A 288,358-nucleotide genomic window follows, 5' to 3' on the forward strand; every position below is an offset into this window, starting at 1 on the left:
GGTGAAAAGTAATTGCCTCCAACAGAATGTAATATTTAGTAAAGGAAAACTTTTGGCAAGAGACAAGTATTTAGTTTCCTATAGCATTTCACAAGGTTGGAGCAAACAGTGAAAGGGATTCATTCTTGCCAAACCTTTCTAGATCAACCCTCACTCATGTTTTCTTCTTCGCTGCTCATTCCAAAAGGATTTCTACAGGATTCCCTACTTTAGCTGAAATAACTGAAATGCTAAAAAAAAAGAAATATAGTGGATTTTGGTGAGCTTTTTCTGTGTGACAAAATTGAAAGACCCATTAAACTCTTCAGTTCTTCCACCAGATTTAGATATAAAATATATTGGTATTTAAATTCAAAGAGTAATCTCCAGTAAGGTTGTAGAAGGCCCTTTCAGAAGAGAAACTGGCCCCCAGCACCGCCACCATATCTAGCAATGAGCATGAGGTACTTCTCCACGTTCATCTTTTGTTTCACTCAAACTGGAGTGTTGGTTGCAAACAAGGCTGATGTTAACCTCAAATGACAAAAACACAATATTGTTGTGAAAAGGTTATAACATTTAGTAAGCAGGATTTGTTCAAGCTGCGATCATGTGTGGCTTTCTGGATAATTTGTGCAGACCCTGGCTGCAACGCAAGAGTGGTCAAAAATTGGCACGATAGAACAGATTATTTCTAAGAGAAGATTTTATTTCTAATTAAAACCTTCTCAAAATGGAAAATTATATTATTATTTTTTATTTACCATGTGTTTTTCCTGTTTTAATTTCATAGTACATATCACCATAGAAATTTCTCAACTTTCAGCCAAAATCATGGAGCTTTCATGAGACTTGGCTAAATGAAATCAGCATCCATCCATCCATCCATCCATCCATCCATCCATCCATCCATCCCTCCATCCATCCATCCATCTTCTGCTTCTCTGGGGTTGAGTCAGCCAGCATTTCTAACAGTAAAATACCAAAAATATTTCCACATGAAGTAATTGATCCTACATATTTTCGACAATGTACAAGTTTCTTTTGAGAGGTCATTGACTGATAAATCTCTGTAGACAACTTTGTTTCATTATGACATTGTAGTTAGTATATTGTTGACCAGGTAAACATGAAAGAAATGAGCAATAAAATAACTTTTTAAATCTTTTTAGTTTTAAAATAGGCAAATTATATTTGGCCTGCAAGCAGTTAACTGTTTTGCCTCACATTTAGAAACCTACATGTTTACATTTTTGATTTTCAGAGACAGGACTTTTTCTCTGGTGTCACTCATATAACATGAAGGTTAAATGTCATTATCCTGCACAGTGTGCATGCTGACAAGCTAAATATAGGTCTTTGTCCAGCCTTATCGCCTGTGGTTAAAAGAAATGAGCCTTTATATGACAATGTATTCACACTAAAGAAAGTGCTAATTAAAAATGCTTTTAAAAAGTTTGATTTAAATATATGCTTTTGATACATTTGTTTTAAAGAGATTGTCAGTGGTGCCAGAATCTGTGATCGCCAATAGCAAGTCTTCCAGCATGCTGCCTTCACTAGTTTGTGCTTTAGTTATTGTCCTCTGGATCCTGTTTATCTTTTTTCTTGTTCTGCAGCTAAATCCAGCAACCTCAAAAACAACCCCACGACTTGATTTCTGGTCTAAAGTTCAGAAAAGCCAGACTGAAACCAGAAACTTGAGCATTCATGTCTGGGAACCAGCAGGACAACTGTGAGCTGGAAGAGTGAAAGGGCATTACTTCCTCTGGCTCATTACCTCCAGTAAGGTGCCCTTCAGTATTAACCCTCAGAAGAATGAGTAGATCTGCAGTCAGATGTTTCATTGGAGGTATGGATCCAGGTATGGATGAGTGTCTGTGGGTGAGGAGGGCATCACCTGAAATAATTAACTGTTCTCAGTCAACTATCTTTGTTAGACAAAACTTTAAAAAAACTGTCAAAAGTATCTGTGTTTATATAAAAAGGGAAGGAAATATGACATATAAAAACAGAGTTCATGTCCAGATCACATCCCAGTGCTCATTTTTACGATGCCAAGAAACCTGCTTTATATTCTGCTTCAGGCTGGAAGAAAAAATATAACTTGACTGAAAAACATGTTGCATTATTTAGCTAAAGGAAGTTAGTAAACCTTTCTGTTTACTAAAGCAAACAGAACTTTTTCTAGATTGTACCAACACAACCTTAAAATATCCTAAGGCTAAATATGCAAATTGCACCTGTAAAAAAATACCCATGACAAGTTAATAATATGTTTCTACTTTATGTACAATTAATGTCGTAATATATTATTGTGAATATTCACAAGATCTGAGGAATTTGAAATACAATTTAAAGTATGTATGTCAAACTGAAGGCCCATGGGCCAAATCTGGCTCACCAAAGCTATTTATGTGGCCCTCTAGAGTCCAGAGAGCCACATAAACAGACCACCAAGATAACAGTTGAGTGCTTAAATATTACTTTAATTAGTCAAATCAAACCAGTTTTTATTTGCATCTGTCTATTTATTTCAATATAAAACATGCTTAATGTGGTTTAATTTCAAGAAGTGTTTGTCAAATGCAAAGGCAATATTTTAACAGTTTATTAATTTTATCAAAACATTCTGCCACAACCAGCCCTTTAAAGACATTAAATAGCTCTCTAGGGGTTTCCAATAATTGTGTCACCCGTAACTGTTATTTACCAACTTCCTTTTTACACAAAATACCTTAAAGTAGCATCAGAATAATTCCTACGATTACACTAGCTTCTAATTATAACATAAGCAATTCAGGTCTCCTCTGCGGGAAAAAGCTGGACATTTATTTTATTATGTATTTAAAGCTGTGGCTCAGATTTCATCTTATGCTATGACATTTTCTGTGTTTCTGTGTTCAGAAATGTGAGGCATGCTGAAGACCAACAGACAGAAGAATATTTCCTGTTTCATAGAATCAGCTACCAGAGCTAAACATGGTGTAGTTGCAGTTGTTCACCACATGAGGGCAGAAGAAGCCCATCCAGTTGTTAGTACCAGTCTGACTCATCTTCTTTCTCACACGTTGAGAGAAAGTGTGCTGGCATCTTTTTGAAAACCTCCTGGTGGGATGTTGTTCCTCTGGCGCTAATTAACTTCCTCTGTGGGAACTGCTGCCTCATCTCTTCCTGCTGTTAGAAAAACTATTTGAACCGAAATGCATTCAACAGAGCTCTGAACCTTGCAGTACGCACCACTTCTGTCATTAGTCAGCATGACGTGAACCAGCTTTGTCAGGCCGGCATTCAGCATCAGCATCCATGCTACGCTGCAAATAATTTAATAACATTAAGCATATTTTTTGAAAGAAAATACTAGACTTGCTGCACAATGTGCTTCCTGCCTAATTACTTCACACATTTTAAATGCAGTCTGAATGCCAGCACACACACAATCCCATAAAAACATATTCCCCAGAGCTTACTGCAGTCCAGCTGGACTCTGTCATTGACAGCTGACCTTTATTGCATCAGCTCATGTGGTGAGCATTGATGTGTGAAAGATTTATGTGAAAGCACTTGTTAGTAAAGTATTTATTTCAGAATCGGTGCTTTGCCCTTCAAAAGTGTACCCACACTAGGGACAATGGCTGTTTTGGATAATTACAGAGATAGTTTTCAACATATATCAGTTGTAAAAACGAAAGAATATCAATTCAGTATTTGATGAATGTCGCATTTACTTGCTACATCAAAAAATCTGTAACTTTTTAAGGAAATTTTGATGTTTCTTCCCTACATTGTAACATTATTTTGCTCAAACAATATCTCAAACAAAACTAACATGAAATAAAGTTTTTATAGTGCAGCTTAAATTTCATATTCAATTAAAAATTGAGGGCTGCACAGTGGCATAGTTGGTAGCACTGCTGCCTTGCAGCAAGAAGGTCTTGGGTTCAATTCCCAGCCCGGAGTTTGCATGTTCTTCCTGTGTATGAGTGGGTTCTCTCTAGGTACTCCAGCTTAGCTTTGTGTGTATGCATGGTTGTGTGTCCTGTCTGTCTCTGTGTTGCCCTGTGACAGACTAGCGTGACCCTGGAACGTTAGCTGGAGCTAGGCACCCAACCCCACCAGGGACAAGAGTGTTAGAAATAGGTGGATGGATTAAATAATTGATTTTTTTTTATTTATTTTTTTTTATCTGTTTTAGTTTGCTGTAGTAGTAAAAAAATAAAATGGTAAAAACTGTTTTTGCTGGGACCCTGCAGTTTGAAAACTACAATTAAGATCAACCCTAACACACACACACACACACACACCCACACACACACACTCGCAGGCCTGATCAGATCTTGACTAGAGTCGGAGTCGTGGCCTGTGCAGAGCCTGGTCCATCTGTGAGGAGCAGCAGGGGTGCCGGAGCAGGTCCCAGATGGAGACCAGCAGCGCCATGTGGCAGGTTGCCACCTAGTTGACAGGGACACGGAGCAGGCAAACTGTGAAGGCTCAGCTTTTAAAAAATAAAAATAAAAACTCTTACTGTTGGCCAATGTGTTCCAATATAAGAAAAAAACAATATTCTGAGATTTTAGATTATTTTGTTTGTTGTGCATCACCTAGCTATGGCAGATAAACACAGTTGTTCAGTTTATTTCCTCAAAATCTGGCATAAAAATTTTAAAAAATTGATCACCATGTAGCTTTTATCATTGTGTAGTTGATTATTTTTTCTGCTGTTTATTGATGCAATGTGATGGTAGTTTTCCGATTTCATCCACATCTTTCTGGATTTGGTTTAGTTCAACAGCCTCTTATTTTCTGCACTCTGTTTTTTTCCCAAATCTAATCAATTGTTTAATCAAAGTATGTGGTTCTGCTGAATGAGCCATTTGCTTCTGCTATCATCTGGAAAAAAGAAGCCAGCTGTTTGAGGAATGTTTTTCAAACAGATGTGGAACATGTGAAATTTTGACCCACTCAGCCAAGTTTTAACCATAAAGAGATCTTCCACATAAGACCTTAGTGCTCCTGTTGAAGTGATGCACAGAGCTGCCTGTTGTTTATTGTGTTCTTGTGTCAAAATAACTGATTTCTCTTCAGACTCCAATTAAGACCAAAAGGAGAAAGACTATTTTTTCTTTTTAAATGAAAAATTTAGAATGTGAAATTTTTGCTGTCATGACAAGTTGAAGCTTTGATTACACAATAAAACTTTGTGAGTTACGACTGAATGATTCCTTCTAAAACATCCTGCCATAAATTGTATTTTTTTACCCTGATTTAAAAACCTACTTCCATATGACACACGCCTGGTTTGTGTTGACATTTGATTTATTGTGGTGCACTGACATGTTAAGGACCTCTGGAAAAAAGAATATCCCATCTGTGGGACTTCCTGATCAGCACATGATCGTTTAGAGAAAATGTTTTATTATTCCCATCTGCTTTATTCCTGCTGTCCACTTGGACCTCCTGGACAGGATTCATAATCAAGAACGATTTATGTTGTGACAGTGCATTCTTATCTTTCACTATGTTCAAAATAGCTTGCTGCAAGTCTTAAAGTAACATTATTATTAAGTTACGCCATTGAATAATACATTTTTTGCAAATCAAAACATGGAAAAATTTTATGAACTGGAGAGAGTGAAATATTTTAAGCATTTATTCAATTTGGATGACTATTGCTTACATACATAAATAATATTATGCAAGACAAATAACAGTATATCTTAACAGAAATATGGGAAGCATATTGGAAAGTTGAATGGAAGGAAAAGTGCAGCAGAAAAACTTGCCTGGATAACTGCAGTATTAAGATTTAAACAAAGCCAATTCTGAATTTGGTCTCAATAACAAGGCAGTGTAGAGTGTGGTAGGACTCCGATCTTTAACAGCCACCTCAGAGGTGAACCTGTGTTCTTCTTAATTGCTCTTATGTCATGTTAAAATTTTCTAAGAAACTCATTTTTTATTTTTATGAGTTAACTTTTCAATTCATCCATCCATCCATTATCTGTCAGCAGTTCTGTAAAATGACACCAGCAACATTTCCAATATAGTTATACATATATATATATATATATATATATATATATATATATATATATATATATATATATATATATATATATATCCATTTTGTTTTACTAAATTAACAAAAAACTCATCAGAAAGGATTTCCTGCTTCATCAAACAGTGTTATAATATGATGACACGCTTACATAACAGTGATAAATAAATCAACAAGAGACTCAACACTCAAATTATACCCCTGTGTAGAGTCAGCTTCCTCAGAGTGCCATGCAGGTTTCCAGTGGTGTGTGGGTTGGATGTATGAGGCTCTTCTGAGGCATGTCTGAGAATTCAATAAAGATGTGAATCTTAATACCCAGCCCCTGTGCTTCAGGACTACACCACTGAACCCAGGCTTCTGGTTTGGAGCATTTCATCTGCCCACGCTCAGCTGTGAGCTGGCTTTCTCCTGGCTTCGTGTTGCTGGATTCCCGACAACTTCTGATTATAGCCATAATAATAATTTCTTCATTTTAAATAATATGCATTCAGATTTATATGTGGGAAATATAATTTGAATATTTATAGCAGGTTATGATTAGGCATGGTAGGAGGTTGAAGAAAGCATGTTTGAAATGCCTGCATTATATAACATTGGGCTGTGAGATGTATAAAGAACAATCATCTCCTTTGATATTAAAATGCTTTACATTCATTAAAAGCTATATAAACTAGAGGTGTGCTATGCTTCACATTTTGGTATCTATCCATATAAAGTAAATACTCAGCCAGTGCCACCAATACCAATACTGATACTGATCATTTCTATTATTTAACTTTGACATATATAGCTTCTGATTTTTGTATGTTTTTTCCTTTGAATTAGTTTTGGTAATACACAGAACAAAATCTGGAAGATTTACTGTTATTAAAGTATTACAAAATACCTTAATAACAGAAAAAAATAGAAAACCAAACAAATGCATGTTCTTTTTAGTCCTAAATAAAATCGAATTTGAGAAACTCTAATATAAGAATAAAATAAAATTTCAAGATGATATCTGAAACTAAAGTATTGACCTTACCACACTAGCACTGACCCGATACCGATACCGACTTGGTATTGATATTATTGATATTTTGGATCAATCTAATATATACTTACCTCTGCAAAAATATAATTGTCATGAGTCAGTTTCTGACAACTGCCAGGTTTGTAGAATCAAGACAGTAGTTAGAAAGAACGTCTTCAACAATAAAAAGATCTGCCAAAATTTAAAGAAATACTAAGTTGATATCTGTCAGTGGGGAAGAAGTCACAAAGTCATCTGTAAGTGTAAGAGTTGAACCTGCTGGCTGACCAAAAATACTCCAGCAGCACATCAACAACTCAAGGTCAAAAGAACAAAACGTCTAAAACCCTGCAGGCCCCACATTTTCTACATGACTCAACAGCAAGAAAGAGACTGCATGAAATTGGCATCCATGGGAGAATACTAAGGCAAAAAGCACAGCAGTTTAAAAAGAAAACAAAGATTCAACTCACTTTTGTCAAAAAATAAATAAATAAATAAAGATTTTATGATCCCAAGACTTTGGGAAAACATTCTGTGACCTGACAAGAAAAAGAGTGAAACTTTTTAGAGGGTGTGTGGTGGATGTTTGTCCAATTAGTGTAAAACTAACAGCAAAGCAGTAAAAATAAAACTACAATGAGGATTCTCATTGTAGTTTTGTTGATGCTTGAACCTTGCTTTATATTTTATCCCAAGTAAAAAGAAAGTTATGAATTACAAATTAAATGTTCCTCAAAAAAAAAAAAAAATTGATCAGCTTAGAAAGTAAGTTCAAATAAAAGTATAGCCTTAAACAACTATACCAGTTTGATTTTGTTAAAAAACAAATTTTTCCTTTACTGATTAATGTGTTCATTATAAGGGTTACATGTTCCAAAATGTTTCAGTGGGAGACTTTCTTGCTGCAATAGAAAATGAATTTACTTTAATACATAGTACATATGTTTAAACATACACACAGTTTTATATGTCTACAAGAAGTGCCATAAATGTAAATGTGGTAGATGTGCTCTGTGTGATTTACACAAACTGGAATAGGGAAGAGATTTCTGTGAAAATGAAAATATGAAAATAAATACATAAAGGTAATGGACTGCTCTTTTATAAGATTTTGTTCTCAGAGATTCCTCTCAGAAAAACAGCAGGATGTGCAAAGTTATTGGATCATTTAGCATGTGAACTTAAATGAAGTCGTTTAATGAATCCATATTCCAGAGATCCACTTGAGCGTCTCAATCTCATTTTCCATTCAACTAAGCTATGGTCAATTTCAGCACTTTTTACCAACTGCAGGCGCCATGTGAAGTCTTTGCAATCGTTCCGCATCGTGTCTGACATGTGGGGTCATGGCCACCCACAAGCTGACTTAGCTCTCATTTATTTAACTGTTTCAAAACTGTTTGTTCTGCTTTGTAGGAACTCAAAATAAATGGATTTTCCAGCATACACTGACATACCTATTCAAGGAGTTTGTGTGGGACGGTTATACAATGATATTGTGGCTACTGTTGAATCATTGACAGCAACCATAATCTAAACTGTCTAGACTGTCAGTTTTTATGTGCGTTGGTGCTGCAGAGGGTTTGTTCTGTCAACACAAATAAACACTTTTTTTATCACAGAGATTTGTGTTAGTCAGCAACCAGGTTAACATTATGTAAGGTTGATAATGAACCTGGGACGTGTGAGTGAATTTAACACCAACAATAAGCAAGGTGAGATTTGCTAATATTGATGGACAAATAAACAAGGGGTGAAAAGGTTTCTCCTTTTTTTTCTGCTCATCAGCATCACATAATTTTCTTATGTATTTCAACTAAAAATATATATTTCTCCTTTGCACTGCAGTTTCAGTTTTCCAGGTTCTAAAAGTCAACTCCGTTTCTTACAGGTTTGAGAACATCTTTGAAAAATTTCTCTCCACAGGGTCCAGTAAGCATCAAAGACACTTCCCATGAATCCCCATCAGCATTTTCTTTAAACCCCACTGACTTTATCTAACCTTTGACCTTACATAAATTTTGAGTTTTACAGCTGAATGGTTTAGGGGGCCACAGGCTGGTATGTGCTGCCATGATCACAAAGTGACCAAATGAAAGCTGTCATCGAAGTGACACAAACCTATTTGGATGTCAGGTGAGTCTCTGTTTTTTTCTTCATGGACACATGACACTATTTGGAATAATTTAAATCCCGTTTTCTTAAAAACTACTTTCTAAGAGTGAGTTCCACTCTTAGAATGTAATAGGAACTCATCTCTACTAATGTGAATAATTAGTTTCTATTCTTAATCTACTCTTAGATTACATTAAGACTAGAAACTAATTATTCACATTAATAGAGAAAAAATATCTACTAATGTGAATAATTTGAATTCTGTTTTTAAGAAACTACTTTGGAAAACTATTATTTTTAAGCATCAAAAAGATGCCAAAAGAGCTGCATGTTTCTTCTCTAAATCAAACAAGTGGACCATAAATACTTTTGAAAGTCATCTTGGAACTTTTAATAGCCTTTAAAAATATGCTTTGAATAAAGAAAAACCTTTTAGAAATCAAACTACTGTTGGCTCACTGCAGCTACATTTTTCCATTTTGATCACCAGACCAGCTAGTGAAAGGCATAATATTGTTCCATATTCCTGTTTAAATACTTTTAAAAAGATCATGTGCCTAGATAGATTTGTACTTATAGCAAACTAATCATCTAAATTTGAATTGTTTCCACTGTGTTTGGGCAAGCAATGAATTTACAGAGGAGTTTATTGTTTACCTGTTTGATTTCTGCCAAACATCTCTGTTTTACTGTTTGTGTCCAAATCAAAGCCTTCTAAATGTCTTGTTGTTCCTTTTAGATGCAACAAGTCATGCCATATTATCATGGCATTCTCCTAACAACCTTTCCAAGCAAACAATACTTCTGCAGTCCTGCGTTCTGACTATTGCATATGACTGGAAGGAGTTTTCTGGAAATGTTATTAATATGCGAGTTTAGATTTTTGCAAAAAGCCTTGGAGCAATTCTGAGTTTGATGAGCAGCAGTATTTTTTTCTGAGGTCATTGTTGATTTGCTTCTGTCTTGATGTATTAACTCCTGCCAGCATGCTCAAGACCACCAAATAACATCATGTTTCTATAGTCATACCTCCTGTAAATCTTCATTAACAGCATCCCATTAAATACTCTCTATCAATAGAAAGTACAATCAGCAGTTTACTTTTACTCTGGTGTCTGGTAAAGCGATACTACTGTCTCCAATTACATACAGAGAGAATTTAAAAGCAGAGAGCAACATCAATGCCACATAAAACCCCACTTAAGCAAGTGAACAATTTCTTTGGAACAAATGTTGACAGAAACGTCTCTGATGTGAAAGTGAAGTCTTGATTTTCAGACAGCAGGACTGGTGGATGAATCACCACGGGAAGTTGTCAGGTTTCCAAGGGGAAGACTTTTTACATTATCTCCCTTTACAGCCAAAAGCTGTAGAGAGTTGTTATTGAAAGTAGACAGCTGGCAACAACATGGTTTGAGCTGATAAGGATGCAAAAGATCCAAATTACACTAAGGTGCAAGTCTTACACTAAAAGGAAATTCTATCATCACACTGAGCAAAGCAAAGAGCAGACAACGTTCGACATGTACAATGATGGGAGCAGATCATTTCTTTGTGCAAATAGGATTTCGTCTATGTAAAGTTTTAAACTAAGTGTTGAAACTTGTGGAGCAACTTATTGTTCAAATCCCAAATATAACAAAACAATCTGTATTTGATATGGTACACTTCTTTTTGATAACAATTTCAGCATATCTCCACAGTGCAGGTGTTGTGGAACCAGAGCCAGACCATCTGCTGGTAATAGTCCCGATTTGCACACAAATCAGGGCAAATCTCCAAAAAGATGTCCAAAATGAACGGATGCTTATAGCTGCTCCTGTACCACAAACAGAAAGTCTGATCATTATATAAAATTAGTATTATTTTTGTCTGTGTTTAATCAAAAGTTGCAGATACACATTTAAGATGACATTAACTCTGAGGTGTTTCTTTGACCTTATTGAGTATCTTTTTATTTTTTATTAAGTGTTTATTCATCTTTTGTAATCAGATTTATTTGGTCCGTCTAAAAAGATCTTTTTATACAGAGTGGATGTTTTCAACCCAGCAGCTACAGGAACAAAAGGTTGCTTAGTCATTTTTGTAATTTAATTGGAACCTTGTTTTGTATATTTTTTTAAAAGTTCAATTCAAATTCAATTCAATGTATATCTTTATTCATCCCAAAGGGAACTTAAGTGCTGTGGTGATTCATACCATCCCAGTTTCTTCAGAATCACTATAAATAATGATGGATTGAACTCTTTACACAAAACCACCACAATTCATACCATAAAGTTGCATTTCAAATTTCAGAAAATATGCTTTGCCCATGCCTTTATGTGTACCCCAAGGGATTACTTTGCATACATCCACCTGAAGATTTACAGGAAAAGTCAGTGCCTGCTTGGTTATTGTAGCTTGTACTTTGCAGCTTATCGCTGTGTAACAGTGATCCCACCTGCTCAATGCCAAATCCCCAGACAGATGCTGTTATAAGGGGGTGTGAAACATCAACATCAGCACAGTGCTCATTAGAGACAAACCCCATTAAGGCCGGATAGTGCAGTCTTCCAGTCTACTGTCAGGAGAGTGGTGTTGACGTCTTTAGCTGTAATTGCTCCGATCTGTACCAAACAGCATACATGCTAGGGAGGATCCTCCATTAATAATTAATGTTTGGTTTTCTGCCATAAAGTCTGTGAAAGGGAGGAAAGTTTAAAAGCTCAATTTGAGGGGCAACACAATAAGGGAAAGTCCTCTGGAGATCTGTGGGAGGGAAAACATAAAAACACTCCCATGCAAAGCACATAGCAGCGGAAAGGTTTGGGCTTCTCTGCAAAACAACATTAAAGCTGCTCTACAGGCTCCACACCTTCTAATGACAGTTTCAAAATGTTTTTTTTTCCTGTGACTTGTCTGCTAATCTGCCGTTATCACACTTACTTCTATCAAATATGTGCTGAGAAGAGGGAGGCAGTTGATATCTGTCAACAACAAACTGCACATGTCGACTTTATTTTCCGGTTATCCTAAAATGTCACACTGTGGAATAAGACTTTTATGTTGACGTTAAATGCAAATTTCTAATACTGACTTGATAAGAGGCAGTTCAGCTAGGTGTCTAATTTTATATAACTATCTTATTGCATTAAACCATTAAAAATCAGAGGTTGAAAGCAGTCACTCTGAAACAGAAATGAACCATTTAATTAAGACTAAACAAATGGGAGCTTTGATGGATTATTCCAAAGACTCATCTTGATCATGCTTGAAGTTGATTGCAGTTTGGTGGGCTTGGGTGAAACACTGACTTTAAAAAAAACAAAAAGGCCTTTAGTAGGATTCAGATCTATGGAGTTTCATGGCTCAAGGTTCCAAGTTTCAATATTTAATCTGTCTTGTTTTGTTTCTTAAGACTTTACGGTAGACAACTATTTCAGACACACTGATAAGTTTGAAAAAGGTTTATTGAAGGAGAAAAAACTGAAGGAGGGTTTGTAGTTAGATGCGACTTAGCATAAAGTGAAAACAGCTTCATTTATAAAGCAACAAACCATTTAAGTTGATAAAAAACAAATTAATATTTACAGTTACAGAAAAAACTTGAATTATCAAGATAAAAACTGAAGGTGTAGTTTGAAAAACCTGACATTTGCTTTCCTGTCAAAATGTTTGGCTGTGGGTCTTTTTTTGCAAAGGGCTCCCAATACTCCAAAATGTTGTTTGTTTTTCTTTTCTTTTGCTTTTGAGAACATAGGACCTTTTGGCAAACCTTTCTTATTTTTGTGAGGATAAATCCCACGCTTTGATGCACATAACTGTCTCTGCACTTGTTTTTGTCAATACATTTCAAAACAATGGTATTCGTCCTACAAATGATGGTGGTTTATGGCTTCAAGTAAAAGAAATTGCATTGCATCATATTTGTGTTATTTCTTCATGTTTGGCTTGTGGGACATTAGGTTTGATAGAAAACAAATCCTTTATAGTCAGCATATCATTTCCATCATTAGTCTGCCATTCATAAAGAATAAAAATTCAAGCAGTAGAAATAATGTAAAACAGTCTAATCACAAACTTACAGCATGTTGTAGTGAAGTCAAATTTTTTAAAACAACGTTAAGAACCCTCACATTTAAGATTAACAGAAGTGTCTCAGTTATTCTTGATATTATCAGGCAAGTGTCAAACATTACAACCTCAATTTTTTTTAAATGCACTCCCCCATGTGGAGGGAACGATATTTTTTGATGCAAGATCAAAGCTGTGACAGACATGAACTTAACTGCAGGTCATTAGTGTCATATAGACCCCAATGCTTTTTTCCTCTTTTTGGTTGGCCAGGATGTAACTTTCCAGAGTTGCTGAAAGTTGTGAAAACTAAGCTTTTTACCATTCAGCCACATGAGAAATATTGATTAATAAATTTGAGGTGTGGACTGTTGTGAATTTGCTGTCAAAATGTTTTTCTCATTAATGTGTTTTTGTCATTTCTGCAAAGATCTCCACTCACAGCACTCTGTGAAAACACCGGAGACCAAATTGGAACGATATTAAAGGATAAATAGGTTTGATTGTTTTCAAATCATTTGTGATGTAATAGGATTGGTGTTGCGTCCCTCGTTGTACAGTAGAGGTCAGTGTTGAGGCAAAAATAAGAAGGTAATAATTAACGGACCATAGTTCTTGCAAATGCAGTTCAGTTATATCTCTACATTAATTGCAGGCAGTGGTAATAGGCAGAATAATTTCACAGATGAAAACTTTTTACATATATGTTTCTCTTCTGCTATATTCTGAGAAGTCTTTAGGGAGCTGACTGTTTCCATAATAATCCTCCATTAAGTATGTGTATGTTATTCATTAAACTAAAATAATATTCAGCACTTTTTTCTAATGAAGCCTGACTAAAGACATTTAGATTTTCCAATTTTGAAGCTCCTCTTTCACTGATGCGTCTCAACTGTGTACAGAGCCAACAAGTATCAACAAGTTAGAATATTGAAAAATCAATTTATTTCAGGATCTTTATCACTTAATGAAACACATTATATAGATTAACTGCACAGTCACTGGTGTTTTCCAATCCTATATTGATGTTAATTATGCTGATTTTCTGCTTAGAGTAAGATAGAACATGAAATTTAAAATTAGAATAATCCCTCAGAACAATTAAAAAAAAAGGTAATTTAAATAATTAAAATGAAGATTTAATGACAAGAATTACCTCCAGGTTGTAATTTCCAAAAGGTACTTTGAATCTGACACATGAGACTCATCTGAATGCATATTCAAATTTACTGAATATGACTGTATTTGGGGTCAAATTTAAATTCCAATAAATAATATACTTAGCCTACTTATTAAGGCATGTTTGTTGCTCTCTATTTGATTTTGCTTAAATTGTGATTTCCAGCAGCTTCTGTAGCAACCACCAACCTCCACCCCCAAGCCCAACCCACACGCTCTTTGGCTCTCATTAGACCAGCTCCAGCCCAGACAGACAGCTGGATGTAGCACCCTTGAGCCACCCCCACAGACAGCAGAGTGTCTGGTGGCAATGTAGACGCACCTGTAAGCCACTGCAGGACATGGTGGCACCACTGCAGGACATGGTGGCACCACTGCAGGACGTGGTGGCACCACTGCAGGACTTGGTGGCACCACTGCAGGACGTGGTGGCACCACTGCAGGACTTGGTGGCGCCACTGCAGGACGTGGTGGCGCCACTGCAGGACGCGGCGGCGCCACTGCAGGACGCGGCGGCACCACTGCAGGACGCGGCGGCACCACTGCAGGACGTGGTGGCACCACTGCCATGAACAGTCTGTGAAACAACTCTGGAAAGTCAGAGAGCCAAAAGATTTGGTAACTTTTAATTGTTCTCTTATGATGATAAACTAGAGATTTGTTGTGGGGGATACGGATTTAAAGTTTTATCACGATGTTCTGTGGTACTAATCTAATAGGGCTAAAAGTGACACATGCCACTTATAGCTTCTTTTTTAAGTAACTGTATGGCTGATTTCGTGACACAGCAATCATAGCCCCACAAACATTTCTTACTTCTCTTAGCAGCAGGTTTTTCAAGTCCTGTAAACTGGTAGGTGGTTCTTCGATGGGCAAGACTAGTTTGTCTTTGATTCCACAAATGCTCAAATTGAATTAAGTTTGGGGGGATTTATAGGGCATTTTAATACTTCACTTGTCTTGTTGTGCTCCTCTGAAACATTTTGCATTGTGACAGGGAACACTATCCTGCAGCAAGATACAGTCACAAGGAAACAACTTCAGTGAAAAGGATTGTGATGGTCTGAAACAATGCTTAATAAATTATACATGTTAAAATAACATGTACACAGATGGCAGGACCCAATGTTTCCCAGAAGAATATTGCCCAAAGCATTACACTGCCTCTTACCTTCATTCCAAGGTGCCCGTATCTGGAGTCTCCGTCAATATAAATGTTACTGACGAATAAACAAAAAATAAAAAATAGATTAAGCCATCACTAGTTTGAACCTTCTTTGGCATCAGGTAACTTTTTATTGTTACTTCCACATTAGACTAACATTTATCTGCCAGGTCTGCATGTTAGTTTATTTCAGTTAATTTAGTACATGGCATCAAAATAACCAAATAAGTCGGATTAATTAGGCTTTAGTCGAAGTGAAAGAACACATTGTTAGAATGATTAAGAAAAATGTCTTAGGAATATTTGTTTTTCATGATTAAAAATTCTGAGATTATCATGCAGGCTTGGTCTTCTGTTCAGTACAAAGTGACATCAAGAATGATGGATTCACAGTTTTCTTATCTTTACCGTGTTATTAATTTTTTTGTTTTTATTTGATTTTAATCATATGCCATATCCTTTATCCTTGTGTGTGTCTCTAATCATAAAATTTTTTCGAGTGGGAAGAAGAAAAGTGAGGAATTGAAACTGAATCTGCCATCAAATGCCTCCCACCTACCCTTTTCTCTCCATTTATGTGTTTGTGTCTCTGTTCAGTGCCAAACATGATTTTGACGCATTTCATTTTGATGCAGGAGTTAAACCCCAGTTTGTTAAGGTCTTTGGAACTATTGTCTTTTATCATTTAAAATTATAAAAGTAAATCTAAAAGCAAAATTCAGTTTTTTATTCTAAACTCCCTCAAAGCATGTATACACACATACATACTTAGGATGTTTTTGTTTTTACAAGGACCTTGTGTTGACTTTCATTCAATTTTTATTCATTTCTATAGCCTAATCCTTGCCATTAAATATAGCCTAAAGTCAATTCACAACTCAGGCCTAAACATAACCCTAATCCAAAAACTCCTCTTCTTATGGGGCCATGCTTTAAGCCTCATAAGAAACAGCCAGTGATAGAAAAATGGTCCTTACGATGTATCACATATAAGGACACACACACACACACACATGCACCCACACAACCTTACACTGGTCTAGTATAAAGATCTTTGCCCATGTATGACTGCACTCCCACACACACACACTTTTTAACCTCTTGACTTTGCTAAAGATAAGCAAAGACTGATTTGTGCTACCATCTGTGACTATTTCGGTCTGTGAGAAGAAAACATCAGGAAAATTCCCACAACTAATTTTGGTTCCCATTAAGATCATGACCCATTCTTTTAAATCATGCCTGAAAGTTAGGGTATTTCTGGGTCACCACAGGTTCTTTTCAAGAAACAAACACTACATTTATATAAACAATTCATTCATTTTTAAAAGAGTGCGTACACTTCCTTTGGAACGGTCACATTTGAGTAAATATTTTCAGTGTCTGTTAGGAAAGTTAATCTTACAGCATGTATAATGTTAGATATTCTCCTTTGAAACCGTTCTCCTCTCTAAAAGAAGCTTTAGAGAGGAGTGGGACAACATCTTAAAAAATTGTTCCCACCTGCTGGTTGCATTGTATACCTGGGATATTTTTATGTTAAGAGAACCACTAAAATTAATCATGTTGAGTAGACCAGAGCCATCACATTAACTACTACTGGTTGTTGATATTGCTTCCCGGTTGCGCATCAGGACGCAGGATAGTGACAATTGTCGAGTATCAATGACATTCAGGTCGGATGAATGCGACCCGGCCATAGACTAGAGTCTAGATATTGGATCTTTGAAAAAATCCAATACTTATCAGATTATTGAAAAGATCCAATTCATATCAGATTTAGGACCATTGATGTGGTCTGGATATGTGGTCCACGGTTCAGATTTAAAATAATAAAATAAAAATTGACTGTGTTATTTAGACTGTCATGAAAAAAATCAGATACATGTTGCATTAAGGCAAAACAAATTGGATTTGGGTCACTTCACTCTGCAGTGTGAATGTAGCAACTTCTTTGAAAAATAAAACCTGAATGATCAAGATTAGCATATCATTCCCCAGAGCTGCACTAACCTCATTCTTGTCTGCTTCAGATCACTTCCTTGTCTGCTTCTCAGAGCATAAGCTTCTTCCAGGCATTCTAGGATAATTCAATTATTACTTAAAGCTGACTCAGTGGTTTCAGTGTGTTCCTGCATTTTGATCAAAGAACCAAGACTCCTACAATGGTAATGTAACACTTTCCCCTCAACTCTCAAACTATGTGAAATATTTTTATTAGTTGTCTCCTGAATATCTCTTTCTTGTATATCTGCATTTTGTTTCAGGCATCCTTCAGTCATCAGCAATACCTTTGTTGGCTAGGGGAGGACATGATTCCACAAATCTAAAAATGATGCAGGATTACAGTCCAGAACAGTCATGGCGATAAGAAGCTAATTGAGAATTTTTCAAGGAAAAATCCTTAAAAAGTGGACATATGCAAAATTTACGTTTTGCACTTTTGTGTACTTCCATTTGGTTTTCTACTGCTTCAGAAAACAGTCCAGGCACTTAAGAAACAGAAACACACCCAGCCAGGTTGAAAATTGACCCATTTTTAAAATCTGTGGAATATAACCTCACAAATCAGTAGGCACTTCCCGTTACCTAGCAAACCCAGCAAAGCCTAGCCCATCACCTAGCAACCCAAACTGAGTTCCAGCAGGTTTGGACAGCTGGTTTCACTGCTTTGCAGCCATTTTCACGTGTGAGTGCAAACGTTAAGTTGGGTGCGGCGTCATTTTATTTGCATTTAAAGTGACAAGAAGCCCTAAAACATTCTGAACGGAGTTCAATACACTGAACTGATCAGACTAAAATCTCATGATGATTTTTGTAAAAATTTAACCTATTGTTACTTGTTCAAGGAAGCATAACAGGTCAACTTTAAAACAATTTGTCATGCCATTGTGCAATATAGAGCCACAAAGGACACAATTTGAAATTGCATAACTCAAGAGCTAGCATGTAACAGCAGTTCCAGCACCACAAAGTATATAGCTTATTATTTGTAATGTTACAATGCATCATAAATAAATTTGACACATGGAGCTGGGTAGAGCAAACAATGCAATGTGTCCCTGGCTGGCACATCCATGAGAATGTTTATGTAATCCATAATCATAGAGTGAACTTACATTAGATGCAGAGGCTGCAAAACTATGCTTTAAATGAAAACAGAATGTTGCTTGTAAGCTAATGCTTAGAATTACATTGTGATTCATCCACCAACCTCATGTAATGCTCCTATATATTTTTTCTATTATATACGCCTCTGGGCTGCTCACTGAATCTGACTGAGCCTGTTTCCCTCTCAATCCGTTTTTAGACACTTTGGGAGCATAAAGAGAAAGCATCCAGGTGGGAGAGAGCCTGAGCTATGCTGAGACTCAACAATGCTCATAAAATGTGAACAGGGAACACATGTTGGAGATTATTAGCCTAATGGATGCAGGTTGTAGGAGACAGCATGATTTAAATGAAGCAGCAAAATTACTGCATAACTGAAGGGTTCTTTCCAAAAGCTGCATTAGTCAGAGCTGACAGCTGGAGATTCAGTAACAGTAAAGCACAATATAGCATAAAAATAATTGTTTTTTTATTCCCTATCTCACAAAATGAACACCAATTGTGCAAATGACATTGCATAAAATGTATTTAGGATTATTTTTCACATAAATGGATCACATTTTCAAGTATCAAAATGTAGATTTCTACTGGTTCTTAATTACCCAAAACAAGCAAAATGTTAAGAGTTTGAAAGGGCTTTTATGTTTCATAACAATTACATGGTATGATGGAAATGCTGTTATTGCGTTAAATGTTTCTGATGAAGTATAAAAATGTAAAATGCTTTGTTGGTATTTGATGAATACATGAAGTCATTTGAAAATGATGGGGAAACGAAAGCATCAAAACAGGAACAACATAAAATCATTTGATGTACCAAATGAACAGGAATGAACAAAGTATTGCATATCTTTTTAATTCACTAAATGTCAAATTTCTGTCCACATTTAAATAAGTTAAGTTTCCATTGAGAAAAAAAATGACAGATACATTTATGCATAATGCTGAAACAGAACTAGGCCTGCATTTTCTGAAATATAATCCGTACCAGAATCCTCATAACTTTCTGTCAAGCTAAAACTGAAATAATATTGAGGCTCTGCATGTCAGTGTGGCCCATTAGCAGCAATGTGGCAGATCAGACAGCCCTGCAGAGGTTAGTGAGGGGAGCTGAGAAGGTCATTAGAATGCTCTTTCCATGTGTCCAGGATCCGTTTCAGAGCAGCTGCTCTGAACAGGACTCCTCAACCCTCGCCTTGAACTTATTGAACTGTTGCCATCATGCAAATGGTTTGGCAGAAAAGTAAAATTACCAAACTGCTGTGCACCGTTTTGTGCCTCAAGTTGTTACAATACTGAACTGCAAAAATATAACTTTCATTATTATATCTGCATACATATTATAACTGCATACAATGTACTGGGTTTCGTTTGGTCCAAACCTTTTTAACCAACTTAATAATATACCAAACCTAATGCATTTATAGCTTGGATGAATAGTAATCCAAGCTATAAATGCTTGGATTGTTGAAAAATGTTGTTTCAATTGAAACAACATTTTTAAAATGCTTTAACAACAACATGGCGGTGGAGAGGAAAAACTTCCCTTTAACAGGAAGACTTTCCAAAAAATATCTAACACTGTACCAATTATTAAAATTGGTTAACGGTTAAGTAAGCTAAATTAAAGCCTCTTATTGAGGATGCATGTAGAGACAGTGGAGAGGATAAACTTCCCTTTAACAGGAAAAACCCTCCAGAAGTTGACTCTGTATGAAAGGCCCAGCTGTCACTACCCCCGGGCGATTTGAAAGGACAGAGTAAAGAGAGAGACAGAAAAAGAAAAAGAGCTGCTCCAGGAGTATTTCTATTGAAAAAAATAAAAGTTAGTTGTAGTGGAAGCTCCTTTGGTGGCTTAATCTATGAGAAGAAAACAGTTATTTGCACCAAAAGGTCCGCCAGTAGCTAGGAGAGAAAATGGGTTAAATGCGGACTTAAAACACTGAAGGACAGGTCCCAGTCAATCCTCTCTTCAGCTGAAAACCTGCAAATAAGGGATTATAGTGTGAACATTACCTCTGTGACCTCCGGCCAGCAGCCCCAGGTGATCTCTCAGTCGTCCGTCGTCGTCCAGAAGAAATGAAATCACATGACAAAATTGCACGAGGTCATGAGTAGTTTCGGCACAAAAATTAATCGGTTTTCATGTTTAAATTGAAATTGTTGAACATAAATGAAATTTGTTTGACTTATTGAACTATTAAAGTGTGGACCCTGTCTTTGAAATATGTAGATCAAATTTCAAACTAAATATTAAGTAGGTACAATAAATATGTATGTTGAAATATAAAAACCTTATTTTCACCCCAAAACATTGATAATATTCATCAGAAAGACAAATATTTTAATGCAGATGTATTAATGTCAAAAATTAGTACTAATAAGTAGGTATGTCAACAATGTTTATTAAGCCTAAACTGAATCATTTCCTACAGTCTTTAACTGAAATCCTTGGCAGTCATCTTTCTTTCACAACACTAGTGACTTTAAACCAGGAACTTCAGATTATATATCAAATTCTAGTTACACCTAAATCTCCACAGGTCATAAGACCTCAGCAACTGCTTCAAACAGCACTAAAAAACCCAAAGACTGAAGGATTTACAACAGCAGAATCCTTTTCAGCTCATTGACTCTCAGCAGAGAATCAAACCAATGTGCAGAAATGATTAAGTAATTGGGGGAAAACACAAAACTTCTTAAATCATTTTTAGATTGAGACTAATATGGAATATTTTACTATAAACCACCATTACAGGAAACAAATGACTCAATCACAGTTCTTGATTTAATTGTATAAACATCCACTGATTGGCAGAAGAATCGCATGATTGGCTGTGACGTACAGCAAATCAGACGGATCAAAAGGTGATCCAGAAGTCTGTGGGAATCCAGATTCTCGTCGAGATAAAGCGACTCAGTGAAAGCATGAGTAGTTGTGTGGGCTCCAACATGATGACGCTCAGAGCTCGTTCCCCCTGGAGAATGATGGGCTGAAAAGTGGAGGGACTGAACACAAGGAAGGCGCACACAGAGAGCGGCACGGCTTTTTCCTGAAGCAGCGGCGTCTCCCACTCGCCCTGCCTGTGCGCACAGAATGAATATTTTCTTTAACTTGAGGGGGACTATTGTGAGACAAGTAGCAGAAGACAGAGCTGTTGCAGGTATGTTTTGAAATAAATTACTTTTATTGTCGTGTGTGCAAGCAGAAGTTGTTGCAGACTTGTGGCTTTATAACTATTATTGAATCACAAAGATGAAACAAATACTAACTTGTAATTTGTGCGTTGGTTCTGTTTTGGGGATGCTTTTTGATTAAATCTAGGTTTAAATATTTTACGGTTGCATTTACGCAGTAATATTTCTTGATGTAGAACCGTTGTTGCACTTTCCATCTTTACCACCAGATGACTCTGACTGATGTGGGCATCATTTGAATTTAATGGAGCAACACTGATATTTCACTCTGTTACAGTAACAAGAGGAAGCAGGGTTTTTTTATACAAGAATCGAGATGAGTACTTAAATGAATAGGGGCAGAGATTTACGGCAATAATGTAAGGCCAACTCATTCCACTAAAAGCCCTTTTATGAAAGAATCCCTCTCAACATGAAACGCAATGATTTCCTCAGCAGAAAACGCACTACGTCAAGGTTGTCCAGTAGATGGCGAGACTCCAGTGAGTGACTTCAGGTTGGGAAATCAGCAGCCTTACCCCGGCTATGACTGTTCAAGGGAGGATGCGGACAGGGATGCATGAAAACCGGGAGGACAAGCCGCTTTCATGACGTCCCTGTGTGAGATGCAGAGACAACATGGCAGAGGACTCCAGCGGAGAAAGCTCCAAGATGCGGCTCGGTTTGCAGCTGCTTTTTTAAGCTCACGGTTATTATATAAGCGCGGCTGAAAACGGTCAAACAGAGAATGCGAGCTAATTGGAAAGAAGGAAAATGGAGAAATCAAGTTTTAACCTTCAGCGCGTGGACGAAAAATAGCGTTAGGTTAACACGAATCATCCCTCCGCTAAGTTATGTAGTTCGTCAACAGTAGCAAACAAAGTTGTTGCTAAGCGACGGCGAAGTCTTGACCCCGGCGGTGCATTGGTGGGTCGCGTATTGATATTTAAATTATCTGTCAGATGTGCAGGTAAAAGAGGTACCCTTTAGGATACGCTTCAACCAATCAGCTTTGAGTGCTGGGATTATTATTATTATTTATTAATTTTTTTTTTATTTTGATCAACTAAAACCAAACCTGCTCATGCATCATGCGGGGCAGTATGTAAATATGTAAAACTGACCGTTTCTTTTTGTGAAAAGGATTAACGCTGGATTTGAATGAACCGAATCTTTAAGGTAGCCCCGCTGGACTGAACTCCGGATCTGGATTCCTCCCCCGTACCTCAACCATCATGTAACTGTCATCATTTAGACATGGCAGAGCATTCGCTGGGATTTGCTGATGGAAAACAGACTGCGTTATGGAGACAGTGGTGTATGCACAGTTTATTTAAAGCAGGTTATCTAAACCGAACCTGTGTTTAGGATGATAGGACCTCGGATTAAAACGGGGACACTTCTAGGGGGACACCTTTAGGTAAACAAAGTTGCTCTAAGAAAATTATAAATGTTTTCTCGTGTTTTATCTGGCACAACATTTGCGAGATGGGTGTCTGTATTACTAAATATAATCTGTTTCCTTTTTTTATTGATATTCGTAAATATAGCGTGTTTTCCACAGAAAGTAGGGCATGGAATATTTCCTAGTAGACTACAATCTATTTTTTAAAATCTTTTTCTTTTCAGTTATCTTCAACCTTTACAAAGTCACTCATTTTCATTCCTAAAATTAAGATTTTTTTGTTTTAAGAATGTGGGAAAAAACGTGGACAAGGTGATGTAAAATGTAATCAAAACTTGCTGCAGAATAGGAATCAAAGCATTGCACAATGGCTACAAAGAGAGTAGGGATATCCTGAATTTGGGTTCATAAACTGAAACCTTTAAAGAAAATTTAGGTAAATATTCTCTGAGAATAGTAATTTGAAGACTTATCAGACAAGCATACTACCCAGGAGTTTAAAAGCACTCTTTCAATGAGCTCAGTTTGCCCGTAATTGACTGCAGTAGTTTATAAATGCTGGTGATTTAAAAAAATGTAATTCAATTATTCAGGTAGAAACTATTTCTGCTCCAATTCTGAACAACATTGTTACTGGTATGCGTCTGAACACCAGCGTTCCTCATGCAGTGATGGCACAATCTTTGCTTTAATCAGTGTTTACTTGTGAGCATGAACATCAAATTATATTGTAAAATATGAGAGTAAATTTGAAAGATAAAGAGAATTAAGTCTCCACTACTGAATGTCACTATCTACTTTAGGTCCCATTTAAGCCAATAAATTATGACACTACATTGATTTAATGAACAACTCATATCCAGTGTTTTTTCTTTAGATAGCAGCAACTACATGCTGCACAATAATGCAATTTGAAAGGTCCTGCATGTTTTAGTTATCTCCCTGGTTTAACGCAGCTGGATCAAATGATGGCTCGTTAGAAGGTCTAAGAAGAACACTGACATGCTGAAAAGGTTGTTGGTACTACCAGGGAGAGAACTAAAACACGCAGGATGCCGGCCCTCGAGGACCCACTTTGGGCACCCCTGGTTTAAACCTTTATTGGAAACCTTCCCTGAGATGCTGCTCTTACAAGTGGCAATAAACAACCTCCATGTGTCTTCATGTTGCTGTCAGCCAGTTTTGTTGCAGTGCTATCAGAAGTCACAAGCATTACCCTAAATTTGCAATGCTGGTCAAAGATTTCAACTGTATTTTTTTTATGTTTTTGGGGGGGATTTTGGTGAAAGTGATGCTGCACTGTTATGACATTTCACAAGCTAATTCAGATTCTTTTCATTTTACATTTTTAAAAATAGGTTAGCAATTGTTATAGGCTATTTGCTGTTGTTCAGCAATGCTTGTAAGTTGAAATGGTGCAATAATACTGTAGCTTTAAAAACATAATTCTGAGGACAATTCAGTCTCACTCCATAACACAGCATGTCTTTCTGCACTTAGTTTTGGCCCAAAATGATCGCTTCAAATTGATGCTACATATGTGAAGGCTGAAATGGAATTTAAAATGGTCAGGCCTCTGCAGTCAAATGTCTTCTGTCTTTTTCTTTTCCCTACTCAGATATGGAGAAAAAAAAAGTGTGGCCCTCTGCAGGTAATTGTTGTATTGACATGTGCACAGAGTTGCATGATGGCCTGCTTGAGTCATTTGTCTCAGCCATGGCAATTAAATGTTTCAGGTTGTCTATTCCTTTAAATCCAATGTTACTTAGTCCTGGTGCTAAACTTGTTTACAAAAGGAGAGAGTTTTTCTGATAGCTCAGTAGAAACCTGTCATCTCCATCTGTTTACTTCCTCTGAGCTCATCCACACTTCCAGCATTAATTGTGTTTGTAGTAAAAGGGCTTTCTGCATCCTTTTTCTCTGTAGCTGCACTTTCATTCCACAATTATCAAAAGAAAGATTGTTTTGTCAATTTGCTTCATCATTCAGACTCATGAAACTCTTTATATGTCATAAATGTGTGATTTAAAAATACTTTCAACCATAAAAAATGGAAAGCATATTGCCAATTTATTAATATCACACTTTGATGATTTTTAGGGTTTTTTGGCTCTTTAATCTGATCATACTTAGTCCTTGATGTTGTGTTTTAAAATGTGTCTTAAAGATTTATTTTTCTACAGATGTTGTATCTGACAAGTGTCATAATGTTTTTAACTATTCTTGTCAGAATAAACAGTACAAGCTACAGCCAGCATTTTAAATAGCTTAGTTTAACATGCAGCAAACTTATTTTCATATGATGACAAAGTTAAGTTAGTCTGAAACAGTTGTGAGAATTTGAATTTTAAGCACATCTGCTGGGTTTTACAGATATCAAATTAAGCTGCACAATATTAAGAAAATGATGATCATATCACTTATCAAAATTAACCCACATTTTGATCCATAATCTTTATTTTTCAGTATTTCCTTCAGTCTCTTGCAGTTTTAAGATCATGATTACAAAGAGTTATATTTATTGTGGGCATAAAGGGCAGAAAAAGTCCATGTACGACTTGATAGCCTCCATTAAGTAAACCTCTAAAGAATCGGTTGGGTTTTTCCCCTTAAATTAAGGGGAGATTTCCACATTATGTTAATTTCTCTTTATAGTTTTCCAGCTAGTTTTTTTTTCCACAACATTTATTTGCTGATCTCACTCTGCCCTTCCTCTCTCAGGACTTGTTAGGGTCTTTGCCAGCACTGATGAGGGAGACCATGTCTGGTGATAGTAGCCCACAGGGCTGCCCACACTGTACTGTGACAACCACACAGGAACACAAACACAAACAGATCTGGATGATTAACCTACTGTTTGCCTCGTTGGTGACTGAGCAATGAATTAAAACAAAAGCGATAAAGAAAGTTCCATAAATAGGAGTCTGAACAAATCATTATGTTCAGTGTGACAGCTCATATATTGGGTAGGTGTAGAGTTTAGGTACAACAGAAATAGGTGTCCTATTTTTGAAATTATTTATTTTTCCCCATTTGCTTCATGTGCAGAAAATAGGCTTAGAATCCCCTTGATATGAGGATTCCACCTTACCATGTTTCCATAAATTAAATCATACTGTAGGGTGGGTTTAATAAACATGTTTTCTGTGTAGATAATGGCCAATTAACCCCTCCAGTGTTGTTGCTTTCCTTGTCATCAGGATGTACACCATAAATATATTTGCAGTACAGTGTGTCAGTGTAATTCTTCTTGGTTTGAGGAGCAGCAACCTGACAGAGAGAGAGAGAGCTTGCTTACCTCTGGGCAGTCTTTAGCTGAGAAACAGTTTATGTAATCATATGGTATTCCTGCAAAGTCCTAAAGAAGTGAAAGTTCAATAATCATCTTTGAATCCTCTTGTTTATGCTTCTCCCTCTTCTGTTTCTCTAATTTCTTGCTTCAATCCCCCCCCACAAGAGGCAATCATGAGTCCTCCACGCCGATCATCAAGTTCCCATGGCGACAGGTAATTTCCTGAAGCATTTCCCAACATGTGACTCTCTGATGTGCTAGGAACAGTAAAGAGCAGTGTTTTGAAGTCAAAACTGTAGACAGACATAAACACAACGTGTTGTGGGAGGGTTATTTTTTTATGATTTTCTGTAAATGAACTATCTAACACTTTGTCCACTTTGATGGAAGGGAAATGGTTTGGTGTTTTGAAAAACATTCCTGATATTGCATCAGTATATTTAGTTGTTTCATTAAAAAAGTATGATACAGTGTGCTAGAAACAGCCAACAGAAACACATTTTTGCACAGGGTGATATATTTTAATCTTTATTTTTCAGTTTTGTTGCACATTGTTTACTAGCCTGAAAACTGTAATATTCTGGGAAAGGTATTCCTACCTTTTGAACTCTTCCAGATTATGTAATGTTTCAAGAACAAACCTGTATTGTCTTCACATTTTATGTGTTTGTATTTATCTCCTTTACTCTGTTTTCTCTAATTCAAAACAACTGTTTTCAGAATTCACCCAATTAGTAAAAAAAAAAAAAATAATAATCCTCTTTTGTATAATTTAATCTCAGTCTGAATACTGCCGATTTCCTAAAGCCTCCGATGTTTATTAGAGAACATAAGTGAACACAAAGTTTACTTTTGTTCATGAAGACAAAAGTAAACAGTTAGTTGGTAAAACTATATCTAAAGTGTTCAACTTCTCACAGAGTTCACTGTTCAATTCATTACTTAATATGAAAAGAACAACTGATAACCTACAAAGACAGTAAGTTTTCTTTTACACAAGCTATTTAGAAGAGACAGCAATTTGTTTGAAGTGAAACAACCGCTGCTTATCTCCCGCAGCACACTTTCCCCATTGTTAAACAGCATCAAGGTCAGGGCTGACAGGAAGACGGATGGAGTTAAATACAGAGGAGAAAACCTGTCAGACACAGCAAAACATACGAGACCAGAGTGGAGGTTCATCTTCAACAGTATAACAACCCTAAACATGCAGGTTTAAATAATTTATGTGGCCCAGTTGAAGGCCAGACCTAAATTCAACTGCAAATGTCTAAATACTCTCCATCCGCTGTGACTCATTCTGAAATATTTTGTGAAGACTGAGCAGAAACTTCAGTCTTCAAATGGATAAAGCAGGTAGACAAACACTGTACCTGAAAAGAGTTGGAGCTGTAATTAAAGTGAAAAGTGATTTCTACAAATTCATGCAACACCTTTCAGGCTTAAATGTATCGTATATTTGAAAACCATGTGTCATTTTTAAAACCATGCACTACTTTGTGCCGATCTGTCACATAAGATACTAGTAAAATACATTGAAGTGTTTTTGCCTAAAAGTTAAAGGACTAATAATACTTTTACAAGGAGCTTAAAAACCTCCATTTATCATGAAGATTCTAATCAACCTAATTTATCACACTTATATCTTACTAGCACATAAGGTTTCAGTGTAAAATTATGCTAAAATGTGACAGTTACTCTACAAAAGCTTGCATGTTGATGGAACAGGTGCTGCTCTGCTTCTTGTTGTGCAGGTCCTCCTCTGAGACGCTGCAGAAAAACAATAGCAGCAACTCTGGTGTTATTCTGGATATCTCGTCTCTTAAGTTGGCAGATGTGGATACAGAGGTGCCTCCTCTTCCACCTCGCTACCGCTTCAGGGACCTGCTGCTGGGGGACCAGACGTTTCAGAATGATGACAGGTAGCAGGAAAAGCTTATATTTATTGTGCTATAACATCTGATTGCTTGTCACGGGATATTTCTAGACTGGCCTCTGTGCACGGGTGTATTCTTCTCTCCTAGGACGAATATATTAAGTGAGGTCCACAACACTACTCGCTCTTTCTTTTTTATTTATGGCTTTGCTACATTTTCCATGATTAGTTTTTCTTATGAGCCCTTTGAGACAGCAGTAGGACCTTATCTTTTAGTTTTATGTGTAGTTAAAATAAAACATAGAAAGTAAACAGAGCTGTAAGAGGCTCCTTTAGGGAAAAGGGTCTTACTATTCTTCAAACCTTGACTGCTTTACACTTAATACTTGCAAAATGGCAGCAAAGAAATTAACTTTTTGGATGATTTAATAAACCTTCTCTAATTACTTTTCACATTTTGAAATCTTTTTGGTGCTTGAAAGACAGAGAATTAAGCACAATGAATTCTGTATTAAAGTAATTTGTCACTGAAACAACAGAGCCATAAACTGAACAGACTTAGCCGAAAAAAGCTAGAAAAACCAGACTGTGCCTTTTTTTTATTTTTCCTTTTTAATATGAATTCTTTTAGAGCAGAAAAAAAACATTGTGCTTGTAAGCTATTATGCGCCACAGTTACTAGTGCTGGGGATTATGGGTGTCTTTTAACACTGGAAGGATGTTTTGTCAGTGCTGTGGTTGGGGAGGCAGACCAACAGATGCTGTTTATGACCCATGAGAGGAAGAATTAGCCTGAACCGCCGCTGAGTACCCCAGGACCTCTCCATGGTGCTGAAATGAAGTCATTTCACTGAAGGATCAGCAGTCGCTGTTTCTCTGGCCAGAAAACAGAAGACTGCTGTGTCGCTGTGTTATTGTTTTGGTATTAGCAATAAACCTGGTTGTTTTATACATGTTAACTTGTACTTTAATCTACTAGCTGGATATGACATAATCATAAAAGAATGTTGCCTCATGGACCAGTGTGAGCAGGTCTGCATGTAGACCAGAGGAACAATTAAAGAGAATATATCTCAACTGAATACCTCATTTAGGCTTTTTTCATGTACAGATGTGGTACTTTTACTTACAGTTTGTTTGAGATTTCTTTCTTTTGCATCTCCTTTGTGATCTTGTTGAATCATCCATCATTCGTTTATAATACACAGATATATGATATAATAATTATTATTAAATTAAAACGAAAGTAATTTGGCATAATAAGCATCACCAACAGTAAAAATATAGCTTTGTGTGTTTTCTCTTTAAAGTAGACCCTTACCTTAATTAACTGAGATTTCCAAAAGACTGTCACCATTTTTTTGTGACAAACAAACTTGCACTTTTCAAAATGATAAAACAGAAGACTTTACTGTAATACATTCAGCTTCTTATATCTGTAATGTATACTTTTTGGTTGTGAAAGCAGGTTTGTTTATTCTCAACAGAAGTCATGTTGCAGTAAAGACACTGTGATTTATTTTCGGTTTTCTGAGCTGAATGAAAAATAAATATGATCAGATTTCAGTTTGAGTCAGAACATTTATAAGTAAATATACGATTCTGTTTACCAGCTCTGCCGCTCTCCTGCCTATGTGTGTTCAGTCTCTCTGTGTCTCTGGGGCTTCCTGCTGTAAATTGTTGCCAGTCGGTTTTCTATCAGTGTGAGGCCTTTGTCTGCACATAGCATCTAGAACGGCAGGGCTTTTGACCACCCCTCCCCCACAAATGGTCTTTTTGCTTTCCCAATAGGTCCAGTGATTTCTCTGTTGGCAGGTATATACTCTCCAGTGGTGCGTGCCAGCTTTTTTCTTTAATGTTGAAAAATGTATCAATGGCTTGAATGTAGAATGGATAAATTCAACAGTTTATACATATAGAAGTAAGTCAGGTATTTATTTGAACTGACTCTTTTATTTATGCTTTGTTCCATGTTGTATATATTGTGATTATTTGGCTCATATGAATGTTTCCTCTTGTTAGTTCCTGTTTTTGCTGATCACTTTTTAGCTCTGAAGCGTAATTGCAGCTTGTTGCTGGGCTACCAACAAATGACTGGTTGAGAAAATGCTGGCATCCACATATATCTGTATGTGTATGTGTGAGTGTATGTATGATGGATGCAACCACAGACCTATATCATTCTCGGACACAGCCAAAAATTGCATTATAGAGGAGACTTTGCTTCCTCAAATAAAATAAGCTCAGTTTCACATGCTTATGTGCAGGAGTGGGCAGTTTCCTAATTCCTGAAGTGGAATTTGAAACCATGACACCGAGCTTGACAAGCAAAATTTTTTCTTAAATTTTTTTATCCATTAAGAGGTCCATTAATTGTGATGCAAATTTTTAGTTTATTTACTGTCTGTCGGATTGCAGTGCATGCAAAGAAGGAGAATCGGCAGTCCAGCGCTCGTCTTTTTTTCTTGTATTTATTGCGCTGGGTGTTGAGTAGAAGGCATAATGGCTTCCAGGTTATTATCAGGGGCAAGTGCCCGCTCACTAAGCACATTGTTATTTCTAATGGTGTTGGCAAAACATTAATGCATTACTAATACCAACAAAAAAATTAAATAAAGCAGATTCTTTCTTTACATTTCTGTTTTACATCCACTTGTTTTCACTAATTCTGACTATAGTATTCATTACAAAGCGAACAGATCAAAGCAGCAATCTGTGGAAAAACATTCATGGTCACTGCTTATTGCATAATTTCCAAGCTTTCACTATGCATTGCTCAAATCCTGGCAGTTTATATCTTACAACACACATGAGTTAAAAATGAAAAAATTTGTTTTATGATTTAAAAAAAATGGATCTCAGGAAAAACATTGAGGTGTAACAGGATGTCTTATATGTGAAATGCAGTCAGTAACAAAATCCATGCTGCTTCCATTGACCATTACTCTGTGTCAGTCTCTGAACTCGTTAGGAAACGGGTGCGGACTGCAGCAGCAATGTCGTGTTTAGAGACGCAGATATTAAACAAGTCTATTGGGATGGGAGGTAAAATCATGGCTTCTTTTTGTTTTGTAGAAATCATCTTATTATTGGAAAGACTGACTGAAGAGTTGCCAGCCGATAAATGTGTTCTCTACATTTTTTCTGTTTCGGGTTAGTCTTTTCCGCTTTGTCACTAACACTCACTAACACTTACACAATAATATAAAATGGGCCTGCTTGGTAGTTTGCTGATTTCATCCGTGTTTTGTGTCATTGAGTTTTCCATTTAAGCAAGCAACAAAGAAGCTGCTTCTCAAAACACCACTTTCATTTTACATGACAAACACCAGTAGGATGCATTACCCATTTGTGTTGGAATTGCCCCCACTGGAGCCCTGATTTACAATCCATTGCAAATTAGCATCTGGTCGCAATTAGAAAATAGCACGGTTAAACTGTTTAGGCTTCTGTGAATTATCCCAAAGTTTTGCAAATCATTTCCACTCAAGCTGAAATGAATTTTCTCATTTCGAAGATAACTAACTTAGTTTGCGAAGGGTAGTAGAAATTAGTGCGGGTTGCAAAATGACTTGATTATCAGACTTGTTATTGAACACCACAGCTAATATAAGCATTAACCAGGTCAAAAGTGCATGTTTGTTTTTCTTCTGCCTTTGTTTCTCCTGGCTTCTTGCTCTTTTATTTCTTTTCCACTTGTACTTGCACTTTAAAGAAAAACCATTATACACACTATTCCTCAGTCCTGTGATGTCTCATGCAAATTCTGCTTTCAACATCCTGACTGACTTTGTTTACAGGTAAACTAATGACCTGTGACAGAAACACAGGAAAACACATGAAAAGTTATATTTTTCATCTTAAACATAATATTTCATTTCAGTGACCTAACATTTAAAAAATGAGGATTATGAACTGAAAACATGGGCTCTTGCTGATTATACTTACACATTTATCTGCCTTGCCAACTCCTCCCTTCTTTCTTCTCATAGAATAGAGATAAACACAGTTAAATTCTGTATGGACACGTCATTATTGGATTTTAAATCACTGAGAATCTATTAGTTATGTATTTGATTTGTATATTTTTAAGAACTAATTGTTGGTTGTTTTGAGAATTAGATCATGGATAGCAACTCCAGGTCAACATGCTTATGAATTATTATCAATCTTAAAAGACCAACGTGAACTTCAAAAGAAAATGTAAGGAATACAGAATAAAAATCTAATTATAATGATGAAACCACTGTTTCTTAGGACAATAAATCCATCGATTATTGAATCCTGAAACTAACTTTGCAGTAGAATTCAAAATGATGTGAAGTTCAACCTTATGAAAATACAATGACCTATGAAATTCCTCTGTTTTATTCCCTTTCGCTTTAGTGTCCAACACGACGCTGTATATATTATCTCTGATACAACCAGTGGTAAAGAGGGTACAGCAGCAGTGCATGTCTCTGACTGCCAGTGGCCAGATGAGAGATAATTAGTGCCAGCAGTCGGTCTCTGCCAGCTACCTGTCCTCTGGGATCACCTCTAGGCAGAGGTGGAGGTGATTTATATCTGCCCAGAACTATTGTGGTTGCAAGTTGGGCTGTAAAGAGGTCGAGTGTAATTGCATGGGGCCTGCTGGGGCAGTGATCCAGATTGTGAGGGTATCATTTGCTGGTAAATCATGAATTTTATTGTATGTAATTGTGGTTTATCTTTACCATCAGTTTAAAACCTTTATCTGCTTCTTTATTGGTTTTGAGAAGTCATCCAGTTGATTGTTACAGCTTGATAGTTGAAGGTCTCCTTCTAAAACCTTGTTTTATTCTTCTTTTTTCTTTTTACCCCAGCATTGTCCATGGGATTTGAGTGCGTTGATTTGTGGTCAGCCCTTTCAGTCATGTTAGCCTCTGTCCACATAGAGGCCGTATTGCGTATATCTGCAAAGGGTTTTAGTTGTTTAGGCTGTGAATCCACACAGATTGAGTGGCTTGGGAAACCAGAAACGATCATTTTTGAAACCAAGTTTCAGAGTAGATACATTTCAGAATGCTGGTTTGGTCATATCAGCCATGTCTTATTTAAAAACAGTGACATCATAACTCCATCTCAGGCTCCTCACTCTCACAAATAACAAAAATGGCAGCATTCAATATTTTCTGTATCATTCTGTGCCAGTGTTACAGCGCCACCAATTGGTCCGGCATACCAACAACATTATTTTCCGTGCTGCTGCATCCTGTCATGTGGACGCACATTTTCTTTCTTAATCGGTATACATTGCTTGTCTCAGTTTGTTGAAGGTCTTGTGACCAATTTGTAACTCATTCATGTAAGATGAGCGGCTTCTGGATTTGACTGCATGTCAAATCATCTAAAAGAGACAATGATATTTTTACTCTTTAGCCATCGTTTAAAACTTTTTGAACGTTTGTACATTTAGTCAAGTTCCAACCACATAGTCCAATGCATTTTATTAGAATTTTTTGTGCTTGACCATTCACAAGACGTTGATAGACAGATGTAAACACTTGATTAATCTGATGTAGAATGATCAAACAATCCTCAGATGATGTCTCATTAGTTTAATGATCTTCTATTCAACAGATCTATGGAGATTTTCAAAATGCAGTGATCATACAAAATAAATCTATATGAATCTTAATGTTCCCTATAGTTAACATTTAGTTTAGCTAAGGGGAAAATGTAGCAAATGTGTCCATTTCTCCTCCAAAGTATTTCAGTGCATGTTGCAGACCTTGACCACACTCCCTCCAGCTTTAGTGTCTTAGAATACTCTCCCTCTGAAAGTGTAAAAAAAATAAAATAAATAAATAAACTGTTACAAAAGAAAAACAATTCCTTGGTTTGATATTCTGTGCCCATCAGATGTGTATTGACTACAATCATCCTTCCCCAGGCGGACAGCAATACTGTAAGCCTCTGCAAAGTTTTTCTGCACGGATTTCATCTTCCTATCAACTCTGACCAGCTTGCCTATTGTTACCAATTACTGTAAAAAAAAATCACAATCCAGAAAAGGGGGGATGTGTAGTGTAAGTTACAAATATAACATTTTGAAAGATATATACCCTGCCCTCCATTTAATAGTTATGGATTATATTGTGTTATTATAGAACATAAAAATTCCTAATAAACTGCTCTGAAATTGGTGGTTGTGACATAACAAAATGTAAAATGTTCAAGAAATTAAAATTTGTCATTTGACAAACATTATCCTGTGATGGTCTGGTGACCTGTCCAGGGTGACCCCGCCTCTCGCCCGGAACGTTAGATGGGGATTGGCACCAGCAACCCTCCCGACCCCATTAGGGACAAAGGGTGAATAGAAAATGGATGGATGGATGGACAAACATTATCCTTTAACTAGAATGTGAAATGTCCAGCTCTTAAAGTAATAGCAACTTGAGAATCAATCTTTGACCAGAGCATGAATCAAAGCCTCTAATATTATTTCTCAGTAATTCCATTCTCACACACTCTCATAACGTTGTTGAAGAAAAGAAAAGCAATTTCCTGTGCTGGCCTCAGGAGAAACTGTCCCTCCTAAAATGACATTTCAGCATGTGGATGAGCTGGAGATTGAATCCCCGGCTCTCCGATTAGTGCACAGATGGTTTGAACCACCTGTGCCACAGTACAGCAGTTACTAATATCAGCTGTATTAAAAAAAGTTAAGTACGTCCATACAGCACATCAAATGTAATAAAACTTATATTGAGCTGCAAAAGTTTTTGTCGTCAGAAGTTTTCAGAATAACTTGGAATTTAGTTGAATTGATTGAGATTAATTGTGAGGTTGAGGAGTAAATTGCAGCTTTTTGCCTTAATGATCATCCTCCTTTTTATATGAGTAAATCGTAAAGAATAACTCTATCAGTTCTGCCTCATATCCAGTCTAAAGTAAGTTGGACTACAAGGCGAAACCCAGTTATTGCTGGTAGTATTTGGTTTTTAAATAACTAAGTGGGTTTTGTTTATGACATCTGATGTGATGATTATTCAGACTACCAATAAACTCCAGACTTTGATTGAGGAGCTCAGTTGAGTTTGGGTTGAACAAACAGCCAAAGCTCTAAAAGTTGTTTTGGTTTTATCTGCCTTTATAAATCTTACACAAGTTGAAGAATCTATTCCGATGCCTGTTTATGTTAACCAGGACCAAAGCATCATTGACTTCCAAAAATCTAATATTCAGGAGTTTTCTGAGGGTAGTAATATTTTTTTTTTCCAAGTGTGTCAAATGCTATGACCAGAAAATACTGATAGAGAATAACAGAAGGCACTGGAAATCCAGACATTTCCATAATAACATTTCCTCTAACTTTAGTCAGTACTAAATCTCAGTTTGTACTTTATGCTAATTTGTGCTCCACAAAGATTTACTTTTAATAAACAATACATTTTGAAAATATATATGTATATTTTTATGAGTGATTGTGTACTTAAGCTATCAATTCATGCATTTTAGGAATTCTAACATATCCAGTTCTACAAGTTGTTTTAAGTTCACACCATCCCGCAATGTAAATTCTTACAAAACGGCAGGAAGTGTTGTCAAATGAGTTGATAACTGAGGTTCATAGACTGAGCTTTAGTGACTTTGCAAAAAATATTGCTCTAATTTTTATTCTATATGTCTAAAGCTGGTGGAAAGACACTAACCCAAAAGATTTCCATTTGTAATTGCAAGAAAATTGAGTTTTACAGTGACTCAAGGAGACTGAATACAAATCTACACCACAGATTTGTTTGTACAGTCATGTATTATAATATATTTTATTGCTTTTTTCAGGAAAATAAAAATATCAGCATCATCTTGAATTTTATTATTCATGAACTGTTTTGAAAACCATGTATAATTTCCCTTCCATTTCACTACATGCACTACTTTACAGAAGTAATGCATAGCCCAAAGTTAGCATTACAATAACAATATTTCAAATAAAATTCAGTTTTTATCTTTATGTAGATTTGTAAGCAAAGCTGTAATGTTATCATACTTTAAAAAGCTACTAGCTATGATCTTAATCTTATCTGCATATCTTGGCTGATGCTCCTAGTTCAGCTAGAAGTAGTTATCTAAGGCTGATAACGTTTTGCATCTTCAAAGTAGTCGAGTTTTACTTTCCTCTAAAGTTTTACTTTCACCAAATCACGTGTGAATCAGCGCCTGTCACTGAGAATGAAATTGCCAGAGCTTGCTTTGGCAAAGTTTGTTGACATTTGTCACTTTTACAGTATCATGCCCTTCTGTGCTGCTAGAATCAGTGACTTCTTGTGCTGTTGTCTTTGTTTCTCCAATGTGGAAATGAGAGTACAGTTTGAATCTGTGCAGGCATGTGCATGAGCGCGTGCATGTGCGTGGGTGTGTATGTGTAGTGCATGAAATATCCTTCCTAGATTGTCATTATTATAAGGGTTGAGTGTCAGAGGGCTATAATGACAACTTGAGTGTGTGGGAGCTGAAGAGGAACAATCAAGCCGAAGCTATGTGTCTGACAAGCAATTAGTGTGTCAGATCGCGTGTGTGTGTACGCGTGTGTGTGAGAGAGAATCAAAGAATCAAAGTGTGGGTACAGTAGTGTGCACACCTGTGGATCTGTGACGGAGTGTCTTGGCTTCTTTATGTGAGCTAATTTCTCACACTGTCATTCATGAAAGGGGGAAAATCTTTTTCAGAGTCATAAATAGAAATTAGGCTCCACATACAGGCACATCTCAAAATGTGAATACCACTAAAAAGTTTACATTATTGCATCTTGAAATGTTAAACTAATAATTTAATTACACACAGAATAATCTGTGAATTTATGCCTGTTAATTTTGATGATTATAAGTTTTAGATAATGAAAAGGAGAATATCACAAAACAGAAAATAAAAGATTTTTTTAACATAGAAATATCAGCCTCCAGGAAAGCTTCTCTTTGTACTGCACAATCATTGTCTGGGACTATTTTCACATGAAGTATTGCAACAATGTCTGTTTTATGCAGTATGACATAAAACACACTAACACAGTTTTTTCTTCCACTCAACTTACCATTGTCAGACTTTGATAGTCTCCTGTATTCCCTGTGATTTTTCTAGACCATAAATGGACAAATGTTTGCATGAAAGTGATTCTGTTTCTTTGTCTTATGGAATGTTATTTTTTCTCATAAGCTGAAGTTCAGGTGTTATCTATGAGTATAATCTTAAGGTAATGATAAACATCAGTCTGATGAATCCAAGTTTTAAGTTAACTTTTTTTAGTTGAATTACAGAAATGTTTTGAGATGCTCTTGTATTTTACATACCTTCATATAAAACCTCTGTATGTCTGTCATTACGTTGGGGGTTTTCTCGTCTAATCAAGGCAGTGTGTTGTTGACACATTGTAAACAGAGTGAACACTTTTAATTAGTCACTTAATCAACTCTTAATAGCATCTTCAGTGTCAAAACGTGGCACTTGAAAGGAAGATGAAACACTAATGCTGACAGCAACAGCTACCCTCTGACATTGGTTTCTCTCTGGCACTCCTTTTGTTTTTTTGGATGTTTAATATAGAAATTTGTTTAAATTCTACATGAAGCAAAAGATATGATGTGATGTAAACTTGTTGGATGTTTTTCAAAGCAGCCCAATTCTAATGATACTGTAAATCAAAATGACATGTTCGATTAAAGGGGTTTCTGGTTGACTCCGCCAGATACTGTTATCCAGAGTCATAAGCCCAAATAAAATGTCCTCAGACAATAGTCATGCGCTGTTGGCAGCAGCTGTTTTGTTTGCACCGATTCTGTAGCACAGGGGTCTGCTGGGACTCAATGCCTGCATTATTTTCATCTCAGTATGTTTACGAGGCTGATAATTCTGGGAACAAAGACAAACACAGAAATGAGGCGCAGTAAAGCCAAAAACCCGCAGGAACGCAAGGATTATGTCGATTATAGATAAGAGAAAGGAAGAAAATGGGAGCAGATATAATAGCTACTGAAAGTTCTGAATAAATAATATGTTTTGTGATAACTGAGCACCTGATTTCATACAGTTTATCCTTACATTTAAAAATCAAGTCCAAATAGATAAAACACAGTGTGATAAAGCACATTCTAGATCATTCTTTTGATAATTTGCTTATAGCCTGTAAGAGCTACTCATATTTGAATCCAATTTAGTAATGTCATCAAAAAGATTTTCTGCTTTTTAAAGTGGCTGCTGTTTCTGGCTACTTTTCTGTTTCTGTGGAGCAACTAGAGCTTGCAGTTCAGACCATAGGTGGTATTAGTCATCACCATCAGCACAGAGTGGGTGGGCGACACTGAAAGTCCTCCAGACTTGTTCTCATCAGCAGCCTAATGGCTGTGTCTTAAACATGTTGTTAGTGCAAGGGTTATTGTTGTTACTGCTGTGGAACAGAAAACCCAAATACGTCCGCATAATGTTTTTAGATTATGCTGAGTATTGTGTAAGGGTTTTTTCTTGAGCCTATTGCTGGGAACATAAACAATCTGTTTAACAGTGGTCGAAGGAAATTTGTTACAGACATACTCAAGTTGTGAAAATATAATTTTTAGCACTTTCTGTTCTGATTTATGTCTCCCAAAGGGCTTTTAATCGTCTACATGTGGGATTGTGTGAACATTTCAGTGGCTTTGGGCATGTCCCAGGAGATTAACACACATGGGAAGGTTAATTAAAAGTAGAATCATCAGGGGACAGGCTCTGAAAAGAGAGAACAATCTGTATTTATGTACCCTATAGAATTAGTTTATCTTCTGCACCATTACAGAAGATAATGGTCCAGTCCAACACTTTGGATGGAATCATCTGATGCATTTAACATTTAACTCCACTGCTTTGTCTTGCCCGTGTAATTAAGATCAGTGGAGGTGATTTTGTCAGGACTTAATGTAATGATGGAGGCAGATCATTGGAGAGGATTTTGGTATTCTGGCTTTTTGTACAGCTTTCACCCATGGATGCACAAGCTCTAAGAAATGGCTTTATTAATCCAAAATAGTTTCCTCTTATATATAATAACATAGAATTAAAGTCAGTTACAACTGTCTTTTCTTTCTAGCTTTTTAAAGTAGTTTTGAATCAGTCCATCTTCAGTTGCCTGCTTTTCTTTTCTTTTTTTTTTATTGTCCAAAGCAATTAGGGAAATGTGTCATAATCACTGTCGCATTCTGCTTTGCTGATCATGGATTTGCAGCATTAGTGTAGAAAACGCCCAGTAGCAGCCTTTTAAACTCACGACTCCACTGCCTGTCATATTGCACTCACCAAATGTTACTCAGGATATTTTCTTTAAATTCACTTTCTGTCAACATGAATTCAGACCAGCACTGTTTCAAAACTATAAGCACCATTGCTACAAAATTGATTCAAATCTCCTGCCTAAAACTGATGATGGAATGATGGAATTAATTTGGTGGGAAATATTTCAGTATTTGATTATTATAGTTATTGTTAAATTTCTCACCAGATGCTCAGCTGATTCTTAAAACTGCAGTAGGTGATTTATTTAGTTATTTATTTTAAAAAAATGAGCTTCTCTGGTTCTTCACTGTGGTCCTATTGCCATCTGCAGAAACAACCAGTCAGAGCCAGGATGAATTTCTTAGTTGACTGTATTTGTTTATAGATATTTTTGCCGTGCTAAATACTCAGCAAATACTGTGGGAGATATCTGCTGTATCTAATTATTAAGCAATAGTTGCTTCAGCTCAGTGTTGCTTGTCCTGTCCCTGCATGTTAATGTGTGTTAGGCACATAGGTTAATTAAAAGAAAAACAGAAATGGAAAGAGATGTCATTTTTAATTGCCCTAAAATTCTGCCAAGTAAGTGGCTTGATAGACAATTTTATAAGCAAGCAGTGAAACTCTGAGGGAAGTGTGTCATAATGCTACAATTAGAAGTAGATCCAGGCTGAGGAACGCTGGGACAGAGATGGTTTTGGTGTCAAAGATTCTTTCATTTAATCATATCATTATTTGATTGCATGTTTATAGTTAGGTAGCCATAAACTTCAGGGGTTTTAGATTTCTCCTACATAAAGAAATCTTTTGAAGCAATCTTTGGATTTATCTTTTCTAAGATTCCTTACGAATTTGCCGTTTTCTAGAAATGTTTTCTTAATAAAAAGATACTTTTACTATGCCAGACCAGTGTATCGTGATAAATGTGAGCCATGGAAATAAGAGAGGGAAGTGTGTTAGGCTAAAAGACTTGGTTTGTGTTTGTTAGAAAATATTTGAAACGTTCTCAATAAAGGGCGCCGTATCACAAATAATTGTTTCAGGTGTGATTTATCTATAATTTGGTACAAGTCAATTTTATTTATATAACATTTTCCAAACACAACTGTAACCCAAAGTGAAACACAATAAAAAAAAAAAAAATAAAAGATTAAATTCCATAATGCAATACAAAATAAGCTGTGCATCATAAAATATGCAATGCAAATAGGTATGAGTAAGGAACTTTTTATTATTTCATGATGAAATGATGAAATAGTATGAAATGGGAATTTGACTGGCTTTGCCTTTTTTTATATATATAGTTATTTTTTTATTTAAGTATAATATTTAAACCTCACATCTTATGATTTACAGCATAAGAAAAAATAATGCAAAGTTATTTTTAAAAACAGCATATCTTCACCCTCTGAAAAGTAACGGCCTTAGATTTTGCCAAGGAAGAAAAAAAAATCTACCTCTTTTTGAGCCAAAAGATGATTTAGGGAGGAAAAAACAACAACAAAAAACAAGCTAGGTCATTCTCAATATTGGGAACAATATTGAGATTTAAAGAAATCTAGAATCTACAAGAAATGTATACATTTATATATTTTAATATATATTTATATACATATACGGACGCACAAAGAGAGTTCTGCTTCATGCAAGGAGCATAAAAGGGCATAACAAAGGTTCAACAAAAGGATCTAAAGCACTCGGAGACATTTTGCAAAAAAGACAGATTTAAATTAAATTAAATTAAATTTGAAGCAGTCGCTGTCTGTAGGACACTCGTCTAACAAAAGTGAACATTCCCACTGCCTGTCATTTCTTACAGATTACGCAAGGTTGCAGCAAACAAATGGGTAGTTTAGCCTTTTTGCACAAATGAGCCACAGGCCACGAAGCAGCAGAGAAAAAAAGTAACTGGCTGTGTAGCTTGGAAGTGTGTATATATGTAAGACTGCCAGTGTCATTGGCTAGACTTCTTCTTCCTCTCTGTGCAACACTGTGCTCAGGCAGACAGCTCGCCCACAGCAGCACCAGCTCACCGCCCTAATATGTTTTGACAGAGGAAGCATTACCACAGCTCTCATTGCCCTTATGCAGTAAAGCGGGAGCTGAGGCGTGCCCTGTGACTGTTGAAGACTGATGGGATCACGAGCTAATTGATCATCTTCAACCTTCTTAATGAGCAAAATAATTCTCCCCGGTTTGAGCCAAAAACAAGATATTTTTCCCATTTATTTATATTTTATAACTATTTATCTAAAGCAACTATAGTGGATTTAAATCAGTCATTCTCAGTATTTTTTACTTCATAATGTCAGACCTTTGGCAGCTATGAGACATCAAACTTCTGTGTCTCCATTTTTTTGTGCCATCATGTCAGAAGATAATTATGATCTTGCAGAATTCATGAAGCTACTCCAGGCATTTTGAAGATGATATTTTTCCCCCTAAGCTCTGGCCAGTGTTTAGCTAACATGTCTTGCTGCTTCATGTCAATATCTGTCATATCCCTGCACTTAATATCTGCATCAGGGTTAACCTTGGGGCAGACATAATGTGTATTAATATGAAGTGTGAGTATGTTTGATTTATCATGCTGCATTAACCTTCCCTTGTATTGACGCTCAATTTGTTATTTTTTTTCTCATTCTGCTTCATTAGTGTTCAATTTGTAAATTATCGTGTAAATTGTTGCTACGCCTGGAAAGAAAGAACAGGTTTGAGGAGCTGATCTACAGGTTGTGCATCGGTGCAACCTCACAGAAAACAAAACCTAGAGCTATACTGCCATCTGTCATTAGCTGTACAACACATGAAGCAAACGGTGACTTTAATTTTTCTCTCTCTCGCTCTGTTATGAGATCAGCAACACAGCGTCTGTAGTTCTTCCTTTAGCCACACAGTGTCTCTGTGCTCAAGTGTGTTCTCATTTTTGTTTCTGATTAACTTTCTTAGATCAAACATTTTCATTATTTAATACTGGTGTTGTCTCTTGTTTATTTCTAATTGTTAGCTTAGCCCTTAAAGGTTTGACACTATTAATCCCAGAGAGAACATCTATACTTTAAAAGTTCAACTTTTTATTGAATTCATTTGACTTAAAACTCAACCTTTAATTTCAGAGAATCTTTTTTTTAATAAAACACCAGAATTGGCTCATATGTTGTGAATACTTTATACAACAGGGCAGCACGGTCATTTACTTTAACTTTTTACAATCCAGTACAGGATGAGAAGGAAGCTCATTGGTTAATCTCAGATTTTCTCTTCTCCTCAGCTCAACCCACAGAGATTTTTAGGATTTGGGATGTGTAAAAAACATTTGAGACTGAGTTGGTCATGGGACAGGTTTTGTTTTGTTTTGTGTTTGTTTAACCCTTTCTAGAGTGATTTTCCAATATGTTTTGGATAATTATTTTGCTGAGTGAAACCACGATGACTCATTTTCAGTGTACGGGGAGAGTCCACATAATTTTAACTCAAAATCTCCTGGTACTTGAATAATTTAAGTACCAGCCATTCACACTAAAACCATTTCTCGATCCCTTTCTAGACAAAATGGTCGCCAGGTCAACAGAATATGGGTCAGTCTTTAACTAAAATAAAATAAAAGACAAATTCTTTGTGCTGTTCATATTTTGTATTAGTGAGGGTTGTATTATGCCACACGAGAATTTTTTGCATTCTTAAAACAACTCGATTTTTTCAACCTAAAATTATCAAAATTTGCTAAATAATTCTGATTGTGCATTGAGAAGATTTAATGCAGTTCAAGCAGCACATAGTGCTATGGGAAAAATAAGAAGGCAAAATATAATTTCAAGGTTGTAAAACAAGAACCAGTGGTGGCAAAACAAATCCATAGCTATTGAAAGACCAGCAGGATGTGTAGCTCAAGCACATTTATCTCTTTCAAAAAATAAAATAAAAATCCTGAAAAGAGAAGTGCAGTGAACAAGAGAAAAACAAGATAGTGGCAACATATCTACCTCTGAAATGGGAACAATGACCCAGGAATGACACCACACCGAGTTGAAATTGAAGGTCAGAAGAGCAGTGGGAAATGCTAAATGTTCTGCATGATACTTTGACTTTCATTAATAGGTGCTGGAGCAGCTCTCTATATGCAGTATAATAGATCGGCATTAATACTGTGATAAAACCTGGAGTTTTAAGAGAAAATCTACTAAACTAAAGTCATTTCAGTCCAGGAAACATAATGATGTAAACACCAATCTTTTTCAAAGATACTAACGGCTCATAGATAGAAGAGATCTCATATTTGTTTGCTTCAGCGGATACATCTCCCAGACCCCACATCCAATTGGGGAGTAAATAATCACAGTCCCATCTCCTGCATCCCAGCATAACCAGATGGGTAATGTGTTTCCTGGAGGCAAAACTCAAAATATCAGAGGATATGGAACGGTGGAACAGTATGTTCCACTGAACGTACTGTGTGCCAGGTGCTTCCTAAATGGATTAGCTGTGGAAGGTGTGCCTGTGCAGAAGATGCAGCATTATTAGGAACAAACATTATAAGGAAGAAAACATCATCTAGCAAACTCTAGGTCATTAGTATGGCAGACAAATTGAGAATGGAAAATATGTATGTGTTAAAAGAGATTTAGGGAACTATCAGTGGCTTTTTTGTTTTTAGATTCATCAAACCTTGTTATTAGTGGTGGTTAGCTAACACTGTCAGTTGTATTACAATATGCCACACATGTGAATTGTTTGCATTTCCTCAAATCCAGGCTTGAATGTTTTATTTATTTTTTGTCTATTCAACTGTTCAGACACAAATCATGTCAACTGAACAGCAAATCAACTTAAGCAGAGTCTCCATTGCATTTTTTCTTTTTCTGATTGATAAGATCAGCGCACTGTTGACCTCAAAAACAACAGAACGTTTAATTTTCTCGGCTCTTTGCTCTTATTACAGCTACAGTGAGGAAAATTAGATCAGTTACTCTTTAGTAAACCAGTTGTTTGTCTCTCACGTGTACCAATAGGCATCACCACACCCATTTTACGTGAGCAAAGGCTCAAAGAATATCTTCTGTGCACCTGTACATTTTATAACCAAATTTCAACAAAACGTAGTGATTTAACAATAAAACGGCACCTTAAAAGATTCAGAGAAAGATTATTTGATAGAATATAAAGGAATAAGTAAATGGATGCATAGTAAATCCAGTTTAGATATGAATCATTTCTGAACTTTGTTTACTAAACTTGCTTTTCCAAACTTGAAAATCAAAAATTTGTTCTCCAACTTTAAAGAATGAAGTTTTACAAAGAAGATATTCTTATACTGAAGAAGCAGGTATCAGAAACATTCCTCTGAATGTTGCTTGTTTTATTAGCGTCAAGCAGCTTCTGCATATTTATTGCAGGTTAGTTGCTGCACATATATGTAGTTGATTTGATTTTAAAAGTAGCTCTTTTACTATTTATTTAAAAGCATTATTGCATCATATGTTAAAATGAAATGTGATTACATTTAAATTATATAGGAGTGGCATATGCTGCATTTCCTGTCCTTGCTCTTTCAGAAATTGCAGTTGCATGATGATGATGTTTGCATACCGGCTGATCTGTGTTTCTATGCAAACCAGCAGGACCATGCCGTGGGGTGTTTACCTGGACCACCTGCTCATTTGTATTTGCGGGTTACTCCTGACTGTGAATTGGATTCTGTTCACAGTTCGTCACAGGCTGCATTATTTTCTTGGCGTTTATTATTTCGTATCTTCTAAAAGAACAATTGCACATGATGCTGTTTGCAGGACGTTAAGAAAATGAATAGTTTCTTGATCGTATGAGAAGAAAAGCGCGATCATTAACTTTACAATTGGTTATGTAACCCGTGGAAAGCCCGTCGGGTTGGTTGAGCGCTTGACGTTGGATCGTGACGACGTGTGAATGTGAGCTGCACAGGGCGCTCTTATCTTCAAGTAATGGAGGAAGACTCCACAACACAACCAGGAGTCCTGCTAATTTCCCCCCTCAGTGCATCGGAGGACTCTGTGATGCGGCAGGGAGGGAGACGTCCCCCCTCCGTCCCCGTGCGCCGTCAGTGAGACCGGGATGCAGTTTTTCCTCGGTAGGGTCGGCGCCTGAACCGAGCCTGTTCTGACACGAGGAGGAGGAATCGCACTGCTGGAAGTATCGCTTGACAAGCATGGCAGGCGCTAAACTGACACCCTCGCCATCGGAGATCGACCCAGACGTCAAGACCGACGTGCAGACACCCCCCGAGCCCACCTGGGTCAATCCCTCCAACCCTCTGCGGAGCACGGGCTCTTTTGGGAGCGATGTCGGCCAAAGGTAGCAGCCGCATATCCAAACCGCAGCGGCATGTTTCTGAATGCAGCATCCCCGAAATAACTCAATGCTGAGTGCGCATAGCGCCTCAAGTCTTACAACTTATTTCGTAATTATGCATGACTGAAAGTTACGCTGCATTACTACTGACGCTTTCCATGCGTAAATCTGTATTTCCCATAGGAATCTATTAGAATATGTCGAAGCGTAACGCTCCGTTTCTAATTGTTATACCTCGTAGATTATTAAGTCTTGGGCAACTTCTACGTCAGCCTTTAAGTCCAGATCTTTATTTTTGCTTACACTTGCCAGTCATTTTCTTCACAGCATCACTGTGATTTAATGGCTGCAGTATAGCGCTTACATAATTCAGTGGATGCTGCATTCCTATCACAATTTTATGAATTGAGATTCTCTTTTTGGGTCAAATATATACCAGATCACTGCTTAATTAAAGTTAAACAATGTTTTGGGCACATTCTAATGAACTACATTCAGAATGGGTGATGAAATAAAAATGCAAATCACAAGAGATGTCTAAGTCTTTATGTTTAACATACTCTACTGGCATGTTTTATTTTAACGTGGAGAATCCAGAGAATCAGTCTGCGCTGTCCTGTGATTTGGTAAACAAATTGGATGTGGTACATGTGGGCTGGCTCACTGTGTAACAACCAGTGGACTTTTTGTTCTTTGTCACACAGAGCCACAGAGATTCATGTTTTACATTGTCTCTGTTATCGTCAGGCTGCTTAAGCTGAAAACTGAAGGATTTTGCAATGTTGCATAAAGCTGCTCTGCACAGCCAAAAATGCTGGTGATGCATCCATACTTACACATGCATATCTGGTTCTATAGAATACCTAAAAGCAATAGTTTCATTGAGAACTGTGAAGCTATTATTTCTTTGAATAATTCTCTAAAAAAGTAGCTTCTTTAAATGCTGACTAATCCATTTTTCACCCAAAAGTTGATTTATCCTTAATGTTTGTGGTGAGCAGAAATATTTTCTAGTCAGCTAAAGACAGAGCTCTCTTGGGAATTGAATGAAAATGCCATTTCCATGTTACCTCCCCCCCGGGGCACATGTCACTTGTTTAAACCTTTTATTGTTGATGGCAGGGCCAGACGGGTGTCACAGTTTGTTAGGAGAATTGACACAACTGTCTAATGTCCCGAACATCCAGGTGGACATAAAATGAACACTTTGGGTCAGAGTTTGACATTTAAGCTGGCAAATTTTCAGGTTTCTCTTTCTACTTTGTAAGTGTGAAACAGTTGGATAAAGGACAGTAATGTCAATTTAAGAAAAAATTATCAGCAGCTTAAATACCAGAATCCCTTGTTGTGATAACGATGTTGATAGAAGTGGTGGTGAGCTTTCAAAGGAAATCAGAGAGATGTATAAAAGATGAACTTGCTAGAGGATGGGTAGTATAAGCAGTTACAAAAAGCCCCAAATGATTTGCAAGGATTACATGAGTGAAAATGAGATTTGGTGTTGCTGCTGTGATGGAGGTGATTGTAGTGATAAGTGATTATCTGTTTCTGATCAAAATCTATTTTCTTAAAACCAGAGATTGCACCAGCAGTCAAGCAGAACAGATTGACTCTCAGTAAACCCAGAAACCGAGTAATGTTGCCCATACTTAAATCTGTATGCATTCTAATCTAATACGCAATATCTTTGAATGGCTCGGGCTGTAAAACCTAATGTATCATCTGGCTGGTTGCCCAGGAAACCAGATTTCAACCATTGTTGTGGTAAGGTTTCTATTGTTGGCAAGGATATAGATAAGGGAGAAATAATGGTTTTCTCTATAATTGTTTTAATCATTTAGGTGGAATATTTTAGTAACAGTTTTTATTTATACTTTTTGCTTCCTGGTTGGATTTTGTCTGGAGTTTTAGAGTTTCCTTGAGAAATGTGATCAGTGTGGGATTTGTGTTCAGATGGCTGGAGAAACGTTGGAAGTGCAGTCCATAATGAAATCAAGCATATTATAAGCAATAGAAAACATTTATCTGCATGATTTACAACATTTTGGAACCCTGTTGTACTAATACAGAATATTTTTAAAAGTCTTTTAAGAACACATGGAAAAACTTCAGCTAAGCAACAACAGACTAATCTTTTTAAAAGCCATGCATAGTAAGTCTTGTCAGCTAATTTGTTTCTTGTTTTATCTTTGGATATTATTGAGCCTTATTCATTTTGATGGTTACAGGCTGCAGTACATCCATGTCCCAAACTAACTGGCTAACATGCAGCCAACAGCTCATAAATAATAAGTTCACAATCACATTATCTTTACCTAAACATCAAATCGACTCTTTCCCAACTCATTCCTAGGTACACTTGTGTGATTTGTATTTGCAGGTCCTATTTGATGCTATATAGCCTCTCTGCCACCTATCAGACAGTTTGGTTTGTGCTCTCTATAAACTGTATGAGTGTTAATCTTTCGTGCCTCCAAACAATCACGTTTAGGCATTTGTTAATAAACTCATATCCCCAACTCAATGCAGGTTGGTAGGAGCAACCGTGTAGCCAGAATACTTTATATTTTTGAGCTGTGTGATGCTTGTGTTACACATAGTGAGTGGAAGCAGCTGAAAGTCTCACTTTGGAACACAAAAACACTTTTACCTTCAAAGTAATACAAAACGTGGTTGATGGGAGAAATTTATATATTTACCTGCATACAATCTGAGTACAGCTGTAGTCTAACACTTTTTGTTAAATTTGATTAGACATTGAGAAAAACTGACTTAGAGGAAAGGTAATTATTAAAATGCTATTTAGTGACAGGCAATTATCTCTTTTCCTGACATTGTGCAGCCCTAACATGGATGTCAATAGTGCAACTCTTGGACTTATTGTCTGTGGTCCACAGTTCAACAATGTTATACAATTGACCCATCAAATGGAGTGGATACAGATGAGCACTTTGTAATTTATTTATAATTACATTTTTATGTGCAATACGTTTTGTATGTGAGTTGCTAACATGGTCTATAAGCACTTGCTGCTGTTTTTTGTCTCAGTATTTGCAGTTTGGTACGAATAGTTTTAGGTTTAAAGTTAAAATTGTTGGTAGAATGGGTAAATTTTAATCTATTAAACATTTTTAAACCCCCAATTTACAACAAAACTATACTTTAGTAAGTAGAGCTTAAAGACAACATTTTTGAAGACACTCATTAACTAATTTTAATTCTTTTGGATACTTAAACTGACTCTAATCTCTTTCTAGTCCCATGATCCCTCCAGACTTTTTTAAACCTTTTTATCATCCCATTCTACTGAGCTTTCAGACATTTATCCTTGGGATACTTTATATTGAGGATGTTTTATAGATGTGTTTAAGAGTGAAAAATTAACTAGACTTTATTCTAAAATTGTAAGGACAAGTCACCTCAGGTAATGCATCTTCATCTGCAAAACTGGAAGGAAATGGGTTTTCATGTAAGCCACAAAGAGATATCAGGTAATTAAGGGATAAGAGGAATAAAATACTCCAGCTTGTAGGGATGTTAAACAAATGAGACAGCTGAATATTTGTTGTATTTTCTTTGTGCTGTTTTTATTTAGTTTTATCATCACTCTAACACTATTTTCTCATTCGTTCACAATTTTAAAAGAATCAGAAATTGTTTATTTAACAGCTTTTCAACTAATTACTTGTTCATGTCTTTTCTAAATCCACTGCTTGCTTGTTTCATAAAATACTGTTCAGTGATTTTTTTTTAGAGCGAGGACAGGTCGGGTCTTCCTTGTTTATCTTCATGTTTATTTATAGCTCTCAGCTTTCATGCCGTAATTAGCTTAATTTGATTTTAACACCCCAAACTCAATGGAGGGATTTAATTGCAGTAAACTGCATGCCATCTGTCATAATTGCTTTATAAACATTCAGAGCTTTAAAAACAAAAAAATGTTTTCAGGCCTATATGTAGCCATTATACATATATGCCTGATATATATATTATATCACATATTTTACCATATATTTTTAGCAATATATGAATGCTATTATCCACACGTGTCACATGCTTTATGTCAGTAAAGTAATTTTAGGTTGAATAATTAATTATTAATGGACCAGTGTTGGATTCCCATGAAATAATAACATTAAGTAAATTTAAAATAAAAATATTAAAATTGATCTTTTGCTGATATTTAAAACAAGAAAGAAACAATATTTAAAGAAAATAGAAACTTATAATAATCTTAATAACATTTATTTTGATTTTCATACATTTAGCAAACCAAATAAACTGTGGCTAAATTTACTAGCTGCATTGAAGTAAATGTGTTTATTGAACTAAATGTTGGACCGTTTTCATTTCTCCTTTGTTGTAGAGTAACATTTGGTGTCAAAGCCACAGTGTTGACTCATTACACAACTAGGCTATCATCATCTGCTGGAGAAAGACTGTAGATGGCTGCTGAGCCAACAGGCCTCTTGTATCCAGCTAACTGTCATTTCAAAATAGTGTTACCTAAAAAAGACAGATGGTGGATCTCTTAGTTTCTAAACAAGAACTTGTCTGTTTTTTTTTCTCCTTTAAAGCTTGGAAATGCTGTAGTAGCCTTTTTCAGAGCACTATATTCCATGACATGGGGCTCAAACTCCTGTCATAAAAAGTCCTGCCCCTTTTTGATACATTCCTGTTGAAAACACGTGAATCAAATGAATGCATCATTATCAAGGGAAGTTACTTCTGAGGAAGGGATGCAGCCATTTGATTCAGGTGGTTTTGAGCAGGGATGCATTCAAATGTTGCAGGACAATTGACCATCAAGGACTGGAGATGGAGACCTTAGTTCTCTACAGCAACAGAAAAACTCTGGTGTCTCATTAGAAAGACTTAGAGAAACTGTTACTCTTTATTCTTGTTGAACTGTGGACCACAGTTTCTGTAGCTGCCTTGACAGCTACAGATTAAAATATACACAAGTAAGAAACCATCAACTTCCACACAATATACAAAAAATGTTTTTATCTGGGGGGTTGCAATTTAAGAGGAGAAGGAAATTTTAAAAACAATGTATTTGAAAAACCAAAAAAAGAATGAAGAATAATATTGAAAATCCTCGTCAGCTCTTCATTTCACACCCTCAGGGAAAGTGGCCTGGGAGTTTCTAGGAGTGAAGTGAATAACAGGACATGGCAGTAATTTATTCTGACAGACGAGGGCGACTAGCCCACCCTATATAAAAACAATGGTGATTAAGAGCTTATTGAATGGACTATAAATCTCAGTGTCATGATGGACTGAGTCCAACATATGCAGACACTGAGAGGAAGCATGCTTGCATTCAAAGTCCCCATAGTAGATGTATGAATCAGTGAGTAAATTTACAGGAGCATGAAGTGTTGCAGCCACTTCATAGAGTAAAAATGAAATGTAATGACACTTATCAGACTGAAATGATATAATCACTACTCCCATTGTCAAAGGATATTACTTGTCTGTGGCTGAACTTACTTCATATTTTAAATAAATCATTTAAAATGCCTCTACAGTTTTCTCAAGGGCAGTCTGGGAAATGTCGTTTTTAGAAAGCTTTCAATAAAGTGAGAACAACAAATCAATTCTTGGTTGCAACTGATGTGGAGATACATGTGTGAGGTCCTCCCATTTTAAGTGTTTCAGCCGTTAAGGCGGTTCTCAGTAAAAGCAATTCAAGGCACGCTACAAAAATGCTGGTCCTTAGAAGTGCAGCTCATACGGGCCTTTTAAAATTTCATAGGAGGTAAGGATCATTTCACCTTTTTTACTATAATTATCTTAATTATAGTAAGAATGACAATTTTTTGTGCTGCAGCATGTAACACTTTCTTTACATATGTTAGTTTCTTCAGTATATTTCAGTTTTAAGCTCTTTTTGTATGTTGATCATAGTTGCTGCATGCTAACAGAGCTGAAAGGTGCAGCTGTTTTCTTTACAGCTGAACTAGCTAAGCTCTTAATAGCTTTATTGCACATCAAAGTGCTGACAAATAGTCACAAATGGTCAGTTGAAGCAGAAACAAAGAGCTAATGCTTTTGTTGCTATGTAATATCCCAGATATAGGTGAGCAATCACTTTCTGATTGCTTTATTTTTGTCTCATTGGTTGCCAAACAATTAAATCCAGACAGAAGAAGGATCAGAAACATATGAAAGAGTAAATATTCCAACACTGCATACTTACGTAAACCTGCAGGATCATCTCTGCAGGTTGGAAAGGATCTTTTCACATCCTTTCAAAGTAGGAATTTGTTTTAAGTATCAGTTTAACAATAAGAATATACATTATTTACTAGGTTATATAGAGATTTCATTTTGTTTTGTTGTGATAAGACAAATTATTTTTAGAATTATTATAATAATCTTTAAGAATTCTTTTTGTTTTCCTCCATACTTTCAGTTATTAATTATACATATATTATATTATACATATATATATTACTTATACAATTGTAAAACTTTTTCACATACATAATGATAAATGATTCATTTTCTTACATTGTGAAGGGATTATTGACATGAACCTTTAGAAAGTGCTTCCACTGAAAGCTTTTAACTTGTGAAATTTGTCCACTCAACATGAATCATTATTTTCTGTGGTTGACAAAATGATTGAGAGTCTCTGCCCTTTTGACCACATTCAACTTACAAGATGTTTCTTTCAGACCTGGATCAATTAAATCCACTGCCGAATATTGATCTTTTATGTATCACCTACTTTCAAGGCTTAATGCTCTTGACCATGATTTACAGCCCTGCAGGGAATAAAAATCTGGCTGCATTAAATATCTACGGCTTTAACAATTCATAAGTGGAGCATGTTGCTTCATTTTATCAGCATATTTATTTGCTGGTTTTATTTTCTTGCTAAAATTGATGTGTGCAGAGTACAGACTAAATAAACTTTAGACCTTTTTTCTGTTAGCTCTGTCCATTAATTAGTCCTTTACATAAATATGTGTATGTCTTCCACTTTTGTCACACATTTCTTTCTTACTGATCTCTTGTGGTTTGCATTTTCTATTAGCTGTCATTTCTCTTGCTAACATGTCAATAGTTTTCAATCAAATATATGTGATTATTACTGGTTTGTGGAAGCTGATCTCAGTAAAATTGCTGGGGATGGATCAGTAGCTGAAATGTAATGAACCAAGCATATTGAATGTTCAGTTGACTGAATTTAGACTCTTTTTTTATAATTTATATAATATACAGTGGAATCTCAATAAATAAGAATTTCATCAAAAAAGTTAAATTTTTCCATTAAAAAAAGGAAATATTACATATGTTTATAAAAAACAGGGATTTCAATTCTTAACGTATGTAAATTCTGATTATATCCAGCCTTACGTCTCTCTGGAAATTAGTTTGTTACATAAGACCAATAATAATAATAATAATAATAATAATATTAATAATAAAAAACAGAACTATTTGTCTACTGAAAACTATGTCCATGAAATATACAGTTTATGCACTCAGTATTTAGTCGAGGCTCATTTTGCTTAAATTATTGCATCAGCGTTTCGTGGCAGTGAGGCAATCAGGCTGTGGCAGCTGCTGAATGTCGAGGAACCCGGGCAGCGCCATTAGTCTGCGTGGTTGGAGCTGATGTTTCTCATCAGAAGCACAAATATTCCCTGCAGGATTCAGGCCAAAACAGTTTGACAGCCAATCAGGCACAACGACTCCATAATCATTAAATCTGATATTGATACCTTTTGCAGTGCGAAAAGGAGCCAAGACCTGCTGAAAATTTTAATCAGGGTTCTTATTAAGCTTGTTAGCAGGACTGTCATCACAAATTTAGCTTGATGATAAATGTCACAATAATTTGTCATCGCAACAAACAATAATATTGTTTCAAGTAATATATCACTAAAGTCATAATAATAATAATGCAGCTTAACACTTGAACTGGAAGATATCTTAAAAATCCATAATGAAATGCAACAAAACCAAAATAAAATTCAACAAATAAAACAGAAATGGAAAACTTACAACCAAAACCAACAAAATGACCCTTCAAAAAATATTAATGACCTGAATGGAAATTTTTGAGCTAATTTTAATGTTTCATGTGATTAATTGATGTATTGTGACAGGGTTACTTGTTAGCAGATGGAAGCATGAGGTGCAGTAAAATGTGCTGATTGTTCCTTGTTATAAAACGGGTTGCAGTCGTCACCAACTGTGGAAATGTCACGTTTGATCTTAAACTATTTGGATTTTATTATTCTTTAGTCGCTCTGGTTTGTGACCTGCATTTTCAAATATTAACATTCAACTGAAAACCTGGTTTTTGACCATCTTTCCTAAACATTTTATAACAATAATTCTAGTTGCATGCTTTTCCAGCCACATTTTTTCCTTCCACTCGACCCTCCAGTAATATTGGGATTATTCTGCACAATAATCTGAATATTTTTAGGGATGATTTATTGTGCAGGATGTTAGTAACTGTCTTCTGGAGAAATAACAGCTACAACATTTCCAAAACATAACAAGTCTGCTTTGAGAATATATAAATTTTTTAGTGGCTCCATATTGTGTTCTTGTTTTCTGAGAAACTATGTTTTTGCTTTTCAGTAGCTGTAAATTATTGAAAGCCCCAAATAAACAGATATTTAATTTATAATTTTAAGCTGAATTTCCTGAATGAATCAACTTTTTTATGATATCCTGACATACTGAGATTCCCCTCTGGCACCAGTTCTTGCTTTGTTGCTTGTTGCTGCGTAAACTGCTTTAGTTTGTGAAGGTTATGAATTTGTTTTGTTTTCCTCACAGCTGTAAGTACATGCAAATAAATTGAAGTGGGATCCCGAGTGGTCTTCTCTCCTGTCTTTTCACACTCTCCTACCCTCGCCTGCTGTCTCAGACTCAGCCTAACATGTGCCTGTCTGTGTTCATGTGTGCTGCGTCCAGGTACCAAGAGGAGTACAGTATGGACTCAACCAATGCTCAGTAAGTTTATGGCAGCATCATGCTTGCATGGCATGGATTGTGTCTGCAGTGAGACTGCAGTTTACGTTGGGTTTAGAAATTATTCATAAATGTGACAGATTTTGCACTAAAGATGGAAATTTCTCATACCTTGCTACCTTTTCACCAGTCCCATTGCTAATATTTTGGAGCACATAAAATATTTTTTTATGTTATTATGTTACAGTACAAGGTGAAAAGGTAGCTGGAGTGTCTATCTGCGTACTCTTCGTGTATTGATTGAATGTGCACGCCAGTCTTTCCACACCTGGACTTGAAATCTCATCCATGTGAGCCGAGATATAAATAAAACCTCCAGCTAGTTTTGCTGGGTTGTAGATTTTTATTGCAATCACTTTTGGGAATTTGACAATCTCTATAAGAAAAAAAACCTTCCACTGTAGTTCCATGAAATAAATGAAAGTATAAAATGAATGGGTTAACATTGTGTTTCAGAGTTTTTTTATGTTCCCACCTGTAACTAAAACGTTCTGCTCAGATGTTTTATAAAGGTATTTAAATATGAAAGTAAGTCACCAGATTTTACTTGGATGTTTTAACCTTTTTGTTACTTTAACAGATCAATCACGACAAACAGAATCTGGCTTTTTAAGAGCACAGCATTGAACTGTCGACGCTCTGTCACATGATTTCAAACTTTTTGTTTTCACACAAACCCTTCAGGGTCCACAAGAAAAACCAAACCGGAGGAAATTTTGATTTTTACTTGTTACAGCCCAAAATCAAGATTTGCCAAAGTTTTGCTTAAAAATTTGTGTTTTCTTGTTTTCCAAACATGTTACATTTTGACTTTGGCTATCATGCCATCAGGCTAACAAAGTTTTCCACTGTCATTATGGGGTAGTAATTAGTTTTAGCTTTGATATTAAAGTTAGTTTTTCATCCAAAAAGCTACATCTTATTGCTCATGATGGATTTGTAAAAGCTTTCAACAGGGTAAATCATCCAACAGGGTGAATGTTTTTTGAAGGCACTGTCATACAGACTAGATTTGAATCTTATTTTTTATTTTTATAGTGGATCCTGTTTGTGAGTTGCATCACCAATGTCATCACTGTGCAATAGTGGTTAAGCTTGTGCATGATATAAACCATGTTAACAGATGAAAGACGTCTTCTCTGAGGAGTACACTGCTTTACTGTTGGATTTGTGTGCAACTGCATGATTTGAAAAACAAAAAACGTTTCAACTTTTGTCAAAACCAAGTAATGTTTTGATTTACTTCATTTATGAATCGATAGTAAAGACAGATAATGTGTAAACCCTTTAAATGTTTGATTTAAAATCCAGTTAAAGATTATTAGAAGAATCAGTCAGAGCTTATCACTGATAAAATTAAGAGCTAAATTTATTATTCAGGTTCTTTCTGATATTCTTTCAGTAATGGTTACTTGGTTAAAAAAAGCATACTAACTAATAAAGTGAGAGAAAATGTCTACTTGTAAATAAACTTTTAAATTGTTGCTGTCTAAACTGATTAAATAACTAGAAATTACCAAAGGTTTGGTAGTTTCTCAGACACCTAAAGAGAGGAAGTTTATTTTTGAGTTCAAATTGTAATTTTTAAAATGGGGAAAAAAATAGATTTGAAACCAGCCTTGATCCGTCAGATTTCAGCAATCAAATCTGTAAGGTTGATCAATCCTCTCTGAACTGGTCAAACATAGATTGGAAGGTTTGGTCTCTGAAGACGCCTGCTTCCTGGGGGAGGAGTCCTCAAGAGGGACAGATCAACCAATCAGAGACATACCTGGGTTAACATGACAATTACATCTCATCGTAAATGAGAGGTTTATACTAAAACTTCTCATTTAGATGTCAGAGAGACTTTTACCATAGAAGATATGTTGTGACCTCATTAATAAATATTTTCTGCTGCTTTGGCACCTTCTGCCCACATGCTTTTAAATATTTTCCAAAGTGGACATTTTTGGCTACTATTTGTAGAGTACATGTCTGGATAGACAGATACTGCACATAGATGCAACCAGTTTGACACACATGGCAAAAGCTGTGTCTAGCTGGTGTACTGCTAAATCAAAAGGCTCTGAGATGTCTAGTGTCAGAGTCAAAGATGCAGGTTCTGCTCTAAATACCGACGCTTCTTTTTGCACAACCTTTTGGACCTACTGATTCTCACACCTGTTGCTAGCAGCTCTTAAAGTAATTCACCTGTTGAAGTACTTCCACTGAATGGAGGCTTGTGAATATTCCTTAAAATTATCCTAATAATATATGCCCTTCAGCTTTGAAAGATTTTTAAAATAGTACATTATATGTTCATATTTTTACTTTAAGGACAAAGTCAAATTTAAATACTACAATCAGATTGTCTTGGCCTGAAAAAATATTTTTCTGAACTGACTCCAGCTCATGCTTTGTCTTTTTACTGGTTAAATCTCACATTGCCTCAGACAAACTCACACCTCAGTCACACGAATAGAAAAGCTAAAAATAAAGCATCATCCTCATCTCGGCTCACAATCACGACAAGCGATGGTCTGCAGTTATCTCAGCCTTTTAGTTTGATGGGATGAGACACCTGTCTACAGTGGAATGTGTCTCTACTGGGTCATTATGAAACGCCCTGCAATATTATAAGGAATAAAGGATCAGTACTTCCTTTTTTGCTTCTGGGAGTGTTATTATTTATTGTTGTTAGTGCTGAAAATGTCATTGGGATCGGAGAGGATAAACTATACAACAGGTCAACATTTAGTGTCTTTATGCATTTGCTTCATTATGATCAACCTCCTTTTGTTTTAATTATCTTAATTGAAATGTAGCCATGGAGAGCATATTACATTTGGCACAATATAAAAGTTATTCACTAGAAAAGTTGTTCTTTATTTCACGGCTGGAATCGTTTAATTCAAGGCAACACATCTCAGCTCGCAGGTTGAAGGGGCAATGATTAACTGCATTGTGAAACACATTCAGGTGCTGGTAATTGTTTTCCTGATGCAGTAGTTTATCATTTGTTACACAACCTTGAAGTATTCCCTGTAGTAGCAGAAAAGGTTTTGAAACTGTCAACATTTTTTTCCTTTTTTTATAATCTAAACAGATAACCATTTTACTTTCTTCTTTTTATTGCCAGAAGGATTGGAAAGCAGCATTTAAATTGTTCCAACATTGCCCTTTGAGGTATCTGATTCTAAACTTTCCTTCGCACTCAATTAAAACGATCATAAATTATGTTTGACCTCCAGGATCCTTCAAATCTTGCAGGACTGTGGCTAATCGGTTGCCCTTTAGTGGAATAACTTTAACCTGGAACAAAATGTTGTACTTCTCATTGGTGCAGTCTGAAAAAAATCATGCACAAAGAATGTAAAGATGAAAGTTATGCAGCGGCTGTGAAATTATATTTATTTGCTGTTCCCGATTGTCTTCCTAATCCCTCCGAATTGCTGAATGTGATACTGGACTTTCTCTTTGGGAGCGTTTGCATTAGAACTGCACCTTGAAAACACTCACAACTTACCTACACTGCTGACAGGCAGCTAACCTATATGCACGATTTGGAGGTGTGTGCACTTCTCCCTATCTGGCAACCCTGCTCTATGGGAAGCCGAGTGCATATCAATCTCAATTTGCAACAACCCTGATTAAGGAGCGAGCTGTGTTTCTTGGTATGGAGATTGTGAGTTGTTTGCAGTTGCTGGATGAGATCATTTTGGTTGCAACTGGAGCAGCTGCTGGATGCAGTGAGCACTGCAGCTGTGCCACAAACCGCGTTAAATTAACCTATTTGGAGTGCTGCCTGCCTGCCATGAGCATGATTGGGTTGTAGCTTTGGCATGACTTCAGCTTCAAATTCTCTTATGACCAAACCATGCAGGTGCAGCTGGACCAGTGCTGCTAGCATTCCCCTCCACGCAGCATCCAGGAACTGGATGAGCTGCCACCTGGAAATGAACCATTCCTCACCACAGACGTTTTCTTACTTGTCTAAAACACTCAAGGAACTCTTATGCTCGTTCTCATTCAACGCCAGAGGATCTTTGCAAGACTCTGCAAAGATCAACCACATTCTGGCTGATTTGCAATGCCGTGGTGCCTTATGTCCAATGAGAAGGGGGCATAAGGCATACAATCAATGGGTAGGTTGTCATTTCTTATATGAATATTAAGCGTGACTTAGGAGTATTGCTCTAATGACTGTCACAAAAACCTTTTTTTTACCTCCAGCTGTAAGAAACTAGCACACATTTTCTTGAGGGTTAGTAAAAAATTTCCATGTTGGTAACATTTTATTTGACGGGTTGTGAATAAGACTGTCACGACACCGTCATAAACATGACATAACAACCTGTCATGAACATGAGTAAGTCTTCATGAATATTTATGACGGGTGTCATAAAGTGTAATTCGATAAATCATGAAAATATGTAGCTTTATGTTATTAAAGCTAAAGTTTAATCAGTAATACTTTTTATAACAAATTTATGTCACATCATGATTTCTTGGTTAATGACAAGTTGTCATAACAAAGACATTTTGAATAATGTCAACTTTGCATTAAAAGTGTCATGATTTGCTTAATAACCTTTATGACAACGGTCATAAATATTCATGCAGACTTACTCATGTTCATGACAGGTTGTTATGTCGTGTTCATGACGGTGTCGTGACAGTCTTATTCACAACCCGTCAAATAAAGTGTTACCTAAATGGTTTATGACTCTTTCAACATCAATCCTCCTTTGTCCAGAAATAAATAAGATTTATTTTTCTAATTGCTAATTCTTGTTTCCACTAAATACATATTTCCTGCAGTAGTTTGGGTTTGTTTTATATATTTAGTTCTTTGTGTTGATGAAATCTTTAAGTCAACCAGAAAATCAGCTGTTAAAAACAGCAGGATTACTGCCCTTTAAACAAATCTTTTCATATTTTCAGATTTCATTCATTTTGGTCTTGTCAGTCTTTACGCTCCCTAAAGCGCCTGTAAAATGGATATATTTCATTTTCACAGACTCAGTATTTTAAGGTCCTTTCAGCCCAGTTTTGACTTGAAGCCTTTTCAACTATTTTTGCACAATAAGGACTATTGGGCTTTACTCTTCAGCTCATTATAAAAAGTTTTAACTTCTCCTCAAACGATGCAGCACATAGCAGCAACGTGTCTGCTTAACATTCAAGTATTATATTTTTGGATCCCTGAAGCTTTTAGGTCAGATACCTCTCAAAGGGATGATGCATGGGAAATCTTCTATTTTCAGCCATTTGTCTTGTAAGTGATGCATTGAAGCAAACCTGAAACAAATATTGTTACATAAATTATATTCAGGTTGTGTTTTTAACACAGTATCCTACTGAGAAAATTGTATTTTTCTCTGTTTGCAGTTTCTGACACCAAAGGTTGAGTCTCATCACAAACTGTGATCCAGTTATTTGTTTCTATCAAACAACTAACTGTTTTATATTTCTCTTTGCTGTAAATTGTTTACCTTCATATAAGGCCTTTAAACTTTAAGGTTCTCATGTTTGGTTATCATGTGTTTTTTACATAATCACTATCTTAAAGACTCCAAATCGATGATAAACATTTTGTACATGAAGGTGTGACTCTTGCAACTGGAAGTCTGTCGGTTCAATTCTGGTTTCCTGTCAGACATTGATGTCCCCTTGGGCAAGGCATTGAACCCCAATCCTCTGGTGTATTAACGTGAGTTTGTGTGGATGAATGTTTGTGTGGTGTAAAGTGCTCTGAGTTAATTTACATGAAGCTCTTTTCAAGTCAAACAGTGTACGTTTTCACTGACATGTCGACATGCAACAGGACTTGAGTTAAACTGAGACGCTTCCAGTTTATTGGAAAGTCGCTTTAACTTGTTACTCAATTTATACCTGTGAAGAAAAATCTCAGTAGCCAGTGTTTTTGGTTATTTTAGATGTTTAGGTGAGGTAAACTGGGGTTAATGTTTGTGGATATGTAAATAAAATGCTTTCATCAGAGGCAGTAGAATCTCCACTATAATATGTGGCTCTGCTTTTACTCAAGAAACTGTTCATTATAATATAACCTTTAAGTGACAAGTAGCTAATGCTGCTGCTCTCTTGAATTTGACTCTTACAAATATTCTGTGTTGCACAAAGCGCCTGGTAACTATCAGTGTTTTCTTTTCCTGCACCACACTGAATTAAGCTGAGACTAACAGCTTGCTTCAGTCAAGGCTGCATTAACTGAAAATTGTTGTGTATTTTGTGAACATTTGCAACCTGTACGAGCTTTCACATTAGAACTGGTACATCTCTTTACTGTCGTCATTTCTTTAATCTGTTTTTTTAAATGATTTTTAATTAATATGAAGCTCCACATGTGACATTAACTTGCAAATTGGAGGCACGGGGTCGTATAATGCATATATTAAGACTCTGTGTGAACATCCTTGCACATGCTTGGCATTGCTACAATTTAGTGAAGTGGGTGTTTCTTCAGCCTGCTGCAGATGCTGTGTGACTTCTTAAATGTGCACCCAGCTCCTGTTTATGTTTGACAGTGTGGCTGGTGTCCCTACATGGCAAGTGCAGATATTAGATTTACTGCAGAAAAGAGGGTGAGTACTTAAATGGTTTGCTGTGGTTCTTTATCTGCGACTAGTCGTCTGATGATATTTGTTGCCTTTGTCAGAAGTGCAGTACTTGTAAACACAATGAAAGGAACTGTGCTTGGGAGGGTGTTTTGTCATTGTCTGTGTTCTAGTGCCTATTATGTGAATAAATACACCCACGCTGCGGTCTGCCTGTTTGATTTAGACTAGTTTCTTTTTACTGAGGTCCTGAAAATCTGAAACAGGGTTTGAAATTTGTAATGTTTCTCTTTGCAGAAATTGCAAACCAAAGTTGTTGAAGTAAATGTTTTTTGCTAAACTGTGAATCAGTACTCTTTAACTTAAACTCAGATAAACACCAATAATATTGCATGGATCTTGCAGTTCTTCCACATGTTGTGGTAAAAATTAGTTAATATCTCAGATTTACCAGTTTTACTGTACAATGGTCCCTTTAATCAAATTCAAATCAAAGGCCTTTCCAGTTGCCTAATTTGATTTAAACTGTGACTTTAAATTTGTCACTTTTAACAAGGAACTAACAATGAAGGCATCATTGAATGGGTCACAACACAAATAAAGTCAAATCAATTCAATGGTATGCAGTTCATTCAACACACATAAAAATACTTTCAAATTCTTCATGAGCTCAGTTTTTAATTTTTAGTTTTGGTAAATAAATCATTTTATTTTGTGTTGGTGTTGTTATGCAGAGGTCAGTTACTGCAGGACTCACACTAATTGACTGGTTCAGTGATAAATAACTTCCTTTACCAAATAGATCAAACTCAGAAGTTTCACAGCATTTAAAGAAAATACTCTTTTATAAAATATAAAACTCTCAAATGTTTTTTACATGAACATCTTTGCAGGACAAAGTTTTGTTTTACTTTCTCAACATAAGAGCTTCAGTGCTTCTATGCCAGCTCTGCAACAACTTTTAGCAACCTCAAAGCACGTAGTATTGAATTTTCAACACAAATGTGTTAAAGTTAGAAGGTGCAAACAACAACAAATAGGATACCAAGGCACTTTACAAGACAAACCGGTTAATCCATATACAATTATGTAGAAATATTTAATCCAGTCAGTTTCCTTTATGTTGATAAAATCTAATTATATAGGTAAATTTAGATCCAGCTAAATAAAAACTGAATAATTTCACAATACAGTCAAAGGCAATTGTCATAAAATAATCAATGGAAATGTGGCTAAGTGGTTAATTTATTGAGGAGGAAATGTCTCATCATGACCAAGCTTGTAGAGATAAACAAACATTTTCCTTTAAACATGGAGAAACTCTCCAGCAGAACCAGGCACATCATGAGCCACCATCCACTGCGCCCAACTTGAGGTTGAGACTACAGAGCAGAAAAAATTATGCTTGGGTATATTTCTGTTTATGGGAAAAAATATTTCTAAAAGTTTAGAGTTGATGTTGTTAAATTCAATCTGTGTGAACCTGCAAATATATGAAAAACATTCTGAAAAGCTTGTTAGTAACTCACTTCACACTGAATGATGCAAGATCCAATAGGTGCTACCGGCTTGTATAATTTCTTGCTTCTGCATCAGAATTGTGTCACAAACAATCAACAGACATCAGATGGAAAAAAAGAAGGCAAAAAGACAAAGCTTGTATCAGAATAAGATTCTGATGCTGCTCGATATTTATCAAAAGTCGTCTTTGGTTGTTAAATTACTAATTCGAGTGTCAGTGATTGCAAAACAAAAGTCAAAAATATTCCCTCCGTTTCTTTCACAGTAAACATTTTCAATCAATCGAGTTTATTTGTATAACATATATTAGCAACAACGCAGTTCAAAGTGCTTTAGAACATAAATATATAAAAATAAAATTTCATAAAATCAACATACAGTCGGCAATTGAGAAACCAAGCATTACATTTTCACGAGTTCCCTCATCAAAATCATCAAAACACATCAAATGTGTTGGTCAATTTTTCATTTATTATGATTCTAAATGTGGGTTTTTTTTTGTTTGGATTTAAAGGAACTCGGTGTTTCAGCTGTTTTGCAGTTTTCTGTCAGTTTTGTTTTTCTTTTACAACTGAAGTTTGCACCGTGTAAACCTGGTTTTTGATTGGTTGTAGCTTTCAGCTTGACTCCTTTAGTTAAATTTCTTCTTGATTTCCTGATCTGGAATCAATCTGCTATCTGCTGCAGCTCAGATACTAACTACTGCAGGAAGCCACCTGAAAAAAGAACAATTCTTCATTACCTCTCATAATAATAGGGGGGAAATAAAAAGCTTTGACATAAAAGTTGTTCTCTTAATCCTTTCCGTGTGAATTGCAGGTATTTACTACTTTGTGTGCACTGCAGTAATCCAAATAACACTGTCGGAACTAGTTTATATTGGTGTCATGCTTATGTAGGCTTGCTGGGTAAACACAAACCCTCCGCTGCCTTCATTAATTCCTTCCCTGCCTCTCAGTGGACAGAAATATTAATAAAAGGATCTTGCCTGGCATAATCCATCATATTAATGTGTTTGCATTTATAGAATTCATAGTAATCGGAGTTAGAACGGGTTCCTAGGCAAAAATAATTGTTTTTTGCATTCATCTCTTTTAATTTTCTAATTGCTAAAGCATAACACAGAGAGGGGCATTTCCTGCAGTCGGTTGTCTCTATGGCAATGAATCTGGATGAAGGGGGAGAGGAAAAGCTCGCATCATATCTCATTATTTCTTGTATCCTCTATTCACACACACACACACACACACACATGCTCACGCTGGGCTCCTCCCATAATAATTAGCCAGTTGCTTGATCCTGAACTCACTGTCTTTTTTCCGCCCTGTATTCATTTTCTCATACAATGTAGACGGGCCAAGAAGCCGCTTTGTGGTCATTATAACTTCCCCTCTGCACTCATTGGTGACAACAAGCTCCCTGCCTTAAACTAACGAACAATAGGGCTGCTTCAATCATCTAACCGGCCCACGGTTCTCTGGCTACGTCACCAGGCCTCCTGAGTCTCTTACAATACATAAAGCACTTTAATACAAAAAGTATGTGGAGGTTGACTGTTTCATTCCTCAGAGCTTGATGTGCAGCTGGTTTTATGGAGAGAGAATTTTTAATATTAATTAAAACTTTTCAGTTTAAGCTCAATATGAGCGAGGTTGTTGTGTTCTCATTTATTTATGTCCTGAAACTAGCCAGGATCACAAAGAGAGTGAAAGTGCCAATACATTAGATGTGATACAGTTGGATTGTAAAAGCACACATTAATGATTCAGAGCAAATTGGTGTAATTAAACCTTGTTTGTAGATTTATCCTCGAGCTTCACGGGCTGGACTAACGTTTCAGTGAAGAAATCTAAAACCATTAGCTGACTTTAAACTCAATAAGCATCATGTCTTTAGATTAAACATGTACATCAAGGTAAGTACACAGTTATTAGAGTGTTGTTGTGTGGCAAAATGGATCAATATTTATACTTTAGCATCCTTTAGAAAGGAGGAGTTACATAATATACTCACATTACTGATGTTTGAACTGATCTCTGAAAATTAGAAAATTTTTACCAATTTGCTTTACGTCATTGGCATTGTGCCAGTCCCATAGTCAGAATAGTTGACATAATTGGTACAAATATCATAAACACTCCCATTGGAGATGAAGTAATGCTCCAAATCCATTAGTCACGACTGACAGATTATGTGGTGAAGGTTTTTAATTCCTTTTTGAGCTTCTGCCAAGTTGATCATCTAAGTGGAGCCACTGTTTCATTATCAGGATTAAAAGATTTGAACTTTATGCATTGGCAACATGCAAAGCTGGGTTGCGGAACCAGTGAATAGGGGTGCACCAATAAATCTGCCCTGATTTCCTTGATTTTTGGAGATTCGTTACATGTGAAGGAAATATTATCTACCTCCGCAAAGATTATATATCAGACACTTTCTACTTTCGCTCTGCTGAGTGGACCGACCGACAAATCTTCCCATAAAGTCACATCTAAATGTGTGCGGTTAACAATAGTCACCTCACTTTTGCCAACTTAAAGATTTTGGTTTTATATTTAGTGACGTTTCAGAGAAAGAAGAAAAATATTTTGTCCAAAATCGGAATCAACACATCAGGCTTTTTAAAGGTCGGTGATCGGCCAGAAAACTGCAATCGGTGCACTCATACGAGAGGGGTTGTCTGTCCGAAACAAAAGTACAGCCTTATCTTACCTGCACAGGTAGACTGCAAGAAGCAAGTCTACTAGCAACTACGAATAAGCCATGTTTTATTCAGTCGATGAATACAAGCAGTGAGATGTCCAAATAGCAGGGAGATATTGGGCAGCTGCATTTTCCTTTATTACAGATGTGACATCGTTAACCTTTTGTGATTTTCTCTGTATTTCTAACAAAGCTTGTAAACCAACTGTTCAGCGAGTACCACAATTATACAGCACTAAAACAAATACGTTGTATGGGGGTGGAGGGACAGCTTGCATATTTATGAGTTTGTCAAGGTTTTTCTAAATCCTTATGCACAACATATAGTAAATAAAAACCTTGTTTTTTGAGATGCATCATCGTTTATGGGGTGGATTGTTTATGCATGGAGACCACAGGCTCGGCTGTGCATGTTTTAACTGAGGTCTGATTGTTCCTCTTCCCGCAGGGTGCAGGTTGAGTTTTATGTGAATGAAAACACCTTCAAGGAGCGGCTGAAGCTTTTCTTCATCAAAAACCAAAGGTCAAGTAAGTAGCAAACAGGAAGCATCAGCCACTCTCCTCTCATCGTGTAATGAAAATGGTATGATCATTGCTGCATGATGATAATGAACAAATAACAGCATCAGAAGGAAACTGAAGTCAGCGATGCTGATCAGGTTACTGTTTCGGTTAGGGTATTGGTATTAAATTTTCTACCTTGTTTATTTGTTGTCTTGACTGTGTTTTTTGTGGCCTGATATACAGATTATGGTCCATTTACTGAGAGGAATCTGAGCTGCAGTGTTTCTCTCATTAGAGCGCTGACTCTGCTTCAGTATCTGCTAAAACAACCACACATCAACACTTTGCTGTCTTGTCTCTGCAACTTATTCATTTGCATCTAGTTGTGAAAATATGCACAGCAAAACGCCTCCAGCAGGACAAACTATTAACATATCTTCTTCTCTGCTGACGTTTTCCTAACTTGCTGTTGTCTGCAAGCCACCAAAGTAAAAAAAAAAAGAACAACAACACAACAGATCCCCTCCAGGCCGATGAGCTTTAGTTTGGTTTTAAACTGTTCAGACATTGATGCAGACTTCATCCATCAGGACAAATTTAGCAGCTGTTGCTGAGGTTGATTGAAATATTTATTGCAGATAGCACCACCCCATGGATAACATGTACATCTGCACCAGCTTTACGCAGAACAGGCTATGCTGGTTTTAAGTTTACTTATTGGAGGTCTGTATGTTAGGGCTCATTCAAACAGATAAGCTCGACTCCAGAGAAGGCATTGTGCATTTAGATAATATCTCTGTAAATTTCTGACCCATCTTTCTTACCTATATGGTTGCATTGTGCCCTTTGCCCCAAAAATGTTTGTGTTTTTGTTGAAGGGTTTTAATATGTGTCATGGAAAATAATTTAAGAGTACCAGGGTCTTATTTGTTTCTTCAGAGTTACAGGCAAAAAAATAAAAATATATTCTATTTTCTCCAAAAATCTTTCCGAGCCACAGGTATAAGAATACATGGTAAGTGGAGTTAAAATAAAATTGTGTAGCAGCATAACCTCATAATGGAGATTGTTGGAACCCTTTCTGCCAAAACATTTTTTAAAGAGAGGATTTTTCTTCTCACATTTGACAAAATTTAAAGCATCTTTTTCCTTGTGCAATCTTTCTGGATCACCAGGAATCCTCTTTTCTTTCTAATACTTTCCTCTAAGAACAGCAGAGATTACCACAGAGTCTGCTGACGGTATGTGTAAGCCAGTGTATCATCAGTCAGGACTAGATGTTTGTTTTTGCTGCTCCACAGGCCTACGAATCCGTTTGTTCAACTTTGCATTGAAGATTCTCACCTGTGTCCTCTACATCGTGAGAGTCAGCTTGGATAATCCCACAGAAAACAACAGTATCAATGGGTGAGCTTCACTTTCAGCAGTTCCTGCTGTGCATTTTAATTTTACTCCGTTTGAGAAAGCAATACAGACCTCAATAATGAATTTTCCTTTCTCTATATGAAGTTGTTACATAATTATGATAAATCCTTTGTAAACTAAAACAGCAGTTCTGCTATTTGACTTGGAGACATGATGACATTTTGTTTTGTGGGTTTAATTTAAGCATGAATGTTCGCTCCTGGCTACAGCACAGTGTTTTTCCATTATAGTGATTCCATAAAGAATCAATTTCTGGTGAGGAAAAAAAGTTTATCATAAAACAAGTGAAATATTACCACTGAGAAGCTGATTACTTTCATTAATTTAATTCAGTAAGTGTTATATAGATTCAGTAAACAGGGTGAAAAAAACATTAGTAAATTAATTACAGCGAAAATTATTTTCCGAAATATCTGACAGCCCACAGTGGAATAAAATATTAATTATCTAATGTGTGAAGCTCAACATTTTCTGTTGTGCCAGAATTACCTCCCAGCTGTTTTTATCTCTTATTTTGGTTGCGATCTGTCTAACTTATAAATATTTTATAAATCTGCATAAATATGAGTGAATTTTCTCATAAATGTGTCTGCTCCTGAGTTTATTTACCTACTTTGAAGCTGTTGTTGTTTTTTTATGTAATTTTTGCAGTACAACATGCCGAAACAGCAGTCCACTGATTTCTACCGAGGGACCTGAAATCCAATGGTTTGTTTAACGTGAAATGCAATTTATTGAGCTCTATGTGTTCAGTTGTTTCTCAGTTGTGAAGAACTTTGAGAGAAATTTTCAGGGGTTTTTCTTTTTTTTGGTTTGTTTTTTTGCAGGAACCTAATTTTCTGGGTGAACAGACTCCAGCCTGTGTGGGCAATACAGGTGATGCTGTTGGCAATTTTGGGGCATAAATCGAATTGCTCTCCTTGAGCTGAGCGTGTAATTCAACCCTAAAACCTGACTGTCATTTATTAGACAAACTATAGCACATCGTATTTTCTCAGTGAAAGCTAAGAATCCAGAGGAGATGAGCCAGCAGATGCCAGGTTCATTCATCTCCTTCTCCCTCTGTGCTGCAGGTGACAGTGGCCTTAATCAGTTTCTTGGAGACTATGCTTATCACATATCTCAGCTACAAGGTAAGGGACTGCTTTCTTGCGCAGGTTTTTCTCATTCCGCTTTTCTGTTATTGTGCAGCTGGAATTTCTGCTATTGCGTTTTGTGAACTGAAAGCTTCAAATGTTTAATTCATTATATGAGGTAAAAACAGCTTTGGTGCGTTTTTATTTAATTTAATGTAATTTCATTTTTGAAAAGGCTGCAGATTTGAGACACACAATCCTAAACACTTATCCAGAGCAGCAGTACATTTTTGTAGATTGAACTGTATGTAGCATCTGGTCTTGTTAAAGTACAGATGTGCAATTAAAAATCTGGGACCAGACTTCAAAATTGAAGCTTGCAGATACTTTCCATTAGTGATGGGAATTTTGACTCTTTTCAGAGAGCCCCAAACAGTTTTAATTTGTTATCATCTGCAATTTCATATTTTAATCTAACTTTGCAAATAGGACTGTTTTGTATGATGAATCCTTTTGCATTCAATGTTCCCTGTATGAGAATCTTTATCTTTCCTTAATTTTATGTATTTTTTTTGCTATTAAGTCAGACATAACTTTTGTATAATATTTTTAAACAAACGTTTAATTTTACCACAAAACACTGCAGGCAAATCTACCAAACAGACCCAGAGTAATACTTTATTATCATATAATATCTTTAATCTTCAGCCAGATTCTGCTTCTCTTATAGGTGTCATTTATATTTATGTTACTTTTTTCAATGCACTCTGACGTGAGCAGAGCCAAGGAAAGAGTGAGAGCTGAGCAGCGAAAGGGAAAAATGTCCCTCTTTCTCTCTCTCTCTCTCTCTCTCTCTCTCTCTCTTTTTCTCTCTTTTTCTCTCTCTCTCTCTTTTTTTCTCTCTTTTTCCCTCTTTCTCTCTCTCTCTCTCTTTTTCTCTCTCTTTTTCTCCATCTCTCTTTCTCTTCCTCTCTTTCTATCCATCTCTCTCTTTCTTTCTCTCTCTTTCTCTCTCTCTTTCTCTCTCCTGCTCTCCCTCTCTTTTTCTCCATCTCCCGTGTGATGTGCTCTCTCCTGTAGATGCATACTCTAAAAGACTTACAGTGGTGATAACAGTGAAAGATGCTGCTCCTTCTGCAGAGTATTGACTGTTGGAGACTGAATACAAATTCACACGACACTCAGATTTTTTTATTTAAGAAATGTTGATAACTATGCACTGTTTTCTTTGCAGTTGAACATTATGCAGTTATCCATATTGGCTTAACTAGTACATTTTTATGATGTCAACAGAAGTTTTTGGTTTCTGTACTGTGGAGAAGTTCTGTACAACACAGTCCATTTACATCCAGACCTTAAACAGCTTCACTCTGAGGATGGTGAACATGTTGTACAGCTGGTTTAAACTTCTTCCCCAGCAGGCATACAGTGAAACTTCTGCTCGATTCTTAGTTAATCCTTTTATTTTCAACCGTGTCATATTCTTTTTGCCCCAGTGAGTAGTTTGGGGATTAGGAAGCATTTTAGTTTTTATGAAACAACGTCAAAATGTTGTGCTGCTTTTAGCTGGTGTTAAGTTGAAGCCTTAGATATTTTTGTAGACGTTTTATTTGCTGCATATGATCAACATGTTGACCTGTTAATTTGTTGTTTCATCGTTTTCAGATGTAATGTTGAATCTTGCTGATTATTTGTTGTTATATTAACAGTGTCTGTACCAACGCTGCTTTTATATGTTTGTGAATTTACTAGTGATAGTGATATTAGCTACACATAACTTGGCATTTTGTTAAAATACTAAAATTAGATGTTTAAACAGCAGAACAAGCAACTTAAAGATAATGTCGATGGATCCTCTGTTGTTGTTTTTCTTGTTGAACACCATACAGTAAAAGCTCATCTTTTTTATTCATTATTTTCTCCTGAAAACAATCCACTCTCTAAACAAAATATTCAATCGATTCCCATATATTTCCATTCTAGGGTAACATTTGGGAGCAGATCTTCCAGATATCCTTCATATTGGAGATGATCAATACGGTGCCATTTATTATCACAGTGAGTAATTCATCTACATTTACTCCAATTTATTTACTCAGCCAAACACTGTGTGTTGAAATATCCAAACTGAGAGGTATTCTAATGTTAATAGCATATTAGTAATTTTACTGCTCATCGTTTTAATGCTTTATTTGCAAAAAAAAAGGAGATAATCAGAAATTATTTTAAAAGTCCAGTACATGCTTTTACTACTTCTCTACAGTCTGTATAGAGAACATAACTCTTAAGTTAAGATTTATTTTTTTTCTTGTCTACCTTTTTACTTATTTAAGATCTTCTGGGCTCCATTGAGAAACATATTCGTCCCCGTGTTTCTTAACTGCTGGCTTGCCAAAGGTGCTCTGGAGAACATGATTGTAAGTCCTTTTTCCATTACAAGATTCTGCAGCTATCAGCTGTAAACACTACTTTTTATAACAAAAAAATATTTGCAGGCAACCTGAATTATAAAAAAAAAAAATAGTTCCAGTTTCGTTCCCCCGTTTTAACTCTTGACATTAAACTTTTAGGACATTCTGGTGTTGAAGCTACAAAGTAATAAATGGAACTATTTACTTTTATTTACCTTTATTTACTTTTACTTTTAACACACTTTTTAGGACATTTTCAATATTAAGAATATTTTACACTGGTCTTGTGTTGCAATAGTTTTAGGTCATGTTAACCAAAAATAACAGTACAATTGAAATTTACTTCCTCTTTGTGAATTGACTTACTGAAATAAATTAATCTTCTCAATAATATCCTAATTTACTAAAATGCATCTGCGAGGATATTAGCCAAAAACGCCACAATAGGGCCAAATTTTTTAATTTGTGGCCCTTAAAGTTTTGGATGTTCCTGTTTTTATTTTTGCAAATCCCAGTTGTGTCCTGCTCCTTCGAAAGACGTTTTATTTTTCAGTATTTTTGCCAAGATTCCTCCAGTTGAAAATAGTTGATCCCAGTTCTGGTCAAGGTTGACTAGAGGTTTTGTTTCTCACAAATTATTAGATAAAGTAATTATTTTACTTATTAAAGATTCCCAAAATACATTTTAACCTTATTCAGTGTGGAAGAATAAACATCTCAATACCTTCAAGTCTTTTTTTCAGCAAACGTTGTTTTACCAAAGTATAGTTGTATCCAAAGATTTAGACTTTCATGGATTCTTTCATGCCTATTTAAATATCATCTTGTTCATTGACTTAAAATGTGTTGCTCACCTAAAATACATTAGTTACAGAATCTTAAGTTCATACAGTTTGTACTTTTGCAAGTTTTCATGAATCATTACCCTTCTAGCAGCTTTTTTAAAGCTGATTAATGTTGTTAGATGTGGAAGCTGTTGACTTTACCAGTGAACAGAATTTAATCGGATGAGCTTGCTCCTTCCTTTCGGGTTAGTTGTCGTCTCTCGTGTTGTAAATACATCTAATCTGTCCACATGGCAGTGCATCTTTTTGAAGGCAGTGATACTGACGGCATCCATGTAACACTGTTATCAGCAACTCTGGGTTCTTTGATATATTAGTGTGCTATTTAATTAGTTGGCCTTTAAAGCTAAAACCAGTGATTTCTTCAGCTTCAGTCAGCTGATTTGCTTGAAGAAAAAAATGCATTCACGACCTGCTAGAAGTTGGATTTTGCAGCAGAGAAGTCATTTGTTTTTCCTTGTAGTATTATGCATATATTCCAATAAATGTATGCAACAAGAAAGGAGCAAATGCACAGAATTGTATCTTCCTGAATACTTTTAAAGGAGTCAGATCGTATGTAACTGGTGTGATCTGTAGTATCACTGAGATTCAGACGAGATCATGACAGGATGAACGCTTCATGCCAAGGCTGCAGTCAGCAGATGGTAAAACCTGGGGCAGGCGGGGAGGAGGTGGCAGGCTGGACATGCTAACAAGGTGCAGCTGAGAACCGCTCATTAGCTGCTTCATATGAAGATGGACAGTATGCTAATGTAGATGCACCAGAATAGTTCGCATATAATAAATAGCATGTTAAATTTGCGTGGATTTGTGTACATAAAGAACTGTGATATAGAAAAATGTTATCGATTTGTGGGGTACAGGTTAGTTTAGTGTTTTGCTTTTTTAGGAAATTACCCAATTATCATTTATTCTTAACAACATTACGATATGTGAGAGTGTAAATATAAACCAAAGAGTTTCCTGTAAGGTTTGCATCAAATTCTGTCCTTTCGCTGCACACGTTTTACTTTGTAAGGCAATACAGAAACTGCATTTCATTTCTCAGTTGATGACATACAGAGTATTCACAGGAGAAAATATGGAGACAATAATCTTTTCTTCTGCCCCCAGAATGACTTCCATCGAGCCATCCAGAGGACGCACTCCGCAATGTTCAACCAGGTGTTCATCCTCATCTGCACCTTACTGTGTCTGGTGTTCACAGGGTGAGGGAACATCTGCTCTTTAAACATCTGCTGGCATGCTGCCACATTTCTGGTGAGGCCAGATGTGCACAGGTTTTTCTGTAAGATATAAATCTACTGAAATACACCGCAGTAAAATATAAGCTGCTGTATTTGTTCTTAAAATTATTAACCTGGTAACTTCTATTGTAGTCAACCAAGTAAAAAACTGATTTATTAAGGCCCAAGTATAAAAGTAAAATATTTAGTTAATAAAGATAATTACTTTAGTTCTCTGTGTTTATTAGGAGAATTTTTCTTTACCAATATGCAAATTTTTGACCTGCCAATTTTAATTGTTTATCATCCTTTTTTAAGATTTTTCCTCACAATAAATACAATGTTCTTTGAAAACTTACAAATAAAATAAACAGTTTAGGTTATAAACAAAACTTATACAAAATTGAATTCAGTTCAATTCCATTCACAACAATAAAATACACCCTGTAAAAAGGAGCAATATCTACCTAAAATTAATAACCAAATAACTTCTGCTGTAGTCAACCAGGTTAAAAACAGTCTGATTTATGGAGGCATAATATGCAGATTTTTATGTAGTTTTTAAGTGTTCACCTAAATTCACCTAAAATTTAATTCAGTTTAATTGTAGCGGCAGTCCACACTACTAATATTTTTATATTTTTTGCAAAGTACCTTACTTTGCAGAAAGAAGGAGGAGAAAAGGGAAATTCTGTGCAGTCATTGCGGAGATTGCATTGAGTCATTGACTTGCAGCATTCACTCTTCCTGCTCAAGCAGGTAGCAACATCTTATGTCAGTTATTTTCCTGACGTTACTCATCCTGCCTTGTATCTGTTGTGCAGTATCTACAGCTGACCCAGTACAACACATGGACATTCAATTGTTCATCTGTTCTTCTCTTTGTGTGTTATCGATTCGAACTTTTATAGCACCAATTTATTTTAATTAAAGCGGGCTCCTCTTTGGCCATCACTCTCTCTGGCGGTGTTTGTGAGCCGTGACGGCCGCCCATCTACTCAGACAGCTTCATTTCCCGTGTCTCTGGGTTTGATTAAATCTTCAATTTATCTTAGAAAGAAATAACCAAATTAATTAGCACAGCCTCTGAAGGAGATTACCAAGAGAACAGTCAATGTTGTCACTTCAAAATGAGATACCGAACAGGAGCTGCACTGACTTTGGTTACCTTTGGTCAAATAAAAAACTAAATTGTGATCCTGAAGCAACTTGTCTTTGTGAGACATGCATCACATGCAGACATGAGCTTAAATTTCAGTAGAAATAGAACAGTTTCTCTCTATGATGGAATTTGTACTTTTAAAGGGACCTATTGTACAAAGTTTACTTTTTGCAAGGTTTTCTACTTCCATTTGAGTCTCAACTGCCTCCAAAAAACACAAACAAGTGCTTTAAAAAAAAAAAAAGACCCAGCCATTTTTTGTCAATAAGTTAATGCTTGTTGGTGTCTGGAAAGTGAGCTGTTATAAAAACCTTCTGAATGTAACGTCACAAATCATCAAATGTGCTGAGATCCAGCACGTTTGGTCAGCTGGTTTTACGGCTATATGTGCTGTACAATGGCTGCTGGAAAAGACAAGTGTTTTGTTACTGACTTACCAACCAAAAACCACTTGGAGGATTATTGCTGATTGTGCAGGAGGTTCTACTTCTGCTTTTCAAAGGTACATGGTTAACGTTGAGTTGGGGGCGTAGCCATCGGCAGCTTATTTGGATTTAAAGTGACAAGAGGCTCTAAAACAGGTTAAAATAAGCAGAACTGAACAAACTAAAATTTCATTATCTAAGAATGATTTTGTATTAAAAAAAAAACTTCTTCATATATTAAAAATGTTTTTTTTTTATGGTCAATAGACTAATTATAACCTATTCAAGGAAGTATAATAGATCATCTCTAAAATAAAAAATATATAACATGCTTTCATTTGAAATTGAATAACCACATTTTTTCCACTGACGATAAAGTAACGTTGTTTATTATTAATTTGTAATAATGTTATGTAAACATTTTTATTTGTTGTGTTTCCTTTGGCAACCAGAAATATTTCCAAGCAGTCAATATTTGTCATTCTTTTAGCCAAAGGTTCAAACATGATTCAGCTTGCTAACTGGTAGCCTGGAGAAACAGGTGGGGGAAGGGCAGCGCAACAACCAGAGAAACCTCTCGTTGTCTTAACGCTGCAACTTTTTTAAAACTTTGGTTTACCACAAATAGCCAATCCTTATCGTGTTTTCATTTCAGTCATCCTTTCCTGAAGGACATTGGTTGCATGTAAATAATTCATCCTTTCTTTCCGCAGAGCCTGTGGGATTCAGCATCTTGAGAGAGCCGGGAAAAACCTGTCCCTGTTTGACTCCTTTTATTTCTGCATCGTCACCTTCTCCACTGTGGGCTACGGCGACGTTACTCCACAGATCTGGCCCTCACAGCTGCTGGTGGTTATTCTCATCTGTGTTGCTCTGGTGGTCCTCCCCCTGCAGGTATGGACCACGTGATTAATGAACCGTCTCCTAGAATTTTAAATTCAGAGATGTGCTTTTTATGAGTCTGTCATCAAATTTTAATAAGAAGTTGTTTGCAGCTGAAGTGGCCTGACAACAAATCAAAAACTAATGAGTGCCTTACATTTTCAGACTTTAGGCTACAGCAGGAGTTTTTGCATCTCAGTCAAAATGTCGGCCTAATTAGACGCTCGCTGCATTATCCGGCAATTCTGTCAACTCTGGAAAACTCGATTGCTTCACATTTTCTAATGAGATTTTCATGTAAAACTAATTGTGGAAGTTTTTCTTTTAAGTGTCCTGCCTGAAAACAAAATTGGTTATTTTAAACCATTGTTTCTGTTTCACTGTTTCAGTTTGAGGAGTTAGCGTACTTATGGATGGAGAGCCAGAAGCTTGGCGGGAACTACAGCCGTCACCGGGCGCAGACAGAGAAACATGTTGTGTTGTGTGTCAGCTCGCTCAAGATCGACCTGCTGATGGATTTTCTCAATGAGTTTTACGCTCATCCTAGGCTGCAGGTACAGAGGCCAGTGTTTTTAAAGTGCTTTTCTTTTCTGTGTGACACCCAAAGACATTGCAATGTAAAACAGGGAAAATCAGAGTTTGAACCAACCAGCCCACCAGCTTATTTTTAATTGACTACAAATATTTCCTACTGAATTCAAACCACACCTTTAGCATTGGCAGTCACATAGTAAACATTTGCACAATGGGATCATTTAAATTCTTGATGCTTCAGTCTGTGGAAGGAAATTATTTAGAAAATCCTGCTGGACCATCCAAAATTTATTACATGATACTCTTTCTGTTAGCAGGAGGAAAACATTTAATCAAAAGTGCCTCAACAAAGTAGCAGTTTAGTCGTGTTCACACTAAACTGTAAGACACGTTATAACATTTTCCACAGAACAGGTTTGTTCATTTTAAATTGGTTTTGCAAATGCTGCGTCACATTTTAGTGAAACTGCTGCTGCGCAAGTTACTCAACAGGCCGTTGCTAGGTAACCACAAGTCGCTCAGCAGGTTGTTGCTAGGTGACCAAAGAGTGAGGGAGTTAGTTGATACCACCAAACTTGCTTAGCTAGCTGTGAGAGAGCTAAAGTCTTTGCTCTCCCAGAATGTTGTTTGGATCTCGATCGGGGTTCAGTGAAGTTCTTGAATATTCTAACAGATGTATTGAGTCATATATTTTTCACCATATATATTTTTATTGACTTTTTGCCCACTCCTGGTCTCACATAAAGTTTGATGATTTTAAAGGAAGTGGTGGAATCCCTAAAAAGAAAAAATCTGTCTGTTTTGCTTCACAGGACTACTATGTGGTGATCTTGTGCCCGACAGAAATAGACATTCAGGTTCGCCGCATCCTGCAGATTCCACTGTGGTCTCAAAGGGTCATCTACCTGCAAGGATCGGCCCTCAAAGATCAGGACCTGATGAGGGCCAAGTGAGTTTTAGACTGCACACGTTTACAGCACAATTTAAACATTTAAAAAGTCTCAGCTGGTTGTAAAATCAAAGTGGACAAGTTGCAGCACGAAGCCAGTGGGCAGCAGTTACACGGTGCGTTAGCTACAAGTCCCCTTGGCTGCCCTCTGCTTGTACATCAATGTAATAGGATTTTACCCTACATTTATCATCTGCACTCAACAAAGGCTACAGGCATTAAAGAATAAATTTTCCAGATTTTTTATCACCTTCTAATGTATCAGTAACTCCTTTGCTGCATAATCTTGTAGCCAGATACTGTTGAATATCTTTTTACGAGCGAGTCATAATTTATTGGTGTTAAAGAGCTTCACAGAGCAGAGTGTGGTTCTGTTGGTAGAGGCTACAGCCCATAATGTTGGTATCTTTGGTTTGATCAACAGTGTTGAACGATTTGCTGCGTTTCGTTCCTTTGTCTCCTCCCCCTTTTTTCATTTTAAATTAAGCAACAAAAAATTGTTGAAGATTCAAATCAATAATTTTTACATTTTTCAAACATTACAAAAGAACGTCACGAAATGCCTTAAAATACACAAACAAAATTAAAACACAAATGTTCTGCAAAAAGATAAAAACAATAATCTAAACTTCAAATTATTCCTTCAATTCTATATCATTTAATATCATCTTGCAGTTTATTTTATTTTATTTTTTTTAGCTTTTGTGTGGGACATTTGAACATTTTCAAACTGAGCGTGAATTTATCTAATTATTAAATTGTGTGATCAGCTGATTCCCTGCCTGGTTGACTCTGATTCATTTAGGATGGACGATGCTGAGGCGTGCTTCATCCTCAGCAGCAGGAATGAGGTCGACCGAACTGCTGCTGTAAGTAAAGTAACCAGCCTGCTAATATAAAACGTCGGATTTATCGACAACTTAAAGGATCCTGAATTAATAGAGAGAAAGTTGAGACTCTGTACAATTCTTGAAAAGTGTTGTGTTGGTAAAGAAAACCGATTTTCCTCCTGCTGCAGGATCACCAGACTATTTTGAGGGCTTGGGCTGCAAAGGACTTCGCTCCAAACTGTCCTCTCTACGTCCAAATTCTCAAACCGGAAAATAAGTTTCACGTAAAATTTGCAGGTAAAATGAAAACATGTACATATCTTCATGGAGTCAAAATGTATATATATTTTTCAGATCTAGAAATGATTGTAAATGATATCTTTTCAACAGATCATGTTGTATGTGAAGAGGAGTTCAAGTACGCCATGTTGGCTCTCAACTGCGTGTGTCCAGCCACGTCCACCTTAGTGACTCTGTTGGTTCACACCTCCAGAGGACAGTGAGTAAACACTGTTTTTAAACAATCTTCACGTTTTTTTGTAGAGTTGCTTTGTAATTATTCAACTTCAATTCAAAAATTTAAAAACAAGTTCATAACATTGGCACCTAGCTAATAAAATCTACTTTGCATGACATAAATTACTCATTTAAATGTCTGTTTGTAATCTGTAGGGTTAAACAAAGAAAACAAACATGTAGCATCTTGATTTACTGATCTATAGAGGAGCTATCCTGTAGATGTTTTCTCTGAGACAGAGCCAAGAAAATGTTTGTTTACTGAACATGGCTAACTCCTCAAAAGAGAGCATTTCTTACAGAATTATTCAGTGTTTTATGGATATTTGTATTTATGATTCTATCATGTTTAAATAGGCAAAGAAAGAAGCTGCAACGCCACTAAAATGTTATTTTCTTTAAACACTGAGAGATTTGGTTTTGCCATTTCTGTTGGATCTCAGCTTAGATTGAGAAAGATGAAGGAGGAGCTGCAGCAGTGAACCGGATGAGAGAAGAAAAATAACATTTCTGTGTTATTTCTGTTCTAGATCCCTAAGATAAACTATTCTGGCTCACAGATGTGGTATCAATACTTAAATCTCCTGTGTGGCAGGAAGAACAGCGTCAGTGATAGCAGACTTAAAAGCAGAAAAACTGAAATTTTTCTAAACCAAATTTGAATTATTCTCTAATCCTGAAGAAAAAAAGTTTTGTCCAACATAGAAATTGTCTTCTGATACAATAGTTAGTTATACCCTAACTGTTGCTTTCATGGAGTTCATCCCCATTTTCTGCATAGAGGATCTTTGCAGCAAAAGTGCTTTTCTGTGTTGGAGATAAGCAGCCATCATTACTGCTGAAAGGATGTCGGTTCCTGGAAACCAATCTGTTCTGTGATCAATGTGAGGGATTTCCAGGTTCTGCTTCTAAACGATAAATGTTCTCTTCCATAGATGTCATGCTGTTTGCATTTTATTATAATTATCAATTCAGTAGCTATATTTATTTAAGAATCCACTTGCTGCCAGTTTTTAAGTCGGTTCTTGTAATAATTTGGTGTTATGTTTCGCCCATCGTCTTTCAAGGTTTCGCAGCTGGGATTTCTACAATCAATAGCAATCAAAAGCCGAGTTTGAAAAACAAATGAGAGACTTCATGCTGGCCACGTTCTTTTCTTGTACTTACATTCTGGCCATTATTCACTTGAGCAGATTTAACTTTACTTGACAGTTTAATCAAAATTAAATTCAGTGAAAGCGTCTTTTTAGCAGCACAGAATCCAGACTGAGTGATTCTCTGCCAGCACAGCAGAAACCGTGTCACTGAGCATCACCTGTTTCTGCTTTTAGCCTGTAAATCTGCCCGTCTGTTTGATCAGCTTCTCTCGCCAAATTAAAAGCACGACACATCTGTGTCTGTTATGGAAACTCACACTGGCTTCTGCCTGTGAAGGTGACAAAAACTCAAAGTCAGTATCTCGGCCGCAGGTGTTAATTTAAACACTGTCAACACAATTGAAAGTTATAGCATATGTGTCCAGCTGATTTTCACGTGTTTGTTATTGTGACTAGACCTGAGGAGGATGATGAAGACTGAGCAGGAAGGGATTACATTTTTTAAATTGTAAATATTTTCCAAGCAAATTTAAATAAGAGCTCAAAGATGTTATGGTCCTATTATGTAGTTTAAGCATAAATGATTATTCTCATTCACAAGTCTACACAGCTGTGCTATCAAACCTGGGCTGCTAATAATTTTATGAACTATTCACACAATGTCAGCAATCCTGAGTGTTGACGTACTCTTCATCTGCCAGCAGGGTTCTGGTCGTCGCTGGACTTCTCTTTCCCTCTGCACTTACTGAAGACAAAACATCCTGAAATAGTTTTTCTGTTGCAGTTGTAAAGTCCACATTAAAACTATTTTTAACAGTCGGTGCTCTTTGGTGGTTGAAATATCCCTGCCCTACTTTCACTGCCTGCAGCAACGAGTTTGAATCTGAAACAATTAATTGACCATCAAAAAACATTATTTTGTTTGGTTTTTTAAAGCTCACTATTGAAAATATAGTTTTAATTCATTTTTTTAAATGAAGTACTAACTATACAACTATGCTACTATGTTAGTAGTCATTAAAAGAAGTCACAATTTGATCTCTGCTACAAAAAAGTTAAACATAATGAAGGAAAACAGAACTTTTGATCAAGAGTATTATAACCTCAATGCATCACGTTAAGTCCAGCAGATTAAGTTTTCACATTTTACTTTACCCAACCTGCCAGAATCTGATTAAAATTGAATGTAATTCTTTTTTGTAATAATCCTGAAAAAATAACCAAGAACAATGTGACATTATTGACCTTATAGTGTAAATTGGGTCTATAGTCATCTATAAAAGGATGATATGAATTGTTGCTATAAATAAAACAGTAAATAATAAAGTGCTCTTTTCCCAGGGAGGGGCAGACATCCCCGGAGCCGTGGCAGAGGACTTATGGCCGCTGCTCTGGGAACGAGGTGTACCACATCCATTTAGCTGACAGCAAGTTTTTTGGGGAGTATGATGGAAAGAGCTTCACCTACGCCTCCTTTCATGCCCATAAGAAGTGAGTGAATTCTCCTTTGCCAAACTTTGGATTAATTAGTGGCAAATATGACACAGAATAACTTAAATCTGAGGTCCGTTTGAATTTCTCTGCAGGTATGGTGTGTGTTTGATCGGGGTGAAGAGGGAGGACAACAAGAGCATCCTCCTGAATCCCGGACCGCGTCACATAATGGCTGCTACCGACACCTGCTACTACATCAACATCACCAAGGAGGAGAACTCGGCCTTCATCTTCAAACAGGAGGAAAAACATGGGAAGGGTCTCCCAGTCACCAGGCTCTACGACACCCCCTCCAGGCTGCCTGTGCACAGCATCATAGCCAGCATGGGTAAGACTGAAAAGACATGAAATAATCAGTGGGAGGTTATGTAGGTTGGCGTGAAAGAGAAAATAGATGCTTTATTTTAATCAAAACTGCATTTTGTACATTTCTGAATGGTGGCTGGCCTGTTGATGCTTTTGCATGATTTCTTTACTGACCAGCTTTCCTTTACTTTATTGGCTGACTTTATTGTTATGTGCCTGTTTTTGTTTTTTTGACCTGTGAAAGTTGATCAGGCCACCTCATATGGTAAGTTCATGCATGATGCATCCTTGTTTCTTTTTACACCATAATGTTAGTATGTATTTCTTTACAGTTTTAGGGATACTTTACTTAAACTGGATGTTCTGCACAAACTTTAATATACAGCAAATAAACTCAATTTGGGCTGCAACTAATGAAAATGTTGGTAAACAATTATTCTACTGATTAATTAAATGGATTAAAAAAGAAAACATTCTGCAGATTTTTTAATTTTACCACCTGAGTCTTTTTTTGTTCAATATTAGAGGTACGTTAAAATATTTTTGAATAAGAAACATTTTATTACCTAAAGTGCAACAACATAGGACTCCTTTAGGATACACTTGATCTTTTGTAGCAAAGGATGCATCTGCAGATAAATAAATCCTTTTAACATCAACATGTAATGTTTTTGCTCGACTTATCAACACAACGTAGGACTAAACTATTGATGAATTTTTTAATTAACCGGTTAATAATTGGATAGAAAAAGGTGCGTATATAATTTAATTTAATGTATTTACATATGTTTTGTACAGTTTTGGCTTAATTACTTCTCTCAGAATGGCCTTTTTCGGTTCTGTATACTCCAGCTAACTAATTGATTGACTAATTGACAAATTAATTGATTTCTAAATAATTATTGACAGTTATTTTAATAATCAATCAATCCAATTAATCGTTTCAGTTCTGAACTCAACAGGTGCATTATAATATGAGCAGTTATATGATGTATGTCAAGAAAGTGTTTTCTGTATTTATAGATAAACTTCTGTGACTGCAGTTTGCATGCTACTCTGTGTACACACAGCATTTTTCTAAAAAGCAATACATTTTCTCCTCAAGATGAAACATGAAGTTCTGCTGAGTAAACATAAAAATGCTGAGTGTCAGAAATGTACAAATGGAGATCAGTTTTTAAGTGCAAAGAGCTGTAAAACTGTTGTGCATCATCTAATTTCTGCTTCACTTATGAAATAATCTAATTTAGTTGACGCCCCCTAATTTTTAGGGACTGTAGCGATAGATCTCCAGCACTCCGATCCTCCAGAGGAAAGTGGAAAACTGACCCTTCCCACCGAGAACGGAGCTGGAAGTCGAAGGCCAAGCATCGCACCCGTCTTGGAAATTGCTGACTCCTCTGTCATCTTGCCCTGCGACCTCCTCAGTGACCAATCGGAGGACGAGACCAACCAATCAGATGAGGAGGGCTCCGTGGGGTTGGAGTGAGTAGCTCGGATGTGTTTCAGTGCATGAAGAAACACCAGAGCGCCGGAGATTTCTGGAGTTTGGGGTGTTTAGTGAGGCAGCTGCGTTCTGCATTTTGAAATTGATTGATCTCACCTTTCTTCCTCTCCGTCATCCCTCATTGGCTGTAGAAGGAGAGATAGATGAGGTTTCAGCAGGTGTATAATCGGTGTGTCATGATGCTCAAAAACGCAGTGACTAATATCATGACAGGAAGGTCAGCCTTTTTCTTCTAGTGATGCTGATGCTACTCAGATCCTTTTTGCCAGTGTCCCTGACGCAGTCGACATCACAGCATCTCAAGAAAATCTTTCGTAATATTTCTGATGACAGAAATGTGATAGATGGGAACTGGGATGCAGTGAGGAATCAGTCACTAATCCCAAACAACAACTGTTTGACTGACCCCAACTTAAGCAGGTCTCTTAAAGTTGCTCATAACATAACATGGTCTTCTGAGCCTCTGTTACTGCAGAGGCGCAGCGCTAGTGTTGAAACAAATTAAGAAAAAAGAGCAGTGAAATTCAAGGTCCCACAGTGCCATCATGTGGCGATTAAGTGGCACTGCATCTACATTAATGCAGGAAAGTCAAACGGCAACTTAAGGAGATACAACTGATTGGGGTAATGCATCACAAATTAAATGAAATAAATCACGCTGGCACTTAGATGCAAATCAAAACAAGTCAAGTTGTTTTACTTTAACATGCATTTTAGGCTGCAAGTCATCAGTGAATGGATTAAAGCTGCAGCAGAATCTGATAAAAGGCTGGGAACCTAAATCTTTCTTCTGAAAACAGTTATTTATGGTGAGAGATTTATTTTATTTTGAAACCAGATACTGGATGTCAAAAAAATAAATCTTTGCACAAGTTGAATAGCAAGAGGACATATTTATAACTCTCAAACTTGAACAATTTTTGTCACATTTCAACCACAAACCTCAATGTAATTTATCGAGATACATGGCTTGCAAATTATTTTTACAAATAAAAATCTGAAGGTTAATTTTGTGTTCAGCTTACTTTACTCTGATCTCCTTGAATAAATCCTGTATCATCTCAGATAGTCCACATCTTTTCTTCATGTCTTCCTCCCTTCTCTCTCATCAACTGTGGTGGAGGATAACTTTCCAGCAGGACAACGACTCTTTCTCTTGTCACTTAACAACTAAGTCCTATTTCTGTCACATACAATTTGTTGTTTATTTCACAAAATATGCAATATATTGATAAAGATACTTTACAAGGCCTTGTATTTACATTGTATTTTAGCACAGGTTTCAGTCACCTAAATTTCTTTGTTTCCTGTCCATTAGCTTTGTGAAGGGCTACCCTCCAAACTCCCCCTACATCGGCAGCTCGCCAACTCTGTGCCACCTGCTGCCACAGAAAGCTCCGTTCTGCTGCCTTCGCCTCGATAAGGTGAAGCTGAAATGGCAGCGTAACATTTCCCTACATCCTTTCTCTTTCTTTCTTCCTCTTACTCATTACAGAGACAATAAGTAAGGTGATTTCTCTGCTAAAAGCCTGACGACTTCCTGCTGAACTCTGTCTCCACCCAGGGCTGCACACATAACAGCTTTGAAGATGCTAAGGCCTACGGCTTCAAAAATAAGCTGATTATAGTGTCTGCAGAGACGGCAGGAAATGGGCTCTATAACTTCATAGTTCCCCTGCGAGCTTATTATCGGCCCAGAAAGGAGCTCAACCCAATAGTGCTGCTACTGGACTATCCGTAAGACTCCTCAGCTTCTGTTCCAGCTTCATGTGTGACTGTTTCACTTGTACAAAGATGCAGAACCAGTGGACTTGCTGTAATGGCATTAGGAACCAATGACTACACCTAATGACTTATTAGTTTGCAGTCATTTCATAACAAGCTTGAATAGCATCTGTACATCCCTTACTTTGTTTATGCAAACATCCAATAATTTTTTGGATTATTTCTTTTTCTGTTTAAATTTTCAATCACTTTTGCCACAAAGCGAAAAAGAAAATCACACAAATGTGGAGCCAGGAAATGTCTGGCTCTCGATGAATTTCCATTAGCAGCTCATTTTTTAGCGAATCCTCCCACTGCTTTGCTCAATTAAATATTGATTCCACTTCTGTTTCGAGGGAAATTCTAGCAAATATTCCCATTCCTCATCAGAACACAAATTTCAGGAAATCATTCAAATTGTCTCATAATCTGTCAGTGAGGTTTTGTTCCATAATTTCTGTTTCCTGCAGACCAGACAACCACTTCTTAGAGGCCATTTGCTGCTTTCCCATGGTTTACTTCATGGCTGGGACTATTGATAAGTAAGTGATCTGAAGCATGACATGATGATTATTTGATTTTATTTGAAATACCAGAATTTCTAAATACTTGTTTCTCAAATGCATCAGTTTGGACAATCTGCTGCAGTGTGGAATAATCTATGCTGATAACTTGGTGGTTGTGGACAAGGAGAGCACCATGAGTGCTGAGGAAGACTACATGGCAGACGCCAAGACTATTGTCAATGTCCAGACAATGTTCAGGTAACAAATGGAGAGGCTCATTGCTTACGAATATTAACTCTGAAGCCTAATGCTTTAGCTCTATTGAAAACCTGATTCACTTAATGGATTCCGTCTCCTTTCACTACTTCAGATATCAGAATGAGTTCATTTTAAACTTCAACTTAGCTGTAAAAGTACTCTTTAATGTAGTAAAAGAATTAAAAAGATCTATGGTTGTTCTGAACGGGCGTCTCATTTCCGTGAAAAAAGAGCCCTTCATCTTTCCTCTTCCTCCTCCTCACTCAGATTGTTCCCCAGTCTCAGCATCATCACGGAGCTCACACATCCCTCCAACATGAGGTTCATGCAGTTCAGAGCCAAAGACTGCTACTCACTTGCTCTGTCCAAACTGGAGAAGGTTGGTGATCTTTAACTTAGAACATCCTTTTTCTGTTTGACAGAGATAAAAATCTATTTTGCAGCTACTTGGTGAGCAAATATGACTTTATGGCACTATGACTTTTTTTTTTGTTGCATTGATAGACCGTGCGTACCGTATGTCTTAACTTGTTTGCCTGCCAGAAAAAGTATTTTTCAATCAGTCATTAATGTCTGTTTTTGACTAAAACTTGTTCTGTAAAAGCAGTCTGGTGTTAAATGAATAACTCCGGACTGGAGCTTTTGAAGTAAACAAAACTAATACATTTTAACATAAACGTTACACTGCACAAAGATTTAAAAAAAAATCACCTGGTGATGCTTTGGTGAGTTATGTAGACCAGTGGTCCCCAAGCCGCGGACCGGTACCGGTCCGTGGACCAATTGGTACCGGGCCGCGCAAGAAATAATTAAATATTTCCGTTTTATGTATTATTTGAGTCTGGGGGATCCCTCTTTCCTGTCAGCCTACTATGATAAAAGGAACACTAGAGCCCACAAAACGGACCCCCTGGTGGGGAAAAAAATAAAAAAAATTCTCATAAAAGTAAAATGTTTGCTTTTTGTGGCGCATCTATATCTTATTTTGAAGGGATGTGTAAACGTTACCATAGCAACCAGAGTTAGAGGGCGATAGGGCAGAGGTCAAGAGGAGAGGAGTAGAGCTTGTGAGTTTTAGGTCTGGTTCACGCGGCACGATTTAAAGATTGTCGGCCAATTTTCCAATCCTCTGTGACCACAGAGCCGATAAAAGTACGACCGGTTCGATCGGTTCGTGTGTCCAGTCACACGGCAGGAGCAACACACCACAGACGAATCGATTCCACTCACGAACATCCTGGTTCCAGAAGAAAATCCAGTAATATATAGAGCATATATAGATGTAAATCACATGTGAATAAGTTTATTTACTTGATAAGTCACTGAAAAACAAGGCGCAGGAAGGAGATACAGCTGAACAGAGACATTGACTATGGAAACTGTGGGTAAGAAAAACACTTTCTGTGGAGTCAGTTCCTCAAAACACAGAGCTGATGACACCAGTAGGTCCCTCAGTGGGTCTATTTTTAAACGAGACACAGCTAAACAAAGAAACTTTGGGCTAGATGTGCACAACAGGCCAAAAGTTTGGAAGCTACATTCATTTTCCACAGATGGTTTCATTAGTTTACTTGGACCAAAATAAATTGCTATAAAAAAGGTCACTAACAGAATCTGTGTTTCATTTATTTTCCAGTTATTTTTGCATGGACTTGGCTTTTTTCCATCTAGTTTTACTAATAATGGCATAACCTTTGCACGATATGCAACTGTATTTTTTATTTTTTATTTTTGCACTGACTCTGAGCATTCTTGTCAGCAATAAAACTAAGCCTCTTTTCTTTTAACATTCATTCAGCAATGGTCTGGTAACGTGAATTGTGGGAAATCGTGTAGATCAATGAACGAAAAGTCTGATTATACAGTAAGTACATATCACCTTTCTTAAAGAAAAAAAGATCATTGTGAAAAGAAGCTTAGAGTTGCTTCCAAAACTGCTTGCAAACTTTTGGCCTTCAGTGTATTCCGTAGAAAACAATATTCGTCCATCCAATAATTTCTTACCCTGCATCACCAAATAGTTATATTCAGGGTTTTTTTCCTTTATGTAAAGATTCCTTATTCATTTTGTCAATTTAAAAAAAAATATTTCACATAAAACTTAAAAAGTATTTGAACTTAATAAACGTAACAATTTAAGTCTAAAATTTAGTCAAAAAATGTTTCCCTTCAATTCTGCAAACACACAAAATCCTACAAAGTATTTTTGTCCAGTTTATACCACAAATATCTTTGTTTTGTCTTATTCCTAACGTACTAACCCATAAGTAACTTTTCAGAAAGGTGGAGGAGTTGTTTTTGTCAATAAGACCCCAATATTGTGTTTTTAAAGTTCCAATTCCACTGGCAGATTTTTGTTCACATATCATCTTTATAAAGAAATTTTGCCAAACGTTTTTGCCTAAATCATCTTCAAAATAATGACTATTATTAAAAATGGTTATTTTAAGAAGGTGACAATATGACAAGACATTTTTCCCCCCCAAAAAACTAGTTGATTTTTATTAATATTAAAGACTTAATGTTATTGACTTAAAACCAACCTAAATCTTGCTGAAAAGTTACTTATAAGTTAGTTTTAAGATATTTGCAGTAAAAACATCACCAAAGCACTTGGGGATTTTTTTGTGTTTTTGCAGAGCATGCTGGTGTAAAATAAAATAACAGCTGTTGAATAAACAGATTAAAATATTTTCATTTCTACTTGGACATTTTTTCCCCTCATTTTTCAGATTGAGCGCGATAAGGGCTCCAACTTGGCCTTCATGTTCCGGCTGCCGTTCGCTGCCGGCCGGGTGTTCAGCATCAGCATGCTCGACACGCTGCTGTACCAGGTGGGAAAGCAGACCTGCAGAGTTGACCTTTATAGAAAAGATTAAAATGATAATAGACCTGAGGCATGTACAGATCTGTTGCAGAGCCTAATTTATCTTGCTGTACTGCCTCAGGTAAATTATCACACGGGGGGTTTTTTTCTTCTCTTTTGACAGTCGTTTGTTAAGGATTACATGATTGCTATCATACGGCTTCTGCTCGGACTGGACACCACGCCCGGATCGGGCTACCTGTGTGTTGTACGTAACCAAACCTGAGAGTTTCAGTAGATAAAACTTGTGTGAAATGAATCAACCCGATCGCTTCTTTCTCCATCCTCAGATGAAAATCACAGAGGAAGATTTGTGGATCAGGACTTACGGCCGACTCTTCCAGAAATTTTGTTCTTCCAGTGCTGAAATTCCCATTGGGATCTACCGCACTGAGTCGCACATGTTCTCTACGTCAGAGGCAAGCAAAGTTTAATAAACCGCCTCATTTCAGATCCGGACCAAACCATCAAATCTGGCTTTATTTTCCATCTTATTTTTAAATCAGAGTTTTATTTAAAAGGCTCCCCAGAAGGAGTCTTAACTTTGGGATATCTTTATTCTTTCTCACTGATTCTTTCTATTTGCATTATGTTTCTTGTTACTTTTACTTTGCTCCACTTTTAGTGGATTTTCTTATGTTGTTTGCTTCATTAGTTGTTTTAGACGAATGTTGCAAGCTGACAGCAACTAATACAAAACAGAAGAAGGAAATTAACTTTTTGCTTAGTTAACTCTATTTATTTTGGGCTTTATTTGACAGTGATGAATTATTTCATTTCATTTCAAACAAATAAACTGGTTTCAGGTCATTTTACCCTTTTACTAATTCAGATAGTAAAAGTTTGTACACCCCTACTTCAATGCCACAAGACATAAAAGTAATGGACAGATTTAATTTCAGTATTTTTCCACCTTCAGTTTTACACATCCTGTATATCTTTAAACTTTTTCCTCTACAAATTTGTTTTTCAATTACACTGTTAGACTTTTTATTGTAATTTTACAGTAACTTACTGGCAACAGTGTTGCCAGTAAGTTGCCAGCAAGGTACTGTAATTACCATTCTACAGTAACTTACTGGCAACAGTGTTGCCAGTAAGTTACTGTAATCACCATTCTACAGTAACTTACTGGCGACTTACTGGCAACAGTGTTGCCAGTAAGTTACTGTAATCACCATTCTACAGTAACTTACTGGCAACTTACTGGCAACAGTGTTGCCTGTAAGTTACTGTAATTGACATTCTACAGTAACTTACTGGCAACAGTGTTGCCAGTAAGTTACTGTAATTACCATTCTACAGTACCTTTACTGTCATGATATTTCACAGTTAATTTTTACTGTGAGTGTGCTTTGCAGTTATAACTGCTTTACTGTAAATGTAGTTTATAGCATAAAACTGTAAATGTATTTTATAGTAAAGCTGGTCTACTGTAAACTTGTTTCACAACATAATGTCAGTTTTACTGTAAATTAAAGTTTACATTTTTTAATACAAGAATATTTTACCATAAACCGAAAAGTTTCACAAAAGAAATTTTAGTCCAAGTACTGTGAATAAAAACAGGTATTTATTTTCAGCAGATTTGTTGAAATAAAATCCATTTATATATTCGCAATGTCATAAAGAACAATGTCACAATACAATTTAATGTGCTATAAAACAACAAAACCATAGAACACACTACAGGTCATGTCAATATTTTTTATGGCACATGTATGTAGCAACATGAACGTGTGCATCAAGTACCAGCCATAAACTATTAAAAGACTGACTTTTAAAAAATATATAGAATATACTTCATTTAAAAAACCAGCAGAGGCTGCATTGTCAGAAAGCAGTTAACAGTAGCTTAAATGTGCTCTGTTACACAATACATCACAATAACAGTGCAAGTGCGATAATGTACTATATGGTAGGCATTCATATCAATAAATATTGTTATATCAGATGCATTTCCTACATCAGAAGAACTTTTATTCCATTCATCAAACAAAATCAGTGAGATCCATCTTGTGGAAGCTGAACTGTAAAGAATAAGACAGACGATGTGGGAGGTCATGAGATGGTCAGGAAGTTATCTACATTTTCAAATCGACAGGAAGGCTGACAAATTAAGCTGACTGACAATGTCCAAATGCATAAAATCATTGGCATAAAGCAGCATTAAGTTGATAATTTCTTTAAAAAAAAAATCAATTACACTGAAGTGATAATAGAAGCTGCATAAAGAATGAGCAGGACTGGCTTCACTTCAGGTTTTTGGATTGTTTATGGCAAAAGCAGTCAGTCAGTCTTCACTAATTCAAACGATTGCGTACTGTATTGAGACCCTGCAAATGTCCCCAAGGAGACGATGAAATACAACATGTCATAACAATCTTTTCAGTCATTTTGTTGGTGCTGACGGATTACTGCAAAGGTGTGCCTAATAAACTGAAAACTGCATAAAAAAAAAACACCTCAATTAAACGACTACACACTTATACATTTCTGTGATTTAGTAAGAGATGCAGCGACATCCACTTTTTACCACGGACACAGAAAAGATGCAGGCTACTCTAAAGGGCTATTGTGTAGGAATCACATGCCATTTATAAATAATCATTAAAATCATATTAAAAAGCCTAAAGTAAAGTCAGAACATGCAAGATAGGAGGAAAAGACAATAAAATAATAAACATTTGGTAAAATGCTTACCTAGTTGGAAGTCCTCCATTCAAATTCAGCGAGTCGTTTGAGGAAGGTGTTGATCCGGGAGTTGACACTGACTACTTTCCTCTTGACAAGACTTCCCGTCTTGCAGCTTGTACTGACTTTGGCTGTGCATTTGGTACCAACATCTGGATTGATCCTCACAAAAAATCTTTTAACAGAAATAAAATATATTAATTGTATTTTTTAAAATGAAGACATACAATACAGCAATCAGCTATGGTTCTTCATCATCAGTCAAACTGTCATTAAATTTAATTCATAAATGGCTTGGTGTAGAGTACTTACCGTTGTTTCATCTCCAGCGTGGTGGATGCTGACTCCTGATACTCCAGATTGAAGTCATAATATGACCCAAAAAAGACAGCAAGGACGCTGGCAAAGTCATGTAGTTGCTCAGGTTCGAAAAATACCTTCTCCTCCATACTGACCATCCACCGGGTTGCAGACATCAAGCTATTTCCTAAAATAGACAAACCCTTGTCAGGCTAACGCTAGTGAGTAAAAGTACAGACTACCATAACTATTACATACATTGCTACAAAAAAATTATAGTGATAGAAAATATTCCTCTTACCAAGCATGATTACCCTTGGTGTAGTAGGTACGGTCATTTCCATCTCAACAGACATCTTGGTGGAAGATACCTTTGAAACATAAAAGGAAAACTCTTAAATATGAATTACTGGTAGTAATTTATATTTAAAGGGCCAGTTCACCCAGATTACAACAGGTTTTTGAGAACCTCACCCCGGAGACTAGACTAGACTTTACCCCTACATCCTGCTACCACTCTGAAACAGCGGATGTGAATGACAGTTTGTGAGGCTAAAAAGATTTTTTAAAGCATTACATTCCACAAATACAGTATCTGAATGGCTAAGTACAATATGGGTTAATGAAATGTTTGTAATTTGGGTGAATTGATCCCTTTAACAAATTAATTGAACAATTCTGATTTAAGATGTGTGTTTTAAGTTAAGAGTCGATATAAAATTACATCAACCAAGATGAAGATTGAGTCCTCTTTTTCTTTGAAATGTTTTCTTTTTCTCTGGAAGTAGGACATTGCTCTATTCCACAACAAAACCGATAATTAGCTGTGTGTTGATGTTTCTTCACATGAGTACAAAATTCTCTAAATTATGAAGTACAAATGCTGCAGAATTTACACCTGTACATAATTGCACCTGTTAGTACTGACTTAACTTTAAATTTGCAAGAGCATGGTTTAAACAGGTGAACAGTCCTTATATGGAACCAGGCTTGGAAATTAACTTTTTTGTCCACCTGCTGAACCAACTCAAAAAATAACAGAAACCACTTGAATGTTTTCCACCTTTGTCCTCATTTACAGACTCTTATACACTATGTTGGAGATGTAATGATACTTTAGCAGGCTAACTAGCTGTAGCAAGCTCAAAGTTATAGATTAGGTTAGCTGCTCCTCTAAATTTACAGATTATTTTGTGGCTTCAAATATGTTTGAAGAGCTGTCTTTTTACCTGTTGTCTTGTCTTTTCAAGAGTTGAAGCTATGTTAGCACTCAGCAGGACAAAACTGCACAGCCACTTGGAGGGAAAAAGCTTGGGAGTTAAAAAAAGTCATCTGACAAAAAGAAAAAAAAGAACAACGTTAGAATTCATCCTTGTTGACCTAGCTAATCTGCACTCTTAACATTTGCAAGGTCATGGTTTAAACAAATAAACAGTTATTAGATGTATTTTTTTAAAAAAGGGGGCGGGGGGATCAATTATCAGTTAACGTTATATTGTTCGACAAAGGATGTAACAACAATGCTAACAGACACTCAGCACTGAGCTTATCTCAACCCAAAGCTAGTCGCTCGAGGAAGATTTAGCGGCAAAAGCCAAGCTAAAACCTTCGGTAAAATTAGCACCTTAGCTAACGTTAATTCCGAACCAGCTCAAAAAATAACACCATCATATTTTTCTATCTTTCACCTCATGCTAAGTGATAGCATTATAGCATGATGCTATAAGTTACGTTAGCTCCATCTAAAATATACATTGGCTTCAAACAGTTTTCTAAGTGTTTTTTTTTACCTGTCTTGCGAAGAGCTGAAGCAGTGTGAGCCCACAGCGACAGAGCTGCACTTGCACTTGGACGGAAAAAGCTTCGGAGTTTAAAACAAACGTCATCAGAAAAACGTTGGAAGCGAAGCCACCCTTGATGACGTAGCCAGATAAACTGCATATTAATGTTAGCTAGGATGTGAAAAAAACAAAAGTACACACTCTCTTTCTGCCTTAAAAATATGTTAACCACTAAAGGAGTAAAAATACAGAAACAGGGAACCACGATGAAACATCTATGATGACCGTTGGAAATCAAATAGAATTCTTACATGGCCAGCGCAAAGACATTATAAGTGCAGTACCACTACTGCAATGTGTAAACAGTAAATTACTGCAACTTCAAAACATACAGTAAGTTACTGTAATACTATGTCCTTTACCCATAATGCAATGCAAATTACAGTAACTAATTGTAAAGATGTTTTATGTTAGTTTTACTGGGCATTTTGCGGTATTTAGCTGTAGAAAATACAGCAAAGGCTAACAGTGTATATATCATATTAAGGATGTAAAATAGTTTTCATTTGGTACCTGCAATTTCACATATTGTCCTTTCCTGCTTCTATTTTGTTCCCATAAGTAAATAATTGCAAATAAGTTTATTTCTTTTCATACTTAAGAATTTAAAAACATTGTTGAAATGAATGGTGTAATTTAATTTGATTGTGTAACATTTCATATAAACTTTAAAGCCTATTATAAAGCATGACAGGTTCTGACCTCCAATCAAACCAAATTAACTATAATTGGAGTTTTTTTCTATTTTCTCAAAGTCATAAGTCAAGCATCAAGTCATATTAAGTCATAAGTCATACTTTACCTTAGCCTATGTGTACAATTTAGAAAATGACTTTAAATCATTTTTGTTGCCAAAGTGTGTCTGAATTCACCCCCTAGTGGGTTGCAGTTCCCTGAAAAATGTGGGTACAAAATGACCAAAACAATTGAAATATAAATGAGTGAAGGGGTGAAATGGCCAGCAGCCAATTTAATTGCTAACTTGAATTTGAATTAAATAAATATTAACATTTCTATGGTTAATTTCCTACTGTGTAAGTAAATTTTGAAATAGTAAATATCCAATATTTACTATTTAACAAGCTGATTTTTAAGCTGATTTTTTTTCTTCAGTGATTTCCTTTGCTTTGAATGCTTCATCTTTCATTGCATCTTTCTTTGTTTGGATGTCTCTTTGGCCTTCTCTTTCAGAGGAAGGACAGTAATGCACAGGTGAGTCTCTGTTTTGATAATCTACCTGGTTAGCAGAAGTCAGACAGAGAGAAAGATATGTATAAGAGACAAATGTTTGTTGCTTTCAAAGTTTCATAGAAAGGTGTTTCCTCTTCACCCTGCTGCTGCAGTCTCAAGTGTCCATCAACGCCGAGCACGGGGAGGCGCGTCAGGGCCGCGCAGGGTCCTGGAAAGAGAAAACAGCCCACAGAAACTCCACCACGAGTGACCAATCAGAGCATCCGCTGCTGAGGAAGAAGAGCATGCAGTGGGCTCGGCGGCTGAGCAGGAAGAACGCCAAACCGGCGAGCAGAGCGGAGCGCATTTCACAGCAGAGACTCAACCTGTACCGGCGCTCTGAGAGGCAGGAGCTGTCAGAGCTGGTCAAGAACCGGATGAAGCATCTGGGCCTCCCAACTGTGGGATACGGTGAGCGTGAATATTTAAGGAATGCAAACTTCAAGCAATATTTATTGTGTGAAATACCTGAATACAGTTGTTGACAATTATTTGTGTTCATCTTTCTTCCATCCAATTGCGATGATCATTTCCTCTCAAAAATTATTAATGCAACTGTGAATGTTTGCTGCAGATTGGAGGGGTAGTTCAATGAATAATCTGAATTTTGGAGGCAGATGTAATGTAGTTGGTTGAATTTATACTCAGTGAGCAAACTTTACACAGATTGAGTGACACATTTAGATCTGCAAATTGGTGAAATCTGGAAAAGAGTGAAGAAATTTTATAAAATAAAATATCCAGTGTAGTTTCATTTAATGTATTTTGTCATGACAAAAATATAATTTATTAAACATCAGATTTGCGTTTTGCATTTTTTAATTGTCCAGCCCACTTTTCTATACATAATTAACCTGACTAGTCCACAGTCTCAACTTTTACCTTATTTATCTTTGGTCAAACACCACAGTGTGGTTTGTTTCCACCAAACTGATTCCAGTGCTAACATGGAGCTAAAACACTTAGCTCTCACACTACGGACTATCAGATTCTGTGGGGTAGGAAGACACAACGCCATAGTAAACAAATGCTCCAACACTAATGTTGCCCCAAAGACCCAGCAGCATTACTTAGTCTCACACTACACTGTGCTGTCTCAATTGATATAGATTCACTCACATCAGCATGTGAGATGCTTGAAACTAACAGTAAAACATGCTTTCTATTAGTCATTGGACCATTTGTTGGTGAAAATAACAATAAAATTATAAATAATTTAAAAATATGACATATAAATAGATTGCTAAACTGTTTTCCTGCATTGCAATCATCCATAAAAATTCAGAACTTGAACTAGAATAGATGGCTGCTGTGATGAAAGCTGGTAAAACCAGATAAGATTGAATTCAAGCACCATTCTTGTTTGGCACTGGATTTGTTTTGGTGGAACAACCATAAAGAGGGTTTTTACAAGACTTGATGTTGACAGAGACCTGTTCTCTGCAAAATTAACTCAATTTAAGTGATTTCACTTAATTTATAGAACAATAATGTTAGTCTCTCACTTTTTTGGCTCATATGGTTTGTAAATTTTCTTTTTTGATGAAAAATGTGACAAAAAGCATTGAGAGGATCCGTCTGAAATCAGGTGACAGTATTATTTGAATAAAAAACTATTGTTTACTTCCATCAAAACACCAGTTATACGGTAATAATATTACTTAAACTTATAAAAGTTAGAAGAGTCTACTCTACAAGGTCTGAATGAATGCTTTGCCCACTGAGGCTCAACTCAACCAGTTAAATTATTCTGTTGTGGGATCAGCTGTGTTTAAAACTCCAATCTGTGCTACAGCTATTTTACCTCATCCCATTTCTCTCCATGGTGGATTTCATTAATTTCCCTCAGTACCATGATCCTTCAGAAAATCCCATCTCCTTGGTAACCCTCATTAACATCCATGCAGCTATAATTCACACACATGCGATCGTACAAACAAGTGAACATGAGCAGATACTGTCTGATGATGCAGGAGCATTAAACTATGAATGAGTTGCATTTTGCCTGCATCCTCCTCTATTCAGTTTCATTCATTTTCTTCTTTCTGCTTCATGCTTAAAATCAGAACCACTTTCCAGATGTTTTGCAGCTGTAAGCCTTTGTTTTTAATGTGACTATAAGAAGCATACACACCTTTGTAAAATGCAATGTTTTTGTGATTTTAAAAAACTTAAACCCTGAAAAAATCATTTCAGAAACTTTCAATGCAATGCTTTTGTCTGTTATCTTCCACTTGATATGGGTTTATTTTCTACAATCAACTCTTTTGTTTAGTTTACTTTGAAAATTGTCCCAGAAGTTGTTGCAATAAACAATGACGTTGTTTTGAGACCATTTTCAACTAATAATGGCTTAATAATGTAAAAATACATTCTCAAAGAGCATTGACTTTAAATTATAATAATCATTTAACACTGAAACTGGAAGACAATTTAAATATCCAAAATAAATAAAGTCTCCTCTAAAAGTTTTCTTTGTTTTTCAGTTTTTCTGTCACAATAGAGTTGGAAAACATCCTAAATTATTTACCTTGGCTGCTAAAATCACAAAAACTGGACATTGTACCAGGGAAGTTTAAACCTTTGCTGCAGGATATTTAAAAAGTAAATCATCTGGAGGTGTTTCCATACACACAGCAATGCATGAGCTCTTTGCTTTGCTCTCACATGTCACCAAAAAAAAGTTTCAAAAGCTTTCACTGCCTGCCTGATCTTTTTTTTATTTCTTCTTCTTCTTCTTTTTGTTTTTCCCTTCTTTCTCTTACTCCCCTGTCTCCCCTCTCTTGGCTTGTAGAGGATGTTTCTAATCTCACTGCGAGTGATGTCATGAATCGAGTAAATCTAGGATATTTACAAGGTAATTTATGTCATTCATTACCCATTTTTTACAAAGTGAGTGCTTATGTCCAAGGTGGAGAAAGGAATTTGTCCTTTCGCCAGCATCCAGTAAAAACCAGTGCTTTGAATTATTATTGAGCTTATCAAATAGTTTTGTATTATTACATATCTAATTACGTTAATGACAAAAAGAAATGAGGACGTTGACCTTAACAGTGAATACCGTTGCTTAGAGTTGCAGGATATTTCAGAGCAGCCGTATACAGAGGGGACAAGGCCGTCAGGTTAGCTGGTTGATCACAATACTGCAACTTCACTGCATGAGTGTGCGTGCGTGGGTGTGTGTGTGTGTGTGTGTTTCTGTGTGTGTGTGTGTGTTTCCTGCCAGAATGAGTATTAGATCAGCAGCCAACCTCTCACTCTCCTGTCTCTCTCTCTCTGTCTCTCTCTGTCTCTCTGTCTATCTGGTCTTTGCTGCATTGTGTTCCTGTGAGGTGACGTCCCAAATGGCTAGAGTCCTGCAGGGCATCAGAGTTTGGCTTAAAGAGTGGAGTGGAGTGCATTATGTCTGTGGATGGGAGGTTAGACCCAGAAACCAAATTTCTCCTAAACTTAGAGGAGGAAACGACATCCTGCTCTGCTCCGTAGCGTCCTGTTATCTCCAGCCTGTTTCTCTCTGAACATCAGTGAATCTCAGAGTGAATTACAGCTCTATACCACCGTCATTATCCCCCAGAGTTTTGTAAGCTGGTGCTGCAGAGCATTTCACTGAAATGTTAAATCTGCTGTAGGAAAATCACAGAAAGAAACTGAAAACACTTCATGAACACAAAATCTTAAGACGGTTTAGTTTCTAGTGCAAAAATCTTATTGCACTTGAAATCAGACAAAACTAACTTATGTGTAACTTTTCAGCAAGATATAAGAGATTGTTTTAGATAAATAGTTCCTTGATGAAAATGAATTAGTTTCACTGGCTGATTATTTCACTGTTAACATGTGAAGGATTATTGACATGATTATAACTGATAATCTGCCAGTGGAACTACAACTTTTTATCAATATTCAGGAAATATTGATTTATTTTTTACTGAAAAGTTACTTGTTAGTTTTGTCTTATTAAAGTTCATTAAGAGACTAAACAAAAATTACATGGTATTTGTTTTAACTCGTATTTGAAATTCATCAAATTGATTTAGCAAGAGACGAGTTTTTAAGTTCTGGTAACTCATTGATCTTTAAAAGTAAAAGTATTATAACTTCAAACTGTAATTTAAACCATTTTTTCACCTTAAGTGAGATAACTGCTCTGAGGAACACATTTCTGTATAAACACTCACATTGTCAAGTGCTTATTTTAACTTAGAAGAATTTAAATCCCTGAACAAATATCTAATCTGGTAATTCATTTTATTAAACATCACAATGAATTCTGCTTTAAAACTTTTGGTTTTAACAGGGCTTTAAGATGCTCTCCTACTAACAGTTTTAAAATGTATATTTGCCTTAAAAACACACAAGAGGCATGTTAAAGTAACTAACTCACACAGAAAACATGCTATTAACAAAAAGTTAACACAACTTAATACTGGATGTTTTAATACTGGAAGTTTTAATACTGGAAGTTTCTAGAGGAAATAAGACAAAACTAACTTTTTAGCAAGAAATTTGAGCTTGTTTTATATTAGTAATTTCTTAATATTTATGAAAAATTACTAGCTCAACTTGCAGATAATTTCACTTAAAATGTGAGTAAAAATATCTTGTTGTAAATGAAATAATCTGCCAGAGGAACAATAACTTTTTATCACTATTAAGGAACTATACTGTCGATAAAACAGTCCTGAGTTCGACTCCCATCCTCGGTTCCTTTGCTGCACATCTTTCCCTTCCTGTCAGATTACTGTCAAATAAAGGCCACTATTTTAAAAAATATTTTAAAAATACAGCATTTGAATAAAGTTTAAGTACTTTTTGCAACAGTAAATTATCCTTCCAATGAAGCACAGCCAATTCATAGTTAACATTTCTAAATTACATTTTGTCCAAATTGCTTCTTTTATAATATTCCAGCCTTTCTGAATATCGTCACTTTCCTAAAATAATGGCTTAAATTATTTTTGTCAAAAGATTTTTTCAAAAAGAAATTCCTTTTGGCAAACATTACTTGGGGACTATTTTAGGAAAGTGGCGATGTGAAAACTGAGACAATAAAACATTTTCTTAAACATTTTTTGAAAGTTTTCTTCTTCACATTCAAGTTGAGCATAGTGATTAATCGTAGAATGTGATTAATCTGATCATATTTTTTTTATTGATTGACAGCAAGCTTTTATATCTTTCTGAAAAGTTAGTGGTAAGTTATTTTTTATCTCATTTCAAGTCTGCTGAGATATTTGCATTAGAAACTCAACCCAAAATTCTTGGTAAGATGTAGGTTGGGTGTTTTTGCAGCGTGAACAAACGTTACGGTCAGTGAGTGGATCAAACCTGACCTCTTCCACTCTCACACTCCCGATGTGTTCTGCTTCACTCTCAGTCTGGTTGGAGTCGCTCTGCGTTTGGTCCGGTCTGGCGGATGCTGGAGCATGTCCTCTGTGTCTGTGGGCTTGTCACCCGTCAGCGGGGGAAGCTGAGTGTGCTGTCCTGTGGCATGGCTCCACCAGCCTGCTGCGCCCGTGTGGAATGCGCAGGACGTGCAGCGAATGCGATGGAGGGGTGGGGGTTATATCTGTGGCAGACTCTGTCTGCATGTTGGCACCGTTCTGACGCTGCGCATGGTGGTTCTGTTCGGGTCAGCGGGCAGCATGTGGGCCTCCCCTTGTTCGACAGAGTGGCCTGTCAGTAACGGTTAGCCCTTCTCTCTTTCCCACCCCGCCTGGCTTTGTAAAGGGCCACAAGCAGGTGGGTGATGGAGACACACGCGCCCTCCTTTTCCTTCCTCCGTCCATCACAGAGTGCAGTAGGATCACAGGCAGAGAGCCCAGCACCAGCACACCTAAACACAACACACTGACAGAAACACTTTCAATCCCTGAGTTAATGAAACCTGTTCATTTTGCTCAATCTGGACGTCTAATTAAAGTTCGCCAAGAATATTTAATGCTTAACGATCTAGTTGAGTTGCAAATGTCACGTGGTTCCTTTTAAGTAATTTGCACAAAACAGGATTAGGACCACTGAGAAAAAAAAACATTTCTTATGCAGAATTCTTAAATTAAAGTCAAAATTTTGAGAAAAAGTCAGAATTCTGAAATTAATATCAGAATTAGAAGAAGAAGAGTCAGATTTCTGAGGAAAAAAAATTAAAATCTGAAATTAAAGTCAAAATTGTAAGGAAAAGTTAGAATTGTGAAAAAGTAACAATTCGGAAATTAAAGTCAGAACTCAGGAGATAAATTGGAAATCAGGAAAAAAAGGAAATATTCTAAAATATATTCAGAAATTAAAGTTAGAAATTTGAGAAAAAAAAGTTAAAAGTTAAATTAAAGTCAAAATTCTGAGATTTCCTTTTCAGTGGCCCTGATCCCAAATTCAGTCAAATGCTTATCAGGTAAACCTGCATAAATCTTTGGTTTCTTTCTTCTGGTGCTGCTTGTCTTCAGTACATGCAGCTGAATGTTTCCTTTATTTACTGACATGTTCACTTTTAGAAAATCTCACCTCGTCCTACTAAAACCTTACTAGTATTTTTTTCAGAACAGTTTATCTTTAGATTTAGATTACATTTGTCAAACTGGAGAGGGCCACATAAGTGTTGTGTTCTTAAATTTCATTTTATTAATCAAATTAAGGCTTTTTTGTATCTATGCTTCCAAATTACAACAACTATTTATTCATATTTTAACCATTTGTTAATGGATAGTTTTATCAACACTTTCACCCACCACCAGTCCAAAATGAAAATGAGTTTTTCACCCTGATTTAGATTTAACTCTTCACTTTGGAGTCGACTGGGTGAAATTTAAGATGAGCACTGCCACCATCCTGCAGCTTGGAACAACTACAACCTATTACATGTTGATTATTTTATCTGTAAAACATGGTGGAGGCAGTGTCATGGTTTGGTTTGATGAGTTATTAAAGGTTCTTATTCAGTCTGGTAAAACACATTATGAGTGTGAAACTTCTTCTCCACATTATTCAGATTAAAATATCTAACTTCAGAAGTTGAGGATAGTTTTGCCTCTCAGATTTGTGATTTTTTTTTTCCTTATAGATATAATTGGTCTCTTTTGCTCAGGTTAAATTTGTGGCTAAATAAAAGCTTGATATTCAGATTACACTTAAAGAAAGTTTCATCACCACAAGCTTTCAAATGTTTCAATGGAAATTTTAAACTGAACTTGTTTAAGCAGAATTGTGACAAATTGTCTCATTTTTTCCACATTATTACTGCTATAAATAAAAACTGATGATACAAAACAAATTAGACTATAGATTTACATAATCACTTATAGTTCTTATTCTAGCACTTATTCTAGAGCATAATGTAAATCATGCATCATTCTCTAAATTCAAATACTGATAATGACTAACATCTGTTTCTAAACACTAATTAATAAAAGAGTACTAATAAGAAAATGCATTCTAGATGTTAAATTCACATTACTCTGCAGACTTTCACTCTGAAGTGAGGCTTTTACAGCGTCCGAGTTTAGAGGCCGTGTTTTTTGGCTGATTCGAGGTGTAATGGAGGAGGATGAGGGAGGGCTGCAGAGCGGCTCTCAAGGTCTCTTCTGTCTCTTTTCACAGACGAGATGAACGACCACCAGAACACGCTGTCCTACGTTCTCATCAATCCTCCTCCTGACACCATGCTGGAGATCAACGACATCGTGTAAGGACGCCGTTTCCTGTCAGGCAGCATTTCTTCTGGTTTTACCGCCATCCAGGCGTCTGCAGCATCAAACTCAAATAATTATCAGGATTTCTGCTGGACAGGGAAATAAAAAATCATAAAAGTAAAACAATATAACATCACAGTTAAAATCTACTTTTTTCTTCAGGTTTTTCTCAAATTTTATGTTGTTTCCAATGATCCATGTTGTACACTGCAAAAACAAATTAATCTTCCAATGTATTTGTCTATACAAAAAAAAATATAGATTTTAGTACATTTAAAATATATACTTTCTTAATATTGGTAAAAGCAACTGGCTGATTAATTTCTTTGTAACATGGTGGAAATGTTTTGTTTTAGGTGAAATAATCTACCAGTTGAACTGGTTACTTTGTATCAATATTAAGAAATTACTGACTTAAAACAAACTAACAGTGGAAAAGATACTTTTGTGCTTCTCCTATAGGTAGAGAAGCCCAAAAAAATCAACTATTAGCCATCAGAATATTTGCTACTTGACCTGTTCACTGCAAAACACAAAATCTTACCAAGTAAGATCGAGTTTCTAGTGCAAATATCTTGAAATAAGACAAAACTGAGCGAGATATAGAGGCTTATTTTAAGTAAATATTTCCTTAATATTGATATGAAAAAACTATCAGTTGCATTTGTAGATTGCTTCATTTGTAACATCAGAAAAATATCTAGTAATAAGTGAAATAAACTTCGACTGGAACTAGTACTTAAGAAATTTGTAATAAGATATTTTCACTAGAAACTACACAAAAATGCTTGGTGAGATTTTGTGGTTTTGCAGTGTAATCTTTGAGATGTAAACTGAAAAAATAACTTAAAAATCGAATTAGTTTGAAGTTGGCTTAAAGAAAATGCAAAAATTTGAACTTTTCATTTTGCATAAGTTGTACATAACTTTTTCATGGGGTTTAATGGATACATCTGAAATGATGTTTAGGTTAATTATTCTGTCTGACATATTGATTAATGTGGGGTTATTAAGATATCTTCATGTTTTCAGCATAATTAAAATCAACATTAGTAAACATACAAAACAAATCAGAAAGACCTGTACCTTACTGAAAGACTACTTGTAAATTAGTTTTATTTTGTGTATACTAACACATTTGCACTAGAAACTAGACAAAAATATACTTGTGTTTTTGCAGTGCACTGATTCTGGTTACTGGCTGATTTTTTTAGCTTCTGTATGAATGTTAGTTAGCAGGTATAAACAGAAGTTAAGCAGCAGGAGGTTGCATAATATTTTAATCTTCTTAGAGTAACAGATGAAGAATAACAGGGATGATTTTGTCCTTACAGGTACATTATTCGCTCTGACCCTCTGGCTCACATGCCAGAAGACTCACAGATGGGACAGGCGGCCCGAAACACCAAGAACCAACAGGACTTTGGCGCACAGTCAAGAAATGAGACTCACCTTTAAAAGCTTTGAGTCTTTGGTTCTATGAGCGTCGATAGATCTCATATACCTCGCACAAACGAAGGCCTGACGGGGGCGGTGATGAGATGTTCATAGTGAGTGTGCATTAAGTGTCTCTCAGCCTGAGACCAGAGATTAGCCACATCCTAAAAGACGGCACTGAGATTCCCGTTTTCATCAGAGCTGCCATTGGAGGGTGCATGAAGAGTGCCTCGTCATCACTTCCCCTCACAAAACTCCCTGCAACCGAGAACCTGAACGCAGCTTCCTCTGTCCAGCCTGACTGCAGAGATCAGAAGGGTTATTGCACGTAATCGGATGGTTAAAGCCGGTTTCTGTGCCAATAGATAAAATAATTTCATTTCATGTTTAGCTCAGGTGGGGGGAAGCTGCCTTTGTGCCACTACCGGCTTTTTGCCAATTTCTTTGCCTGTTTCTGCTGATAATTAGAAACTAACTGAAAACCATTCACATCCGACAACTTATACACCACGGTTTGCTTTTAAAGAGAGCTGATGATTTGGTTGGTTTTCTACATTTTCAAGTATTACCAGGAAATTAAGGTACATGTGCAATTTTCTTCTTTTATTATGTCACTTTCATTTATTCTTGTGAACTTTGTCTTTACAGGCACATTGTTTTAAATTTATTACGTGCTTACACCAGTTGCACCTTTATTAGCCAAGTTAGCATTTTGCTATGAAATTTTGTCAGTTGTTAAAAAATGAACATTGTTAAATTATTTTCCTGTTAGAAATCATGACTGCTCCACATTATGCCATTTTATTTATTTGTAAATACTGTTGTTACTGTGCCATTTTTGTATTTATTTTTGTGACACCAGTGTTTTGGGGGGTTTTTGTATTGTGTCAAACCTGACTGCAACATCTGCTGCTGCTGCCATACATAAACGTACAGAAGAAAGAACATACAGTTAAGGAAATACATATTTTTAAGGAGGCTAATATATCAAATTACACCTGGCCAGTGCCAAATTTTACCAACTGTTGATCACAATACTTGCTATTTAAATCAAATTTGAGTTACTTGTCAGGAAAAATGAATTTAATGGAAGTGGACTAAAGTCACTGGAAAAAAATAATCTCAAAATTCTGACTTTATTTATTTTAATCTCAGAATTCTGAGTTTAATCCTAGAATTTGAAGAAAAAGTCAGAAGTTTGACTTTTTTGTAGTGGCCCTAATCCTTTTCCATAAATTTTTGGCAAAAACCTAAATTAGAATTAATTATTTTTATTATTTATTGTGTTTGTCCATCCACATCATGGCTAAAGTTGAAAGAAATACTGACTTTTACAAAAAATGTTTCATCGGTGTGAGAGTTTTAGACAGGACAGTTGGATTTGAGAGACATGCAGCTGAGACATGAGTTGTGCTTTACCCCTGCTCCTCCACACTACCCTGAAATACTGACCTTTTAAAATATTTGGGGAGAAGTTGTCTTTTTTTGTTGCAACATGTGACTCTTAAATTAGAAAATTATTAGCTCAGCTAAGTTTAGCGCAAAGTTTTAGCTACTGAGCCTGAATAGCCAGACATGCTAACCTCAGTGAACTGGTTGACGTGTCATTTTTGTACATCTGAAAAAGAGCAAACACTCTCCCTGCACTGTGAACCATATAAATATATAAAGTTACAACTATAACTGTTTCAGATAGATCATTAGTCAGTCTTTTTTTTTTCTATTTTTGAAAACTTAAAACCCAATTTGACAAAAAAAATCTGAGCTTTTAAAATTATTTTGATTGTAAACGACTAGCACACTTTAAATGGCCTTTTAAGTTCTGCACAGCAGGATATTTTGCACAGGTATTCACAAACATAATCAAATGTTTGTCATACATTTTTAGATTTATTTTGAAAACGAAGTGCTGTGGTTTGTGTACACCACAGTTTCAGTATTTATCCCAGAGTCATTAATTTTCATCTGTATCTTGGGCTTAATCACTATAAATATGAATTGTATACATGGCTCTGTAGCCATGAAAAGTAAAAAGGACTTGAACTATTTTTGCACTAAGCTCTGTGGCGACGTGCGGAGCGTGACAGCATGACCCTTTAATTTGAATCTGTAGAACATGGATGATATTTACTGGCAAGGCAAAGATCCATCATGCATTCATTAGCATGACTTCAGATGTTTGCAGATTTTAATTTTAGGTATGCTGTTCTTATTTCTCATTTCAAGCAATCCTAAAGTGATAGAGAAGGGATTACTTTGTTGTTGTTTTTTTAATGGTCCAGAAATTGTTTCACAGAGTCAGAAGTAACAGTCAAAGCGACTGTGATGGAGGATGAAACCGCTAACGTAACACCTTACAGGATCCTCACAACAAACCCTTATAGCACTGAAGGACTTCACTTGATGTCTTCTGATGTCCGGACTTAACACACGGGGCATGTTATCTCTTAAAAGCATGTTTTGATATAAAAAGCTTGCCAAGAACATAACATTTCCGTTAGCAGGACAGTTAGCGTGGCGTCCTGTCGCTAGATTAAAAAACCCCGTAACTGAATCAACTGCTTGCAAGTTGGAGCCATTATTTGATACTCTGTATTTATATGAATGGAACATGCATGTTGTCTAGATGTTATCAAAAGCCTATGTATAATGTTTACCTCCACTTTGTTTTTGATTCATTGTCAAACAGAGGATTATTCATTTTGTACTATTTCTTATGAGAAGTGCACATACAGATACGAACAAATAAATGCTGCATGCAGCCAAATCCACCGACTGGAAGATAGTTTTATTTGACCTCACACTAAGTTTATCACCAGCAGTTTGAATGTGTCACTTCTATTTATTTCAACTCGCGAAATAATACAATTGTACATTTTTGAAAAGCAGAAGTAGAGCCTCCTGCACAACCAACAAGAGTGCAGCAAGTATTTTCAGAACAGTAAATCAACAACAAAACACTTGTATTTTCCAGCAGCCGGAAAACCCGCTGACCAAACGGGCTCCTTGTGTTGCTAGGTGATGGATGGGCTAAACTGGGGTTGCTAGGCAACAGCGCAGTGCCCGTGGTAATCAGATTTGCTAGTCACAAAAAATACAGTGAAAAGGCAGGCAGTTGAGACCCAAATGGAAGAAAATAATAATAATTTTGTATAATTAGGAAGTGAATATTTAAACGTTAATAAGCTCTCGTGTAACTATCCTGTAATCGAGATGTTGAATCTGATTTCATCGCCGCTGCTTGTTAACATTATTCCGTTTCCACCTCTCTCTCGTCCAGCGGCCGTTGTTCTGAACCACTTCATGAAGCAGGTCCACGAAGGCGTATTCATTCCCTGACAGCAGAGTTTCGTCATCTGGAGAAGCGCCACCAGGGGGCGCCTTCGCCCCAGCGGCGGCTCTGTTTTCTGCCCTCTGTTTGACGGTCGCAGACCCCTTCTGGTCCTGCCTCGCATCTGCCTCTCTCTTCTTCTGTGCCAGATATTCCTCGAACTTCAGCTCTTCGCCAGTGTCTGTCTGTGTTGCAGAATCTGGATCCAGGTTCGTTTCTTCCTTCTCCAATGTGCGGACAGGAGTCTGCAGTGGTTTGAAGGTGTCTGAAAGACTCAGATTTATGCTTGTTTCCTCGTCTTCACACCGGTCAGAGCTGCTGCTGGGATGCTCCATCATCATCTTCACATCTTCTGAGACCTTTGCAGTTACACTCTGAGTCCAAACATTGAACTCATCAGCACCCTCTTCCTCCTCTTTGGCCTTGCATCTGGCCTGCCACTGAGCTGCAGTAGGAGGCCAAGTGGAGATCCTGATGAATTTTCCTCTCTGTTGACTCTGACCTGGACCTTCTGCAGACTCTTCATCAGGATTTGGTTTGTTCTGCTTGGTGCCGATACTCAAATACGGTACAATGTCCATGTTAACATGATCACACTCCTGGTTTTTGTAGGGATTTCCATCATCACCTTCTTGCATCACACACTCCTCCAACGAGTTTCTAGTTGTGAAAGTTTTTGGATGAACTTCGCCCATTTCAGCTCCCAGGTTCTCTTTTTCAGAGTTGTCTGAAGTGACTTTGACTTTCTCAGACACACAGAAAGGAGATGAGAGGATGATTGCGTTTGCAGACTTTGCCCTGATGCCAGTGAAGGATTTTTTCTGAGCCTCTTCCAGACATCCAGACTGATCCCGACTTGACACACCGTCTCCTTTCTGCTTCTCCTCTTCTTCTGTTGGACATCCAGGCCTCACGGCTTTGTTACTGCGATTCCTCCTATGCATCAGTGCCATGAAACACGCAAAAAGCAGCAGCACACATAGGACCACTGCACAAGAACAAAGCCATAATCTAATATCAAGATGAGATTTTTCCAACCAAATTAACTAAAAATGGTCAAATAAAAAGAGGATTTATACCAATAACTGCGATCAGAGTGCAGATCTTTGTGTTTGAGGTTGTGGACGAACCTGAGGATGAAGGAAATACAAATTAATACATTTTGTTTTAAATATGAGAGACTGATTCAGAAAAGTCACACACACCTGCAGCTCGTGTAGGAGTAGTTACAGGTCTGATGACTGATGTTAATGTCGTCACATAATGTCCTGTCAGCAAAAAAAGATAAAAAATAAATAAATAAAAACTCTAAAAAAAATTTACGTATAGCATCTTTTCTTGGCGTAAAATTAATCTCAATTCAATTTTTGTCAAGGAAGCGAGATGAAAGCAATTACATGTTACATTGGCGCCGCCTGCTGGTAAGAACCCGACGAGATGCGCATTGAAGTACAGAAGTATTTGGCTGAATTTATTATTAAATCACAATAATATATTTCAACTGCAATGGAGTGGCGACCTGAAAATGACTGACGGATTTCACAGAGTTTTATCCTGGAAATAAAGTCTGAATAAACGATTGTTTATCTGCTGTGCTTTTTTCGAGTCCGAAGTTTCTTTAGACGCCTACTAGGAAACTTTAGACTACTTCATAATTTCCTAATTATATAAAGCTTTGGCTAACACTGCCACAAGTAACGATACAAAAACCTGGCTTGACCTAAAACTCTGAGAACCCAAGAAATATTGGCAAAAGCAAGTCAAGAGATACCGGAAATAACGATAAAGATGAGCATAAGGCCGCTATGAAAGCAATCTGGGCTTCCTCAGTGGCTTAGCAGAACCACGAGCGAATCATCTCAATGCCAAAAGGCTGAATTTGGAGTTGAAAACAATTAAATAAATAAATAATCTCCGAAGGAAGAATGATCTGAAACATGTAATTTCTAACTATGGCCGCATGGTGGTGCTATTGGTCACAAAGCCTATTTAACTTTATCCTTGATGCAGGAAAACTTTACTAGTGTGTTTTTTTTCGTCCTTATTTTTTTCCAATATAAAACTAAGACATGTATGTAGACATTAAAAAAATCTACAAAACCACTGAAATTACAGATTTTAATCATATAAATACCAGTCAAGAAGTATATTATCTGGGTATTTAAGAAAGAGAGCTTTTTACCTGGCATCTATATTTTTAGCTGAGTTTATATCCAATACAAATTCACAATTCAAATACCATAATATACATTTTTGATAATTTATTAAAACCATCCTTTTATACATCTTACTTCTCACGTATTCTTTATTTACCTTTAAATTGACTAAATGTTTGCCCTTAGTTTTAAACTGAAAAAACCCCTAAAACTATCAGCCTGCACATTACCAAGTAGGAAATATATGTCTAATGTTAAATAATTAGCCCAGATGTACCAGGGGATGAAGATGACGTTGTGGCACCAGGTGGTTTTGTTCTCTCAGAAGTCTCTGAAGAGGAAAGTGTTGCTGAGAGATGAAGCTGAAGAAACATTACTTTTAAGAGATTAAAACAGAAAGGAGGAGAAATAATCCACACGTACCCATGAGAGCAGAAGTTGTTCGAGTTTGGGTAGTGGATTTGGTATTGAAAGATGTTTCTGTCTTTCCAGATGTTTGCTGTGAGCGAGTTGTTTGAGTTTTACCTGAAGATCAAAAAGATTTTTATTCATAGAAAGTGATTTAAAAAAAAAAAAAAAAAAAAAGAAGGATTTAAGGATTAGTCTTGGATCACAACCAAAAAAGTTAAACAAAATGACAGATATACTGGTTGCAGTTGTTGAATTCCTCAATGGTGGCGTAGCAGTCGAACACAGAGACACTTTGAAGACTGGTTGACCTTCCAGATGTGGAGGAGTTTTACATTTCACACTCATCCGATTCACCAGCAGAGATGTATTCAGTTCTGAGTATAAGGAAGGAGTTTTAACCTTTAAATGTTCTGAAAACACTTGGAGCTCTTAGTGTCACAAGTTACAAACCTTTCAGAGAGTCAACAAAGACCTGGGCATCACAAGAGCAGTTCCAGGGATTCCCGTAAAGTCTGATGGACGTTAGAGACTTTAGAGACGTGAAGATCTGCGGGGAAAGCCTCGTCAACTGGTTGTCTGACAAATCCAGATCAGTCAACTCCCTCTGGGATCTGAAGGCATCTGGATGGATGGTGTGGATCTTGTTCCCTTTCAGATTGAGCTTCTTGAGGTTTGTGAGCCCCGTCAGATTCGACTCGTTCAAATATTTAATCAGATTGGAAGAGACATCTATCTCAGTGAGAGTAGCAGGGTTTCTGAACCAGTTCTGGTTAATGTTGGACAAACTGTTACCATCTAAAATGAGAATTTTCAGATGTGAAAAAGAGCCGAGGGCATTCTCAGCAATTCCTGTGATACCAGAGTTTTGGCTTTGGAACTTGGTGATGGAAGAGAGGTTCACGCTTTGCAGAACCGTGGAGTTGATTTCTCCAACATTCTTTAAACCCACAACCATGGTTGTACAGTTAGGGATGAAATCTGAGAGAAAAAGTGAAGCACAATGATACGTTTGTCTCCTTTGCTTTATAAATATGAAATACCAGCTTATATATTTGTCTACATTATGGCAAAATGAGTAAACCTTTCTAGGGTTTAAAATGCATCATTAAAATGATCAGGTTTTGTTTGGAAGGAATGCCAAAAGAAAGACTTGAATATGAGAGCAATCCAAAGTGTTAAATGTTGGATTGAGAACATTTCAATCCAACACTGTTGCATTTTGTGAACCAGTAAGTTAAATAAAACCAACACAGGTCATTTTAGGGAAATAATCTTCCTAATACAGCTGAAGATTTGACTTAAGATGTAGTTTAAATGCAAACTGTTGGATCAGAATCAAATTCCTACAACAGTCGAAAACATCAGTGTTTAAACGCAAGAACAAGTTTCATAAAAGGTCATGCCAGTTTCTCTAAAAACTACATTTTTATTGTTTTTTCGGTCAAGCTGTTGCTGTTTAATCTTGCAACTTTAATCATTTCAAAATTTAAAAGATGGAGTTCTCACTTGTTAGAGCGTCAAGGCAGAACAAAACTGACTCCCCTTTTACACAGGGCTGGCCGAGACGAACACTTCCCAACAACACGGCGAGAGCGACTACGCCTGAGGAAACATAAAGCATCAATCACACGAAAACTCCACATTTTAAATGGAAAAGCTCCTGGATCTGACAACTCACCTTTCATTTTGAGTCGATGGATCGAACGCTGATCTCCGTTCAACTCTGGAAAGGAGCGTCCGCAGAGTTTGATGGTCATCACCTGAACAACCAGGACTGGTTGCCAGAGAGGATCATGTCTCGCCATGGTTACGAGAGCTGGCGTTAAAAGTCGCAGTTCCAGTTGGTTGGTAGAGTGAGCAGCAGTTTGCACCGGGGGGTCCCAGAGATGTGGTTAATTTAGAAACTTCAATGTAAACACAGGAGTACCAGTTTTCTGACAAACATTCCCGTGAAAAAGATGCAGTGGCATGACAAAGTAAAGCAAAAAGAGTGAAGTCAGTGCAGTGCCAGTAAAAGAAAAACAGCAAGAGTGATGGACAAATCAAACAAAACAGAAAAGGAAAAAAAGTGACTTTTATTTACTTGGAAATTTATTATTTCAGTGCTTCAATTTTAAAATAAATAGATGACATGGGATCAAAGATAAAATCAAACATGGATGAAAAGTACACTAGTGTAACAAAAAAATGGTGATCAAATGCCAATACAATCTTTTAGTTAACATAAAAATATACTTTCATACATTTAAAGACCACTTTCCACCACTTAAGCACCCCTCCACACACACACACACACACAGACACAAAGACATCAAAATGCAGCAAACGATTCATCAAGTATCGAGTTACTTTTGGAGAGACAGCAGTAGCAACGTTTCAGTGACGCTCTTAGCTGCAGCCGTCAGTATCAAATCTTTAGTGTTTGATTTTCCTTTACAGTGTTACGTATTAAATTTGTCAAACTCTGAAACCGGACAGAAAGTAAAGTGCTTGTGCGACACTTCTGGTTGTTCGAGGCCAACAAATGGTTTATTTAACAAAAAGAAAAAAAAAATAAGGAAGAAGAAGCACTTTGAAGTTTTGCAAAGACAGTGAAGAAGAGAGACGATGTGGCAGTGCTTGTCAACACCTTGGAGGAATGTTCTTTAATGTTGGTACACAACTGAGCCACAAGCCCTCCCTCTACCCCTCCCCCCAGCGTGAGGATATCAAATACTGTCAGTCGAGCAAAGCGAGAAGCACCCTTCACAACGAGAGCGTCCTCTGCTCGTGTGAATAAAGACGGGATGTAAATACTCAGAGGGGAGGAAGAGGCGGAAGGGTTACATTGCATGAAAAGAAGCCGTCGACAAGTATTTTGAGTGCACCTTTGTACAGGACAATTCAAGAGTGCCCGGTGGAGAGAAAAAAACAAAAACAAAACACAACTAAGCTCTAAACATCAGAGAATTTCTGTTATGATGAAAACACATAACATCTGCGTAAACTTGAACCACAACGCTTCAATAAAAATGATTAAAAAAGCTGAAACGAAACAAAAACTGTTGTACCAAGGCCTGTAGTTTCCCCGTTTTTCTAAAACTCCTGAAGGGAAGAAAAAGGATGTTTCAACAAATAAAAATGTAGATAAAATGATCAGTTTTTTCCCTTTTTTGTAACACACCTACCAGGTGCTACACGATCAGCGTCTAGTTTAAAAAGCGGCTGAATAAATGGATGATAGTACCACGATGCGTGAGAGAAGGCAAAAGGATGTCTGGAGTTTCCTCCATCCTGACGAAAAGAAGAAAAAAAAGTTCAGAGCAGCAGGATTCTGGAGATCGGTGGTGAGGCAGAAGTCGGCGATCCCAGCCTGATTCGACAGTCAACATGGGAACAGATTGACGGAACGGTTCGATGATCCTAAACGGTTAAAACAAACGTCTCTCCACCTTCCTGCCTACATCTATCTGAAGGAGAAGAAGGGGATTTAGTGCTGCGGCCGAGCTTTCAACCACGACAGTGCTGAACTAATAAATACTCCATGTAAAAATGGACGTTCTCTACATATTAGAGAAACAATGCCACATGCTTGCTTCAAAATAACTAAAATAAACCTGAAGCAATCACACCGATATCACAGGGAGGAGGGGATGATTCACCAGTCCCTCCACCAAGACGTGAATCCTCCCAAGTAGGTTTCCAGGCCAAGCTGGGCGGTGAGATAAGACGGCGCAGATCTGAAAGCGGTCCGCTACTTCCCCGTTTTCTTTGGCACAGCGCTTCTCTTGGCCTGCCACAGGTGGTTGTGGATGGTCAGGGCGTCCACGCTCACCGACACAGTCTTGGCAGGGATGACGGTGAACTGTTTGCGGTCCGAGCTGTACTTGTACAGCTTGTCGATCATCTTCTTGCTGATGCTCTTGGGTCCGGTGCCCGTCAGCTTGTGGATCTCCTCCGTGTCGGGGAAGTAGGAGTAGAGTGCCCGGAACTGGCAGCCGCCATCACGAAACAGGATCATCAGGTGGTTGGATTCACACTTCTCCAGCTCCTGGAGAGGAAGAAAAACGTAGAGAAGAAATGAAAATCTGAGCACGACAATTCAAAACACTGAAAGGAAGAAAAAACAAAACAAATAACACTCTTCCTAGGAGAAGCATGGCAGAAAAGTGAAGTTAAGAAGTTTAGGGATGGGTTGGCACATCTTTGAACATTTAGAAAAATACTAACACTGACAGGCAGAGCAAGTGGAGCTTTAATGAGGAAACTTTGTAGAAACAGTTAAACTAAGAAAGTTCACTAATCTCATAAGTTGGTTTAGTTCAGGTAGAAAACTGACCTCCAGGATCTGGTTCTTCTGGGGTTCGTTGACTTTCCCCGCCAGGCAGCAATGAGAGATTGCATTGTGAATGATGGGCTTATTTGACTTGGCACTGGGCTCCTTGAAGAGTTTAGGGCCTAACGAAGCAAAAAAAAGTTGATAAAATTATAACATAGCAAAACAAGACAAATGGTAATTAAACACAACATTCACAGCAAGAATCAAGTTTTGAATTCTGAAAATGACCAACAAAAGCAAAGAAACTGAACAATTAGCTTCACTTTCAGTCAAAGAAACAAATGGCAACTAAAAACCAACAAAACTGCCCACACTAGCAGTAACCTTTTCCCGAAAATAAGTCTCTTAGCCATTTTGTGTGTTTATTAGCCATGTTTAGCTCACTGAATGGAGGAAGTCAATGTAAGACAACATGCTGGTTATAACCCACATGCCACTGGCAGCATTTAGGCTAACATTTGTTACATTAAACCCCAAGATGGCCTGGGAGAAACAGAAGGAGTAGAATCCAGGTCTTCCTCAGCTTGGACCAGTTCTGTTAAATTGGTGTTAGAACCCCAAGATGATCTAGGAGAAGGCAGTGCAGAATCCAGGTCTTTCTCAGCCTGGAGCAGATCTGTTACATCAGTTTTATTTTCCCTGATCCACCTACGTTTGTGCCAGTGTGTTGAATAAAATTTTCGCTTCTTCTTCTTTACTTTACAATTAAATGGGTTTCTACGTTTTCTGATAGACCTCGTTGCCTGACCCGTTTTGTTGGGAAATTTCCGCCCGTTGATCTGGCGGAAACGGTTAGAGCTGAATTTTGTTTCCTAGAAAATAACAAGTCCCACAGTCTTCTCTTCGCTGTTGTAACTGTGTATCAGACAGTAAAAAAGTAAACAATTGCTATTTTTTCTAGATCTTCTCCGAACAAGTTGCCTGCGTCTCTCGTCTGACTTCTTCTGCTGTGTCATTAATGGTAGTTTTTAGCATCAGAACGTTCCAAGCGACAGGCACACTCTGGCAGGCCCCGTTTAACTTTCTTCTGAAATGTTCTAGTTTGCATTTAATATTGTATAAAACAACTTAAGTGTTTGGATGAAAAACCAGCATTTTAAAATCAGTAACAGATAATTGCAGCCTTTTTTCTCACCAGTGTATTCAGCCATGGAAGTGATGGAGGACGCAGTGGAGCCATTGTCCCAGTCTCTCTCTGCGGCTCGGCTGTTGTTGCGACTGCCTGGAAACGACTCCACAGAGTCACAGCTGGACACGGCAACAAAAACAGAGAGCGAGAGAAATTATAGGATGTCGTAATTCATTACACAACAGATTCACAATTAACAAGATTACAATTACAAATGCAGTCGGGGTGTAATTTACCGCTGGGAGCCGGCCCCTCCGGAGTTGACGCTGTCGGCCTCGTTTGTCGCCGCAGAGGCCAGAGACAGATTGGAGCCTGACTGGGCATTGCTCAGGTTGTCTGCTGCAAAAAAAGAGCAATTCAATGCTTAATGCAACTCAATTTGGGGTTTGGAAAGAGAATCTTGGTAACATATCTTTAGATGTAACAAAAGATGTGAATTTGAGTGAATGCTTTTATAAAAAATATGTTTTTTTGACAAGTCGTAATCTTATGAGACAGATATTCTATGAAAAGGTCAATTTCCTTCACCTCCTCTGTAAACTAATATTGTATAAAAAAATGCAATGCTCCCCATCAAAATCAACCAATCAGAGACAAGAGGAGAGCCTTAACGCTGTCAATCAACATCATGTACTTGCTGCTAAATAAGCTAATGGAGGAGCAACAACTCGCCTTTATGCTAACTAGCCTTAGCATGTACAGGCTTTGATAGCTGCAGCATAGCTAAAGGGGGTAATTAAAAGGGAATGAGCAACGTTACAGGAGATTATGACTTACAGACCCACATCCCGGCTCTGATTGGTTGATTCTAGTTATCACTGGGAGAAGGCAGAGGAGATAACATTTTTTTCACAGATCATCTGTCTCATAACACACAGTCTCAACATAGTGACAGTTTCCCTAAATATATTTAATAAAAGTTACACAGTGCAGCTTTAATGTGAAGGGAAGTTCTGATTTAAGAGTCTCACGTGTGGAAGAGCACTTGGAGAAATGATCAGTGGCAGATTCCTCTCTGATAACTGCCTTGTGTTTGTGTTTCTGCTTGGGCTTGGGCGTTTTGGGCTTCACCAGGCCTTGCTCCTCAAACATCTCCTGCTGCTTCCGCCGCAGATACTCCTGCTTTATCAGCTCCCGCCGCGTCTTCTCCTCCTCTTTACGCAAGCGGTCCTCCTCTGCCTTCCGCCTTGTTCAAACCAAATACAAATTTTAGCATTTTGTGGGACGGTAAGATCCCTTTGCCATTACTGATTGGTCTACCTGGTTTCGTCCCGTTTCAGTTCGGATTCAGCTTCCAGTTGCTGTTTGCGAATACGAGCCTCCTCGGCTTTCTTCTGTTGTTTCAGCAGGAATGCTGCCCTCTTCTTCGCAAGTTCATCCTCAGCTTTCTGCTCATCCTATGATATGGTAAAATGTTAAAACATCATTTAATTACAAAACAATTAGACCAAATTTTACTGTAGATAGAAATCAAGACTTTATGACTATTTGGAGAGGTAATGCACATTTTTCTTTTCAAGTACTCAACTCTAATTTTTCAATCCACCCTTAACAGAAAATCCAATCCATTACAAAGTGGTTTAAGATCAATGTAGGGTGTGTCCATATTCAAAGGCTGCATTAGGAGACCAATTACGTCACAGCCATGTGACCAAGGCTCCTACAAATTCATCCTTCGTTTTTGAATTTGAAGGATAGACCTGGTGTATCCTTCACAAGATTCATTTCAGCTCAAATAGGAGACTGTTGTTCTTGTAACAAAGCAAGAGAGAAGTACAGTTCTAAATGTACTAACTTTACGTCGCTCCAGAGTATAAATCGCATTAGTCCAAAAATACCTCATTAAGAGGGGAAAAAATGTAATGCCAGCCAAACGATGAAAAAAATTTAATAGCTGTCCAGAAAAATAGAGCAAGTGTATCCAAATCTGGTAGTAGAAAAGTTAAATGCTTAAAGTAGATGTGCTGTTAGGCATCTGAACTTTGGAAAATGTTTGTACAAAATCTTTGTAATAAGCTGCATTAATAATATAATTAAAGTGGATGAGTAGACAAGTAAATACCACTTAAGCTCAGGACAGGGCAATAAATCCGTAACAATATATATGGCAGTAGACAAGTGATCAATATCGATAGATAATCTATGCTCTAGAATAGGAGATTCACTGAACGCCAAGAAGAGAGGCTTTAGCCGCTGAAACTCTCGATGACAGCTAAGCAAAGTCAACGAACTCACTTGGTATTTGGTTACCGAGCAACAACCTGCTAAGTAACTGGCACAGCAGCAGTTTAAAGTTTCACCACTGTGAATCATAACTGGTTAAAAATGATAAACAAGATCAAAAGATCACATCACCTGTTTGGCAGCATTTCAAATATTTAAAGACAAAAAAACCTACTTAATTATCGATAGACAGTTACTGATAACAGATATGAAACTTTATATCATGATAGATTTCTCAGCCATTTTGTCCAGCCTTACTTCAACTCATAAAATCATAATCAGAAAACAAACAAACAAACAAACATGACATGACATGAAAGAAGGATTACCTTGAAGAAGAAGCCCATGACCGACTTCTGCTCTCCGTCGCCCTCTTCTGTCGCTCCGTCCTCAACACCCTCCTCTTCCTCTGGGGCCTTCAGCTCGGACAGATCCACCTCAATCAGGTGGGTTTTGCTTCGCTGCGCCTCTTCTGACAGGACTCCCTCCTTCTCTGAGGAACTGACGTCGCCCTCTACCTGCGTGCTGGACCCAGATTTGCCAAATGGCTCCGATGCAGGCACGCATGCTAGGTCGACGCGGGTTGGCAGGCGCATGTTGGCCTCATCGTGAAGGCGGAAGGTGGCGCTTCTGACATGCCCAGATCCCGGTCGGTCCATCATCTCTGCGGCGGTGGGGTTTCGATCGCCTCTGGGGGACCTGCCCCCAGATAACTGCCGTGGGTTTGGTAATGTTTCTGACCCGGCCTGGGACGGAGTGAGAGCCCTGGAGGCCGGTCGACTCTGCTCCTTCGCTAGCTTCAGCTCGGACGGCTTGGACCTGGAGCTCCGGCCTGAGCTCAGCTTGGGCGGCTTCCTGGTGGGAGCGTTGCCTGTCCCAGAAAGGTGCTCCACGAAGTGAAAGCCTCCCGCCTTCGAGTCACCGTTTTTGTCTCCTGTGTGTGGAGGAGGCGGTGCTGCGCCGGGTGGGGATTGCACATTCTGTTTCATCAGCATCTCCTGCTGCAGCGACAGCTGCATCATCTGCTGCTGGATGCTGCCGATGGCTTCGTTCAGCAGCTCGATGGAGCGGCTGCACTCGTTCAGGTCCAGTTCCTCGTCGAGATAAAAGCTCCCGCCGTTCCCCTTCTTGTCCACTTCTAAGGCACCCGTCCCCTCTGCCTCTTTCTCCCCCCGTAGAGTGTCAACACACATATCGTCTTTGCTTAAGGGTCCCTTTTCCCCGTTGAGATCGTCTTTAGAGATGTCAGCTTTGAGTGAGCTGGGCAGCGTGTCGCTCCGTCCACCTCCTTTCTTAACAATGTGCAGAAACGCTGCTTTCCCCAACTTCTGTCTCTGCCTCGCCGCCAGCACTTCCATCTTCTTCTTCTGGTGCTCGATAGCACGCCGCTTCTCTTCCAGCTGCATCCGGAGCTGAACGATTTCAGACGCCAGCACATTGGTGCTGCCATCACCTGGACGATTGCAACCCCCCAAGGGGGAGGAGGGGCTCTGATCTCTCTTCAGTCTCCAAGACGACGGCAGGGGTCCGCTGCTCTCTGACCCGTCCGGGGTCGTCCTCTGGGAGCTGGAGGCGCTGGAGCGCAAGTCGTGGCTGCTGCCGAAGCGCTGTTGCTGTGCTTTTCGCTCAGCGAAGGAGGTCATGCGCACGCTGCCGCTGGCCATGCTGCTAGCTTGGGAGTGTGTGCTGAGGCAGGGGCTGGAGCGGCCGCTGCCGCCATTAAAGTCTTTGTCTTCGTGCTCTTTGACATTCATGTCCTCCTGGAGCTTGGCTGACTCCTCTTCGTCTGCTTCACTGTAACCTTTCCTTGAGTCTTTAGTGGTCAGAGCTTCGTCCAGATCCTCCTCCTCCTCATCCAGGTCCTCCAGCTCTGCCTCCGGACCGTGGACGCACTTTGGCTCATCAGAGTCCGAGTGAAGGTAGAAACCTTCGGCTGGCTCTGTGGAGGAATAGTTCAAACTGCTGGTTATGACCGGTCTGAAATCCGTCTGCTGCCGCTTATCCGCTAAGCGTTCCTCTTCGCCTGGAGCGGGAAACGTCTGGTTGAGATCAGAGGGAGCTTTTCTGCGAACGGCTGCTGAAGACCCATCTCCACGGCGTAAGGAACCCCTACCTGCCGAGCGGGGCCCCTCCCCGCTCTCCTCCTCTTTGTTCAGACATACAGATTTCTCTTTAGCCGTTTTCAGAACGGCAGGCATCAGTGGTTCAAGGTAAAAGCCGTCAGCGGCAGGCGTGGAGTCGGAGGAAGGTTTGGGTATGACTGTGGCAGACGCCGCAGACCCATCGGATTGTTTTGGGATGACAGTAGCGTCAGCTAGAGTTTCTTCCCCGTCCTCCATATTGACGTGACTCAGTAGGTTGTGGCCGTTGACTCTTCGCATGGCAGCGAGGGACGACTGGTGGACGGCGGTCTGATGTTTAGGAGTGACGTTGGTGACGTTGGACGCCAGGCTGTCCTTGCTAATGGAGCGAGCCAGACTCACGCTGTCGCCAGAGGCAATGTCAGCGTCGCTGTCAGTGGCTGAATGTAGCATGAAGGGGCTCAGTGTGGACAGGGGTCTAAAAAAAAAGGAAATGTGTTTTTATGATTTAATATTCCTTCGGATCAATTAAGTATTTTTGAATATGAATGCTGTACAGTTTATCATTTTTCGACTTTTGTGGTCAGATTAGGACAGAAAGGAAGTTTGCAAATTTGCAAAGTTGTCAACAAGTTTCTTTGCACTTTAAAGCTATGCACTAATTTGTGATCAAATAAAATCCCAATAAAAAAACACGTTTGTGGTTGTATTAACAAAATGTGTTAAAGTTTAAAGGCAGCCACTGTAAACACAACTTTGATTAAATAAAAAAGTGTGGTTTTTTTTCCATGTACCTCTGCCTTTTGTCAGGCCACGCTGCAGCAGAGCCTCTGAGTTGTTGTCCGTCCATCTGACTGAGAGAGTTCGAACGGTTTCTCAAGCCTACGGAGGGAAAAAATAAAAATGAAGAAAATTAACCAGAACCTTCATGCCCAAGAGATGTGAAGACTTATATTTACCTCCACCGTCGTCCCCTTGCTGCTTTTGTTGCCTCTGTCTAAGAGGAAGCAGTGGATGAGAGGGACTGAAGGCCGGACCGCCTTCAGACCGCCTTCAGAGCAAACAAAACAAACGCAGTGAGAAGTCTCTAAGAAACCCTTAGTGTAAAAAGCAGACAAAAAAACAACAGTACTTTTCAATATAATGTAAAGCTTCTAGGGCTGAAACGGTAATAGTGATTGAAATTACTAGCAATTTAGGAATTGATTAATTGTTAACTGGAGTACACATACATTAAAAAAAAATTATTTGATGAAAAGCAACATCTTCAGAGTCGTAATTAAATCAAAAATGTAAAAGTAATATATACATTTTGCCAGAACTTCTCAAATGACTTCGTTTAGCTTCACTTAGTACAACTTCTGTAACAGAATTCTGTAACAAATTTTTGCTCTACACTGTACTGATGTAAAATCAAGCTTTTCACGTTATAAATATTTTGGTTGCAGATGCATCCTTTGCTAAAAAGGATGCATCCACCAGAACACTGAAGGAATGCAATTTTATAGCATTTTATTCAATAAAATGTTTATTTTCCTTTTCAAAAAATGAACTGCATTGTTTTATATACAGAGTAATATAATAAAATGAAAAATCTGCAGAATGTGCTTTTTTTTTCTGATTTATCGTCAGAATAATCATTAGTTGCAGCCCTAAATGCCTCACATTATATTTTAAGACAACAGAGAAAATACACAGTTGGAATGAGTTTAGACAACCATGACAAAGATTCACATGAGAAGGAACACCAGACACCACTACATATATACCCATGTTTGAATTTACTGCAGCTGCTAAAGAAGGAGGTGAAGGGCATGTAAACAAGACGAGAAAAGACTTACAGAGGGTCAGAGCCTTCGGGGTGCAGGAAGTACCTGTTACAGACTTCGGGGTTGCTCTGGTTATCTGCCACGCCAGGACTAGTCAGAAAGCTGCGCTTGGTGGCGTTGGAGATGGGCACTGATGGGCGGGCACTCTTGGGATGAGCTATGGCTCGAGCTAAATGAAAAATAAAGGAAACAAATTACAGCAGTCTGCAACCTGCATGACTGCAAGTGGCCAGAGTGGCTCTTAATAACTTTGGAAAAAAGTCAAGAACCAACTAACAATGCACTTTGGGTTTTGTTTGTTGTGATGCTTACCATCTTTAAACTCTTGAAGGTCTCTGGGCTGGACGAACTCTGGCTTGACCGTCTCAAACCACCAGAACAGCTCAGCAATGAACACCATAACATTGTGCTGCAGACAGAGTTAGAAAAACATCACAAATGCTTGAATGGATAGAAGTGGTGACATTTAACAACAGCAGTACAAGTCGAGTAACTAAAATATGTCAGATGTGGTTACCTTGAGAACAAGCGGTGAATAGAGCATGTCCTCCATTGTCAGATAGCAGCTTTTATTCAGATATTCACTGGCAAATTCTCTCAGCAGCTGGATGTTGTACAGACTATCAGCGATGGAAGGGACTTCCTTCAGGCAAATATCTGATCAGACAGGCAGAGAAAGGGTCAGATCGGGATGCAGCTCAGTGACCGGATGACTATAAATGTCACGCTGAGAGGAGAGGAACTGTGAGCCGTGTGCGAAAAACAAAAATAGTTTAACACACATTCATGCTACATTCACAGGGTTTGCACATTCTCCCACTGTTAAAATAAATCACTTTTCAAGCATTTTCAAGGTAAGTTTTCCCATTTTTCCAGCACCACACCTTGAAGATAAAAACTAAAAAATAAAAGTTTTAATTCACTATTATATGACATTATTGTTATTAATAAACTAAAATCTAAAAAAATTTGTTTTGAAAATCTTACACACCTGATTGGTCTGAGAACAAAAATTTTACTAAATAAATATCAATAATTAACATATAAATTATGCATTAATGTTTATTTCAAACACAGATTAATAACTCATTGATCCATTAGGAATAATATTCATCGCATTGAATAAATTGATTTGTGTTAAGGTAAATGACTTTTCTGCTGAAATAAAATACCAAAGCATAATATAAATAATCCCTTTACTTTCTGTAACTAGTCTTTTCTCCTAAGTTAATTACATCTACAGCCTGTTGCAAAAAGCAATAAATGAATTAAAACAAGCTCAATAATTTCCATTTGCATGATTTATCATTTCTCTTTTTCAACCAGTTAAGCCAAATATTAGAAATAGTTTAAACATTGGTCTCAACAAGCCCAATTTTGTTTAGAGAGACCTACTAATTCATTTTGTTTGTTTTATTTATTTTGAATATTTAAAATGTTTTCTAGTTCCAGTGTTAAATGTTCATTAGAATTTAAAGTTTATTGAGCTTTGAGAATGTTACTTCTTTATTATGCCATTACTTTTGAAAATGGTTTCAAAACAACAATGTAATTGTGTATCACAATAACTTCTTGGACAATAAATTGTCCAACAAAATTTAACAAGTCAGCCATAATTACAACTCTATTACAAAACAGTTCTGGTACAATTTCAAGAACTTTCATGGCATCAATACAGAGGTTAAACACTTTCCAAACCTTGAAAACACCTTGTTGAAATTCAAGAATTTCAAGCTTCCATAAGTGTTTATTCAGAGGAAGTTTATTGTCGTTCTCAGAAACAAATTCCTTGACGGCAACTTATAATTAGTAAGATGTTGCTTGAGATTTTGAGAGGGTAAAAGTGTGTGAATGAATTATATCTCACCCTCAAGCTTCATGATATCAGGGCAGTAGTAGTGGACCACGGCGAGCAGCGCGGCTCCATCACAAACATCCCTCATGAGGTCTTCCAGCAGCGTGAAGAAGGGCAGCTGGCGACCTGATGCGTGCTCTCGACGATACCGGACCTAACCAGCAGGGGGAGACCATCGGGGTTTCATGAGGATAAGAATGTCATCATGAAACATCCCTAAAGCAACAACACAGTTCCCCAGCTATAAATCAATTTTCCAATTAAAACTGAAATGTGTTCTTCAAAGCACATTAACCTTGGAAGGTTCTCCTTCAGTTAATGCTCAAACTAATGAAAGCAGCAGGTCAAGGTTCCCCCCAGGACTTTGATAGAGTGGGGGATTTACTTTATTACCCTTCATCTGATCAGTTTATTGGTGTATTTTGAAAACATTACACTGCTGACTAGGCCTGTTACAATAAACAGTAAATCAATTAATTGCATTATAATTAAAATAAGGTCAATTATTTCCATTTGCATGAATTATCTTTTTTTTTTTTCTCTTTCTACCAAAAGCTGGATGACAAAAGTCTTCAGTCTGGTACTTTGGTCTCAGTCTGAAGGTCAATTTTTTATTTATTTTTACAGAGATTTCAATATGTATATTTTTTTGTTTGTTTACTTATTTTGAATATTTAAAATGTCTTCCATTTCCAGCATTAAATATTAATTTGAACTGAAAGTCTATTGATTTTTGAGAATGTGTTCTTGCGTTGCTTTACTTGAAAAATTATATAGAAATATTATCGTTTATCCTAATAAATTCTGGGACAGTTTGTCATCCAGCAAAATTTGTTATCGTGACAGGCCTGCTGCTGACTGAAAACATCAAATTGTACAATAAATCAATTCCAGTGGGGAGAACCCTGAAGACGGTTTACTGTGAGGAGATGGAGGTGAAGGTGTTGGAGTTGCAGCATGAACAGCAGAGTAGAGGAATCAACCTCTCTCTGGTGTTTAGAAGCAGATGGCCAGAGATGAAACCCAGTTAAACTACACTGCATGAAGCAGCTGACTGGGATGGAAACTGGGATAATCAGTGGCCCACTTAAGAGGAAGCAAGCATATTCAGCACTGAAAGTCGATCTGGTTTGAACCATTACTCGCGCTTTACAAATTTAGGATTTTAATCAGAAGTTGCCCTTTCTTACAAAACTGTGCAGAAAGAATATCAAGCGCTTTGAAGGACTTTATGCAGAAATTAAGCGCTTTCTGAACCTTGAAAACACCTAATTGAAATTCAAGCAGCACCCATAAAAACCCTGTTGATTCCACTGAAATTAAAAATTTAAATACCTCAGCAAAATTAATCAGTGGTGATATTCTCAATAAATATTATGGTGGCACTCTGAATTACACCTCATTTCTCATCTGCTATTACAAAGAACCTCATCATGTCAGGAAAAACCATCTGTGTGAGGATTAAGCACCGCAACTTGTAAACAAAATGGATAATGAATATGTTCCCAATTTCAAAGGCAGAGTTGTTCCACAGCACAGATAAGTCAAAGCTATGACACATTTATTCATATAATTCATGTTAACAACAGTCACACCACAGTTGCCAAGTTAATGACCGTCACTTTATATAGTAACTTTTAAAACTATTTTAAAAAAGTTAAAATCGGTATTAGCTAAAATATGAATAATGCTTTTTAAAGAAAACTGAAATAAGTGCACTACATCAAACCCTTAAATGTAAAAAATATATGCATTTAAAGACAATACTATGAGAACACAAATAACACAAAGTATAAAGAAAAAAAGATTTATTCTAACACATCTCACATTCAGTACAACATAAACATACCTAAACACACACACACACACACACGATTAAAGCATTAACCAACGTCTAAGTCTGGGTCTTTTTGAGGCCACTTCATGAAACTAAAGGACGTACTAAAGGTCATAAGAGAGGCTAACAACCAAACTAAAGGCTCTGAAGGTAGTGCTGTAAAAATGCTTTGCAACATGTTTCACACTGAGCAAGATTAGGGAAAGCCAAACCAAGAAAATACAAAATGCAGTTAATGATGATTTAACTTATTAATGGAGGGGAAGGTGATCCAAACCAACTAAAACACACGTAGGAAACTGTAGCACAAAAATAGAATAAAAGTGGAAGTGGTGAAGGATCTGAGGAGGCGTTCCTCTACCAAAACTATCCAAGGACAGATCATGAACTTGTCCAGGAATTGACAAAATAACCCAGTACGTCTAAAGCACTGAAGGCCTTGTTTGCTTAAATTAAAGTCAGTGTTTGTGATGTAATAAGGCAAAAAAAACTGAATCCACCAGAAGACCTAAAAGAACCCAGAGGTCTGTTTCACATTTGAGAAAACCCCAACCGGATGGTGCCCATAAGACTTTGGGAAAAATGAAAGTGAAACTCTTCGTAAGGTGTGAATCCCGTTACATCTGGCGTAAAACTCATTTCTGAAAAAGAACAAACAATCAAAGCTGGTTTGGGTAGATTCCCTCCGCCCCCATTTTAAAACCGCATTTTATATTTCTTATTTTCTTATATTTCTTGTTATATTTCATTAAAACAATTAATTGGATTAATTGTGATTAATGGATTATTTAAATAATCACCAACTAATATAATAATAGGCAGATTACTAAATGGAAAATAGACTCAAAAAAGGGCAATTTCTGAAAGAACAACACAGGTAATGCAAAAGTTAATCAGTGAATCTATAATCAATCAAAGACACACAAAAGGAATGTTGTGTTATTGCATTTTAGGCAAAAAAAAAATAATCCCATTTTAAAATGGAAATGAACTACTTGTTTATTTGCATTTTTTCTACAGAATATGCAAAATTTATTTATCCAATTAATTAATTAATCTTTCAAATGATTGATACAATAATCAATATTTCTGTCTTGGAATCGGTTTTCAGACCAGAGAAACTTGGACAAGGAAAACGTATATTACAGAATAAATCTGAGAGAGAAAACATTTTTTACAGCACTACAGATAATTCTTCTCCCAACTAGAACAGCGCACTGTACCACTTCATAGAGATCCGGCTGCTCCGGCATGCTGTGGGCCAGCTCGGGCATGGCATCAGGCTGACATACACAAAGCAGAACCACTGTCAGAGGAAGCCGTGGGCACATTTTACTTAGTGTGAGAAAGCAGGAGAGAACAAGAGACAGAGAGAGAGAGAGAAAGAGTCTGGTGGGAGAATGACAAAGCAGATCAGTGAGAGGTGGTAGCCAAGGATGGGTCTGCAAAGCAAAGGAGACGTGTGGGCATGGGTTTTGCTCTTTACTCTCACTGTACAAGCAAATAACCACATACACTTACGCACAGAGAATCCACATGGCCTGACAATGCGTAGCAAAGGAAGCACCTTTAGAGCACTTAAAAGGCTGGAATGCCATACACCTGTTTGGCATGTTAGCCACAATGGAAAAGAAGTCTCCTTTCTCCCCCATTGGTGAAGTACTGGTGACAAACGGCACCACTGAATGAGCTTAAATGAGCCATGGTGGAGTGTGCGCGCACATCAACACAAAACTATGCGTGCAAAAAGGGGGGATTAAAGAGGTGTATGGGCGGGGGCTGGCATCCAACTTACAGGGACTAGCTTCCAATACCATTTGGAGGGAGACTATCCAGTTTGCAGGGTCAAGAGGAGGAGGAGGAGGAAGGAGATATGAAGAACAGGAGCAGAGAGAATAAAAAGTCAGAGGTTACAAGCAAAAGGATCAGATCTGCTTCCAGAGTAGAGAAAAAGGAGCTGCAAAAACGGCAATACAAAGAGACATTCCCAAAGCCAACAAAGGAAGTTGCTGCTTTCCTGAATCAACCCTCAAATTTTCCCAGTTTGATCCGGAAATGAGAAGAATTTCCTCTTAAAGTTAATAAGATTCTCTACAGTCACACTGAATGGCGTTACCTTTTGGTGGCTGGGCGACTCCAGAGGGTGATGCTTCACTTTGTGTTCCCTTTCTGTCATCTCCCTCATTTTCATGTTCACCTGCAACAGAAACCAAAACATGTTAATGTTTATACCCAGAAAGAAAGCAGATCATCAAATTTTAATTTCCCACCTGGCATTAAGTGACTTTAAATCTGTATTTATATTCAAACAGCTTTGTGATTGCTGCAAAGCAATTCAAAAATACTTTATTGATCCCAAAGGGAAAGTAATTGTCATAAATTCAAAATTTTTCAGTTCTTGTAAATATTGATACAAATCTATACTGTAAAGACATCTAGAATGAAAACATGAGATTTCCTTTAGAGCACGCCAGCTGAAGTGCTTTCATAGTTTTGTTTTTAGTGAAAATTAAAGTAGAGAGAAATTAATAGTCTGACACATTTAAACATTCTTCCCATCAGACTATCAAACATGAAGCAATACCAAGTTCGTTCACTTTCCCCACAATAAAATTCAAGCATTTTCAAGGCAGGTTTTCAAACTTTTCTAGCACCACACTTTGGAGATAAAAACAATAGGAACGAATTAAAGCAAACAGTTTCAAGTCAAGCTTATTTGCAGATCAGTGAGAGGTGAACCTTGTTAATCCAGAAGATCATGGCGTCCTCAAGGTCAAAGGGCAGCTCCTTAGAGGCACTGAAGGTAGAAAAGCGCTTGACAGAAGCCACCACTTTCTCGATGCTGATCATCTCGACTGTGTAGGCCATCATGAGAGCATCGATCATTGAAATGTGTGCACTCTGTTAGAGAGAGAAACAGGATAATTCAATTATGTTAGATTTTTTCCTCCAGGTCTCCAAAGACATTAACTTAGCCCAACACTGCAAGAAGAGATCAGAATGCAGAATGTGGCTGGTTTTACGTACAAGGAAACACAATTCATCAGACATGACAGGTACTTGCTAATCAAGAAAAGTGATGATGTAAAACCTAGATCATGAATACATATATATATATAAAAGCTTTTTCATACTTGAGCATAAAATGTAGATTTAACACTTCATTTTAAGTTTGCTTTTAAATTTTTAAAAGCTAATGTGATACGTTTCAATTCTCATTTGTTTTTCTGGTGTTTAAATGGAACAGTGACCAACACATTTTATGAGTACTGATGATACTTGACAAAATGTATCATCTTATTGCTTTTCACAGCTGTTGGCTCTTTAAGTATTTATGCTTGAACTGCCATGTAGCTAAAATGTTCTATGCAAATAAGCTTGATTTTTTTTTTTGCACTTAAAACACTTTTTTTTCCTCTATTCCTCACATTTGAGACCAAAAGTGATGTTTGACTCTTATTGCACTTAAAAAAAAAAGGAACTGACCACTAGCATTTTTTATTTCATACATTTCTTTTACTAGCCAAAGTAGCTAATCTAGAACAGGACTATTTTTTATTTGATTATTAGTCAGAATAATCAATAGATTAATAAATTACTAAAATTACTGTTACAATAGCCTTAATTAGAGCCACACAATATCAGGAACACGGCATTCGGACACAATTCCTGACATTTTTCTGACTCTTCCTTCAACAGAAACTACTCCGTGAGATTTAGCATCTCAGCAACTAAAAATATGAATCAAGTGTGGGTATCCAGGGCAGTTAAAACTATTCATTTATCACACAAAAATATTACAAGTTTGCAGAATGTACAAGCAGGACCCTTAAAATATAAATACCCCCAAAAAAACACCACTGCTATTTAGTGAATATGATTTTACGCACACAAACTAGATCCTTTTTCTTGTGAGGTTTTGGACATTAACTTGTGACAAAAAGATATTAATTCATGACGGTTCATCATGCTTTTTGCACAGTACTCCAGAAGGCCATGTCACTCCAAACCATTACAGAACAAATCCATAAAAAACACACAGCATTGTTTCTGTCAGCGCGTAATGAAACTCGCTCCCGGTGTAATCCAATTGCTGGTGGAAGTACACAGAAACTAAGCTTATTAACAGAAAATGAGAGTTATTCAGAGCTTTTCCTACAGCACAACCTACATGGAGACCAACAGAAAATGTACTTTCAAAAAGTTAGGGACAGATAAAAATTTTAATGAATTGTAGAAGTTCAGCTGTTTTCTCTTATTCATCCAGAGTGAAGTTTCTATAATTTCTGGAGCGAATCTGCTGGGTGTGGGTCTATTGTGTTTTGTTGAGTTGAACGTGAGCACAGCTGCCCAACAGGAAATTTTTAAGCACTTTATGCTTCCTTTTGCTGACAAACTTTATGGAGAAGTTGATTTAATTTTCCAGCAGGACTTGGTCACATCGCCAAAGGTATCAACTTTAAAGACCAGAGCGTCACTGAGCTTCATTATCCAGAAAACCAGTCAGCCCAAAAGCCTATGGAATATATATATGGAGTATATATGGAGTATATATTCTATTATATTATTGAAAGGAAGACAAGAGGCATCAAAGCCAACAAATCAGACCAGGGCTGAAGCGATCTGATTAATCGTGATTAATCGATTATTGACATATTCGTCAACCAAATCAGCCATCAATTACTGGATTGTACAGACTCAAAAAGAAAAAAAAAGGCAAATTGCAGAACAAAACTTATTCAGAGTAGTAATTAAGCTAAAACTGTACAAAAATAAATTAGCATTAAAAGATGCATTTTAGGGCTAGAGTTAGGGTAATGTTTGTTTTCTTATTTTAAAAGTTGAATTATTTGGTTCTTCGCATCATTTAATGTATTTCTAATTTTGTATAAAAAGGCTTAAAAAAATAAATCAGCAGAATGTCAAATTTTTTAATCCGATTAGTCGTCAAAATAATTGACGACTAAATTCAGACCATCTGAGAACTGCTACTAAAGCAACAGAGGCTTCATAAACCCCTCGACTCCATGCTACACAGCCTTAAAGAAGAAATTCATGCCAAACGAGCGAGCAATGAGAATATTCTGTACATACGTTTTGATATTCTTTTTCGTTTGTGTAATACAATATTTTTAGTTTATTATTGTCCAGTATAGACTGGTGAAAATGTCTGTGTTTAATAACCTAAAGAAAACATCATTTTAAAAGACAAGAATCTGTCCTCCTTTTGATGTAGTGTTTTTGCTGTAGATGTTTTAATAAATCACATTTGTTTTAGTTTAAGAAATGGGAAAATCCTAAATATTTGGTGATATTTAAATTTTTAAGGTGCATATTTTAAAACTTTATATGGATGTACAGGAAATAAACATTTAATAAATTTAATGTAGTTCGGTATAAAAACATCCAAATGCAACACCTGTATGTCAACAAAAACAACAAAATAAGAGCACAAAAAGGGGAGTAGAACCGACTACGTTCCCAGTCTTTTGTTTTCCACCATGCTGCCTTCATTGGTGCAGGAAGCAGCCCTACTGGGAGCATGTTGCCTCAAGCCCTGCGTCCATCCTGGCAGACTTTGTGCACACATTCGCCTAAACCAAGCTGACCCAGGAGGGCGGCTCCCTTCAAGGCTTTGGAGGCTCCGGCTTTTGCCCCAAAACAACGCAGACGAGGTGCAGAGGGGCCGTCTGCATGTGCAGCGGCGCCTTCATTCACACAAACGCACGCTTTGAAATAGTAGGGAAACCGGTTGCCATGGAAACCTCCTGTCAAGTCAGCAAACCGGGAGGAGGGTTACAGCAGTCCATCAGAGATAAGCTCATAATTTTTTCCATCTCCTAGCTAGGCTTTGTGTCTGGCTGCTTACACGCAGGCCTGTGCGGATTATTGAGTTTGAAAGCCAGAATGTCGCGGTCACATGAGGTCAGTGAACGCCCCGCACACTGTGACGAGGTGCACTGAAAAGCAGCAGCCGAAAGTGGTGGTGATGTGGGATATTTTGTCTCTCAGGGAGGTTTTTTTTATTTTTTTTTTAAGGTGAGAGAGCAAAAGAAATAAGATGAAGACTGAGGACATTTTTAGAAGTGTCAGTAGCCAATAGGTTTTACAGATGTTACAGTGACCTCAGAGTTTCATCGGGTTCTGTTGCTCATTCACAGCTCTAGTTTGTAAAACCCGACTTGCTTAAGAAACTGAATAACACAATAAGTTACTGTTTTGTGTGAATTTCAGAAAACTGTAATTCAAGAGGAACTGTAATTCAAGAATGACACAAATTTTGCAGGTACATCTCAAGAGCTGGTGCAAACATTTTATTTTTAATCGGGGTAAATCTATTATCCCGATTAAAAATAATATTTTATGTTGTAATTTTCTTACAGTAGAAAATGTTAAGCACAACACAAAGTTAACTATATAGAGACTTTTACTGAAAAATTGACTTTGCTGCACATAAATCAGCTTTTATCTCATTTAATTGACTTGGCTAAATATAGCAAGTGTTTTGAAAGAAAATGACTCAGATTTTTTTCTTAAAAATGTTTCTCTTTTTTAATCTAAAACATGAAACAGAACCAAAACGCAGTAGAAGTCTGCAGGTGTTGAAATAGCAGTTTTAGTCAAGGAATATTATTTTTGGTGCAGATTGCATGTTTTTGGTAAAAGAAACTTTGTGCTACATTGATGTCATAGAACAGTAAAACCAGTAGAAATAATGCTGCTTTCCTTAATCAATCTTAAGCTTGATCAATCTTAGCCAGGCTTTAGTTAATAACTCTTTTGTGAAGAACTTTGTGCGGGCATGAAATCTACTGGTCACGACATGCTCCATGAACTTGCCAACAAGCTGCACTTTGCATGAAAGAGTTGTGGACGCGGTTTGCTGCTCGATTTGTTGGAACAAGCTTCAGATGATTTGGCTGCAATCTTATCTTTTCTATTCAAAGGATCTGGGATTTGACTGCCAGGCCAGTTGCACAAAGACTCCCATTCAAAGTTAGAGCTGTGATTAGGATTTTGCTTTGCGTGTTGCTTCTCATCAGTTAACATGGCAACAACCATAAGTTACATAAAGTCAGTTCTTGTTAGGTTAGAAATGAAAGGAAACAACATGGGCTTAAAATTAGGACTGAGCAACATGGCTTAGAAATAAAATCTGATCTAAATCTGACTTTAATCCCTCTCTTTCTTTTCTTTATAAGAAATTGCAAAAAACTTGACCCCCTCGGGAAGTGGACCTGAATTTATTTGGACAGCTTCTGTCCAAATAAACTGAAGCTGTAAAACAAGATGGCAGGTTCTGGGCAAAAATCCAGCTTTTCCAAAAATTTTACCTTCATAAACAAGAAAATAATAACTATTTGAAATCAGTCAATATTTATTGTTCTACATTTGTAGCACAAGCAGCCGTTCAGCTTATAAAACAGCGAATTTACACAAAGCGTCAGTTTGGCTTGGCCAGTTCTTTCTTTAATGAATGAGATTCTGATTTAAAAACCACCTTTAATTTGTTAAAAAAAAAAAAAAGAAAAAAAAAAAGAACAGAATAAATCCATAGGTTGGAGCAAATATTTCCACCACAGCATGTTAAGCTCAGTTTTTGAGACACTTTCTTACCATTTTGATAGGAACGCAGGCCAGGTCCCCGTCTGTGACGGGCATGTCGTCGCTCTCCATGACATAAATGCCCTTTCTGGCCAGAGCCTGGATGACAGACAGGTGGGACTGAAGCGACGCGGCCTGCTCAGTCTTCAGGATAAGGGCGCACACACGGCAGTAAAGCTCACAGGACAGAAGCAGACGGATGACAGGGGGCTTGATGTGCTCCTGGTCGTACTGGTCCGTGTAGAACGGGTCCCGCAGATCCTCTGGAATATGGTCTGCAACGGAAAAAATCTGGGCTTAGGTGACACAGGTGGCTCTTAATGAAGCCCTAAAAGAGGAATGCGAAGTCCTCCATTTTAAAACTCAACTACTCACATAGTTTAATACGATTAAGATAACAGTTTTACTCACAATACAATTCATGGCAAGTTTTCAAACTTTTCCAGCATAATGGAGATAAAAACAAAAAATAATGAAGGAAAAAAAATACAATTTCAATTCACAGTTATATAATTTATGACTTATTTTTTAGTGATGATATTCTGCATCTGCAGGAGGAACAAGAAGTTTTAAATGTCTCTTTCATACACAGTATATACACCTGACTGGTCCAAGAACAAAACACTTTTAGCAAATAGAAATAATTTTTGTAATTCTAACTACCCTAAAATAAGAAAAGTTTAAACTAATTTAACTACAGACTGAGAAAAAAAAGTGTCTGTGTCTTTCTTAGGTGTAAAAAAAAGGAAAAAAAGAAAAAGAAATCTGTTTTCAATTGTAAATAACTTTTTTTTAAATTAATTTAGGCTTTTATCCAAATGTTGCCAGTATTTATTACAAACCTGTGCAGTTTGAATATCAAGTCCTTTTCAAACTTGAAAACATCTGCGAGCATTTTCAAAGACTACCCTAAAGGAAGCAGGAAAATGTGTAATATTGGTGCTAGGCAATACAAATGCCTCTCTATCTCCAAATCATGATACGTGTAATATTTGTTCTAGGTTTGTTTACTGCCAGTAAACGGAGCTCTTTGTAATCATAAGTGAGTGTGTTGCTTTAAGAGTAGATTTGGCCGCAGATCCTGCAAATCCAAGGCTGCTCAGGTGACAGCACACTTTGCCAATGCTTACTTAAAGTTGGAGCCACAAGGAGGAAAACTGTGACTAGTTCTGTTACTCCGAATATGAGGTCATTCCCAAAACCAGACACCGCTGCCTTACAAGGGCACAGAGCAAAGCAGCAGCGCAAACCAGATTTATACTGGAAGGTAAGCCACATGTTTTAAAAAAAACCAAAAAGAAATCCTTCCAACGTCCAGCATAAAATGGTGCGGCGGCAGAAATAACCCTGTTTCTGCTAAACCTGTTTAGATTTCTGCCAGAGATGTGATAACACAGCGAAAGCTGCATGTGTGTGTATGACGGGTTCCTGGTTTTCACACTGTGAAGGCGACGAGAAACCTTCTCATCAGCAACCTGCAGGTCAAATACTGGAGAGCAAGCAGGAAGGTTAAAAACATGCAGCAAAAGCAAAGAAAAAAAAAGGAAAAAAATAATTATATATTTAAATCCCAATCAGATGGTAACTTCGAGGTAAATATGTCAATATTAGATTGTGAATAATTAGTGTTGATGGTCTGTGGCCAAAACAAGAATTTTTTGTTTCGTTGCTGAAGAAAAAAACTAATCATAGAATTCAATGAATAAAATGAAATCCACTGCAAAGTGCAACAACTAAGTTTATTGTTTGAAAGGATCTCTTGTATGTACACACAGCTTTAAGCATTTGTGGACGTGACCTAAAGAGTTCGGGTTTTCTAAAACAGATGCACCAATTAGGCTTTTTCTGGATAATACCAACTTAATTGTGATAAATTTTCAAATTTGATCGGAAAAGATGTGCTGCGAGTTTTTTTACACGGATAATACTTGTGAATCCAACAGAAAACAATAAAGGAACTGCAAGATTCTCCACATTTATCCATTAAAGGAAATGACACCAAGCTGAATGGATGCATCTAAAATAAAATAAATAATAATAATAAAAATAATAAAGAAACCACCAAAAAACTGAGTTCTGGAAGAAAAAAAAATTCTGATTTTTTTGTATTTATCACATAATCAACACAGATAAATTCTAATCCACTGAATCTCTGGCAATCCAAGTGTTTTTCTACATTTTATTAAAAATAAAAAGTTCACTCTAACACAGCAGCAAAACAAACCAGTGATTTTTACAGCTCACTTCTTAAACCAACATCTGTCTGGAAACTACCAAAACGCAGCACAATACACTGCTTATAACACTCAATTACAACGTTCACACAGCACACTACATGTAAAACGGTAAATAAGGCAGGAGAATTACTCTGTACATTTTGTCCAATGTGAAAGGTTTCAGGGTTTTAAAGCTCTTCTGACTTGTTTTTCTTTCCGTCCTTCTTGTCACTGTATTATCTTAGTAGACGCAACTTAAAAAGCTCTTAGAGGCTTTTGGTTTAATGAAGCAATTCTATAATGCACAGAAGATTTGTTGTGAGAACAAATGGTATTAAAGGGCAAGCTTGTCATAATTAGCTGAGCAACAACTGTTCTAGTACCTTTAAGCTCTGGTCATTTTTCTGTCCCCATATACAAAAATCGACAACAGTTTTGCAGCACATGATTAAACAATTAAGCCAACAGTTTCTGTCATTCCTGGAGTGAATGAACATCATGACAGTGGGACTTATTGTGGCAGAAAACAAAGAGGTCTTGCCAATGGAGTTCATTCTCCAGACGCTGATGTCATGTGGCAGCTGACCCCGCCTTTCTGCAACCCAGAGCAGGCTAAAAACGCACCAACTGGGGCGGGGTGGAGCATCATGATGGAGCCTGGCAACAACAGCCAGGGTGTTGTAGATCACGCACAGTCAACCGTGACCGGTGCCACACCATAATCTGCACCAGCAGAGGCAGACGGAGGGCTAACGACCTGCCTGCGAGTGCGACTGGTCCTCACTGTCAGCCAGAGTAAGTTTCCAAGGCCGGGATCAGCTGCGGCACAGCCAGAGGATTCACATCTGCCGGAAACGGCACAAGCAAAACAAACAATTGTGCAGCATTTGCATCGTAGCAGACCCCATATGAGCCGTAGGGGAAGTAGAAAACTGGACTAATTTATTAAGTTCCCATGGGAGGAAGGTAATTGCAGGTACACCTGAGAGTTGTTTTCCCTCTGGGCCTCCGAAGCACAACAGACTACGCTGCAGCACATCATTTTTGTCTGCAGGAAGACGCTGCTATTATCCATCTATATCATTACCAAAAGCTCATGATGGCTTACAACAACAGAACCAAGTAAAGCCTTAATGAACCCTGAAGGAAAAACAAAAAAGTTTTCTATCCAAACCCTGTTTACCTTAAAAACTCAAATTCTGCTGCCTTTATTTTAAGTGAATGCTTCAGTGACATTTGGAAATCCGTATAATGATCATAAACCACAGAGTATGAAGGAGAGCTTAATGACATACAATCTGACCAGAGATGATGCTGATGTAACAGACATGCAAAGCCTGAATTCAGGAACTGATGCATCAGGCAGCAAACAAAGCTGCACCACTCTGTAGGGCTGAAACGATTAATCGGATTAATCGTAATTAAACGCAAATAATCCTCAACTAATTTAGGAATCAATTAATTGTTAACTGGAGAATACAGATAAAAAAAAGGCCATTTAATGAAAGAAAGCAACATATTCAGATCAGTAACTAAACTAAAACTGTACAAGTGGCAAATTTTTAGCTTCACTCAGTTCAGATTCTTAAAAACGAAAACAAATCTGATATTGAGCATGTTTTTCTATCAATCATCAATCAGTTAATCAAAAAAAAACAACAACAACTGATAAGCCCTACATTGATGTTAAGTCAAGCAGAAAGAGCTGAGCTTTTTACATGTTAGAAGTATTTTTTCTTTTTTAGGCTGCAGATGCATCACCTGCTACAAATGATAAAAGCGTACACTAAAGGAATACTACATTAATGCATGTTAGCCAACAAAATGTTTATATTCTTATTAAAAAATTATTGATTCTGGTTTTGTGCATATTAATCCATTTCTAAAACTGTATTAAAAAGGCTTAAGTAGTTAAATGAAAAATCTGCAGAATGTGACAAATTTCTTTTGGCACATTTGATTAGTCATCAGAATAAATGGATTACTAACATAATTGTTCGTTTGTAGCCAGACTACAATGACAACATATACTTTAAAATATGTTTATGTGCAACAACAAATTCACTGTCAATAGTCAAAAATATATTAAAAAAAAAAATATATAGATCTTCAATAGCCATTATGTTGGAGTTCTCTTAGAATCCTGGAAGGCCAGAAATTCTGTCATTTCTTATGTTGATGCAAGAAAGCTAATAGTTACAATAAGATGGCTTTTTTTTTTTTTGCAGTGACGACAGGAGAAGCAGAAAGAAATGTTCCTTGGACATCTAACAAACTGGCACTGTAAGGAGAGACTTAAAAGCACTGAATGATACTTCTGGTCTTTGTTAATTTTTCATAGTAGTGAATAGCTAATGACAACTGTAATTCACACCCTAACATTGTGTCATAATTCAGGTAGTCAACAAAACATTTGCTCCAGTTTCCATGACACCAGCACTCCCATTTCTCTCATCACCATAACAGTCTAAAATTATATTAGTGAGTTGTGCAGTGCTTGTGTAAGCCTCACTTTTTTCTACATAATGACTCATGATTATAATTTTTTATTTGTAGAAACGTCACAGAGCTTTTTCTGAATTAATTTTTTATTTTTGTTTACCCCTCCAAGGGGGTCTTTCGTGGCCTCTAGTGTCCCTTATATGAAAGTAGGCTGACAGGAAAGGGGGAAGAGTGTGTTTGAGGTGAAACTAACACCATCCAACATAAAGGTCCTCTTACTAACGCAGGCAGCCTCAACAGGGAGTGTGAGCGACGGGACGTGCAGATGAGCCATTTTCCATCCACTGAGCACAGTGTAACAAATATAGATTAAGCATCAGTGACTGTCCCTCCGTTTGATTTAAGTTCAATCTCATTGGCCACCCGACAAGAACACAAAGATCTGGTGAATCAGTGAGCGAGGTTTCAGCTGCCATTGGGGAGTTAGTGTTAGAAATACATGTGTGTTTTAGCTTTCTTTCTGGCTTTTACTTTAATTGTGTTTTTCTGCTGAAGCACCAAACAAACTGCTGACTGAGTGTGTTGAGAATGCTTCAATAGTTTCAACATCAAAAAGGTTTGTTGCAATAACAAATTTAGCTGGATCATAAAATATCCTAAAAGTTATTGAGATAAATGACAATATTTATTGTTGTTTGGGGACCATTTTTCCAAGACAATCGATCAATCAAATTTTATTTGTGTAGCATATTTCAGCTACAAGGAAGATCAAAGCGTTGTTTCGGCTGCTTTACAATTTTTCATAAATTTGTTCCAGATTATTGGTGCATAGAAACTAAATGCAAGTAATATAATGCACATACACACTCTCAAAGATTAATAAACTTTCATTTTAAACAAACTGTTCACAGTGAAACTGGATGATCTTTTAAATATTCAAACAAATATAATGAATACTGAAGCCTCTGTAAGCAAAATTACCCTTGAAAAAAAGAGGCTAGTTGAGACCAATGTAACAAACTGAAGACTTTTGTCATCCAGTCTTCAGTAAAAAGAAATGGGAGTAATCAAGCTTGTTTTAATTTACCATGCAATTAATCAATTTAGTGCTTATTACAGTTTTGTTTCATGCTCTCTGGTGTAAAATATGCCACTTGATAAGTCTGTAGGACTGAAAATACAGATTTCAAGCCACCAATGCACTTGCCAGTAATTCTCAAATATAAAAATCGTGAGCGTTTGTGAAGGATTATTGGAAATAAACTTACCAATGCCATAGGCCTTGGCAAAAAGCCACCTCAGGTTTGCAGCTATTTTTGCTCTGGCAGAGTCGTACATCTCCAAAGGTACTACATCCATTGTGCCGTCTGCAGCCACAGGTAACTCCACTTTTTTCCTGGTACCGTCCCCGCCGGCACACAAGTCAACATCCATCCTTAAAAATAAATAATAATAAATATAGCATCAAAATTAAGCTAAACATGCTGGAAAAAAGAGAGGTTGGTTATTTTCCTACTGCGTTATTTGTTACTTTTGCAGTTTAGGTTTATCTATACCAGGTAACTTTGTACTTGCTACTTGAACATTTTGTACTCTTTTTGACAACTGATGATTAAAAGTTATATTCATTCGTCTGCGAACATTGTTCTCAAGAGAACGTGGTTATCTTACTCCAAGATAAAACCAAGTACCAGCAGGAGGTCTAAAGTAATTATTTTTGGTTTAATTTGTCATTTTGTAAGAGTGAATTGATATCAAATGGGTCTAACAAAAAAGCGTGAGAACCACATATTGTTCTAATTTATTTATCTTTCTAGTTCTCTGACAATGCCCAACTGCCAGGAGAAATCAACTGATATACAATTAAATGACAAAGTGTATAAATGAAATGCAGGTAAAAGTTGGCAGAGGGACCAACTGAAGCGATACCATTAGAAAATAGAGCATAATGCTAAAATTATGCTTGTTTATTAAGAGACAATCAATGAATCCAAATAACTTTTTTCCCCTTTAAATAAAGTTTTTATTGTTTCCATACACTTTGGCACATGGCGAAACATTGATTATACAGTAAACACCTGTCAATGACGTACATGGTTTTAAAGTAAGGCATAAGTAAAACCACTAAATACCAAAAACAGGTCTAAATAATAATAATAATAATAATCATGTTGACCACGGAAGGCATCTGTGGATCAAAATACTAAACCCACACAATATCTGATAACTGTATTGAATTTGAGATAATAGCTAGAATTGTGTTTTAAGTGTGGACTAAAGAAAGTCTAAAAAAAATAATTCTGACAGATGGCAAAGCAAACAATTTTTGTTTAAACTAAAAACTTGAACTATTTGTTTTTTTTTCCATTTAAATAATGTGCTCTCAATTGTAAAATCTCTACAGATACCATTTTATACAGATACCATTTTACCAAAAATGGTAAAAAAGTTCATTATGGTACCTTAAGGTAATATTTTTGTAAATTTTACAGATGTTAAATTTCAAGAAATTCAGTTTCTTGAAAGAACCCACCAAAAAAGAGGGGTTTTGGACAATTGAACAACAGTGTGGTCCTCTTTAGCATCAATGAATTTAACCTAGTCCAATTTGTGAATCCTCCTAAACTCTTAAATATATTTTCTTGTTTTTTTTTTGCCTCATCAAGACTGCATGTGCACTTCTTTTTAAACGTTTTTTTCCTTCCAGTCAACTTTCCAATAATATGCTCAAATACAACAATCTGAGCAGACAGTGTAGGGTGCAGTCTTTTCTGCATAGCTGAGATGCAACTGTGAATTCAGTTATTCACCATGCTTGTGTTTCTGGTTTGCAACAACGAAGAGATGTCAGTTTTAATTTCTAAGCCAGTTTGATTTCCTTGTAGGTTTTTTTTTTTTTTTAAATTGTGGCTTCAATTTGTTGAAATGTATAATTTAAAAGCGATATAAAGACATAAAATCTTAAATATTAACAGGTGAACTCAAAACAAAGTAGTTACATTTACCTGTAACTAAGAGACATTATTTCATTGCTGAAGGTAAATGTTTTTCCTAAAGAAAAACAACAAAAGGACTAAACTAATATTAGCTTACCTTGTTTTATAACCTGTAGCAGTATCCTTGCGATACTGCTTTACCACAATGAAACTATTAACGGCCCAATAATGGCTGGCTGAAACAGCAGGGTAGCTGCTATGTAAATTACAACATAATGATAATATGTCCGTGTTACAAAGACCTAATTTACAAGCAACAGTCATTAGCTGAAAATGAATATTGGCTGTAAACTGGGTTAGCAAAGCGGCTGAGCATGCAAATGAATTGCGGCTAACTAAAGCCAGCTAACTGTTAGCTTGCTAATACAACAGCCCCCCCAGCATTCACTGGAGCCATGAATGACGTTAGCTAGAGAGAACATTACCTTGAAAGGTGCTGCGTATTTCCAAGTCACCCTTTAGGTATAGCAGGGTTACACAGCCAATTAGCCAAAGACCTGCCTCGTTGTAACGTGGTCTGCTGTGTAGAAAATACAACAGCCGCAGACACGCATCCTAGCCAGCTAATAATAATGCTAACAGGGAGGGAGGTGAGTCTGTATGGTCTCCTCCCAGCAACAGAATCCGATTCTCGGCCTGTGTGACAACCGCTCCGCGGCAGACTCACAGACGAGGCAGACGCCAGACAGAAGCAGTAAAAATGCGACGAGACTCTCTGGTTGAAATAAAAGAAATAAATAACAAGAGCAGGTGATCTCTTGATTATAAATCTATCTCTGTATTAAACGCTTCATGGTAGAGAGGAGACACACGCATCCCGCGGTGTGTTCGCGCTCTGCCCATGAAAATAATTTTCATCCCTGCTTTTCTAAATGAGACTGCTGCGCATGCGTGATTACCTTCCAAACTGTCAACAGTAAAACGGAGACAATAACGATCACTTTCGGTTTATATTTTCCAAAAATATGTACATTTGTAAATATATTAAAATTTAGGACAAACGTTCTGTCAACTTTTATCTTAAAATTTTGTTCACTTTGGAAAAAATAAAATCACTTTTCCAAGATGTCAGCGTTGACTTTAATCAATGCTGACATCTAGTGGGGAAATGTGGTATGTACACTCCAGCCGGAGAGATGATTCAGTAATCCCTGTTTATAATTTTGAAAAACTGCATTTACGTTTTACACCATGACATGTACATAATGACAGTATCATTTAATCCTTCGGCTGTTAGTTATGGACATTGTTTAATAAATACAATTTAAACTCTGTACTGAAAATGATAAAACTGGGTATTAGTAAAAGACTATTTTTTTACTTGATAAATAAAGTTTAAATCCTTGCTATGCTATATTTCTTCAGACGTAGGGATGTTTGTTGGCTTGCCATGCTCAACCCTTTTAAAAAACATTTTTTATTCCAGTAGCATAATTTCACATTAAAAATTATCCAATCAATAAATATTAATATAACACTTTGTTTCTTGCTGAACTCACCTTGATGATTTGTTAAGAAGTTCAATCTTAGTTTCATCTGCAAGCACAAAGTACCACATATAGTCCCAGAAGAATTTAGCATGTTTGTTTTTTCTACAATAGTGAGTTTTGGAGATTATCTTCTCGTGTCCAGCTTCTAAATGCCATATGGACCACAACAAACTATGTCACATTTATTACTCAATAAAACAAAAGTCAGAGACCAATAAGACATTTCTAGAAACTTAAATTGGTCTGTAAAAGCAGAGAAGTCTGGTCCTACAAACTAAATACACACACAGGACACACTTTTCTCATTTCTACTGTAAGAAAATGTGAAAACGCATCTTTTTTTAACTTTATAATTCTCCATTGGGTAGGTCTTTTAAGGGCTACATATTATTTTGAAAGGCACAACACTTTAAGTTTGTACTTTATTATGTCTGCAACACTGATCTTTATTGTTCCCCAAAACAAAGCCGCCACATAAATCGACTCCAAACAGAATCCAACGAGCAAAGCCACAGAACAAATTAACTTTAATGTGAGAGTGATTTAGATGTCAGTAGCCTTGTGGCTGTTTGAATGAACAGACACTGAATAGATTGCATAGGTTGTTGATGTGGGACAATCTTGCATGACATAGCAGAGCAGAAATAGCTGATAAACACAAAGACGATTTGCTTGGTTAATTTAAATTCCAGATGAATGTTTGGAAATGTTCTCTCTTTTTTTGGTTTAATGTTTTCTTTAAGCGCAATATCTCTATATGTATAGTTCTCAGCAGCTCTACACATCAACCCACCCTGTTCAAACACCAAACCACACCTTGACCAACAATTTTCATAATAGGAACATCTTTAAAACGACGTAAAACAACCTTTGAAGCATTTCTCTTTTCACATTTGAAGTGCAGCTTTGAGGTTTGCTAAAACTGTTAGAAATAAGACCAAGTTACGAGTTTGGCTTTGATATAAATAATGTAATAAAACACAGTTCAAACAGACACTTCTCTCCAAAAACATTTAAATATCTTCTTTTTTTTCTTTTTTTGTTAAATATTGCATGTCTTGATGTTGCGTTCTGAAGAGACTTGCTAAAGCCAAACTAACATCGGTTGAGCAGGGGTTTGCCATGACAACAATCTAAGCCTCCCTGAGCAGAAAGTCATATCAGTACTACATTTTAAATATAGAATAAAAACACGCAAAAGCTTGGCAAAAAAAATAAAAATAAAACAACCAATTCCGCCCTCCATATTGTTTTTTTAGTAAAACTACAAGAGGCAAAGAGCTCCAACTTTTAGCTGGAGGTTTTGAGTACTCAATGCAAATGCTAATATTGTAAAACACTCTAACCCTTTCAGTTTCACTAATACTCATATCAGATACATATCTTTAAGTCTTTACTATTGCACAGAAAAACTGATTTTCTCCCCTCTTCACTGGGTAGAAGGCATGAAATACAGGAACATTTTGGTTTGGTTAATAGCATGAAGTGTTCATTGCTCTCTGAAGAAAACTGGAGACCAAAACTGTGTTTATAAAGACGCTTGTGTCCCAGCAGCGTGATTCAAATGCATTGTCATTCAAAGATTCAAATTAAAGGTTTAAAAGGCAAACCCCAACCCCACATTTTGATCAGGCTCAGCTTCATGCACTGTCCGACTCCAGACAATCCATGATTTGACTTCGTCTGTGCCGCAGTGAGCAGTGTTCCAAAAGGTGAACAAGTGCTAAAGAAGCGCAGATATAGTGACATTCAAGTCCACATTGACAACAAACACACAGGCCTACTGTAACATACTGTTGGAAAATCAGGACCGACACAAATTAGAGTACAAGGTCTCTCTGAAAAGGCAAAAAAATTTTTTATGTTCGCAGACGACAGAAGTTTTCCTCTTATTAAGTGAGAGGTATACGACTTACAGTGATTTACGGGTGTCAAAGGAGAGGTAATGTATAACACAGTACCGGTCAGAAGTTTACATGCTCTCATCACTGGCCTGAATGTCATTAATAATATTGGACTTTTAAATATTGTCATTCCTTTTCCACAGAAGAATGAAGATAAAACCAACAACTGTGGAAAAGTTTTGATTTTTTGTTTATTTTATGTAATCTAAACAGTTTGAAATATATAAACAAATCTCAACTAACAGTAAATATTTTGTCATCACTAACAAGCTTCTGAATCTTTAAAAATTAGTTTGTTTTCTGGCTTTTAAGCAAACCGAGGAAACTATAAATATTGTATTCATAGTTGAGGGCTGGGTTTTAGAAATAATCTTCATTTTAGCCAGCTAAATATATTCTTAAAACCTTTTTTAGAATGTTTGGGATCATTATCCTGTTAGGAAACCCAACTGTGTCCAAGTTTCATCCATGTGACCTGAATGATTGCCATTAAAATAAAGGAATCCATTAAGATTCCTTTATCAGGAGCTAAACAGCCACCAGAAACAGCTGAAGAACCAGTTTACGGACTTCAGCGAATGAAGTCTTGGTGTGGAGTAAGAAAGAAATCCCTGCTCCAAGCTCAACACATTTGTAGCTGCCTGCATATTGTCTCCTGATTTAACACTGTGAAGAAATACAAAGACCACAAAAAAAGGTTTAAAGGAATTCAAACCAAATCACACTAACAACTGTCAAAAATGGTGGTGGCCGCATTATGCTGTGGGACTGTCTAACTAAATTACTCTAAATTCAGCAGTTAGATAGTTGGAACACATAAAAAAAAATCAACCAGTTATGACAAAAACATGGTTAAAAATCCCCAGACTTACACCAGAAGCTTCTTTTATAGCTGCAGGAAACATGTGTTGAATACACAAAAATGTATTTTGATTTGGATCTTCTTTAGACGAGAGAAAATCCACAAATAATTCAAATAGTTTTTTAAATAACTGCATTTTTATGTTAAAAAGCATTGAGGAAAAATTATGAAAAGCACAAGATTTTTCTGACATTCATGCCAGTGATGATTGTGTAAGCGTCTGAGCAGAACCGCATCTGAAAGCTCGTTTTCAAAGAGCTTCAGGAACACTCGACTCGAATAACAACCTGTTCTTCTGATGACATTAGAAGTAGAAACCCAAACATCATCGGGACCAGAACTCCTCCACACATTCATTAATAATGAAATGTAACATTTTAAAGAAACAGAGAAGACTGTTATATTTAAATATTGCAAATCATACAAAAACTGTTCTTTAAAGTGTAAACATTAAATTGATGCCTGATGTCATTTCTTTACATGGAGAAATGATATAAAATAAATCATGTCTGTCATATCTGTAAATTGTTCTTATTAATATGTAAAAACAACATATTAAATCTCAATTTATATTATCACTGTAATAATAATAATAATAACCTTTGTTTTGTACAGGCGTTTTACTGTATTGTTATAAATAGTGTAACATTTTAATTCAAACCTTTAACTCCTCTGGGTTTTTCTTTACAAGGCAGAAAAAAAAGAAACAAAACAAAGCCCAGTAAACTCTATTTGTGTCACATCCATACACACATTTCCTGGTATGATCATACATACACACAAGCTGCCACAATCACACGAGGGTAATCAGGAGGCTCTATGTGCGATTGAGGGTCTGGAAGATTCTGGATATTTGGAGCATGACCGGGCCGGTCTCGGGGTCGTTCATCCACTGGGTGCTGTTCAGAGGATTCTCCAGCATGTCTTCAAACGCTGCACAAACACAAACAAGAAAAACACATGACAGGGTTATTGAACTCCCGTAGAGTTTTAAATGTCACGATGGTTTATGACAAATACTGAGATGCCACATTATGAGGTGGTGCTTAACAGGCAACTTCCTGTACATTTCCTCAAATCTAACTGTAATCTAGAAATTCCCTTTATATTTCATATTTTGGTCACACGTAAATGGTTCAGATAGTCACACACAATTCCACATAAGACAAAGATCATTTAAATAACGCATTTTCATCAATGTCACACTGGAATATACCTAGCAGAGTCTTGGGATTCGTTAAACCCAACTGGACCACTGGGTTTTCCAGAATTGCTTGAAACAGAGGGCTGTTGGTGTCGATGCCTTTATCTAGATCCTCTGGAGATGGTTTCCTGTCTCCCAGCAGCCACTCACACTGCAGAATGAAAAAACACAGAAAAGAGAGCCGTCATTTCTCCTATTGATCTGGAACACATAAATATGATCAAACATCTTAACTAATTTCAACATATAAAATTGCTAAATTAAAATAATTTGTGAATCTTGATCAGGTAACTGGTATATCAGAACTAACTCAACAAGAATCATCTGAGAATACCATAGTAAAAACAATAAACATAACCATAGTTATGTTTATTGCCAGTGTAATAAACAATAATAATAATAATAAAATACAGAGTGCACCGCTGCGTTAGTGTATAAGAGAAATATAAATCAATAGTTGTGTTTCATCCAAAAACAATTTGAATGAAACACATAAGCAAACCAGATATGTAAAAATGACATTTTAAAAAATTACCCTACCCAAATTAATAAATCTATAAAGTCTCCACAATCATTGAGTTTGATCACTAATTTTGAAACAACCCAAAATGTTAACAAAACAAGGTAATAAAAATCTGAATTAGCTATGAATAAAATTCCATAATTTTAATGACGTAAAAAAGTAAATATTGAAATAAAATCACACACACACTCATAAAATGCAAACCATTTCTTTAATCTAGTAGGGAAACATGTCATTTTTGCAATCTCAATTTGTAATCTGTGAAATAAAATTAAGTCCAACATTATTCATATTCAAGGTAGATTTAGGTTTGAAATTATTTCTTAATTTTATGTGTTGACCGAATTCAATCTGATAGAGAATCTGTGGGGTCAGCTAAATATTAGGTAGATGGCAAAAAGGCTTTCCACCCTCATTAACATAAATAAATTGTCAAATACCAGTGGAAACGAGCCAAAACCTGGTCAGTAACTAGAAGGGATTTTTGCACTGATTATGAAGAGGTGTGTAAAAATGAAACTACTTTTACAATGTTTCATGCAGATGTCATTTCCTATCAAAAGCAAATTTAAAATTACTGTACCTATGAAAAGGAGGATACATAATAGGGGGTTTAACTCTACAAATTAGCTTTATTAAAATTTTCTACATCTTCATTTGAAACAGTTAACTTTAAATGTTTTGTTTTTCATTAAAAACAACTGCAAAGCTGTAGCTATAAAACTAGCAACTTATTCAAATAAAGAGAGGAATGAGAAGCTTTGTGAACAGCGTGGTTCTCATGTGTAGATTTTTTTTGTCTTCTTCAGTTTCTCGCTGAGGGATAATCATGTAAATATGAACAAAAATAACATCGCAGGTTTTGTTTTGTATGGGAACTTTGCATAATAACATTGTTGGTGCTTCAGCGAAACAGCAGACACTAATTGTGATAACACCACGGTTTATGTAATCACCTACCGCTGCATCTTGTTGGTTATTATTCACTCTGAGAGCATCAATCACTTCCTTTTCATCAAAGCCCATCTCCATCAATGCAATCACAGCCTGGAGAATGAAAGACTTGGTGTAATTATTGAACAAACAATTTTTTGAAACATTAACAGAGCCTTAAAGAAAAGAAAAGAAAAGAAAAGCGACAAGTTAATTTTTTTTTTTAAATCTAAATGTTACATAAAACCACCAACCCTGGAGTCTGGCCTGAACTCCCTTTTCCTGCGTATTCTCTTGAAGATCTCTGTGAGTTCATCCTGCCGGCTGCTCTCATCGGAGCTCGATTGCCTTGAGAGGTTGGAAAGAATGTTGGCTGAAGTGGAGGCTGAAGCTGAGGGGCCCGTTGTCGTCGCTGCCGCAGCCCCTGATGCCCCGGAGGAGTCCTGTCCCGGTAGTGGTGCATCCACAGTGGGGTCATCTACGTGTTCGATCAGCCACTCCATAGCCTGGGTCACCGACATGCTGCAGGGAAATAAAAGAAAAAGTAAAATAATAATAACAATAATAATAATAATAAAATACAGAGTGCATGCTGAAAAGCTGTTCTGAAGGCTAAATTTATTTAAAGGAGCAGCATTATGAATTTTACAAGCACATAGCACCATTTTATAGCAGAATCAAGTAACTATATTGCCCAGGAGATTAAAGGATTTTTCAAACATGCATGAAAGAATCAAGGCAACACTCCATGTTTATTTTTGATGAAGGAATAACACTATAACATGATGTATAACTAAAAAAAGTTGGTTTTACATAATACTGCCCGTTTAACAAATGAATGGATAAACACAACAGTTAAACATCAGCCTTACTGGCAGAGTCTAAGCGCTTTGATGGCTCTGCTCTCAGGGAAACCCATCTCAGTGAGTTGCTGGAGGGCCGATTCATCCACACGATCCTCCTCATCTTCATCTAACATCGCTTTGATACAAAAAACAAACAATTAAAGAAAGGCAGAATATCTCAGAACACAAGAAATAAATAAGTTTTAAGCAACAGCACACATAGTTTAGAAAAGATGAAGAAAAAATACAGTTTATGGGCATTTTTTGTTACTAAAGAAGCCGACTGGGGCCTTTGGGATGTTTTCAATCAAAGGCAGAAAAGTTAAGATAATAATTTTATTTTTCAGTGGCTCTAATCCTCTTCCCTACATCAATATGGTCAATGTGTTACCGTTTAGTTTTCTTCTATAAAGATTTCTCAAAATGTGTCCATTTTATGACAGAAACATAAACTAAGATCTAACTCTGTCACAATAAGAAAATAATAAATTAATCGCAAAATAAATTAAAATGAGCTTGATCATTTCCATTCTGATCATTAATATTTAGAGCAATTTTTTTTACAGAGACTTTATAATCCAGTTTTTACTTCCATTTTATTTTTGATTGTTTTATTTTGTGACGCTGTCTTTAAGCAGGCTATATTGGTGCAGAGTTATCAAATACATTTGTCATTGAGTGTTTAAAGTAAAAGGTTTCAGTCCATTCAGCACTGTTTTTCTGTATTGGATCAGTATTAGCTGATACTAAACCTCAGATATCTGTATCGGTATCGGAAGTGAAAAAAGTGGATCGGTGCATCCTCTTCATAACTAGATTTTCCTGCTTACCGTTGGCCTTTTTGAAGAGTTCAACAGCATCGGGGTTCAAGGCAAGAAGCTTCTGTGCAACTTCAATAAGAGAAACCAGGATTTTTCTAAGCTCCGTTTGAAACTGGAACAACACAAACGTCAAAACACAAACATGTTCACAGACATCCATTGTTTTTAGTATAACTGCAGGGAAGCCAACTCGTCTTACATCTCTGATGTTGTGCTGTGTAACAGTGCGCTCAGTGTGCCGTGTGGACAGGCTGGCAGTAGCCTTCAGGATAGCATCTTTATCTGGAGCTTTGGTATCTTGTTTCTTCTGTTACAAACAGCAAAAAAAATGTTTGTAACATGAAAACTTTAGGGTTATTTCCCACAGAAATATAATCAAGCTTACCTTTTCATCTGAACTAACATCTGCCATCTTGGGAGGGGTTGGAGGCGGTCTTTTCTTTATGAGCAGCAAAACATCTGACAACATGACACAAAAACCTGTATATTTCAAATATATTCTAACATAATAAAGGCATGTTTGCTCGAATTTAAAAACATGCCACACAAACAATGCCTACCTTTGTCTTTAAGGTTTTCATCAGCGATAGTTTTGGTGTCGGTGAGGACTCTTTCTGTAGCAGCGTGTATAAGTTTATGATGGGTAAGTGTTTTGGGGTCTTCTAGAGTTCCATGAACATGCTGCAAAAAATAAGAGGAAAACATTGTTTGTCAGACAAAAGAAAAATCTGGGATTGCAGCTACTAAATATGGAGATAACTCATACAGATTTAAAATTTCATGCCTCTTCAGATGCCATTTTCCAGATCTTTTGATCTAGTTCAGTGCTTAAAATGCAATTTGTGTTTATGCAAGATTTAGTTATTTTTTAACAGTGGTCAGGATTTAAATATGGAAGCTGCAAATCAGGCAAACTAGTTACAACACTGATCTTTACAAACCATGACCTTCTGATTCAGATTTTGGCCAACACTAATATTTTTTAAAGCAATCAGAAGTGTCCCAAAGCACCTTCAATGTTCCAGTTTTATTTTACAGAAAAACATTAAACTACACCCATGAACCTGCACATGAGGTATTGATCTCAAATATAAAAAGCTTAGAGCACTGCTGTCCAAACCACTAAACTAAATGAATAGTATTATGTATTTTCCTGGCACATGGTGCCATTTTATAGTATAAAAAAGTAACTATGTTATCTTCAGTTGTTATAAAAAATTTTTTACATATCAAACAGAACTTTAAAAAAATGTGACTTTGCATTTTAGCACCTCTGTCTCTGTAAGAAGCTCCTACTCTTTCCAACATTCCACCTTCAGCATGTCATCACAACGATGCTTCTTCATTAAGCCGTTAACGACCGTCTTAGGAGAATAAAGCCTGGTTATAAAAAAAAGTAATATTTTGTGTTGTACTTAGCATTTTTTTATTGTAAGAAAATTATGTTTGCAATAATTTAACCCTTATAAAAAGTCTCCATCTGCATCAAACACCTGTACTGAATGGGCCAAATTTGTATCACTCTTAAATTGCAGCTGGTGGGCTGCACAAAATCATAAATTTGCCATAAATGGCTCCTGGGCCACATTTATAGACACCTCTGCAATACAGAGATCATCAGCAACTCATCCAGGAAGTAAAAAGAACACAGAACAACATCTAAACTGCAATATCAGTGCATAATTTCAAAGGATTGCTTGGATACAATATTGGTTGCGCTATTATTATACAGCAAGTTCAATCTATCCAGACTCATCAAACCAATAATGTATCCTGCCATTTGAGAAAACTTTCAGTAATGCCCTCACTTAATATAGACTTTAGCTACCATTAGCGGTATGTTAAGCTTACTGAGAGAGCGAAGGGAGCATCATGATGATGTGAAAGAGAGAGGAAGAGTGAGGAAGGTGTGGGTTAATTGCAGTCAATTTCTAGGTGAAACAACAGCTAAAACAAAAACAAATATGGTGTTCACATATATATAAACCGACTTTATTGTGCAGAATTTGTTTTCTCTAATATGAATTTTGATGTTTTTTCTCATTATTAGTCACAGAAATTGTGAAATAAATCTTTAATTTTAGTTTTGATGCCTTTTAAAAAAGGCCTGGGCTAGAAGATTTAAGTACAAACCAACAATTGTAACGTTATTTAATGTGCTATTCTTGAATTAAATTAAACAGAACGATGCAATATTAAGCAAATATAATCGCAAAATCATGTTTTCCTAATTGGCTCAGTTAAGGTTAATGTTCATGACTCAACAAAAAAAATGAAGCACTAGGAAAAATGCATCACAGGAAAACACTGCAGACCAAAAACAGGATAAAGGTCCGTCTGACACATCTACCCTTTTGAAAAATATTAAACAACCTGATCTGACATAACTGAAACTTTTTGGAAGATGTGCGTTTTATTATACATAGCTTCTCATTACAAAAAACAAAAAACAAACAATAAAACATCAAGCTAAAGCCGAGCATGGTGGTGGTAGTGTGGTGATCTGGGGTTGCTTTGCTGTAATTGTTGGAACCATGACTTTTATGACGGGACTTCAATGCATGTCAACTGTTGCATTTATAGTGACGGCATTACGTTTATGCTGCTTCACTGTGACTTTCAACTTCCCCTTAAGAAAAAATAAAGTTGTTTCATAAAATCTAATTTAATTGGAGGTGGGCAGTTATCATTGTGTTAAATTTTTTATCGTGATAAGAATTTTGATTTCAGTTAATCCTGTTCAAAACTGTCCGTATTGTCAGAATTGTTAGTGTTAGTAGCTTCTCCACAGTAAAACAAAGTATAAATAAATATTGATAAATCTGAAAATATTTGTGCATTTCAGAGATACAAAATTGTACTACTTTATGTGAATATTTCAAGAGAAGTATGTGTTTTCAATCAGAACCATAAAATTTCCTAAAAAAGAATAAATATTTCTTATCATCACTTTTATTCCTATAAAAATAGTACCACAAAATATTGTAAGAAAACAACTAGATAACATTACAAATTTTTGTTTTAATTTCATTGTGTAAAACAGTAAAACTGGCAGCTCAGCTCAATCAAATGTAAAAAACAAAAACATATACAGCTAAACATAGATTAAGACTAGAAATAATTGAATACTTTTGAGTAGTTTTAATAAATGAATGAATGAAGTTTGGGTATAGTAGAAATAATCAAACTTTAGCAACTACAAGAAGAGAAAACTATACATAAACTTTACACTGTAGTAAAGTTAAGACAGAAGCGTTTAGGCTGACTATTATATTAATGAGGTTTCACGTTAAAAGGCCAAAAAAGGAAAGAGGGATTGAGCTGTATAATAATAGAAAGGCTAAGAAGCAGCATGCCTCTCTGACTGGGGACATAAAAAAGGGCCACAGTGTTAGTTAGCTGAAGAGGGGTAGCCAACCTGCTAAATTATAAATAGCAGAGTCTACCCAGTTACTATAAATACAAAGCCAGTGACACTGACACTGACAGTTTAAAGAGAGGGAATGGCAGGCACATAACACCTCAGGCAGAGGAGTGACAGGACAACAAAATGTCGAAAAAGACACAAACACCCCCCACTTTTAAAAAAAACCTACATGTTTCAAGCACCTCTCCTTCAGTTTTTCAACAGTGGTGTCTTCCGTGACCTCCTCAAGCCACTCTGTGCCGTCCATCGTGCAGATGTGTATTTTCAACACTTTCCCGGCGAATATCTTCTCCTCCTGCACGAACATAGCTGCTGCTGCTGCGGCGGCGGAGGCGGCGGCGGCGCAGAGAACCAGCCCGAGGACTGTGGCGGGCGGACAGCCGTTGTTGCCGTGTCTGCTCTTCTCGGAGAGCTAGCGTGCTAGCGTTAGCACCCAGCCAGCCAGCCAGCCGTCGCTTGTAAATCCGACGACAACACAGGAAATAAAGGAAGGGTGCACCGCTCAGCTCAGACCCATTTTTCGGGGTCCCGGCCCGGTTGTCGATGTGGTGGGAATCGAGTGACGCGTTCTCCGGTCGCCAAGTTGCCGGTTTTTGCCGTTTAGCACATAAGCGGCAGGCAGCGAATATCCTATTTTTACTGTAATGTTGTGAACTGTGAACTACAACTGTACTCGCGGCGGGGCATTCTGGGAGTTGGAGTTGGTTTCGCTTGTCCCATGTAAACGGAACAGAAAAACGGGCCAAACTAGTTTACTACACAAACATTTTAGTTAAGATGTTATGTATTGCGAAATACGACGGGGTATTAGGGCCATTGTAGATAGAAAAAAGTGAATTTTTACCCCCTCCCCCCCAAAAAAAATCTAGAACAGACAACAAAATTTCTGAGCTTGCAAAAATTTTAGAAAATCTCCGAAAATATGTTCTCCCCCCCCCCCCCTTTTTTCCAGGTTTTATTGGCTCTTTATTTTAGATTTTAGACAGGAAAGTGAGAAATTAGAGGGAAACCAATTTTTTTAGATAAATTGTAAAGATTTTCAAGGTGAAACCTGGAAATTTCAGAGTTTGAAAAGTCAAAAATGTGACATAAAAATTCTAAAATGTTTAGATTAACTTCAGACATTTTCTGGGGGAAAAATAACTAGGGATTTTTGCGTTCTAACAGTCAAAAATCTGCTTAAAACCCTCATATTATATGAATATATGCAGAATATATGCGTTTTGTATGAAACTTGTGCTGCAATGGGGAGAGTAGGGGCCATAGAGGTGTACATTTCCACTAAAAACTCTGAAAATTTTAGATTATTCTCAGTAATTTTCTGGGAAAAAAAAGCAATTTCTGAGTTTCAGAGGTCGACATTTTTTTAAAATAATTAAAAGTCAAACATTTTCAGAAATGCCCAAGTTACTTTTCTTAAAATTTCTGAAATTAATCTGAAAGTTTCCTTGTTTTTTCTAGCAAATTTCTGGCTTTAGATGCAGATATTAGATTGTCTTGATCTGTCTCTATAAAATAATCCAAATAATTTTTTTTTTTTAAATCAGGCTTGTTATCTGCCATGTATTCAGAGCAAAATGAAACTTTAAAAATGTAGCAAATAGTGCTAAAGTTAGTTCTCTTTAGGATCTTAACTTTACACAATATTTGTAAATAAAAATGGGTTGCAACAATGCTAAATATTTTGTTGAGTAGCTTACCGTAGCTGGCATAAACTTCAGACTACAGCGTTTTAGCTTGTAGTCGTGATGCATAAATAAGAACGTTACTCAATTCCACCACTAGATGGCGACAGGCTGAAAGACATCTAAATTATTTTTGCTGTTACCTGAAAACAAAATTAATCTCAAATATTCGATAATATAGCCTTTAATGAACAAAAAAAGCGTTTTCATGAGTTTAAGACACCAACGTGTCCTTTATTATAGTAGGTAACTTTTATACATAATGAAAATAAACAGCAAAAATACATTTAATGCAAATGATAATTTTACAGAGGAAGTAAACAAATATAAAAATGCTACCACAACCTAACATATTCTTTTTTCCTAATATTTTAAAAATCAAAACAGAGTGCATCTCACATAATATTTAAGTGGATACAACTGAGAACTTAGTTGGCAGTGCTTAAAAAACATTTCTGCACGTACATAAATGGTTATCTCAGTGAGGTTTTGTGTTACAGAGCAGTAAATAAATATAAATTTATAAAACCTCAATGTTTATGTATTTTTTCTTCATTTTTGTGAAAACAATACCTAACAATATATTTCATTCATTTGTGTATACTTCAAATTGATTTGTGCCTTTGGGCCAGAAAAATAGAAAATATATAATCTGATCTGTTTTACATTTTAGATTAACCAGTGCAGGATCAATTCGATGCATGTTGAAGACTTAAGATTTCTTAAACAAAATCTTGCTTACGAGGGAAATGCAAAGCATATTTACAGAAGAAAGAACACAGCCATAGGCTCAAACTAATCTGAGGGAGAAGGAAATTAATTTTCCTGTTCCCTCTGGACAACAACAAACATTGTGGCCAACAGGCCAGTTCTCCAAAAACCACAGGACTCTCAACAACTCAGGCCTGCGTTAGTTAACCGCCAATCTCCAAGATGGCCGTACGACATCACCTCCCCACCACAAGAAAACACAATAATGCAAATTTTAAAGGCACAGCGTATCGCTGCGTCGACGATTTAACAACATGTACAAAACGTCACTACGATTTACTAGATGTTTTAGATGCCTTCACAGGAATCGCTTCACACTTTCAAACTGAAATAACACTGAAACTTAAAATGTGCTCTAGCTTAATCACAATTTTTATTATAAACAGGATTATACAAAATATAAACAGAAGAAAAAGGACAAAGACTAAGAGTGTTTAGGGAAATAAATACCCAGTGTGTATGCCGCAGAAAACAAACTAAAAGAAAGAAGTGTCTCTAAAGGACTTTCTCTGTCCTGCGTATGACCCAAAACCATGACAGGAACACTGCAAAAACACAAAATATTACCAACTATTTTTAATTTATTTCTAGTGCAAATATCTTAGTACACTTGAAATGAGACAAAACTAACTTAGAAGTAATTTTACATCAATAAAGAGGACATTCTTTCCTTAAAATATACATTTAAAAAAAAAAAAATCACTTTATATGATGGATCTCAGGGAGACTAGCTGCTTAGTTAATTCAGATCCTAAATAATAAACAATATTGAAGAAAAATGACTAGTTCCACTGGTAGACATTTTTTCCATATTATAAGTGAAATAATCTGCCAGTGGAACTACTAATTTTTCAGCAATAATAGAAATTATTAATTTAAAATAAGTTACTTTTTGCTGAAAAGTTACTTGTATGTTAGTTTTGTCTTATTTCAAGTGTAATAAGATATTTGCATTAAAATCTAAACCAAAAATACTTGGATTTTGTGTTTTTGCAGTCAAATAAGCATAAATACAACCTTAATAAATAAAAAAAACAAACAAGTAACAGTAAATGAAGCACATATGTTGCTGTTAGTAGAAAAATTTAAGAAAGTCCTACATCTTGATTACAGCTTTGCTTGATTTCCTTTTTCGAGTGCTTTCTTTTTTTGTACAAAATAAAAAATATATACAGCAGCTCATCCTCTGGGGTGAGACTCTCTGCTTCCTACTTGAACTGTTCTGTTATGTGTCCGATCTGGGACTGCATGCTCGTCGGTGGGCTGGAAATGCCCTCTGACCAGTCGGACATGTTGGAGTGGGGGGACGAGCTTGACCACTGGTCGGGGGATCCGGGGGACGGGGTCAGGAACGGGTGGTCCGGCACCTGGACCTGATGGTTGGGAGTATTGTCCATCGGGCCGGAGTAGCTGTGCTGGGAGGGAGGAGTTAGGAACTGGGTGCTGGGCATGATCTGGCTCTCCTGAGGGAGGATGGTGTGTATGGGCATGCTGGAGTTGGCCGCCCCCTGCTGGAGCTCGGGGGAACTGAGGTCCCCACTGATGAAGTTCTGACTGCTGGTTGGGTTGGAGTTCTGGTGCTGCTGATGCAGCTGCTGCAGGTTCTGCATCTGCTGCATCATGTGGGTCTGCGGGCCCAGTCGGGTGTTCTGCAGGCCCTGATAGGTCATCATCTGCGACAGATTGGAGTTGGGGTGGCCGTTGTGAAGCGGTGCTGCGATCATCCCCTGGTGAAGGCCGCTTTGGCCTCCGGGGGGCGCTCTCAGAGGGTTGAACTGCCCCGCCTGGCTCATGCCGCTGTGCATCCTGGCCAGCCAGTCGCACTGGCCGCCCATGGCGCCCTGTGCGGCCGAGCTGGACACCGGCAGGTGGGTGAGGCGGGGAGGCAGCGGGTCGAACTGCATCCGGGCCAGCTCCTGCTTGTTGGGCATCACCATGTGGTTGACGGCCAGGTGGGGGTCCGCCATGCCCTGCAGGTGGTTTAGAGACACGGACGGCGACTGCTGGAACGGGGAGGTCATCATTGGCGGCGACGCCACGTCAGAAACATAACCGTGAGGAGACTCCAGGGAGTCTACGGGCGACAGGACGGCTGAGCTGTCCAGGAGCGTCCCAGACTTCCCATCCTGAGAGTTCTTCTTCTTCACTTTCATGTCTTTGCCGTCTTTGCAGCCAATACCCTTGTGACTGGGCTTTCGAGTTTTCTTTCCCTGGCCTTGACTTTGAGGCTGCGGCTGCTTCATGCCGCCCAGAAAGCCGCTGGGTGAGCAGAGCGGGGAGGACAAGGCGCTGCTCAGGGAGCCGCTGTGCATGGGGGGGCTTCGTACCAGGTTGTACTCATCCAGCAGCCTCACGATGTCATGGTGCATCCGCTCCTGTGCGATGTCCCTGGGGAGCCGGTCCATGTGGTCCGTAATTTCTCTATTAGAGAAGTGATCCAGTAAGACCTTGGCAGTTTCATAGCTTCCTTCTCTGGCAGCCAGGAACAGAGGAGTTTCCTCCTGAAGCATGAAGGAGACAGCGTGTTAAATGAGACAATAGCCGCTGAAAGAATACTGTTTTTATTGAGCCTTTAGCAAGAACATGGCCCACTCTGCCATGACGGTCATCAAAAAAACCTGTGTGCTCCCTAATATTGATTCTATTTAGTTAAATTCACTTTAAAAATGTGAGTTTGGCTGCACAAACAGACAAGGACGCAAACCAAACTTGTCATTTTATTGTAAAACTCTTAATGAGAAAAGATATGGCAGCGATGGAGAGCAGCTGTCAATCATTTCACTTTCTACATCCCTCATGGCGCCTTGAGTGATACGGTGATGGAAAGGGTCAACAGCAAACATTAAGAGAAGAAGTTTAATATTTTTTTAACCTTGTTGTTCTGCATGTCCTTGTTGGCTCCATTCTTTAGTAGGACAATAGCAGCCTCTACATTATTTACTGCTGCAGCCCAGTGTAGAGCTGATTTACCTGAAAAGACAAAAAAAAAAGAGTTATTCAACCGTTGAGAGCAAACGGACCTAAACATTCCGACTTTTCCAGATAAAATCCTTTATTCTGGTTCCCCTCCAGAGCTGGATGGTATGGTTGAAAAACTTACAACAACATAAGCATTTCATATCAGTCGATATTGATAATTATTGATTAGATTTTTCTATCTGAAACACTGCCAAACTGGAGAGGTGACTTTTCCAGTTAAATCCACAGTTTTCACTCAACGCCGTTGTTTTTGTATTAAACATTTATGAGGCACAGAGGTGAAATCTTAAACTGCTGCTGTGCCAGTTACTCAACAGGCTGTTGCTAGGTAACCAAAAGACAAGTGTGTTGCTAGGTAACCAAAGAATGAGTCAGTCAGTTGTTTCCACCAATGTGAGAGGTTGAGCGGCTAAAGTCTTTCTTCTGCCTACATCTCCCAGAATGCTGTGCGGTCCTGGATCAGAGTTCAGCGAATATTCAATATAATGAGTACTGAATTTTCAATCAGACGTTTTATATATCGATTTTGATTATCTATCTATCACAATATATGTAGTTATTGATATTTTTTTACCAAAGTCATCGATGGCATTCACATCTGCGTGACAGTTGATGAGCTCCTCCACCATGCCCTCCACTGCCAGCCTGGCAGCTAAGATCAGGGGTGTGGTGCCATCATGCATGCGGGCGTCCAGATCTGTGGCGCGGTTCCTGATCAGAATCTAAATGGACCCAAAGCAGATTAAAGGTGACCTGTTATGCTTCCTTCACCAGGTTAGAATGGCTTAATGGCCTATACAAAACATGTTCATCACATTGTTTTTGCACAAAATCGTTCTTAGATAATGAGATTTTATCTGCTCAATTCTGAACTCCTTTCTGACTGAGCTCTAGAGTTTTAGAGCCTCTTGTCATTTTTACTACAAATAAGCTGCTGCTGCCCATCTCCCCACCCCCCAACTCAACATTTACACTTACACGTGAAAATGGCTGCAAACAGATACGCAATCATGGAACCATGCCTCTTTGAAAAGCATTAGTAGAACCTCCTGCACATCCAACAAGAATGTGACAAGTGGTTTCTAAATGCTACATCAACATCAAAACCCTTGTCTTTTTCAGCAGCCATTGTATATCATACAGCGGTAAAACCAGCTGACCAAACATGCTGGAGCTCAGCTTGGGATGCTAGGTGACAGGCTGGTGCTCTAATCGGGTTGCTAGGTAACAGGCTAGGTTTTGCTGGAGTTGCTAGGCGCGGTTCCTGCTGGTTTGTGACGTTATATCTGGAGGGATTTTGAAATGGCTTCTTTTCCAGACACCAAAATATATTATCTCACTGTCAAAAAGTGGATGGGTATTTTTTTTTCTACTGTTTGGGCTGTTTATAGAAGCAATTTACACCCAAATGGAATTTTGCATTATTTAAAAGAAGAACAAAGTAAGTTAGAAGTAACTTTTCAGCAAGCTACAGGAGCTTGATTTAACCCAATAATTCCTTAACATTGATAAAAAAAAAGTTCTTATTTCATTGGCAGATTATTTCACTAACAACAACAGAAAGATTTTGTGTTTTTGCAGTGTAATATAATGACCGTTGTCAAATGTAATTTGAATTATTTTCTCTCTTAAATTGCTGATGCAGACAAACAGCCTACCTGAAAGACTCCCTGGGCGTCGGCGGCCACGGCGGCGTGCAGCGGCGTCCGGCCCATGTTGTCCTGGATGTTGGCGTCGGCGCTGGCCTCCAGCAGCCGTTTGGCAGCGTCAGACCGGGCGTACCGAGCTGCCAGGTGAAGAGCCGTCTCGCCGGTACGGTCGGTCTGGTTGTGCAGGTTAGCGCCCTGATAGATGAAGTCGTTGATGACGTTGGCAGAGGCGTCCTCCTCTTCCTCACTGTTACCCGTTTCCAGTCCTCCTCCGCTGCAGGATGCGATCATCAGTGGGGTGAAGCCATCTGAGGGGAGAGGAAGCAGAAAGGCATGAAAGGCTGAACCTGTATTTGCACGGTCAGCACAACTCTGAAACGGGCCAAGTGAGTGCAAGAGAAAGACAGGAGTGCTCCACTTCAAAGCCCTGAGCAGATCAAAACAAAGCAACAAACAAATCGAATGTGGATTTGACGCTTATGCCTGTGTTGAATCATCATTGCTTTTTCTTTCAAGAGCGGATTCTGATGCAGGCACCAGCACAGGAGCCTCAGAAGGAAAGCAGAGCTTCAGGGGTTTGCTGAAGCCAGACTGCTCCAATAAAACCAAGCATTAATATCTAACCGAGAGAGGCAGCTCAGGCAGATGACTTGGAAAGGTTTTCTCCTCTTCAAAAGAAAAGCGAGCCCAAGATCTCACAGATTTGGTCGATTCGAGTGCATCGATCCATGACGGAGGGAAAAAGTGAGCTCTCGAGTTGTTAAATGAACTACTTTGATTTTTTTTTTTGAGGAATCCTTCAGGGATTCTGGTAGTTTTTTTTCTTTTCTTTTTGCATTTGATGCCCTTGTTGGTTATTATAATGTTGAATACAGATAAAAACTGAGTCCCATTACTGGTCAAATGATTAATCTGATCAGGAATCAGTGTTTTCCCCGAGGCGCTCGGCTTCCAGCTGCCTGCTTTGAAGAAGATCCTTTACCCTGAGGACATGGCGGGGCTTCAGCAGCTCCTTCACGCACAATTACACACACACACCCACACACACTCTGAGAATCAGCTTAGAAATTTCTGCTCATTTTTTACCTTGTGAACCCATAAAATCAGTAAAACTTTGACAGTTTCACAGGATCTAGAAAACATGTCATTCTTTTGTTACTAAGGGAGAGACAATTCATACATTTAATGTCTGGATCTTACAAGATAACCAAATAAAAATATGTAATGAGGATGTTATGTAACTAATTTTGATTAGTTTTTCCTCCCAAATCACAAATACGGCAGACTGATTATGTAAATACAGTGTTGATTACCTGGCCCTCGCACGTTGACATCCATGCAGTCGTTTTCAATCTCCCCCTGAGGGGGAGTGGGAGCAATGGAGGGGATGCGCAGATCAGCGGCGTCCAGGTGCTGCTGGGTCCACTGGCGGTGGTCCGTCTGGTCGTTGGCGTCCAGCACCGCCTGCTCGTCAAGCTGCAAAAAAAATCACACGCAGCAGGAGTTAAAATTAAAGAACGAAGCAAAATGTTGAAGTTATCCTACAAGCACATGATCAAATTTAATATTGTAAATTTTATTTTAGCAGATTCCACATTTCCAGGTATTTCTTTGGGAAATTGTAGCACACCATAACCACCACTGCTCCCAACAAACCCAGTCACTGCTTACATCCCTGGTGGTTTCTGTGCAACTTTATTTAGTTTTTTATTGTCACTAACTGTAAATATTCTTTTAATGCTGAAAAAGGCATGCACATTTTTTAAATGAACCAATTCAGCTGCAAATTATTCTTGGTTGGATGATGCTTTTTAGAACCACATGTTGAATTTTTTTGCTCTTACTGTATTCATTTTTTTGTTTTTCTATATATTTTCATATTCTGTCATTTTCCCCATTGTGGGACAATTAAGGATATTTAAATTTTTTTAATTTTTGATAAAAAAAAACTTATGAATAGTTTATGAATATTTTCTTACTTTGAAGCGTTTCAGATCCGCAGGTTCGTCCTCTCCCCATTCGTTCGGGTTGTCGTCCATCAGAGAAATATCAGAGGTGTTTTTTAGTGGCCTGTGTAAACGCAGAAAATTCAGGATAAATCCACTTAATCTGCTGCTTTTAAGCCAAAAGACAACAAACCACTGATAAAATTCCTACCCCACCTCTCTATCAGATGAGGTTAATGATCATCTAAGTTGTCTCAGACTCACTTACGATCATTGTAAAATTCAAAATTGTCCAAATATGAACGTCCAAAACAGGACGAACTCACTTCAGTCCGACTGAGTCCTCTCCGACGGGCTCCCGTCTCTTCTTCTTGCTGGTCTCTGTGGTCTTGAAACCCTCGGGAAGCCAGAGGCGCCCATGCTCGTGGCGCCGCTTTCGGGCTGCCACCATTCCCACTCCCAGGAAGGCCAGTATCCCGACGCCGCCCAGCACCAAATACATGGCGTAGAGTCCGTCGGACGGCTGCAGGTCAACGCCGCCTGTCAGAAAACGGGGCGACATCGTCAAGAGCGAAGGTCCTGGCTGTCCGGCTCTTCGTCGCTCCAAATTGCACCCAGAGCCAGGGACCGACTGACGATCCTCGCTGCTTGTAAAGCTAGCTTCTATCTATTCAGTAATAATCAGAATAGCTAACCACTTTTCATCAAAAAAAAAAAAAAAAAAGGGGATGGGGCGTGATAAAAAAAGAAAATAGGGAAGAAAAGAACATCACCACCTCCTCTCTCCCTTTTCAACTCAGGGTACCAAGAGACAACTTTACCATTTCTTCTTTAAGAGACAAAAAAGAGGGAGGGGATTAATGAACTTCAAATTACTGCACGCGCTTTAAGCTGTAAAGACGAAGGATTTATTAGGATTTTCGAGATAACAAAGACTCCCAACTTCTAGCACACTCCCGATCAATTTTTCCTCTTCTTTTTTTTTTTTCACTAACGATTTTGAAATGATAAACTCCCCCAACCTAAACCCTCAGAGATACATTAAGTCCTGGTATTACATTCAGCGAGGTGAAGGTTGCAGCAGCCCCTCGCCATGTGGGATAAGGCGTGTGTGTGCGTGTGTGTGAGTTCGCTGTCAGAGGACGTATAGGTGCACATGTCTGAGAAAGAGGAAACCAGAGACGCCCGTATGAAGTGAGCAAAGGGGGTGTGAATGAGTTGATTTGCTGCAATTAACCATTTTGGAGCCTGAAGCCATTGGATTTGCACACAGAGGAAGAGATTGATTGATTCGACCATGAGATTCACTATTGCATTTGTTCACCACTGCATAACAAATACACAATCAAAGAGTTCTGTGGAGAGGATCCGGCCGCAGGCCGCTGCCGATCCTGTTAGCATAAAGCCTGTTTCTAAATATATTTCTGCTTTATGCACACTTTTTGTGTCTTTTCTAATTTAATACACATCATATTAATCCCACACTGTGAAAACATGAAATCTTACCTAATATTTCTATCCTAGTTTGTAGTGAAAATATCTTAGTACACTTGAAATAAGATAAAACTAACTCAGAAGTAGCTTTTTAGCCAAATACAGAAGTTTGTTTTGAGTCAATTATTTATGACTTTAAATGAAAAGGTTCTGGTTCCATTGGCAGATTATTTAACTTACAGCAAGACATTTTTCCCTTATTATAAATGAAATAATGTGGCAATGGAACTAGTATTTCTTCAATATTAACTAGTTATTTACTAAAATCAAGCTTCTATATATTGTTGCAAAGTTAGTTTTCAAGTGTACTAAGATATTTTCACTATAAACTAGAACAAAAGTACTAAACAGTTTGCAAATCAGTGTCTTTATTTTCCTTACAATCCAGGACATCTTGGGTGTTTTTCAAAGTGGGAACTGCAGATTACATTTTCATTTTCTAATATAGTCTGTTTTTAAATAATTATTATAAAACATAAGCTAAAATGACAAAGATAGAAGATAGAAATAGCCTTCCCACAGAGGGGAAGTTCAGAAAAATTTTATTTGCCGGTTAAATTTATTAAGTTACTTTGCTACTCAATCTAGAAATTGAAAAGTTTCTGACCAGAAAAGGCTGAAGGAACAAACCTAAACTGTGGAGATTAAATAAAGTTTGATAGGATTCATAGAAAAATATTGCTTGTTTTCTTCATACAAAGAGGGGATTGTTGTAGAAAATGTTCTCTAGTAATATATTCAACATCAGATTAATACAAAATGTATTACCAACTAAAATCAGGAGACATGAGGCAGCATTTCTGCTAAATTAATGTAATAATTATTGAAAAAAATTACAATTTATCGTTTCTTTGCATATTTTGTAGCATTTTCTGCAAGTTTAGGGAGTCTTTAAAACTTCAAAACAATCCCCTTCTACAGACCAAAAAAGAAATCTCTCTCTCTCTCTCTATATATATATATATACATATATATATATATATATATATATATATATATATATATATATATATATATATATAGATATATATATATATATATATATATATATATATATATATATATATATATATATTCTTTTATTCTGTTGAAAAAATACTTGGCAAAAGGCCAATAGTCCCAGATGTCAATTTGAAAAAGAAATTCTTGATATTTGACCTGCTAAACAAAAATGCCTGTGATCTTGTAGCAATAGATCGTAGATGTCAGTGAATAATACTCACTGTAAACAGCTTCAATAGTAAAGGGAACATCCAGTTTGCCGCTGGACTCCAACGCTCCGAGGAACGCAGCGGCGTCATCGGAGCTCTGGAAACACTCGTTGGACTGCTGGAAGCACTGACGGTTGTCCATCTCCAAGTGGACGATTGAGCTTCAGGACAAACAGAAAACAGAGAAATAAGTTTTTACAATTTGTGTGGGCCAAAGTTAACGGACCAAATGTAATTTAACGTTGACCTATTATAATTCTCTGAACAGATTAGGATGAGTCAGTGGGGTTTGTTGCGTTCATGTTGTAATGAACACAACATGTTCATTGTAATTTTTGAACAAAATTATTCTTAGATAATGAGATTTTAGTCTGCTCACTTCTGCCTATATTGAGCTCCTTTCAGGATAAACTGTTTTAGGGCCTTGTTGTCACTTTAAATCCAAATAAGCTGCAGCTGGCCAGCCCCCCCAAACTCAACATTTACACTCGTAGACGAAATTAGCTGCAAACAGATGCACAAATGTACAACCGTACATCTTTGAAAAGCAAAAATGGAGCCTCCTGCACAACCAACAAGAATGCAGCAACTGGTTTCTAAATGATAAGTCAACAACAAAACACTTGTTTTTTTCCAGGAGCCATTGTACAGCGGTAAAACCAGCTGACCAAACATGCTGGAGCTCAGGTTCGGTTAGTTTGATATGTAATGGCATCCATCCATCCAATATAACTTAACAATTAACAAACATTAATTTATTTCCAAAAAATGGCTTGATGCTTTTCTAGGTGCTGGTAATGATTTTAGAAGTAGCAGAGACACAAATGGTATAAAAACATGCACAACGTGAATTTTGTATAATCGGTCCCCTGTAAAAAAGTGGATATTGAATGGATGAATAACAGGCCAAAGTATATAAAAAAATACTTTTTTATGCTCAAAAATGTTAAAAATGGTTATAAAAAAGTTTCACTTCTGAGTAAGATACAGTTGTTTTCTCACCCTTTGACTTGCACATGACCAAGCTCCCTCCTGGCTCTCCTGCCGCTGCCTGCCACGTCATACAGACTCCTCTTCATCACACTCAGCACCTTGTCAGGAATCTCAGACAAAGAGTCCACCGAACGCTTGACGTTGTACTTCGTGAGCTCGTGTTCGTTCCCGTAGTACGGGTAGACCATCATCTCCCCCTTTGTGTCCTTCCTGAATATGACGTTGGTTCGGAGGACGCGGCTCAGCTCGCGCAGGAAGCCGAAGGAGTTGTTGAGGAGATGATCAGGAGTGATGTGGACGACCACGACCAGCTGGCCCAAGGCGAGCTTCTCGGGCATGTTGTTGGCGCAGTCCAAGCCGTCCCACTCGCACTCTGCATTGTTGCAGCCCTGGTCACAGTGGCCGTCAGCGTAGTGGTCCTTACAGTACTGGTCATACAGAGGACTAGAGGACAAGCATTAGCATTAGCATTGAGGATTTCATTTGGGTTGATTAATTGTGATTAATTGTCAAATAATCTTGTAATTGATTCATCGGTAACTGACTCTGTTGTCTGAAAATATAACTTACTCAGAGCAGTAATTAAGCCAAAACTGTACAAAACACACATATTTTCCATTTAAGATGAAAACAAAAAATTGCTGACTATAAATATGTGCTACTCAAAACTCCTATTCAAATTTCTGATAAAGCAGATTTTGCTATCCAATTATTGACTGGTTAATCTAAAAAATAATCGACACATTATGTCAGACAAGCAGAAGGGTCTGTCCTTTTTACATGTTGATGTTAGAAGTATTTTTTAGCTATAGATGCATCCTTTGCTATAAATGATCAAGAATACGCTAAAGAAATGTTGCTATTGTATCTTAGGCAATAAATATTTATTCTCTTATTTAAAAAAGTTAAATCTTCATGTTTTAACGCATTACTATTGTTGTATAAAACAAGCTTGCATAAAACAAAATCAACACAGCTTGTTTTTTCCAATTAATCAATTAATTGTCAGAATAATAGATTATTTGGATAAAAAACTAAAATAGTCATTAGCAGCAGCTGTAGTTGTAGGTCTAGCTGCTAATAGACACTAGATTTTCCTTAAATTTCACCTTCTTATAGAAAATTTACCATAAATCTAAAATCCTAAAATCTGTTTCATAAAGACGTTTTATTTATTTATTCTTCTTTCATTAGTGTAACGTAGCACAGCATGTATTTTATACTTTGATGTTAAATGCATTTCCTTAAAAAAATGTTTTAAAAAAACAAATAAATAAATAATAATAAAATAAAATCTGTGAAACATTTCTATTGGTACAGTTAGAGAGAAGCGACTTACTTGCACTGTCCCTCCAGAGTCTGGCAGTCAAAGCCGTCGTAGAGACATCCGGCGTTGTCACACTGTGAGTCGCATTTCCCGTTGTTGAAGTATCGCCAGCACTGCAGCGCGGCTGAGCAGTTCTTCCACGGGTCGTCGAAGTTGAGCGAGCAGTCGCCGTTGTCCCAGCCGCACGAGTGGTTGTTGCAGCGCGCGTCGCAGAACTTGTTGTGCTTGAGCTCCTCGCACTCCGGGATGCTGCAGGCCACCTCGTAGTCCGTCGGCGGCGGGATGGTTTGGCCGAAGCCTCCGCGGAAGCCGTAGTCCAAAATGTGGCAGCGGAAGCCGTTGAAGTTGGAGGGGCAGACGCAGCGGTAGAACGGAGCCTCGGCGGCGTATTCACACGTGCCGCCGTTGTAGCAGGGGCTGGAGTTGCAGAGGCTGTCGGTGGGGTACTGACACTCGGGCCCGGTGAACGACGGCAGACACAAACACTTCGGACTGTTGTGGCCAGAGATGCAGGTGCCCCCGTTGCGACAATGGAGGCTGCCGCAGGCCTGAGAGTCATATTCACAGCTGGAGCCAGTGAAACCCTTTATTTAAAAAACACAGAAATGAATATTGAGTTAAAGGTCAAATATTTTAAATGAGAAGTAAGTTTAATGAAAAACACAATATCTGTACTGAATAAACTGCAGCTTTTGAAAAAAAAAAAAAAAAAAAAGCTGCAACAGAGGCATATTTGAAGCCTAATTACTAATTAAAAGTAAATATACAGTATAACATTTACCAGAACTTCAATATCTCTATATTGGTGCCCAAAGTCGGTTCTTGAGGGCCGACATCCTGCATGTTTTAGTTTTCTCCCTGGTTTAATGCACCTGGATCAAATGATGGTTCATTAGAAGGCCGTAGAGGAACACTGAAAAGGTTGTTGAGAAAACTAAAGCATGCAGGATGCCGGCCCTGAAGGACCGACTTTGAGCACCCCTGATTTAAGCTGGACACATATACAGTATATTATTGAGTCAAAGATATATCCTTAGAGATTAATGAGACATATTTGTTTACTTACTGGGGGACATTTGCAGATGAAGCCATGCGGCGTGTTACTGGCTACAGCACAGGTGCCTCCATTACGGCAAGGTTTACCCTTACAGCCATTAAACACTTGGTCACAGCGCTGACCTGCAAAGAGATCGTTCACACACACAGTCAGACAAAAAATGTTTTCTATTAGGTTTTATTTAGAAAAAAACGACTATCATGTTTACTCTTTTGGTCTGTATATTCAGCCCATTAGCAAAATGACGGTAAGATGATAAAAATCTACAAAATGAAAGTGTTTAATCTACAAAAATACAATCTTTCACAGCAAAAACACAAAATCTTACTTATCTTGAGTATTTTAGTCTAGTTTCTAGTGCAATTTTGTCTTATTACAGTTTAAATAAGACAAAACAAACTTACAAGTAACTTTTCAGCAAGAAATATGAGCTTCTTTTAAATGAATCATTCCTTAAAATTGATAAAAAATGACTAGTTCCACTGGTAGATTATACAAGACCTTTATAAAAAAACTTATACATTTTCATCAATATTAGCAAACAGCTGACTTAAGTTACTAGTTTTGTCTTATTTGAAATGCACTAAGATACTTGCATTAGAAATAAACCAACTTGGTAAGATTCTGTGTTTTTGTGCTGTTTGAGCTCCAGCCACAGACGTGGGTACCTGTGTATCCGGTGCGACACTCGCAGCGGTAGTTGTTGGTCAGCTGGGTGCAGCTGCGCGTGCCCCGCGGGTCGCAGGGGTTGGACAGACACTCGTTGACGTCGCCCTCGCATCGCTCGCCCACGTACCCCGCGGGGCAGATGCAGTGGTAGCCTCCCACGCCGTCCACACACCTGCCGTTGTTGAAGCACTTGGGTTCTTTGGTGACGGGGTCGGTGGACGGGTTGCAGTCGTCCACGTTGATCTCGCAGTGCACACCTAGGGGTGTGAAGGAAGAAGTAGGAGAGGTTTCACTCATTCAGTGTGTGTTCTGTCATGTTTCTTACTGTAAGCGTTTGAATCCAGATAAATGCATAAATGTACCTTTAAACTGAAACAATTAATCAGATTAATCGTGACTAAATAATTTAGTAATCGATTAATTGTAAACTGGAGTATACAGACTCAAATCAAAGGTCATTTGCTGAAAGAAGAACACACTAAGAGCAGTAATTAAGTCAAAATTGTACAAAATACCCATATATTTTGCATTTATGATAAAAATAGACCTTTGATTACGTATAAATATGTTCTACCCAAAATCACTAAAGTGACAAAGCTTCAGCTTTGGTACCAGGTTTAAATTCTGTGAAGAAAAATCTCCTTATGCCGTCCAATTATTAATCAATTAATCCTAAACTAAACCACAGATCAGCCCTGCACTGTACCGATTATAAATCAAGCAGAGAGCTCTTAGCTTTTCATATATTGGTGTTAGTTTTTTGATGCATATGCATTTGTTGCTACAAATGAAAAAATGTTCACAAAAGGAATGCTATGTTTCTTAATTATAGGCATTAAAGTATTTAATTTCTCTTTTGTAAAAGGAATTTAATTATTTGTTTATTTGAATCTTTTAATATATCTCTAATATTGTACAAAAAATGAAAAATCTGCAGAAAGTGCCAATCTTTTCATCTGATTAATTGATTAATCATCAAAATAATCGCTAGTTGCAGCCCTATTTAAAAATCATATCTGACCAGACACAACAAAGTAAGTTGTTCTAATTTTTAAGATCCCTCACTTACAAAAGCACAGACTGAAACATGTTTGCAAAAAGGCCGAGCTGAACCACAAACTCCCTCAGCCAGCTTTAAAAACCTGTTGGCCGCCTTGGGACGCTCCCAACTCGGCTGCCAATTTGAGCTGACCTACAACACACAACCTCCTTCATGTCGGAGAGAGAAATCAATGGCAAATTTGACAAGTGGAGGAAGAGTTGGAGGCAGGCTTGAAGGAGGGAGTTTTAATGCCCTGGGTGTTGTTAAGCCCTAATTAATGAAGCGTGGAGACGGGATGGGGGCAGAAGGGGAGGCGGGTGGAGGCAGAAGGATGTGGGAGGAGTGTGTGTGTGGGGGGTCTGCTGACCTTGGGTTCCTCTGGGACAGGAGCATTTGTAGGTATTGATCAGGTCAATGCAGGTGCCCCCGTTCTGGCACGGTTGGGAGAAACACTCATTGATCTCCTCAGAACAGTTGGGCCCCAAGTATCCTGGCATGCACTGGGGGACAGAGAGAGGAAGAAGAGAGAGGCGAGTTTGATCAATGTCTTACATGAAACAAAGATGGGTTTTGTTTACTTTGCTGTTTTCTGTTTTCATTCATTCCTGCCAAGGCCAGCAGAGTCTCCTCTCCAGGGAAGAATAACACAACTCAGCCGTTTACTTGCTATAATTAAACTGGACTCTTTATTAACAAAAATTAGCAGTAACATCAAAACCATACACAGTTAAAACTAAAGGTGCACTGATTGCAGTTTTCTGGACGATCGCCGATTACCGATCTATAAAAAGCCTGACCGATTTTGGCCGATACCAATTTTTTTTGTCTGAAATGTTCCTCAATATAGGAAGAAATTGGCAACAGTGGACTAACTATTGTTAACTGTAAACATGCAGACATGACCTGGTGGGCCGGTCAATCAGTCAAAACTCTTTCACTGACCAGACCAGAAGAGGACAGTAGTTGATTTTTAGAACTTTGCCTAAGTAAATATGCAATGTAAAAATGCACATGTAAAAAATCAACCAATCACCGATCTCCTAAAATTAAAAATCGGTGCACCCGTAGTTAAAATTTTACAAAATTATAATCCACACCTACATGTTGGGTGTTTTCACACCTGGTAGTCCGATAGACTTGGTTTGAATGGGGGCAAAAGTTCTTACATTTTCAGCTGCTGTGGTTCACTTTCACAATGCACTGGTCAAAAACCAGTTCCCCTGCTCGCCTGTGGTGGCGCTACACCAAGAACCGCAGAAGAAAAAACACAAAAAACTCAGAAGAAGATGCTGAACTCAATTTAATTCTTCACAAAATGTAACAAAAGTGGAGTAGCGTCAGATTTTAGAAGTTCTAAGATTTCTCTTTTGTCTTTCATTTCTCCCTGTAGCACTAGACTCTTGCATTTGTTTTGTGTGTATTTACCCAGAATGCCCTGCTCTGTAGTCTGCCTTCTCAGCAATCTCCAGTTCAGTTTGCATTCACATATTCATAAGCTGAGCCAAATCAGGAAAAAGCAACATACGAGGGACCATCTGAGCAGATCACCGGCTGTTCGTGTTTGCTTTCAGGGTCGTCACCTTGCAGGAGTATCCACCCAGAAAGTCGGTGCAGGTGGCTCCGTTCTGGCAGGGGTTCGGCGTACACTCGTCCACCTGCTCCTCGCAGTAACTCCCAGTGTATCCCACCAGACAGCGACAGTAGTGGCGGTTTCCCACATCCAGACACTGACCCGAGTTTTGACAGAGTTGGAAAACAGCAACTCCTGAGCAGAAAAGGTGAGATGGAGTTAAATTTAGATTCCTTTCACAGGAAACTGCTGAGGTTTTATCTCCCTCTTACCTCTTTGTTTGGCTGCAACCTCACAGGAAACACTCGGGACGTCGCAGTACAGGCCCGTCCAGCCGGTCTCACAATCGCAGCTGTAGGTGGTTCCTCTCTGCCGGCAAGATCCTCCATTTTTACAGGGAGACGTGTCACACCAATGAACCAAGTTCTGAAACACACAAAAAGACAAACTCAGCTGAAAGACTCAGACATTTAGCTGAGGTTTAACATTTAGCTGAATAAAAACATTAATTTTATCTCATTTTTGCACATTACACATGTTTTGGTGATAGTAATTCCCCCTCATCCTACCTGACAGTTGAGTCCTGTGTAGCCATGCGGACAGGTGCACTTGTATGTGCCGTAACTGTCTTGACATGTGCCGCCGTTCAGACAGGGTTTGGAGTCACACTCGTTGATGTCATGCTGGCAGTAGCTGCCAGTGAAGCCCGGCGGACATAAACAGGTGAAGGTGTTGATGCCGTCTACGCAAGTTCCTCCATTAAAACAGGAGCTGAGAAGGAAAAAGAACCAGAATTGGTTGAGAAGTAGCAAAGTGAATCAATCATTTATTAATCTGAGCTGCCAGGACTGAATCTGCACTTTTGTTCTTACAGCAGTGACCTACTTTATGTTTAAGCTTTTTGACAAAGTGAGAGAAAACAACATTTCTGACTCTACTTGCAGGGCAGCTGCAGTAAGTGCAGCTTTGTAGCAAAACTAAATTCCACCACAGGGGGCAGCAGTGGACAAGAAAACCAGGATTACACTGCTGGAGAAAATTAACCTGCTGATCAGACAAATCAAAGTCAAAGCTGTGCAGTTTCAGTTTGGGCCAGCGCTCTACCTCTCTGTGCAGTCAGGTGTGTTATTTTCACAGTGGATCCCACTGAAGCCAGGCGGGCAGGTGCAGGTGTAGCTGTTCACGCAGTCTGTGCAGTTGGCTCCATTCCTGCACGGATTGCTCTCGCATTCGTTGATGTCTTCCTCGCACTTCAGTCCCCGGAATCCGGGCAGGCAGGAACACAGGAAGCTGTTGACCTCGTCCTTACAAAGGCCTCCGTTGCTGCAGGGGTCTGAGGGAGGAATCGCTCGACTTAGAAAAGCAACTTTCAGGTTTAACTCTGTAAATATACCTTCAGATTAACTCACTGGGCTTGCAGTCATCGATGTCGGTCTCACAGTTGCGTCCAGTAAAGCCCGGTTTGCAGACGCAGCGGTAGCTGCCCAAAGTGTTTTGGCATGTTGCTCCGTTGCGACAAGGATCTTTCACGCATTCTTTGATGTCGACTTCACATGCTTGACCTTATAGGGGCAAAAAATAAAAACAGAAACATGTAAAATGTCAGAAATAAGACTGAAAATGTAATATCTCCTGATTATTAAACAAATAGATCTATAAGACTACATACAAAATGCAGTGAATTAATTCTTTTTAAGCTTTGAAAATCACAGAATGTATATGACAGAGTGGAGTCCTTTCAGTGTTTTAGAGCAACATTCATTTTTATAGAATTCAGAAACATCATTTCCGCCGCTGACCTCCATATCTGATATTCGTAGAGCTGGACGGCTGAAAAACCTGTTATAATATATACGTTTCATATCAGTTGATATCAATAATTATTGACTGGTTTTGTGTTTTAAATACAATACTGTCAAACGAATATCAACCTTTCCTGTTTTATCCATAGTGGCAAAACCTTAAACTGCTGCTGTACAAGTTGCTGTTGCTAGGTAACCGAAGAGAGAGTGAGTTAGTTCATGCCACTGACTTTGCTTAGCTGGCTGTGAGAGGTTAAGCAGCTAAAATCTTTTCCTCTGCCTACATCTCCCAGAATGCTGTGCGGTTCTGAATCAGAGTTCAGTGAAATTATTGATATTTTACCAAACATGTTATCTATTGATTTTGACCACATGTCTATCACAACATATATTGCTATTGATTTATTGTCAAGTGCCAGATATTCATGTTAGAAATTCACCAGAACTGTTTCCCACAGAGAACATTAGGAACAACTTTTAATCTCCTAATTTTATGATTTTGTTTTAATTTCAATGTCTGTCGATACCTGTAAATAAGATTGTTCTGATCTGATTCATCTTATTTTGATCATTTCAAATAGCAATGAACAAGCATTTTAAAGGTTTCCAGAACTGTGTAACTTCTCTGCCGATAACTTAAGGACACTGTTGCATGCTGGGAGCTCACCTTGCCATCCTTCAGGACAGACACAGGAAAAGCTCAGGTAGTCCTCCGACTCCTGACATTTTCCTCCATGCTTACAGGGTTTGGAGCTGCAGGGAGCCATCAAGATCTCACAGTTTTCACCTGTAACATATGGAAACACATCTTTGAGCGAACTACATCGGATCTTTTAAACTTCACTCCGTGATCTCATCCAGGGCTTGGAGATAACCCAAACCAAACGGACACAGAATCATCTTTCAATCAGTGCTATCCCAGGATTTTCTCCAGGCTCTGTCAGTATCAGAGGCCTGGGCACGCCTCTATCTGTTTCCACAAACGCTTGGCTCGTACGGGAAGCCAACTCCGGCTTCCGGCCATTGTGAAGCCATTTGCTTTTCTGTGAGACAGGAAGCAGGCAAACAGGAAATGTGTCAAGCACCAGGTTCCCACCCCAATGCCAGCAAAGAGGCCTTTTATTATTTAAAATCCTGTGGAGGGTTCCAAAAAATACACTGCAAATACAAGACAGCCGGCCCCTTAGCCTTTCCAACATTATCTGTTTGGTCAAAAAATAAGAGAGATTACATTAAAACATTTCCCAGATCTGTTTGGGGAGAAGCGTGACCCATAGAGGAATCCAAAGTTTGGCGTCTTTGAGGTCGGAGGAAGTCTTGTGACTGAACTTTACTATTATTTCATCACCAGCATATTTTTCCTCTTTGGCAAATAACTTAAAGTACACAAGTGGGTGGAAACTGCCCCCCTCAGTAAGGAAATTCCAGAATAACATGGTAACAGATTGATGTATTATTAAATAACTTCAACAATAACATCATACCGGTGTACGGCAGGACACAGTTGCACTTGTACCCGGCGACGTCGTCGATGCAGGTCCCCTGGTTCAGGCAGGGGTTGGAGGCGCATTCGTTGATGTTTGTCTGGCAGTTTGGTCCTGAGGTCAGAGAAGACAATAAATCACCTCCACACTCTTTACAGTTCAGACGAAGGTCTCCCGTCTGAGCAAACAAACAGATACCGACCCGTGAAACCCATCCGACAGGTGCAAACGTAACCGCTGGTCATATCCTTGCAGGTCCCTCCGTTCATACAAGGGTTGGACTCGCACTCGTTGTTGTTGATGTCGCAGTTTTTGCCACTCCAGCCAGAGTCACACAGGCATTTATAGCTAACAAGAGGACAGCGGCAGGCTCAGTCAAAGTCTGCTGAAAAACTTTGGCTAAACATGAATGTTAGCACTGTTCACCGCAAAAACACAAAAACTTGTTTTTGATCTGGTTTGTAGTGCAAACATCTCAATATACTTGAAATAAGAAAAACAAACTTACAAGTAACTTTTCAGCAAGACATAGGAGCTTGTTTTAAGTAAACAAAGTACTAGTTCCATTAGTAGATAAGACATTTTTTCCATGTTATAAGTGAAACAATCTACCAAATCAACAACTACTTTTTCATCATTATTAAGGAGTTATTGACTTAAAACAAGCTCCTATATCTTAGATTAGATTAGATTTATAAGCTATTCAATAAAACTAATAGTACAAACCTCCTTAGGGATTTATAAACAGTCAAAACACATGAAACTAAAAAATAAATCAAAAGATGTCTGTCTGAATCTATGCTCCTGCTCTGTCACACTAATAGCAGCATTTTGGAGAAAGTTTACATTTAAATTACTTTTGTCTTATTTCAAGTAAACATAGATGCTTGCACAAAAAACTACACAAAAATCCTTGGTCAAATTTTGTGATTTTGCAGCGTTGATGAGCGTCCTACCCGTTGATTTTGTCCTCGCAGTGACCGTGGATGCAGGGGTTGCTGAGGCACTCGTTGACTTGGGAGAAGCAGGTGGGATCCTGGTAGCCGTCCGGACAAACGCAGGTGAAACCGTTGACTTCGTCGATGCAGGTGCCACCGTTGTGGCAGGGATTGATGGCACACTCGTCGATGTTGATGTTACACATAATACCTGAAGTCAAAAGGAAACAGTAGTCAAAACAACAATACATACTCACAGAAGTACCTGCCTACACCTCTAGGGATTGGGATTTTACGTGAAAGAAGGACACAAAATAGCATATAACTGTTAAAGATTTATTTAAAAAATAATAATCTGAGAGAGGGATGGAGAGCTTGCATATATTCCGCCTCTTTTATTTTGACTTTAATGCAAATTTGTCAACAGCAGAGCTATTAAGTTACTAGAGACACAGAGAAAAGCATAATAAATCTCATTTGCAATCAGCTACAAGAAAACAGTAGTAAAGGTTTTCTCCTCAGATGAGACCAAAACAAAACTTTAGGGTACACAAAATCTGTGCTAAGACTTCAAAGTTTATTCACATGGATGATCTGCATCCACGCTGATGAAGATTGAGCTGTTTTATAACCAAAAAATGTGCAACAAATTCAATCTGTCAATGTGCAAAATTAGTGGAAACATGGTATTGATTCAATGAGTAAACCTGTTGTTTCCATTTAATATCGTTAAAAACCGGGCTTTTTAAAAAATGCTGCAAACATTTCACACCCAGTGCGAAGTATGCAAACTTTTTTCTCTTCTCATAAATTTTTATATACATAAAAATAAACCCTAAAAACATTATGAGAGAGAAAGAGTGGCATTATTTGACTAGTATTATGGACTTCAGGCAACATCAATGTTTTGTTTGTTAATGCATCTATTAGTTGTGATTTTTTCCATCATGTATTCTTTACTGTTATAACTATTTTCCCACTCATATTCAGGAAGTGTTTTACCCTGACAGAAAATAAACAAGATGGCCGTTTATGTGACCTTTCTGGTCACATATCTGAGAATCCACAACAGCAGCCAGTGAAGTCGCACACAGGGCCTCCACACAATGCTGCTAATACGGCACTGCAATGATTGTATCAATTTTCAGAAGCATAACAGATCTGAAGTCCGCCTTTGTCGGCCACTTGAAGCGTTGACGCCATTCAGGCCGGTGCCACGCATAACATAAAAGCAGCCCATTGAGCTTTAAAGCACAGAGCAGCTTCCAAGCTTTTAAAAGCTCAACTTTCAGGAATCTTTCAGGGAATCTTTTCTCCTGCACAAATCCCCGGCGACTCGGTGTGCCAGTATGTGTGTGTCTTTTCTTTGTGGTGGGGCGGGCAGCTAGCATGTCCTAACAGCAGCAGGTTGGGGACAGGGTGGAGCTGCAAAGCGACACCGGGCAAACCTCGGAGGAGCGTGCGCTCACTCGCTCGCCATCTGTCACCCCCACTTTCTGCCACAATCAAGCTCCTCTGCCCGTTCCTTCAACTCTCCATTCCTGTACAGTAGACCGCTGCTTTATTTACATACCTACACCTACATGTGAACAAAGAAAACAAAAAACAGAAACTGGAACAGAAACAGAAGATTTGAGAAAATGTAATTTGACTGTAAACAGGTATGGCAAGCAAAGGTAACTGAACAATGTTGAATCTCTTCTACTGACTGTAAATCAGACATAATGACATAAAACAAAATAAATGTTAAGTCATTCATCAGCCGGCAGCCATGACAGCATAATATACACAATACTTTGTCTTTTAAGAACATGCAAACATAAATTGTTAGCGTCTGTCACTGTTTGCAGCTGTAGCAACACCAATGCAATTTTCAGGGCTAGACTTGGCTGTAAACGTTTGAATAAACTTCTGTGTGTAACTAAGACTGGCTTTAGGGTTTCAGGTTTCACCAACTTAAGACCAAAAAGACCTATGAATATAAAAACTTGCATACCAATCAAGCAAAGGAAAAGCTGTGAACCTGGATTATTTTGACTATGATAGGGGCAATAAAGCTATCGATATGTAGCGAGGGTGTCCTCAACCGCATCAAGTCACAGAATGCAATGAAGGCGTTTGTGTCCCACTGACGTTTTTCCTGACAAAAAAGTCCCATGAGAAAAAAACACTCCTTTAAACAGTCCTGCCATGACAAAATTTAAAACCTGCGAATAATTTATTTAAGACCAACCGACCTTTATTAAAATAAATAAATCCAAGACATTTTAAGGTCACGATTTTAGACATAAACTTAAGGCTTTTTAAGGATACATTTTCTGCATGTTGCCCAGACCTTAACAACCTGCAGTTGGGTCTGTGCTGTACATGTCTGCCTTAGAGGACAAACTCAGGCAGGGAAACTCAGTCCACAGACTGGGCTGGACATTTCAGAAGTTGACAACTCTAGAAGCTTTTTTTTTTCTCATTAAAACAATCCTTTTCTTCTAATTAAAAAATAAATAAAAAAATCAGGTGAAATTGCATCTTCTACTGCTAACTGAATTTATTCTTGCAATTGAGCAAAATTTCTTGCAGCCTGGCCCTAACAGTGCGTCATAAGAATAACATGAAAACCCACTTTTTGAAACTTTTTTCTTGTTTTCAGAAAAGAAAGCGAGGGGAAAAAAAGCTATTAAAATCCAAAATTGGAGATTTTATTTTTTAGATATCTCACCCACAGCTAAATTTTAACATATTTATTTTACTTACCAGTGTAGCCAGGATCACAAATACAATCATAGCCATTGATTTTGTCAACGCAGGTCCCGTAGTCACAGAGATTCCCCTTGCAGTCGTCAATGTTGACTTCACAATTGACTCCTGTAGAGAACATTCACTTTTAATCATTTTCAAGCTTTGATTGATTGATCTACTTGTCCTTTTCTGTTTTGTTTTTGTTTTATAGTGCAGGCCAGTGCCCACCTGTGGTTCCCTTGGGGCAGCTGCAGATGTAGGCGTTCTCTCGGTCCATGCAGGTGCCGCCGTTCCGGCACGGCTGGCTCAGACACTCGTTAATGTTGGTCTCACACAGCCTGCCGGTGAACCCGGGGTTGCAGCTGCAGCTGAACGAAGCCAGGCCGTCGATGCAGGAGCCGTAGTGGCACGGGTTCGAGTAACACTCGTTGATGTCCGTCTCACAGTGCCTCCCGGTGTAACCTGAAGGAAATAGATGTTGCCTTTTGAACCGGAGAATTCAACTGGACCAACTTTAGATGTATTTCTGCAGGTTTCAGCAAGCCAAATTTAAGACTTTTTAAGACCCCTTTTAATGCCACCTTGAATGAAATTTTACATCAAAACACTTTAAATATAGAGAATGATTGGGGGATCTTCCTAAATTACAATCAAACTTCTGGGGTTTGTTTGCGACTCTTGGCAGCGAATTTGTGTTTCTCACACATAGCGCCAAGCTAGTACGATTTTTGCATCTAGCCTCGTATGGGTTGACAACAGAAGTGAGCCAGTGGAGAAAACGAAGGTTCTCTGGCCGTTTGGCAATAAATTTGCATTGAAAACGGAAAAAGCTATCTAGCTAAGAAGGGTATATTAGCAGCTAGTTAGCGGTAGCCTCAACTGTGTGACTCAAACTTTTGTCTAACATAAAAAGTCCCTCAAGAACAAAAAACTACATATATAAGATTAAATAGTCATTCTACGGTGAAACTTAAGACCTGTGATTCACATACTTAAGGAAAACTTGCATTTATAATTTAAGACCTTTTAAGTTCTTAATTTTAGTCACACAGATTTAAGACTTTTTAAGGATGCATGGTCACCCTGAAAAACGTTTGGTTGAAGCTTGTTTACCTTCGGTGCACTCGCAAGTGTACTTGTTGGGCCCATCTGTGCACTTGGCGCCATTTTTGCATGGTGTGCTGGCACATTCATCAATGTCTATCTGGCAAAGATTCCCAGTAAAGCCTAAAAACAGAAAAAACAACACAAAGCAAGAGGCTGTTATTGTGTTTGTGAAGAAATGTGTGTATGTGTGTGCAAACATGGCTAATTTGTTCAAAACCAGATCGACAAATAATCCTGGATTCATCCTAAAGAGCTCTCAACTCATTACAAAATCTGCATATTGATGCACAACTGTCAACACTACAACCGCTCCCTTCTCCTTCACTGTTCCTTTCAGCAAAGTTAAAGACAGGGAGAGGCAAGAGGTGGGGGACAAGTTCGGTTAAAAGTGGGAGGGAGAAGAGAGGGGAAGAACGGAGGGAAGAATGAAAGAATGAAAGTTGTAAGGCCTCCTGACTAAAGTCTGAGAAACAAAGGAGAGTCTGTCTGCTCAACACAGCAACAAACTGAGCGCGTTGCCTTCTTTGTCCCCAAAAACTTTTCCATGACAATGTGAATTCTCCTGTCTTAGTCGCACCCCCTCCCTGCCACTCCCCGCCCACCTCCGAAAAGAGCCAGCTTGACCTCTGACACCGAACTTTTCAAACTCCTCGTTCATTCAGAATCTAGCAGCAGGCTTCCTCCTTTTTTTCCTGGAGTTATTGTCGTCTCAGATATTCCTGTCTCCCCTCAGTCCCGGTCCGAGGATGTTGTCTGATGAAGAGATATTGTGCTCAGATGCCCCCACTGAACCACAAGATCACAGAAACCCACAGGTGCGATAAGATAATCCGGAGAGGAAGTATTTGTGTGGCGGATACCGAGCTGATTACTCCCTGTAGGGGTGTTTGTTTTTTTGTTTTTTAAAGCTGCAAGCAGACAGTGAATTTACATGCATGAAGTGGAATTAAACTTTTCAAACATTAAAAATACAGAGGAATTTTGCAACACAAAATCTCGAATTTGATTGCAAATGTTTTAAAAGGTGTTTTCAATCAATCTTTAAAAACAGCTCAACAGATTTTTGCCATCTAATTTGTAAACAGATATATTACAATAAATTTAAACTTTGTTTCTATTTCTTCTTTTAGGTTTAAATATGTGAAAAGTGAGAAATGAAGTAAAAAAAAAAAGTCTTAAAAAGTAAAGTAAAAAAACCAATGTTGATTAGAAAGCACTTTCCAAAGAATTTACATCAAGTGCTACCATTTTTGTTCTCTAATTATTTTTTTTAAAAGCAGTTAAAAAACCTAAACAACACGAGATATAAAAACTAATTTGGCCAAAGCGCTAAATGATATTATTTTTTTTATTATTTTTTGTTTCCTGTGGTTTGTGTCTGCAAACTTAATCAAACAGTATAGTGGGTCTGGTTGCCTTGCAGTGTCAAGGAAGATTTACAGCACAAATAAGAGAAAGCAAAGTACTCTTCCTGACTTGAAATTTAAGACCTGTATCACAACAAAAATGTAAATCGCACATCTTTTACGGTTGTAATGTCAAGGTTTGTTGCAGAGAATGAATGCAGCAATCAATTTACACTGAAAGCTAGCTAGCTGCTAGCAAAGGTATGTTAGCAACTAGTTAGAGTTGCTTGTATGCGACTCAAACATTTGCTTGACAGAAAAGTCCCACAAGAAAAATAAACTACATAGAATATGAAATTAAACTGTCCTGACACCCCAAAATTTGAGATACTTTAAGGGCAACTTACTTTTTTTCTGAGAAATTTAAGACATTTTAAGGCCTTAATTTTAAATAAATTATTTAAAACTTTTTAAGGATGCACTGACACCCAATAACATCTGATTTTTTGGGGGTTTGATCACCAGCTGAAACTAGTTTAGGAAAGATTTAGCCAATTTTAATATCTCACCAACAGATAAATGCATCACAGAATTGCTTTCAGTAAACTGAAAGCAGTAAATATGTGATAAATAAAGTGGATAATATTAGTGCTTCCTTAATGAAAGAGTTCAAGTTGAGACATTCCCTGCTTGTAGAATCAAATGCAAAGATTTTTTCCCTTTTCTTTTTTTCTTTTTTACACACACAAAAGGTGGTGCAGCCGTGCACAGAAACACACAAGCACTGCAGAGGGATTTTATCCCGAGACATTTCAGTGGCTCTCAGCGGGGTTTCCATGGCTATTTCATGTACAGGAATGAAAAGGGGGACCTCGCCTCGGGCCTCGCAACAGGGACAAATTTACATCTCAAACAGGGCGGTTAAAATCCCTCCCCCTTGTTGCACCCCTTCTGCTTCAGCATAACGGTCTGTGCATCCCAACACACACGCATACAGATAGAAAAACACTTTCACCACCGATGTTTGAGCTGCTCCTTTGCATAACCCTCACTCAGTGCCGAACAGTTTTTTTAGGTGTTAAGCTCTTCTGTTGGATCTTTTCTTTTAAATCAAAAGCTTACTTGTTGGGATGTTTTTTCTGTCATTCCCTTTTCATTTTTTTTCTCCCGCTAGGAGGAATCCTGCTTTTCTGTCTTTGATCCACTCAATTTTGCAATTTTTCTCTTTGAAAGAAGGGGGAAAAAAATCACTTCCACCTCAGCGATCCCAACGAAAAAATCAAAAGTAAAAACGCCGACCTTTTTCTCACTCTATTTTACCTTGAATGAATTTGTTTCATTCGTTCATTTCTGAACAAACTCTGCAAAGACAAGAGTATTTTGGTCTAGTTTCTAGTGCAAATATCTGAAATAAGACTAAGAAAACTTACAAGTAACTTTTCAGAAGGAATTAGGAGCTTCTTTTAAGGCAATAATTGCTGAAAAAGTTAGTTATAAGTGAAATGAACTATGGGGAAAAAGTCAGATTATCTAACTAATAGTTCAACTTAAAACAAGCTTATATTTCTTGCTGAAAAGTTATATGCAAGTTAATTGTGTCTCATTTCAACCATGCTAAGGGATTTGCATTAGAAACTAGACCAAAACTACTTAGTAAGATTTTGTGGTTTTGCAATGAAATTTTTGAATCTCAAATGGCATGAATATGAAAAAGGCTGCAAAAACATAAACTGTTAGGAAGTATTTTTTTTATCTAGTTTCTAGTGAAAATATCTTTGTACTCCTGAAATCAGACAAAACTAAATTAAATGTAACTTTTTTTGCAAGACATGAGAGCTAGTTTTAATAAATAATCATTCAATATTGATGAAAAAGAACTAGTTCCACTGGCAGATTATTCTGTTTTTCATCAACATTAAGGAATTATCTACTTAAAATAAGCTCATGTATCTTTTAGAAAAGTTACTTGTAAGCTAGTTTTCTCTTATTTTAAGTGTACTAAGACATTTTCTGTGGAAAACTTGGCAATATGTTGTGTTTTTGCAGTGTAACTCTTTAGGGCTCTATAGAAGAGCCCAAACCAGCCGAACTAATCATCAGCAGAACCCAGTGAACCACAGATCTAAGTATTTTCTCAATCATTAGTCTTGACGAAAGGAATAAGAAACTTGTTTAAAAAAGTTCACTCTTCCTCGAGCCTCTCCCTATAGATTTTTCTAACCTCTCCTCCTCAACTGCATCGTCTTGCTCGGCTGCCCGGGCCTGCGTAAGCCTGCCTCAGGGCTGGGATTAGTGCCCGTCCGGAGAGGTGTTTGTGTGTGTTTGTGTTTGAGAGCGGAAGAGAGGGAGCAGGGAAGAAACACGAAGAGAGAGAAAAACAGCCGGAGAAAGAGAGAGATCAACCTCTGTGCCCCCAGGCCTTACACCCTCCTTTCTCCCATCTCCTCCCCCTCTGCGGCGGTACGGCAGCCTCACCTGTGGGGCACTGGCAGACGAAAGCGTAGATCTTGTCGATGCACTTGCCATTGTTGAGGCAGGGGCTGCCGGCGCACTCGTTCGTATCGATCTCGCAGAACACTCCCTCGTAACCTGGCCAATTAGCAAGCGAGGAGCGGGAGGGAGAGATACAAAGAGAGAAGCATGATGCCAAATGCAGCAATTTTCTACCTAAATAAGCATTCATTATGAAAATCCTAGTAGAAATATGGAAAGAGCTCAGATTAACTCACACAAAAGCTTATAATAATAAACACATGGAGCTATTTGTGCTTCTTAATATTAGAAGTGTTGCACAAAAAGCAACTGGCAACATTTGCTTGTCTTTCCTTATCTATTTATATCATATTAAACTAACTAACAAAAATGAAGATATAGAGCTTTAGGAAAAATTAAGAGACCACTTGAAGTCATCAGTTTCTCTTATTTTACTTTTCAGAGGTTTATTGTTCTAACATTGTTCTTTTATTCTACAAACTACTGACAACATCTCTGAAATTATTTTTTTATTTTCAAAATAACAAAAAGATGCAATGCTTTCAGACCTCAAATAATGCAAAGAAAACAAATTTATATTAATTTGGAAACAACAATACCAATGTTTTAACGCAGGAAGAGTTCAGAAATCAGTATTTGGTGGAATAACCAGAAGGTTTTCAATGAGGTTCAGTGCAGTGAACTCTGGTCTCTGTATAAGTAGGTAGTAATCATTTAATGTTCCTTAGGTTTATTTAATTGCTTGTCAAATTATATTGAGGTAAATTATTGGTACACAGCAATCTCTTTCCAATATTTTACTTCAAAATACAAGGAAAAAAGGAGCTAAAAAATAAGAAAAAGGTTTTATATTACTTGTGAAAGGGTTATTACTGGTGTATTATTGAGATTTTAGAGATATTATGCCTTAGGATGACGTTACATCCAAATATAATTATTTTTTATTCACTCATTTAATTTTATTTTCTTTTGTCACACTTAATTTATTTTAATTTCATTTTATATTTAATGGCAAATATGAAATTTCTCCGTAAGTAGCGGAATATGGATAAAGTTTTGCACACATTTGTGAAAGAAACAGAGTGTTGATTCTCCAAATTTGAGACTCTTACATAGAGACATAAAACAATAATATTTTGGATTGTGCAAAAGCCGCTACGTATTTCATGACCAAATGAAAGGTTGAAAAATAAAACTAAACATCTACAAAAGCACTGAAAGCAGTATCCATGGAGGTTACTTCAGCTCAAAAAAAATAAAATTTTTTGGCTTTCAGAGGACAAATTAGTTCTTCTGTTCATCATTAATGCACATATTTCATGTGTCATTTGATACTTTCTTGCGTTTGATTAATTTGATTGACTAGAAAGTTACAGTACCATCAAAATACTGTACTTCCAATCTCAGAAACAAAATAAAAAAATAGATTTCTTTGCATTTAAAAAAAGCAGATATCATTCTGGTAAAGTTTGGATTGGCAAATCAGATTTCTAATGTAGCTTCTCACCTGGCATGCAGATGCATTGGAAGTCTCCTATTTGGTCCAGGCAGGTGGCTTCGTTCTGACACGGGTTGGACTTGCACTCGTTGATGTCCAGCTCGCAGCGCGTTCCCATGTACCCCCGCTGGCACTTACACAGGAACGAGCCCTTGGTGTTTATGCACTTCCCAGCGTGCTCACACGGGTTGGAACCTGTTAAAACACATCCATGCTTTCATTTCGCTTCCTTTGGGTGATTGCTAACAAGCAGCAATTTCATGGTAAAGCCAGCGCAATGTCTTTGAGATTACATCATCATTTTGGTGGTTTAATATTAGAAAAAAAAGCTAAAATCATTAGTGTGATTACAGGAATAATACCCTGGAGGGTATCATTTGCTATAATTTAGGGTACCATTACACCCATAATAACAGGAGAGCCTGAGCTTGTATGTTGTTGGTAACTCTGGTTTTGTTACTGGGAAATAAATGGCTTTGGAGTTGGTTTTTACCCAAAGAGCATTCGTCTATGTCCTGATCACAGGAAGGACCGATGAATCCCAAAGGGCAGGTACAAATATGAGTTCCTGTGACGGGGTTGGTGTCGCAGTTGGAGTCCTTTTTACAGGGGTTACTGATGCAGGCGTCCTTCAGCTGGCACAGCAGACCTGCAGCAGCGTCAAAAATAAGAATATTAATGATTTCCATTTGCTGTCGCTTTCCAAACAAACATCAACCAACCAAACTGGAGGTTCCTGTGAGAGTCACCTGATGCCAATAAAAGCAAAACACTTTAAGAGAGGCCAAAAAGGTCAACAACAAAATATATCATGATAAACACATAAAATATCAAGATCAAAGGAAAACACATTCCACAGAATAGTTAATAATTAAATTGAACTCCAATCCAGAACCGCACAGCATTCTGGGGGATGTAGTTAGAGGAAAAGCTTTAGCCACTCAACCTCTCACAGCCTGCTAAGAAAGGTTGGTGGCATCAACTAACTCACATGCTCTTTGGTTACCTAGCAACAACTTGTTGAGTAACTTGTGGCTACCTAGCAACAAGCTGCTGAGTAACCTGCACAGTAGCAACTTAAGTTTCACCACTGTGCCTAATAACTACTTAAAAATAAAACAACATGGAGTGAAAACAGGAAAGGTCATGCTATTGCTACCAGTTTGAAAGTATATCAGATATAAAAAACAAGATACTAATCAATAATTGTTGATATTGACTGATATATAATTTTTCATCTTTATCGTCCAGCCCTATTTTAACTCATTTCAAGTTGATCATCTCTAGTTTAAAGTCTAAAACATTTATGCACATCAGACCAAAACTATATGATTTTATTTCCTTTATTTCTTTGGATGAGTTGTGTATTTATATGCTATCCTTTCAGGGCTGAATGTTCACATAATAGACAGAATGTACTAAAACAGTTTACGACCACTGGCATTCTGTAGTTTCGGTTTGGTGTTTCAAAGTTTGCTAGGGTTCACAGAGAGAGGCAGGGACTTCTTCTTTTTCTTATTTTCTTTTTCCTGAGTGACCAGTTTTTCACTGCGTATGCATTAGTCACTGCAACGGATCTGATCTTCATAGATTTTATGACCTTAAAGATAATTCCTTTTTTAACAGGAATGCAATATTTTCAAGAAAAAAAACCCTCTGGTGTGATTTTAAAATCTTACTGTTTAAGTTGTTTACCAGCTGTTTCCTTGCCTTCCTACACAATTCCACAAAATTCTCAACTCCCTTCACAGCACAGTTCAGGCTTTCTCCCATTGACTTGGATTCCCTCAGAAAGAATTTCCAGCGGGCCAATCAGCAAAACAAAGAAGTTGTGAATGAATTGTAATCTGCCTGTAGTTTTAGCAATGCCAGCAGAGGAAGTAAACAAAGCCGTTCTTGTCCATGTGGGTCACGCTTCCAAATATTAAATTACCATTAACAGCCATCTGGCACTTCTCTCTTTGCAGTTTACAGCGCAGGCATTTTCCGGTAAGCTTCACAGCGTCAAATTGGAGAATTACATACGTCATGGGCAAAAGTTAGCGATTGGGTAAAATTTAAAACTTCAACAGAACCCACGGCTCCAGCAAACAATCATTTCTCAACTTTCTATAACACACTTCAAACTGCACAAGAAAGCACATCCAAAATAAGACGGGAGCTGGAGAGTTGTCCCATAAACCAAACCAACACACCTGTGCGGCCGTGGGGACATTCGCAGTAGAAAGAAGCCACGCGGTCATGGCAGGTGGATCCCTGGTAGCACGCCGCGCTGGCGCAGTCGTCAATATTCTCGCTGCAGTCGTCGCCGGTCCAGCCGTTCACGCACACGCACTGGTAGCTGCCGTATGTGTTGTGGCATGTGCCGCCGTTCAGGCAAGCGTTGGGCATGAGCTGGCACTCATCGACATCGTCCAGGCAGAGCTGGCCTGTGGGGAAACAAACAGGGGTTATTTCTTTCTTCAATGGATGGACTCTTAAATAATTTTACTTTCCGTGTCAGGTTGTTGTACAAACCTGTAAATTCTGGTTTACACTGGCAGTTGTAGGTGTTGACTCCGTCCACACACGTGCCTCCATTCTGGCACTCGTGACCCGGACAGTCGTCGATGTTATGGTTGCAGTTCTTTCCTGAGAATCCTGAACCCAACAAGAGAAATGTTGCCCTCTTAAGCACTGCAAACCTCAAAAATGTAGTTTCTCATTCTCCTGATGTGAAACAACTGCAGTGACACTTTTGTTCAGTTAAATGTGGTCAACTGTCTTTTCCTTCCCTAGAAAGAAGGCAGCTGTGCCCTTCTGAGGTCTGCGGGAAGCGTGCCATGTAATAACATCCCCTCTGTTTCACGGCTGCACCAGAAACAACCACTGGACCTAAAAGGTGGTGTGTTGGATTACATAACCCGCAAAGCAAAACCAACACAGCGCATAACTGTCACTTCCTTACAGTTTTTTATTCCTGAAAAATTGAATTGCAGTTGAAAACATGATGAGTATTTGCATGTATTACAATTACCGTAAATACCATAACGTTATTGGCACAGAGGTATGGATGGATGAATAAAAAGATGGATAAACCGATGGATGGATGGATGGATGAATAGACGGATGGATGCATGGATGGCTGGATGGATGGATAAACCAATGGATGGATGAATGGATGAATAGATGGATGGACGGACACGGACGGATGGATGAATAGATGGATGGATGGATGAATAGATGGATGGATGCATGGATGGCTGGATGGATGAATAAACCAATGGATGGAAAGATGATGGATGAATAAAAAGATGAATGAATGGATGGATGGACAGACAGATGGATGAATAGACGGATGGATGGATGGATGGATAGATGGATGGACGGACACACAGACGGATGGGTGAATAGATGGATGGATGGATAAACCAATGGATGGATGAATGGATGGACAGACAGATGGATGACAATAATGTCTCTAAGATGCATCATCGTGTCGAATTGGTCTTTAAATGTTTAAAGAAGCAAACGTCTCAGATAATCCAGAAAGTCGCCTTCATGTGTTTCAAAGAACAGAAGATAATCCTGAGAAGGATTGGAGAGCTGCCAAAAATTGCACAAGAACATCTGAACTGACTAGGAAAAAGAGAGTAAACAAGTGATTCTTGAGTGGCGGAGGGTTGTGCAGGCCTGAGCTTTCCTTCTTTCCACCATGTGAAACGGATGTTGTCCCTTGGCCATTTCCTCACGATAAGCTCCCGATGCCTTCCTGCTCCACTTTGGTTCACACACAAAAGCAGAAACACACCAGTGTGCATGCACACCGAGGACACAACATAAGCAGGAAAAAACCAAGCCTTAGATGACATCACCACCTAACCAGCAACAAGGAGTCCTGATCATTTTAGCTCCTGAGTTGGGATAGGAAATGACTCACTTCACTGCAAAAACACAAAATCCTACCAAGTATTTTTGGACTAGTTTCTACTGCAAATTTCTTGACACTTGAAATAAGACAACACTAATAAAAGTAACTTTTCAGTTAGATATATAAACTTGTTTTAAGTCAATAATTCCTTAAACGCAACATATTTCTTGAGCAGGTTAGTATACATTAATTAATTGCCAAGAATCGTCTGGGTGGTTTTTCACCAGGCAAGTAGAAAAACGTGCAAAATGTGAATTTTGCATAATAGGTTCTCTTGAATATTAACACAGTCAGATTATTTCATTTGAAAACATTTTTACCATGTCATAAGTAGAAAGTGACATGGCTTGTTTTATCTAATTAAAATAAGCCAAAAGTTACTTGTAAGTTAATTTTGTCTTATTTCAAGGTACTAGGACATTTTTACTAGAAACTAGACCAAAAAACTTGGTAAGATTTAGTTTGTTTGCAGTGTTCAGTCACTCCTTATTTTTTATTTTTCTTTAACATTTATTTATTGATTTTAACAGGAGAACAAGAAACATATATATATATATATATATATATATATATATATATATATATATACACTTACAAATACTTAAAATGTAGCCACTCCTGAATTAGTTTCACCAATTAAGTACTTTTAATATTTGCCTGAGGTTGAACGAGGTTTAATGCTTGTAGCTAGAACTAATTGATTTTAAATACTAAGTCTCTAAAGGTACCTGGCACACAGGAGCATTCGTAGCTGGTTTCTCCCTTCTGGATGCAGGTGCCTCCATTCAGGCAGGGCGACGGGTTGCAGGGCAGGTAGCGGCTCTCGCAGTGCTTCCCAGTGAACTCCGGAGGACACTGGCACCTGTAGCCGCCGACCTCGTTGATGCACAGCCCGCCGTTTTTGCAGCGTGGCGGGATGGTGTCGCACTCGTTGATGTCTTGGTTGCAGGTTTGTCCGAAGAAGAACGGGGTGCATGTACAGATGAAGGTGGAATCGACGGAAGAGCATTGGCCGTTGGCACATGGGTTGGAGGCACACGGGTCGGCTGTTGCGCAATCTTTACCTGAGGTCACGGGAAAATTGTATCCAGTCTTAGCTGTGAGTGATGAGCTTGTTACAACAGAGCTCTCGTCTCTTACCTGTCCATCCAGGTGGGCAGCGGCACCTATACTTCAGTAGACCATCTGGCTCACAGGTGCCTCCGTTGCGGCACGGCGAGCTGAGGCAGGCGATATTGACTGGCGTCATACAGCGGCGATCGCTGTAGCCCGCTCTGCAGGTGCAGTTGAAGTCCACTGTGTTTCCCTTGGAGACGGCCCGACAAGTGCCTCCGTTCATACATGACAAGTTGTTGCACGGATCATGAAACTGGCACCTGCTCCCCACGTATCCGTCTCGGCATCTGGACATACGCAGTGAGTGTGGTCAGCAACAACTAGGATTTATAAGAGTTTGAAAACAGGGTGGGTTATAATTGTAGTGTTGGACTCAGGCCTAATCATGACTCAGAACTGGAAACCGAAAAGTGAGCCATGTTAAAATGTGGTAATGCTAAAGGACGTAACTTCACCAGATGTGTCTGACTTTAGATGCTCAAGATGCAAATCAGCCAAAAAGCAACAGATCAATTAATTGCATGATAAGTTAAAACAAACTCAATAATTTTCATTTGCATGATTTATCGTTTTTCTCTTTTCTCTCTATTGCTACCAACAACTGGATGACAACAATCTCCAGTCTGGTGATTTGACAATTTCTTTACTTTGTAATTCATTTTGTTTGTTGTTTTTGTTGTTTTATTCATGCATTTTTCGGTATTTTAAATGTCTTCCAGTTCCAGTGTTAAATATTCTTTATAATATAAAGTTTTTTGATAGTTAAGAATGTATTCTCTCTTTATTATGCCATTACTGTTATATTACTTGACAATGGTGTCAATATTTTTGTTTATTAAGTGTTTTATATATTTTATTCTGTTTATCTTTCTTTTCTATTAAGCAACTTAAGTCACAGTTTTTAAAGATTTAATTTATGTCTTAGTGAACAATGTGTGAGAAAACCACAATATTTAGCTTGTATTTAATACAGCTGACACAATAAATTGTTCAAATAAAAGGTACTTTTTTAAAATTCAGCATATTAAAACAAAAATTCTTCATACATGAAAAAACTCAAGTTTGTAAGAAAATTCCCGCCTATCAAGCAACTATCAGTCGATTGATGAGATTAGATCAGATTACATTTCTTGTCATCACACATTATGTTTTGCTAAATTAATTTCGCAGTTCCTCTTTTATAAACAAACAATCAAAACACAACACTGCACAGTAGGGGGATTAAGTAATTAAGTTATTTATCAATGACTTGTGTCTCTAGTTTGAGTAACAAATGGACAGGAAACATCCTGTCCGGCGGCCCCAGTTCCATGAGAGGGGAAGAAATTTAGAAAATCAACCCGTTTGTGAAAAACAAATCACAACTTCTGTAGGTCAGCAAATGTCTTAACTTTTCTTTAAATAATTTCATCATTACATTAGCAAAAGAAAAAGACTCCACTATCTATATCCACCCAACCAAGACTAATGCCTCAAACAAGCAAATATCCTTCGCTTTGTGCGCAACTGCACTTAGTAACTGGAGCAAAAAAGATCCAGCAGCACATCCATGAGAACCTTTGCTTTAAAAGGCACATCCGCCTCTCTGCCGTCACTCCCAGCGAACAATGTGCCGAGGCTGTAAAACTGGGAGAGGAGGAGAGCGGGACAAACTCCTGTGATGTTTCTCACAGGTTGTGTCTGAGTCATAAACGTCGCGCGGACCCCAGCGAACAAATGCCTGCAGAGAGAGGAGCCTCACATCACACAGACACATTCACACATTCACAATTACAATGAGGGGAGCCCAGGGCTCGTCCCCAGAGGATGCACACGGCTCAACAAAAGGGCCACACACCTAAAGTCTGAGTGAACAGCGGCGCACACACACTGCGGGATAATATGCAGGAACTTTGCACAGTTGCATGCATCTTATTGTCATTCAGTTCAGTTCTTATAATTACATGCAAATCCATCGATATCAGCTCTGTTTTCAACCAGCCACAATCCTCTAGTCTTGACCTTGGAGGTTTTTCTGGTTTCAACAAAGAAGATCTGCCAGCAAGTCTCAATCATTACAAACACAACACAAAAAAACTACAGTATTTCAGATCTTCTGCCAAATTTTTCTGTTTCAAAAGCTGACACAGGAGAGAATCAGCCATCTCGGCACCATCCAGCATCTCCCAGGGATGAAAAGTGCTCATTTTGACCTTTTGTCAGCACTCATTCATCCTGAGGACAAGGCTTTGCCACAGTGTCTGAGCTGTGAGCCAACATTATGGCAACTTCAAAGCGCTATACCACCACCTCGCTGCTCTTATTCCTTCCTCTGCTGAGAGGATTTGCTCCAGCATCAGACAGGCGGTGAAAAAATGTCCATCTTCAGGAAGGAAGAGTCAATTTCTTCTTGTCATTTTGTGTTTTTATCCCTGTACACTACAAAACATTACCAAGTATTTTTGATTTAGTTTGTAGTGAAAAGATCACAGTACACCTGAAATAAGATTAAACTGACTGAAAAGAAACTTTTCAGCAAGATGTAGAGGCTTGTTTTAAATAATTCAATATTGATGAAAAGTGATTGTTCTATTGGCAGATAAATTAACTTATGACATGGGAAACACTTTGCAAAACAGCAGTGTAGAAGTACTCAAACATTGCACTAGAATAAAAGTACAAATGAATAGACAAAGTAAACAAATACTTGCTTTTAAAAATACTTTAAGTGATGAAAGTAACAGTATATGCTGAATATATTCTGTAATGCAATATCACACTGCAAAAGCACAAAAAGTATTTATGTTCTATTTTCTAGTGCAAATATCTTCACTTGAATTAAGACAAAACTAAATTACAAGTAACTTTCCAGCAAAATACAGGAGTTTGTTTTAAGTCAATCATTCTTTAATATGGAAGAAAAATTATTAGTTCCACAGACAAATTAATTCACATAAAATATGGGAGAAATGTTTTACTGCAGGTGAAATAATCTGCATCTCGAACTAGTCATTTTTCATAAATATTAAGGAATGACTGACTTAAAACAAGCTCCTATATCTTGCTGAAAAGTTACTCTAAGTTAGTTTCATCTTAATTCAAGTGTACTAAGATATTTGCACTAGAAACTAAACCAAAATACTTGCTAAGATTTTATGTTTTTGCAGTTATTGAACTTTAAAATTACCCAGCAAATGAAATTGGAGATAGAATTTAGCCACATGTTCATGTTTATTAGTAAATACAAATGTCCATTGACTTTTTAATCTATTTCTGAAGCACCAATTTTCTTTGAACAGTGTAGCGAGTCCAGCCTCTCGCAGACACAATATCATGAAGGAAACATCCTGTCCGGCGGCCTTCCCACGACATCAAAACCCAAAGTCGCTGTGAAATACCTGACTAAACCCGGCGAGGCTGTTAGCCCTGAGGGGCTGGCAGGACGCGGCCCCAAACATTCCCAGGGCGTCCAGCACCTTTGTGTGTGTGGGGGCCGAGCTGCGGCCCCTCTGTGGGGACAGTTGTGTGTTTACACAGGGTCCCCCTCTCAGGGGATTACGCAGCCTTCGGACTGTGACAAGGAAAAGAAAACATCACATGCTAGGCTCAATGCAACATAAACAGTAGCAGCCAGCGGTGGCAAGTCATCAAGCAGCGATCGAAACGTGGGACCTTGTCTGAGTGTCGTGTTATTGGTGTCAACAAGAAGATCAAAGGGGAAACCAAATCTGAGTCAAATGTCAAATCCAAGAAAACAACTATGGAGGCGAAAGGCATCTGAGAACAACAAACCAAAAACACACTGTACACAAAGTCCTGTAACGGTGATAAATTCTGCTGGAGGATAAACCAGGGAGGTCAAACTCATTATCTGAATCTGAATGTTCTTAAAGGGCCGGTTGTCCCATGATGTACTGATAAAATCCACTAAACTGTTAAAATACCAACAAATAGCTGTTTGTTTCAGCATTCTATCAGTGTTTCTTAAAATTAAATAATATTGAACATCTTTGGTCAGTCCACACAGGATTTCATGATTGTTTTTGTGTTTCGTTTAGATCAAAATCACAGATTTTTTGGGGCTAATTTAGAAATATTTCTAAGGAATTGTTAAAATATTTGCACTAATGTATGATGTTAAATGTGACTTTATTAATTATTAGCTTGACATCAAGCTAATCAAGTAAGGCTAAGGCAGCAGTCACTACTTTGGCCAATTTTAAGAAAATTTTGCAGTAAAAGAAAAACAGAAAATGTGGGGATTTGTTGATTTTGTGTTGATTATGTGTGAATAACAAACCAATTGCGTATTTGTGAAAAACTGGAGGGACTTATTGGTGTAATTTGGAGTCTTAGACGGCCACATAAAAAGCTAAAGTGGGCCAGATTTGGCCCCCGGGCCTCAAGTTTGACCCGGGTGTGATAAACAATATGGTTCTTTTGAGACCATTTTCAAGTAATGGCATGGAAACGCAAGAACAAATTCCCAAAGATCAATAATTTTATCACTATATTTTGTGGTCCTATTGTAATAACAAAAAAAATGATGGTGAAAAACATCTTTATTAGGATTTTTAGCTTTCTTAGTGCCACCGACACAAATGCTGTCCTTGAAAAACGTTCTTCAGGACGACACCTAAAGAAGTTTGATTTATAGCAAAAAATGCACTAATAAAAAGAATTTTAACATATTTTCAAATTCAATTAGTGGAGAAGATAGTAAAAACAACATATCCAATAATTGTTTAACAGTAATGCAAATTTATCAAGATAAATAAAAATTATTGTCGTCATGATAAGAATTTTTCCCAATAAATGATAAACAATACGATAAATCCCCATGGCTAGTCTGTAATAATTTTACCTTAAGTACAATTAAAATGTCTCCAACTGTATCAACCCCAATTTTTATCTTGAATTGCAATTTGGGGGCCACCAAAAAAGTCAGTAAAAGGTCCACAAATGGCCCACAGGCCGCAGTTTGGACACCATTGCTCTAATACAATCAGCAACATGTCAAATTCTTCCACATATCGAGTGTCATGAAGAACAGTAGAGGCATGTGTGCTACATATCTGAGGCGGGGGGCTTCTCTGCTTGTGGGGAGGGAGGGAGGTCGGTCCGGTTAAACCCCAGCGGTGGCGAGTGCTCGAGTTGTGAGGCGCCACACGAGCTTGCTGGAAAAAGGCCGCAGGGAGCAGGTGCGCATGTTAATGAGGAGACAGCAGCTGCTGCCCCGGCCAGCCGCCCCCCCACACCACCCCGCCCCCTTCATCTCCCATATCTGCCTCCTTCCTGCAACCTACTGTCCTCTATGTGCACAAAACATCCTAATAAAGTTAAAAAAAATTATTTTATTACACTTCTTGTATCAAATAAGGAATGAATGCAAGCTGGGACCTTCAATGTAGAGTGGACATTTGAATGGCCGCCTCTTTCGTATGTTCTTCTAAGTGAAACGAGGAACAAGAGAAAACGGAGCATAAGTGGGTCCATTGCCAACCCCCCAACTCCCCATTCAACGCTCTCGTTCCAGGCCCGGCGTATTCAGCTGTTACACCTCCTCTTTCCTCTCATTTCCCTCTTTTTTTCTCCTCCCACTGTCTCAGAAAAATCTTTCTATGAAACGTCCTCTGTTCCTGAACTGGCCCGCGCTGCTGGTTTCACTTCCTCTCTTAAAGTCCGAACAGTTGCTGGCATCCAATCCTTCATCTCTGTGCACCTTCCTTCCCGCCAAAACCAGCTCGCTCCACTCCTGTCTAACCGCCTCTTTTCACTGGTGAGGCATCACATTCAGATTTATAACTGATGCTAAATGCCCTCCTCAGACTTTCTTCCAAGTGACTCCGAATAGATCCTGCACTTTTCTTTAAGTGTTTGGGGCCAAGAGCAAGCAAAACCAAAGCTGAAAATCCAAAACACACACAAACAGCGGGAGAAACAAAAGAGTCTGGAAGAAAGGCAACTGGAACGGACTCGGTAGGACTCTCAAAAGGAGAAAGGGGAAGCTGGTTGAGAAGGAATTTTTACTCTAAAGAGTCTCCTGGCCTGATTTTTAACCTCAATAGAAGCTCGTGAGCAGCTGCACATCGTGTTTCCTGAAGAAAAAAAAAAACGTCTTAGAGGCTTTGAAACCTTACAAAACAGCAGTGAAGTACTCAAACACTTTAATTCAGTCAAAGTACAAGTAAACAGAAAGTAAACAAATATGTGCTTTTAAAAATAATTAAAGTATTGAAAGTAAAAGTACTTGCTTAACCTATTCTCTATCGCAGTATCACACAACAAAAAGAGAAAATCTGAAGTATTTTTGGTTTAGTTTCTAGTGTGAAATGGAAATAAGCCAGATGGCTCATTTCCATCTCTGTTCTAATGGGCAGGTTGATGTTAAAGCACAATAACTGCAAAAACATAAAAAATTAGCAAATATTTTGCTCTATTTTTAGTACAAATGTCTTAGTACACTTCAATTAAAAGTAAGTAACTTTTCAGCAAGTAATAGGAGCTTGTTTTAAGTGAATAACTCCTTAATATTGATTAAAAAAAGTACAACTTCACTGGCAGATTATGTCACTTATAATATGGGAAAGATTTATTGTTATAAATGAAATAATCTGACAAAAGAACAAGAACTTATTAATTAATATTAAGAAATTAAAGTTACTTGTAAGTTAGTTTTGTCTTATTTCAAGTGTACTAAGATATTTTCACTAGAAAATAGACCAAATTTACTTGGTAAGATTTTGTTTTTTTGCAGTGCATTAAGTGTGCCTTCATATTAATACATGTTCTTATTGTGTGAACTGCTTGTGACAGTTTACACTGTGCATCAGAATTTCATGGATGATCTGCAGAGTTAAACTGAGTAAGAAAGAGAAGTAATTATATTTTTGAAGGTTATTATTTAACACAAAGCAAAACCAATGTGTTAGTTTAACAGGTCCATGTAAAATAGCACCAGACACATAAGAGAAATAGGAACTGATGAGGTCCTTCAGTTAAAAAATACTGTATGTTCAACCTAATAAAGGGTCAATAGTGAACAAGATTTTAATTTCCTGACACCATTACAAACTTTCAAATTCAAAAACAAATGAAAAAATCAAGCGATGTGACTAACCCTGTCGCAATCAGCAATGAATCAATCGCATAATAAAGTAAAACCAGACACATCATTTTCATTTGGGTTATTGTTTGTTTTTCCTTTCCACTTTCCAATAATGGATGAAATTATTAGATGGCAAAATTCTTCAGTCTGGTGAACTGGTGTCTGTTAACCTGGACGTTTCGTTTCAGAGACCTCAGTACCCACGTTATTTACTGTTCCCTGTGTTTATTTATCTTGAATCTTTAAAATGTCATTCATCCCAAGTGTTAAATGTTCATCAGAAGTTGATTTTGAGAGGCTGTAAATAAGCCCTGCATTATTATGTCATTGCCATTATACTCCCTGAAAATGGTCTCATAACAACAATATTATTGTTTATCGCAATAACTTTTATCATCCAGCTAAATTTGTTATTGTGACAGGCCTAAACTAACTTGTGGTGCAACACACTGCAGAAATGTAAAATGTAGTGGAGTAAAAGTTAAAAGTACCCACAAATAAATCGATTTAAACAAAGTATAGATACAAGAAAAAATTTACTTAAGTACAGTAATGCAGTAGCTGTACTGCATGACAGCCAAAGGTCTTGCACAAGGCCGAGAAGACAAACAGAAAGACACCGCACCCTCAGGTTGATGGAAGCTCAATGCAAACAAGCTCCAGCTGAGGCGCTAACAGTCAGTCAACTGCAGCACACGCTGCACAAAGAATGCTAACAGTTTGCTCTTTAACCTGGCAAAAACTTGTAAAAAAAAAAATAAATCATACTTAGCTCAAAATAGCTTTCAAAGACATAAAATCAACTGCTTCCAGAAGGTCTTAAAGGTGAACAAGATACAAGATATTCAGAGACTTCTTTATTGAGTCCTTTCTGTGTTCAAAGCAAACAGAGCAAAGCAGCTGCTTCAACAAGAGAAATCTGGTGGCCTGCAGAGCCAGATAATCTCAACAGCGGCAGGTAAAGGTAAATAAAGAAGACATGAAAAGACAGGCACAAATCAGAAGCTGAGCAAATATCAGGTGTTTGGGAGGTATAATGTAACTGCAGGACAGCAGTGGAGCTATCTCCGCGGTAAGGAGGATACTGTTATCTCCTCTGTCATCCCTGAACCCGGCTGCTGTCATTGTTCTCCTCTGCGCTCACTTCTCTTTTTCACATGCTTCCACGGTAGCCCGTGGCAACAGGTCTGCGCTGCCACGGACGGGACACACGAGAGCGCCGGGGCGGCGGCTCGAGTCTGCAGCAGATGTTGTGGTGACATCTGACCCTGCGCCTGGCGTCACTCTTAAAGGGGTTTTCCTGACTGCCGGGCCAATCTGCCATCTGCCATCTTTCTGAGGTCACGCGCAGATGGAGAGATGTAATATGTGGGCTACACATGTGCACTGTACACAAATAAAAGCCCAGAGTGAGTACACAGATTCAGGCAGCTGCATGGACATCGCTTTGGATGCTTTTTAAGAGGCTTAGTGAATTAGGTTGTCTATTTATTCAATTATTGAAACATGTAAAGCTCTGTGGGACACAAAGTAATATGTAAATATTCCCTAATTTTACTGATAACTGTTGAAATGTGACTAATACTCAGACAACACTAACAAATTTCTAAGTTAAAGCAAAAACATATCAAGTTAAAACAAACTTATTTAATCTGTCTTGTAATTTAGATTTTAATTTGGATTATTACAATATGAAATTACTGAATGTACAGAATAATTTGCCCAACTAGAGAAAAAGATTTGGGCAGGAGATGTGCCAAAGAACGGGTCTGGACAGACATGAACCAGGGAGGCAGCTGTTTTACTGGAACATTTCTTAAACATTCAACCCAACAAGATACAGTTACTTTATTGTTTGTCTTTGGGTTTTCTCACACGTATACCTGATCTGTTTTCTGTAATTCTCCAGTTTTCTCATTGGTATAATTACATCTCAACAGGTTGCCAAAACAGGTTTCACAAAGGAACACTTTCAAAACTGCTCATTTCTGCAATCATGGTGGTCCCAAGATTTAAAGGGCTTTAAAATGTCAGGCTGTTTTCACAACTCATAGTCCAAACTCGGTTCGACTGGAAACCAAAATTGTAACATTCGGAACATTTTCAGCAGGAGAGATTCACTTTCTCACAGCACTGTGTCAAACAATCCAAACTAACTGAAAAACCTGTTCCCCTCCTTGCCTGTGGTGGCGCTGAACCAAGAACCACTGAAGGAAACGTCACAAAACGATCTAACGAAGACACAGAGTGCAACTTCCTTCATCACAAAATCTAAACAGAATCTAATGGAGTTTTGTGAGAATTTAGTGGTTGTAGGATTTCTCTTTTGTCTTTGGTAAAAGACCACAAGCCATTTCTTAATCTAAGGTTAAAACTTTGTGTTTGTTTTGGTTGTATTTACCCAAAATACCCTGCATTATAATCCACTTCCTGCTTTTGGTGCAGTCTACGGTTCACTTGGTGTTCACATATGAAATCATTCGGTCCATTTCAACCAAACCAAGACAAAGGTTTGAAGGTACCAGAGTTTCCTTTCTTGTTCCGTAGAAGAGTTTGATTGAGCATTCATACATTCCCAAACAAACTAGACTTCCTTGGCAAACAAACAAGAGTTTGATTAAAGTGAAGTAAACAGGGTTGGTGTAGTACTTCAACTACTCAGGAAAAGCTACAAATCCTTGAAGGACACTCAAAAAAAGGCCTAAAACCCCCTATTTTAATTGTTCAAACATCAAATACACCTTAGTATGCGTTAGTCCACATAGTGTATAATAACAGAAGTAGAAACTAGTATAAATCAGTCAATCAATGCCAAGGAAAATGAATGGCGCTCCTGCATTGGTTGTTTTGCAAATGCCAGCTAGTAGCATATCAAACAGCATTGTACCAAGGATTTGTAGCTTTCCAAGCTGCATTTCCATTTGAATATTTTAAAGTAGGCACATTTTCAGCTTATAATTTAGTTACGTTCCACAGAAAAATTAGCAAATAATTAAATCCTTGTATCCTGAACCGTGAATACATTAGAGGGCAATGTTTTTGCAAAAAAAAACACAGACACTGGATTGGCCACAAAAGCTGCCAATAGTTAGCATTGCTTTAAACCACAGCTAGCAGTAAGTGGCATATAACCTGATTAACTAACTATAAAAATCCAGAAATAATAATAAAAGGCTTTAGACATTATTACAGTTATAATAAACAACAGGTTTTTTAGCAGCAGTAGTTACTGTTACTGGTAGTTACTGTTATCTGTTTGGAGAACGTACTTAGGCCGTACAGCCTCATGTCGATAGTCTGGTTTTTATGTCTCACATTGGCTGTGATTTAATAACCCGGCGTTTTTTTCTTTGATGTCTCAGGTGTCTTCATCTGGGAGTCAAACTGGGTTAGTGGACCATGTTTGTACCTCTGACTTCCCTTCTCTTCATCCTGTCTGTCCCCCACCACCACCCCACTGCTTCTCATTTCCTGGCCGTTTGCTTCTGTGCCTCGGCTAAGTCCTCTTTAGTCTTGTCTGATCTGTTTTAAAAGCTTCGCCCAAGGGGAGAGGGGCCTCTCCGCCCTGTTTTTCTCCCCTTTTCCTGCCCTCTCTTGTGCTTTCCCAGCAGTGTGTATCGTGGCTAACCAGAGTGTCAACTTTACCACCACAAGAGAAGAAAGTTAGATTTAGCTGCAATCACACAAATTGACTCTATTGGGATAAAAATAGCTTGCTGAGCAGAACTAATTCTGTTGGAAAATCCTTGACTGTTTTTAGGGGAACTGAATTTACCGCTGAATCCCAACTGGGTGCAGAACTCTATTGGGATAAAAATAGCTTGCTGAGCAGAACTAATTCTGTTGGAAAATCCTTGACTGTTTTTAGGGGAACTGAATTTACCGCTGAATCCCAACTGGGTGCAGAAATTACAGGACTCTCCAGCTCTTGCCCTCTCCTTATGTTCATCACTTTTTCCCTTCCTCTGTAATCGTACAGGAGAGCTGACCTGGCCGGCCCACATCTGGCAGCCGTCATTAGTGACCCTGTGAATCTCGGAGCAACACGGGATGCAGCCCATGGGAAATAGAAAACTTTTTTTACAATTAGCAAACACTTTGTGTGTCCAGTGTGTTATGGGTTTAGGAGATGTTTTTGAAATATAGGCCAACTTAATGTAAATTTGCCAAGTTGTTTTATGTACACACATAACTGCACTGAACGACAAATGATGGCCAATTACGTATGTTTTGACACTGAAGGGGAGTGAGTTTTTAGCGAATCAGAATGCAAAAATGCACCAAAAAAAAAAATGCTTTACTTCCTGTCTATGAAAATCCGAAATGCGAATCCATATCCCCGAAGTGAGGATCACTGTACATTAAAGTTGCCGCTAAGGATTATTATAGTAATCAAGTTTTCTATTGATTATACTGATGATTAATCGAGTAATCCAATAAAAAAAAAAATGGCCACGTTCTGCAGATTTTTCATTTAACAACTTATTGTTGTTTAAAGTTATTTGGCACAACATTAAAAATACATAAAAATGGCAAATAAATAATTAAAGTCCTTTTTAAAATAATAAAATAAGTGTTTTATTACCTATAAAGCAACACACAGCGTTCCTTTAGTGCATGCTTGACGATTTGTAGCAAATACATCTGCAGCTAAAGCTCAGACCTTTCTGTTTGACTCAACATCAACACTGTGTAAAGATGATCTGGTGATTAATTTTTCAAATAATTAATCAACAGGTCAACAGTACATGATGTAATACATAAACATACAATAAACAAAATGTAGATTTTTTTGGCTTAATTACTGCTCTGAGTATGTTGCTCTTTCAACAAATGGCTTTTTATAGACCTTCCGGACATTAGTACAATTTACTAATGTGTCCATTAGTAAATTAGTTGACGATTTTGTCAGTAACTGATTAATCTGATTAATTGTTTCAACCCTAATATACATCCGTTTATTTAACAGCAGATATTTATTTATCTCTATGCCAGTTTACCAGTTATCCACATCTGTTTTTGTTACTTTAACAGAGAGGAAACTTTACTCATTCAATACAATCTGTCATTTTCAGCAGTCGCATATTAGAGATCATGTTTTGTAGCGCTGTTCTTGGTGTGAGTCAAAACTCTAATCCTAAATAACAGATTGGTAATTTCAGATTGGCTAGAAAACTACAATCGGTGCACACCTAATAGTAACTGGTCTCTTCCTGTAGTATCTCAGGTTTTCTAATATGTTTTCTGACTGAAGTGTAACAGTTAAATTAAGCAAACCACATAATTTCAAAATATTCTCATAGTCACAGTGGACTCGGTTCGATTCTGGAGCAAAATCCAAACATTTGCTACATTTTCAGCCGCATATATTATGCGGTTTACTTTCACACTGCACTGCTCCAAACGATCCCAATTAATTGAAAAACTTGTTTCCCCACTTGCCTGTGGGGGCGCTGCAGCAAGAACTACTGAAAGAAATTACACAAAAACCTGTAAAGAAGACACTGAGTATGATTTCCTTCTACAAGAAATGGAAACAAAAGTGGAGTGGCATCAGATTTTAGTGGCTGTAGGATTTGTCTGTGGTAAAAGACCACGAGTCATTTCTCCCTATACGCTAGACACAGACGTTTGTTTTGGTTGTATTTACTAAAGTCTAAAGTCCACTTCCTGCTTGTGGAGCGGTCTCTGGTCCACTTCGCATTCATATATTATTCGCCAGAGTTCACTTCAACCAAACGGAGGGTGTGAATGCACCCTTAAGCATTAGTACTTGTCGTTTGAATAGTTAATCTCATTTATAATCATGGAGAAGATTGTAAAATACCGATTGATTGATCCCATCCTGTAAAATTAAAATTATTATTTAATTTACAATTGATTTCCATAAAAGCCCATCTCATCCCTTTCTCCTACGTATTCAGAGAATGACTTGTGTCCGGTAGTGAGAGTGACTGAAAGCTAAAAAACACCTGGCAGACATCATCAATCTGTTTTGTGTGGAGCTCAATGGGCAAAAACCACAAGTAATCATGGGTATTAAGGAGCATGCTGCTGTCTGGATGAGTGGATGGCCCACATGGTTGTTATACATCAACCCACAAGCAGGTGGTCTGGGATGATGAAAATAATAGAAAAGAGGAAGTGTGGCTTGGAGTACCTTTGTTTCTCAAGCACGCACACACACACACACACACACACACACACACCCTCACGCAGACTGTCAGTAACTCCAATCAGAGTTTATGTGATTTGTCTTGGCATATATGCCAAACACAAAAGCTCAAATATCCACTTCGCAGAGGATCCCTACCACCAAGTCGCTTCTTTCGGCCAGAAAACTCCTCTCAACAGCCAAAGGGAACCTAACACTGGCGACGGCGGCCATATAAAAGCCTTGCACTATGTGCTTCTGCTTGTGTGATGATATGATCAGATACGGCACCTTTTCTTCCCTCAGGCCACTTCGAGGCTGCTTCCTGACTCTGAATAGGAGCGCAGAGGGGGGACCGCAGGACGTGAGGGGGAGTTAAGATAGACTCATCTGACTGGGGCAAACAGAGGTGCCATTGAAGAATGCTCAGAACTGGAGGGACAAGGGCTCACTTTCATTGAGGTAAATGAATACTGTAGCAGGGACACATACCAGTGAGGAATTAATGACTCAGATTGTTATCGGAGGCATCACTTGCTCAAACCCCTAAAAAGTCAACTGGTTTTAGCAGCAAAATTTAAGCCCTGAGGTTTTTAAACCCTTAATGGCTGCTGCTCTCCTTGTCACCTCAAATCCCACCTTATAAATCCCAAAAAAGGAGGAACAAATATGACTGCTAAACAATCCTGCAGCAACAGGAACTATGTTAGTTAAAGATTCATTTATCTAAAATTTAATAAATGATTTCTTTTTTGTTGAAATCTTAATCTTGTGTCAAATTAGTGACTTCCTCTGGAAAACTTTCCAATACTTTCCATGCATGAGAACTTAAACGATAGGCACAAACAGATGCTTTCAACAATCAGGTCAACTGAGGTGAGTCTTACACAACCGAGAACTCCAGCGTCTCCTTAGGTCACGTTTACATAAAATAGTTTGCAGAAGTCCTAACGTTGGCCCGTTTTTTAGTAAGGTTTTATAAATTTTTTCTGGATGCTTTTTCAAGCACTAATTTCTTCACATTTTCACTTAAACTTATGAATCCTCCAGAATCTAGCAGTAGAAAGTTTGCTAGATTCCCCTAGCGATACACCAGAGTATTGTCACAACACAAAAGGCAATTCAAAAGAGAACCAGTTTTAAATCGGAGAGTTAAATACTTTTGCCACTAACTTTTTGTAACGTCTGATTCTGTTGATTTATGTTTTTTAGCTAAATCTAAACAGTTCCAAACATAACAGTTTTGCAAAAAAATAAATAAATAAATAGCATTGACTACCATAAAAATGATCCCTGAAGAGCTACTGGCTAAAAAGTTGGTAAAAAAGCAGATCATCAACTTTCAGGGAAGGTTTAACTGCTTCCAGGTGAGGTTTTTTTAAAAAGTCATAAGCATCAAGCAACTTACCTTCAGTTCATCATTCTTGTCATTTTGAAAAGAATAAATAAACCTCAAACTCTCACGCCCAGCTAAGCAAGGCTGGTGGTATCAACTAACTCACTCACTCTTTGGTTACCAAGCAACAACTTGTTAAGTAACTTGTGGTTACCTAGCAACAGTCTGTTGAGTGGTTACAGAGCAGTTTCAGGTTTCACCATCAGGTTTCATAACTGCTTAAAAATACAGAACCTCGTAGAGTGAAGGGAGAAAATAAACACACGAGCTCGAGAGGAAATAGCAGATAAAACGGGTAAATTAATGTCATCATTTTGGCAGTATTTCAAATATCTAAAACAAAAAGCTAATCAATAATTATCGACACCTCGACTTGTGTGAAACGTTTATGTGGATGTGGTATTTAAAATACTGTAAGAATATGCGGCTGGGAAAGCTGAAATACATAGGCGAAATGCTATCTGACATGCTATAGGCTAGCACTTGCAAAGCAGCCAATCCAGGAGCCATTCACTTGGTGCTCATTGTTTGTATCACCAAGAGCGGTTAAAACAATCACAGATTCAAAGATAAGGAGGATAAAAATGTGTTCAGGTGCAGGTAGTGGACATAAACGTGGTGAAAATTTTGACAAAATCAACATAAAAACTTTACAAAATAACTTTAAATTCTTAACAAAATAAAGATATTAAACGTGGGTTGCAACTTTTTCAGTTTTGTAAGAATGTACAAAATATGAAACTTGAAGCTTTGGTTTTCAAGCACCAAATAAATCCCATCATCACCAGTTCACATCACTCTGCAATCAACACAGTGCCAAAGGAGGTATGTGATCCCTCAACAGCATCCTTCCTCGCCCTACATCAAGTCGGCCCGATACCTCTCATCTCCCTGGGCAGAAAGAAGCTCTGCCCTGAACTGCTTTGATTTGGGTCATCCATTGTACTACTGGAATCTGCAAGATATTATTTCTGGTCTGCACTGCTCAGCTCAGTTCCCGCCTTCAGAAGGCATCACTGAATGGCTGATTAATATGAAAGCAGATCTTAAGCTTGTTAGTTGATAATCTTTGAGAAAAACTAAAGGGACAAATTATCAGCAGCTAAAATAATCAAAGTATCCAAACTTTGAAAATCTGCCCAAGTTTTCACAATCCTTTTATTGATCATTTATTGCCACAATAACAACCATCACAAAAAGAGTGTAACACTGAAATACACAATCACTCGCTTGGCCTTGTGTGCCCGTTCAAACCTGACCCAATGTCCATCTCCGTGTATAATTGGAGACGTCTGAGGAGTGGGACAGTGCAGGGCACAATGATGGCTTTGTGGCCCAGTGGGAAGGTGGGGTGTGTGTGTGTGTGTGTGTGTGTGTGTGCGTGTGTGTGAGCGACGAGTGAATACATGACCGGGCCAAATTAAGATGTGGCGGGGGGCCAAGATGACTGCCCACTTGTTGCTGTCCGAAGCTTTGACCCGGTCGGCACAATCATTCAGCAGGGAGTGAACCTGACTGCTGCTGCTCATACCAATGTGGGCATTTAAACAAGAAAGCAAAAGAAGGTTTGGGTTTACACTTAAACTTTAAGAAATACAAATCTAGAAACTTTTTCTCCATTTTTTAATGGGTTGTAAAGCGTCAAGCCATCTGTCTTGGACAATCAGAGAGAGTGAGCACTGAGGGCTTTTGAGGAGGGGACAAACTCCCAAGAGAAGGGTGTGTGGGGGGTGGCAAAAGGACGGGGTTTGAGGGTCTCTCTGGGAAGCCTCTCCCAGATTAGTCACACAGAATTAATCGCAGAGCAGAACAATGGTCGCCGAGCTTCTGGCAAACCCAGCTGTCGCTCCGTGAAAGAAAAGAAAAACAAGATTTAAGGCTGGAGAGGAGTTTGGCTGGAGAGACGACAGAATGTGGTGGCAGCAACACATACCCAAACACAGTATCTCACAGTGACCTCCTGCCCTCATCAGAGTCCACCACTCATTTCACTCTACATCCTCTGACCATTTGCCACCCAGAAATAGCTCCAACAGTGTGAGCGCACACCGCTTCATCTCCTTCACATGCAAACCCCAAAACCTCTGAGTCATTTCAGACTCCACAATCCCACATTCCAACTCTTCTGTGCAGGCATTTGTCATAACTTGCACATTCAGAAGACAGATGTAGACATTAAACTTACTTGCACTCTCCATTGCCATCTGGAGTAGCTTCACACCTCCCCTGGTTCAAACATGACTCTGTGGGCATGGAGCATCTCAGACCTGCAAAAGCAACATTTTAACACATGTGTACTCTGCAAAACATCCTGAGTTTATTTTTAACAAAGCAGAGTTTTGAGCTAAGGTAGCAGGAAAAAACTATGGAAGATTTCCTTCTCACACAAATATTTGAAATTGCCCCAGTAATGCTTCTTAAATGTGATGTCTACCTGTGACATCTACTGCTACCTCAGAGTGTAGTTTGGCATCAGCATGCTCTAAAACGCAGCTTGACAGAAGTTGAAAAATATGAGTAACACAACAGTGCAATCGCAACAAAACACTATCAGTCCAAACCGCAGAGGCTTACATTCACAAACCAGTGAGAAAAAAAAGTTTTTGGTTTTTGCTGGATAAGTCTGGAACAGCTGCCTGAGCAAAAAAGAGAGCGCAAACTTACCCAGGAGAGGTGAGATTTACGAAAAGACGTGTTATTAATATTCATAAGACAAGTGCAACATTCCACAAAAGTAAATTTAAAAGAATCTATGTTGGCAGTTCAGTCTAACAAATCTGCGGCGTGTGTTCAGGAAGTTGGAGAAAGTTTTCCAGGTTGACACGAAAGTTAAAAAAACAGGTTAAGATTGTGCCTAAGATACAACAAAACTACACTTTTTCAAATATATTATAAGGCAATAATGAACCGAAAGTTCCCGGTCACTCACCTCGTGTTACTCCTATCAGCGACAACAGGAAAGTTAGTTTCACTAACAAAAAAATATGCATTCCTTCTGGTTTAAAAAGATTATAAAAATCCACGTGGGTTTTTTCATAGATCCAATATTATGTCTTCCTCCTTGACAGGGAAAAAACAAACCCTTTACGTTTACCCAAGAGTATATCCACAGAGAGTTGGGGGGGAAAGTGAAGCAGACACCCGGCATGAGACGTTGTCACTTCAAGTCCCGAGTTGGAAATGATTTGAGGGACGAAAGTCTCCATCCGCTGCTCTCCGCTCTGAAGGGGCGTTTTTCCTCCACACCGACACGCTAACAATCACATAGTTGTTCCCCAGACAGGCACAAGCTGTGCAGCTTGATGAAGAGATAGCAGGGAGTTTGTTTTTTGTGTCCCCCAGCGGTTTTCCCACGTAGTAAATGGTTAATTAGCTGACACTTGTGGAACATCAGCGCCAAAGGTTTTCCTCAAGATGCTAGCTGCTGAGATGCTAAATAAAAACAGTAAAAACATAAATGACAAGTTAGGCTCTACATAAATGTTTTTGACAAGTTTTGTATCAGATGAAGTCAAAGTTTACTAAATTACTTTGAAAATAATGTAGGCTATCTGATTTTTTTTTTTATCTTGGATACTGTTAATTTTGCAAATCTTCCTTTTATCATTTAAACGTGACTGCAATGTCACTTTTATAAAAATATATACTTTTTTGACACATTTGTTAAAATTATTAGAATAATAATTATTTTCCTAGTAGGAATGGCATTAGTAAGTCACTCAGTCAGAAACAACCAGAGATAGGAGGAGGGTCTTAGTGCTGTCAATCACTCTTGTGCATAGCCTGCTAGAAATGCTAAGTCTTGTTAACATGGCCACCAATGATGAATAAACGGTTTTATCGGAATGGTAAGCTCTTTAGCAGCCTTTAGCATATTTAGCAGCAATAATTCAAAGCGCTAAATGGCTCTTCCTGGCTCTGATTGGTTGTTTTTGTCCAAGAATGATGCAATTTTTCAGATGCTAAATAGTAGCTCTGCTTTCTGCAGAGAGAAGGTGGCGCAACTTGATCTTTTCAAATCTTATCTGTCTCGTATTATACTGTCACAACATAGTGACAGTTTTAACACAGAGACAAGAAAGCTTTTATGCTTTCTGTAAAAGCATAAAAGCTTACTGCAGCATTAAGTAGGTATTTCAAAAAGACGATCATCCAGACCAAACCGGTAACCAAATAATCTTGTGTCCACATCAACATGAATAATATCACGGAGTGGCCAGCCCAGGGCCGGCTAAGCCTTTTGGGACCCTACTCATATTTTCATTTGTAGCACTCCATATCGTGCTATCATGCTAGCTTGGTGCTCTTCGGGGCCCCCTGTTGGTGCGGAGTTTCTAAGCAGCTGCTTAACTTGCCAGTGCCATGGGTCAGCTCTGGTCCAGACCAACCCACAGACCTTATCTACTCCATTTCGAAATGTGGAAACATATATTTTCAAATATTTGTTTGGTTTGTACAATAGCTGAGTTCATAAAGAACAGCCTATTTCTCCCTTTTCTGTTTCAATTATTTTTCTTTGGATTAAACTCCATACAGTTGCATTCAAAATAATAACAGTGTGGTTTTTTTTAAGAGAAAGGCTCAAAATCCTTTTAGTAGTGACTTGCACATTTATTGGGAAATGCATTTTATTCCCACATGGAGGAATAAGAAATATGTGTCAGGTCTACTATTATTATAATGTTGTTCTTCAGGGAGCTCCCCTAGGTTTGTGCAACACTCCTGATTATCTTTCTTTAAATTCTATTGCCTACTTGTTTTAAATAATACATCTCATATAATTTATTTATTCTTGTTGTTTTTGTCAAGTTTTTTGTAATTTTTGTCAGTGAAATATGTCATACAAATACAATTTCTTTGCTTTTTTTTACAAAAATTGTTACAAAAATTGTTACAAAAATTCTTTACTCTGCATTTAATCTTCACCCTCAAGAAACTGGCAACCATAACAGGTGAGAGATTTAAGTTTATTAAAGCTTTTATTAGATGATTATCTAGTAAAATTAATAAATTTACCAGTTTTGTTACAAAAACATTGTAGATTATCTCCTCCATAAAAAGCACCATTATAACAAAAATAAAGCATTTACATGTAAATAAAACATAAATGATGATCGGATTTGAATCCAAGTAATATTGAAATATTCTTGTGTTTGCACACATTTATCTGCCCATCTCTCACCCCCCCCCTGACAAATGCTGGGAAGAAATCGTGTCACCTGTTAGGATCTGATAAATAAATGCTGATGATGCCTAAAACGGGTTTCACTGAGTAAGTTCAGAAAGTCAGCAGAAGCTGGAGTACATTCCCATCGGGTGGTGTGTGAATACATTTTTAGGAGCCTCACACAGTCATAAACAAAATAGACTGATAACAAATTTACAGCATGTGGCATTACATTCTGTTGGAGTAATCAGCTGATATCATCTCTGGAGCAAACGAGGAGATTTGTATGAATCTATTAACATATTAAACTAATCCAAATGATTTCTCCAAAGAGAAGTAATTTGGAACAAACAATGATAACTGCAAAGAGGATCTTTGAAGCTGAATCTTCCCTCCAGCCAAGAGATATACATGCCTAAAAAAATGGCAGCTCACTGCAGACCCCACACATTCTGGACACAAAAACCATTTAGACACGTATCTTCAGTTCGACACAAAATATGTGTCCAGATTGATACCACGCATATTTACAATAATTCAACCTCTTCTGTAAAAAACATTGTATATTTCCAAACAATTATTTTTATATATACATTTTTTTAAATGTCTTTATTGACAGAAAAATGGAAACAAAATTAAATTAATTGTTTGTGTGCACAAGCATGGCAACTAAAGCTGGTTTTGACTTACTGCTGCAGTAGTTGATATGTGTCTATATAATTAAACAAATATGAGCTTAATGTAAAAGAAATCTAGCTTTAATTCATCTGTTGTGAATAACAGGCAAAAGAATCTGCATTATACAAAAATAACAATACTTTTCATTTAATTTTAACTTTCATAATACTTTTCACTTTTCATTCCAATGTTTACACAACAGAAAGCAAATGCTGCAGCCTTAACTGCTGCACAAGGTTGGAAATGTTGTATTTGTTGCTGCCAGGATGTTATATGTACAATGAGACTTTGAGTGACACTTTGAGAGATTGCCAAGAGATTACAGGTAAAACACCTGTCAGAGAGACAAATACATATGATATGAAACAATTACAAATCCCTGAAACAGCTTAACACATTCATACACAAATATTTGAAAACAATAAAGTAAAAGCTGACATGTTTTGCAAAATTTAATTTGAAAACTAAAAATCTTGGTGAGGAATAAACTAAGACATCATCACATTTATTCCCAAACACTCACAAAGTCATATCATTACAGGACATTATTTTTCAACATATTAAAGGAGCTTTGCTCTGTTTAAACCTCCAACATTTGATATGGTATGCTTCTGACTGTTGAAGGGCAGGGTGTCCTAACGATTTCCTTAGTTAGTAAACACACTTCTTCTTTTTTTTTTTTTTTTTACTGAAACAGGGTTATTTGGGGTCATACCTGTAATTATCAATGAATCAAGCTTATTTGTACAGAACATTTCAGCAACTAGGCATTTCAAAGTGCTTTACATTGTAAAAAAAAGAAAAATTACAAAGTCAACATTTGAAACATTACATTTTGCCATCATTACACATCAGAACATTGATTGTTTTATTTATAATGTTTCAAAAGCAACTTTAAACAGGTGGGTTTTTAGTCTAGATTTGAAGGATCTGTTAAGGCTATTTTTCAGTTTTCTGGTGTTTGTTGCAGATTTGTGGTGCATAGATGCTGAATCCTGCTTCTCCTCGTTTGGTTCTGGTTCTGGGAATGCAGAGCAGAACCAGAACCGGAAGACTTGAGAGGTCAGGAATGTCGATACAACAACAGCAGATCTTTAATGCTGTTACTGTATCAAAGCCGTTCAGTGATTTATAAACTAACAGTATTTTAAAGTCTATTCTCTGAACTACAGGGAGCCAATTTAGGGACTTTAGAACTGGGGTGATGTGCTCTGTTTTCCTGGTTTTAGTCAGAACTCCAGCAGCAGCGTTCTGGATCAGCTGCGGTTGGAGGATTATGCGACTACAGATAAACACATTAATGAGTTTCTCTAGATCTTGGTGGCACATTTGTCCTCTAATCCTGGGTTCTTGAGGTGACAGAAGGCCAACTTTATAACTGTCTTTATGTGGTTCTGAATGTTCAGGTCTGAGTCTAACACTACATATGAACTTCGTCCCTGATCTCTAGTTTTTAGGTGTAATAATTTGTGCGTTCCTCTTTAGGTCCAAAGATAATAACTTCAGTTTTGTTTCCGTTCAGCTGGAGAACAGATAACAGATAAATCCACACATTTATCTGTTTGAAGAATCTGGTCAGTGCTTGGATGGGTTCAGAGTCACCTGATGACATCGTAATGCAGAGCTGCGTATCATCCATGTAGTTATGGCAGCTAATCTAGTTAGGTCACTTTCTTTCCCAGAATGATAACAGCGAAATGATAAATAGGTGAGCATTTCTTTGAAAAATCAGTTTTAACAGAATTTTATTATTTTTACCCGACTGAACCACCATGTGGAGAGGCATGCAGAACCCAGTGTGTGCTAGAAGACATGAACATAAGAGAAAGATGTTAACCGCAGACATGAAATGATGTACAACCACACTGATTGAGGCACATAAGATTATTGTAATGTAGATTGTTGGGTTTGACTGTCTTTGTTACATTAAGTGTATAATCAGCTTCGGTAGGTTACTATGAGTGCTTCATGTGAAAAGCTTTACAAATAATATATTGACAAACCATACTATCAAACATAAACAGATGGTGTGTGATCCACACACAGTGTTCAGCTTTGCGGTTTCCCACTGAGCTCGACCCAAGGTCAAACTGAGCTGTTTATCAGGGTCATTTTGTCATTTTGTGAGTATTATGAAAACATTTTGCAGTGACTATCATCTTAAAGCTCAACCAGTGCCAGATCTAACAGCACTGCAGTAACACAACATTACAATACAGTCCCAAATATTGCTATTTATAAGCTTCACACTTATTCTTAAACTTTTCAGGCTTTACAAAATCTGTGTTATACTGACATATCTATTGTGCTTCTGTTTACTGTGGGAAAATGGGGGAAATGTGTTTATTGCATCACATTGTGATGTGGAGAGTAAACAGGATTTGTGTTGATTTCCTTTTCATTGTGTTAAACTGGGGGGTTGAGGTTTTTCCCTCTGACTGATATAGCACAGATGGAAGGACCTGTTCCACTTTATTACCATAAAAAACAAGCATCTGCTCAATGCTGGATGAAAACACACTATAATCTGACTGATGATGCTGTGGCCTGCATCCTCATCCATATGTAATCATGTGAGAAACTCTACAATCCATGCCAGTCCCTTAATGGTCATAATTTTTCTGTCTGACGATAGTCAGGAGGCAAAGTGAGAACTAATCTGTTTATATGTTTTGCTACTTTACCTACGTCTTATGTATGTAGTCTACACAAGAACGTTTGATTTATTTACTGTTGTTTATAGAAGAACTCAAACTTTCAAAATACTTTCAAATTCCAGTGATAGTTCAGGATTTTAACCAGCTTTTCTGGTTAAATTATAATATTGATAACTTCAAGACAACTCAAATCTCAAAAATGTTTTGTCACTAAAACCATCGCTGTCAATTTTCACTAAGAGGGTAAATTCACTCCCGCCCTGTTTTGTCTGCTTTGACCTCCAGGAAGTCCAGTTTGATTGGCGAGATGTGAACGTGTAATCAAACTCTGAAGCAGACCAAAAAACTGACTGTGGTATTTTCATTAGCTGTAAACTGAAAATCTTCCTAATTAAAAGCATTAATGTATTAAAAGCATCATTCTCCGTGTAACTAATCTATGTAACGAGTTTCATTTAGTTATTAAAACAACTTTTTTTAATGAATATAATTCCACCCTTACAAAATCACTTGCATGACAGTTCAGTGTTGAAAAAGTCCTTTTTACACAAAAATCAATGGTACAGTTCATTAAGAGGATTCATGGTTGCATTTGAACATTTAGGATCCCAGCAGCTGCTGGTGACATAATTTAAACTGGCTGCACTGACTGTACATATGAATTCACTGCTAATGCCAAGAGTGTAAAAAGTTAATACTGCTTTGCATAAATGGCCCTCTGTTTGAGAGGAGCGTGGGTGGCCGTCTCTCTGCCGGCCTGCAGGGGCAGATGTGGCGCATAAAGGGACGATTCTGGGCATTTCCACACATCCGCTCAAGTTTGTCATGCTTATTCAGTCCACACCATGCAAAGAAACAACAATATTTCTTCATTTCTGCTAAAAACTGAAAAACATTTGATTTGCATGACAAATAATAGACATGGTTTATATTTAAATTGTTCTGTATCTGTTTACCTGATGAGAAAACTGCATTATTTAAAAGGAATCCAAATTTTTAATAAGCCAGGCTTTAGAGACAAAAGTACAAATTACTTGTAATTTCTTTTTCTTGTGAGTGGCCTCACCAAACTTCTGCAGCTTTCCCCACTAAAGCTTTCTCCAGGCTTTTACCACAGACCAATCCAGTAATTTTCCTCCTTTTAGCCTCCTTTAGCTAAAATAATAAATGTCATAAGATAAACTTGAACAGTCCAACTTTTCTGCTCCTTGTTCCTAATGAAATTCTTAGGGGTTTTTTTGGTTCAGCAATAAAAATCTAAATCTAAACCAATTAAATAAATTGGTTTGATCCAAGGGGCTATTTGAGTTCCTATTAGTCTGTGCTATATTTACACATAAGATGCCACCAGGACAAAGCAGCTGGTGTATTGTACTAAACTATCCATGTGGAATACAAACTACAGATCTTTATAGGTCAAAGTGGGACCTATAACTATGGACCAGTGAAGCTAATTAGCTTCTCGCCGTTTTCAGCCAAAGCGAAGCATAGCTATAGATTTTGACACCAACCCAGAGGTTGAAGTGTGAACTACATGTGGTTCTTTGAAGCAGAAGCGTACAAGAGGCCGACTACATTGAATTTGGTTGAAAATCCCAGTAAATAATCTTAACCTTAAAATAAGCTGTGCATTAAGATATATACACTTAGACTGATTAATGTCTTCTACATTTGATGTATCAGAATGGACAAAATGTGAATAAAATTCTAAAAGTTACTTCTAATTTTGGGTTTGAAGCGTTTTTTTTAAAGCCTTTCAGCGTTTTAGCAACACGAGGAGTGGAAATGAGTGATACCATTAAGAAACAATATGTATATTTTAGACATAATTGCTGAAAAAAATAATTAAAAGAAATTAAATATAAATGCATAAGTACAACCCCTAACATTATATATATATATGAAGATAAATAAATAACTGTTGTGCTCGGCGGGAAATTAAAGTCAACGTAGTATGAAACCAACTTACTGTAACAGTGAATTATCCTTAACCAAGGCACAACCAGCTTATAGTATTTAAATTAAGTTTGAAAAAATAGATATTTCTTTTAAACCCTCCAAAATATAAAAACCTGGAAATCTGAAATGTTTGGTTTGATAAGAAAAAAAACATTTTCATGGATTTTGTTTATTTCCAAGCGTACAACGTTGAGCATATGTAATCGTGATTAATCACAGCTCTATTAAGCTGATTATATGAAACTATTGTTAGTTTAGTGTTGTAGTGTGCTTTATCTGCACAAATACTAATTTTTAATATTAAAATGAATTGCCTAGTTTACAGTTGTCATGGCTACAACACATGTTTCACTGCACTCTAAATTAAGGGTAAAAATGAATAGAATGGTCGTAAAATGGTTATGATCAGCTTTTAAAGAAAAAGGAGGGTGAATACTGTTACAATCCACTGGATAAAGTTAAATCTAAAGTCAACCATTATAACCCAGATGTTTCATAGTCCAAAGCTCCCTGTTGCTTTATTGGGAACATCGTGATTTTGTTTATTTTCCATAAAATTACTGGAGCCACGCTTTTTAATGAGTGGGTCTCATTTTTTAATGTTAATTACAGTCTTGTTTACCACTCACAGTTTAAGTGGCTTGTTAAAAAGTGAATGGCTGGAAAAAATGTACAGCCTTCATCAGTTCCCAGTCCCTGAGGGATTTTCACTTCTCAGTTTTTTTTGTGTTTTTTTTTGCTGAGCTCAAAGCATATTTAAAAGTTATGTGTTTCGCCAGACCAACCAAAAACATTTAATACAGTTCAGTGGTGGATCATTTTAAGGAAATGTTTTACTCAAGACATATGCACAATTTACAATGAAAAGCTTGTTTAAGTAACCTTCTGTGTGTGATTGAGTGAAGCAGTTGATTTAATTTTGTAAATTGCATTAAAAAAACAAACTTAAAGGGAACTTGCGTTTATACTTTCATTTGGATTTTTACTGCTTCTTAAAACAACCAAATGCTTAAAAAAGCACCCAGAAGGTTTATGGAAAGAAGTTAATGTTTTTTGGTGCCTGGAAAATGAGCCGTTTCAAAAACCTCCTGATTGTTTAGTCACATTCGACGGGCGTTCCTCCATTACCTAGCAACCACAGCCTAGTTCAGCCTGTCACCTAGCAACCCACACAGATCCACAGGATGTTTTGGTCAGCTGGTTTTACCGCTGTATATAAAATGCAATGGCTGTTGGAAGAGAGGGGTATTTAGTTGTTGACTTTCAAAAATGTAGGATTTTATTTGCATGTTCAGGTTTTTACTTTCTTAAGTTTTTGTTATGTTAAGTACATGTTTCCATCCATGCATGCACATACATACGTAAGGCTAAGGAAATTACATCACAGGGAAATGGTGAACTATTTCTCTGTTGATTCCATAAATTATCTTTACTTATTTTTTCTTTAACAAATTGGATTACTGCTTTTAAATCTGTTTTCTTGGTTTTTCGAGACGATCCCTCCTGAAAAAGAGTCCAGGTGAAACAGAAACCACTTACTGCATTCTTGTTGGTTGTGCAGCAGGCTCCACTTTTGCTTTTCAAAGATGTACAGTTGTAGCATCCTGTATTATTTTGCAGCAATTTTTATGTGCGAGTGTAAACATAGAGTTGAGGGAAGTGGCCATCAGCAGCTTATTGGGATTTAAAGTGACAAGACGCCCTAAAACAGCTCGTTATGAAATGAGATCAAAATAGGCAGAATTTTCTAGACTAACATCCCACTAAGAATGATTTAAAACATGTAAAAATTAAACACCTTTAAATAATGCGAGAAGAAACAATTTTTTAAATAATTTTTCAGAAGCAATGTTGTGCAAAGTGATGAAACAGGATAACTTCATTTCATATCTTATATATACAAATCAAAGTATGAGAAATGTTGAAAGGCTGCTTGTTTCCTCTTTCCCACTAAGCCAAGCTGACATGTTCAGGGCCATACCTTTAACAAAATCCACCTCACATCCAGGACAGAGAGTTCTTAAAGGAACGGTGCCCCAAGCTGAGCTGAGGGAAGGAAAATTGGCCATTGTATTGCAGTTGTATTATTTCCTTAGTGTTTCAAACGGGGATTAATGTATCCTGGTGTTGCTGTATTGTTCTTATTAACAACTGATAATGACTTTAAAGCTGAATTGTGGGTTATGTTTCCCAATGTGAGGAAATGCAGGCGAGGGTCCCTGGCTCCTGTTTTCCTGCAGTTGCAAGGTTATGGGAAGCAGATAGTCTGGAAGAAAAAAGGTTTTGTTGGGAAAGTTTGGAAAATCTCAAATTGACTGGGTTGGATTTCTACAGGTCAGTGCTGACCTTCTAAAAGCCTGGAAAAAAAATGCCTTAGCTGCTGCTGCAATGTGAGTTTTCCCACAGCTTTTGTATATAAATAAAGCCATCCGTCCATCCATCTATTGTCTACACCTGCTTGTCCTTGCAGGTTCCTGCCTGTCTCTAGCAGTCAAGCTAGAGATGCTAGAGACAGGCAGGAAACTGCAAGATTTCTATAAGTAATCACAATTTTAATAATTGTGATTATTAAAAGAAGACCCCAGCATTACTCTCTCAGAATTTGAGTTTAAAAATATTTTTTCTATTTAAATTCTGAGGGTTTCCCCCTCCCTCCAGGGGGTCTTTTTGTGGGCTCTAGTGTCCCTTATATGACAGTAGGCTGACAGGAAAGGGGAAAGTAAAGGGGGAAGACATGTGGTAAATGTCATCAGGTCTGGGAATCGAACTCGCGACGGCCGCGTCGAGGACTGAAGGCCTCCAAACTTGGGTCGCGCTATCTCCTACACCACCACAGCACGCCTTAAATTCTGAGTTTTAATTTAGTTTTGCATTTACCTGGTGATTTTGTTGAAATAATGAGGAATAAATAAATTAATCACATGATAAATAAAAACAAACTTAATCATTTTCATGTAAAATATCTTCCAGTTCCAGTGTTAAATGTTCATCAGAATTAAAATTTTGCTGATCTTTGACAATGCTATCTTGAATTATGACACCAATACCATTATATTATATGAAAATGGTCTCAAAACAACAATATAATACTTTATTAAAATAGCTTCTGGGACAATCTTTTGCCCAGAATAATTTGATATTGTGACTATAGATTTTTTTATCATGTGTTTTGTTTTTTGGGGAATTTAGGTTAGCTTTTGATGAGTCTTTTTACAATTTATAGTTTTGTATATTTAATTTGGTTAGTAAGATAACTTTCAAATATTTTTAGTGTACGTTCATACCTTCATTTAATGTTTGAATTATTATTATTATTTTTTAAATGATTAATTTGGCTATAAGTGTTGCATTTCTGGCGGTTTTTCTTTAATATTTTGCCTGAAAATGCTGTAAAAGTTAAACTTGCTATTCTTTCCAAATATTCCATTGAATAAGGTCAAAGTAAAACAGTGACACTGTCTGAGCCAGCTTGTTAAAATACACATTAAACTATAGATGCTCAATGCCATGCATTTGCCACGTTTCTGTTAGCTGCAGCTGCTTCCCAGTATTGTGGCGCCCCGGTTACCGAGCACAATGCGTGGACAGCTAGACGCAGCGGGTCAGCGGCTGCCTGGACTCGAGTGGAGAGTCGTCGGAGGTCCAGAGACCATGGTTCTGTTTTTGGACACATAATCACAAACAGGAAGTCACTGCAAACCAGTCACACAGCGCCACTTCCTCCCTTTGTTTACGGGGATGGGGGCTGAATTAGAGTCTCAAAGACAAACTGTTTTGTTGCCCCAGCTTCACTTCACCCCTGTTGTTGAAACGCTTGGCTCCCAAAGTTTTATCAATTAAAAATCTGGGATAGGAAAAATAAAATCAGCACATTACTGAACTAGTTCTTACAATTGCATTGTCTGTGATTAACTTTCTGTCATTATTGTATCTCAGCATTCTTTTCAAAATAGTTTTAAAAATGTTGCAAAGTGCCTTGAGCCAAAACAACAATATGTTCTTGTTTTCTGAATGGGTCTCACTTCATAGATCCTGCAGGTTTCGGTTGTTTTATTTAGTTTGTGGTTTTAACATCACTGTTTGCTATTAAAGCAGTTATAGCTGCTAAAATGAAAGGAAATGGCTGTTTTAATCCCAAAGAATTTGCTTTTGTGTTTAGACTGTTCATCTAAAAATCAATTTTGTTTTTGTGGATTTGTTAGAAAACTTAACTTTCTTTTGAGAACACAATGACTGCTGGAAAAGATAAGTGTTTTGTTGTTGACTTACCATTAAGAAACCACTTGCTGCATTCTTTTTGGTTGTACAGAAAGCGCTTCGTCTGCTTTTCAAAGATGTACAGTTGTAAATTTGTGCATCTGTTTGCCTCCATTTTCACCTGTGAGTGTAGACGTTTAGTTGGGGGAGTGGCAAACAGCAGATTATTTGGATTTAAAGTCACTGGAGGCCCTAAAACAGCTCATTCTGGGAGGAGCTCAGAATAGGCAGAACTGAACAGACTGAAATGTTGAGAATTATTTTGTGCAAAATGAATGTGATGAACATGTTTTTGTAGCCCACAGAGCTATCCTGACCTGTTCATGGAAGCACAATACGTCACCTTTACCTGTCTGGGCTCTGCCTGCTGTGAATTCATCCCACTGTTTACATTGTGGAAAGTCTCAGCCATTATGTAAAAACCCCGTTTTGGGAGGAGCGTGTAAATTAATGGAAAAAGTAATATCAGAAACTGTGTTTTTAGGATGAAAAAGCTTCCCAAAGGGATTAAGTGTTGCTTAAAATGTTGATTTCCCAAACATTAGTGCAGTGAGTCAGGAAAAGAACTGCAGTGTGTAGAGTTTCAGAAGTATGTGGCCTTTCCCTTATGTGGATTTTCCCAAGGGAGAATAATCCCACTTTGCCTCCACTGCTTCCTCCATCATTCACACCCAGTCTCTCCAATATTCTGCTTTACCTTTGGCTCTGCCTCTGCCATACTGATGTAATTTACTTTCCTCTGCTTTATTCCTTCTCTCTTTCCAGGACTGTTTTACTCCTACACACCCAGCTTTCATGCCATGTGTCAGAGATCCAGAGGGCATTTTCCCAAGTTTGAAACAATTTTCTTTTCTTATTAATCACAGCTCTTCTGGTTAAATATAAAACACAGGCTGCAGATATAATTCACATGTAATTTTTGTGTCTGGCTAAACATTTGCTAGGAAAATTTGCCTTTTTTGAATACACCTGCAAAAATACAGTCTTGATTACTGTTGACCTCATCTTGGTTGTGAACATAAAAGTGAGTTACATCTGAAAGTTTAAAAAGCACATTCATGGATGCCAACATTTACACGGTGAAGTCACCAAAGAGCATCATATTCTCCAACACTGAATCACTTCCTGCAGAATAGGAACCACCACCTAACTTTTACTGTTAGGTGTGTCACTTTCCCCCAGTCACAGTCCATTTCACTCCAGTCCTGGCACTTCCCACTTTTCTTTTAATGACTCTAAAAGAACCCTGCCCTCGTCCGGGATGCATATTTGAGACGTTAAACAGACAGAGGAAATGGAGCAAACAAGCAGTAAAAGTAGAACGTGAGAAACCTGCTTTTCTTGGAAGTCTGAGTAAGTCTGAGTATAGATCTGTGAACCAAGTCAGGGGGGGAATTGATCAGATTTTTGGCATTGGGAGGAGGCAGAAAGTTGGAAAGGAGACACAATAGGCAACATTAAACAAATTCCTCCTGATTTTACCACTTTGGCATCTCAAAGGCAGTTTTACTCTGGGTTCAGTAAGAATGTCACACAATGTCCTCTGTGGCCTATAAAGATGGTTTTAACCACGGAGAGTGATTTGGAAAGATAAAAGCTAACCACTGAAAATCAACATAATGAGAAAATTCTACAAAAAAATAGATTTTGATTCTCTCATGTTTAATTTTTAATACGCAGCCAGTGAGATGTATTCGAAAAACTACAATTGGATGGCAACTTTTCAGTTTATTGTGAGTTTACTCTTCTTCACAAAGACATACATGCAAATTATCAATTAATCAGTTAATCAAAAGTTGATCAATCTTACCAAATGACTGACAATCAACTGATAAGAGGCTATTTGCTTAAAAAAATTGTTTTCTTTTGTTTTAAGGGGGCAATTGTCTTTCCCTAACATGAAAGGTTACATTTTCTTAATATACTTTGTTTCAACAAAGCATGTCATTAAATTTCAACATTATTTTGTGTTAACTGGGTTAAATACTGTCTGAATAAACAAAAAAATGGGTTTTATCACAATAGTAAACTTAAGAGATATAAAATATAACAAAACAAGAATCTAGGTTGCTGAATATAAAAATAAAGGATGAAAAGAGTAAAATATGCCTGAGTAGGGATATATTTGTACAGAAGTACTATTTGTGGTTGTGCTTTAGATAATGTTAAAACTTTGCATCATGAAGTGGATTATCTCACGACAATCAATTAGCATCATGTTTTGTTTTTTTTTTCCATATTTTTCTGCGTTATAGTTTCGGCTTTTCTGTCAGCGCACCTTCGCCTTCATGACGAATCAGTATTTTTTTGATTGTCATTTGTTATAGAGAGATGTGTAGATTCTCCTGAAGCTCACAGGTGGTTTTTGTTCCACCTGGTTCCCTTTCTCTTTGTGTGGCACCGGGTCATGAGCTCCCACACTGTTCACAGCAACACACAAAGGTGCCCTAATCCTCACTCTTCCTTCTCATCCATGAACTGCAATTATGCGATTAGTGTTGCAAACAAACAGCGCATAGACACGCAGATTACTGGGGCTTGCAGTTATATTGTTCTAACCCTGAGAAGACGTTTAGTCTCAGGATGATAAACTCTCAAAGCATCAAAGTCTCATGTAACCAGTTATTTTCCAGCAAATGTTTGTCTTAAAACGTTTTGCAATGGGAAACACAGAAAGTACCCCTCAGCCCAGGCATTAACTATGAACTGGGTAAATGTATATCAACTTATGATCTAGATAGGGGACATTTTATCCTCATGACTGAACCTCAGATATTTACCCACAATCCCACAGGGCCACAGAGTCAACCCGTCCAAGCTGTGTCCAAGCTTCAGTGCGAATCAATAAATATTGCACTATACACTATATTTCTAAAAGTATTTACTTGCCTGACTGACATATTATTCTTAATCCATTGGATTTAAAATTGTATTGGCATGCTCTTTGCAGCTTAAACAGCATTAACTCTTCTGGGAAAGCTTTCCATAAGATTTAGGAGTATGTTTATGGGATGTTTTTTTTCCACAATCGTTTCTGGAGGTCAGACATTAATGTTGGACGAGAAGGCCTGGCCCAAAATCTCTCCTTCAATTCAAATTGGTCACCTCTGGTACTACGTTCCCTCGACTTCCCCAACCTGTGATTTTTATGGATTATTATTTTTATATTTTTTTTATAATACCTCCCACAGCTAGCAATAGTTCAAAATACACTATCAACTCTTACAAAATGTCTTTTTTGCCCCAATGTTGATCATTAATGCTTGGGATAGGCTTAACACAATGTGTTCATATAACAATAATTGTGCAAAGGAACACAATTATTGTGTTCAATAATAATATGTGTTGGGTTTTGACTCAGTTTGTGCTGATAGTAATATATGTTTTAAAATTTTTTGTCATAATGGTGTTTTGCCTCTTTTTCTGTATTAACAGCAATAACTTGGGTTATTTAGTCTATCATAAAAGAGAAAAAAAAATACAAAAAACTTGCATCAAGTTATTCCTTTGTAAATGTCAGAGTTTCAAACTAACTATTTAATTAGCAGGCTAAGTATCTAGCTCTAACTAAACACTATTGGCCAGTTATTAATCAAAGCTAACTTAATAACCAGAAGTGGATTATCAAAATAAAAGCTGGATATGAGAATGAGTAAAATGGTGAAAAAATGACTTTGAAAAATGAAACTCCAATTGTTTATCTTATGAAATAACCCAAATTTGCTGTTCACTTTGTAACTTTACATATTGCTTTTTTTTTTTTTTTATTTGGACAATTCTTGATGCGTTCAAAGTCAGGTTTTAAAAATATGAAATAGAAGTTTGTGTGATCATTGTGTTAGTCTTGTTTTCCTTATCTTCATTCTTTTCACGTCACCTTTTAAAATCATGCAGTAAAAGTCTGATTCCTGAGAGGTTTATTTAAAGATGAGAGAGGAACTTTCTGCATTCATAAAAAAAAATCCTTTAAAAATGTTTCAACCTATTATTGTCAGATCTAAAGCAAATAAGAAGTGAATTATTTCTTCCACTTTAATCATCTTTCAGAATGTATAATTTGATAATAAGCGCCATTAGCTTGCAGAAACAGGTCCTGCTCATCCTTATGTAAATGACAGAATCCACCACTGTGCTGCACGTACACACTCCTCAGGAAGTCAGTGTTTGCTTTCTGCAATTAAGGCTCTTGGCTTCTTGTTCTTGCGTTCTCATAAATAGATCCACAGGATCAAAGATATGGCTGACTTTTGTTCAGAATTCCCCCTTTTACCTGCTGGAGGCTTAACAAATGTCTTTTGTAAATTATAGACCAGCTAGCTGTTAATAGTGTACATAATCCTGCTCCAAAAAAGAAAACAACTATTTGAAGCTTCCATGCAGAGTTATCATGAAGGTGAAAACAAAACTAAAAAAAAAAAAAAAGATTGTAATCAGTCTGAATTTCACCTCCAGGCTCTCATGAACAAGACCACCTCACGATGGTGGGAAATGCATTTTCCAGCAGGAGACGTAAAAAGGTGGTGTTAATCCTTAAACTACTGCTGTGTGAGCATTAAGCAGAAAAAGAGTTGTGTTTCATCTTATGACTGCTAATAGCTGTGAAATGGTGATTACTTTTCAACAGAACAATGCATCATTGTGAAGTTTTAAGCATTTTCCCAACACCGACTTTGCATGAGAGTTTGCATCACTCTCCATCTGTTTTTTTTTTTTCAGGTTTAAAAAGTTCATTTGTCTAATCAGCAAAAGATGTTTAAAATTCACGAGAGCCTCCACGTTTATTGACACCACTTCTTTTTAATTTGTACAATGTTTTTTGGCAAGTAGGACCAGGCGAGCAGAAGGATGAAACATTTTCAAAAATCTTAAAGATTATACTCATCTTTAGCTTAACTCACGGCTTTTCTACAGAGTCAGGACTGGAAGAATATTGATAAACACTGATTCTATTTTAATTTAGTTATAGGCACACACACACAAAAAAAAGTCTCTAATCACAGTAAAATACCAGCAGTCATATTTATACAGAATTTTACCGTATAATGACAGATTTTACCGTACTTATATGGTAACCTGCTGGTATCTTACCGTAAATTAGAGACTTTTTTTCAATGTGCAGAGAAAAATACACTGCCAAAAAATTGTACTAAAGTAAGAGTAGCTCTACTTCAACATATCTTTATTCAAGTAAAAGTATAAAAGTATTTGGAACTAAAGTACTGAGCAAATGATCGAAACATTCATCATTTAATACTTAAAAATTACCTTATCAGATGGACTAAAATATGAATGTATGTGAAATGATTATATTTAATGACAAAAATGAAAGTAATTAATATAAAGAGCATAATTACAAAATAACAAAATCAGGCAAATCAGATTATTTCAATATAACATTTATGAAACTTTAACACAAACAGCAATACTTCATATTAATAAAATCACTGAAGTAAAAGTAAAACATACAGCGTAGTAAAAATCTCAAGTAAATGTAACTGAGTAAATGAAAGCTAAAACAAGGATCTATTTTAGGTTACTTCTATGTTTTTGACAGAATTTTATTTTTAAAAATTACCTTGTATTTCAAATAGCTCATGATGCAAAGGTTTACATTTCCTCTGGAAGAGAAAAAGGCCCACAGCATCACTAATCTCGCACCACACTCAAGATGCTTTGGCCATTGGATGCTTTTCCACATATTCATAGTTTGTTTTCTTTGTTGTCAAAAAGTACAATTTTTGTCTTATCTGACTAAAGTTGACGTAACAGTATACATTAATAAACTCTGCATCTGTTTGTGATAGTAGGATAAAAGAAATTTCCTGCATGTCTCCTAAACAATCAGTTGCCACAGAAATGGTTTCTAATCGTCTCTATGGAAACTTTGCAACCCTAAAATGACAATCTGCTGCAGTTCAACAATAAGCTTTAGAGATTTTTACTGAATAAAAGCTGAATAGTTGGATGAGCAGACATTTATTTCCGATGTTGCTCAGATCTGTCTGTTTGTCCAACCATTTATTCATCCATCTATCTCATACGTAGCACCAAATAGCTGATAATTATAATCTATCTCAGTATAAAGCCTATTATTCAGTCTGCAGTCATCTTAGCTCTTATCCCACCAGCTGCCAGCCGACGCTTTCACACACTGATTAAAGTATGTAAACCAGCAGTGACCCAGTGACATGTGGCTCAGTCTCACAACATCAGTGACTTCAACAGCAAACAAAAGACGATAACTTCACCACAACCAAACACAATAAGATCCTCCAGTCAACAGAAACCTGAAAGGAGCTACTATGTGTAAGGAAATGGAGTAAAAGACAATGTGATATTCTGTATTATCACTTATCATCACACAACTCTCCTCTGTTTCTCACACCGCTTTTCTTATCTTGTCATAATTATCAGCTTGAAACTTAAACACAATTTAAAAAGAAAAATGTGTAAAACTCATCAAAGATGCTGTTAAAGAAATGCATGGCAGTACATTTAAAATCCTAAAAACAACTGACTCTTTATCCTCAGATGAATATGAATTCCTTGTATTTGTATCTGACAAACAACTGTGGAAAGTTTTGTTATTTGTCAAACCATTGTACAGTTACCATAGTTACCATTCAAGAATCGAACAGATGCGTAGAATAAATTAGAGATTTGCCATAACGTTCTCCAGATGAACAGAAAGAAAACTTAAGTTATTCCCAAAGAGTGATCAAGAGAGACAACCAAAATCTGGGTGTGGTGATGGACTCAGACCTGAACCTTCAGAGTCAGATGAAGACAGTTACAAAGTCAGTCTTTTATCACCTGAAAAACATCTACAGGATTAAAGGACTAATGTTCAGGAATATCTAAAGAAACTCATCAATGTGCTTATCTCACTGCAACAGTGCCCTCATAGGTTTGCATAAAAAAGTCAATCCTCCAGCTGCAGCGGATCCAGAACGCTGCTGCTGCAGTTCTAACTAAAACCAGGAAAACAAAGCATATCACCCCAGTTCTAAACTCCTTGAATAGACTTTAAAACACTGCTTTTAGTTTATAAATCACTGAACAGCTTAGCACCACAATACATTAAAGATCAGCTGCTGTTGTATCAACCTTCCAGACCTCTCAGGTCTTCCGATTCTGGTCTGCTCTGCATCCCAGGAACCAGAACTGAACGAGGAGAAGCAGCATTCAGCTTCTATGCACCACAAATCTGGAATAAACTTCCAGAAAACTGTTGAACAGTTGAAACCCTGACTTCCTTCCTTTAGATCTAAACTACAAACCCACCTGCACAGAGTTGCTTTTGATTGATAATAACACTGACTAACATGTTTGATATTTATTGATTATTTTAATGACTTGACAAAATGTCTGTTACTGGTTTTCACAACTGTTGACTACATTTTGATTTTTGTTAATGTTTGAACTACCATGTTGCTGAAATGTGCAATACAAATAAACATGATTGACATCTCTCTCCAGCTTTTCATTAAATAGATGACCTCCAGTGTCTGGGAGTCTGAGTTCCCAGACACTGGGAAGGTGGAAATTAGATGTCTGGCTAGAGCTGAACGGAAAGGAAATGGTTATATATTTTCACCCAAGGTTAGGTGTAAAATAACAATCAAAAGAAACTTTACAAGCTCACATGTTGTTGAGAATATTGTGTGTTTCTACATCACAAAGTTTTTGGTATACAGATTCATCGTCCAAGTTCAGCAGAAACTGTAAGATTCCCACCTCCAGCAGCTTCAGCAGCTCTTATCTAGCCTGACATCAGTTTCCCACACTGCGTCCGCTGAGCACAACATTCCTGCTCTGTTTGCGGTTGTTTTGCGAATGCTTACGCTGCATGATTTATTTTGCTGCCAGCATCAGGTCAGGCGGTAACGCTTCTTGCTTCCCGCCCAGGTACTCTCAGAGGTGACACCTGCCATCTTGTTTCTTCCCAGCTTGTGATCCCTGCAGCATAACGGAAAAAGGCCTGAGGGTTTTCACTATTGTTTACCCACCAACCCCCATAACATTTCACCTCTCCATACACATCCTTTGTGGGAATTTTTTTTTCTTTTTTCTGGAGTCGTTTTGGGAAAAACCCTGCATGAGAAAATAATATTGCTGTTTGTGTTCAAACAAGCTTTTTCTGCTACCTGAAAAAGGCTTGGATTTCACTTTGTTTTGATTTTAATTAATCTAGTCTCACCTTTACATTTTACGTAGCTCATGTTTGACAACGCACTGTTTCCCTTCTGAATGGGGGTAAAAATAAAAATAAAAATCAGGGAGTCTATATGATCCACCTTTGGCTGCAACAGAAGACAGTTGATGATCTAATCTAGCAGATGGTATCATTTTCATGAACATTATCCTTCAAACTGCACTAATGCCGAGTGACTTTGAATAACTGAATTTTATTAAACCGTTCAGCTGTGTAAATGTTTTGGTTTTGTGTCAGTTTAGCAACAGAACAAAAATATTTATTTCAGCTGTAGATGGAAAGCTCCAAAGGATTTAGTTGTCTTTTTCTTTCCTTATTAAAAAGTGAACAAAATCCGCAGTGTTTTTTAGTCTTGTGATGATGTTCTGGAATATTCTGCTTGCTTGCTACATAAAGTTAGCAGGCCTTGCTAAACATGCTAGGTTAACCGATTGGTTTCCCTGTGATACATTGAGTAGGTATGAATTTAACAGAGTATCATTAAAGATGTAAAGTTTGCCCTAATTGGCTTAATATTCTTAAAATTAATTTTGTTTAGTCAAAAAGTTGTTTCTCCTAACATTTACGATATAAATTATGCTATGCTGCGCTCGACGGTTGGCGGTTACCATGGCAACCAGTAACCGGCAGCTCGTTCCCTTTTCCCCCTTGTCATCTTCAGACGTTATTTCTTTACAAGCATTATGTTTTAATATATATTTTAGTCTTATTTATTATATTTTCAACAGTTTTAACCTTTTCTAAATAATTTGTGATCTTATATCTTAATACGACGGAGTATTATAGCCACGCTAAGAAAATAAAAAAGTAAATAAAAATATTATTACATATGGAAGCCCGTTTCCGCAACTTTGATTTAAAAATATCTCATCATCTCACTATAATGAGATAATAATGTTATATTTTTCTTTATCAGAATAGCGGAAACGGGCTTTCATAATTACAAGAATACAATAGTATTATGATAGTATTACAAGAATTAAGCCATAATATTACTACTTTATTCTCATATTATTACAACTTACTCCTGGTATTACTACTTTATTCGTGTAATATTATGACTTTATTCTTGTAATTTTATTTTTTAGAAATTCCCAGTATGACCCTAATGCTCCATCATAGTTTCCCAGTGATCAAGAGATAAACAAGTTTCATGTTGTCCACCCTCTCAGTGTCTGAAAAATGCCCTTTTAGTGTAATGTTTGTTGCACTCCCCTCTTACCCCAGACAGGCTTTGATAACTGTGCGGACCTCTGCAGGGCAGATGACCTCCTGATGGGGGTGAACTGGTCATTTTCTCCATCGTTGTCTGCTCTATGCTGAGAATAAAGGCTCTCACTGTGCACAAACGGCCCCGGTCGAGAACAGCGAGGCGCCTGGATCTGACACAGTCGAACCGGCGGCGGCGAGAGCCACACAGGCTCCGCGCCTTTCATCGCAGCTCTGTTCGGCCCCTTTGCTAATTGCTGAAAGCTGGCCGGAGTGAGGCGAGGACTTTTATTGAGCAAAGGACACTGGGTCACAGCCACTGGTGCTCATTAGTGATTGAACAGTGGCCAATCTCCCAGCTGCCTCAGCTCCACACAGAGATTACTCGACATCCATCACACACAGTGGTTTGTTTTCAACAAATGTTACTTGTCACTTTCTGTCAAGATGATATGCAGTTTATTTTACAGTTTCTTCTTCCTTATGTCTTAGTACATTGTATATTTCCTCGACAGCTTCTTTCGACTCTTTGCGTGGACAGAAGGGAGGACTGCATTCGTTTTTCAGAAAGACAGTAGTTACGTTTCCACTACAAATGTACATAAAACTTTGTCAATATTCTGCTAATGTCACGGTGTTTTCATTACATCTAAAAAAAAATAAAGTAAATAATTTCATCTTTCCCAGCAGTTTTAACATCTGGCTACTGATCACATGTAATGCGAAAAAAGTGTTTGCAGTGTTGCAGTTTTGCGAAATACACTAATTTCACACCATACCTCCCACGCCCACAACTCAATGTTTACACTCGCACATGAAAACGGCTGGAAACATATGCACAATTATACAACTGTACATCTTTGAAAAGCAGAAACGGAACCTCCTGCACAACCAACAAAAGTGCTGCAAGAGCTTTTCGATTAGTAAGTCCAATAAAAAAACACTAGTCTCTTCTAGCAGCCACTTTTTACAAAAAAAACAACCAATTATTTTCATTAAGTGTCTGGTTTGTTCAGAAGCAGATGAAACCCAGATGGAAGTACAAAACATGCAAAATGTGAATTTTGCACAATAGATCCTCTTTAATTTAAGCTTAATTGTTTTGTTGTTTTTTTCTTGGAATGAAAATCACAACGTTTCTTAGTGTTTTACATTAAGACAAGTGAAACAATAGGCTTAGAGTTATGGGTGAAAGTTTGTGTGTACATCAGCTTGTCACTGTTGGACCAACTCCTTGTGCGTTGGCGGCCTGACTGAGGTCATGGTTCCTGTAGTGATAAGGTGAATTTCAAGACCGATTGTGCTCAAGGGTAAAAAAAATAACAAAAAAATCTCCGGAAAGTATAAAGTTTGTTCCCTACTTGCAGTCTGGTGCCTTACAGGAGGAAGCCAAAGTTGATTTCACTGCAGAAATGTGAACAAAACAATTAATCAGAGAGCACAGAGCTACTGGGCATGTAAGTAGAATGCTGCCTTTAAAAGTTTAACAATTTATATAATAAATGAGTTTTTCTAGAAAAGGATTTACATTTTCTGATGTTCCTAAATAATTTCTTCTTTTATAAGTGAATTAAGTGAAAGAAAAATAAAAGATTATATATCTTAAAGGGTGTTGCAAGAAGGGAAATTTAAAAATAATCTCGAACATTTATTTTGGGATGATCTGACCTAGAACAAAGGAAATGCTTGAGGTAAGTTGTAAGCTCAGGAGAGGACATCAAACGCAGGGAGCAAACCTATGCAAACAGGAAGTGATTATTGTTAAAGCACAGAATAATAAATCATCCCTAAAATGCTGAACTCCAAATTAAACTACAAGGTTCTGATAGCAAATAAGGGCAGAGTAAAGAGTCGTCTTCAATACCATTCTTTATTCAAAGAATATTCTCTTGATCATGCAGAAGAGTTTCTGTTTAACCTTTAAACAAAATAGCCAAACAACAATAAACATTGCAGTAAAATAAAGTGGTTATCTATGTTTAAAATCCTGCTACCAGGACGAACGAGGCGCCAAATCTTGTATGTTTATCTTCTCCAAAACCTAGCTGACAGGTTCGTTCTTAACAGTAGTTCAGCTCTACAGAGCAGACAGGATATACTGTACGCTGCTTACTTTCTCCAGAGGGAGTTCTCAGTGATTAATGTCACGTCAAAAATGTCCGAGTTCAGACCCCACTTAATTTGTCAGCATGTGTCTGCCGCTGACAGAACGCCAGCAATGGCTACCATGACAGGAATGTAACGAACCCCATGCTACTTCTGTGTCTTCTGGTAGACCGACTCACTGGACTGAATCTCAGACAAAGATAGCCTGAATAAATATAAAAGGTACTTTTGAAATGTAAATTTTTATTTCTTAAAGCTGAAGTATGGAGCTTATATAGAATAAGTTTATTTTTGTTTTATTTTTACATATTTATTAAAACTGTCACCATATTATGAGAACAGGCTCTTCCTCCTCCTCCCTGAGCTACTATTGCCTTCGGAAGAAATCCGCTACTCCAGACCAAAAACAACCAATCAGAGCCAGGAGGAGGGTCTTAGCGCTCTCAATCAAACTCATGTACTCACTGCTAAATGTGCTAATAGCGGAAAAACAACGTACAGTTACAGGAAAACCGTCTGCCATCATCAATGGCCATGCTAACTAGCCTAGCATTCACAACAGACTCTGCGAGCTATAGCTTAGCAGAGAGCAGGGTGGAGAGGGAGCAGTGCCACACATAGGTGATTGACAGCACTAAGACCCGCCTTCTGGCTCTGATTAGTTGTTTCTAGTTAGCACTGCAGCCAGAGGAGCTCATTTTTTTCACAGATGGTCTGTCTTAAAACAACCTGTCACGTCTTAGTGACAGTTTCAACAAACAAAACAGTACAAAACATGTTCTTTATTAAAGTTACATACTACAACTTTAAAAAATAAAAATGTCCATTTCAAAACTGTGTGCTGTGATTTTATTCCAGTTATTTCTGGCTGAGATTCAGTCCACTGGGTCGGTCTACCAGAAGACACAGAAAAAGTTTGGGTTCCTTACATTCCTGTAATGGCAGGGTTTTTAACTGTTTTGATTTTTTTTTTTTTTAAATAAAAGTTATATACTGCAGTTTTAATGGAAACATGACAATTTTAAAAAAAATAAAAAATTTCAATAAAGTGCTTTTGCGCTTCTGTGAATTCGTTTTTCAGTTGTGCAATTAAAGTTTTTGGGTTTTTTAAACAATTTTTGGATCACAGAAGCCACATGATCAATAACTGGATGTTACTACTGGCAGAAATCACAAAGAAGATGACAGGAAATGGTAGGAGGATTATGGTTTTGCATGGTTTTCAATAACTTATCATGTGAACAAATTTATTCACATGGAATTTTAATTGGATTTCTTACTTATTTGGGTAAAATTTATAGCTCCACCTCCACGGATCATAACAGTTTAAACATTTTAATTTATAGCATCATGGTGGAAATAGTGACTGCCTTATTATCATCCATGGAAACTTGGTAAATAACAGAAGCTGAGCTGTCAGAGTTGTCATTTGCTGTGTGAACATGCTAAGGTCATCACCCATCATAAAGCTGCAGTCCCTGACATCTTCCACTGCCTGCCAGGAAGAAGCATCTGATGTGTCAGAAAGGTATCCTGTTTCCTGCCAGACTCACAACAAATTAACATCAAACACATAAGACATACTTGACAGATGCTCCAGTTTCTCTGAACAGGTCTGAGACGCTGTCAGGGGGATAAACAGGAATTTCTCCACATGCCGGATTGTGTTTTGTTGCGGGTAGCACTTGTCGGAATCTGGCAGAGTTTCCCGTCTCCTGCTGTCAAATTAAAATCCAGTTAAAATACATTGTTGAGTATTTATTCTCAGATTGTAAGTGTCAAAGCTAACATACAGACGTGTCCACATTATTAGGGAACACCGTACACCAGATTTCCTCTTTAAAGAGGGAGTATTATGCAAAATCGACTTTTTAAAACTGTATATCATGTCAAAATATTTCCTCATCAAAAACATTCAGTCTTTTAAACTATTCTTGATATAACTGAAGGTATTATAGTTGGTTATGCTAGAAAATTGTTTAAATGTGTACAAGTGGTTGCATCCATTTTCATATGTGAGTGTAAACTTGACATGGGCAGCAGCAGCTTATTTGGATTTTAAGTGACAAGTGGCCCTAAAACAGCTCATTCTGAAAGGAGCTCGAAATAGACAGAACTGATCAGACTAAAATCTCATTATCTAACAATGATTATGAGCAAAGAAAAATCAACATTTTACACTTTTCTGAAAGAAGAAAACTATAAACGGATCAATATCTCATCTTGTTTTTCTGGGGAATATAAAAACATTTCCATCTTATCTTTTCTCTGTCTGATAATATCTTGCTGCTTTTCCATCCTTGTGTTTTGCTCTTCAATAATGATATAAAAAAGGAAATTGTCACCGTCCACTTCTTTATGGGGCAAAAGTGTGATTTCTGGAACAAGTTTTTCTCTTAATAGTATCGCCACAGACCACTGCAGCAATTAGCTGCAAACATAAGAAGGTGGCTTCCATGCAAGCAGCTGGCTGCTGTTTTGTGGTCACTGACTGCAGGCCTTGCATCCTGCCGACAGCTGCAGCGCATGCATGTGTGCAAGCCCACCGCCGTAACAGAGGTCTTTACACACACAGGGTGTCATTGTTAGCAGCTGGCAGGGATCTAAGCGCTGTAGTACTTTAGGCACGCAACGGGAGGCGAGATAATGTGGTGTGGTAACACTGACTGTCAAAACTGTGAAAAAAATGAAACAATGCTGCCATTAATCTATTGTTTCTTTTTTTCATTTTGTTTGTAGAGGATAAGTATAAATCAAGAATAACATTGTAATCCCTCTGTAACCGAGTAAGAACATAATCATGAATGGCAGTGTATACAAACCAACATTTATACAGTTTTACTTTTAAGGATATTGTGTTCGCTCCAGTGAGAGGAAATGCTATCTGTCCTTCTTGTGCAAATTAAACCGCAGGAAAATAACAACAAAAAGACAGAAAATGCCCAAACACAACATACATTTTTAGTTTGCTAGAAGATAGCATGGGGCATATGATGTGACACGGGCATGTTTCTCCTTTTTTCTCAGTGAACATAACATCAATGTTAGTGGTTTAGTTTTTTTCACAAAAGGACAGCAAGAAAATGGTTACTCACCTAAACTTTCCCACATCAACAAATACAGCAATAATTAAAAAGCTTAAATTAACAAGGCTGGAAAAGCATCCAAGGTTTACCATGGCACTTTGCACAGTGGTATACAAAAGCAAAAAAAATGTTTTTGAAAATGCTGAATAAACTCTTTGGCTTATCAAATCATCTAAAACAACATTTACAACAAATTCACACTAGTCCCATTTAGTCCTCTTTAGTTTGTTTGCCTGGAGAGTCTGATAACTATTCATTTGGGGAACTGTGATGAGGACCAAAAACACCTAAAAAATTAGTTCTTTGTTCAGTTGAGGTGAACTTTGGTGCGGTTCGTAGCGCAAGGCATTGTGGGTAAATACAACCAAAGCAAACACGAGTTTAAATGGCTTCCGATTTTTTTAAAAAACAAAGACAAACCTACAACCGTAAAAATATGACGCTGCTCCATTTTTGTTTACATTTTGCAAAGAAAAATACGGAAGAGGATTAGGGCCACCGATAAAAAATAAATAAAGTCAGAATTTTTTATTTTTTTTCGGTGGCCCTAATCCTCTTCCATAGAAAGACGTATCTTCCTCATAAGTTTTTTTTGCGTTGTTTCCTTTAGTTGTTCTTGTTGCAGCGCCACCACAGGCTAGGAGAGGAACAGGTTTTTCACCAGCCCAGCCGAAAATGTAACAAATGTTGCAATTTTGGTCCCCAATTGAACCGAGTCTTAACGGAAACACCCTTAATTTCTACCTTATTGGTGTCCAAGTGTCACTAACATTAACGTGAAGCGTTTAATGTTCTATTATTCTAGTTTTAATGGATCCAGTTATTTTGGTCTGGTAAGGCTGAAGACCTGCACATACTCTGTCATGTTTATAGTAGAAAGCACCTAAATGCACAGTAAAATATAGTTGAAACAGAGTGCTTTAATAATAAAATGCTTAAGTAAAAAACTTTAATACATAGGCAGATGTGGAAAATCACAAAGATTCAGATGATTAAATGTGATGCAGCTGTGGCTGAGAAAACAGCACAAGAAGAAACTAAAGAACTCTGGATGTTGTTCCAGTGTGCTTTGTCATAAATTCTGGCATTTAAAAATAAAATAATAATAATTGGGTCTTTCAGCAGAAAATGACTCAAATCCTATTGCTGAATCAGCAAAGGAGTAATTCAAATACAAACATACTTTCTATTTATACATTAAATATGACTAAGTTATATTTTGATGTTAAAAAACATTAAATATTAAATCTAATCTCTAATACGCTTCAACTTCTCTTTTCGAATCTCATGTCCTTGTTTGTCTGTAACTCTTTTCTGAAAAAGGAGCCTTGGATAAAATTAAACTTTTCATTCCCATGGAGTCAAATACTGCTGTTTTGTCAAAGCTGGCTATTTCCCAAGAGAAAAAGAAAAAGTATTTTCATTTTCCATGACACAAACAGGGAAGGCAGTACTGGGAGGAGTGGAAATAATGGGAAACCTTGTGACACTTTTTCCCTGAAGTGCGGTCTTGAGTGAGATCTTTTTCTGTCTCTTATCTTCTGGTTTGTGATTTCAACCCTTATTTGGGTTTTAAACAACAAATCCATAGATCATATAAAACTAAAACGAATCCAGATGTATAATATTAAAAGGTAGCACTTTAGTTTTCTAAGGTTATGTAAATGACCAAGTCAAAGCCCTGACTTTGAAAACATTTGATAAGAGACAGATAAGACCGAGGGAAGGGCTGACCCGTGGGGAATTTTGCTGATCTGCAGCACGAATACAGAAATGTGTCACACGGAAACAAGTGAGAGTGGTGGGGACCCAGGTCTGCGCAGAGACCAGTAAGAGCACTGGGGGTGTGGATGAGCATGGTTCCCATGCCCTGGAGGCCCCTGGAGGCCCCTGGGGGGCGGTGGTGGCAGATGTGAAGTCTAGGGGCCAGCCTCCTTCTCTTCATCTGCTTCTCTTCCTCTCCAGCCGGAATGTCGCTTCTCCATGTCCCAGTTTGTCAAACTAAATCAAGATGGTTTCCAATCCATCACTTTATGCTCTTTCCTATAGAAGACTCATAGTTTACTTCCCAGCAGTAACACAATGTCTTAATCTATTGGGGTTTTTTTTTCAAATTGCTTTTCTCATTTGTTGTTGCCTTTTGTAATATTTTTTTTCAATTATTTTAATTCGAAAATACTTTAGTGATACTAAAACGAAATTAAATAAGTATTAGATATTATGTAAAGCATTTTGAACAGTGCAAACTGCACATAGATGTGCTATACAAACAATATTTGCTTTCTTTTATTCGTATCTTTGACTTTTTCATGTGGAAAAATTTTAATTGTTTGTCATTTAATTTACATTTTGAGCAGTTTTATACTTCCATTTGGGTCTAAAGTGCCCAAGTGTTTAAACAAAAGACCTAGCAGTGTTTTTTAGCAATAAATTAATGTTTTTTCTCTTGATTTCTAAGTTACATTCCAGGAGAATATGACGTTACTTAGCAACCTCGACCAAGCCCAGCCCTGTTACCTAGCAACCTAACCTGAATTCCAGCACATTTGGTTTTACCGGCTGCTGAAAAAGAGCAAGTTTGAAAAAAAGTTTTAACCCATTAAAAATATATTTAATTTGTCAAAGGGATTTGTTATTTTAGAGGTATTTAACACTTGATCTGTTATTTATCAATCATTTTCGACATGCTTTATGATACTTGTTACATCTCTGAACATATGAGGACAGTAAATAATAAAGTGAGCTAATATGTGTCAGAGCCAACAGCTCCAGGGTGGATAAACGGGTCTGTGTCACTGTTTGGTTTGAAACAGCTGTTTGTTCATAAGCTGCAGCCAGCTTTTGATGTCACCGGGTTTAATGGACCGAGTGTCTGAGCCACAAGAAGGCTGAATTTTAAATCCTGTGTCTCTCTTTTACTGGTTTATTTCAATTTTATGGGGTAGGACGTGTCAAATTTATTTAAGATTTAAACTGTTAAGAAGTAAAACATCTTGGGTGGTAGAGGCCCATGCTGTCTAATATGGTTGGTCCTCCAGGTTCTCCAACTGACTGTGATTATCATGAGCCCATCTGACACTTTGACCAATAATTCCTCCCTAAAAATACTCTGACATGACATTTTGCACAAGGTTTTTTTTTTTATTATTTGTTAAATACACGTACAAAAATGTCTTCATGACATATTTACTCTGCTAATGGAGAGTTTCTTCACTGTTAAAGTCAAACCGTAAACTTCAAAACACGAAAGGAACATTGTCTTGGGTTAAATAAGAATATTTTATTGAGTAAAATTTAAAAAGTCTGACTTAACTGTTTTAAGATATTTATGATAAATCTGTCTCACTGTCCTCTTAAAAATACAGCATTATATTACTGATAACTATTAAACTGCAGCAGTATTTTTTAAAATAATGACTTTCTAAGTAGAACTACTTAAATCATCTTTTGGGGAAAAATGACTTTTTGCCATTAGGGCCAAAAATGTTACATTGAAAGCACTCAAGCGCCACGTTTACCATACCAAGACTTACCATATACCAAAAAGGCAACATTATAATAAAGCAAAGTAGTTTTGTAGTAAAGGAATCAATAAATCATTGTCCATCCAAAATATAAGCAGGGTCTCGCACAGTTGCGTTTTTAACTGACAGGTAAATATTTTTGAAAACTGTCCTATTATGTAATTATAAAAGCTATTTATGACGTTGCAATCTGTTGCAGTAAATATGAGATGTATTTTGAACAATGAACGTTTGAAATCAGTTCTTATTTTGTTGGGGTGGCAGATCTACTTTTCCATAAAGGAACGAAAAAGTTATTTTTTTTATTTTAAACCTAAAAATAAGTCCTTATGTGGCAAACAGATAAAGAAGACTCACATCTTTGATAATTCTCAAGTCTGAGAAACTCTTGAAAAATTGCTGAGGCTTTGCGGAGAGGTGAACTGTGTTATGAACCCGAAACCTCAAGGAGTCGGATGATTAAAGAGTTTTCAGGGTAAAAGTGAAGACGGAGCTCAGGAAAGTGTGAGGCTGCAGAGACCTGAAGAGGAGATACGGCGGCGGAGAGGATAGGGATCAGTTTTTCCAAGAGTCTGTCAGCATGAGACAGCTGTGAGGAGAGGCCTTTATCTCGCTAATGCACCGCATTACAGCAGGACTCTCGGAAAAAAGCCCTGGCTCTGTGCGGTTGGATGAAACAGATCCGGCCTGGATGCCCTCTCTCCTCTGAACAGATTAGGAGCCTGAGAGCAGTCACACATCTGCAACATTCCCCTTTGAAGTCTTGTTAAGTGGCTGTCGACACCCATCAAACATGGCAGCCGGAGCGAGGCCTCCGACGCTTCGCCGAGGGACTACGTCTCAGGGTCTGAAGGCCAGCAGGCGTCTTCCTCCGAGGCCTCTGACGGTCTGTAAATAACCGTGTTTAAAGTCCCACACTGATAAGAACCAGCCCGCTCTTTGTGCCGTGTTGTCACCGAGAGTTAGAGAAAAAAGAGGTGATGGAAGCGAAACAAATTAGAAAATGGCTTCCTGGATCTTTGGGAAACAACTGCAAAGCGTTTTGTAGCTTGATTGCGTCGGGAACAAGAAACAGGAAATGAGCTCAGATCGTCTAAGATACGGTTACTGTAAAACGGACCATTTGAGATCAGGAGAGCTGTTGCCTACGGAGGAAGATAAGGGCCACTAGAGATTTAAAAAACAAACAAACAAACAAACAAAAACAAAAACAGATTCTGAATCGTTCTCAGAATTGTGACTTTAGCTTGATAATTCTGACTTTTCATAATCTGATTTCTGACTGTAAAATCAGAATTCTTACTTTTTTAAAATTAAATATCTGAGATTTTCAGTTACCAGCAATAAAACAACCAATCGGAGCCAGGAGGAGGGTCTTAATGCTGTCACTCATTATCATGTACTTGCTGCTGAATGCTAATGGCTAAGAAACAGCATCCTGAAGCGTTTATCTGCCATCATCTGTGGCCTTGCTATTTTGCCTATAGAGGATCTGCTGATAGGGAAAATCTGTAGCAGTAGCAGAGAGTAAGGGGGGATCAAAACAGGGACGAGAAGAGTCAGACAAGATTGTGATTGACAGTGCTAACACTCCCCTAAGCACTAAGAGAAAGAAGAGGAGCGAATTTTTTCCATACCGTTACGACATGGTGGCAGTTTCGGCAAATATGTAAAAAACAAACAAAACAAAAAAAACCCCACTGGTAAATAAAATTCTGAGAAAAAAAGAGTCAGAATTCTGAGAAAAAAACGCAGTGGCACTGATCCTCTTCCGTACATGGACATTTTTACAATCATGTGAACTGTAGATGTCAGAGATTTTCCCCCTTTGGCCCCCGTGGGGCAACACCACTTTCTGCAGCACCTGTTACACATTGCAGGGAGGATGTTCGCTCATCCTCCAGCCTCTGACCTCCACATCACAATACAGACAACGCTGCGCTCCTCTGGAGCACAAACACAGCGTTAAATATAGACCTCAGAGCACTTGTCCCTCTGGAGCGACTATCTGACACCATTGTCTCTGGGTAAAGTCACACCAGGCTGAATGGCTGAGTGCAGCTTTAGCAGGAGGTGAGTGGGTCAAACACAGGGTAGTTTTCCCCACCAGGGTGCCTTCCTCTCTGCTTCATCATCACCGCTGAACCTGTGACAGAAAAATCCTGCCAGCATCACTCAGCAGGAGATGGTTGAGTTTAGTCGTCAAGGTTTGTTTCTAATCTTCAGAAAATAAATAAATAAATAAATAATCAAGAGTGAGTAATGACTCTACTGCCTCCTTCTGGCCATGCAAGGTATATCCTGACATTTTTTTCTTTTTAGAGGCAATGATTTTCACTAAAAGAGTTGGATTATGACTGCTTGACTATTCATAAAGTTCTTAAATTAATTTATTAGCAAATTTTGATCTATAGAAATGATGTAAGTAACCATGAACTATGACTAAAACAATTATTAGACAGTGAGCCGCATGAAAACTACTTTCATTTTCCCTCAAGCTGTTCTGTTGTTTTCCCTTTCATTTGTTTTACAACTGATTTTTTCCTGTTTTGCTTTTTGTCACACCTAAATATTTCACGTCATCCACATCTTGTAACATCTGAAAACTTGAGAAAATACAAAAGTCACATGAAGCCATCTGAACTGAGAAGAGAAGCCTGTTGTTGTTGCTTAGTGAAGATCCTATAGGAATTTGTGTGGCTTTAGCTATTTTTCTGTTCTAAAATCTGTAAGATTTTTCTTTAAAAGTCAAAGAAAGTTAGGAGTTATCTTCCAGCTGCTGTGTTATTTTTTGGTGGTCTGGCCAGCAGGGAGGTGCATCCTGGCCATGTTAGTTTACACCCACAAGGCAGCTGTGTCAACAACAAGACCCACGCCAGAGACTGATAATGTTATAATGTGTTACGGAGGGAAGATCCCAGATCCCAGATCAGTTTATAATACACACAAACTCTTAAAATGAACAGTTAATGTTTGCACTAATGAAGTTTCACTTTTTGGATTCTCTACTCACACAAATGTGTGGAGCTCTAATTAAATAACTTTAAATGGCTTTTATTTTAAATCCCCATATGGATTGTATCTGCTGGCTTTATTAAAGGGTCTGGACCCAGGTCAGAGGTCACTGAAGGTCAGTAGAGGCTAATAAATTTCTTCCCAGCACAACTGCAGGCAAAAAGCTTTACTGTGAATTTCTCGGTTTAGCTGCACAAAGAAATTAAAGAAGTTCCTTAAAGTCAAAGATCTGCTGTCACTGGCTAGAGGGCAACTTTAAAGTTTATTTGTATCCAGTTACTGAAATGCACGAAAAACACATTTAATGTTAAAATTATGGTTTAAAGTTTAAAAGGAGAATTCAAAGATTAGACTGAAATTGATGCATCCTGGTATTAATGGTTAACTTTGACTTTTAAGCCAAGTTAACAAACGTACTGGTCTTTAAAGTGTTTGTTCTCAACTAACAGGGGCTAATGTGGCAAAGGTCAGAGGTCAATCCACTGAAACGGACTCCCAAGACATAAAGCACTCCCTCAAGTAAACTAGCTCCTCCGTCAGTATTCCTGTGTGTGTATGTGAGTCCGAGTGATGCATCTTTTCCAGCGAAGATCTTGGTGGAGAACCTGGGCAGCCTACACAGGTGGAGCTCATCAGCCTCATCATAGTGCTGGAGATAAAGGAGCAGCAGAGCCTTCAGTCAGTACTGGTCGTCTCTCTGGCCTCCTATTGCTGTCTGCTGTCACAAACGTTGATCCGTCTCTTGAGCATTTACCAGAAGTTTCATAGTCCTTGTGTTTGCTGCCTCTATGTTTTTCACTGGATTTTCCAAGAAGGATCAGTTCAACTGTTTTCTCCTCCTGTGGATCCTACCTGCAAGTTACCTGCCTGCCTGCTCCGCCGTTCCCCTCTTCTCCACTCCGCTCCATCAGACCTCTGACCTCTCTGACCTCTGGTTCTCTGTGTCACCACCTTCCTTTTACTCGTCTCAGGAATCACCGTCAACCATTCTCCACACAGGACCCTGGGCACCTTTCCCCCACGCTTCACCCAGAACCATTCTAAAGTGGCGCCGATTGTGTGACACTTACCACTAAAGAGCAAGAAGATCTGTTAATTGTTGCTCATTCTTTTGAAAATAAAACTAATTCCTAAACTTGGACTTTTTTGATTCTGCATGTGGGTCAAAAAGTTAAAACTGAATATGTTATCCTCATTAGAATTAAATGGAGATTTGAGACAATCGATTGTGGAAACAATGATAATTTTAAAAAGCCAGAAACAGTTTAATTTTATCTTCATCTGGTTTAATTTGGTAACAAAATGGAAAACTTTGTTTTTTCTTCAGATTAATTTAGCTTTGTAATTTGGATTTACGTCAGGTTATGTCTCTTGGTTTAATGAACAATCCAAAAACAAAAATAACTTAGTCATATAATTATACATGTGAAGAAACGCATTTCTTCATAAGCAAATTGTTAAATTTAATTTTTATATGGTTTCATTTGGTAATTTTCTTTTCACTAGAAATATTTTAGCTTTGTGACTTGGATTTACATCATGTTAGATCTCTAAGATAAGTGTTAACCTAAAAATATAAATAATTTGTAGTCACTTTTATGAAGAAATGTGTTTTAATAGACATTCCTTATGTTGATAAACAGACCAAGATCAGATGAAACAGTAAATAAAAACACAAGTTGAGGATAGTTAACCTAAATAAACAAAAAAATAATAATTTTGTTTGTAAACACTGTAGACATTTTTAAATTGTAGTATTTTAGCAGGAAAGTTAGCAAAAAGAATTGTACTGTGTTGGTAGGGTAAACTGTGGCTTCCTGAATCTTATGGACTAAATTTACAACTTCTCAAAACTTAAAGGTTAATTTCCAAGAATTCATATTGATTCTTTTTATACCTTACAGATTGAATACCAGAACTTACTTCTAAATTACTAGAAAAAAATAAAAAAAACTATTTACAGAAAACTTTACAACATACAAGATAATTTCCATTTACTTTATTTCCTTTTGAAAACAAAGGCTGTGTTCAAACTGCAAGCCTTAACACTCAATTCAGATTTTTTCTGAAATCTGATTTTCTTTTGCGTAGTCGTTCATGTTTTAATGACGTTTTGTTACGTTTTGAAGCCTGATTTTATTACATTATTGTGCCGTAGTAAGTCAATTGGCTCTAAAAGGTCTCATCAGAGGTCACCGCCTGACCCCACCAACCTCCAGTGCTTCATGGTGTGCTTGTGTTGGGGAAGGGAGGGTGGCACACCATACAATAGTATCAGCTTTGCCCCATCACTACAAAATTCCCTCTCCACTTCCCGGGCATGTGGAGGGATGACATCAGTGGGCTGCCGGTGTTTGTTTCTCCCTGCTGGAACAAACAGGAGGACGGAGAACAAACACAGAGACGGAAACGCAAAGCGCCATGGCTGACATTCCTCCTAAAAAGCTAATCAGCAATGGCTGAGACAAGCGGAGGAAATGGTTCTGTAACTGTTTACAGAGTTAGCATTTGGGTGGGACTGTAGCAGAAACGTCTGATACCTTTTGACAGATCAAAAGGTGCAAATAATTTCCATGAACTTACATTCCACACTACGCTTTAAAGGGGACCTATCACACAAAATTCACTTTTTGTACATTTCTATTCTTTCAGTTGAGTCTCAACTATTTACAAAAACAACCCAAGCACTTAAAAAAAAAAACACCCAGCCATTTTTTGGAAATATGTTAATGTTTGTTGGTGTCTGGAAAATGAGCCGTTTCATAAACCTCCCAATTGTTAAGTCACATTTGTTACCCAGCAACCCAAGTGAAGCTAAAAGATGTTCAGTCAGATGGTTTTACAATGGCGGCTGGAAAAGTCAAGCATTTTGTTATTGACTTACCAACCTGAAACCCCTTGCTGCATTCCTGTTGGTTGTGCAGGAGGCTCTACTTCTGCTTTTCAATGACATATGGTTATTGGATGGTCCATCTGGTTGCACCAATTTTCATGTGTGAGTGTAAACGTTGAGGTGTCGGGGGCGTGTCAAGCAGCTTATTTGAATTTAAAGTGTCATTCTGACAGGAGCAGACTGAAATCTCATTAACTAAGAATAATTTTGTGCACAAAACGTAATGAGCATATTTTGTACAGCCTACAGACATGTTCAATATAGATCACCTTAAGGTCCTCCTAAGTAATTTAAAAAAATTTTCAGGCATGTAGTTCTTCATTCAGTATGTTGCCCAGTTAGTGCCTGAGGCCTCCAACGTGTGTCTGCTGTCTGTAAGCTGGAGATGTTATTACTACAATTAGCAAAGAACAAATATGTTGGCACATGCTCCTCCTCAGTTTCTCTGTTTGGTAACAGTTACAGCATTAAGCCGCCCTGAGGAGAAAACTGCTGCACCTGCCTCTGCTACAGTGTAAACAGCCTTTCTGAGCTGGACTGATTTCTCAATGACTTACTGATGCAAATGTGAGGGACATAACACAAGAGGTTGGGGTCTTTGGATCTGAAAAGTGTTCTGGTCTATGGTCTATAGCACTGGTGTCAGACTCCAGTCTTCAAGGACCGCTGTCCTGCAGTTTTTAGATGTGCCACAGGTACAAAACTCTGGAATGAAATGGCTTAATTACCTCCTCATTGTGTAGATCAGTTCTCCAGAGCCTTAATGACCTAATTATTATATCCAGGTGTGGTGCAGCAGAGGCAACAACTGAACACTTCAATTTTCCAGCAGCCATTGTACAGGGCAAACCAGCTGACTAAACGTGCTAGAGCTCCACATGGTTGCTAGGTAACGGGCTGGGCTTTGCTGTGGTTGCTAGGTAACTACAGCATGGTAACATTCTGGAGGTTGTTGAAACGGCTCATTTTCCAGACACCAGAAAGCATAAACTTATTGCCAAAAAACATTTGCAATGGAAGAACATACATTTTGCTTAACAAATCCCCTTTAAAGCCTTCTTCACTCATCCTGATCATGGAGTGTCAAAAAATGTGATGGAAGGTGTTAATTAGATTAAATATATCAGTATTTGACAGCACTGGCTGCATTTATATCTATAGTGTCTAAAAATAATGGTTTTAAAGTAGAAAATTCTCCCACAAAGTAATAAATTTGTCATTTTGTAGATGATCGCTCATCTAATTTGTAACTTCAAAAGTTAACTGAACTCTCTGCTGCCAGGACATTAGCGATACGATAGGAGAACGATAGGAGAGAAGAAAAGTGAACGATTTCTTAATCTGAAGATTTGCTCTTTCTGTGTAGAGTGATTTTCTTCAACTCCACAGACCAAAACCGTGCAGGAAAAATGGAAAAACTGCCAAACAGAGAGCTGTGATTTTGAGAATCCCGCCTCAGGTTAAAAGACGGTGAACTATCGCAGGCTTTGATCTGTGTTCATATCCAGGCAGAATAACGATGGCTCCTTTCACCACAGCTAATGAAGCTTCTGCAGCGCCTGAACACGCTGCAGAGGGGGGATTTGTATCCACTCCGGCACCTTTAATGAGTTTTATTTGTTTTGTTTCATCCCCCTCCACCTCCCACTCACCTTAGCACACCAAGTAATGATGAAGCAGAGCGAGTGCAGGATAAAAGCCAGCCTCTTCGTACCTTCATGGGGCTAATTATCCAACCCTGTGGATCAAGCATCGTCTCTCAGCTTCACCTAAAGGAAAAAGAGATTTCTCTCCCTCTCTTCCCATAATTCAGTTTCAACCCTCTTCGTTAGTGTCTGTCTGTTTGAATGTGGTTATTTTTCTTTGGCATCTTATTTGTTAACTATTTCTCAAAACTAAAAAGCAGTGCAGGCTGCCTTATTACTGCTGAGTGTTTAAATAAATGTTTTCCTCCATAATCCCATTTGGAACAAAGAAACCATAATCCTTGAACAACATATCTGTATTACTGTGATTCTGTTACAGTAGAAATTATATTAAAATTATGAATTTATAGGGTTAAATTATTAAAGAAGAAACAATAGAAAGGAAGATAGAAAGACAAGTGGAGGGAAGGAAGGAAGGAGGAAAGGAAGGAGTGAAGGAAGAAAAGAAGGAAGGAAGGAAGACAGGCTTCTGCACACCTAACAAGAAAGCATTAAGTTGTTTAATTTATTGCCACTTTTTGGGTGTTATTTAAGCGTTTGGACTTTTGTTAGAAGCATGAAGCCAATTCAAAATGTGAATTTTGCACAATAGGTTCCCTTTAAAGTTGAGTAAAACTTTTATTGTGATACTTTTATGAATCTCTGTGCTGCCCAGATTAATCTTTCTGTCCCACTTCAGAGTAATTTCTCATAAGTCATAATTAGACATTGCTGTGTCCTTTAACAGTAATCGGTCACAGCACCTTCTCCACAACGCGCTCCTCTATCTGGAGGTCCCAGTCCATCCCATCCTCATTAAACATATGTCTGCTTTTCCATTTCAGACAAGAGATAACATAGAAGTGCACACAAAAGCACTATTTTCAGCCCCTTCTGCTCATCTAGTCTGAAAGTCTAATGAGAGCGGATCAAATAAAACTGACACCAAGGGGAGACAAAGGGAGTCGTAGCCCTGGGTGAGAGATGAGGCCAGCCAGAACAATGGGCCTGAATGCGCCATCATTGCGGCGGTTTATGGAGCACCACCAGAAAATGCAGATGATTTTGTAATGAGGGATTAAGTGGTGGATTACGGGTCTTTATTAAGATGTTTCTGATCCTCATTAGGCTGAATCTGGTATCGGGGCATCGATTCCCCGCTCGGCCGCTGGATTGGCTGCTCTCTGGAGGAAGAAGGAAGAAGAAAAAGAGGGAGGAGGAATGTTAGAAAGTTGCGCTTGTGAAATCCTCCGTTGAGGAATGAAAACGATATGAGATATGAAGGGACTTATGCTATCCATTTGACAAAACTAAGAGGCTGCTTTGAAGAACTGGTAAGGATGGTTTGAGCCTGGAGAAGAATCTGTGCAACCATAATGGTTGAAACAAAATATTTAGTTTGGAGCTAAATATTTAGTTTGTGAAATAAATATTTAGTTGAGCTAAATATTAAGTTTGAAAAGAAAATATTTAGCTCAGACTGAAACATTTAGTTTGAAAGTAAATATTTAGTTTGCAAGCTAAATACTAATGGTGTTTCCATTAAGCAAATTTGTTTTCAAAATGTCACATTGCGCAATTGTGTGGTGAATTAAAAAGCAGCTACTTACTTGAATTGCATTTAGCTGCCAGAAAATGTAGAATGATTACTGCGCGACTTTTTACAGGGTTAACACCGGTGCTTGAAGGCCTTGAAAATACTTGAATAAGGTGTTTTCAAGGTTTGGAAAGTTCTTGATTTCTGTACGAAGTCCTTGACAGCACAGATTTGTAGAAAAGTTGTAATAAACTTATTTATGTGTTTCAGCATTTAATTTGAACCGATTTGTTTGATTTCCTGAACATTTATTAATCCTAATTCATCCGTGTAATTGAAGTGAAGGCGGTTTTATATTCCTTTAAGCAAAAGTTAACTAAATTGGGATTTTTCTTTCCGTTATTGTTAAATTTGTCTTTTGTTCTCAGACCACTTTGGTCTATGGGGAGTGAGGGAGAATTTTTAAAACATAAAATGTTGCTATATTTTACTTTGTTTTGTGGCTGATAGAATACCATCACAGGACATTGTTGCCAATAATAAATGATGTCATATAATGGTGAACTGAAATTGCCTTCTTTAGTTCATTTCTATTGTTTTATTTCCAGAATGTGCCGTTGGAAAAGTTTGAAAACTCTGGCAGTGCTTAAGAACAGCTTGAATTTTACTGTGGGAAAAGTGTAGAAACCCTGTTTTATGTGTTTTGTGCGAGTTTACTTCCTGTTGGATAATTGTTTTAGAGTGTTTGCACATTGATTCCAGCACTTTTCTTTTGTTGTTTGAGCACAACTAAAGGAAGGGCAGAAAAACAATCTCAGGTGGTCCAACATTAATATTTATGTTTCCAACAGCTGAGCGGCTCTAAAGCCAAATTAAAAACAGAGACAACTGGAAAACTGTTATACTATTTAGTCTGTAACCTGGAGGTTTATATGCAAATGCTACAGACATAACAGTTTTATTTCCTTTTGGATTCAGACTAATCCTCTTCCAGCTCAGTGTTTGGCACCTTTATTGTACCAGGAAGGCAGCAGCAGCAAAGCTCCTCAGCTGAAACTAATCTGGCCATCAAATCTTTTTCATGTTAGCGATATTTATTTATGCTTTTGTGAATTAACTAATTCCTCATATATGCACAATTTCTTCAAACGAACTACAACTCTGTAAGATGTGTTCCTCTAACATATGTGGACATACAGTTAGTTAATGTACATTTTAACAAAACTGAGAAATTTAATTTATATAGATAATAACAACTGAAAAATCTGGTGAGGAATAAGTTAGGACACCCCACACAGCAATTCCCTCTTAAAATGGCAACAAAACAAAACAAACAAACAAACACAAAGACACACTATAGCAGGTACACATCATTAGAAAATCATTTCTTTGAAAGAGTTTTTCCTGATTTAGCAACATGTGCTCTTAAATGGAAATATTTATATTTAAACAGATAGAAATTCAGAAATTCATATTGAGCACCCTATAAATCTGTGAATCTTATAAAAAAGATCTTGAAATAATGTGAAATCAGTCACTGCATTGCACTGGAAGCAGTCTAAAAGTAAAGGACATGCAAAAACCACTGCTAGCTGTCAGAAATCTGCTAATGCTAAAGCTAATATTAGATCATCCAACCAACTTTACCCTGAGAGCAGATTGCAAGATGCTAAGAGAATTTTGAAAATCTCTAAAGAAATATGAGAAACCAACCAAAACCCAAATAAATATTGTTGGGTTTTTTTAGGTTTTTTTTTTTTAGTAAATTAGAAGATGCATCACGGTGAGTATCATTTGTCAGATTGAAAGTATATTTTGAAATTAAGAACCTTTTTCATTTAACCCATCTATCTGTTTTTTTAAAAAATAGTTCTATATTGATCTTTCGTAATATCCTCATTTTAAATGTAGTGATTTTATCATCTGTTAGCAGAAAATCATCACAATTAAGAGAAATAAAGGTGTTGAAGCATCTGTCTCTGTCTAATTAATTTATGTGTCTCACTTTGTGAGAAGGCTACTGAATTAAATGAACTTTTCAATAATATAAAGATTTATTGAATGTGTCTGTAGTCTGACAGATTGATAAAACAATTTCTTGAGGGTGCTTAAAAATATTATTGGAAGGTCTGACTCCTGATGAGTCTGACTAATATTACAAACCAAACAATAAGTCAATAGAAATTGATTATTAAAGCGGTGTTTGACATCTATTTGTGATTTTTATCTGAAACTGTTGAAACCACATGGTGTCAGAACTCAGAATACACAGTACATACAGAGAACAACCACATATGTTTCACTGTAAAGTTATTGTTTCCTCAACAAGAAGAGGATATTTCACTCTCTTAGTTAATCAAATTTAAGAGCATAAAGACTGAATGCATGACAATGTGATACAATAGTTTTCAAACTGTTTTCAGTATCGTTTGTTTTTAATTGCACATTGTCTGCAAACTGAATGTGCTGCTTTTAAAGCTGACAACGCCTAAATCATGGTGGTGATTTGCACTTTATTGCCAGTTTTTCTGCAAGTGTGACCCAATTCACAGACTCAACAAAAAACAATAGAAAATATTTTAAAACAAAACTCTTTGAAGAAGGTCTGAAGACAAAGACGTAATAAATCAAGTGATAAAAGAGGAATTTTCTACTGACGGTTTTTTCCTATTGCAATACTTTAGATTAGTCTCCCCCTAGTGGTCATGTAATGCAGTGCAGGTTTAAAAGCGGTTTCTTGTGGACTGTCTTTATTTTGTCTCATACATACCGAATCAATTTTGCTCTGTTTCCAACTTAACTTAAATGATTCCGGTTAACATAACAAATTTAACCGGAAATGGTTCATTTACCTGGAAGGAATTTGACTGAATTTGAATGTGGTTAAATGTATTTGGTTGAACTGTAATGAAAAAAGACAAAATTTTCATTTCAATTTTGTCCTTGAAATGAAAAATTGAATATGTGTTTTATTTACTCTGCTGAGCATTTTTTAAATCTTAAATGATTGATGTTTAGAGCAGGTACTCAATACTTTGAGTAGTGATTTTACCAAATACTTTTTTACCCTTACGTAGTTTCTTGGACAGCTACTTTTTACTTTTACTTGAGTAAATACAAGTTGAAAAATTTCTACTCTTACTTGACTGTAATTTTTGGGTACTTTAAATTTAATTTATATTTTGAAACCTGGTGTAATTTTCCTCCCACTTCACTTTTTTTCTAATTTGTCACCTAAATAGATTTTTATTTTTTAAATTTATATTTTAAACGTCTCAAACTTTTCAAGCTTATGCTTTGATCAATAAGTTTGACAAAAAAAGTGTTTGGAAATAAGCAGTGACTTTAACCCAGCAGTTTATTTTTTGACAGCTTTATTCAGTGCAAAGAGAGTTTAGTAGTAGGAGTCGGTGATGCGCCTCATGCTCATCCACCTCATCCCGCTCCCGCCCATGTTGCTGAAGTTCCGGTACTCGCCAGGCCTCATGTACATCATCCTGCCTCTGAAATGGGGCTGCTCGTACATCAGCCAGTGGCCGTCCATCACGTTGCAGGACATGCAGTTGGACATGCGGTAGCGGTCCATGATGCTGTCGCAGTCGTCCATCATCTCGTACATCTGACCCCCGAAGTTCTCCCTCTCATAGATCCTCATCCTGTAGGATCCTCTGTACTGTGACACGAGACAAAAAGAGGGTTACGGCTCAGAATATTACAACACTGGACCAACGCTGTAAAACATTTGAGCCGCCTGCTGCTCGCGTTCTGACTAAAACCGGGAAGATAGAGCACATAACACCAGTTTTAAAGTTCCTACACTGGCTCCCTGTAGCTCAAAGAATAGACTTTAAAATTTTGCTGTTAGTTTATAAATCGCTGAATGGTTTATCACAACAATGCATTAAAGATCTGCTGCTGTTGTATCAACCTTCCAGATCTCTCAGGTTCTGGTTCTGGTTCTGGTTCTGCTCTGCATCCCCAGAACCAGAACCAAATGAGGAGAAGCAGCATTTAGCATCTATGCACCACAAATCTGGAACAAACTTCCAGAAAACTGTAAAACAGCTGAAACACTGACTTCCTTTAAGTCTTGACTGAAAACCCACCTGTTTAGGATTGTATTTGAAACGTAATCAATTACAAATTTAATGATGGAAATTGACTTAATATCGTGTTTTGATTGTTGATTCTATGTTGCATTGTGTTTCTGTGTTTGACATGATGTAAAGCACTGTGAAATGACTTGATGCTGAAATGTGCTATACAAATAAAATTTGATTTGATTTGATTTAGTTGTGTCTACTGTCTTCTAGTCTTTAAGTCAAATAAATTGAGCCAGTTTTATATTTTGAACCTAAATGTGAGTTTGTGAAAGATAAACTTATAGCAGTAAATTGTGTTAACCTTTTATTCATTTGGTAAAACCTCCAAAAGTTGAATAAACTACAGTTTTTAGGCACTTAAAAAACTGAGAAAACAGGTGTGGGAACTATTTCCCAGAATGCTTAGCGGCATGTTTCTGTATCCTGAGGTAGAAGTTTGTTATAATGATCTGACTCTGGTGTTTCATTAAGGCAAATGTGTATATTATTGCAACTTGAGGATAACGTCATCTTAACATTAAATGTTTTTGGTCAGAATTCATTATGACATTTAATAAAATTCATTATCAGAACAGAAATTTGAAACAAGAATTTAAGTTATTTTAAAGTGAAATAAGTTACTTTAACTTGATATTGTGAGTGAAAATAATAGAGAAATGTGTACTCTTTAACTAGGTGACAGTTCCATTGGAAGATAAATTAACTCATAAAATGGGAAATAATAAGAAAATATTTACTAAAAACAAGCCTCTATATCTTACTGAAAAGTTACTTTTAAGTTTGTTTTATTTCAAGTGCTCTAGAAAGAATACCAAAAAATACTTAAGATTTTGTCCTTTTGAAGAGTATAAATTATTGCTATTTAGATAATAATATCGTAAGAGCATAAAATCATAAAGTTACGAGAATCAAGTCATAATATTTACAGATTAAAGTAAAATTATAATTTTATTCTCTCAATCTTTTGTTGTTTTTTGTTTTGCTAGCATTGTCCTTTCACAGTTTGTGCCCCTGCTCGGGCCCTTTAAAAAAAGTCTAGTCACGCCCCTGGCGGTGAGTGTGGGATTGGTTACCATGGGGATCATGCGGCAGGACCGGATGCCGTCGCTCATGCCCATCATGCTCATGTAGTCGGCGTACTCGCCCCTCCTCATGAAGTACTGGTTGCCCATGTAGTTGGTGCGGTCGTAGACCATGAAGCAGCCTCTCTCCACCCGGCAGGAGTGACACCTGCTCAGGTAGGACGACATGTCTGGGCAGTCGCTCATGCACTCATAGGAGCGGCCCTGGAAGTTCCGGTCCTCGTAGAAGACGACCTGAGACGGAAAGACTTTGGTTAGCTCCAGAGTAGCGTAGGAATGAACTACATTTACTCAATTACATTTAGTATGAACTTTTTATTTTTACTTGAGTAATCTTATTTTATAAATATTATAAGTTTGATTATTAATAAATGATATAAATGTGTTAATTTACTAAATTTATTTAATTGTTAAATTTTATAAATTATTTACACACACTTTTTTTAATATGCATATCTATATGTTACAAAAATTACTTTGTTGTTGTTATTTTTTATTTGAGTATTAAATTTCTTAATCTGGGTCCTGAGTCTGAATTTCATACCACAAACAAGCAAAGGTGATACGACATTAAAAAAGTCTGTGAATCCTTATTATGAAGTACCGCTACTTTTATATGAGTAAAATTTCTGGATTCTCTACTTTACTGAATAAAAAACAAACATGTTTTAAACAAATATTTGCCATAAACAGATACAAACACCTGCAGGGTTTTGTTGAAGTTTCATAAGTTTTACATTTTTAATTGAAAGATTTTTTATGCCTGATTTTGTTATTTTTTTGTTACTTATGTAAATTATTGTCATTTTTGTCCTTGAAATACCAAAATTCCCATTTAACTTTATATTTTGGTTTGTTTTTAAATATAAAATGATTAATAATTTGATTAATTACTCAATACTTGAGTGGACCTTTAACCAAATACTTTTTAACTCATATTTGAGTAATTTCTTGGATGGCTACTTCTTACTTTTACTTGAGAAAAATATGTTGAAGTAGCTCTACTTTTACTTGAGTACAATTTTTGGGTGCTCTACCCACATCTGGGTAACTCGAGTTGTTTCTTTAAGCCAGAAATCAACATTTGTTGCAGCTCTTTTTGGGCTTCCTTTATGTTTCGACTGTTGAAATTCATTTTGAATTACTACTGGTCATAATTGCATTTTACATGTAAGAATTTCTTGTTCATTTTAGATGATAAATTTGACATAATTGATGTAATTAAGATATTTCAAATAGGCATTTGGTCTAGTCAAAACATAATGAGAGATATCTTCATTTACTAATACTTATAATAATAAAATAAAGCAATAATAAAGTAGTAATAAAATAAATAATAAAGTAATAAACTAACTTACTTTCCAGGTATCTGGAATGAAAGTGCGGTGAAACTGATTTTATGTTAAATTGGCTTGCCATAGATACATAGCTCACAGCAGCACATTACATGGTCTTGTACTGCGGTCAACAATGCAGCGTTGCAAACGCCAGTGAAAAGACGAGCCAAGAGTCAAAGTGGTGCGATATGCACTGAGATGGAGGTTTGGATAAAATTAATTATTGCAAAGATTAGTTATCCTTCCTCTGACGCACAAGCAGTTTATAGTTAACATCTCTACATTAAATTTTGAAACAAAAACGATATGAAAACCTGGAAAACAGACAAAAAAAAGTCTTTTTAAAATATACATATTTTAAAAACATGCATATTTGCGTCTCCAGCTTATACAAAGTTTGAGCATAGTAATTAGTCGCGCTGTTTGTTTTTTTCATTTTTTAATAAGTTTTTCTCTAAACACATAATTAAAGAATGTCAGACTCACCCTGCTCATCATGTTCATTCCAGGAGAGGTCATTTTGGTTGTCAGTCGGCTTTTGCTGCTGCTGAACTGCTGTTGTTCTTTCTCTTGCACCAAACTGTGCCTTACCTGGCTTAACCCTTTCCTTTTATACTTGACCCAAAGACTGCCCCTTTTTGTTCAAACTCCCTGAGCCAGCAACACTGCCATAGAAAAACACAGAATATGGAAAGGGTCGTCAACATTCCCGGGGGGCCAGCCAGCTCAGAAATCCATTCAGCGGCTGTTTCTCATGAAAAGTGTCGGCGGGTCACAGAAAGGATGGCGGGGTTAACAATCGGCGCTCTCACCTTGACGTTGTCCATTCACCGTGACCTACCTCAGCATCAGCAGCGTTCTGGTTTTTGTTTCCCCCTGACATAATGAGGTTTGTGCAGTCAGTCCTTTTGGCATGTTGCTAAGCGTGTGGAAAGTTATTGTGATTCCATTAAGAGGTAAAACAATTTGAAAGGAAAGATCGAAAAGCGCTAACACAATACAAATTTTTTTATTTTATTTATTTACTTCAAACTGACAAAAAGTAAAAACTAAAGAAAATAAAAGTTAAAACAAATTATCATGCCCAATTGACATGCAGTTTTAAATTATCTGTTCAAAAAGAGCAGAAGATACAAGATACAATAAACTTAAATCTCCAAACATTAGACAAACTTAAAGTATTTCCACATTATATGACACTAAAATCTCACATTCTCATCCTTAAATGTATAATTATTTATACATTTTTAATATCATTAATAACATTTTTGATGACACTCATACTATGCAACATGTTTCCCATTAAGCTCCTTTTAAGCAGTTTTTGAAGTTGGTTTATATTTCTATCATCTAGTCCATTACACATTACATGTTCTAATACATTTGTTTTTAAATTATAACTCCCTTCTCTGTCACAAAACATTTCTTGTATCATGTTTTTCTTTTTTACTTTAAACGTGAATTGAACAGTTTTAAATGTTACAAGGTCCAATAATTTTAGTGCATTTGATTTAAAAAATAACAACTTTGTATGTTCTCATTGTCCCATTTTATGTTGTATTCGAATTGATTTATTTTTTTCATATTATGTACAACGGTTGTAAATTTGTTTTGTATGTATTGCCCCAAATCTCCACACAATGTCAAATGTGGTACAGTATTATACAAATAAATAACAATTTTTAGTCAATTCTATAATGACAGAAACAAACTAAAATACTATGTGTAGAAATTAAAGCTGCAGATTTTGTTTTTATTTGGTTTTAATCTACTTTGAATAATTAATGGAGAATTCTGTACTGTTTGATAATTTATAACTTGGATCAATTGAAATATTTGTGTGATTGAGTTGAAATTGAGACTACATTTGCTGTCTCTATAAAAATAAACCAAATTGATCATGTGTATGAATTTTTTGTAATCCCAGAAATAAATTAAGGATGATTCTACACTGGGTTTAAGGTAGCCATTTTGCAATATTCAAAGTTATTTAAATGTTTTCATGGTTCAAGTTTGAGAAAAACATGTTCTGCCGTCTCTAAAAATATTAAGGCAAAATTAACTAAATATGATCCAAAATTAAACCACATGGATCAGAAAGTCTTAACAGAAAATAAAGAAATTACTTGGACAAAATATTTAATACTGCTTTTTAAAAACTGATTTTATGTTTTTGGATTTTTGTCTTCCCTGGTTTGACTTGACTTTGTTTTTTTATCCAATAAATGTGACAATAACTATAGTTACTTTTACTCAGTTACATTTACTTGAATAATTTCTGTGGGTAAAATACTTTAGGAGTAGTTTTACTACATCTTACTCCTTACTTTTATTTAGATAATATTATTATGAAGTGAGTGAAATTTCAGGATACTCTCCCTACTTCACTGAATGAAGAAAAAAAGAGATCTTATTTGTACTCTAAGTTTATTGTTGTATTTTTTTCATCTTTTATTTTCTTACCCTGTTGTGACATTTTGATGCCAAGAAGATATCACAAGGAGCAAATATTGTCACCAGAGCATAATCGACATTGTAAAGGTGTAAAAAAAATATCTGTTGTGAGTTTTAGTTTCGTAAGATATCTATATTGAAATAATTTGACATTGAACATGTCAATTTTTTTTGTTTGTCTGACTGATAATAATTTCTAAGTATTAACTCAGACCTGATCAGTTACAAAATAGTTTTTACTCTTACTTTGGTGATTTTGTGAATGGCTACTTTTTACTTTTACTTGAGTCAAAATATGTTGAAGTAGTGCTACTCTTACCTAAGTACAATTTGTGTGTACTCTGCCCACCTTTGACTGTAAAATATCGGTACTTCATAAAGAAAATTAAAAACGACTGACAATGATTGAACAGTTGTAATATAGCTTTCTGACTGAGGGGGCGCTGTGACGCATCTCAATCCAGTTCTCTTCTGTCTTCTTGGCAACAAAATCCGTGTTGTTAAACGTTGCTAGGGAAGTCGCAGAGCTAATTTTAAAATTGCTACTCAGATGTTGACAGTTCACTGAAGGTAACACTACATTATCATGATTTCGATTTCTTTGAATAAAGGAACACAAATAAATGGAGATTTTATGTTAATCCGGCTGAAATAGATTTAACAGGAACGTTATTTAGCTCAGCTAGCTAGAATATATTGTTGCTATTAATTAGCAGTTAGCATTGCTAACCACAGCAGAATTACTACCCAGTGCCCATAAAGTGGTGGAAATGAAACAGCTGCTTTTGTTGTGAGACTTTCTGGTTAGAAAGTAAAACGCGTAAAAGTGGTAAAATATGTTTAAGTTAGAAATAACTTTATTTTTGGTAAAGTAAGTAAGTAACAATGTTCGCTAGCAGCAGTGACTTAACTGATTGAGTCAAACATTTGAGTTTGTGACATTGTGTAGCGATGTCAGCTATAACAACAACATCTTAAAGATATTCTGCGCTGGAAGGACAATAAAAAGCGATACTAAACTTAAAGGTTTGGTTTTCAAATCAAAAATCAGAGTTCGCTTGTGTGGAAAAGTTACAGATGGAAAAAATTATTTGTAACGTGCAAGTTTGTGAGACCAAAGTAACAATATATGTTTTAGGGATGTACAAGACGAAACAGAAGCGCTTGATTTATGTAGAAAACGTTTTTGTTTGTTAAATAACAGAATACCGCAAACTTAAATGGAATCTCAAAATGCAGATAGTCCACCAAATGTAGCAATGATACATAAACTCTTCAGGACAGTAGCTGTTAAGCTGAAGCTCCCTGATCTAAACCTAACTGACATGTTCAGGTTTGTTAGTTTGAATCTTAACAAATAGAATTGCTTTGAATTTCCCCTCAGTTTACCCTGATTTCCTTCCCTGTGTCTGCTGAAAAAACTGCATTTCTGTTTGGATGCTGCCATATGGGTCATGGTGGGGGATGTGAGGTTAATTTTCTGCTTTTAATAGTATTCTGCATGTAGATATAAAGTTTTATTTCACTTTCCTGTCATCAGACTGTCTTTTTCCACGCATCATCTGTATTTCAACAATACCTTTCATATTCTCTGCCACCTCAGCTCCTCTAGGCAACTTATTTTACATTTTACTGAGCTGCTTTCTGTTTCTTTGCAGGTCTTCTAATAGCAATGAAAAAGCTTTATCCAGCTCACCACAGCTTGTTTCAGACATGAAGAAAGGATGACTGAGAATGGAGAGGACTGTACTCTCAACCGCCCCTGTGAAGCTCCTGGGAAAGGAGACTATGGTGACATAGAAACCAAAACTCCTTTAGTTGATGTAAAATCTACCAACAATGATGCAGCACAGGCAGACAGGGAGATCCCTGTGTATCTGCCTCGCCCTCCATCAATATCCAAAGTTTCAAAGTTTGGCAAAAGTGTGTCTGTGGAGGATAGTATGAGGACCAGGAAACTGAGAAGCAGCCAGGAGAGTCTGAGTGACAGAGCAGAGACGGGTTCCTCCACAGACTCTCTCAAAGATGACAGAATACCTCAGACAAATGAGCAGAACTCCAACTCCAGACCCCAGCCTGCGTTCGCAGTGGGATCTCCGGTCTTCCAGGACAGGAAGAGCCGGCAGCCGCAGCACGAAGCTCGGCCGTACAGGCAGCAGAGCGTCCCGGACGACCAACGGGGGAGAGCCGCCAAGGCGCGGCTGTTTCCAGTGCAGCCCACAGGGCCACTGCCCGCTCTGGACAGGAACTTTGCGTCAGCCACTTTACGGGCAGCTAATAGGATTGACAGGGATTGTTTGGATTATGGCATGCTGGTCAAAGAGAAGGGCGGTGAGTGCCTCCACAGGAACCTGAGCGACAGCCGGCTTCTGGAGAACATGGGGTCGGACATCACCTCGGTAAACTCCATGAAGTCCATCTACAGCGTACTAAGCCCCATCAGACCCCAGGATGTTCGAAACAGGTAAAGTGGACTTAGGACGCCGTGTAAGTGCCAGGCTCAGATTACCATCAGGTTGGCATTAATGGTTTTTTGTGTAGATCACTCTTCCTGGTGTAACAGGGTCATTAGATGCTGATGACTTTTAGCAAAGTTGATATGGATGCTTAAAATCCTTCAAAATGCTTGAAATTCATGTTTTTTGAAGGTTTGGAAAGTGCTTGATATTCAAATTACACAGTTTTGTAATAAAGTGTAATCTAATGTTCAAGTGCCTAAATTTGGAAAATGTTATTGACGGTTGAAAAAAAAAAAATTTATTCACCTAAAATATCAAAAGACAGACATTTTTTCTCACTGTCTGAAGTTAGAATTACCAAAATTATTTCTGTTTGTAAATGCCAGAAAACGTAGCGAGAAAACATTTTTTAGAGATTTAATAATGCAAGACCAATAAACTTTAATTTTGTAAATAATACTTACCACTGCAACTGGAAGATATTTTAAACATCCAAAATAAAACGTGACAAAGACACAATAATAAAACATAAATAAGAACCACTTACAACCAAAATAAAATGGATTATAATGTCTCTCTAAACAAAACTTCCCTTCAAAAAACATGAATCATTAGAATCAAAATTGTCAATTCAGTTTATTGTGCGATCAAACGCTTAATTGCGACAGGTTTAATTAGTACATTAACACAGGCGTCTTCTTGCATCTTTATGTTGTTTTTCAAAAACGTCAAAGAAAAAAAAGTGTCAAAATGCCAAAATTTTGTTTTCCGTTTCTGTTGTGTTTCACTGCAACTTCAGGTTTTCCAAATTTATTATGTACCAACATCTTGAGCAGGAAGGGTGGTGTTATTGGATCAGAGAATATACTTGTTCAGCCTCATTTTTGACAGGAATGAAGGCAAAAATGGGTCACAGACTAAAGTCTTGATAGTTTTTCTCTTGTCAGCAACTATTAAAGACGAAATCCAAGGTTTTAGTCTGTCTTTAATAGTTGTTAAAGATTGTTTTTTTTTTCTCATGTTAGACATCAGCTGTGATGCAGAAAATAATCCTGATTTTGTTCTGTCCCAGGAGTTTCCTGGAGGGGAGCATGCTGGGAAGCGGTGCCTTGCTCGGGGCCGAGGAGCTGGACCGCCACTTCCCCGACAGACAAGTTGGTGTTTACGTCGTCACCTGGAACATGCAAGGAGAGAAGGTAGGAGGAAGCTTCACACACCCTTACAATGTCAGTTAATGTCGTTAACCTCCAGGTCAACTAAACGTCTGACCTTTCAGTTCTTACCAACCAACCTGAACGATCTCCTCCTTCCGACGGACTCTGACTTTGCACAGGATTTCTACGTCATTGGGGTTCAGGAAGGCTGCCCTGACAGGTACGTCCAGGTAGAGGGATTTTGCGATTAATGTTGAGTTAATTATCAATTTGTATGCATGTGTTTGCTTGCAGGAGGGAGTGGGAGACCTGTCTTCAGGAAACTCTGGGACCTCACTATGTTATGCTTTACACGGCGTCGCATGGCGTTCTCTATCTTACCGTGTTTATCAGGAGAGATCTAATGTGGTTCTGTTCAGGTCTGTCCTCTATTGTCGCTCTGCTGCTTATCTTTACATGGTGAATCAATCATAGATGAAATTTAGATTCATGTTGGGACTTTCAGTCCTAAGTGCAAGAGACTAAAGGGGGGGGGTACACTGTAAAACATTTGAAGGTGGCTTAACTTGAAAATGAAAGTCCACCTGCTGCCTTGAAAATGAAATTAAAGTCAACAAGAAAATTGTTTTGTTTTTAACTCATGAAATTGATTTAACAACAGGAGACAAGTTATCTAAACATTGTTTTTTTTAAGTTCATTGATCTTGAATTGTGAGTTTTAACTAAATGCTGCAATTTAAGCCAAATCATTTTTTCACAATATGCAAGAAAAAAACTTCCTTCACGTAGTTAAAGAGCCACATTTCCATATTATTTTCTCTCACAATATCAAGTTAAAATAACTGCTTATTTTTTTCTTTAGAACAATTACAGTTTTTGTTTCAAATTGCATGAACAAAATTTCTGATCTGATCATAAGTTTTATTAAACATCACAATAAAAACATTTAGTGAACAGGACGTTATCCTCAAGCTTTACAAACTGACAGTTTAATTAAAGTAAACATAACACACACTGGATACAGAAACGTGCTGCTAAGCATTCTGGGAAACAGTTCCCACTCCTGTCTTTTTCTTCAGTTTTTTAAGCGCTAACTTAAAAACTGTAGTTTATTCAACTCCTGTAGGTTTGACAAAATTGATAAAAAGTTTATACAACTTACTACTGTATGTTTATCTTTCATAAACTCAAATTATAGGTTCAAAATCTAAAACTCTCTAAATTTATTTTACTTTGTTTTGCAGTTTGAAAGTCTTATCATGATATTTTGTGGTAGTAATGCGATAATGATAAAAACACAGTAATAATTAATTCCCTCTTTTTTAAGCAACTACATGGCAGTGACCTCATGACAAAGTGCTTCCTTAGGACTTTGATCACAACGAAATGTGATTTGCATCTCTAAGCTGCACAATTTAACGTAATTTAGTCATATTGTCAGATAATCGCATGATAAACAAAACTGACAATTTCGATTATAATAATTACTGTTTTTTGAAGGGAAATTTTGTTTAGAGAGACATCATAAACTATTTTATTTGCGGTTTTGGTTGCAAGTGGTTCTTATTTATGTTGTATTATAGTGACATTTATTGATACTCTCAATAAAAAAATGATGCTAGTAATTCATACAAAGTGAAGTTATCATGTATGATAGCCACAAAATGTGTCTTTAGAATCAAATTTAGTTCTAAAAACAAGTTAGTTTGACAGTTTTGGGGAAGTTTAAACATAATAAATGATAAAGAATACAAAAATTCCCACTCATACAAGAAAGATTTTGTTGAAGTCCTTAAATAAAAATTGCAACATCGATTTGCTACAATATAAACAAGTTTCTCATTTGACCACTAAAGTTGAATAATTGTTTTAATAATCTTAACTTTAACCATTAGAATATTTAACATACACCCAGACTTTTCATACTGATCCTCAGATTACAGTTAAAAGTCTCATATTTTTACATTTGCTCAATCTTTGTTGCCCTTAGAAATTCTTACAGAAAAATACAGAAATTTTGTGAACAATTTCAGGATATTATACATGTTTTATTTATTAATTATTCTTTTTGTTAATTTTGGTTTGTAGTCACAAGCTTTTCTTATTGTTTTATTAAATCAGAGGTGGAACATGCCACAGTCACGACCAGAATCATCTCTCAGATCAAGACGAAAGGAGCCGTCGGCATCACCTTTACCTTTTTTGGAACTTCCTTTCTCTTCATAACGTCCCACTTCACATGTGAGTAGGTTTGTCTGCTGATGAAGATGGTAAAGAAGGCGTACTAAGACTAAACTAGAAAATTCCTGAAGAAATTTAACTGGGGCCTGCCAAAGTGTGCCCGTCGGTTTGGACCCAGCGTTCTGATGCTAACAATTTGCATCAATGCTAAAGAAAGCTGCAATGTAATCAATACAATCAATAGAATCACAATAATGTTAAGTAAACTGGACATGCACCATTCAGTATGATAAAGTAAGTGTATTAGCTAAAATGAGCAAATATGCTAATGTTAGCGTGAATGCTCTCTGTAGCATGTGGGATATTATTAGAATGTTCTCTGTAATTTACTTAATTCCTTCAGAATACTAAACATGGCAGATAAGTAAGAAAAATAGGTAATAGCTTATTTAAGCTAAAAGGCTAATGCTAATGAACTGCCTTGCTGTGCAAGGCAGTTCCCTAACCTGGGATAAACAGATAATGCAGAATGATATCACTGCACCGCCTCCGGTGGTGCACTGTCAGAGGGCATTTTGAGGCTTTTATTTTGAAATTTGCAGTAAGCTTCATATTAAATGCCCACACTAATCCAATGTGTAAGAGTGCTTTGGATAAACCAGTCACATAAAGCCAAAAAGAGCAATTACATGATGTAAAAATTCCCAAGGCTTTTATTTTGAAATTTTTGTTAAGCTTCATTTGAAAGGGTCAAAGTCATCCCATGTGTAACAGTCATTGGATTAAATCAGTCATATAACGCTCAAAAAAGCAATGACCTGATGTAAAAATTTTCAAGGGCTTTTATTTTGAAATTTTCAGTAAGCTTCATTTCAAAGGGCCAAACTCATCCCATGTGTAACAGTGACAGGGTTAAATTAGTTATATACAGCCCATAGCAGCAAGTTTTTCTAAAGGCCAGCTCAGTCCTCCTCTGTTTTAACTGAACTAGTAGTTCGAACTACAGTGATGCGTATTTGTAGTCCTCAGCAAATCTCCCTGCTCTGGGTTCCGTTGCCATGGTAAATAATCCTCTCTGCCAGCTGTGAGTGAGACATCCAGGGGGAGACAATTCTCTGTTTGAGCCAGCCAGTTTGACTAAAAAAAGCATTGCAAAAAACTGTTTACCGTCGGGAACCGTAATACATATTCGAAAACCGTTTGAAGCATATGAGAGGGCTATTTGTCGTCTCACATAGTCCCGCCATTCATATCTCTACCTCACTCACAGTATTAACAGCAATGAGATAAAAAAAGTGTGTGCCAAGGTCTGAAATTTATCAGAAATACATGGAAGTGAATCAGTGAGATCTGTCTGCTACCCTGGCGCATGACTTTGCTCTGAAGCACCTGGAGAGAAAACTGTAAGCGCTAGATAATTTTTGAAAACATTTGACCGGAGCAGGCACGCGTATCAATGTCATGACCAAGTTTGATACCAATCATGCAATATTTGTGAGCGTGAGGGCGAGTTAAAAAATGATTTGGGGTCAAAATGTCGCTCTGACTCTCACTCTAGCGGAGCGGCCTTCACACTCTGATTTTTCCAAAAATCAAAAACTTTGGGTCGCTTAGAAAGAAGTTGTGGACAAACCATAATACATATTGACGTGCTGTCTTCACTTTAAAAAAGAACACGGACGTATCTACAAAATGAAGTTTGAATGGCGTTTCTACATAAAGTTATGACGACACAGAAAATCCTCAAAAATAGGGTATTTTCAGGATTTACTGGTTGCCTCGTCCCCTTGACGACGAGAGATGCACCTGGTGAGCTCGTTAGTGATTTTGGGGTCGTTTTTTGCTTTTTACGTCGCCATGGTAACTCCAAAGCCCACCAAAAGTAATAGCTCCCCTCCCGGGAACGAGCCGCACGTTTTGATACCACTTTTGTGGGTGCCGCATTAACGTGCTTGATAACGGAAGAATAATAAATAATACGTATTAAAGAAACATTCTATTGGGTGTAGAACAATAGGTGCCTGCCATGCAATGCATGGAGGCAGTGACTGACTTGCTTCGCAAGTCAGTCACTGCTCTCCTTATGCATTGCTATGGGCAGGCCCCAACTATTTTGTTGTTTTTTTGTTTCCTCTTTATCTCTGGATGATTCTGTTTCTTGGTTTTTCCTTCAGCTGGAGATACCAAAGTTTACGAGCGAATACTTGATTACAACAAGATCATTGAAGCTTTAGCTCTGCCCAAAAGCCTTCCGGACACCAACCCTTATCGCTCCTCACCAGGTCAGACGTTACAGTGTCTTTGAATGTGAACAAATGAAAACAACAGCTGTGATTATGAATTAGGTGTTTTTTACAATGTAAACAAACATTTTCCTGGAACATTTGAATATTCTTGTCTTTATTGAATAAAAAATATAACCAAACTTTTTTACTCACAAACAACTAATATTACGCATTTCCTGCCAGAACTAAAATCTCTGACTGAATCCCTCAAACTAATTAATAATAAAAATAATAATGTTTCTTTCTAATTACAAAACTTCAGTCTTTTTTATTTAGTCATTTATTTGGGTTTTTGATTGTATGATTTTTTCTTATTTTTTCTTGTTTCATTTATTTTGTATTTTTAGATTTCTTTTCCTTAAAACATGTCTCTTAAATTTATCCTTTAATATCTCACATATCTCCCTCTTTATTCATCATATCTCGTCCTTGCTTTGGATGCGCTGTCCTTTAAACCAAAACCTGTTTTATTTCACGGGAAATATTTTTGTTTACTTGCAGCCGATGTCACCTCAAGGTTCGATCAGGTCTTCTGGTTTGGGGATTTCAACTTCCGGCTCGGTAAAGACCGGGCGGAGGTAGAAGCCATCATGCAGCGGACAGTAGGGGGCGATATGAGTCCTCTGCTGGAGCACGACCAGCTGACAAACCAAATGAAGGACGGTACGTATGAGGACGGCTAAAGATGGCCAATATGGCTGCTTGGTGAGAAGACAGAGTATTAAAGCCAGGCTAAGAAAATAAAATAATAAAATGACGAGAATAAAGTCCTAACATTATGAGAATTACGTTATAAAATTACAACAATCAACTCATAAAATTCTGTGAATTAAAAACTTTAAATTATGTAAATAAATTTAAAAAATATGTGACTAAAATCATAAAATTTTGTGAATAAAGTCGAACTATTAAGAATATTGTCCTAATATTGAAACTTAATTCTTCTAATATGATTCTATTCTCAAAATGTTGACTGTATTCTCATATTTTCAGAACTTTATTCTTGTGTTAATATAACTTTATTCTCATAGTATTTTATCTTACATAATATTATGACTTCAACCTCAAAATATTGTGACTTTAATCTCATATTATTGCAACCATAATCTCATTATTTTCACTTTATTCTTGAAATATTCTGGCATTATTCTCATATTATTACACCTTTCATAATATGACTTTATCCTCACAATAAGACTACAATCTCAAAATATTCTAACTTTGATCTCGTATTATTTCGACTTCATCCTACTAGTTTACCTCATAATTTTATTTTGTATTTTTTTTCTCAGTGTGACCCCGGTACTCTGTCGTATTTGGTTGTCCATCTCTGTGCAGGTTCGATCTTTAAAGGTTTCCAAGAAGCACCGGTTCATTTCTTCCCAACATATAAATTCGACATCGGCTGTGACAACTACGACACCACCTCCAAGCAGAGAACGCCCTCATACACAGTAAGAAGACAACCTGCTGTGTTCAGCGTCTTGTTGCTCTAGGTCTTTGTGTTTTTTAGCGCTCTTGTTTTCTCAGGACAGAGTCGTGTTCAGGAGCAGGCAGGTCAACGACATACGAGTTCTGAAATACAGCAGCTGCTCCAGCATAAAGACCTCCGACCACCGACCCGTCATCGCCGTCTTTCAGGTCAAACTCAGGCCGGGAAGAGACAAGTGAGTCCATTAAAGACATTTTCTGTCACCTATTCCCAATGTTATTCACAGCCGCAGCAGTTTTAGATTTTAAATTATTCTTATTTAACCAACATGTTTGTAATCATTTGTTTTCAATCAGGTTTAATAGAAATTTATTCCCTTCATAGCAGTCATGTACTTAACATGGCTGACCAGCTTTTAGTCTGTTTCCAATTGTTTTTTTGACCATTTCTCTTTGGTGCTGAGCTGTGAATATTTGCTGTTGGAAGGCCTTCAGGCCATCACCCTAATCTTTAACATCCTCCACAGATCTTCTATCAGATTCAGGTTAGGAATCTGTTGGGCCGGAAAAATAGTAATGAAACATGTTTACACCTAAAGCTGTCAGGGATATGAATAACTGCAAACTGTAAATTTTAATATTTTAATTTGCTCAGCTGAAGGGATGGATTTGGATTTGCTGATTTTTAAATATTGTTTCTTGAGAAACTAAAATGAAGCTAAATTACATTACATGGAAATTTCTGAGTTTCAAATATTGAATTTTGAAAAGAAAATCCTTGTTTTTTCTAGAAAGTCTCTGAGATCAATGTCAAATTTTCCAGGTTTTGTCTGGCATTTGTTTTCTTTTGGAGCTCAGTAGACTTATTTTTTTACAAAATTTCATTTTTTTCTAAACAATGCCCAACTTTTGAAACGCAGATTTCCTTGTTTTTGTAGAAAATTTCTGAGATTAATCCCAAAATTTAAGAGATTTTCTAACAAATTTTTGACTTTGTTCTCAGAAATTTTCTGGGGTTTTTTGTAAAAAATTTCAGAGAATCTCAAAATTTTGGAGTTTTTCTAGCTAATTTGTGTATTTTGGAGCTCAGAAAAAGGTTTCCGCCAGAAAAGCTGCTAAGCCTGGTGGTTGGATAGCAATCATTCATCTAGCGGCCGTTGTGTTTTTGAGTTGAAAAATGTTTAAAGTTGACAGGAAATCACTTGATCATTATGTGTTATTGGAAGATTAATATTTGTACACCAACTCCAGTCTTAAAAAGTGCAAACATTTAGAAAAAATTTATAAATTAGCAAAGCTAACCCTGGTGGGAGCAAAAGTAAAGCCAGGCGGCCCGCCAGGCTTATAGTACACTGGAGGAAACCCTGCAGAAATGTTTTGACTTTTCAAAGTCAGAAGTTTTTTTCCATAAAATTTCTGAGATTACGCTAACAATTTTTGTGTTTTTTTGGTGGAAATTTCCTGGAAGTAATTTTAATCTCATAACCTGTTAATCGACCATGGTAATAAGATTTTCCCTTTACTGTATTTGCTTGTGTGTTGGTCAGTATTCCTCTGTGTGGAGGACTGTTTGACCGGAGTTTGTACTTGGAGGGCATCAAGCGCAGGATGACGGCCAGAGAGCTGAAGAGGAGGGAGGCCATATCGAGCCAAAGCAGCACCATCTGCGCCATCTCTTAAACGTTCCCATGAACTCTCTGTGCCACGCGTGGAAATGGACCAAAACGAAAACCAGTGTTGTCTTAGCTGCTGGGACGACGGAGTGTAAGGACCATAAGGTCAGACAGATACGAGGTTTGCAGACATCAGCAGTCTGGCCTTTACTTATCTAGCCTTCTTTTCTCAAAACACGCAAAGTGAGAGGGTTTCTCTTCACACACATCCTTCGACTGACTCGACCTCATTCATCCTAATTTGTGTTTCACTAGCATCTTTAGCCATAATGTTGCATTTTTATGATTAAACGATCAAATGCCTTGTGATTTATAGTGCACTGAGCCTAACTATTGTGAAAACGCAGCTGTTTGGCTTTTTTTGTTGTTGTTTTTTGGTCCTACCATTTCTACCGAGGTTAGTAAAGTTTAAAGAGCATGAAGAAGAAAAAGGAAGGTACGACTTGTTTCCATTTCAGGGAAATTTAATGTTTTTATTTATTTGAAGAACTTTAACTTTTCTTCAGGGAACTCACTTCTTTAAAAACTATGTTGAAATGTTTACTATCGTTTAGGCCATCCAGTCCTCATCATAAACACTAACTTTATGCCTTACCTCTCATCTAATCCCATAAATACTGTAAACTTTGAATGTACTGTATGTAGCACAGCTATGAACCTGCATTCCGAGCTTAAAAAGCATTTTGCTCGTATTAAAAAAAAAGTGCCTGTGGGTCTTGGTATCATGTCAACATGACCCGTCTTAATTTGCAACTTTTTATGTAACCTAATGTGTAATATCCGGTAATAAATGTATAAAAAACTTTTTGCTTCGTTTTGTTAATAGCTGCAAAGTTTTGCTGATGTTTACATTTATTTTTCAGATTTGAGATGTTTATTTTTAAATCAGAGAATAATAAAGTAGAAAAATTAGCCAATTATGAGCCATTTTACTGTAGCGGCCTGTTTATTCAGGGCTGCGTGATTCCAGGATATTTTGAGGGGAGTTTCAATAGAGATAAGTTTAACTTTTAGTGATGTACAGATAATAAATGCTACATAGTCAGTATGAGGACGCTTAGTCAGACCTGCAGCAAATGCTTTAATAACAGCTACAAGTTTAAGTTTATTTCTTTCTGTTTATACAAACAGAAAGAAATGGAAAAACATGTTTCAACTGTCAAATATTAGATTAGTATCATAACAAACTGTCTCATTTTCCTCCAGTTTATAAATTGACCATAGATTTCTTCCTGAATGCATTTTTGTTTCACTTAGGTTCTTTTCACTGACTTTTTACTGTTTAGCACCTTTTCTACCCAATTATTTACCAAAAACAGATTAGCAGGCAGTATTTTGCAGAGCGGCGCGCTCCGTCCTGAAGCCGAGCGGCGACCTGGGCGGGGCGGAGAAGCGGTTGGAGGAAGTGACACTGCAGGTGTTCGGCGCCAAACACAGCATGCTGGGGTGGGGGGGTTCTAAAATCCTGTTCAGAGTTTTACAGACAATAGTAAAACACACAAAAATATGCTAAAATTACTAAAGTTTTTTCATATTTTATAGAGGTATGATATTCTAATAAAATGATTAGTGCATATATCTGCAATAGCTTTTCATGACACTTGTTTATTTTTGAAATACTAGCCATCGAGCCAGTACCGCAGAGAGCCGTTCTGGTACATTGTCAGAAATGTATTGAGAAGCCATTTTCCTAGACAGTTGATGGCATTGTTATCCGATGTCTCGGCTTCCTGATATGCACGAGGACGCTGATATGCACGAGGACGCTGATATGCAGTACGAAGCAGATATGCAAGAGGAAGGGAGCGTTCAAAAACCTCTTCCAGCTTCTGGATGTGCTCAGACAAAAAGACCAGGAATTCACCATACTCAGATCTAGACATTCTGGTCACCCTTACTTCAATGTGTAGATTTCGACATATGTCCTCAAAGATACATAGGCGTCCATTGAATTCTTCATATGTCATATTTCTGATCTTCTTAAGGTCCTTCAACCTGTCTTCAGAATTTGGGTTCCTTTGCTCATTCATTGTTATTCTATTCTGTCTGAACACATACAATAAAAGTAAAATGATTAGTGCATATATCTGCAATAGCTTTTCATGACACTTGTTTATTTTTGAAATACTAGGCATCGAGCCAGTACCGCAGAGAGCCGTTCTGGTACATTGTCAGAAATGTATTGAGAAGCCATTTTCCAAGACAGTTGATGGCATTGTTATCCGATGTCTCGGCTTCCTGATATGCAGGAGGAAGCTGATATGCACGAGGACGCTGATATGCAGTACGAAGCAGATATGCAAGAGGAAGGTAGCGTTCAGAAACCCCTTCCAGCGTCTGGATGTGCTCAGACAAAAAGACCAGGAATTCACCATACTGAGATCTAGACATTCTGGTCACCCTTACTTCAATGTGTAGATTTCGACATATGTCCTCAAAGATACATAGGCGTCCATTGAATTCTTCATATGTCATATTTCTGATCTTCTTAAGGTCCTCCAACCAGTCTTCAGAATTTGGGTTCCTTTGCTCATTCATTGTTATTCCATTCTGTCTGAACACATACAATAAAAGTAAAATGTTTTCTATTATTTTTGCGTTTGGAAACAACTTTTGTCCCAGAAATCTTACCTTTTAAGTCTGTTGTTCAAAAATGGATCTTCTACGTGTTTCCTTGGTTTTGTAATCTTTGACACTGTAGAATTCTGGAATTATGATGACACAAACTGATGTCATTGCATCAGCAGAACAACCAGAAAACAGCAGAAATATGAGTAAAACTATTTGTATTTTCTATTTAAAATTGTGTCTCTAGGAAAAGAAAACTATAAAATGCAAGTAAAAATTCATTCATTTTTATATAAAACATTTATAGTAGTAATCAATGAAATATTAATTGTTTCTGAGCAAGTGATTATTTTCTGAAGATCTGTGATCTTACAACTGTACAAATGTTTTATACATTATTTTATAATAACTTTCTGGTTATCTCACCAAATACTTCTGAACTCTTCCTGAGTTAAAACATTAATATTGTTGTTTTTAAATGAGTATAAACTTTTTTCTTTGCATTTTTTTAGGTGTGAAAGCACTGCATCATTTTTATTATTTGCACCATATCTCATTTTCTGCAAATAAAAACATTTTTGCTTTTAATTGTGGAGACATGTTGTCAGTAGTTCATAGAATAAAAGAACAATGTTCATTTTCCTCAAACATAAACCTATGAGCAGTAAAACCAGAGAAACTGATCATTTTCATACAATCCTTGAATTGTATCCTTCTTCTCTTTCTGTAAATAAGAAAAGCATCTTATTTTAAGCAATCGTCCCATCAGATTTAATCATCAAAATCACACTCAAGTTGAATGCAAATATTATTTATTATTACTTGTTATATAAACATAATAATCCTGCAGACTCTCTTTATATTTCTGCTTATTTCAATGCAATATCACATGAAAAAGCAAATTTTTCACAGAAACAGCTCAAATTAAGTTGTAAAGATTTAAATAAACTCATTCATTTTATTATTACAATACATTTACAGTTCACAATTTTGAAAAATAATATCAGAATTATCTGGGATTTCTACGTTATGATTGATGGCTGAATATTTGTTAATTAAAACCAAAAGTGTGCAGCAAGAACAGAGACAACAGATGTGAGGAAGAGAAGGAGGCCTGAAGAGATGAAGAAGGGATGGGCAGCATCATGGAGTTCAGTTAAACACAAAGCCTGCTCCAACATCTGGTGAGTCTCAGCACTGATGCCTGAAAGATAGCAGACTTATCAGAAATCCAAAAATATTTAATTTGTGCAGCACGTTTCAGCAACATGGCAGATCAAAGAGCTTTACAAAATGAAAACAAACAATAAAAAATCATAAATGCATGAAATATGTTGGTCAATGTTTAATTTATTACGGTTCAACTTTAAAAAGGTCAGGTTTCTACTTTGATTTACAAGAACTCAGTGTTCCAGCTGTTTTGCAGTTTGCTCCAGATTTGTGGTGCATAGAAGCTGAAAGCTGATTCTCCATGTTTGGTTCTGGTTCTGTATCCCCAGAACCAGAAGACCTGAGAGGTCTGGAAGGTTGATGCAACAATGGGAGATCTTTAATGTGTTGTGGTGCGTCTGCAGTGATTAATAAACGAATAGCAGTATTCTCTCAATGTAGGGACAGTAGAGCTGGTGCTCTGTTTTCCTGGTTTTAGTCAGAACTCCAGCAGCAGCGATCTGGATTAGCTGCAGCTGGAGGATTGATTTTTTTAAAAACAGACCTGAGAAGACACTGTGGCAGTAATCAATGCGACTAAAGATAAATGCATGGATGATTTTCTCTAGATCTTGCTGATACATCAGTCCTCTAATCCTGTAGATGTTCTTCAGGTGACAGAAGACCGATTTTGTAACTGTCTTTATGTGGCTTTGACCACATTCACATCTAATTTAAATGAAATTATTTTCAGAAAAACTTTGTTTCTACTTCTCACCATGCTGGGACCACTCCCTCCAGGCGTGAACATATGCAGGATCAAATTCCCCCTGAGAAGCTGTTTTAGAGTAAAAAAACAAAAACAAACAAACTGAAGTTTCCTTTTTGGAAATGTGTGCCAGTCCTGTGATGACTCCATTCCTACCTTTGGAGGTCTCTGTCAGAAGGTGCTTCAGCTCTTTGAGAGCTCGGGTGAGGTTCTCCAAGCGGTGCTGCAGGTGGAGGTTATCTTCTTTCAGAGTATGGATGGTGTCCTGCAGCTCATACGCTGAACTGCACCGCGAAAGCAGAAATATCCACCACACCACTGCAGTGATTTGTAAGATGGGCAGCATCTTTGGATCGATAGCTAAACGTCTGCTGGGCGGCTGGCCAATGAGGTACTGATGTAATCCTGCTGGTTCCGTCTGCAGCTTCTTAGTGCTTCAAAGTTGTGTGGAAGTGTTGACCTTATCCAACAACTGGCCTTTTTTTCTTTCTCCTGTTTCTGAGTTAGAATTGATTCACTAATGGCTAAATAAATGATTCCAACCCACTTTAAATGATCAATTGTTCTGTTTTGGTTCTAAATGACAAAAATAGTGATACAGAGAGCTGAATGTGATTAAATGGGGCTACACTGTCATTGTCGTGTAAGGTTAAAGCATAATGAAGTTATAAAAGATACAGCTTAGAGATAAATGAATAAATAACAATTGAATTGACTGTAATCAGAGTTGGGTAACAGCCAGTTAAATTTAGTCAATTACATTTACTTGTGCAACTTTTTTGAAAAAAAAACCCCAAACAAACAAAAAAACTAACTTTTAAGAGTATTTTTGCTATATTGTATTTTTTACTTTTACTTGAGTAATTTTTTATTGTGAAATATCTCTACTCCTACTTCAGAAAAAAATTCTGTAACTACTCTGTAACTATAAAAAAATATTTAATCAAAAATTTACCTGACACAGACACACAACTGCAGTTTTTGTGTAAGTTTTATAAGTTTTGCATTGAAAGGAACTGATTTGGAAAAAAATAATTATTCTGTCTGATTTTTTTTTTTTAATATTGTCATTTTGTCTTTAAAATACCAAAATATCCACTTAACTCTATATTTTTGGTCTGTCTGATAATGTAATTTGTAAATATTAAACGATTCTTATCCAAACGATTCTTATTCTTGATCAGTTACTCAGTACGAAATGTTGCTAAACATGATTTAGTTGTCTAGAAATTAAAATATACGGTGAGCAATGTTTTACTACTGAATTAGAAAAATTGTAAATGAAGGCTAAATCCCCGCCGATTTGTGACTTGATGTCTCTTTTAGTGTCACGTTTTAATGCATAAAGATAACTGAATATCATGAGAGAAGATTTTCAAAATTGGGACATTAAACTGTGTCGTCTTCTTCGTCTTGAATTTCCCCATACATAAGCTGTTAGCAAACAGCAAAAGTGTGAATTACCGCCATCTTCTGAATTGGAATGTGAACGAAACTATTTGACAAAAAAGTACTGATTTTATAAGAAACGGAAAAAACTCCACCTTACTTAAAATATTAGAATTTAAGCAATGTGTCAAAACTATGTTTCATAGAACAATTTAAAAAAGGAGGCACCTCTGCCCCGGAAGTGGTGGAAGAAATTTCTATTTTGATCCGGGTTGATTTCCGGTCAAAGACGAGCAGGATGGCGACTCACATGTCGAGGTGCAGGACTTGGTGTCGGTTTCAGAGGTAACCGGTCCACACATTCTCACAGTTGACACTTTATGGGAGAGACATTTAGGTAAAGAGGTGTAAAAATCACAGCGGTGCACGCGCTTCACTGTCACGTGCAGATTTTAAACGGTTGTCCGCCCTGGCTCCTAAAGATTAGCCTGCAGTTAGCATCGAGCGTTAGCCTTCTCTTACATCAGTTTGTTTGCGTCAGAAAGCAGTAGGATCAACACTTTACAGTGATTTCTAAAGCTTATAAAGATATCTATTAGTTTTATGTGATATTAGATTTTATTTATCAACAGCTGCATATGTATTTAATGTTTTGTTCCTGAGTTTGATCATTTGAAGCTGCCCTATGGTTTGGATGTCTCACTAAATAAATCATTTTATCTTTTATTATCTGTAGAGAGATAGGGAGATTGTTGTTACCAAAACAGCAAAACATCCCAGAAGTGAATGGGATCAATTGTTAGCCCAGTGCTTTCATCAGTCTGGTGCTAATTTTTAAAGACACCAAAGATGTCTGCAAGCTCTAAACCTTCCACCATCTCTGACTCCTACATTATTGTTGTTAAAGGTTTGGAATTGCAGCCTACAGAAAGTACAGCACAGGCGGAGGATATCCCAATATCTCCCTCTCGACGCCGCTGCCTGGCATCCCAAAGCCAGTGTTCGCATCTGTGGATGGTCAGGAAAAATACGAGACCAAGATCACAACTCTAGAAAACGGCCTCAGAGTTGCTTCTCAAAACAAGTTTGGTCAATTCTGTACGGTTGGAAGTAAGTTGCATTTTCTAAATCTGAATGTCAAACATAGAGACTTTTCTCCTCTCTGTAGCAGTGTTTCCACTAACCACAAAACAACGCTGATTAAAAGTTATGAAAAGAAATTCACTGTAAAATCGATGACTACATTTCCTCCAAAACGGCGCTTACAAAGCCGCTCCCAGGTAAAAGGGTTTGTCGCTCCATCGCCTGAATAAGACGCCTCCTCTGTTTGCTGAATTATGAATATTATCCCATGTAACTGTTTTCATCCGTTGCTGCCATAATTTTTAATAATTTATTTTGTGAACAAGCTTATTCACATGTGATTGTATTTTAATTGTGAAATTGTGGGTTTTTTTACATTAGCTGAATTCAGACAGGGATTTGGGCACATTTGTATTGCACCACAAATCTGGAACAAACTTCCAGAAAACTGAAAAACAGCTGAAACACTGAGTTACTTTAAATCTAGACTAAAAAGCCATCAGTCTAGAGTTGCATTTGATGTATAAATACACTAGCAAATTTGATGTATTTATGATTTCTTAAAATGTTTTTATGATGTAAAGCACTTTGAACTGCCTTGCTAATGAAATGTGCTACACAAATAGACTTGATTGATTGATTAATGGAAATGAAGCTAAAGTCTATTGATAAAAGTTTTGTTTTCCTGACATTTCTTTTTTTATTTTTAGTTTTAATAAATTCTGGATCGAGACATGAAGCAAAATATCCAAGTGGAATTGGGCACTTCTTAGAAAAACTCGCCTTTTCTGTAAGTAAACAAAAATAAAACAAAGCAGAAAAGTGAAATTGTTCCCAAGCTGCTAAATAATGTTTCTTTTAGTCCACAGCTCAGTATGGGAGTAAAGATGAAATCCTTCTCACACTGGAAAAACACGGGGGCATTTGTGACTGCCAAACATCGAGGTATTTACCCAGAGTTCTCTCTCCTCATCACAAACTGGAAAGTTCTTATGTCTCCAGAACCAAACTCGGAGAAGCAGCTTCTATGCTCCACAAATCTGGAGCAAACTCCCAGAAAACTGTAAAACAGCCGAAACTCTTGTGAATTTTATGATCCTGGAGAGGTGGTGCGCTCCCCAGTTTGGTTCAGTTCTGCAAATTTTTGTCACTGTTCACAACTAAAATCAGCAACAGTCCGTAAAAGAAAGTACCAGAAAGGCAATATGGATAAAATCCCTTGGACTTTCTGCTTCCATCCTTATCCACGACCCTGAATGGCTAAAAATGTAATTAATTATCTTTCCAAATAAAAATAAATATTTTAAAAAACATCCAAAACACTGAGTTTCTTTAAATCTAGACCCGTTTTCAGTCTATAGTTTGTTTAGAGTTGCTTTTTTACCACAATAAACAAAACACTAGCTGACATTTTGATGTGTAAATGACGACACTTGGATAAATTAAATTAAAAATTTTTTTGATTTTTGTGTTTTTATCATATAAAGCACTTTGAACTGCCTTGTACCTGCAATGTGCTATACAAATTAAACTTGATTGATTGATTTTATATTATTTTCAATCTTGTCACTCAGAGCTGCAGAGGTCAATCCACAGAGGAGAACAAATAAATAATTAGTTTGAAGAGGTGGAGATGATCAGAATGGCGGTTCGCTTTGAGTTGGAAGATTTGAACATGAGGCCGGACCCCGAGCCGCTGCTGACGGAGATGATCCACGCTGTGAGTGACAACTCTGTGACCTTTATTGATCTGTTTCAGCTGGACGGCCACCAGGAGTTTCAACAGAACTGTGGGTTGATCAGGTTAATAATGTTTTAGTACTTTTTGTTTAATTTGTGCTTTAAACTCTAAAAGAAGAGAATAGAAAATGTCCTTTATTATCATAAAATACTGTGCAATAGGGACAAAGTTACAACATAGGAAAAAATTCTGTACAGCCATTAAAAATAACCCAGATTTAAACAAGAAATGTGCAGCTGAGTAGGATAATTTAGAATGTATAAAATATTAATAAAAACATATTTTTTTATCTATACTTCCTACTATTTCATACTTCTTTTCCAGAGTCCTAAATGTCCATTAGATCCATTCATCTTTCTATCCAACATTTGTTCTTGCATTATTATGCAATTTCTATTACAATACTTGAAAATAGCCTCAAAACAACATTATTATTGTTTACTGCAATAGCTTTTGGCACAGTTTTATCTTTCTGTAAAATTTGTTGTCTTAGCCGGCCTACAAGCTGTTTTTAACGGTTTTGTGGTGACTGGAAAATGAGCCTTTTCAAAACCTTGTTTCATCGAATTGTTAAGTCACATTCGATGGGGACTGCTCTGTTACCTAGCAACCGAAGCAGTTTTACAACTGTATACAGTTCACTGTACAATGGCTGTTGGAAAAGACAGATGTGTTGAGAAACTACTCACTGGACTCTTGTTCATTGTGCAGGAGGATCCACTTCTGCTTTTCAAATGTACATGATAAGGTAATTACATCAGTTTGCAGCCATTTTCAGGGATCTGTTTTGAAAATAAATGTGGCCAGCAGCAAGTTATTTGGATTTAACGTGACACGAGGGTCTAAAGCAGGGGTGGGCAATTAATTTCTTCAGGGGGCCGCATGAAAAATATGAAATATGTTGGAGGGCCGATCCAGCAATGACTCAAATTTAATCTTGACTCATTATTCATTTTCTCATACCTCTTGTTGTAATAAAATATTTAAATCATATTCTTTTGTTAAGAAGAATATTCAGTAAAATTAATAATACAATTTGTGGTTTGGCTGTTCCAAATTAATAGTTAAATATCATCACATCTGAATTTATTGAAGTTTATTGATCTTTGAACATTTGTTCTTGCATTATTATGCAATTTCTATTACAATATAACAGATGAGCAGCTGGGCAGTGCCCGTATGTCACAGCTCTCATCCAAAGCCAGGAAAATACCGGTACTCAAAATCATTCACGCTGTCTTTCAGTTGCAGCACCAGGTTCGATGTCCTCCATCCTTCTCGCTTATGCGGGAGAGGGAGATGTTCTCAAAAGCGTCTTTTTTCTCAGGACATATTAGCACTGCTTAATGTACTCTCCGTCAGAGAAAGGTTTGCTCTTCCTAGCAATCTTTTGGGATATGACAAAACTTGCCTTGACTGCAGCTCCTCTAGATGCCAGGCGTTTTGTAAAAAGTGTTTGTTTAGCTTGCAACTTGGCTAGTACAGACGACTCAGTGACGCGCTCTTTCTCTGAAAAGTTCTTGTATCTCTTCTCGTGTTTGGTCACGTAGTGACGTGAATATTATATTCCTTTAACACAGCCACCTGCGCACCACAAACTAAACACACGGCCTTGCCTTTGACTTCAATAAAGAAATATTTCGCTGTCCATGCCTTGTTAAAAATGCAGAATTCGGAATCAACTTTTCTTTTTTTACCGTGAGATGACATTTTGTGGGGATCGTATTCGCTGCTAGCATCACTTGTTGTTGCTGTGCGTTAGCATTTATGTATGCATTCATAAACGGGCCTTCAAGCCCTTTCAAAATAAAAGACAGCTGTGTCGCATGCACTCGAAAATACGGTGTTTTGTTTTGACTGGGGGGGGGGACGCGGGCCGGACAGGGATGCCCAACGGGCCATATCTGGCCCGCGGGCCTTAAAATGCCCAGGTCTGGTCTAAAGTAACTCATGACACTAAAATCTAGTTATCTAAGAATGATTTTGTGCAAAAATGTAACAAACATTGTTCGAATATCAATGAATCTAGGTCACCTTGAATCTCCTGGTTTGTGGTGGATGATGATTTTCCTTTCTAATTTGTCAGATGGAGAAGGACATGTCTGACGTGAGTCTGGGTCCGACGCCGATCCCAGAACTCACCCACATCATGATCGGCTTGGAGAGCTGCTCCTTCCTGGTTGGTGTTCGCAGCACATTCATGACTCTCAGCCTCCTGGTTCATGGAGACTAAAGTGATTCCCTCCACAGGAGGAGGATTTCATCCCGTTCGCTGTGTTGAACATGATGATGGGAGGCGGCGGCTCCTTCTCAGCAGGAGGGCCTGGGAAAGGCATGTTCACTCGTTTGTACCTGAACGTTCTCAACAGGTGAGAACCTCAAACACTCAGGCTAAAATCCTCGGCTTTCTTGTTACATTCAACCTAATTATCTTCTGCAGGCATCACTGGATGTACAACGCCACTGCCTACCATCACAGCTACGAGGACAGCGGGCTGCTCTGCATCCATGCGAGCGCAGATCCCAGACAGGTTCGTATCGCAGCTTCAGGTTAAAAAAATAAATAAAACTCCAGTACAGGGTTCATACAGGTGCTTGAAATCCTTGAATATGAAATAAAAAATAAGTTCATACTGCCACCCACTCCTGTGAATCTGTAAATGTACTGTTGGTCTTTTGTTTTAAATGTATTTTCTTTGTGTGACTTTGTTCTTTTGTTACACTGTGTTCAATAAAGTCAAACTCAAAATAGTTGAAATTAAATTTCAAGGTTTGGAAATGGTTTGATTTCTGTGCTTCATATTCAAACTGCACAGTTTGGTAATAGAGTAAAATCTAACGTTTGATTAAAAGCTTAAACTTTTATTATTTTATTAAACTGAAATGATTTATAGTTGAAGCCAGATGTTTACCTATATGTAATAAAAACAATTTTTTTTGCTCATTCTCTGAAGTTAAATGAGAACAAACTTTTCTTTTATTAAGTTAGTTTGAATTTTCAAAAATATTTATATTTGATAAAAGCCAGAAAATTTTGTAAATAAACATTTTATTGCCTAAAATTCAACAATAACAATAGCTTAGTGAACGCTTGATCATTTGTAGCAAAGCTGAAAAATCCTTCAACTGTCAGCAAGTGTCTGTTATCAATACTGCTGGTTTTATTTTCATAATTAACCGATTAATAATTGATAGATTCAAATCTTTAGTGTCTCTCAATTTTAGGGCAACAATTTGATTCATTATTTTTTTCTGTATTCAAACGGTTTACAGATTCTGATTAAATTTATTTAATGTATCAATTTCCATCAGCTTCTATTTAAACAAAAATATGTTTGTCCATCAGAAATTACCGGCATTATGTTAGTTTAGCTGCCTGGCTATTCTAATTATTTAAATATCATACAAAGAGTTAAATAGACTAAAATCAAATTTGGAGCATTTTGAATTTATTCAGAATAGCCAGAACTAGAAATTGATGGTTTCTATACAAAAGGTCTTTAATAGGAGATTTTTTATTTTTTTTTATCTTAAATGCAAGATGTATATATTTTTGTTCAGTTTTGGTTTAACATCTTCATAGTATGTTGTTCATTTAGCAGCCAACCTTTTTACAGTCTGTATGACAAATTAATTACTAACTTAGTTGACTGTTATTTTAGTAATCGATTAATCACGATTAATCGTTTTAGCCCTACTGACCAGAGGGTTTAATGTTGCTGATTGTTGCTCTCCAGGTGCGGGAAATGGTGGAAATTATAACCAGAGAGTTCATCCAGATGGGCGGCAGCGCAGGAGAGGTAAGAATCCAGACAAACTGGCTTCCATTCGTCAGTAAGTGGAAAAACGAAGCCTCCGCTTTTCACCCAGATGGAGTTGGAGCGAGCCAAGACTCAGCTGAAGTCCATGTTGATGATGAATCTGGAGTCCCGGCCCGTTATCTTTGAAGATGTCGGGCGCCAGGTTCTGTCTACAGGAAAGAGAAAGCTGCCTCACGAGCTCTGTGACCTCATAAGTGAGTTATGTTAAAAAAAAATAAAAAAAAATACAGAGAAACAATAAAAAAAACAATAAGCGAGCTAAGAAATATTTCCATTTCAGGTTGTATATAATACAGTGTTGTTAGTGCGGGACAGTTTCAGAATATCGTGATGAAATCCTATGTCCATATCGCCCAGCCTTACTCCTTCATAACTGCTATTTAAATTCATTTGCAGGCAGCGTGACGGCCAGCGACATCAAGAGAGTGACCACCAAGATGCTGCGGAGTAAACCTGCAGTGGCGGCTCTGGGAGATCTGACGGAGTTACCGACGTACGAACACATCCAGGCGGCGCTGTCCAGCAAAGATGGCCGCCTGCCTCGCATCTACCGCCTCTTTCGATAAGACGCCGCCGCCGCTGCTGCTGCGTAACCCTGACAGGACGATTACTCTATCGTTTCCTCTCAAACACAGAACTCGGCACCGCTCAGTCTGGGAGAGGACCGGACGTTTTTAAAGAAACTCTTTTTGCTGCGCTCAGCTGGTCAATCTGTATTTATTGTCCACATGAGCAGGAAGCCACAAATTACCAGGAGTTTGGTTTTAAAGGGACGATTTTTCCTCCAAAAAACAAAATAATTATGTTGCTTGTTAGTTTATGGATAATTCAGAAGACCTGGTATATAAATTGTTACTGTAAAAATTATAATGTTCTTGCCCAAGGTGGAAATGATACATTCTGTTAATGCTGCCTGAAATAATTAACTTCAGATATGCAGGTTTTGACTCTACAGGATTAAATACTTCCCTAGCTGAACATCTTTAAAAGAAGCAAATGTTCTTTCTGTACACTGGATTATGGACAGATATGAGATGCATTTTATCCCTGGAAATTACAGTTGTCTGTAATAAAGATTTGGAGAGTGAGGTTGTAAGATAAGATGGACTTTGGACAAAATTGGGTAAATTTTAGTTGTTGTCCAGCGAACTAATTCAACAGAACCTCAGCTAAGATGTTTCTGTGTTGGAGAAAAGTAAAGATCTTATCTAACTTCATCTAATTACCATATTTATTAACTTCATCTCCCCATTTATACACATTTGATGCACCAACATGAAAACGGTTAATAGAGGTGGGTTTAATAAAATGTTTCAGTCCAAAACATATTAAAACATTTTCACATTTCTCGAATGTGAAAAAAAAACCCAACTAATTATTGGAAAGTCTATTTCCAATAATTGGAAAGTTTATTTCCAATAAAATACCCAGAAAATTTTACAGATGCAAACTTTTCTGGCTGGATCTGTAAAAAAATAACTTCCTGATCAGTTTTCTACCAAACAGCCACAAACACCTAAGATGCTATAAATACTAATCGATTTGCATCCATTGATCCATCGTGGAACTCCTGTTGTACTTTTCCGTTGATCAAGAAATTAGAAAACAATGAAACTCTAGTTCCTATGGTAACCGCTCGGGAGGAGAGACTTAGGCAAACAGGAATAGAGTTAAGAATTTGAGCCTCAATCAAATAATGTGCAAAAATTACAGCTTATACCATAAATACAGTTTTCTTTTTTCTTTTTTATGATTTTGGAATCACGGAAATTCATGGAGAATTCTGCATTTTTGTTTTTCAATAATGCAGGATTGTGAGTTTGACAATACTGCAATAATAAAATACAGATGATAAGGAATTACTTCAAATCAACGTCAAATCCATATTTAAAGAAAATAAAAATAGGGATGCACAACAATCTACGTTTCCTTTACAAATATGCACAAAACTTTGTCAATATTCTGCTAGTGCAGAAAAAACATGGTTGCCGTGTTTCCACTAAATAAAAAACACGATTAAAAAGCACTCGAGTAAGTTCAGTCCTTAAAAATAAATAAAAATAAGAAGACGGAAACTTTTCAGCAATATGAGCTTGTTTGCTCAAATATTGATTTCATAGATTTGTATATCTATCCTACACACCTCTAAGAACTTATACAACTCTTATAAAATAACTACAATTGACTAATCCTTACATAAAAATCAAAGTACAGTGCAACACACTGAATCATTAAAGTCAGACTTGCATTCCCACAATGTGCTAAGAGACCATCTCTGTTGCTGTTCTGATTAAATCCCAACACATGGTACAGAGAGGCCATCAGCCTGCAGTCAGACAGAATCTTTGATCTGGAGTTTTAAGCCAGAGTTACAATCAGCTACATTCCCTCTTGGTCAATGTCTTCTTCATTGATGCATCAAAACAACATCTGGTAGGGAGGTGGAGCTGAAGGGCAACTAGTTCCCTCTTCAATAGCGGCAGTAATGAGACTTACGGCAATGGATCATGGCAAAATCCACTTTCAACAACGATAGCTAAAAATGTAGCAGTAGAAACTGACATAATTCCCTTCCTTTTCCCAAACATGTTGCTGAACCATTTATCTCCATCGATCCCTGAATCCTTGTGCATAGTTTTACTCTAAGGTTTTCAGACCTTCTAATGCTTTGGTTATAGACCCATCAGGTGTGCCGTTATTGGGTATAAAAGTGCAGCACATATCTGCAAACATGGATGATGCTCCCCTTTTTGGCTACCAATGGGGCCAGTTGGTCTTTTAGGCCTTCATCTCGTGTCAGATTGGCTAACCTCAAGACATTATCATGGACATAGTTGATTAGGTCAACATCTTTGTTGGGAGTAACTGGGAACAGTGAAGATACCAAAGGTATGTTTGTAAACCCTACTGCAATTTGATCTGCTAATTTATATATTTATAAATTATATATATATATATATATATAATATAATATAAATATATATATATTTATTTATATTCATCCAGAGCTCCTCTGGGTAAACCTACAGCGAGAATGTAGGTGGAGGAGTTAGATTAAAAATGTTAGTCAAGCGTTTATAAAACACTAGTCTGTGAGAGAGCTTGGAAAATGTTTCTGTGCTGTAGGTTCAAGGGTTTTGTCCACAACCATGAGTGGTAAGACGAGTCATAGCACAGATTCCCTCAACTTTATGGGAAACCCCCACATATAGTCTGTTAATAGTAGAGTCCTTCATAGACATTCATTGACTCTACTATTGATGAAAATTTATGTTGATCTTTCCTATTATTTTCTTCACATCTTTGCAATAAGCGGCAAACTTTTAACAATATTTCCATTCTTGCTGCTGATGTAACATTTCATCAACCATGTCTGCTGTTCTTCATTAAAATAACCCTCCCGGCATAGATTATAAATTGGCACAATTGTACTTTAATTTCCATTTGATTATGCTGAACAGACCGCCAATTTACATTTGCAAAGACTTCATCTGACCATAGCAGCACGCTGTCTGCAGCCATGTGAGTGAGAAAACCAGAAGCTACTGATCTGACGGCTCTACTTGTATTTTCTCTGCAACATTTTAGCGTCAAAACATCCTAAATTGTAATGTTAAAATCTCAACATTTAGGCTTATTCTGTTAGCATGCATGGTGACTCCAATTGTCAGCCAATCTGGGAATCTCGCCACTAAAAACCAAAAGTACAATATAAACATTGGCACAACTCTTGAAAAAGAAAGATAGCCATGAAAGCAGTTCTCTAAATAAGATTGTCTTTTCTGAAGCTTTAGTTATATTCAATTTAAATAATCTCACTTTTGGAAACTGCTCCACATTCCCATCATAGATGGACTGAGAGTGCTGTGACTTTAACCTCCATTAGCCTACATTTATGTGAAAACACTCCAAGCATCAATTATTGACGTACTAACAAAGATCCCTCTACTGATTTCTAATCAATAATTAGAACCTCTGTAGTGTTTATTAATGCAATATTGCGCTGGAGATGGTTCTTATTTTGACTAAAACAAATAGTAAGAAAAAGTTGCTTTTAACTACAAAGCTGTTGAACATTTGGATCAGTTTTTAGATTCACATGATTAAAAATAATCAAATATCTAAATCAGTTTTAGTTGTGTGTTATTTTCACCTAGTCATAACACAAAAATTTGTTGGAGTGATGTGAGAAAATGTGGAAGAACATTCAAGGAAACAATTATTCAAGGCTAAAAACCTCTTTAATGACATGCTAAACAGTGTAAATGATCTGCTGTGAGCCTTCTTGGTCAAACAAATAAAAACACCCACAAGCTCTTAGCATTGTGTCAGCACAAGCAGCCACGGGCTCTACAGGAAACCCACGGAGCAATTCACTCATGCATTTAGCTTAGCAATCGAGAATAACATTAGTTCTGTTCTGATAATGTTTTCTTTTACCGGGTCAAGTATGTCCAGACAGGATTCCCGTTTTGTTCCCTGAATATATTTCTGTTAACGGTGGAAAAGGTTTGGAGAAACTGGAGCACAAATGTTTCAGACTGATGCTACGTGGAGTGATATGGAGGGACATTAACTGGTTTTGTGTTAGAATAATTAACATGCAGCAGCAGAAACAAACGATTATTTTTTTTAATTTTTGAAAGAATCACAGACGATTGTAAATTAGTTTTTTCATCTTTTGTACATTGATAAAATCGACTTGAAGAACCTGATTTTCCGATGTTAATGGCGCACAGTACCGTCACGTACTCTGCAACATGGCAGTAATCATTCTTACTCTTCCTGCCGTTTCTCATTTACTTCTTGTCGGCGGCTCCACCTAGTGGCGTGGAGTGGTAGAGCACAACATAACAAAAGTTTTGTTCACTGATTTGCTGAATAATTAGAGAATCTAATGGTTTAATAAAACTAAAAAATAAAAAACCGTACATGTATTTAAAGTTTTACATATTTTTTAACATTACAATCACAAACTTTGGTTTATTCTGTTTGGCTTTTATGCAACTGACCAGCAAAAATATGTGTGACATGGAGGGAAAATTATACTGTTTAAATGTTTATCCCCATCTACTCTGATATGAACTGAAACAAAAACACAAAGCATTAAAATACAAACAGAAGTAAAACAAAACAGCCGTGGCAGGAGGAAGTCTGGGAAACTAAGGGAGGGAGACCAATTAACACAAATAGAGCAATGAAAATATCTTCAAAAGGAAAGATGAACACAGATCTCAGAGAATTAACTCCAGATCCACACAAGGTGGTAGGAGAAAAAAAGTTGTTTTCTAACAGAGTGTATTAATTAAATGTTAGAAACTTGAATTTAAATTGAACAATAAACTGATAAGGTTTAGCACATGTGAATTGAACATTACGTCTCCATCTCTGTTGTGTCCTGATGGACTCTCTGTTGACCGCTGTTATGAGTATTTACCACATTGCAAATTTTAAACTGTAGAACTTTTTTGCAACTTCATCAGTGCAAAACCCAAAATTTGTGTCAGGTTCAAACTAAAAGGGATCAGACCCTTCGATGAAAGCGCGACCGATCAGACGGGTAGCTGTCCTCGCAGGGGCCAATAACTGATCTTCACAGTACAAAGCTGCGCAGCCTCTTTTCATGTCACTTTCATTGAGTGGAGGGCCACCGTGTGAGCTCTGTAAAGAGGCTGTGCCCATTCAAGGGACTAAAGAGGACAAAGCTGAGCTCGCCGTGGTGCCACACAGACTCACAACCAAAATAGGAACGAAGCAAAGCGACAAGGGAGGGCCCAAGAGAACAGGAGGCGGGGAGTGAATTATGTTAAATTCATCTGCTGAATACATTTACTGGAAACTGATCAAAAACTAGACCTCTGTTCAGAGACATTTCACTTATTTAAGGAGATAAAGTGACAAATATTATATATTTGCTTGAAGACACGAGGAATAATACAGAACACTATGCAGGACTCAATATGCATCAGTTTGCATGAAAATATTTAAGAAGATGCACTTCACTTTTATGTGCACATCACAGACCGACACCATGGATGAAGCTGCATGTTGGTTTCCTTCTCCTGATGGAGCTCTGCAGTAGGATGCAGGTCTGTGTCTCCATCTGTTTGTTGTCACAGATGACTTCCCTGGTCTGCTCGCTCATCCTGTTTGGCTCGGCAGTCGCATCTCCTCTGGGTGAGTCCTGCAGGCTTCTCTTTCACATCACACACCAAATAACTTTAATTATAATAATGAACTGGATTTACATCCTAACCCTATCCCAGTTTGGATTTGAGGAGTGCACAATGATGTTGTCTTGCTAATCCACAATTAACAAACAGCAAACAAATTTAACTGAAATATCATCTTTAAAGAATTAAGACGATGTAGGAAGATTTTTCTCAACTTGGAAAGATTGATATTGATTCATAAACGACTTTTACCTTTTAATTCTACTTCTTTTAATTTTATGCATGTTTGTGTCCAGGACAAAGCATTTTAGTAATTCTTCAGCAACACAATGCATGCACTAAGATGCAAAATGCATCATAAATATTGAACTATCCATAGGATTTATAGCAGCTTTAGTTTGCATCACAAGGTTCTTGCACCATATAATATTCATAATGAAAACTAAATATACATTATGTAGAAAACTATTTCTAGCTGTGAGAAAATATCTTTGCAGAAGTTAAATAAACTGCTCTGAGAAAGGATTGCCAGTCAGAAAGTGTCGACTCCTTTTGTTTTGTATTTTTAACAAAAGGCATGAATTTATGCTTTATTGTAACCGCTGGATGTTTCTTATTGTAATGAACTGTGGTCATTGTGGTGGAGGATGGATGCAGTGGACCCAGGCATTGGTGAAAATGATGGTTTTAATAAAGAAAAACACAAAATCCAGGCAGCACAGGTGAGCAGTGAGGCTAGCAGCTCAGTCACTGGTAGCAACTGGAGACGAGCACACGAATGAACCAGAGCAGGATAGACCAGACACAACATACGACAAGGATCCGACAGGGAGCAGGGCACACAGGTGAGTTTAGATACACGGGGAGATAATCAGGGGGAACAAGGAACAGCTGGAGACAGTCAAGGGAAAGACTCAATAATCTAGAAACACACACAAAAACCAAATCCTGACACTTGTTGCATTTTTGATGCAGTTTACACCCTGGTTTGTGTTTCATATATTGATTCACCCAGTAATGTTGTATATTTGACTCCATCAACCTTTAGTTCTATTAATTTGCCAGGAAATTTAATTCATGAACCTTTTTATGAATTGTTTGTTTTATCTGAGTTCTACCATACACATCTGCCTGAACTTGAGTCGTTTGTTATCCATAGTCACTTCAAAAACAATTTTTTTTTCTATCCTTTTCATAATGCTGATAGTTTCTGCATAAACCAAATAGAAAACAGTCATAAATAAGCTCATCTACTGATTCCAAACTTCCCCAGTGGATTCATTTCTGAATGATAACTGGATTTAATATCTGTTAAGCGTGTCTCTAATATTTCTGGTTTCCAGGTTTGGAGGATGTTTTCTTTAGTCCCCAGGACCAGACAGTGAAGGAAGGAGAGGCTGTTTTCCTGCAGTGTGTGTCTGGAGAAAGTTCGCCTGCAGCAAACGTCTCATGGCTGAAAGACGGACGGATCGTCGCAAGAGGCAGACAGTTTCAGGTGAGGCAGGAAAAAAAATATGTTTCATCTAGATCCTCTACTTCTAAGATCTGTCTAAACTTTAAACATTTTAATTCATCTGCAGTCTGTTTAAAAACTCCCAATAAACTCAGTTTGATACTTTAAAGTCTTCTCAATCACTTTCAATGATGCCAATTATCTTTACTTTCTAGATTTCTAGAACTCACTCAATTAATAAAAACCAAACTCAGTCAACAATGTCATATTCTAATTTAATCTTGAATCTATTGCTGCTGATAAACTCTTTTCTGTTCAGTGAAAAAAAACATTATTTATACTTTTGCAACTTTGTTCTTGTTCTCTTCTTTAGATGTTTTTCTTTTGCTCAGGATTTTTACGCTGATTTATCTTTATATTTGTATCAGCATAAAATGCTGAATACATTTAGATGAATCATTGTCAGAATCTATTTGCTTTACCTGCTACTTTCTCAATCAATCTTAAATATTTGATGAGACGAATCACTTATTTTGGAATCTGAAATCTTTGGTAGCTTGGAAAGAGACACAAAGAAAAATAACACATTCAGATAAAAAGTGTAATTTTACAGACAATTTAACAAAGTTTTCTGATTTCTTTCCTGTTAAGGGGGAATATGGAGGAGGCCAACAGAAGAAAACTTCAGGCACGCTGCACATTTTCAATGTAACATTGCAGGATGATGGGATGTATGTTTGTGTTGCACACAACTCTCAGCTGAACATCAGCAGGAGGAGTAAACCAGCCAAGATAACTGTGGAAGGTGAGAACAAACTCTTTCAAACACAAACAGTCACTTCCTGAAAAACGCCACAACATTTATGACAAACAGTCTGTGCCGTAGGTGTTCCTCTGGGTCCGAAGCTCGTCCAGGGCCCTGACAACATCACGGTTACCATGGGAACTGAGGTCTCCATGCAGTGCACAGTCCGTGGCTTCCCTGTTCCCATGGTGCACTGGTTCAAAGACGGCTGCCTCCTGTCGAGCTGCTCGGCCGCATTCAGCCTCCTGAACAATGGGCAGCTGCTCATCCTGAGGTCAGACACTCCACAGGACAGCAGGGAAACATTCGGTTTCTGCTCTCTGACAGGCTCCTTTTAATGCTGCACAACATGTTTTTAAGCATGTGTCAAACTCGAGGCCCGGGGGCCAAATCTGGCCTGCCGTAGCTTTTTATGTGGCCCTCTAGACTCCAAATTACATCAATAATTTGGATTATTGATGTATCCAAATTAATATGATATGTATATCAGTCATATATACCAGTTTTTCACAAATCTGGTTTTGTGAAAAACCAGATTTGACCCTGCTAATGTTTATATTGTACATGATTAAAATACCACCAGACACATTTTTGTCCAAATTAAAGAAATATTGAGGTTCATGTAACCTTTTATTGGATGGGGAGTCGACCTTTTTATGAGGGAGAGTTGCATGCTACACCTAGTAGTCTTTTCTTCATGTTTTCTTCATTTAAACATGAATTCTAACTAAAAATATTTTCATGTCTGAGTGTATGTAAAGAAGCATTGAAGATCATTTCAAGACAATTTTGAAAATAATTTCTATGCTAAAACTGTTTTTTGTTTGTTGCCTCAGGGGCAACATTGTGCAGTTGGGGCCCTTTTGCTCAGACAATATTACTGTTGATATGCAGTTGATTACAAAATAATTTTAACGCCAATTTTTTAACTTTATTATTGACTAACAGCAACAGTTTATTTTATATTTGGTGAGTTGGAACCATGTCTGATTTATTTTTGTCAAAAAAGTTTTTTTATGAATTTAGTTTTTGTCTGATTTGTATTTCACTTCTCATAATCCCTGTAGAAAACCTTCATGTTTTAGATCCCTGGTAGCTCAATGATGCCCTGAGGCAACAAACCCAAATCTGGTTCTGGGAGGAGTCAAGGTCCCCTTTGAAGACTGATATGTAATTAGAGACCACCAAGTTCCCAAACAATGCAGGAAAATAAATTTTCCCAAAACAATAAAATGTCTTGCCATAGAGGGTTAATTTGTTAAAATTACAGAATGTATAGGTGAAATATTAATTCTAGGGATTATATTGTTGGAGAAGCAGCTGACAAAATCCACAGTTTCTTTCATCTGATCTTAATCTTGATGAAAATTGTTTTTGTATTTAAATAAAAGTCCTGCAATTTACAAACCCACCAAGCTCAACATCTGTCTTTATTTTCATATAGTGAATGATTTTCTTTGTGTTAGTGTTTATTTTTGAGTTTACTGCAGCTTTGCACGCAGTTCTTTAATTACATTTTTATGAGTTCAGTTTTTGAATATCATAGCAACGTTAGTAAAACCTGCTAGTATGAATACTAAGACAAAAACTGAAGATTTTGAATCTTTGAGTTTATATCTGCTGAAATCAAAAGTTTCCTTTGTGTTTGTATTAGAAATGTGACAAAGCAGGACGAAGGCTGGTATCACTGTGAAGCATCAAACCAGGAAGAGACCATCAAGTCACAGTCAGCTTTCCTGCTTCTAGCCGGTACTTTGAATTTTAACAAAATTATCAAAA

General features: G+C 37.3%; 9 protein-coding genes across 31 annotated transcripts; 3 read left to right on the forward strand and 6 right to left on the reverse strand.

Annotated features, from left to right (window-relative positions):
• The first annotated feature begins 21,725 nt into the window (after positions 1-21,725).
• On the forward strand, positions 21,726-104,563 carry kcnt1b (potassium sodium-activated channel subfamily T member 1b). Of its 13 annotated transcripts, none has more exons than XM_044112042.1 (37): positions 21,726-21,845; positions 24,882-24,914; positions 26,721-26,769; positions 28,310-28,477; positions 54,970-55,008; positions 66,259-66,338; positions 67,616-67,721; positions 68,391-68,447; positions 68,567-68,615; positions 68,813-68,872; positions 70,799-70,873; positions 71,149-71,232; positions 73,188-73,282; positions 75,601-75,781; positions 76,159-76,323; positions 77,116-77,252; positions 78,058-78,121; positions 78,271-78,379; positions 78,473-78,581; positions 81,037-81,186; positions 81,282-81,517; positions 82,767-82,980; positions 84,321-84,426; positions 84,567-84,739; positions 85,237-85,308; positions 85,396-85,530; positions 85,798-85,909; positions 88,263-88,364; positions 88,521-88,604; positions 88,687-88,815; positions 94,423-94,443; positions 94,575-94,872; positions 97,256-97,318; positions 97,533-97,583; positions 100,192-100,203; positions 102,055-102,139; positions 103,481-104,563. In XM_044112042.1, exons 1-37 carry the CDS (start codon positions 21,779-21,781, stop codon positions 103,602-103,604), a joined length of 3,894 nt encoding a protein of 1,297 aa, XP_043967977.1. In that variant the 5' UTR covers positions 21,726-21,778; the 3' UTR covers positions 103,605-104,563. The 13 variants fall into 13 exon arrangements, with proteins under 13 accessions (XP_043967977.1, XP_043967978.1, XP_043967979.1 ...); XM_044112048.1 differs by lacking the exon at positions 21,726-21,845 and adding an exon at positions 23,155-23,278; XM_044112043.1 differs by lacking the exon at positions 100,192-100,203.
• Positions 104,564-105,838: 1,275 nt separating this feature from the next.
• Positions 105,839-111,552, reverse strand: LOC122828466. 3 transcript variants are annotated; one of them, XM_044112057.1, is made up of 9 exons: positions 111,160-111,552; positions 110,988-111,083; positions 109,932-110,459; positions 109,718-109,855; positions 109,494-109,595; positions 109,348-109,401; positions 108,120-108,182; positions 107,994-108,044; positions 105,839-107,902 (listed from the first exon to the last, which is right to left on the reverse strand). In XM_044112057.1, exons 1-9 carry the CDS (start codon positions 111,284-111,286, stop codon positions 106,812-106,814), a joined length of 2,250 nt encoding a protein of 749 aa, XP_043967992.1. In that variant the 5' UTR covers positions 111,287-111,552; the 3' UTR covers positions 105,839-106,811. The 3 variants fall into 3 exon arrangements, with proteins under 3 accessions (XP_043967992.1, XP_043967991.1, XP_043967993.1); XM_044112056.1 differs by having other exon boundaries at positions 109,348-109,419; XM_044112058.1 differs by lacking the exon at positions 109,348-109,401.
• Positions 111,553-112,097: 545 nt separating this feature from the next.
• On the reverse strand, positions 112,098-140,891 carry camsap1b (calmodulin regulated spectrin-associated protein 1b). 5 transcript variants are annotated; one of them, XM_044112036.1, is made up of 19 exons: positions 140,438-140,891; positions 138,285-138,451; positions 132,371-132,633; positions 127,493-127,654; positions 126,870-126,950; positions 126,549-126,581; positions 122,929-123,070; positions 121,579-121,718; positions 121,374-121,470; positions 121,074-121,230; positions 120,192-120,283; positions 120,027-120,114; positions 117,481-119,710; positions 116,189-116,325; positions 115,900-116,114; positions 115,165-115,267; positions 114,935-115,047; positions 113,800-113,918; positions 112,098-113,511 (listed from the first exon to the last, which is right to left on the reverse strand). In XM_044112036.1, the coding sequence occupies exons 2-19, from the start codon at positions 138,448-138,450 to the stop codon at positions 113,215-113,217; spliced, it is 4,635 nt and encodes a 1,544-aa protein (XP_043967971.1). In that variant the 5' UTR covers position 138,451; positions 140,438-140,891; the 3' UTR covers positions 112,098-113,214. The 5 variants fall into 5 exon arrangements, with proteins under 5 accessions (XP_043967971.1, XP_043967974.1, XP_043967972.1 ...); XM_044112039.1 differs by having other exon boundaries at positions 121,107-121,230; positions 140,438-140,869; XM_044112037.1 differs by having other exon boundaries at positions 115,165-115,264; positions 140,438-140,869.
• Positions 140,892-142,012: 1,121 nt separating this feature from the next.
• ubac1 (UBA domain containing 1) lies at positions 142,013-152,695 on the reverse strand. Its single transcript, XM_044112059.1, has 10 exons — positions 152,191-152,695; positions 149,155-149,275; positions 148,980-149,053; positions 148,794-148,901; positions 148,604-148,706; positions 147,801-147,909; positions 147,183-147,450; positions 146,956-147,042; positions 145,485-145,623; positions 142,013-145,201 (listed from the first exon to the last, which is right to left on the reverse strand). Exons 1-10 carry the CDS (start codon positions 152,326-152,328, stop codon positions 145,086-145,088), a joined length of 1,263 nt encoding a protein of 420 aa, XP_043967994.1. The 5' UTR covers positions 152,329-152,695; the 3' UTR covers positions 142,013-145,085.
• A 1,220-nt stretch (positions 152,696-153,915) lies between these two features.
• Positions 153,916-206,730, reverse strand: LOC122828468 (neurogenic locus notch homolog protein 1-like). Its single transcript, XM_044112060.1, has 34 exons — positions 206,411-206,730; positions 205,667-205,748; positions 188,869-189,131; positions 188,457-188,792; positions 186,336-186,458; positions 186,014-186,247; positions 184,312-184,467; positions 183,828-184,013; positions 182,303-182,416; positions 178,488-178,601; positions 177,603-177,836; positions 177,390-177,500; positions 174,657-174,849; positions 173,903-174,048; positions 173,701-173,814; positions 172,884-173,003; positions 171,824-171,976; positions 171,519-171,747; positions 170,984-171,185; positions 170,687-170,840; positions 170,425-170,609; positions 169,212-169,344; positions 167,802-168,059; positions 167,143-167,255; positions 166,089-166,660; positions 164,759-165,193; positions 163,769-163,917; positions 161,378-161,591; positions 161,085-161,175; positions 160,419-160,581; positions 159,115-159,413; positions 158,031-158,178; positions 157,350-157,447; positions 153,916-156,978 (listed from the first exon to the last, which is right to left on the reverse strand). Exons 1-34 carry the CDS (start codon positions 206,469-206,471, stop codon positions 155,686-155,688), a joined length of 7,476 nt encoding a protein of 2,491 aa, XP_043967995.1. The 5' UTR covers positions 206,472-206,730; the 3' UTR covers positions 153,916-155,685.
• Positions 206,731-248,813: 42,083 nt separating this feature from the next.
• LOC122828469 (gamma-crystallin M2-like) lies at positions 248,814-252,888 on the reverse strand. The gene is made up of 4 exons (XM_044112061.1): positions 252,804-252,888; positions 252,478-252,642; positions 250,646-250,888; positions 248,814-249,142 (listed from the first exon to the last, which is right to left on the reverse strand). The coding sequence occupies exons 2-4, from the start codon at positions 252,508-252,510 to the stop codon at positions 248,864-248,866; spliced, it is 555 nt and encodes a 184-aa protein (XP_043967996.1). The 5' UTR covers positions 252,511-252,642; positions 252,804-252,888; the 3' UTR covers positions 248,814-248,863.
• Positions 252,889-254,917: 2,029 nt separating this feature from the next.
• On the forward strand, positions 254,918-266,432 carry inpp5e (inositol polyphosphate-5-phosphatase E). Of its 2 annotated transcripts, none has more exons than XM_044112064.1 (11): positions 254,918-255,015; positions 256,104-256,909; positions 257,977-258,100; positions 258,181-258,278; positions 258,353-258,477; positions 260,180-260,299; positions 262,414-262,521; positions 263,026-263,187; positions 263,863-263,978; positions 264,055-264,191; positions 265,503-266,432. In XM_044112064.1, exons 2-11 carry the CDS (start codon positions 256,170-256,172, stop codon positions 265,633-265,635), a joined length of 1,863 nt encoding a protein of 620 aa, XP_043967999.1. In that variant the 5' UTR covers positions 254,918-255,015; positions 256,104-256,169; the 3' UTR covers positions 265,636-266,432. The 2 variants fall into 2 exon arrangements, with proteins under 2 accessions (XP_043967999.1, XP_043968000.1); XM_044112065.1 differs by lacking the exon at positions 254,918-255,015 and adding an exon at positions 255,830-255,916.
• A 781-nt stretch (positions 266,433-267,213) lies between these two features.
• Positions 267,214-270,791, reverse strand: LOC122828471. 4 transcript variants are annotated; one of them, XM_044112068.1, is made up of 5 exons: positions 270,124-270,176; positions 268,260-268,333; positions 268,035-268,182; positions 267,775-267,902; positions 267,214-267,674 (listed from the first exon to the last, which is right to left on the reverse strand). In XM_044112068.1, the coding sequence occupies exons 1-5, from the start codon at positions 270,154-270,156 to the stop codon at positions 267,248-267,250; spliced, it is 810 nt and encodes a 269-aa protein (XP_043968003.1). In that variant the 5' UTR covers positions 270,157-270,176; the 3' UTR covers positions 267,214-267,247. The 4 variants fall into 4 exon arrangements, with proteins under 4 accessions (XP_043968003.1, XP_043968001.1, XP_043968002.1 ...); XM_044112066.1 differs by having other exon boundaries at positions 267,775-268,182; positions 270,124-270,171; XM_044112067.1 differs by lacking the exon at positions 270,124-270,176 and having other exon boundaries at positions 267,775-268,178; positions 268,260-268,328.
• A 968-nt stretch (positions 270,792-271,759) lies between these two features.
• Positions 271,760-279,365, forward strand: pmpca (peptidase, mitochondrial processing subunit alpha). The gene is made up of 11 exons (XM_044111061.1): positions 271,760-271,848; positions 272,411-272,613; positions 273,297-273,376; positions 273,449-273,544; positions 274,205-274,404; positions 276,395-276,506; positions 276,578-276,696; positions 276,768-276,858; positions 278,065-278,127; positions 278,198-278,342; positions 278,545-279,365. Exons 1-11 carry the CDS (start codon positions 271,802-271,804, stop codon positions 278,712-278,714), a joined length of 1,326 nt encoding a protein of 441 aa, XP_043966996.1. The 5' UTR covers positions 271,760-271,801; the 3' UTR covers positions 278,715-279,365.
• Positions 279,366-288,358: the final 8,993 nt, after the last annotated feature.

Source organism: Gambusia affinis, linkage group LG03, assembly GCF_019740435.1.
Source record: "Gambusia affinis linkage group LG03, SWU_Gaff_1.0, whole genome shotgun sequence".
NCBI lineage: Eukaryota > Metazoa > Chordata > Actinopteri > Cyprinodontiformes > Poeciliidae > Gambusia > Gambusia affinis.

What these genes read in the sequence shown, in the direction of transcription:
- LOC122828469 (XM_044112061.1), bottom strand. Translation starts at nt 252,510, where the DNA reads ATGACCTCTCCTGGAATGAACATGATGAGCAGG. An exon ending in GAATGAACATGATGAGCAGG is followed by an intron (nt 250,889 to 252,477) that starts GTGAGTCTGACA and finishes TTTCCGTCTCAG; the next exon opens with GTCGTCTTCTACGAGGACCG. An exon ending in CCTGCCGCATGATCCCCATG is followed by an intron (nt 249,143 to 250,645) that starts GTAACCAATCCC and finishes CTCGTGTCACAG; the next exon opens with TACAGAGGATCCTACAGGAT.
- inpp5e (XM_044112064.1), top strand. Translation starts at nt 256,170, where the DNA reads ATGACTGAGAATGGAGAGGACTGTACTCTCAACCGCCCCTGTGAAGCT. An exon ending in CATAACGTCCCACTTCACAT is followed by an intron (nt 260,300 to 262,413) that starts GTGAGTAGGTTT and finishes TTTTTCCTTCAG; the next exon opens with CTGGAGATACCAAAGTTTAC. An exon ending in AGAGAACGCCCTCATACACA is followed by an intron (nt 263,979 to 264,054) that starts GTAAGAAGACAA and finishes TTGTTTTCTCAG; the next exon opens with GACAGAGTCGTGTTCAGGAG.
- ubac1 (XM_044112059.1), bottom strand. Translation starts at nt 152,328, where the DNA reads ATGTTCGTGCAGGAGGAGAAGATATTCGCCGGGAAAGTGTTGAAAATA. An exon ending in ATGTTAGTTCAGATGAAAAG is followed by an intron (nt 148,902 to 148,979) that starts GTAAGCTTGATT and finishes TGTTTGTAACAG; the next exon opens with AAGAAACAAGATACCAAAGC. An exon ending in ATAACCAACAAGATGCAGCG is followed by an intron (nt 145,624 to 146,955) that starts GTAGGTGATTAC and finishes TTCATTCTGCAG; the next exon opens with TGTGAGTGGCTGCTGGGAGA.
- LOC122828468 (XM_044112060.1), bottom strand. Translation starts at nt 206,471, where the DNA reads ATGCATATTTTTTTGTTAGTGAAACTAACTTTCCTGTTGTCGCTGATA. An exon ending in GCTGATAGGAGTAACACGAG is followed by an intron (nt 205,749 to 206,410) that starts GTGAGTGACCGG and finishes TTGCTTTTGCAG; the next exon opens with GTCTGAGATGCTCCATGCCC. An exon ending in TGGGTGGATACTCCTGCAAG is followed by an intron (nt 169,345 to 170,424) that starts GTGACGACCCTG and finishes TCTGTCCCCCAG; the next exon opens with TGCATGCCAGGATACTTGGG.
- LOC122828471 (XM_044112066.1), bottom strand. Translation starts at nt 270,156, where the DNA reads ATGTTCACGCCTGGAGGGAGTGGTCCCAGCATG. An exon ending in GAGGGAGTGGTCCCAGCATG is followed by an intron (nt 268,334 to 270,123) that starts GTGAGAAGTAGA and finishes TCATAATTCCAG; the next exon opens with AATTCTACAGTGTCAAAGAT. An exon ending in TACCAGAACGGCTCTCTGCG is followed by an intron (nt 267,675 to 267,774) that starts GTACTGGCTCGA and finishes GTATGTGTTCAG; the next exon opens with ACAGAATAGAATAACAATGA.
- kcnt1b (XM_044112042.1), top strand. Translation starts at nt 21,779, where the DNA reads ATGAATATTTTCTTTAACTTGAGGGGGACTATTGTGAGACAAGTAGCA. An exon ending in ATGGACTCAACCAATGCTCA is followed by an intron (nt 55,009 to 66,258) that starts GTAAGTTTATGG and finishes CTCTTCCCGCAG; the next exon opens with GGTGCAGGTTGAGTTTTATG. An exon ending in CTGGAGATCAACGACATCGT is followed by an intron (nt 102,140 to 103,480) that starts GTAAGGACGCCG and finishes TTGTCCTTACAG; the next exon opens with GTACATTATTCGCTCTGACC.
- camsap1b (XM_044112036.1), bottom strand. Translation starts at nt 138,450, where the DNA reads ATGGATGTTGACTTGTGTGCCGGCGGGGACGGTACCAGGAAAAAAGTG. An exon ending in CCCGAAGGCTCTGACCCTCT is followed by an intron (nt 120,284 to 121,073) that starts GTAAGTCTTTTC and finishes TTTGCTCTGAAG; the next exon opens with GCGGTCTGAAGGCGGTCCGG. An exon ending in TGGCCTGACAAAAGGCAGAG is followed by an intron (nt 119,711 to 120,026) that starts GTACATGGAAAA and finishes CTTTTTTTTTAG; the next exon opens with ACCCCTGTCCACACTGAGCC.
- pmpca (XM_044111061.1), top strand. Translation starts at nt 271,802, where the DNA reads ATGGCGACTCACATGTCGAGGTGCAGGACTTGGTGTCGGTTTCAGAG. An exon ending in ACTTGGTGTCGGTTTCAGAG is followed by an intron (nt 271,849 to 272,410) that starts GTAACCGGTCCA and finishes TTGTTGTTAAAG; the next exon opens with GTTTGGAATTGCAGCCTACA. An exon ending in TGGAGAGCTGCTCCTTCCTG is followed by an intron (nt 276,507 to 276,577) that starts GTTGGTGTTCGC and finishes TTCCCTCCACAG; the next exon opens with GAGGAGGATTTCATCCCGTT.
- LOC122828466 (XM_044112056.1), bottom strand. Translation starts at nt 111,286, where the DNA reads ATGGCGAGACATGATCCTCTCTGGCAACCAGTCCTGGTTGTTCAGGTG. An exon ending in CTGCCTTGACGCTCTAACAA is followed by an intron (nt 110,460 to 110,987) that starts GTGAGAACTCCA and finishes TTTTTCTCTCAG; the next exon opens with ATTTCATCCCTAACTGTACA. An exon ending in AACAACTTCTGCTCTCATGG is followed by an intron (nt 109,420 to 109,493) that starts GTACGTGTGGAT and finishes TTCATCTCTCAG; the next exon opens with CAACACTTTCCTCTTCAGAG.